General features: G+C 32.3%; 22 protein-coding genes and 2 long non-coding RNA genes across 35 annotated transcripts; 14 read left to right on the top strand and 10 right to left on the bottom strand.

Moving 5' to 3' along the window:
• The first annotated feature begins 15,815 nt into the window (after window positions 1-15,815).
• LOC112941799 (uncharacterized) lies at window positions 15,816-22,348 on the top strand. The gene is made up of 2 exons (XR_003247371.2): window positions 15,816-16,018; window positions 21,823-22,348. It is a non-coding gene; the product is annotated as an uncharacterized lncRNA (long non-coding RNA).
• A 7,157-nt stretch (window positions 22,349-29,505) lies between these two features.
• Window positions 29,506-39,765, bottom strand: LOC101252435 (uncharacterized). 2 transcript variants are annotated; one of them, XM_010327863.4, is made up of 13 exons: window positions 39,148-39,765; window positions 37,936-38,027; window positions 37,809-37,828; window positions 36,364-36,607; window positions 36,176-36,271; window positions 35,981-36,096; window positions 35,819-35,899; window positions 34,758-34,881; window positions 33,910-33,959; window positions 32,294-32,384; window positions 30,904-30,939; window positions 30,685-30,782; window positions 29,506-29,955 (listed from the first exon to the last, which is right to left on the bottom strand). In XM_010327863.4, the coding sequence occupies exons 1-13, from the start codon at window positions 39,453-39,455 to the stop codon at window positions 29,839-29,841; spliced, it is 1,473 nt and encodes a 490-aa protein (XP_010326165.1). In that variant the 5' UTR covers window positions 39,456-39,765; the 3' UTR covers window positions 29,506-29,838. The 2 variants fall into 2 exon arrangements, with proteins under 2 accessions (XP_010326165.1, XP_010326163.1); XM_010327861.4 differs by having other exon boundaries at window positions 36,364-36,610; window positions 39,148-39,685.
• Window positions 39,766-40,415: 650 nt separating this feature from the next.
• On the top strand, window positions 40,416-44,441 carry LOC101257406 (cytochrome P450 704C1). Its single transcript, XM_019215977.3, has 6 exons — window positions 40,416-41,087; window positions 41,171-41,455; window positions 41,570-41,911; window positions 42,022-42,222; window positions 42,735-42,893; window positions 43,749-44,441. Exons 1-6 carry the CDS (start codon window positions 40,566-40,568, stop codon window positions 43,800-43,802), a joined length of 1,563 nt encoding a protein of 520 aa, XP_019071522.2. The 5' UTR covers window positions 40,416-40,565; the 3' UTR covers window positions 43,803-44,441.
• LOC101259987 (cytochrome P450 704C1-like) lies at window positions 43,970-46,769 on the top strand. The gene is made up of 5 exons (XM_004231131.5): window positions 43,970-44,650; window positions 44,778-45,062; window positions 45,190-45,522; window positions 45,636-45,836; window positions 46,306-46,769. Exons 1-5 carry the CDS (start codon window positions 44,129-44,131, stop codon window positions 46,501-46,503), a joined length of 1,539 nt encoding a protein of 512 aa, XP_004231179.1. The 5' UTR covers window positions 43,970-44,128; the 3' UTR covers window positions 46,504-46,769.
• Window positions 46,770-47,023: 254 nt separating this feature from the next.
• Window positions 47,024-49,756, top strand: LOC101259785 (cytochrome P450 704C1-like). The gene is made up of 6 exons (XM_004229877.5): window positions 47,024-47,520; window positions 48,016-48,231; window positions 48,310-48,600; window positions 48,681-49,004; window positions 49,091-49,294; window positions 49,434-49,756. Exons 1-6 carry the CDS (start codon window positions 47,206-47,208, stop codon window positions 49,611-49,613), a joined length of 1,530 nt encoding a protein of 509 aa, XP_004229925.2. The 5' UTR covers window positions 47,024-47,205; the 3' UTR covers window positions 49,614-49,756.
• Window positions 49,757-51,310: 1,554 nt separating this feature from the next.
• LOC101265281 (13S globulin seed storage protein-like) lies at window positions 51,311-53,253 on the top strand. The gene is made up of 3 exons (XM_004229896.4): window positions 51,311-51,561; window positions 52,138-52,870; window positions 52,943-53,253. The coding sequence occupies exons 1-3, from the start codon at window positions 51,360-51,362 to the stop codon at window positions 53,088-53,090; spliced, it is 1,083 nt and encodes a 360-aa protein (XP_004229944.1). The 5' UTR covers window positions 51,311-51,359; the 3' UTR covers window positions 53,091-53,253.
• A 1,037-nt stretch (window positions 53,254-54,290) lies between these two features.
• On the top strand, window positions 54,291-56,995 carry LOC101257110 (cytochrome P450 704C1-like). Its single transcript, XM_004229867.5, has 6 exons — window positions 54,291-54,743; window positions 55,284-55,499; window positions 55,580-55,873; window positions 55,947-56,276; window positions 56,363-56,566; window positions 56,687-56,995. Exons 1-6 carry the CDS (start codon window positions 54,399-54,401, stop codon window positions 56,864-56,866), a joined length of 1,569 nt encoding a protein of 522 aa, XP_004229915.3. The 5' UTR covers window positions 54,291-54,398; the 3' UTR covers window positions 56,867-56,995.
• Window positions 56,996-58,698: 1,703 nt separating this feature from the next.
• LOC101255335 (3-hydroxyisobutyryl-CoA hydrolase 1-like) lies at window positions 58,699-64,565 on the bottom strand. Of its 2 annotated transcripts, XM_026031825.2 has the most exons (14): window positions 64,416-64,565; window positions 63,722-63,802; window positions 63,574-63,642; window positions 62,989-63,052; window positions 62,156-62,235; window positions 61,987-62,070; window positions 61,428-61,512; window positions 61,183-61,268; window positions 60,451-60,572; window positions 60,059-60,119; window positions 59,835-59,933; window positions 59,330-59,431; window positions 59,219-59,260; window positions 58,699-59,126 (listed from the first exon to the last, which is right to left on the bottom strand). In XM_026031825.2, exons 1-14 carry the CDS (start codon window positions 64,452-64,454, stop codon window positions 58,986-58,988), a joined length of 1,155 nt encoding a protein of 384 aa, XP_025887610.1. In that variant the 5' UTR covers window positions 64,455-64,565; the 3' UTR covers window positions 58,699-58,985. The 2 variants fall into 2 exon arrangements, with proteins under 2 accessions (XP_025887610.1, XP_025887612.1); XM_026031827.2 differs by lacking the exon at window positions 61,183-61,268 and having other exon boundaries at window positions 61,471-61,512.
• Window positions 64,566-74,812: 10,247 nt separating this feature from the next.
• Window positions 74,813-77,425, top strand: LOC101259683 (cytochrome P450 704C1-like). 2 transcript variants are annotated; one of them, XM_010327832.4, is made up of 6 exons: window positions 74,813-75,205; window positions 75,680-75,895; window positions 75,976-76,266; window positions 76,358-76,681; window positions 76,772-76,941; window positions 77,115-77,425. In XM_010327832.4, the coding sequence occupies exons 1-6, from the start codon at window positions 74,828-74,830 to the stop codon at window positions 77,161-77,163; spliced, it is 1,428 nt and encodes a 475-aa protein (XP_010326134.1). In that variant the 5' UTR covers window positions 74,813-74,827; the 3' UTR covers window positions 77,164-77,425. The 2 variants fall into 2 exon arrangements, with proteins under 2 accessions (XP_010326134.1, XP_004231178.1); XM_004231130.4 differs by having other exon boundaries at window positions 76,772-76,975.
• A 109-nt stretch (window positions 77,426-77,534) lies between these two features.
• On the bottom strand, window positions 77,535-79,386 carry LOC101245496 (vestitone reductase). Of its 3 annotated transcripts, none has more exons than XM_004229828.4 (5): window positions 79,211-79,386; window positions 78,811-78,957; window positions 78,219-78,734; window positions 77,952-78,156; window positions 77,535-77,841 (listed from the first exon to the last, which is right to left on the bottom strand). In XM_004229828.4, the coding sequence occupies exons 2-5, from the start codon at window positions 78,923-78,925 to the stop codon at window positions 77,703-77,705; spliced, it is 975 nt and encodes a 324-aa protein (XP_004229876.1). In that variant the 5' UTR covers window positions 78,926-78,957; window positions 79,211-79,386; the 3' UTR covers window positions 77,535-77,702. The 3 variants fall into 3 exon arrangements, with proteins under 3 accessions (XP_004229876.1, XP_069143694.1, XP_069143693.1); XM_069287593.1 differs by having other exon boundaries at window positions 78,811-78,902; window positions 79,211-79,307; XM_069287592.1 differs by lacking the exon at window positions 79,211-79,386 and having other exon boundaries at window positions 78,811-79,058.
• Window positions 79,387-81,841: 2,455 nt separating this feature from the next.
• LOC101244711 (BEACH domain-containing protein C2) lies at window positions 81,842-119,133 on the bottom strand. The gene is made up of 31 exons (XM_010327812.4): window positions 116,914-119,133; window positions 114,802-115,586; window positions 112,453-113,151; window positions 110,760-110,894; window positions 105,744-105,848; window positions 105,232-105,345; window positions 103,850-103,926; window positions 102,821-102,902; window positions 100,245-100,565; window positions 99,141-99,763; window positions 98,459-98,543; window positions 98,113-98,307; window positions 95,110-95,655; window positions 94,854-94,997; window positions 94,293-94,772; window positions 92,576-92,721; window positions 91,876-91,945; window positions 91,696-91,779; window positions 91,403-91,459; window positions 90,391-90,459; window positions 90,231-90,317; window positions 90,041-90,157; window positions 87,810-87,959; window positions 86,947-87,031; window positions 86,730-86,850; window positions 86,434-86,530; window positions 86,233-86,346; window positions 85,222-85,591; window positions 83,663-84,432; window positions 83,271-83,393; window positions 81,842-82,435 (listed from the first exon to the last, which is right to left on the bottom strand). The coding sequence occupies exons 1-31, from the start codon at window positions 118,859-118,861 to the stop codon at window positions 82,361-82,363; spliced, it is 8,874 nt and encodes a 2,957-aa protein (XP_010326114.2). The 5' UTR covers window positions 118,862-119,133; the 3' UTR covers window positions 81,842-82,360.
• A 3,808-nt stretch (window positions 119,134-122,941) lies between these two features.
• On the top strand, window positions 122,942-125,436 carry LOC101244995 (early nodulin-like protein 18). Its single transcript, XM_004229826.5, has 2 exons — window positions 122,942-123,391; window positions 124,759-125,436. Exons 1-2 carry the CDS (start codon window positions 123,181-123,183, stop codon window positions 125,193-125,195), a joined length of 648 nt encoding a protein of 215 aa, XP_004229874.1. The 5' UTR covers window positions 122,942-123,180; the 3' UTR covers window positions 125,196-125,436.
• Window positions 125,437-127,083: 1,647 nt separating this feature from the next.
• Window positions 127,084-139,487, top strand: CLB1 (putaive calcium-dependent lipid-binding protein). 4 transcript variants are annotated; one of them, XM_010325482.4, is made up of 13 exons: window positions 127,084-127,212; window positions 127,316-127,451; window positions 127,589-127,724; window positions 128,555-128,656; window positions 129,670-129,720; window positions 133,387-133,507; window positions 134,434-134,555; window positions 134,663-134,761; window positions 137,188-137,268; window positions 137,358-137,437; window positions 138,116-138,341; window positions 138,456-138,623; window positions 138,924-139,487. In XM_010325482.4, the coding sequence occupies exons 3-13, from the start codon at window positions 127,620-127,622 to the stop codon at window positions 139,284-139,286; spliced, it is 1,518 nt and encodes a 505-aa protein (XP_010323784.1). In that variant the 5' UTR covers window positions 127,084-127,212; window positions 127,316-127,451; window positions 127,589-127,619; the 3' UTR covers window positions 139,287-139,487. The 4 variants fall into 4 exon arrangements, with proteins under 4 accessions (XP_010323784.1, XP_025888683.1, NP_001355200.1 ...); XM_026032898.2 differs by having other exon boundaries at window positions 127,110-127,225; NM_001368271.1 differs by having other exon boundaries at window positions 127,146-127,216; window positions 138,924-139,474.
• Window positions 139,488-143,979: 4,492 nt separating this feature from the next.
• Window positions 143,980-146,774, top strand: LOC101259380 (receptor-like serine/threonine-protein kinase At2g45590). The gene has a single exon (XM_004231129.5). It carries the CDS (start codon window positions 144,595-144,597, stop codon window positions 146,647-146,649), a length of 2,055 nt encoding a protein of 684 aa, XP_004231177.1. The 5' UTR covers window positions 143,980-144,594; the 3' UTR covers window positions 146,650-146,774.
• A 5,367-nt stretch (window positions 146,775-152,141) lies between these two features.
• LOC101244417 (alpha/beta-hydrolases superfamily protein) lies at window positions 152,142-154,101 on the top strand. Its single transcript, NM_001328669.1, has 2 exons — window positions 152,142-152,721; window positions 153,580-154,101. The coding sequence occupies exons 1-2, from the start codon at window positions 152,175-152,177 to the stop codon at window positions 154,050-154,052; spliced, it is 1,020 nt and encodes a 339-aa protein (NP_001315598.1). The 5' UTR covers window positions 152,142-152,174; the 3' UTR covers window positions 154,053-154,101.
• Window positions 154,102-155,848: 1,747 nt separating this feature from the next.
• LOC101244121 (UTP:RNA uridylyltransferase 1-like) lies at window positions 155,849-166,567 on the top strand. Its single transcript, XM_004229824.5, has 6 exons — window positions 155,849-157,412; window positions 161,341-161,709; window positions 163,087-163,310; window positions 163,477-163,540; window positions 165,826-166,022; window positions 166,135-166,567. Exons 1-6 carry the CDS (start codon window positions 156,150-156,152, stop codon window positions 166,343-166,345), a joined length of 2,328 nt encoding a protein of 775 aa, XP_004229872.1. The 5' UTR covers window positions 155,849-156,149; the 3' UTR covers window positions 166,346-166,567.
• Window positions 166,568-167,405: 838 nt separating this feature from the next.
• On the top strand, window positions 167,406-169,467 carry LOC101243827 (glyoxylate/hydroxypyruvate reductase HPR3). The gene is made up of 2 exons (XM_004229823.5): window positions 167,406-168,017; window positions 168,523-169,467. Exons 1-2 carry the CDS (start codon window positions 167,568-167,570, stop codon window positions 169,042-169,044), a joined length of 972 nt encoding a protein of 323 aa, XP_004229871.1. The 5' UTR covers window positions 167,406-167,567; the 3' UTR covers window positions 169,045-169,467.
• Window positions 169,468-178,726: 9,259 nt separating this feature from the next.
• GA20ox4 (gibberellin 20-oxidase 4) lies at window positions 178,727-180,703 on the bottom strand. Its single transcript, NM_001247434.2, has 3 exons — window positions 180,157-180,703; window positions 179,638-179,959; window positions 178,727-179,264 (listed from the first exon to the last, which is right to left on the bottom strand). Exons 1-3 carry the CDS (start codon window positions 180,666-180,668, stop codon window positions 179,004-179,006), a joined length of 1,095 nt encoding a protein of 364 aa, NP_001234363.1. The 5' UTR covers window positions 180,669-180,703; the 3' UTR covers window positions 178,727-179,003.
• Window positions 180,704-182,501: 1,798 nt separating this feature from the next.
• Window positions 182,502-190,095, bottom strand: LOC101268802 (polygalacturonate 4-alpha-galacturonosyltransferase). The gene is made up of 11 exons (XM_004229822.5): window positions 189,837-190,095; window positions 189,530-189,683; window positions 185,761-185,795; window positions 185,617-185,676; window positions 185,374-185,511; window positions 185,198-185,276; window positions 185,073-185,119; window positions 184,613-184,947; window positions 184,156-184,513; window positions 183,265-183,852; window positions 182,502-183,164 (listed from the first exon to the last, which is right to left on the bottom strand). The coding sequence occupies exons 2-11, from the start codon at window positions 189,678-189,680 to the stop codon at window positions 182,889-182,891; spliced, it is 2,067 nt and encodes a 688-aa protein (XP_004229870.1). The 5' UTR covers window positions 189,681-189,683; window positions 189,837-190,095; the 3' UTR covers window positions 182,502-182,888.
• A 6,763-nt stretch (window positions 190,096-196,858) lies between these two features.
• Window positions 196,859-202,111, top strand: AGL6 (AGAMOUS-like MADS-box protein AGL6). Of its 2 annotated transcripts, none has more exons than NM_001361530.1 (8): window positions 196,859-197,217; window positions 200,415-200,490; window positions 200,571-200,632; window positions 200,775-200,874; window positions 201,107-201,148; window positions 201,445-201,507; window positions 201,597-201,742; window positions 201,889-202,110. In NM_001361530.1, exons 1-8 carry the CDS (start codon window positions 197,036-197,038, stop codon window positions 201,974-201,976), a joined length of 759 nt encoding a protein of 252 aa, NP_001348459.1. In that variant the 5' UTR covers window positions 196,859-197,035; the 3' UTR covers window positions 201,977-202,110. The 2 variants fall into 2 exon arrangements, with proteins under 2 accessions (NP_001348459.1, XP_010326096.1); XM_010327794.3 differs by lacking the exon at window positions 196,859-197,217 and adding an exon at window positions 198,112-198,311 and having other exon boundaries at window positions 201,889-202,111.
• Window positions 202,112-203,031: 920 nt separating this feature from the next.
• Window positions 203,032-225,058, bottom strand: LOC544075 (MADS-box protein SOC1). Of its 2 annotated transcripts, none has more exons than XM_069287571.1 (8): window positions 224,876-225,058; window positions 224,469-224,667; window positions 204,252-204,336; window positions 204,080-204,141; window positions 203,885-203,984; window positions 203,752-203,793; window positions 203,555-203,596; window positions 203,032-203,450 (listed from the first exon to the last, which is right to left on the bottom strand). In XM_069287571.1, the coding sequence occupies exons 2-8, from the start codon at window positions 224,648-224,650 to the stop codon at window positions 203,313-203,315; spliced, it is 651 nt and encodes a 216-aa protein (XP_069143672.1). In that variant the 5' UTR covers window positions 224,651-224,667; window positions 224,876-225,058; the 3' UTR covers window positions 203,032-203,312. The 2 variants fall into 2 exon arrangements, with proteins under 2 accessions (XP_069143672.1, XP_069143674.1); XM_069287573.1 differs by lacking the exon at window positions 224,876-225,058 and adding an exon at window positions 224,777-224,853.
• Window positions 225,059-229,040: 3,982 nt separating this feature from the next.
• Window positions 229,041-229,586, bottom strand: LOC138340876 (uncharacterized). Its single transcript, XR_011213718.1, has 2 exons — window positions 229,451-229,586; window positions 229,041-229,360 (listed from the first exon to the last, which is right to left on the bottom strand). It is a non-coding gene; the product is annotated as an uncharacterized lncRNA (long non-coding RNA).
• A 14,700-nt stretch (window positions 229,587-244,286) lies between these two features.
• LOC101259089 (MADS-box protein SOC1-like) lies at window positions 244,287-247,779 on the bottom strand. Of its 2 annotated transcripts, none has more exons than XM_069287565.1 (8): window positions 247,338-247,779; window positions 246,931-247,129; window positions 245,909-245,990; window positions 245,755-245,816; window positions 245,274-245,373; window positions 245,146-245,187; window positions 244,774-244,818; window positions 244,287-244,646 (listed from the first exon to the last, which is right to left on the bottom strand). In XM_069287565.1, the coding sequence occupies exons 2-8, from the start codon at window positions 247,110-247,112 to the stop codon at window positions 244,476-244,478; spliced, it is 684 nt and encodes a 227-aa protein (XP_069143666.1). In that variant the 5' UTR covers window positions 247,113-247,129; window positions 247,338-247,779; the 3' UTR covers window positions 244,287-244,475. The 2 variants fall into 2 exon arrangements, with proteins under 2 accessions (XP_069143666.1, XP_069143669.1); XM_069287568.1 differs by lacking the exon at window positions 247,338-247,779 and adding an exon at window positions 247,239-247,315.
• A 6,146-nt stretch (window positions 247,780-253,925) lies between these two features.
• On the bottom strand, window positions 253,926-265,172 carry LOC101267740 (lysophospholipid acyltransferase LPEAT2). Its single transcript, XM_004229818.5, has 14 exons — window positions 264,558-265,172; window positions 262,150-262,330; window positions 261,891-261,950; window positions 260,809-260,972; window positions 260,661-260,724; window positions 259,821-259,889; window positions 258,786-258,881; window positions 258,011-258,055; window positions 256,935-257,005; window positions 256,198-256,264; window positions 255,172-255,222; window positions 254,817-254,927; window positions 254,675-254,722; window positions 253,926-254,406 (listed from the first exon to the last, which is right to left on the bottom strand). The coding sequence occupies exons 1-14, from the start codon at window positions 265,037-265,039 to the stop codon at window positions 254,269-254,271; spliced, it is 1,647 nt and encodes a 548-aa protein (XP_004229866.1). The 5' UTR covers window positions 265,040-265,172; the 3' UTR covers window positions 253,926-254,268.
• Between the last annotated feature and the right edge of the window lie 5,393 nt (window positions 265,173-270,565).

The raw sequence follows: 270,565 nt of genomic DNA, 5'->3' as shown, positions 1-270,565 counted from the left end.
TTTTTTCGGTTTAAATTATTTTAAAAAAAATATTTTTTACACCAATGTAGGTTGGAATATATAACCAAAAATTAACTTTACCATTAACGTATAAATTTAATTTTAAAATTTTTGTTTAGTTATAATTTGATGTAATTTATTCATTTTGTTGAAATTGAATTAGATTAATTTAAACTTGACACTAAGGTTAAGTCATATTATATATATATATATAGCATGTCAATTAATTTGATGATATTAAAAAATTGAGACATGCTTGATTAGATTATATATGGTGTTTAAGCATTATAGGATTGTAACATATAACTAAAATTAACTTTATCATCAACTATAAATCATTATCCTATATTGTTTTAAACTAAAGTATCATCACAAATTTAGTCATATCATACATCAAACTATACACTGTAACATATTGTAATTTTTAAATCACAAATCACCATTAATTTTTAACCAATAAATCCATCAATTATTTTTTATTGTTATAGTTGTTAAAATTTGAACTTGACACAAATAGGTTACACAACATTGCACTTCATGTGAATTAACTTGATGATGCTACAAATGGTTATATACTTGATTAATTGTGGTGTTATGAATATTTTAAGGATGAAACATATAACTAATCTATAATGAGGCAATAATGAGAGAATCTGCACTAACATCTTTCTTCTTATTTTTTTTCCTTGGCGAATTAGTTGTAATAGATAAAGAAATCTCGCTATTGATGACATGAATCACTAACTCATATTCTTTTTTTCTTGCACGCTAACTCATATTTATTTATGGGGAATAAAATAAATATATTTAACTCGAAACGTGATTTAATGAGACTGATAATATTGCGTCGAAACCTTGACCCAAGGCTTTTTCTACGAGTAGAATCCATAGAATATTTTATGATTAAAAACAATAACAGAAAAAAAATTTGTTCTTGAATTAAAGGTGACTTTTTTTTAATTAAAAAAAATAAAAGAAAAGAGAAGCAAGAATAGAAAAGAACCAAAAATATTATCAAGTATAGAAGTTTTGCCTACATATCAATAAAGGGAGAGATGAGAGAATAATATGAGAGACAATTCTCTTGTGATTGAGATGAATAATGAAAGAAAAAAAAAATCTTCTTATGAGTCCTAAAAATAAGCAAAACTAACCTTTACAAAAACAAAACAGAAACATGGATTATTTAAGAATTGCTATAGTTATAATCAACAAATTCGTTTTGTAAATAAAAAAAGTATATTTTATATCGTAAATTAAAATCTTAAACACAATATTCTTGTAATTCTTTTGATAATAAAAATTACAGTTTATATATTATAAAGAAACAAACTAATGTAGCCATGCAAGAAATTTCACTTTAAAAAGTATGTTTATATCAACTTAATAATTGCAGAATCTTAGAATTTTAGTTGGTTGACTACTTGAACTTTTACCTGGTTAGTGAGGGTTTGATTTCTCATACATTGTTATTGCTTCCCCACCTCCAATTTTTTATTTTTTGTAAAAAAAGATCAAGAATTAATGAGTTATGAAGTTGTTACGGAGTGTTGTTACTTATAGTACACATTATTTTTAAATCTAATTTGAGGCACTATCAGTAAATTAACAAAATATGTTATAACTTTTATTATTTACAACAGATAGAAGGACAAATTAAGATATTATATCATTTAACCAATACAAATTAATAAAATGATCAAACTATAATGGGATAATGTACAAGTACCCCCTTAACCTATATCCGAAATCTCAGAGATACACTTATACTATACTAAGGTCCAATTACCCCTCTGAACTTATTTTATTAATAATATCTCTTTTTAAAAATTTTCCTTTTCCCTTGTATTATTATATGTTCTTTTCTGCACACACTTTAGTTTGAGATTTATATCGGACCATCTCGATCATAAACCTCCGAAGCAATCTCTTGGGATCTCAGTTATTTTGTGCCCACAATTTTTTGTCAAAAGATATATATATAAATTTTTGAGTTAAGTTTTATATTTTATTTATATATTATTTTTTTCTTAAAAAAATTATATTTTTTTATACCTTTACTTAATAAGGTTTTCATACATCCTATCCTTTGTAGATCTCAATTATAGAATTTTATTAGTAGTTCAATTATATGTGTACTAATTATTTTTTTTATGAAGTTTGGATTATGCCCCTAAACTTTTGAAGATGGTCCTGGATTCAAACAATCATCAATAAGAGTTTATATAGTGTATATCTTATTGTAATAATTATGACAAAAGAATCTCTTCAATGCAAAAAAAATACTTTAAAAAAAATTAAAAGAAATTCATAAAATATAAGTTTCTTAGTAGACCACATTCTTTAAAATGCAAAATACTTTATATAAGAGAGTGCAGGAATTTTTTATTTTGTGTGGAAAAGAAATTGTAATTGTAATTATTATTTCATTATAGATGAATCATTTATTTTTGATAAATAAAATGTTGGATTGATCGTCTATCGATATTTGCAAGTAAAACAATCAATTGAGAAAGTTATAGGATGTGAATGGAAAAATTTGTGATCACAAAACATTAGAAAAGACAATATCCATTTGACAACTTATGTTTTTGTGATCACAAATTCTTTCAATTGTCAACCTACAATTAAAGAACACTGAATTGATGATTTTGCTTGCAACAAAATTGATCGATGATAGATTTAACACATGTTTTACCAAGAATAAATAGTTCACCTAATTCAATTGAAAAAAATGATAATTGCAATTTCTACTCCACATAAAATAGAAAGTTATGTTGCTTTCTTACCTAAAGTGTTTTTTGGCATTTTTAAGGACAGGATCTGATTAGAATGTTTATACTTTATGAACTTCCTTTCAAAAAAAAAATATTTTTCTCAAAACAAAAATTTTGTTCTCTTAATAGCAATGTCAAACAAATTCTTATTTAATTTTTAATTGTTTTTTAGAGGTCAAAAACACTTATTTAGAGAGAAAAAAAACTACTTCAGAGCCTTCTCGCTCTACATCACTGAACTGAAATAAAAAGAACTCGAGGATGCATCAACATTAGCACAATTTGTGGTGATTGGATTTCTGAGCTCACAACCTGATGAAGAGCAATGTAAAGAACTCGGCTTGAAAGTTCTCCAAACGTCTAACTCTCTTTATTTTTACTTATCCATGTGGAGGATTATTTATTTGTAATAAAAGGTAGCTAGACACTCTATCTAGTGATATAAATTCACTAGAGAGTGAGTTTATTTTTTTTTTAATGTAATTATCAACAATAAATTTATGAACAATATTTTATGTTTTTTTCTTAAGGCCGATACTTTTATAATTATATATAGTGTTGGAAATGTGAACCTCTCTTTTAGGGTGAGGGAGTGGGTGAACATTTTTTTTTTCGCATCGTTAACTAAAATTGTGAGTAAAAGATTTTAATCTATCAAGGTTTAAAAAATTCTAAGTAATTTAATTGATTGGCTAGTTGAACTCGCACGTTAAAGATAAGAGTGTAGTTCCGCGCCTTATTGTCCCCTTCCCATTTCTCTTTCCCATGTTTCTATTTTTTTTCCTAATTCAGAAAAACCTATCAAAATTAACACTCTAGACTAAAAATTACTAGCTAATCTATAAGGAAATAAAAGGGGGAAGGACCTAATTATACAATTTAAGTATTTAAATTACTCTTATGCAATAATAGTTTGAAATTTTACCGACTTAGACAAAATAGAGCAAAATAAAAAATAATAAATACAAAATGAAAAAAAATACCAAATATAATAAAGGGATCCAAAAAAATCAAGTTTTGTCCCTAAAGTATCTCTTTTTAAAAATTTTAAAATATCTCCCCTCAATTTTTTTACTTCATGATATGTCTCCTCTTTTCTGATCTTCTTCTTAAGATATTTCTGTTTTTCCTTTCTTTTCCATTTACCTCATTTATTTTCCAAAAAAATTGTTTGTTTTTTTATTCTCTTCCTTCACTTTTTTTGGTTTAAATTATTTTTAAAAAAAATATTTTTTACACCAATGTAGATGTATAAATTTAATTTTAAAATTTTTGTTTGATTATAATTTGATGTAATTTATCCATTTTGGTGAAATTGAATTAGATTAATTCAAACTTGACACTAAGGTTATTTATTGTTTGCAATATATTTATAAATTATTTGGCTCAAAAAATAACTTATTACTAATTAATTATCTTTAAATTTAATTTGAGGAACAATCATTAAATTAAAAAAAATATGCCGTAACTTATATTTATTTACAGCTAGATAGAAGGACAATCACATAATATATATAGTCTTCCTAAAATTAAGGTATTATATAATTCAATCAAAACAAATCAGTGAAATGTTGAAATTATAATTAAAATGTGAGTCAAAAGTATCTAAACTTTCAAGATTAATATTAAGGATTATATGGTATGAAATTGAGTAGCTAGCATATTTAATGTATATAGAGATTTTAAAAAAATTCACTATAAGGTATTTCAATGTTGACTGGACAAAAGTTGACTTAATAATAATAATAATAATAATAATAATAATAATAATAATAATAGTAATAAATAATAATTTATTTGCCTATTTTATAATAATGATTTTCTTGCTAAAATTGTTTATTGTTTTTGGTATGTTTTCAAGATAGGTAGATTTGTTTAATTTGACTTCTTATCAAATCTAATGTAAATATATATATATATATATATATATATATATATATATATATATATATATATATATATATATATATATATATATATATATATATATATATATATATATAGTTATTAATAATATTTCCATATTTTATCTTGAAAAAACACCTCACACCAACTATAAAAGCCCTTCCTTTGTTCATAATTTTTCATTCCTCAAATGTATTCTCTATATATTTCTTCACCTTGGAGACTATATTTAGGCTTTCTTTTCTATCATTTCAAAATTAATTTTCAAAATTTACGAAATAAAATCTAGAATACAATAGGAGAAGCAATCCACCAATACCAACAACTCTATTACAGACTTTGGGGTTCATAGGTGAGTCCCTTAACTTTTCTAAGGGTGTAGTAATTTGTTCACGCTATCTCAATTTTTCTTTTCCCTTATATTAATATATGTTCTTTTCTGCTCACACTTTAGTTTTAGAGTTATATCGGACCATCTCGATCATAAAACCTTCAAAACAATCTCTTGGGATCTCAGTTTTTTTGCATATATATATATTAAAATTTTTGAAACAAGTTTTATATTTTAATTATATATTATTTTTTTAAAAAAAATTTATATTTTTTTATACGTTTACTACATAAGATTTTTCGTACATCCTGCCGTTTGCAGATCTCATTTATAGAATTTCATCAGTAGTTCAATTTATTTGTGTATTATTTTTTTTTATGAAGTTTGGATTATGCCCCTAAACTTTTGAAGATGGTCCTGGATTCTTATTCATCGAGAAGCCATTCGCGGCACACTGACTAGAAATCATCTGCGAGAAGGTCTTCTGGCACAGGCATACTACTAATCGATTCTTTGGTAATTCGTGATTGAATACAACCTAGGAAGAGTTGTACGCCTACATAACAGCCCTCCCAGCCCAAAGGAAAATGCCCAGATCATTTGAAAAAAAAAAGATGATTCAAACACTCATCATTAAGAGTTTATATGGTGTATGCCATATTGTGATAATTATGACAAAAAGAGCTCTTCAGTGCAAAAAAAACGATTAAAAAAATAAATGAAAATTCATAAAATGTAAGTGTTTTAGTAGACCACATTCTCTAAAATGCAAAATACTTTAGATAAGAGAGTGCAGGAATTTTTTATTTTGTGCAGAATTGAAATTGTAATTGTAATTATTATTTCATTATAGATGAATCATTTTTTTTTTATAAATAAAATATTGAATTGATCGTCTATCGATATTTGCAAGTAAAACAATCGATTGAGCAAGTTATAGGATGTTAATGGAAAAATTTGTGATCACAAAACATTAGAAAAGACAATATCCATTTGAGAACTTATATTTTTGTGATCACAAATTCTTTAAATTGTCATCCTACTATTGAAGAACACTCAATTGATTATTTTGCTTGTAACAAAATTGATCGAAGATAGATTTAACTCATGATTTACCAAAAATAAATAGTTCACCTAATTCAATTGAAAAAATGATAATTGCAATTTCAACTCCGCATAAAATTGAAAGTTATGTTTCTTACCTAAAGTGTTTTTTTTTGCATTTTGGAGGACAGGATCTGCTTAGAATGTTTATACTTTATGAACTTCCTTTCAAAAAATATATATTTTTCTCAAAATAAGAGTTATGTTATCTTAATAGCTATGCCAAACAAATTCTTATTTATTTTTTAATTATTTTTTAGAGGTCAAAAACTCTTTTTTAGAGAAAAAAAATACTACTTCAGAGCCTTTTTTCAATATATCACTGAACTGAAATAATAAAAACACAAGGGTTCATCAACATAAGCTCAATTTGTGGTGATTGGATTTCTGAGCTCACAACCTGATGAAGAGCAATGTAAAGAACTCGGCTTGAAAGTTCCTCCAAACGTCTAACTCTTATTGTTTTTACTTATCAATGTGGAGGATTATTTATTTATATTAAAAGGTAGATAGACACTCTATCTAGTGATATAAATTCACTAGAGAGTGAGAATTTATTTTTCTTAATGTAATTATCAACAATAAATTTATGAACAATATATTATGTTTTTTTCTTAAGGCGGATGCTTTTATAATTATATATAGTGATGGAAATGTGAACCTCTCTTTTTTTGGGTGAGGGAGTGGGTGGACATTTATTTTTTCTTGCATCATTAATTAAAATTGTGAGTAAAAGATTTTAATCTATCAAGATTGAAAAAATCTACGTAATTTAACTGATTAGCTAGTTGAACTCGCACGTTAAAGATAAGAGTGTAATTCTGCACCTAATTATCCAAAAAAATAATAGTTTGAAATTTCACCGACTTAGACAAATAGATCAAAATAAAAAATAATAAATACAAAAATGAAAAAAATTACCAAATATAATAAAGGCATCCAAAAAAAAAATCAATTTTTGTCCCTAAAATATCTCTTTTTAAAATTTTTCTTCCTAAAATATCTCCCCTCAATATTTTTACTTCTATGATATGTCTCCTCTTTTCTGATCTTCTTCTTAAGATATTTCTGTTTTAACTTTCTTTTCCATTTTTACCTCATTTATTTTCCAAAAGTTGTTTGTTTTTTAATCCTCTTCCTTCACTTTTTTTGGTTTAAATTATTTTTTTTTAGAAAATTTTTTACACCAATGTAGGCTTAAATATATAACCAAAAATTAACTTTACCATTAATGTATAAATTTAATTTTAAAATTTTTGTTTAGTTATAATTTGATGTAATTTATTCATTTTGGTGAAATTGAATAAGATTAATTTAAACTTGACACTAAGGTTAAATCATATATATATATATATATATATATATATATAGCATGTCAATTAATTTGATGATATTAAAAAATTGAGACATGCTTGATTAGATTATATAAGGTGTTTAAGCATTATAGGATTATAACATATTACTAAAATTAACTTTATCATCAATTATAAATCAATATCTAATATAGTTTTAAACCAATGTATCATCACGGATTTAGTCATATCATACATCAAACTATATACACTGTAACATATTGTAACTTTAAAATCACAAATCACCATTAATATTTAACCAATAAATCCATCAATTATTTTTCATTCTTATAGTTGTTAAAATTTGAACTTGACACAAATCGGTTACTCAACATTGCACTTCATGTGAATTAACTTGATGATGCTACAAAATGGTTATATACTTGATTAATTGTGGTGTTATGAATATTGTAAGGTTAAAACATATAACTAATCTATAATGAGAGAATCTGCACTAACATCTTTCTTCTTATTTTTTTTCCTTGGCGAATTAATTATAGTAGATAAAGAAATCTCGCTATTGATGACATGAATCACTAACTCATATTCTTTTTTTCTTGCACGCTAACTCATATTTATTTATGGGGAATAAAATGAATGTATTTAATTCAAAATGTGATTTAACGAGACTGATAATATTGCGTCGAAGCCTTCACCTAAGGCTTTTTCTAGGAGTAGAATCCATGGAATATTTTATGATTAAAAACAATAAAAGAAAAAGGTTTTGTTCTTGAATCAGAGGTGACTTTTTTTTTTAAAAAAAAAGAGAAACAAGAATAAAAAAGAACCAAAAATATTATCAAGAATAGAAGTTTTGCCTACATATCAAGTGCCATGTAGACCGAAAAGGGGTAGAAAATTACTTAGAAAATAAGTTCAGGAGGTAATACGACCTTAGTATAATATAAGTGTGTCTCTAAAATTTCAGACATAGATCGAGGAGTACTTATGCATTTTTCCAACTATAATTAAATTGTGAGTCAAAGTTATCTAAAATATCAAGATTAATAGACTACATGGTGAGTAGTTGACATTTAACGTATATAGATACAAGAAACCAATATAAGGTATTTGAATGTTGACCGGGCAAAAGTTGACTAAATAATAATAATAATAATAATAATAATAATAATAATGTTGTATTTGCCTATTTTAATATAAGAATTTTCTTGCTAAGATTATTTAATGTTTTTGGCAGGTTTGTAAGATGGAAAGATTTGGTTAAATTTGACTTTTGACCAAATTTAATTTAAATTAATATATATGTATATATATAAAAAGTTATTTATAATATTTTCAAATTTTATTTTGTAAAAATGCCTCACACCAACTATAAAAAGCCCTTCATCTGTTCCATAATTCTCCATCCTCTATTGCATTTTCTATTTCTCTATACATGTCCTCCACTTTGGAGACTATATTTAAGATTTCTTTTCAATCGTCCAAAAACATTTTCTAAGATCTAGAATGTAATAGGGAGAAACAATCCACCAACACTAACAACTCTTTCTAATGCTGCTTGAGGGCTCATATTTGAGTCCCCTTGAGCTTTACCACCAATATAATAATTTGTGCATTTATGTCTTAATTTCTTTTCCTTATATAAGTACGCATGTTTATTCTTCTCTGTATACATTCTGTTTTGAGATTCATATACGGTCATCTCGATCATAAAACCTTTAAAACAATCTTTTGGCACCTCAATTTTTTTGGCCCACAAATTTTTACTATATATTCAAATTTTTTAGTCAGGTTTTATTATTCTAATTTTATATTGTATTTTTTTCATTGAAATTTTACATTTTTTATGTGCTTACTTCATAAGGTTCTCATACATCCTACAATCTACAGATCTTATTTATAGAATTATAGCTATTCAATAAATATATGTCAACCAATTTTTTTTTTCTTTATGAAGTTTGACTTTAGGCCACTAAAACCCTAAACTTTTTGAAGTGGCCATAGATTCAAAACTCATTAAAGACAAATTTATGTAGCATACCTTTTGTGATAATCATGAAAAAAAAGGTCTTAAATGCAAAAAATGAAGTGAAATAAAATTCATAAAATACAAGTGTTCTTGTAGACCACGTTTTCTAAAATGCAAAATGCTTTTATGTAAAAGAGCAACTATTTTTTTTGTTTTATGGGGAATTCAGACTGTTATAGTTATTTCTTCAATTGTTGACGAACCATTTATATTTTATAAATAAAATGTTGAATTGATTGTTCATCAATTTTGCTCGCAAAACAATGAATTGAGGATTCCTCAAGTTAGATGATGGCAATTGAAAGTAAAAAACGTGATCACAAAAATATGAGAAGAGCCAATATCTATTTGACAACTCATGTTTTTGTGATCACAAATTCTTTCAATTGTCACCTCACAACTTGAAAAATGCTCAGTTAATAATTTTGCTCGCAAAAATTGGTCGATGATAGGTTTAACATCTGGTTTTCAAAATATAAATGGTTCACCTAATTCAATTGAAAAAAGGATAACAACAATTTGAATTCCACACAAAATGGAAAGAATTATTTCTTTCTTACATAACAGCTTTTACATTTTCAAAAAAACGCAATCTTGTTAGAATGTTTATATTTTATGAACTTCCTTTCAATTTTTTTTATTTGAAAGCTCTTTCTTGCCATAATTATTTCGATAAGAAATACGATAACAAATCTCATGTTGAATGTGTGTATAAATGAGAAAAAAGGTATATTTATAGAAGGGGAAAATAAAAATTTTGACATAAGTACACAAGTTACTATACCAATGTGGGAAAGCCACAAGGGGTCTCAAAGATGACCTCTCACGTAATACCTAATGACTCACATAATTATACATTAACTAGGAAAATAACAATTTAAAATGTTCTTTTTATAAACTAAGTAGAAATAAAAAATGACAAAATATGTTTTGATTAGAGCAAAAATTTGTTTTTCCTCTTAAATAAAATAATTAAGAAGAAACTAGTATCTTCACATTAGGTTGACATCATATAAAAGAATTATTTTTTTTAAAAAAAAAATTGACGTGGTAATGTTATAACATTTTTTGAAATTTAAATTACCAAATTAAAATTTTAATACAATATTATATCCACTTTCAGTTAACTTTAGTTAAAACACGATACCATTCATTCATTAAAATAATAAATTTTTATTTAAAATTCAATCAAAAAGTATTCACGAATTTTAATCAATTTCGTGAGATAAGGAAATTGTGAATACATTGTTTATGATAGCTTTCATAATGATTTATTGAAAATTATACGTTTGATGATTTCAAGACATATATATATATATATATATATATATATATATATATATATATATATATATATATATAAAAGAAAAATTTCAAAAAAATAGATGGGATTAGATATTGTCTTAAGTTAAAAAAAAGTGTCTTTATTTTCAATTTTTAACTTTATTATTTGGTATGGATATAGTTGTATAGATCTTTAGATAAGAAATGACATAATTTTTTAATAAAAAATAAAATCAAATTACGTTAATATGTATATTTACAAATTTATATTAACTAATTTCTTGTAATAAATAAATAAATAAATAAAGTAAAAAAAATGAAAAAAGAAAAAAAACAAGTCATTTAAGAAAATGATATATATATAACATTAATTATCAGATTAAGATAATAAAGTATCAAAATTAATATAATTGGTGATGAACAAAATTTGTAAAAAATATAGTCACCTTTAATGTTTTGTAAAATTTTAAAGTGAGACTTTTGGTCTTTTAAAATAAAAAAATTTTCAAAAGAATTAGAATAGTAATTTATATTTTATGCCTAATTTAATATGAATTCAATAAATAAATTTATTCTTCCACTAAAAAAAAATTCTCGTCTTGTGCGCCATTCATTATTTAAGGAAATAATATAAATAACATTAATTTCACAGACATTTTCAAAATTGTTAATTTTTATCACTGTATGAATTATAAATTACCCCCAAAATAAAAGAAATATATGTATCTACAACAACAATACAAGTTCATTTCTATACCCTAAAAGAAGAAAATGTGAAAAAAGAAGAAGAATGGAGAAACAAGAAATTAGAAAGGACCGGAAAGATGAGAAAGAAGAGAAATGGGTGTTTGAGAGTAGAAAGAAAAAAAAAAGTAATGGAGATGGGTGGGGGTGGGAAAAGAATAAAAAATTGTGGAAAAAATAGAAAATAGTTTATTATTTTTTATCTTTTTATTCTTTTCTTTTTTAAAAAAAATTACTTTTAGTTCAAAATTTGGTGTTTCACGCTTAAAACATAGAGTTTTATTTAGTTTAAGGATTTATTTGACAAATAGTCAAGTAGATGGATTCGAATTACAAATGCATACAAGTAGAACTCTATCGAGCCATTTCGCTTTTAAAAAAGTGTTTATAATTGAATGGGGTAATGATTTATTTTCTCTTTGATATAAGTATAGTTATATAGATATTTAGCTGAAGATGTGAATTAATTTTTTTGATAAAAAATAGCATTAAATTTACCTTAATACGTATAAATATATGTTTTACATATTTATAGTAACTAATTTTTTGTAATAAATAAATAAAAGAAAGTAAAAAGGTTTTTAATAAAATGATTTAACGAAATGATATATAAGGAAAAATGAAACAAAAAAATTAAAGATAAAAATTAAAAAGAAGAATTGATTTAGTGAATGAAAAATTGAGAAAAATAATGTGAACACTAATTTTGGATCCTTGCAAATTATAATTCTCAATATAGATTTTTCCTTCTTCTACTTCTGATTTAATATGAATTCAATAAATAACTTGATTATTTCTCAAAATCATAAACTAGGTAACTAAATTATTATTAAAAAAAACTAAATTCGTATTTTATTAAAAAAATTATTTAGGAATTTGGTGTTCCGACCAATTTTGTGATACCTGAATTTGCAAAAGGAAAAAAAATTGTAGGATTGAGTCTGAATTTAAGGATCTCATCTACGGACTGTAAAAGTTTCTACATGTCGTGGATCACAACCGTAGGAAAAGGGGAAATATTTTTTTTTTCAAAACAAATCCTAATATCTTTTTTACGGTTCACCAAGGCGGTCCGTTCATCCTATGTACGAGTCGTAGACAAGTCTTGCATGTGAGTCCCAGTCGTAGTAAATTTTAAGGGTAAAAGTTGATTTCTACGAACCGTAGAAAGACCTACAAACTGCAAAATTGTTCCGTCAAAAGATAGGTGAAATCATGGTCCTAGTACATAGTCTACGGTTGACTAGTACGAACCGTAGAAAGACGGTCCGTAGGTTGAGTCGATAATTATTTTTGAAAGACTTTTGGGGTTTTTTTCCTAATTGTTTTAAATTAAACTATGTCATTTTACCTTCTATCCTAAGCTCTAGTTTTTCAATCCCCAATTTTATCATTTTTTGTTCGTTCTCATTTTAAATTTCCCAAAATAACTCCCCAATTTCTCTCAAGACTAATGAAGAATAAAAATAACTAGAATTCCATTGAGATCTTCAATTCTCTATCATTTTTGGCTTAAAGGATCAAGGTATGTGGTTTTAAACCATGGAGTCCTTTCCTCCATGGATCCAATGATTATGGTATATTCTTGTTGATTAAGTCATATAATGCATGATTCCATGTTAATTCATGATGTTTAATTAAATTTATGTTTATTCATGCATGATCCATGATTTTGTTAAGAACCCATGATGAAGGTTATGAATTATGTATTAATAAAGATATGCATATTTTCATGAAACTATTGTAAATGATTCAATTATGCTTTTAAAAGAAAGTAAACACTATTATGAAAGTTTTTCTTACATGTTATTATGTTATTATGACCATGATTGTGAAAGGTATTTCTCACATAAGGATTCACATTAATGAAAGGTTTTCTCATCTATGTTGAATTATGTTTAAAAATATATTCTACGTTTTGATCTTGAAAGATATGGATTGGTATTGGTGATTGAATTTTCAATGTTAAATTGATATTTGACTTTTGCCTATTTCGTTGGAATTTATACTAAGCATCGAGCGAGCTTTGAAGTGGAGGGGCTCAAATGGGGTAGTCTCTAATAGCAACCTCGAGTTTCAAACTATGTACCCCTATATAGTGTCTTAAATGACCTAGCTAAAGGATCCACTTTAGAAAATGATGATATATACGAATTCTACCTTGGAAACTAAATCCCCCTTCTTTCAGTATATATGAGAGATGTATTAGATTTCATGATATAACTCTCATGGTCTTATTGTCGGTTAAAACTAAAATTCTTCAAACAACTATGTTTTCTTTAACCTTTCCTTATGTCCTTTATGTTAATGTATTTGGCTATATGTTATTATTTTCATGTCAACTCTTCTCTAGAAGCTTTTAAATGTTTCATTGTGATCATGCCTACATGTTTTAAGTCCTTAATGTTAGCATGCTTATTTTTATGCATATTGCCTTTTACTTAGTACATTTTTTGTACTAATACATACTTGTGCATAGATTATCTCATGAATATAGGATTCGAAGTTTCTGTCTCTCATACTCATGGCTAGACATCTATTGGGTACTTCAAGTGATTAGTGAGTCCTCATGTTTTGAGGATCGAGATATTTTATAGCTTTATGTGATTTTATTTCAGACTTTGTATGTGATGTATGAATTACGTCTCATTCGCTTTCCTTATGAATTAGATGGCTTTAAGACTTATGTTAAACTTTCACTTTTTGTCAAACTCTTTGATGAATAAAATGTTATCTTCAAAAATCTTTATTTCTATTATCTTGTATGATGCATGCTAAGTGTCTTGTTTAGGGCTTCTCGGGATTCTATATGCCAGTTACACCTAGGGTCTACTTTGGATCGTGAAAAATTTTACGCACCTTGATTAATTCCACAAGATATGTGCCACTTCTCACCAACAACATGTAGCAAGTAACTTTGTCCAGCAAAATTAGGACAATAAGAAGATTCACCTAGTAGTTTTGTTTTCATTGAGATTTAAACTGAGACTTTGGTACTTAACCATTTCATTGACCACTAGGACATACCCTTGGGTGACTTAAATTATTGTTGTTAGTGCAATTTTCGTGCAATCAATATTTAAATACCTTAAAATTATTTTCTCGTGTATACATACATTATTATATAATGTCTCAATTTCTTACCTTGAATTCTTAATATTAGTCTTGATAGTTAAAACTACTTAAACTAATTTAAAATTTTCAACTATAACCTAATCATTTTATTGTTTTATCTTCAATTGAATTATATAATGATAATAAGTGGTCAGAGAGATTCCAAATTTAGAATTGAACATTTTGAAGTGTGGAATCAATATAGAAAAAAATCTAAAATCGAGAAATAAAGTTATAGCAAATATTTCAAAGAACAAGTCAAGTATTTCCAAAAATGTGATGTTCTAAAGACTTGGCAAGATCCAAGTAATAACATAGATTATCAATAGATATCCAATGTCTTTACTTGAGAAAATAAATTGAAACGATATATTTAGATCTTCATTACTTGCTGAGTAATTTTAAGAATTTTAGTATGTATCAAAAATATCACAAGAAGAATTATCTTTTACCATGAAACTAATAAAGGTTGACAATTAAATTCTCAATTTTATTATTAATAATCTCAATGCAACGTGTCATTGAAAATGGAAAACCCTCTTATTCTTATATATAAGAGAAAAAAGGTGGTTGTCAACTTAATAAACTTCTAAAAGAATAATCTAGAACTAATAAAATCCTAATTGATGGAAAACTAGAACTAAAATCCTAACATTTGTGGTTGAATTAAGGCCTTTTTAGGTTTTTTTGGTCATGGTTGCTAGTTTCAGTTCTTCTGAAGGGTGTCACTTTGGATCTCTTTAAGGTTCAACTTTTTAACCCAAATAAAGAAGAAAAAAAACTAATTTAGTCAAGAACAAAATTTAACTTTCAAAATTGAGTTTGAGTTTTGATAGGTTTTTAGGTGAGGTTAAGTCAATTATGTTCAATTATTTTTTCAAAAAATAATATTATTTAATTCAATCAAGTCAAATCAATGAAATTGTCAAATTAAAATTAAAATACGAGTCAATATAAATATTATTGACTATATGGTATGAAATTGAGCCATTAATATATTAATGTGTATGAAAACAAGAGAAGGTAATTGAATATTGACCAGGCCAAAGTTGACTAAATACTAATAATATATTTACCTATTTTACTATTATAATTTTCTTGTCCACATTATTAATTGTTTTTGATAGGTTCTTAAGATTGATAGATTTGGTTAATTTTGACTTCTAACCAAATCTAATATAAATCAATATATATATAAAGAGAGAGAGTGAAAAAAAAAAGTTAAAAACACCACACACCAACTATAAAAGCCCTTCTTTTGCTCCATAATTTTTCGTCCTTCTCTGTTTCTCTATACATGTCCTCCACTTTAGAGACTATATTAAAGTTTTCTTTTTCTATCATCATAAAGTATTTTTCAAGAACCAAAATCTAGATCGCAATAGAGAGAAGCAATCAACCATTATCAACAACATATGTGAGTCCCCTTGAACTTTTCCATAGATACATAGTAATTTGTGCACTCATGTCTCAATTTTCTTTTTTCCTTGTATAAATATGTATGTTTGTTTTCCTCTATACGCACTCTAGTTCGAGATTCATATAAGGTCATCTTGATCATAAAATCACTAAAGTAATTTTTTGGTGCCTCAATTTTTTAGGCCCACAATTTATGTATATATTCAAAAAAAATTATTGAAAATTTACATTTTTTACATGCTTACTTCATAAGATTCACGCACATCCTATCCTCTCTGGACCTCATTAATAAAATTTCATTGAGTATTTTATAGTTATTTAATTTTTATCGTCAAACATAAAAGTAAGATTTTTCTATGAAGTATGACTTTAAACCCCCAAACTTTTTGAGACAATCCTAAATTCAAACACTCATTCAATAAGAATATGTAGCGTACCTTTTATTATGATAATCATGTCCAAAAATTGCTCCTAAATGCAATTAAAAAAAAGCAAGTGAAAGAAAATTCATAACATATAAGTGTTCTGAGTAGACTACATTCTCTAAAATGCTTTATGTAAGGAAGCAACAAATTTTTATTTTGTGTGGGATTGAATTTGTTGTTATTATTTCTTCAGTTATAGGTGAACCATTTTATTTGATAAATAAGATGTTAGATTGATTGTCCATCAATTTATGGAAGCGCAACAATCAATTGAGGGTTCCTTAAATTGTAGTATGTCAAATAAAAAAAATTGTGATCACAAAAATATGACAAGAGACAATATCTATATGACAACTCATGCTTTTGTGATCATATATTCTTTCAATTGTCATATATCTCCGAGGAACACCCATTTGATGATTTCGCCTCAATGAATTGGTGGATAATATATTCACCATCTGGTTTATCAGATATAAATGGTATACTTAATTCTATTGAAAAAATAATGACGGAAATTTCAATTCCACATAGAATAGAAAAATTTCTTGCTTTCCTACATAACTTCTTTTTTTTTTTTTACATTTTGGAGAAAACAATTTCCTCAGAACGCTTATAATTTATGAACTTTTATTTTTTTCTTCATGTGAAAACTCCTCCTTATAATGATTATCTCAATCAAAGATAATTTATGTGAGTGTAAGAAAAAAAATATTCATATAAGAGGAACAAAAACTATGACATAAATACACTGAGTTACTATACAAAGTATGGGAAATCCTCAAGGAGACTAAAAAATGGGCGATCAGGCAATACATTAGTTTGTCCTTTTTAGGTTCATATGCATTTCATAGGAAAGATGTTTAGAGAATGTTTAATATTGTTGCTAAAAACTTCTTATTTTAAGAAGTATTTAAAAAGATAAATTAACTATTGATATTTTATTAACATATTGATTTATATTTAAAAAATATTCTACACATAAATTTACTACTTGTAAAAGTTTTTCATTAAAACAATTAAATATAAGCACTATATTGATAAATATGTTATATGACAAATATATTATGGTCTTAAAAAAATCTATTTATGCATTTGTTTTTTTAAAAAGAACAAAAATTTTAGGTTCAAAATTGTTTTACTAATCGGTCAAACACCTTAATTTTTCAAAAAATTATGTTTTTCTCAAAGTAAGTGTTTTTGTCCTCCAAATAGCAATGTCAAAACAAACTCTTATTTTATTGTGGCATTGTTTTTGGGAGGCCAAAATGCTTATTTTGAGAAAAATAATTTTTTTAATTGAAAAAGATAAGATATTTTGCCAATCAGTTAAACTACGATTAAATAGGAGGAGAGTAATTTTTTCGGTATTGAGAAGAAACTAAAAATTTTTACTTCTTAAAAAAAAAAAAGTAAAAACAGAAAATTATATTTTTTAGACCAACTGTCCTTGTTCTGTTTTTTTTAATCAACTATCCTTGTTATATATACATATTTATCAATGTATTTCTTACATTTATTTGTTTTTGTGGTTAATTTGCGTGTGAAGTGATTTAATTTGTAGAATGATGTGTAAATTTATTTTTTTAATACTTTCAAGTATATTAAAATTATTATGCTCATACTAAATTTATTTTTTTATTTATCTATATAAAATATTGAAAATTTTAACATGTACTTATTAATAAATATGCATATTGATTTCAAAAAAAAAAATTAAAGAAAATAAGAGATTTTTTTATAATTCAGGAGAATTGTTAAAACTTCTCCCCATATGTATCATTTTCTAATGAGATTCTTAAAGAATAATTTAGAAATAATCAAAAGAATAATAGTGAAAACTGAAAAGTGATTTTTAAGTTTATCTTTAAATTTAATTCATACGATGGTGTTAATCTAATAATTTACTTGATCGAAAATATAAAGAAACTATAAAATTCTGGATAACTATTTCTATTCCTTTCCTTTTAATTTGTTTTTTGTGCTAAAATGCAAGGAATTGAACTAGGGACCTTAGGCTCTTTATTGAATAAGCTTACGGCTAGACTATAAATCTTTGTTGTAATTAAGAATGTTCATTTATTCATATGTCCACATAATAATAAATATTTTATTTATATACACGATCTAGTTTTTCGACGAAGGGTGTTTGGCTTAGCACTCTTTGTCAGTTATAGCTTTGACCCTGACTTGTACCATAATATTTAGTTAAGGGTAAAAATACACTTAAACTATTCCACTTTATTGAGTTTCATATATAAATTATTAACCGTATGAATTTTCTATCTTAACTATTACAAAACGGTTAGCGAAACACATCTGAACATTGACTAGATCATATATTTGTCTAAAAATGCTTCTAGGCGTGTTTGTCCATTAAATCTCCGTCCACCTTTATATATAACAACTTTATTTTTTGACATATTAATTTTTTCAAATATATTTTTAATTATTTTTTATAAAAATAAACTCTTCTTTTCAAGTCGGAGATATTGTTGTCACGATAGATGAGACACAATTAAGAAGGTGGAGAAGAAGATTATGGATGTCAAACTTGTAATAAATTAATTTATACGGATATAATTTTAATTTTAACCTAATACTAATTATATTTAGATTTGTCATGTTTGAATTATTTTTCCACATGAAGTATCACAAGACAAAAAGATTATAAACAATAGAGAGAGTGTACATCCATCATAAGAAATTAATCAAAGTATATTTCACCTAAATATTTTTTTATAAAGTAAGTTTATTTTTTAGTACATAAATTATATTGAAATAATTTTAGATTAAAGAGTAAAATGATCGATTTTTATTGGATAGACAAAATGGTCTTTCAATTTTTAAACTTTGGGTCCACATTTTGAATCTGAGACTTGATTCTCACCACTTCATTAGTTACTAGGCTACACCTTTAGGTGCATTAAATTATTATTGTTAGTTCACTTTTCATGTCATCAATAGTTACTACCTTAAAATCGTTTAATGTAATACCTCAATTTCTTACCTTAGCATCAATGATATTAGTCTTGATAATTTAATAAATTATTTAAACCAATATTTCTAGTTATAACATGATATTTTTTGTTTTGTCTTGATTGAATTATATAATCATAAACATGTGGTTAGAAAGATTCCAAATTTAGAAGTGAATATGTAGATGTGTGAAATCAAAAAGGAAAAAAATCTAAAAACTAGAAATGAAGTTATGTGAAAATTTTTGAAGAACAATTCAAGAATTTTCCAGAACACAATGTTCTAAAGACTTGGCACAATCCAAGTAATAATATAGATACGAAAGATATCTAACGTCTTAACTTGAGAAAATGAATCAAAACGATAGATTTAGATCTTGACTACTTAATGAGCAACTTAAATCAACAATTAGTTTGAATCAAAGATGTCACAAGAAGAATTACCTTATACTATGAAACTAATAGTTGACAACTGAATTCTCAATGTTATTATTAATAATCTGAGTGTAATGTGTCCTTAAGAATGAAAAACACAATATTCATATACAAGAGAAAAAAGGTGGTTGCCAACTTAATAAAATCCTAAAAGATAATCTAAAACTAATAAAACCATAATTTGATGGAAAAGCTAGAAACTAAAACCCTAATATTTGTGGTTGAATTAGGGCCTTTTTAGGCTCTTCTGGTCATGACTTTTGAGTCCCATTTGAAATAACTTTACTGTTAATTAGTTTGACATTCAATAGTACATCTAATTAAATTTACTGTTAAATAATTTAAAATAACTTTTTTTTTGAATAACACTTTTCAATATCATAAATACAATCTCACATAACAGAATAACACTTTTCCTGACGTAAATTTATGTTTAGGTATGACTAAATAACTTATTGTCTCTTATAGAGTAAACAATTCATTCCTACATTTCCATGTTAGAGTTTGGAAGCATTTTTCATAAGGAGGTCCTATAAGTAGTTAAGTCGATTAACTATCTAAATTTTCACTTTATTGATAATGATTAGCTTCAGTTGATTTATATTAGTACCACCTATTTCTCATTTCTAGGCTGATATTAGGTCAAATCTGTGAAGACTCCAACCCACTCTGTTCAACATATATAGAAAAATAATTTGTTTTACATTATATTTTTAATCTGAATTTAATAATAGAAATCAAATTTATAAATTCCTTTTATTAAAATGGAAAAAGTTATTTAATTTAAGGGATAATTTCAGAGACAACCCTCCAGGTTTCGCTCTATAAAACTCATCTCTCTTGTGATTTACAATATTACGTCTACCTCCTTTATTTCCATTTTCTTGTAATCATTCTTTAAACCTATTTAAAATAAATATAAATTAATATAGATTTGACAATTTCACCCTTATATATGAAAGCTTAGATAGGATTTTCAACGATTTATCTCTATTCGTCAGATCATGTTACTTCTTCGCTCGTAAAAATGTTTAACTAGAACAAAATCTGACCGTTCTTATCGAATTTCTCTCTTGGGGAGTTCATTTTAATAATCTATTTGAAGAAATTCTTGTCGGAAATTGATGAGTTATTGTGGGAAAAAATCTACGTGAATTGGTAAAGGTGAATGGAGATGAAGAGTTAATATTCAATGAAAATGACGGGTTAGCTTGAATGAAGACTTTGGTCTTTGTTGGATAAAAAAAATACGTATTTGTGCTGATTTATTTTTAATGTATTTGCTAAATGAGTTATTTTTTGTAAAATATTTATTAATATGAAGAAATTAATATAAAGAAGGATAAAATTGTCAAATCAAAATTAATTTATGCTTATTTTAAATAGGCTTAAAGAATGGTTACAAGTAAATTGTAATTAGGGAGGTAAACGTAATATTATAAACCACAAGGGAGATGAGTGTTATAAAGTGAAACCTGCAGGGAAATTTCTAAAATTATCCCATCCCTTAATTTAATAGATAATTACTTAACTTTCTTGGAGGTCAATTATGGATTTTTAGCATTAGACTTCTATTCAATTTGGGTTGACTGGGAAAATAATGAATTAGTAATACTAATAAATATTTTCCTATTTTATGAGGTTTATTTTCATATAAATAATTAAGATCATATTTTTGGTAGGTTTCAGTATTGATAAGTTTGGTTTTTTTATAGTCAAATCAAATTTAAATCAATAAATATATATATATAGAGAGAGAGCGAGAATGTTATTTACTAAATTTCCAAATATTATCTTAAGAAAAATCTCACACCAACTATAAAAATCCTTCTTTGGTTCCTTTACTTTTCTCTGTTTGTTTTTCAGTGTCTCTCTTACAACATCTAGTATTCATAGAGTACAATTCTCATTTCTGCAATTTGCAAAATACATCCAAATAAATCATGTCATTTTTGTCTACATTGAAGAAAAACAATGAAAGTGCTATACTCAATGCAATTGACGTTGAGGGATTTATCAATCATACTCGAGGAGAACATAGGAAGGCCAAGGAGAATATTGAAACAATAAAAACGATAATGGAAAACTTGAAGAAGAAAACAGAATCTTTGAAGAAGAAAATCGAAAATACAAAGATAGCACATCTCGAACAAGAACAAACACTTGAAGTTGAAAAGGCTAAGATGCAGAAACTTGAGATTCAGTTGGAGCATGCTCAAGCAACGCAAAGGGAGATTGAGCAACTCAAGAAACCAGCTTCTCGAGAGATTAAATCCAGCACTCAACCTCTGCCTCCTCTGGCGTATGCAGAATTTTTTATAAGTGGCGATCGACATTTAAAGAAGAGGACAAATTAGAGAGAAAATATATTTTTATTTTTGAGATTTTTTTTGTAGAGAAGTTGTTTTTCTCGTTTAGTCATCTACATGTAATAGATTCTCGTTAATGTTTAAGAAAAAATTACTTATTGAAAAAATAAAATTCATAATTAAAGAGTGGCAAGATAAACTTTAATGTGTAATATATTCTCTTTAAATGTTTTTAGTTTTTAACTTAAGTTATTGTCAATTTTTATTCTAAAAAAAACATTCCTCCTTCCCTACATGCTTATATTTATAACCTTTTTTATGTCGCCCAAAAAAATCTCAAATGTAAGAACCATTTTAGGATGGGTATTTTGATCAATCTTATTAAATCTATATTCTCAGTGTCTCTATTTAATTCGATGCACTATCATTATGTTTAAAAAAGACATCACAGTATGTTTACTTACAATTATATAGAAGGACAATCACATACAATGTTATTCCTTAAAAGTTAGATACTATGTAATTCAATCAATACAAACCAATGAAATAGTCATAATACTATTAAAAAGAGAAGTCAAAATAATTTAAACTATCAAGATTAATATTATAGACTATAAAGTACGAAATTGAATCGTTAACATATTAGTGTATATAGAGAAAAGAAAATTACTTTAAGGTATTTAAAGGTTGACTAAAAAAAGTTAAATTAATAATGCGCTTGAACAGTTAATGACACACCCTATAAGAAAAAATATTAATGATATAAATTAAAAGACTATTTTTTTTCTATTCTCCTTTTTATTATTTTTTCAAGTTATTGTCCTAGAAAATGATAAGTACCTAAGAACCTCATCAGAAGGAACGGTAACTATGCAAAAAGGTCTCATAATTCTCTTAAACTTTGAGATATTCACTTATTTTGGACTATAAAATAATATCAACAATTTACTGAATGTTGACTAGAGGGACTAATAATCTATTTACAGATTTTATGATATTTTGATTTTCTTGCTAATTAAGAATATGATTCTAATGGATTTTTAGATTTTTGAGAGTGATAGATTTGAAATCTCAACAATTTACTGAATGTTAAGTAGAGAGACTAATAATCTATTTACATATTTTATGATACTGAGTTTCTTGTTAATTAAGAATATGATTCTAATAGATTTTTAAGAGTGATAGATTTGAAATTTCAATAATTTACTGAATGTTGACTAGAGAGATTAATAATCTATTTACATCTTTTTTGATACTGATTTTCTTGCTAATTAAGAATATGATTCTAATAGATTTTTAAGAGTGATAGATTTAAAATCTCAACAATTAACTGAATGTGGACTAAAGGGAGTAACAATTTATTTACATATTTTTAATGATAATTACTTTTTTTGCTAATTAAGAATATTTTTCTAATAGATTTTTAAGATGATAGAATTAAAATTTCAACAGTTTAATGAATGTTGACTAGAGGGTGTCACGACCCAATTTTTTTTCAAGTCGTGATGGCACCTATGTTCCCAACCAATAGGTAAGCCAACCCAACATACTAACCCAACTAAACCAATCAAATGAGTAAAAAGACCAACGCTTAGCAAGAATCTCCAACATGAGTTCCTTATAAGTACGAAATGCGGAAGATAAAATATACCACCCCAAGAATTGGTGTCTTAAGTACAAGAGCTTCTAAAATACGATGCAAGTCTGAAACCAAAAAGGCAAATCTAACATAAGGGATATCCTGTCTGAATACTGAATAACAGAATAAGTAAAAGATAGAGGGAGGTGTGGGCCACGGAACAGCCAAGCAGCTCACCACAACTCCAAGACACTCCAAACTCGGACTCAAACTGCTCCTCGAGATGTGCTCCTACTTGGAATCGAATCTGCACCACAAAGAGTGCAACAAGTGTAGTATGAGTACGAAACCACGTGTACTCAATATGTCTCATTGACCGACCACGAAGAAGTAGTGACGGGAGTTATATAAGAAAATAATTTCTTAGATTGTACAAGTATATATATATATTACACTTACTATTTAAGTTTCATCAATAAAGGAAATCAACATTTAATATTTTCCAAACACCAACGAAACATATAGTCATCAAGAATGAATGATGGGATGAAGTGCAATGCAATATGATGCCATGTAATGATATGTCTCAGAATACCCAGTACTCACTCAACCGTATATACATGATACTCCTCGGAAATACATCGAGAGTTCATGACCCATGGGGGACTCGCGAGGTCCATATACCGACACGGACGATCTCCACGTGTCTGTGCGGACGATCTCAACGCACTATCATAATATCAAATAATTTTCGCACGGACGGTCTCCACGTGCCCAAATTACAATCTTAACATCTCACCATCCCCAGCACGGACGATCTCCACGTGCCCAACTTATACTCAGTCTCACGTCTATGCATATGCACAATATTATTTCAATAGAGGGGATGATGATGCATCTCAATCAATCAATATGAACATAATACATACCCACCTCAATTATCACAACTATACGGATGAAATAAATAAAACACAATCACACAAGGAATTCAAGTCAATAATATATCAGCTAATGCCCATATGCTTTGGCATTCTCAAATTTCAATCCACATTCTATAATAGAAATTTTCTTTTTTTTTATAACATCGGTACTCGTACCAATGCCCGTCACACCATTGATACGAGACCACCATTTTTTCCCTTACCTCTTTGTCTATTTCCATTTTTAATCTTGAATTAGGAAAACGTCCTTCAACAAGTCTAAAAAGTCTTAACATACCTCAAGTGTCGAGCTCGTGTCACGAATCCTCAAGATAGTTCCTTCCCCTTTTCGTTAAGTTTTGGAATATTCACGATCTACCAATGATGCAATATTCATAAGTAAGCGAGTTTGTGGACATTCAAATTATTATAGGTATATCATAGATCCTAAACTCACTCATATCTCTAATCAAACGCCAAATCTTGGTATATTTTATATGCCAATTCATCAAATTTCAAGCTAAGAACTTAACCTTAACCTCTCCAAGTACCCTAGATTCAATGTTAAATCATATAATATACACCTAATATTTAATTACCTATCTCAATATCTTAAAAACTAGTAACTAATTTGATAAATAGATAGAAAAAAAAAAACAATATAAGAGAATAACGATTTGCACTGTGAACGAGACTGTGTTCTTTCTTTCTCCAAACTAATATGGCCAATTTCTATCCCTTTAATAATAATACATTCAATGCCATAATCTTAGTATATTTCCCCACTTCCCATTAGCCATCAGTGATAAATAATCAATATTAATAACCCACTTCTAATTTTATTCCATATATATATAATTTTAATTTAATTGTCAATCTTTTCCTTCCATCATTCAGCAACTGATGGCTGATGCCACCCATACTAAATTAATATCTAAATCCTTCATCACATAATACTAGTTTGTTAATTAATTCCTTAACTAGTCAATACCAACAACAACAACATCGGATTTATAACTCTCAACCTTAGCAATTTGTGGGTAGTAATTAGAATGCTTATATACAATATATTAACTCTAGAATAACAGATTAACTAGTCAACCTGAATTCCTACGCTAACAACAATCGTAACTCGATTATGTTGAAACATGATAATATAAATTTTCCTACCTTATCAATTAATATCTCTTTGTAAAGGAAAGAAAATTTCATGGAATACCTTAAACCGACGCTTCAATCTTGTTTAACAATCGTTTCGTGACTGCTACAGATATGATTTCTCTTGGCTAAACCCTTATTTTCCTTTTACAGAATAATTTTTCCTAAATATCATATAACTAATTATAAGAGTGGTGAAAGTGACCCACTATTTATTTCACTACTATCCTCTTTAACTACCAACTAAATACATTAATAAAATTACCCCACTAATTTATCCAATACATGGTCAAGTATAAAGGTATTAAATTAATTATATATATGACCCACTAACTATTAACTATATACTAATTTAATAAAAATTTCCTCAATTAGGCACTCGTAGTTACCGAATAGTTTAAATATCCCCCTTTAATTTTCCAAAAGGAGTCAAACTAGTCCTAGTTCTCAAAACGACCTAGCGGGTCGTTACAGAGGGACTAATAATCTGTTTACATATTTTATGATACAGATTTTCTTGCTAATTAAGAATATGATTATAATAAATTTTTGAGAGTGAGAGATTTGAAATCTCAACAATTTACTGAATATGGACTAAAGAGAATAACAATTTATTTACATATTATTAACAATAATGATTTTCTTGCTAATATTATGATTTGATATGTCTTTTAAGATTGGTAGATTTGAAACTTGAACAATTCAATGAATGTGGACTGTAACACTTAATTATTTACATATTTTATGATAATGATTTTCTTAATAAAATTATATTTTGGTAGGTTCTTTTAAATTTGATAGATTTGATTTAGTTTTGACTTCTATTCAAATATGTGTAAATCAATATATATGGAATGTTATTTATTATATTGTCAAGTTTTATTTTGTAAAAGCTCCTCATATCAATTATAAAAGCCTCTCTTTGTTCCTTAATTTTTCATTCCTACATTGAAATTTTTATTCTTTCTATACATGGCCTCCACATTGAAGATAATATTTCAGCTTTCTTTTATGTTGTCCCAAAAAATATTTTTCAAAATTTGTTGCTGACTAAAATCTAGAATGTAATAGTGAGAAGCAATCTACCAAAGCCAACAACACTCTTGTCTCTGAGCACCTTTGAGCTTTCATACAATGACAATATATATATATATATATATATATATATATATATATAGGGGAATAAACAGGCAAAACAATGTGAACATGTCGGCTTGTGTTGCCTACTTATTCTCCTCTCTGGTGCTTTTTTTTTTTTTGGCTTCATTTATATTTTATACTTACATCATTTATTTTATTTGTCCATTTTAAATTTTACATGTTTCTTAGATTAATAATTATATAGATATTTTATCACAATTTTTATATGAGTTGATATATAATTCTTGATTTTCAAAAAATAATTTGTGGATTAAGTAATTAATGTTGAAGGTAAGACATGAAAAAATCTCTTGATATGCTGAAAGTGAAAAATATTTTTAATATAAAAGATAAATTAAAGTGAATGAACAAATTTTTTTAAAATGTTCTATTAATTTTCAATGGTAAGATATACTCAAAAATTCAAAAAGACAATTTTTTTGTCGTTGTAGCAACTATGTTTTCTTTTTTGTTGACATGAAGAAAAAAAAAAGAGTTACTTGTGTGGTGCTCATTTTTTTACCTTCTAATTTATCTATTTGACTATAAAAAATTATGATTCACATTTTTTCTAATAAATTTCACTTTATTTGAAAATCAGTATTTAATTGTGAAAATTTGAAACGTAATTTGAAGTTGTGTTTCATAATGAAAGAAATCTAATCATAGTTTATTTTTTACTCACTTTTAAAATAATAGTATATTCAAATATGAATATTATTCTACATATTATAAGGAAACATAATCAATTGCTATAATAATTAATGTCATTAGGTCCTTGAACCATGGGCAACATGGTATATATATATATATATATATATATAAATTTGTGCACTTATGTCTCATTTTTGGTTATCTTTTCTACAAATTTACATGTTTGAGATTCACACACATTCAACAAAAAATTTATATGTCATATATCTTATTATGATAATTTGAATAAGAAATAACTCTCAAATGCAAAAAGAAGTGAACGAGAGACATAAAAGATGAGCGCTTTGTGGAGATCACGTTCTCTAGTATGCGAAAAGCTCTGTGTAGGAAAGTAACAAAAAAAAATTTGTCTACACAAAAAAGCAACAAATATGTTGCTTTTGTTGATTCCTTACACAGAGTTCTTAACATATTAGAGAACATGACCTATTCAAAGGCTCTTCTTTTGTGGACTTCCTTTCACTTCTTTTTTTATATTTAAGAGTTCTTTCTTGCTATACTTGTTATCTAAGTTGTTGCTACCGTCAACAGCTTGTCTGATGATTATTAGATGAGTAAGTATATATTATTTACTCCTAAATATCTAATATACATCGGTGATTGAACAAATTTTACTAAACACATATTCCGTATGCAAACTAAATTAAATTGAACATGTCTATGTGAGCTTCAAATAACTCTTTTCTCTTTGAGAACCTAGAGTATTAATTTTATTTCCAAAATTTAAATACCTTCACATAAATTGAGACCAAAAAAAAAAAGTTTAACAAGATATTTAATTATTTTTTTTAGATAGACATAAAAAAGGCCAAGATATGATCTATAAAGTGGTGTACACGTATAGAAAGGAATACAGAATGCAAGGGGTGAGAAACTTAGAAACAAATGAAAGATTTTTAAATTTTGTGAGATTGAATTTACCAAAATCAATATCATAAAATAGGTAACTAAAAGTATTGCTATTGTTTACTGATAGATTTTTGGGCAATCAACATGTCTTAAAATGGTGTTCTAGGCTTCTAGTAGTATCTATATACATTAACATTTCAGCTACTCAATTGCTTACCTTGTATTCTACAGTATTAATCTTGATAGTTTAAATTGTATATTTTAGTTATAACCTGATCATTTTATTGTTTTTGTCTTGATTAAATTATCATAATTTATATAAAAAAAAAGTGGAAAGTTTCAAAGTGTATAGTTGAATTATTATTAATTTAGCGCTATACAATTTTATTTTATTTTATTTTAAAGTATAAATTATAGTTTAAAGTTCATACTTTAAATATTTATGTCTTTGAATATGCCAATTTTGAAAAATGCATATAGTAAAGAAAGTAGATACTCTAACTTCATTTGTATGTGTGAATTTTTTACCAACTTTTTAAAAAATATTCATATAAAAAAAAATGATATGAGATTTCAAGTAACATGACTTCCTTCTTTAAAAATAGTCAGTAAAATATATTCATCACCCAACGTTAATTGAGTTGATCCTGCTATACAAAATTAAAATGTTATAAAACACCTAATTATTTTATGTTCGAGTCCACATGTTTTAAGTTACAAAAGATAATGTCCTGGACTTCAGTTTTACACCTTGAAATTCCAAAATATATTTTAAAAATATTATTTTTTACTTGTTCAAATTTTAAGACATTGTACTGGAGTTGATGATCCATCATTGCTATTTTTACCATAGTGATCGGATATACTAAATTTCTTTTACCATTTGCATGTCATAATTCAACATATTTATATGAAATATAAATTTCAAAAATCACCCTCTTCTATATAGCTTCATGTCATAGAGGAGGTTATACATCACACTCCCTTCGTAAATGAATTTATTTGATGGTAAAGTGTAGGAAGAGCTAAGAGCATCATCACTACAACAAAAGTGTGTATTCAACTGTCAATTCCTATACAAACGTCTACACATAACGGGGAACCACAGAACACATGTCGTGATCATCTAGACATGATTCCCTCAGAATTATATACTCCAAATTTTGGCTAATAATCAAATTTAAATTCTTAAGTATGTACACGTACAGTCAGGATGCTGATCTGCCCAAGAAACAAATTTATCATCTGCTGGCCTGTCGTGAACTTTTGTTTTAGCTTACTTGAGATTGCATAGAATGTTCAAGAGTCGAGCCTTTAGTTTGCACCAAACTCTTGATTCCACTTTTCAAGCTCCTCCCACTTGCTCTTTTGCAGGCTAGGCCTAATCACTGTCATGGCCTTCTGAAAATCTCCATATCTTAAACCCCTCACCTATAAAATAAGAAACACCAATTTTGGAAGAGTCAATACCCACAATGTTATTCATCGATTAACATGGTTGGTACGCAAACTGACTTGCTTTCAAGTGTTGGTCATTATATTTGGTGGCCAGAATTATCAAAGATATAAATATAATTTCAACCCTCGGAGATAGAATCAAACAAATTATAGAATTATAGTGCCAACATAGAGCTTTAAAAATGCTATTTCCAAATTGTCTTAACCCTCCTCTTCACTAAGCTTTTAAGATATCATGCTATCCAATTTCAGATAGTGCATCCAAAGGTGTATAACAAACTCAAACTGACATCTCAGACAAATGACATCAACCTCGGGTTTCTCAAGGGAACTAATTAGGAGTATGGATACTCCTTCGGTCCTGTATCTGACAAAGTTGACTGAGAAGAGAGTTCAAATTTCAAACGAATTTAATTCTTGACAATAATTTAATCTGTATAAACTTCATGACAAAGAGTCAAATATTTTGAGATAACCCGAAATGAGAAGTGAGTCCAATAAATTGTGACCGGGATGGAGTACCTAAATGAGCATGGGAAGAGTAATCTTCAGAATTCAACTCGATAGAAGAACATAAGAACATCTTAGGAGCAGTATTTCAACTACTACTGGCATTATGCTTATCATTGCATGTGGAATCATTAACTATAGTGGCAAAACAAATTCAAGAGGTAGCAGTGTAAGCTCCAGAAGAGTTACCACCTGATTTGCCTGGACAGAGAGAATGTTAGCACCAAGCTCTCTGATTGGCATCATTGCAGCCTCCTCGCATAAGGCTTGAAGATCACTTCCAGAATACCCTGGTGGAAATGTAGATTTCAGATGAACTTCACATAACAACGAGATATGTTGATCAGGGTTTCTTAAAAATCAGATGTTCAGCTAAGAGAATTTCTAAGCAAAACTTTTAGCACTTTTTACCTTCTGTGTCTCTCACCAGTCGTTCTAGATCTCCACCTATCATCCAGTAAAGAAAACTGAATTAGATTACATTGCAACAGCAGGCAACTAAACTGACTCTGCTTAATATTTCACAAAATAAAAAGGAACGGTCTCTCCGATATAATAAGAAGTCCTTCAAATGATAAGATTTGACCCTCTGTCATCCTCATAAACATTTGTATAAGAAAAACAGTTCGAGCAGGATTATCAGTAACCTTAAGAAAGATAACTCCATAACGCATATTAAACTTATTGATAGCATAGTATAATTATTTCACATAGAGGACAAACTTGTGTCACGGAAATGAAGAACAGAAGTAAAGCATTTTCTTTTCATCAGCCTTAAGCCAGTGGTGATTGCACAAGATTTTTGTAGTAGGGAAAACTTGGTGATAAACTAATACTCCTCCATTTTAAAAAAGAATGACCTGGTTTGACTTGGCACGAAGTTTAAGAAAATAAAGAAGACTTTGGATCTTGTGGTACTAAATTAAAGTTATGTGAAATACACAAAACTGCCCTTTAATCTTGTGGCCTTAAACATACCACATGGAAAGTTGAAATAAAAATGTAACCAAAAAAAGAAAGAGGTCATTCTTTTTAAAACAGACTAAAAAGAAAAGAAAGTCATCCATTTTGAAACGGAGGGAGTATTTATAAGAACTCTAGCTTGCAACTATCTTACTTTTTGCTCAGAAGTATATAAGACAAGTTCAATCGTAATAGAATTTTTCCAAGCTGATATGGAAGGAAAAGAAGTGAGGGGTGATGAATTAAAAGAGATTCCTTATACCCAGTTTAAATTAGACAAAAACTTCAAGTTCTTTCAAAAAAAAAAAAAAATTGGTGACAAGGGAAACCAGCAACCGCTACCCGTGGGGTGCACACAAGGTAAAACCTCCGCTACTATGCAAGAGAGGTAGCTCGCACCAGGCTCGACCCAGAAGGTAAACCCCTTGCTTTTGCTAGCAAGGGCATTCGAACAAAAGCAAGGGCATTCGAACTTGAGACCTCCAACATGGAAGTCCCAAGCTCAATCAATTGGGCCACCCAAAAGGGTCTTTCACATTTTCCTTTTCTCTTTTGTTTAATTTTATACATTTGATATTTGATTAAGAACTTGCACATTATCATGCATGTATTTAGCGGTTATCTACAGATCACATGTCATATTGCTGATTGGTCTTGGTGACTGAAACATACGGATAAGACAAATACATAGAACTAAGCATCAACTGACTTCATTAAAATCATTAAGGGCTTAAAACTCCTCATTTAATTGGAACTCTACTTTATGGTCTATAAACAGACAGTAGTTAGACAACATCAACTAAATAATAATGTATCTAGTTTTCAAATATAATCTCACCAGGCAAAGAAAAAGCTTTCCCCTTTAGTCTGTGTTTCAGAAGTTGTCTTCTAACACTAGCATCAGGTAGAGGTATATATATTCTTTTCACCTGTTTCAAACAGTAACAGCACATTAAGAAGAAAAAAACCCTGTAGATTCCTTTAGCGTTTTTTTGGGAGAAAGGTAACAGTTAATCTATACATCCACACGTATACTACATCAAAAAAAGTAGTCCACCTTCAAAGTGTTGTCAGTTGTAATTACATTTGATCCTATACTTTGCTGGATTACAACCAGTCTATAGCTGTATTATGTCTTCTGATTGATCTAACACTACCTGTTTACACCAAAAAATATTATAAAGCTAAACAATTTAACTTAAATTTCTGAATGCTGCTCTGCTTTTCCTCAAAACACCTCTGATTTCCATAGTCCACTGAATGTTGGCTGATATAATCTTCCATCTCTACTCCTTTCTTTAGTATTTTAAAGAACAAGTCACATTGTTCTCGAAAATTAGAAATATACTCTCCCGTAACATACTAATTAAGCTTCTGTGATCAGAGACAAGGAAAGGAAACTACTTTTTAACAAGGGACAGCTTGTGATGCAATTTACAATTTAGTTTCTCTACTAATTTCTCTTCTAACTATAAGCTGCTGGACAGATTGAGATCATTCACTTAGTTTCTAGAGCCAAGTATTTTAGTAATGCAACATACGTATTCCAACAGTCCAATTTGAATTTCCAAGTAAGATGCTGCAAGGATATCAAAGTGAGAACTGAAAATGTTAATCGGGTTTCTCTTTGATCAAGAATTAATTGGGTTATTTTAATGACTCATTAGAAAAGATGGGCCTACGTAACTTCTTACACCAGAGATTTTTTTTTACCAAGTAAAGGTTTCTTACACAAGAATTATGTGGATTTTTTCAAGAGAAAACTCAAACATGTAGTGGTGAAGTATAGTTGTATATCCATTATATTTATGCCCATACACTTGTGTCGAGTTTTTGGCCAAAACAGCTTTAAACTATACCACAAACTTAAATCACATCCTCAAATGATTCTTCTTAACAAAAAACATCCTTCAAGTATTTAAACCTTAACAACTTCCAACCTTCTGTTAAAATTTAACAAAGAATTAACTGAATTCATACAAAAATATGTGTATTTAAACTACTCTCAGCAAAACTCCCTAAATCACCGAAGATTAAAAAAATCTTTTCATTCCGTGATACATCTAACTTTGCAACACCATCCTAACTTTATTTCTTTCCAGCAAATGAGGGTCTCAAAAAAATTAATCTTTTAAAGTTTTTCTGAGAGCAGTGTGACCTGCACATGTTTTTGTGTAAAATCCATTAATTATTTGACAAAAATTTTAACACAGGGATGAAAGTGGTTAAGTTTTAAATACTTGGGTGATGTTTTCTGTTAAGAAGGATAATTTAAGGATGTAGTTTAAGTTGAGGGTATAGTTTAGGGATGCTTTTGGCCAAAAGTTCGATTGTTTCAGTAATCTATTTTACCTATCAGACGCAAGGAAAAAAAAATGTTCAAGCAAGCCAATGATGAAACCATAACTATGTTCTCAGAGACAAATTGCATTATGATCAAGTAACAGCACTTACCAATCTCCTTAGAACAGCATCATCCAACTCCTGTGGCTTATTCGTTGCACCTGCATTAGCATAGGCAGACAACTCAGTCACAGTAGCTAGAGAGTAGCTAGAAAATACAAGGACCAAAAAGATCAACTTCTGTAGACTGATAACATAAGCTCAACAATCATGAAAATCTGTAGTTCTCAAATTTCCATGGGCGGTAGGGATTTAGTTGAAAAGAAGGAACTGATTAGCAATAAAAATTTCGGAGGACCCCTCTAGAAGTCACTGCATAAGAAGCAGTTTTACATTTAAAATCCTAGCATACTGGAGTTTCATACTAGAAAAGGTTTGGAAAAAACGGCTCTTACTTGATGTATATGAAATACCAGAAGTTCGCATCTTTGCAGTGTCAAGATAAAGCATGATGACTTAAACATACTAGGTCATTAGGTTTTTTATGTTTTCTGATAATTTGGAATAAGTTGTTGACAGACTTGATTATATAAATTACATTCTTACAAGTTTTAGGTCATTAGTTTCTTTTTTATCTTTTTCTGATAATTTATCGTCATAGACAGTATATCCCTCGGAAGATTTCCTTTGCAGCGGCACTTTAATGGTGCCACCAAAAAAATTGGCGCTTTTGTGGCATTTCCTTTATATGTTGACTTGTGTCTTGTAGGAATTACTTGCTCGGAGATTACTACAAGTGATGTCATATATGACCACTTAGAGAAGAAGAAAATGATCTTTTGACAGATGCTTACACTCAGAAAACACTATGCCATGAGCATCAGTTAGCTTAGCAGGAACAGCTATCTGTTTGAGGCACCATAACTAAGATAATAGTTCATATTGAGCATGAAGCTTACCAATTACAATTACCAGGCCCTCGGAATTTGATGTCACCCCATCAAACTGAACTAGAAACTCTGACTTCAACCTTCTGCTTGCTTCATTCTCATTGGTAGTCCTAGTTGACATAATACTATCTATCTGTTAACCACAAAGATAATCTGAAAGTAAGTATTGGTACCAATAAGTGACTGATGTATCATTCAGATGTCTTTACCAATGAAAGACCCAAGCAAGCCTAGTGACAGATATGTATTTTTAAGCAGCAAAGTCCAAAAAAAAAATTACTGATTGTCTTTTTGTTTTGGATAAGGTAAGAGAAAAAATATGCACCCAGAGTATCTGCAAGAATTATAAGAGACTTCATACACAGAGTAAAGAAAAAGTTTGCAAGAGACTTCATAAACATAATAAAGAAAAAGATATATTACACAAATATCAAAGGTGAAAGTGAGAATGCCAATCAGTTTGAGGCAAACAGATAATGTATACATAGCTAATTACTTCCCAAAATCGCAATGCAAATCCTACATAGGTCTATCCAGGACTTGACCAAGAAAGCTTCACTAGCTGATAGATGTGCTGAGTTCATTATACTTCGAAAACCGGCAAGGCGGTAAAAAAACTTGATGAAAGGCAGTTCATTATTAAATTCAGTTTTCTCTCCAGTTAACCCATCAGATACAAATGAAATAGTTTTCTCCTTTTTTAGATTTAGATAAGTCAGCACCCAGCTCAATGAATCTGAAGCAGCAGATCTGCAAAACTCGGTCTTTCTTTCTTCTTTCTCAGTTTGAAGAGAGAGGAAAGGAGAAGCGACCAGTGTTTGATCATTTTATTGACGAGATTTTCAATGAAAGCTGAGATGGGATAAGTGTGAAGAGTCAACTATTGCCCTATTTCCATTATTTATTTGAAGAATGGCCCTAATATAAGTGAAGAAGAGAATTGATGAAGACTCTAATTTTTTTTGTAGGTATTTCTTGTATTGATTAAATGAAGGCCTAATAAGAAAACATTGAATCAAGTATATTACCCGAGGCATCAACTGACATAACAATTTCCCATAAAGTCTCACCTCATCCATGAAAATTACAGATGGCTGCCTGGAAATGGCAACCATGAACAATGTCTTGACAAGCTTTTCACCCTCTCCGACCTGTCATAATGTGAAGCTCTGTATATCAAAATGATACAAAACAAAGTCAATTTAAAGGCACACAATAAAAGAGACACACACCCACTTTGATGTTAACGAAGAAGCAGACACATTGAAAAAGGTTGCTTGTGACTCTGATGCTACTGCTTTGGCAAGCATGGTTTTTCCAGTACCTGGTGGGCCAAAAAGAAGTAGACCTGTAATACAATAACATCAACCTTGTCAGAAAAGAGTTCCTGGGTGTGTTATAATGTTATTCATGTAAAGAAGCAACACCTCTAGCAGGCTTTCTCAAGCCAGTGAAGAGGTCCTTTCTTTTGGTTGGTAGAATTACCATCTCTAAAAGAGCTTGCTTTGCCTTTTCAAGGCCAGCTGCAGGAAAACCAAATTTATGATTAAAATATTTAACAAATCATCACATAGGGCTTGGAGGCAATGGAGATGATGAAACTTTGGCTTCTCACCAATATCTTCCCATTTAACAGACGGGCTTCTATCCACAATTACAGAATTTATCATCTCAACCAACTTTGGATCAGACCCATCAGCAGTGGCAGATTCCTGTGAAGGTTTATGACTTGATATTCTATTACTTGGAACCCTCGTAGCAGAGCTGACTTTCCCTGAAGAAGGTGCAGATAGAGATGCTCCTTTTCGAGCAGACGAACTTGATTGTGAAACAGCCACTCTTTGGGATTGTGGTTCTGACTGCTGGGGAGAACATGCCAAAACCCATTATGACCACATGATACTTAACCCATTTTGCAACTTAAATCCCAGACATTCACAACATCTCCAACTCCGGCTTCAATTCAAAGTACACACCCCAGTGGGAGTAGGGGTACCATGAATCAAACCAGCTTGGTGTCAAATGTCTTCTCAGCTCATAAAACATTCTATGATAACAAAATTAATTTCAAAAGAATTTCACAGCCATACTAAAAGTCTACCTAATGACTTGTAATAAACTTCCTTTTCTAGTCTTGTCCCTAGGAGTTCAAGTATTCTCCATTGAATATGACTTGGTAGTTGAACCCTTTACAGGCAAAGTGATCGAGCTATGTTCAAGCTTTCTAAATCAAGTTGTCCTAGCACTATCTATCATCAAAAATTGCATCAAAACCAAACCGAGCTAGTTAAAGATTGAGCTAGGCTTATTTAAAACCCGTATGTGAGAGTATTTTAGTTCCTTTCAAGTGACAAATGAGGAGGATTATCCTTTATTTTTTTGAGAAGGCGGATTATCCTTTTTTAATTGATAAGGTTATAATTTTAATTAAAGGAAGGGCAAAAAAACATGCCCGCATACAAGTAGACCAAAAATAGAAAACCATATAAACAGAAATGGTTTTCTACGAATGTCACTAATCATCTCATCTGTACAAATAGGAGCCTCATGGGGGCACCAAAAGGATATAAGGGACAGAATTTATTCCTTAAGTGTACAAAGTCTCTCTATTCCTCTCCCCCACACGGTCCACATAAGTGCTAGTGTAGCAACATCGCATGCCCTACGTCTTCTCTTTTGTCTTATAACAGTCCAGTTAAACATGGTTTCTTTCACAACGCCTGGCATGTGAATAACTAATTACATTACTTCTATTAACAAAATAATTATGAGGAACTTAGAAACTGGAAAAAAAGAAAAAGGAAATATAAAAATGACAGCAAGTAGATGCATTAAGGAAAAAAACCACTTTGAGCAACAATATTGCTCCACATTAGCACCAAGAGCTTGTGCTGAAGTCACAAAATTTAAAAAGGAGTAGAGTTATTAGGATGCGCCAAGAGGACGAGATAGAAAATTGAACTGCATTCCATTGGCTGGAAAAGATGTATTTGTTTCCTTAAAATGAACATCTGAAATTGTCTACAACGGAACAAGCTTACACTTCACAGCAGTTCATACCTTGACTGAAGGTGTGCCACCTGAAACAAGAGTGCAGGCAAAGGGAAGAAAGAGAAGTACTTAGTTATTCTCCCTGCTACTAAGATATGATTAAAAACTCAATGCAAGAAAGATAAGATTTTTGAACCTGCTCGCCGACTTAGAGTCTGAAGTCTGTCTGAAACTTGAGACTGCCATTTTGATATCTTTTGACGATATGATTTCACTTTCTCGTGTTCACTGTTTAAAAAATACAAGAGGAGACAGAAAATAATGATTTATTTCCACATGTTACTTTAATCATATAAGGTTTTCTGTTCATTTTTCTAGGTAAAGTGAAGGAAATCTACTCATTTTCCATCCCATGAAACTAGTCGACATTCTACTTCAAAAATAAAAATATCTTATGAAAGATCAGAGGAACTCCTGTTACCGAAAGAAAAAGAGATTGCCAATTGTTTAAGGCACACGAATCCAGTCTACACCAACAGAACTGCAGGATCTTGGTGTTCAATGGATTAGCATATGATGCTCAATTTGCACATAAATAGAAGAAACAATATCCAAAAAAAAAAAAATTACAACTATCCACATAAAACTCATATTTAGAAGAGTGTGAGCTCTGTTAGTCTGAGATAAAGAAAGAAGCCAACTCATATATGAAACAGACTGGTCATGGTTCTCCAGGCTACCCATGATGCAAAACCATATAGTTGTTGTAAAATATAGTTGCAGATGCAGTAATCTCTCCATTTTGCCACACTAAAGATTTTAATGGATAAAATGTGACATGACAATCAAATGTCACAAGTTATATTTAGATATTTAAATAGAATTCTAGAGGTAAAAGAGATTGCTCTTCATTCCTTCTTCAGATTCCCAGCCCTACCAAATAATCAATCAAATACACCTCGATCCCAAACCCAGACTAGTCGGGGTTGACTATATAATCTTCTATATCTGTTCCACTCAATCACTGAGCATTATATTATTTATATATTCCCTAACACCACCACCACTTGAGCAAATTAGATGACCTATACACCTTCAATTTAAACTAGTTTAAGCAAACAATGAGCTAAGGTTGATCATACCCCCTGCTCTTGGGTTGAACCGTAAGTGTGTAGTTGAGTAATTTCTTTTAAATACACACTTCTAGAAAGTTCGCACTCACGGTCACAAAAAGAATAGTGTCTGCAGTAGACTCCGCAGCATCTGATTTAAATTCTTGAATTTGCCTCTGTCAAAGTCCCAGTCTTTTATTCAAATACTGTATCACTAAACCTCTAATCAAACAATAAAATACATAAATACAGTAAAATCTCTTGCCTCGATTGAAATAGGATGAAAAACTGAATACCTAGAAGCTATATAGGAAGGAACCGGAGTAGAAATGCCTTCGGCGAGTATCTTTTGAGAATTATGGTAATGTGCAATTGCTTCATCAGCCAAGCCCCATTCTTCAGCTCTAACAGCTTTGGCGATCTCTTCTTTGGCCAATTCAAAGTAGCCTTTCAGCTTATACGCCGTGCGTTCGTTCCCGGTGGCAACGCCATCCATCGTCCGATCACCGGAGTTCTCCTGAGGATGGTTCAGAGACGAAGGCGATGATGGAGTATCAGAGAAGATCGAGCTTAGGGTTTCTGCCAAGTCTTTAAGAAAACTCATTTGGGAGGAATTTGTATTAATGGAGAATCGGAAAATTTAGCATCTTAAGGTCCTGTTTGGTTTTGAGGTAAATATGATCTTCAAGAAATTGTTTATTTTTTTTATGAATTTTAAAGGATGATTAATGGAGGACTGACTATTTCCAGATTTACTTTACAGAAATTCTATTGGTAGCTTGAAAATCAAGTTCCTTCTTGATTATTCTTCCCATTTTATTTTACTTCCTTGTTATGTAATATTACTACTATTTATATAAATATATATTCTTTCTCGAAAGTAAGTGGCTTTTTTGTGTTTAGTATGTGAATATAAATATTATTCTAAAAATACTTACATATAATCTAAGAAAATATTATGGATAGGGTAGACCGTCTAGACGGGTAGTAAGAGCGTACATGATTGATAGGTCTGAATTTTTTAGATTTTAAATCAAATTATTTATATTATTTCGTTAAATTTATAAATCAAATCAAACTAATAAAAATTCGAGTTTTCTCAATAAAGTAATTCATGGATGCAAACATATAAGTAACTTGCTCCAAATATATTGTTTGCTTCTATCAAAATATAACTATACAAGACATTTCTTAAAAAGAGAATACAGAAAATACTTTTAGAAATGAATTCGCATAAAATAAGTATTGTACATTAATAAGTCATAATTAAAATAATTATAATTTAAAAATACTACATCATGCTAAAATAAATAAATATTACTCATACATGCATATTCCAATACACTCTATTCAGCGTTATTCATCGGTTAAATTAGTATTCATAAGCATAGGAATTAAGGATGGTGATTGCTGGTGTGAGGACAAGCAAGCAAAATCAGCATAAATTGCAGACTAGAATAACCTTAGGCTACGTGTGATGATGAAACACCCATTTCTATATTAAAAAATCCACAGGGGGGCCAACCTATAATAGTATAAAATGTATTATTAAATCATATTCCAAAGGAACAGTGACATATTCTATTGTTTATTCTTCAAGTTTCTGTCAATACATTTTCTATGTGATGTGTGATCAATTTTCTTGATTTAACTTTGCATCTGTGTGGTATATAGTGCATAGAGATGGTTATCATCTCTCCATCAGAAAAAAGAAATGGATGTTCTTTATACCATTTTCATCTCCATAGCTATTCTCTTGTTGATTTGTGTGACTCCTACATTAGTTTTAACAGTAAGGATCTATGCTGGCAAGTCAATCAGAAACCCCAAATATGCACCAGTGGAAGGGAATGTGTTCCATCAGCTCTTATACTTCAACATAATCTATGATTATCAAACAGAATTGGCTAAAAAGACTCCTACTTTCCGGCTTCTGGCGCCGGAGCAGAGTGAAATATATACCACTGATTCAAGAAATATTGAGCACATTCTTAAGACAAACTTTAGCAAGTACTCTAAAGGAAAGAGAAATCAAGAGGTTATAATGGATTTGTTTGGTGAAGGGATTTTCGCGGTGGATGGTGAGAAATGGAAGCAGCAGAGGAAACTTGCAAGTTTTGAGTTCTCAGCTAGAGTATTGAGAGACTTTAGCTGCAAAGTTTTCAGAAAAGGAGCAGCCAAATTGGTCAGCAAGGTTTCTGAGTTCTCTCTTGCCAACCAAGTTTTTGATATGCAAGTAAGTCATTGAAGAACTTTATGAATTTCCAGGTTATATCATTAGCCAATTTTTATCACTAAAATATGTCAGCATACTCGTAGGAACTGCTAATGAGATGCTCCCTGGAATCAATATTCAAAGTTGGCTTTGGAGTTGATCTGAACTGCCTGGATGGATCAAGTGGAGATGATAACGAATTCATCAAGGCCTTTGATGATTCAAATGCATTGTCATATTGGCGTTATGTCGATCCATTCTGGAAGCTTAAGAGATACTTCAACATCGGATCTGAATTTCTTCTGAAAAAGAACATCAAGTTCATCCAAGAATTCGTTGATGAATTGATTAGAACGAGGCGCAAACAGCTAGAAATGAAACAAGATTCTGTAAGTCTTAGTTATTAAAATGTTTGGAAAGATAGAAATGAAGCATTTCCATCTTCAAAAGCTATTTTAGAATCTCGTCTAACATGATTATTAACGTTCTTTCTGTTCTGCAAGATGGATAAGGAGGACATACTCTCAAGGTTCCTAGTAGAGAGCAAGAAGGATCCAGAAAAAATGACTGATCGGTATCTCAGAGATATTATACTGAATTTCATGCTTGCTGGCAAAGATAGTACTGCTAATACTCTTTCATGGTTTTTCTATGTGCTTTGCAAGAACCCCTTGATCCAAATAAAGATTGTTGAGGAAATAAGAGAAGTTATTGGCAATAACATGAAGGATAATGGAAGTGTGGATGATTTTGTAGCAAGTATTACAGAAGAAGTCCTCGAGAAAATGCATTATCTTCATGCAACATTAACAGAGACCTTGAGGCTATACCCTGCTGTCCCAGTGGTACTACTTCTGTCCATAAAACTGCAATGTATGCAAAACAAAATACATCTATCATTTCTTCTTTTTTGTATCTATCTCTCATATGCAACATGTCATTTGTTTATATGCAGGATGGCAGGTGTGCGGATGCAGATGATGTTCTTCCTGATGGCTTTCACGTCAAGAAAGGGGATGGGGTTTATTATATGTCCTATGCAATGGGGAGGATGCCTTACGTTTGGGGGAATGATGCTCAGGATTTCCGACCTGAAAGATGGTTGAAAGATGGGATTTTCCAGCCAGAGTCACCATTCAAATTCATAACATTCCATGTAAGAGTATGCTGTAACTTGTAATCATAGTATACCTTCATATGTAGTGTCTCCTGAACTGATATAGGTGATCCCTGAGGCTATATAGTTGCTGTTAAGTATCGTCAATATTAGAGTGGATTAGAGTCCCACTTTGGTTTGTGGGGAATGGACTCGTAGTCTGCTTATATGGACTTGTGCATTCCTCATCTCATGAACTAGCATTTAGGGTTGAATTAGCCCCAAGTGTCATATCTTTACCGTCGGAAAAATAGGAGATTATGCTTAAATATGTGAAGTTTTAGCAGAGAGCTTGTCAAGATCTCACCAAGGGCTTTTGATGCTTATGTTAATTTATAATGGCGAAGATGGTAGTGTACTTTGATCCAAAGAATATATATCTTCTTTTGCCTGTATTATAAGTAACCTGTGAAGGGATTAGAATACCATAAGGGATACTGCTAAATCTTCCTTGACACAGGGGCTTCATCATATTATCATTTCTGTAACTCATTGGTTTATTAAATTTACAGGCTGGTCCAAGATTGTGTCTAGGCAAAGATTTTGCTTATCGACAAATGAAGATATTATCAATGGCTCTTCTCCATTTCTTCAGGTTCAAATCGTCCGATGACACGAAAGAAGTAACTTATAGAACCATGTTTACCCTCCACATCAAAGAAGGGCTTCAGGTTCGTGCAGTTCCAAGAAGAGGATTAATAGAAGCATGAAATACAGAAAGCCACTTTCAGATTTCAATGTATAACATGTCATCTTTAAAGCTTATCTACATATATAATGACTGTCCATTCCACCATGTGAACTATAAGTTCAACTAGTCACAACCTTGTGTCAAGGAAGTGGATGATAATGTTTCATCATGTTATTGATTTCGTCTTAAAAATAAGGAATGACTTCATATTAGCGAGATGTTGCACTCAGAATTTCATATTTGTAACCTGCCTTTTTTTTTTGGTGAACTTGAATAACAAACTAAAAAGTAAGAGATGAAATCATAACAAACTACCAAATCCAGTTTGATGCTTTTTTTATTTTGTTACTGAAACATATAACACACGTTGAGTTAAGTCAAGAACTTTTGATATTATTGAGACAAAAAAAAATTTATCAACTAGATCAGATTATGCCCTATAAAGATTTTCATGAGGCTGATTTTGAGCCTCCATCCAAGAACGAATATCTAGGATGGACAAACAAGGCATAGAACAATTGAAGCACAGAAGCTGCCTAACTCACAGGGAACTAATATCAGCTTCAGACTTTCACTCAAGAATTTTTTCAGAGGAAAAAAAGAGGGAGAAAGTGTTAGCCTAAAACTTTAACAATAAAACAAAGAATTGAGTAAGTATCTGACACACAGAAAATTGGAAGTGAATACATATGTGCTCCTTATATGCAGTTCGCTATCAATCAATCAACTATGCCTCAATTTCTAAATGTTACCTTGAGAAAAGTCTACAACAGAAACATTTTTGTAATGACTATGCATGATTCTTGATTAGTTTATGTATACTCTTGTTACACAGGTTAATTATAGTAATCAAGAAAGCATAGAGATACAAGGGCATGCCAATTGGTGATATGAGGACAAGCAAGCCAAAACAGGAGAAGCAGTTGCAGGCGAGATAAACCTTACGGTATACATGATAAGGACATGTTCTTTTCTTTATTCTGTAACTTTCTTTCAATTCATTTTCTATGATGTGACTAGGATTAATATTTCCCAGTCCAATACTGCAAGATTCCAAATTAACAGTTCACTCCAAGAACACAGTTTGAAAAATCTGCCAAGAATAAAAATTTGGTGAATCTTCTCGGGCATATTCTCTTAGTATCTACAGGATTTTGAGTACTATAAGGCTGAGTTTTAAATAGATGGTTGTCACCTCTCCATACTAGAAAAAAAATGGATTTCCTCTATACCATCTTCACCTGTATAGGAACTCTCTGTGTCATTTCTGTCACTTCCTTCTTAGTTTTAATACTAAGGATCTATGCTGGCAAGTCAATCAGAAACCCCAAATCTGCACCAGTGATAGGAACTGTGTTTCACCAACTCTTCTACTTCAAAAGACTCTATGATTATCAAACAGAAGTCGCCAAGAAACTTCCTACCTCCCGATTTTTAGCTCCGGACGAGAGTATAATATGCACCACTGATTCAAGAAATGTAGAGCACATTCTTAAGACAAAGTTTGGCAAGTATTCTAAAGGCAAGCGTAATGAAGAGATAATAATGGATTTGTTTGGAAAAGGGATTTTTGCTGTGGATGGTGAGAAATGGAAGCAGCAGAGAAAGCTTGCAAGTCTGGAGTTCTCAGCTAGGGTCTTGAGAGACTTTAGTTGCACTGTTTTCAGAAAAAGAGCAGACAAATTGGTCAGAAAAGTTTTTCAGTTCTATATCTCCAACCAAGTTTTTGATATTCAAGTGAGTCATTGAACAATTTTTTTTAGCACTTCCCCTCAAATTTAGCAGTCTCTAAACAAATTAATACTATCAGTATTGTTTCAACAGTCAGTTTTATCATAAAACTTTATATGCACCATACTTGTAGGAACTGCTAATGAGATGTTCCCTGGATTCAATATTCAAAGTTGGCTTTGGAGTTGATCTGAACTGCCTGGATGGATCAGGAGAAGATGATGACAGTTTCATCAAGGCCTTTGATGATTCTAATGAATTGATATATTGGCGTTATGTTGATCCCTTTTGGAAGCTTAAGAGATACTTCAATATCGGCTCTGAAGCTCTCCTGAAAAAGAACATCAAATTCATCCATGAATTTGTTGATGAACTGATTCGATCAAGGCGCAAACAGCTAGAAGTGAAACACGATTCTGTAAGTCTTAATTTCATATTATTCATGTGTTACGAATGCCAGACCTTTACATTACATCCTTAAAAGTACAGAATCTTTTTAACTCTCATTGTAATGAATCTTTTGTCTGTTCTGCATGATTGATAAGGAGGATATACTGTCAAGGTTTCTGGAAGAGAGCAAAAAGGATCCAGAGAAAATGACTGATCAGTATCTCAGAGATATAATACTGAATTTTATGCTTGCTGGCAAAGACAGTACTGCTAATACTCTTTCATGGTTCTTTTACATGCTTTGCAAGAACCCCTTAATACAAGAAAAGGTTGTTGAGGAAATAACAGAAGTTATTGGTAATAACGTGAAGGATAAGGAACATTTGGAATATTTTGTAGCAAGTATTACAGAAGAAGCCCTTGAGAAAATGCATTATCTTCATGCAGCATTGACAGAAACATTGAGGCTATATCCTGCAGTCCCAGTGGTATAAATTTTGTCCAAAAAACTGCATTTTTTCCAAAATTAAAACCAAATTACTCCTTTTCATTTCTACTGTCTTCGTTTGACACATGCAATATGTTATTTGTCAATATTCAGGATGGCAGATGTGCAGATGCAGATGATATCCTTCCTGATGGATTTCACATCAGAAAGGGAGATGAAGTCAATTATGTGTCCTATGCAATGGGGAGAATGCCTTATATTTGGGGGAATGATGCTGAAGATTTCCGACCTGAAAGATGGTTGAAAGATGGGATTTTCCAGCCAGAGTCACCATTCAAATTCATAGCATTTCATGTATGTATTAAGCCTCCATACTTGGTGACTCCTAAATTGGTAGTTATTGTTGAGGCTCTACCTTTTTTGGGAAGCAATATTGCAAAAAGATCATTCTCAAAGATGCTAAGTTTAGTAGAGACCTAAAAGAAGTTAAGCTGTTGCACAAACATAACCCTTGAGAAATTACCTTTTGGCAAATGTTCCACTCGAGCCTAACGTTTACTCGACCAATTACACACAAAATATCAGACTATCATCTAATGGTTGTGGTAACTTACAATATTTTAAACTCCGGTCTAACATTTTCTCATAAGATAGTCAGTTTGCTCAAAAAGTATATTTAGATCATGATCTAAAAGGTCCATAAATTCAAAGAGAAATTAAAAAGAGAAGATCATTTACTAAACATCTGTCCCAAAGAAGGGACAACCGGCAAAATTTTTTATCTTTATCTTTTCTCTAACTTCTTTGCTTTCTTGATTCACAGGCTGGTCCACGAATATGTCTAGGCAAAGATTTTGCTTACAAGCAAATGAAGATTTTAGCAATGGCTCTTCTTCATTTCTTCAGGTTCAAGTTATCCGATGAGACGAAAGTAGTAACCTACAGAACCATGTTTACACTCCATATCAATGAAGGGCTTCCAGTTCATGCAGTTCCAAGAAGAGGATTAGTAGGAGGCTGAAATGCAGAAAGCACTATGAATGTCATCTTTAAAGCTAATATACAGAAGTCATGATTATCCATTTTTGACATTTGAACTATTAGTTCAACTATCCACAAAGTTGTGTCAAGAAAGTGGATTCTAGTACGATTTCATCAAGTTCTTGATTCCTTCTTAAAAGTACGAAATGGCATATTAGTGGGATGTTGCAATCCTGAATACCATATTCAAAATGTTTTTTTTTTTGGTGAACTTAAATAACTGAATAAAAAGTAGGTTATATAGCACTCTGTTGTCTAATGAAAAAAAAAAATCTTTCCCTTGTTAGTGGAACATATAGCACATTGGATAATAAAATTTGATTGACTAGATCAAATCATACCGTATAAAGCAGGACAGACAAACATGACACGAAATCATTTTGGCATGTTGTTTCAGACTTATCCTTTTTTAAAAGAACCATCAGCCTGATGAGCTCATGAGATTTGAAGGGGAAATAAAGGGAAAAGACAAACAGGAAGTAAGACTGAGACAAAAGAGCTTATCTAACTTGCCTATGCACAGAATAGAACAAGATTGCTGTGCACAGAAAATAGAACAAGATTGCTGATGCACAGAAAGTTGTAAAAACCATAAAATAATATTGATGATGAAGATGAAGATGAATTAAGTCAAAAGAACGTATTTAGCGAAACATTATAAGCCAAAAATATGCACTAGGACATGGCAGTGGTTTCGATGGATATTCTTCATAGCTCCATTATCTCCTTAACATCCATCATTCTCTCACTTCTCTTTTGTGGATTCATATTTCATCTTCTGACCAAAAAAGTATATGGAAAAAAAAGATACCATCCAATTGGTGGCACCATTTTCAATCAGCTCATTAACTTCCACAGGTTACACCATTACATGACTGATCTTGCTTGCAAGTACAAGACTTACAGGTTAATCAGCCCTTTTAGGAATGAGATTTATACTTCTGACCCTGCTAACGTCGAGTACATTCTCAAAACAAACTTTGACAACTATGGCAAGGTAGGTCGTTTTCTTGAAATCCTAGATAACCCTTTTTATGTAGGAGCAGATTGATTCTTGAATGCCTTATTAGTAACTATTATTCGAAGTTTCTTATTTCATGTTGTGGACAGATATATACGATTGGGCTACTGTTACTGTTTGATAAAAGAGAATTTTATAAATCTGTATATTTTTGGTAAGTAGATGTTAAGTAGTGCTAAATCTTGGTTAAATTCCAAGTATTTGGAGTTGGAAAATTGGAAACTAGTGGCGTTCCATTCCAGTTGTATGGTCAAACTATCTAGTTGTAGTTTCTTTTCTCTTCTTCTTTTAAGGTCAGTTTAGATTGGGGGTTGGGATGAATTGGATCTTATTTCAAGTATCTAAATGAATCCCTGGATCTGTCTGAATTCCCGAATAAGTAGCAGCTGGCTATACGAATCTCCCAACTGGTGTGACAAAATGGTAGAATGATTTTCTGATTCCCACTTGAGTTTTTCAAATAATCTGCAGGGTTGGTATAATTACAGCATTCTTAAGGACCTGTTTGGGGATGGGATTTTCACAGTTGATGGGGATAAGTGGCAGGGGCAGCGGAAGTTGTCGAGCCATGAGTTCTCCACGAGGGTCTTGAGGGATTTCAGCAGTGTGGTCTTTAGAAAAAATGTGGCAAAGCTAGCTCATGTATTGTCTAACGCTGCCAATTCCAACACAACAGTTGACATTCAAGTAAGTTCCATGTCTCGACTTCATTAAACAACCCTTTTATGTTTACACCAGACAAATGAACCTAGTTTGTCAATGTAGGATCTATTCATGAAATCAACTCAAGATTCAATTTTCAGAGTTGCCTGTGGAGTTGATCTAGACAGCATATGTGGTTCAAATGAAGAGAGCAAAAAATTTGGCGATGCATTTGACAATGCTAATGCAATGACAACCTGGAGATACGTCGATGTCTTCTGGAAGATTAAAAGAGCTCTCAATATCGGAGTAGAAGCAAAGTTAAGGGACAATATAAGAACTGTTGATGTATTTGTTTATAAGCTGATCCAGAGAAAAACTGAGCAGATGACTAAACCAGATGCTGATTTATCAGTAGGTTAACGTCTTACAGCTACTTCTTTTTTACTTATGTAGATAGATGCTTAGATATTATGATATTTTTCCGGTTGCAGTGGAAGAAAGAAGACATTTTGTCAAGGTTTCTGCAAATATCTGGTACAAATCCAAAGTATCTGCGTGATATAATATTGAACTTCGTAATAGCAGGCAAAGATACAACAGCAACCACCCTTTCGTGGTTCATATATGTGTTATGCAAGTACCCTCATGTACAGGAGAAAGTAGCACAAGAGATCAAAGAATCAACAACCGAGAAAGAAAATGCAACAGATATAACAGATTTTGCTGCCAATGTAAGTGAAGATGCCCTTGAAAAGATGCAATATCTTCATGCAGCACTGACAGAGACTCTTAGGCTCTATCCTTCAATTCCAACGGTAATAAACAACAACTTTCATCATACATCAGCGGCTAAGTAGATGTATGTTTCATGTTGTTATTTTTGTTTTTCCCCTTACTGCAGGATCCAAAATTATGTTTTTCGGATGACACCTTTCCAGATGGATTCAGTGTGAACAAAGGAGATATGGTGTCTTACCTACCATATGCAATGGGAAGAATGAAATTTATATGGGGTGATGATGCAGAAGAATATAAACCAGAGAGATGGCTTGATCGCCATGGTTTCTTCAGGCATGAGAGCCCCTTCAAATTTACTGCTTTCCAGGTCAGTCAAATCTTCTTTTTTTTTAGCTTTAATTATCATTTGTTAAAGTCTTGAACGCGAGTCAGTACTTATTTGCCTAGTGCCTATATACTGTCACATTAACCAATTAGCTAAGCATGTTCTTTTGCTGATAAAACAGGCAGGGCCGAGGATCTGCTTGGGGAAGCAGTTTGCCTATAGGCAGATGAAAATATTCTCTGCTGTGTTGTTACATTACTTTGTTTTTAAGTTGAGTGATGACAAGAACACTGTCAACTATAGGACAATGATTAGTCTTCAGATCGCCGGCGGACTCCATGTTGATGTCTTTCATAGATAGGGCCACTAGAAAGAGTATAAATTAAAATGTATGTTAGTATCAGTCCTACTCTGCCTCAAAATGTAATTCCATGACATGAGTATCCAAAATAAGCCTTTCAAATAACATCAACCGGTGCAATTGAAATAAGGTTTGTAATCTAAGGAAGGTGTCATTGTTATTTAATTCATATTTTCCTTGTTTTACCTTCCTCCCTTATGTTTTCACTCCATATAAGTTTCACAGATCGAAGTTGCTTGAAACGTTAGCTTATCGCATTGCAGTTTACTGTTCATGAGTAATAACGGTCATCTGAAAATGTTCATTTAGAAGTAAAACTAACCGTATTTCTATTAAAAAACTGGTGAATGAAACTGTTTTTGTTTTTGAAAAATATTTCAAACTTGATTGTTTTTTAAAAAAAATTTACGCCACCACCCCATCCACCCCCACCCCCAACAAGGCCACCCCCTCCCCCCGCCCTGTCAATTTTTCTCTCTTTTTTAACATTATTTTTGGAAATATATCAAATTCTAAGAAAAATCATTTTTTACGCCACACCCACCCCTACCCTACCCCCACAAAAAAAAATTAAGAAAAAATTATTTTTGAGAAATATTTCCAATTTGATTTTTTTTCCCCATTTTTATGCTAACCTCCCCTTACTCCTATTCCCGAGCCATTTCATGGTCGGGTTCTAAATCTATTATTGGAGTTAATTTTTATTTTAAAAACTTTCTTTCTAAAAAATATTTTTTTAGTCTTAAGTCAAAAATAAAAAATATTTCTCTGAAAAATATTTTTCATTCACTAACTCAAACTTTAAAAAATATTTTCTATCCAACCAAATATTTAAAAAAATAAGTTAGAAATCCACTTATTTTCCGAAAAAACATTTCCTTTTGACCAAACACACCTTACAATCATAAAGATTTTACGGTACATTAAAAAAACTCTCAATAGATCACAAATGTACTATTTGCTAGTTTAACACTACTTTTAGATACAAATTACAATCCCTACGTTTGCACAGCCCCTGCTAAATTTCTTCAAATAATAGCCAACGTGGGGTTGCTTCTTTCCAAAAGTAAGTTACTGGTAGGTGTGTGCAAAAATAGAATCAAGTGAATGAAAAAAAAGATATTGTATTACTATTGGGTTAATTAACGATCAGATAATTGATTCAGTTTTTCTTTTTTAATATTGGGTTATTGAATAAATCGATAACACATTTACATTGTAATAGTTTCCTACTTTGTTCTATAAAAATATTTACATATTAATATCAGTACGATACTATTTACTATCTTTTCTCCTTAGCCTTTAATTCACATTATTATTTTGTTGTTGTATAGTTTTCTTTTTTTTTTCATGTTAGTTACTATTGTTTCTATTTTTATGAGCATTATGTAAAGTTACATTATTACTCTGTAGCGCCAAATTATCGAAGAAATCATATATTTGTTTTATGACAATTTTCTTATTATTAAATCGAAAATTGATAAACAAATATTTTCAATCTAGTTATTGGTTTAAGATATTTAAAAATTAAAAAATCGATAAACCAAACAAATAATACATAAAGCTGAATGGACAGATGCACACCCAAACCAAAAAAAATGAAAATATAAAATCCAACTTTTTACCTAACTAACTTTTATATTTCAAAGTCGTAATCAGACGGCCTCTATAAATAGAAGGACTGCCTCTGAAGAATTAGTTCAAAAGTGTGATTTAGGTATTATTATATAGTTTGAGAATATATCGATGGATTTAATATTGGCATCGAAAAAAGCAGATAAAATAATAATGGAAGTTGAAGGAGTTGGTGGATACTACGGTTGGTCAAGTAGCCAATTTCCTCTTCTTAGCCAGAAAAAACTTGCTGCTGGATTATTTCTTCTTCAGCCTCATGCGTTTGTTCAACCTTACTATTCCGTTTCCTCAAAAATTGCTTATGTTTGTCAAGGTACGTACGATATATGTTTTTGGACAATCCTTTCCGTTAATTGTTACTATAACATAACCATTTATATAAAAAAAATATAATACATATATTTGATCCTAAATTTGATTTCAAATTTTAACTTTGACCTCAAACTTTCATAGTGCACAAATAGGCATTTTAACTATCCTATCTTTCAATAAATAAACACACGATTTTTGGAGTCAAAGTGCGTGAACTCCCAGTGAGCCAATCAGTGGCTGCCAACTAACTAAATATTTTACATGTCTTTTTTTTAAAAAAAAATATATCTTACATGTCATTTTGAAACTAAAAATAAAATAAAATTTAATTAATATAAAAGAGATTTATTAAGGGTAAAATTGTGATTTCAACATTTTCTTTACCTTTGTGGGCTTCAAAAATTACCCCCACTCGCGCGTGTATTTTGCCAGGTAGAAATCGCATGTTTATTTATTGAAAGATGGGATAGTTAAAGTGCCTATTTGTGTGCTATAAAAGTTTGAAGTTAAAATTAAAATTTGAAACCAAGTTTAGAGTTCAATATATGTAATTATGTCTTTTATGTAATTCTGATAGGTGAATGCATTGTGGGGCTGATATCATCGGAAGATTCAAAAGAAGAAGTTATAAAATTACAAAAAGGGGATACTCTACCTCTTACCATGAAAGAGGTGTCATGGTGGTACAATGATGGAGAGTCTAAACTCGAAATAATTTTCTTAGGAGAATATGATGATGAATACACCCCTGGAGAATACTGTGGTTTCTTCTTAACTGGATTCACCGGTATTTTAAATGGATTCTCTAATGAACTCATAGCTAAATCTTTTCACATGACCAAACCTGAAATCGAAAAACTTATAAAAGAAGAGACTAGTTGTAATATTATTATTAAAATAAAGGAAGACACAAAAATGCCAGAACCTTGTAACAAAAACGCGAAACACGAGTTGGTTTTCAACTTGGATAGCGCGGAACATTGTACCGTTCAGGTAAAAAATGGTGGAATTTTATCCGCGGTAACTTGTAGGAATTTACCGTTGCTTAGAGACATTGGATTAAGCGCGAATCATGTAGTTTTGGAAGGTGGTGCTTTATTTGGTCCTGTTTTTACAGCGGATTTGTCCGTTCAGTTGAGTTATGTTACAAAAGGGAGTGGACGTGTTCAAATTGTGGGACCTTTACGTAAGGTTGTGTTGGATACCAAAGTGAAGGAAGGTGAATTGTTCTTTGTTCCTAAATTCTTTCCGTTTGTTGTGGAAGCTGATGAAGGAGGAATGGAGTTCTTCTCAGTCATAACGTCGTCAAAGTAAGTAGTTCTATTATTTAACTATATATAACAATTTACGCGACATTGTTCGTTTAAAATATACATATGCAGGCAAGTATACGGAGGATTATCAGGCGGGAAAAATTCAATTTGGAAAGCAATATCTCCATCAGTTTTAGAGGCCTCTCTAAATGTGACGGAGTCTTTCAAGTCCAAGATTGCTAAGGGTGCAGTGATTGCCCCACCTTCAACTATTTAAGTAACTGTTCCAGTTTGTTACTTGTTGGACAGTTGAAATGTATGCATATTTTTAAATTAATTAATAATATTACAATATGTAATAATTCTATGCTTGAAAATAAGATGGATTGGAGCTTTTCCTGAATGTCTTCTTAATAAAAGGGAAATGAACTTGGTGCAGCTTCTTTGTCGTTTCATATTTACACATGTATATACAGTGGTGGTGCGCCATTGCTGAGCACGGGCCTAATATATGTTAATTTCATCTTTTACTCGTTCGTCATTATTGCCTCCAGTTTGATGAAGTTTGTGGTCCAAGGTTAAAGCGTTTGAATGTATAATTAAAATTATAACAGTAATACAATATATAATTACTTGATGAAAACAGGAACTTTGTTTGAAGTGTACAGTGACTATATATCTCATCTTAAAACTTAAGCTGACCATCTCATTAAATTTGTACGGCATAGACAGTATCTATATTGCACCAGAGGATTCTTACGAGGCATGTGACTTTTGCAAATAACTGTTTTATGATATGTTGGTCGACGGGACATGGTCTCCAAACATCAAAATAAACTAGCTCATAAGCTAATTATTCAACTCACTAAATAACTCTTGGATGTGACGACACATGCAATGGTGTTTTGCAAATTGACATGACTCACATTTCAATAAAGAAATATTCTTTAACTGAGGAGAAAGTTTCTTCAATAGAGATAAAGAAAAATATCCCAATCAGGAATGTGCTTCAACTGAGACACGATACTGGAGTACGCAAATAGACCATGAACTAGTAGTATACACATAACAGAGTCAAATGTTATCATGGCTTTTGAACAATACAATTCTTGGAAAGGAATTGGAAGCAGATAATATCCTATAGAACACTTCTAAGTTATATTGTCTCGATTGATAATATGATAGACCAATGATTTATTCTGTATTTCAGAAATACATTTAATGACATGTTAACTAATTGATTGAAGTAAATTGGATCGGATTTCACTGTTTTTTTCTTGCCAAACTGGCTACGAAAGATCATACCCTATAAAAACATGTTGCAAAAATGACTTAGAAACATTGGATACTTGACATCTTGAGGGCTTAGTGTTGGTTGGGCATTATTAGCAGCTACCTAACATCAGAAAGTTGGCCAAAAGATTATTGCATTTTCTGTTTCTCAAAATTCAAATGGCTAACAGTAACATTTATCTAAGAAAACCAAACCTATATTCTTGTGGACCAAATCTTAAGTTAAAAGGGAACTTTAATTCATCTAAGCATTAGATGGATTGAATACCTTCTACTCCCATTAAGTACATAAATGATACGTTATAAGACAAACATGCACAACGATATATTAGTGGTTTCCATGGATACTCTTAAAAGCTCCATAACCATATCATCCATAATTCTCTCACTTGTCTTTTGTGTGTTCCTAGTTCATCTTCTGACCAGAAAACTACATGGAAAAAAGAGATACCATCCAATTGGCGGCACCATTTTCAATCAGCTTATAAACTTCCAGAGGTTACACCATTACATGACTGATCTTGCTGCCAAGTACAAGACTTATAGATTGATTAGCCCTTTCAGGAATAAGATTTATACTTCTGACCCTGCTAACGTCGAATACATTCTCAAAACAAACATTGACAACTATGGCAAGGTACACCATTTTCTAGACATCCAAGATAGTCTTTTTTTTAGTGTTGGAATTTGATAGACTCTGAAAAGCCTTATTAGTAATTAAGTAAATTATTGAATTCATGGCTAAAACACCAGTGATGTTTAAGAGAAGTGTTGGAGTGGGTAAAAAAGTCCACATTGGTTGGGAAATGGACCGGTGATCTCCTAATATGGACTTGGGCAATCCTCCCCTCATGAACTAGCTTTGAATTAGGCCCAAATGTCATATTTTTACAAGAATCAACCATAAAGATACAAATGATGAACTAGTAGTATGCAGAAAATGTGAGCACTCTTACATTAAATAATTCAAAGTTTCTTATTTCGTGTTTACCAAATCATGGATATATTAAAAGTACTTGGAGTTGGGAAATTTGAAATGTATCTGATCTGTCAGTCTATCAATTAATTACTAAATAAGTTACAGCCGGCTATATGAATCTACCAGTAGATGTAACAAAATGATGAAACTATTCTCGGATTTCCATCTTGAGTTTTTTTTTGTAAAAATAATCTGCAGGGATGGTATAATTATAGCATTCTAAAGGACTTGTTAGGGAATGGGATTTTTGCAGTTGATGGAGATAAATGGCGGGAGCAGAGGAAATTGTTGAGCCATGAGTTCTCTACGAGGGTCTCGAGGGATTTCAGCAGTGTGGTCTTCAGAAAAAATGTGGCAAAGCTAGCTCAAATATTATCTGAATCTGCCAATTCCAACAAGGCAGTTGACATTCAAGTAAGTTTCCATGATTCGACCACATTAAGCAACCCTTTTTTGTTTTCACCAGACAAGTAAACTTAGTGTCGTCAATGAAGGATCTATTCATGCAATCATCTCTAGATTCTATAATCGGAGTTGCCTTCGGAGCTGAGCTAGACAACACGTGCGGTTCAAATGAAGAAGACAAAAGATTTATCGATGCATTTGACAATGCTAATGCAACGACAACTTGGAGATATACTGATATCTTCTGGAAGATTAAAAGAGCTCTCAACATCGGAGTAGAAGGCAAGTTAAGGGACAATATCAGAACTGTTGATGCATTTGTCTATAAGCTGATCCACATAAGAACTGAGCAGATGAGTAAACCAGAAAATCATGTTCTATCTGTAGGTTAATCTTCTTATAGCTACTACTTTTATTAATGAGGATAGATGCTTAGATATTATGATCTTTTGCCAGATGCAGTGGAAGAAAGAAGACATTTTGTCAAGGTTATTGCAAATAACTGATACAGATCCCAAGTATTTGCGCGATATAATATTGAGCATCTTATTATCTGGCAAAGATACAACATCAACCACCCTTTCGTGGTTCATATATGTGCTTTGCAAGTACCCTCATGTACAGGAGAAAGTAGTACAAGAGATTAAAGAAGCAACAACTGAGAAAACAAATGCAACAGACATAACAGAATTTGCTGCTAATGTGAGTGAAGAAGCACTTGTAAAGATGCAATATCTTCATGCTGCATTGACAGAGACTCTTAGGCTTTATCCTGCAGTTCCATTGGTATGAAACAACTTCTTTCATCATACAGCTGTGGCAAAGTAGATTTATATTTTAAGTTCATACTTTTGTTTTTCCTCTTACTGCAGGATCCAAAAATATGTTTTTCAGATGACACCTTACCCGATGGATTCAGTGTGAACAAAGGGGACGTGGTGTGTTACCTACCATATGCAATGGGAAGAATGAAATTCATATGGGGTGATGATGCAGAAGAATATAAACCAGAGAGATGGCTTGATCGTGATGGTTTCTTCAGGCCAGAGAACCCCTTCAAATTTACAGCTTTCCAGGTTGGTCAAAGCTGTTATTAGTTCTGTTAAAGCCTTGAACGTGAGTCGGCATAATTTGTCTAGTGCCTATATACTGTCACATTACTAGCTACTAAGCACATTCTTTTGTTGATAAAACAGGCAGGGCCGAGGATCTGCTTGGGAAAGGAGTTTGCTTATAGACAGATGAAGATATTCTCTGCTGTGTTGTTATCGTACTTTGTTTTCAAGTTGAGTGATGATAAGAAGGCTATCAACTACAGGACAATGATTAATCTTCACATTGATGGGGGATTGCATGTTCGTGTCTTTCGTAGATAAGGCAACCAGAAAGAGTTAACATAAATATGTAGTAATAAAGTATATTAGTATCTGTCCAGTTCTGCCCGGATGTTGTTTGTGACATCAATATCCTATCAAATAACATTAACCTGGCATGGAAATAAGGTTTGCTGTCTATGGTATGTATCATTGTTACACATTCACATTTTCATCGTTTTACCTTCTGCCCCAAGTGTTTCCATGCCATGTAAGTTTGTGATTTTCAGTGGAATAACAATTGTTTCTCCTTCCCTGACCACACTTCAAAGAAAGAACCACGAATAGAAATTGCATGAACACTAACTTACGTCATTGTTATTTACTGTTCACAAGTAATCCATAGGTTGCACCATTACATGACTGATCTCGCTGGCAAGTACAAGACTTACAGATTTGTTAGTCCTCTCAGGAAGAAGATTGATACTTCTGAGTTCTGACCCTGTTGACGTTGAATACATTCTCAAAACAAACTGTTATGCGGAATTCGAGATAATACAAGAAAATATAAACGCGAAAAACAAGACAACAGATTTACGTGGTTCACCAATAAATTGGTTACGTCCACAAGAACCAATAAATTGGCTACGTCCACAAGAAGAGAGGGCAGTTTTATTATGGAGAGGCAAGAACAAAATACAGAATAGGGTTTGCCATAGCGTCTATATATAGTGCTAAGCTACGCCCTAACAGGCTTGGGCCCATAATACAGAATTGACAGATAATTAAGGGCCCATTCTTTCTGTTGTAACGGGTCCGATTCAAGACATTCAACACAAACTTTGCCAACTATGACAATGTTACGATCCAAGACTATCCCTAGTCGTAACATATTGCTTAGAGCCAAAATTGATCCCAAGTTAATCCATGGTCTGACATGATACAATAATTTATGTACAACTGAAAATATTTGATACGAAAATTGAGAATACTATGATTTTACACATTTGTTAATCAATAAACAAGATCTACACAGTCGGGTCTTGATTGGAAAAGAATCAAGTGGAAAGAAGGAATCTATCAAGTCAAAGATGTTGCGGAAGCCGAATATATAGAGAGTGATGGAATCACAACTACTATATCTAAAAGTAGCTATAAATAGTGAATGAGACAACAATAAAAGGAACACTAAGAATTAACGAGGTTCGACAAACTTTTTTATTTTTCTTTTGCCTACTCCTCGGACACAACCAACCAATATTTATTTCACTCGTATAAGTGAAATACTACAAGAGAGAAAGAAGAAATGCCTTAGAAGATGAGAAGGCAAGTGAGAGGTGTGTTACAAATGAATTAGGAACTCTTCCTATTGATGTCATCCATGACATCACGATATGTTAAAATGTCAAGATTACCTTGTGAAACCAATTTATTGTTCACCTAAATTTCACCTACAAAAGGTGTTATCTTGATTTTTCTACCAATGAAGAATTATCCTCCTAACTATCATATCTTCTCATTAATCCATTTCTGAATCTTGTCAAATTTAACAAATGATCTTAATAGCTCAGTTGGTTTACTGTCTTTCTGAACGTTCACCTTGTTGGTGAGAGTTCAATTCCCACCTTGTAACCCCTCCCCTATTTTCCCATCCCCTATCCCCATTTTTTTTAAAAAAATAAAAAATAAAAAGATCTCCCCAGTCATAATAACCTCAAGAAATTCACAAGATGAAGTTGTTCACAACACCTATACAGGTAGATTTCAGAAAAGGTAAGACTGAGAATTAGCTCAACTGTCATCAGTCATACTCAAGGATAAAAAAACCCACAAGTTCAAAATTCATGCTGCTGGTGTTTCAAGACAGGATGCACATTTGCTTGTAAATCAGATAATACAGAGTAAGACTAGTAGCAGGTTCTTGAATTGCAACAAAATTAAGATTGATACATTATCTCCAATACAGAAATATATGGCAAAATATTATTTAGTATTGTACAATCAACCCTTGTGCTTGAAGTTTGAGAACTCAGTTCAATGGAATGATTGATGTGCATTTATTTGGTGTACCATTTTGCAATGAATTTAATACTCTTTTAATAATTATTGATGCCTTCATAATGATCTAGTGAATTTGAGGGCAACATGCTGTAGAGTATTGCAAGATCTTCAAAAGTGAATTTTAGAGCTTGGCAATAGCATGTGGAGGAGGCAAGTATGATCTTGGAGGCAGCTTTAGGTCTTCCCAGTCTTCATCATCTATCTTGGTGTAGTAACGATCAACATCATCATCTCTAACTAGTTCCACTCCGGAGGGATCCCACTGAAAATATGAGGAAAAGACGAGCACAAAAATGAAAGAAGCTCTCGATAGCTAAGTTCAGGATTATCCATGATCAAATAAATATAGCACACCTTAGGATTTCTATCCTTTTCTATGATTATGGCCCTGAATCCCTGCAGTAAAAGTTAAGTGTCAGTCTTGTAATGCCGTAGAATGGGTGGCTGAAAGATGGCATATTCTACCTCAAGAATATCCTTGTTAAACTCTCCCCTCAACACATGACAAAATATCCCATACTCACGGACAAGGCAACTATCAACACCTTGCAGCCTCCCTTCTCTTATCTGAAACAGAAAAAGGAAACTAATATGAACAATCTGCAGATACTCAAGAACTCTCTAAAGAAAATGTTGGAGCATTAGGACCGTGAAGAAAGAGATTCAAGATGTGGTTGTGTGAGCCAGTCATCATAATATTTCTTATATGAAGAACTTGCTTCACAGCAATACTAATCTAGTATATCAAATTTATAAATCCAGAATTAATAATCTTAATCCAAGCGTATAATCCACATGATATTTCTGGAGCAGCTGTTAAGAAAAAAAATTGAGGCCCAAGGGTCACCATTTTTCATAAGTTAGCATTGGTCTTCCTTCCAACATGACCAATTTCTGATCAACCTGAAGAAGGGTACAGAAGTTCAGGTAACAAAATTATGGTATCACGAGGTAGCGATTATTGACTTACTAATCTCAAGGTAATTTTAAGACTTGTAGGGGATGCTTTCTTCAGCAATTGAATGGTCGAAGAGATCCAGTCATCCTTCTTGTCCAAAGCCTTACTTTCCTATTAAAAATTCATGCAGAGTTCTTACACAGTATTTTAGCAACTTATTATCAGAATTTTACAAAGTAATTTCACCACAGGAAAAAATAGAATACATCAAACAACCATCCATCTCCCAAACTTACAAGAGTAGATATGATTTCTTCAATGGTCCTTCGAGAGAAACAGTGATTAATAATCTTCATCCTACATGCATAAAATTGCAGAAAGTAAAACTGATGCACCGTTGAGAAAGAGGTCATGAAAATCCAAAGACTACAGGTTCTTTTAATTGAACAATATTTTCCCTAGAGACAATGGAAACTTTGGAATGCTAGCCATCATCTTAAGCTTCTAATGGCGATATAAATTAGAGGAAAAATAGTCTTACAGCAACAGGAAGAAAAATAACATGAGAGCAAAATAAAAATAAAGAGCATAGACGATGACTTCAAAAGAGCAAATTTAGAAGGTAAGCTTCCAATAAATCAGAATAAAAAACAAAAAATCATAATATGTAGATACTAAATAAGCTCACTTGTGGTATGGACTTCCTTCTTTCAACTTTGGTATGTGGGAGAAGTGACTTATGATAGCAGATATAGCATCTGGATCACTCGTATTGACTTCAACTAGTGCTTGTTCTAAAAGTGGCAATTTCTGTGAACCCAAGGAAGAGACAAAGGATTCAATTAGAGAAAAGGCACGAGGAATGACCAAATAAACAAATATTATGCAATTTAACTTGATGTATATCAAGATCAATGAACCACTTTTTAGATGTGCCAGTATAGCTCAGGAAAGGCCTTATACACCCTCAAATGCAAACTATAGCTCAAAAGTCTACAAGTGCAAATTATAGCTCAAAAGTCCATAAATCCATCTAAGGACTAAGAACCATTTCAAGCATGGCTGACAAAATCCAAATTCCAACAAGCATGATTAGCTTAGAACTGCAGGGGAAGGTAATTTACAGAGCCCGTAGAATTTTTCTCCAAGTAGTTTGAATTCATATTTGTTGGTTGGTACCTAATTAAAAATAATAAATCAATGAGCACACTGTACTCTACATGATACATCTATAAAGCTCTATTAATTAATTTAATTAGCATTTTGGAAAAGAAATAACAGAAGATTGATTATTACGGTCATGAAACTATTGAACTTGCTGCTGCCGCAACCAAACTAACTTAAAAGGATTTATAAGACCTATATAACAAATGACATATAAGTTTAAACATATTAGTAACAGAAAGTTTAGGTTGTATACATCCGATGATACAAAGTGGGTTGCAAGACCACAAGCAAACATTTCAGCTCCATCCAACCTAAAACCAGTAAGACCAGCATATTCCCCTGCCAAAGAGTATAAAAAAATATAGCTAAAGGGAAAACAAGACATAACCATTATACGTACAAATTCTATGGGCATCATTGACAATGTAGGAAATGGTTTTCCACAATAATAGCAGTAATTTTCATCATAAATATGAACAATGTGGCTAGTGAGATTACCAAAGAATCCTGGAAGTCTTGATAAAAAGTAAGAGGAACCTACATCAGGAAAGAGTCCCATAGCTGTTTCAGGCATAGCGAATACCTACAGAGAAAACATACATAAAAATCACATTGGACATGAAATTTCTGGTATCCCATTACATGTAGGAACCAGCACCATCTATGGTATAAGGTACATATTACTGCCTAAGAAGAAAAAAAACCTTAATGCAAATCCAAGGTACAAACTAAAGCTCATGAAGTTTTACAGTTTGTAAGTATTTCCTCCAACTATGCTAGAGCCTTTTTATGAAAAAAGGTAAATTTTAATTATAAAATCTCTGAGACATAAAACAAGATGTTCAGCCGGTAAGGATTCCAAAAGCCATTTTGCTACAGCTATTCCACATGAACAATCATATTTTTTTTTTTTGAAGAGATCAACATGAACAATCATATATTTGTTACTCCCTAGATAGACAAATTTGAGACAAACCACAAAGAATGTGGCATAGATCAAATACATAGGGGTAAACAAGACAATGAGATTGATCTACTACTCAAGTAGAGGCAATACCGACTTTTCTGTTGCAACTCGAAATCTACCATGTATAGAAACACCAGCTCCGGCTCCCATGACAATTCCATTAAGGATGGAAACCTTCAATGGGCAGTCCAAACAAGACTAAGGAAAACCTCAAAGAAGTAATATCACTGAACTAAAATTAGACATAACCAGATTTAACCTGGGGTTTTCTATATGTTGCAATCATATAAATCAAGGTGTACAGCTCTCGGATATAATTAGCACCGAGTTGCCAGTTACCTGATAAGAATGAGTAAATAAATCTGTAAGTGGGGACATTAAGCTATGCATTTTTTTAATAACGTAGAAATCATCGAGGGCCAGTGGCACAATGTTCTAAATCTTAGAGGCTCATAGACAGTCTTAGAATGTGAGTTATAAATTCACATTATGTATATACTGAACAATGATAAGAAAGTGTATAAACACATTGATATAAAATTTTCAATTTGATTACTTGAACTTGAGATGCAATGTTATATTTACTTTTCAAAGAATTGCATGGAGTCTCACATTTTAATATGACTAAGAACATATAAGAAAGTCAAGATGGTTTGCTCGGTCAAGTTGTGGCACAGGGCGCCGTTCATGGCATCATCAGAAATTAGGTTGTGAGAATTCCACAGGGTACATGCTATCTCCTACCAACACTGGTATGTACTAGGTAACTCTTCCCATCAAGGCTTAGACGGATGAGAAGAAATCACCCACTATTTTGTCTCCACTTAGACTTGAACCTGTGACCTCACACACTCTTGAGTACACATTTACTGGTACTATATATTGATTGCTCAAAACCTAATCTCTAGGTAAAGTGAGAAACAAGATGGATTTGCCAGGTTAAGAGCAAAACTAGTACAAAGATATGGACTTGGATAAGATCTGAATTTTATGTGATTGAAAGAAATTACTTGGGGAGTTAAACTTCAGTTCATGGATCCAATTTTAATAGATTGTGTTTGACAAGATATTACCAATATAGCGAATACGTACCCTGGTGAATAATATGAAAAGGAGTTGAAAGATCACCACCAGCACAAAAAGCCCTTCCGTGTCCCTGGAAAATATAGATACAAGAAAAGTAGTAACATTTCTTGACTGCAACTGAGAGATATCCATCTCTGCATTTATATTTGTACTATATACAGGGGCATTAAGAGAACTTTGTAGCATACAACCAGAGGTTGATAATGTGGATTATTCCGACTGCCAAGAAACATAAGCCTAATGTATGCCGAGGGTAAAAATAGGTGGGATCAAACACTAGATTGGTCAGAACCAGTGAGATACCAAAGAGAGGTAGCTGATTGGTCAGCTTTATCTTACAGGGGAAATGTCACTAAAGCTATGAGAAAAAAACTTTCTTCCCAGTGTCAAAAGATCAACGAGACAGGGAGCAAACTGAAGTTCTTCAGTAAAGAAATAAGATTTAAATAAAGCAAATCAAAATCGTTGCAACTGTGCCTGCAAGTAGTTTCAAAATAATTTGTAGGCAGAACACAGCATCAAGTTTCCCTCCTCATGTTAACCTATGACAGGAAATTTGATTATCACAAAAGGATCCTACTTTCAAACTACCTTTAATATTATCATCTTCACATTAGAATCTTCTTCACTCGCATAGAAAAGCTCCGCAAGCCGAGATATCTGGACAAATAAGTTTGAGAGAATGGTTATCATTTATAACATGTCAAAGATAATAGCACTAATATCATATTTGACATACCATTTGAAAAGAAAGTGCATTCAACTGCTTTGGCCTATTTAATATGAATGTTCTAACACTTCCGCGCTCCTCCACCAAGACCTGAAAACCAAATATATAACAGTTAAACGGAAGGCTTTTAACACATTCGATCGCTTGATAAAAAATAACTACATTTCACCAATCAATATATAAAAAAGGAGTATAATTATGGAAAAAGGTTGCATTAAAGATATCCAAGAAGAAAAAGAGATCAACTAAACTAAATATAATTTACTTCCTACTAGATAGGTTGCAATTTGGAGAGGAAAAAGAAATATATATGTAAAATTCAGAGAAACATTGGAGAGTTTGAAAAACATTTCAACTTTGGTTGTTACTATACCAAATTTATGAAGGACCATTATTTTACTCTCGAATTATTTAATAATGCGTTTTAAAGGTATACATGTGTCCACGCGGAAACATCACTATTTATAATTATACAATTTTTTTTTATGTTCAAGTGGACATATATATACCTTTAAAATACACTATTAAATAGTACATGAGTAAAAGCTTCTTTCCAAAATTTGGTATCGTAACAACAATTTCGATCAAAATTCAGATATATTTCAAACAATTTTCCCATTTAACGAAAACCATCAAATGAATTGGTTAAAATAACAAGTGGAAGACTATAACTTGAGTTGATGGGAGCAGAATAGGATTTTACCTGATCAGTTTCCCCATTGTTACAAGAGGTTTGAGCCATGGTCTCTGCTTTTCAGCTTCTTTGAGAATGTGAAACTTACCAGCGGAAGGAAAATGAGTCAGAAGACCATTCAAGTGTTTGAATTATATATAGGGAAAAAAAAAGTTAAGAGGTGTCAAAATGAGATAGATATAGATAACATGGCTAATTCTTTTAGAATCTTATAGGTTGAATTTAAGACGATTTGAATTCGATTATCTCAATTGATTCAAGTTTCAATTCTTTTTTAAAAAAATCTTTAGTTCAGTCTAATTTAATGATTTTTTATGTATTACATGACACACTCTTCAAATAATAGCCAATGTGGCGTTTCTTCTGTTAGGATCGAATTCACGCACACATACTTGATGAACGAAGAACACAAGAACTTTCTAGAGAAAGAGACGAGAGATCTAGAGAGAGAAAGAGAAAACTCAATATTTCGTAGTAACACCTCGTGAGTAAACTTCCACGGCGATGAGCTATATTTATATTAATAAATCAGAGTATTTTTTATTACAGAGAATAATCAGTTATATATATTAATCAGGTTTCATAACCTAACATCTTCTTCATACAAGTAAGATAACAAAAGTTCAAAAATCTCTAAAAAAATATATCAAATCACTATTATCATTATCAACATCATCATATTATCTATCTACCAATCTATGTTACTTAAAAACACAAAGACCCTTAAAAATGTCGATTGACTTTTTATTTTTATCATTCATTAAAAATCTTTATAATGAATAAAATTATCATGCACCATTTTAACAACTATTATTTTACTATTTACAATTTCGTAAGTAATAGCAAATATGTGTATTCTCATTAAATAAGTAGCTGGGGGCTTTCATAATTAAGAGCCTAACCTGTTTGACATTGTTGTTGAAAGTCGAGAAGAATTTATTTTGAAAAAAATACTTCTATCAAAAAGTTAGGTGTTTGAAAAACTTGTAAAATTGTTTTTTAATGAAAGCAGAAACAAAGAAATAATTTTTCTGTTGTTGGGAAGAAACTAACAATTTTTGCTTCTTAAAAAGCGAAAGTAGAAGCAGAAAAATTATTTTAGTACTAAATTAACATATCTCATATGTTTGGTCAATTTCATTTAATATTTTTTTAAAATTTTATACATAAATTTTTATATTTTAGTTTACGTTACTCTATTTATTATTTTACATAGTTTTTTTTTGTTGAATTAGAAAACAAAAATAACAACAATATTTTTCGATAAGTTGTGACATTTTTCAAAGGATTGTAATTTTCGATGAGTTATAACTTTTTTTAAGAGTTATGACTGTTTCAAATGAATTGTAACTTTTTCAAAATGTTATAACTTTTGTTAAAGGTCATGCCTTTTTAGATAAGACAGAAAATACTTTATTCATATCACCCTTTATTGACTAAAAATAGAGAAGGTTTCTTCTCATTTTTCAACAACAATTTCTTCTTCTTCTCCTCCTCCTCCTGCTTCTTCTTCTTCCTTCTCCTTCTGTTCCTCCTTCTTCCTTCTTCCTCCTTCTATTCCCTCTCCTTCTACTCCCTTCTTCTTCTTCCTCCTCCTTCTCTTTCGTCTCCTTCTTCTTCTCTTGTCATTCTTCTTCCTTCTTCCTCTTTTTTCTTCTTCTCTTCCTTCTCCTTCTTCTCTTTCTTCTTCCTTCTTCTCCCTTCTTCCTCCTTCTCTTTCGTCTCCTTCTTCTTCTTCTCCTCCCCCTTCTTCTTCCTCCTTCCTTCTTTATCCTTCTTCCTCTTCCTCTTCTTCTCTTTCTTCTTCCTTCTTCCTCCTTCTCTTTCGTCTCCTCCTCCTTCTTCTTCTTCTTCTTCTTCTCCTCCCCCTTCTTCTTCCTCCTTCCTTCTTTATCCTTCTTCCTCTTCCTCTTCTTCTCTTTCTTCTCCTTCTTCTTCCTCTTTTTCCTCTTCTACTCGTTCTTCTCCTCCTTCTACTTCTTCTTCTTCCTCAACCACCAGGCTTCTCCTTCTTCTTCTTCTTTTTCCTCCTCAAACCACCAGGTTGTTTAAGTCCCTACTATCAGTAGACAGATATTTCACTTCACTAGAAAACTTTTTTTTCTTTTTCTTCTTCTTCTTCTTTTTCTTGTATGTTATAAAAATTCGTGTGATTTATTGATGTTGAGTGAGTTCGAAATTTATCTCCATATATTTCATAATCTCGAGTTCTTGAGAAAAATAATTTTGATGATATAATAATTATATTTTTACTTAACATATACATTAGTATGTAATGTTTCAATATATGAAGTTAACATGATTGTAGTCTAAATTCATTTATTATTGTTAACAATTTCTCTTGTGATGTAGATATATATATGCTTTTGACTAACTTTTTTTAAAATTATTAGACTTTTCAAGAGTTAGATAATTATCACGATTTGTTTCTTTTATGCTCAAGACAAAAGAAAAAGACTTTATTTATCAATGCTACCTATGTGATTTGGATTGTCGGAAAGTCTGCTTCAAAATAGTTATTACTATATAAACATTAATGCCCTTTTGTTTTACTTATTTACTATTTCTAAATTTCAGTATTTTAACGAAGAAAAGTTCATATGGCTTGTAAAGATGTCAGTTAGAGTTTGTATTAGTTTAAGTTTAATATCTAAATTCTTTTTTTTAAATCACAACAAATTTGAAAATACATGGATATATATGAATCATTTGAAATTTGTCATTTACAAAATAATTTTTATATTCAGTATTATGGAATAACCATTTTCATGTTGTCCTTACACCAAATTAAAATTTAATAACTATATTAAAAAATGGGAACATTGATTAAAAGTAATTAAAAGTCCTATTTATTTATGTAAATATAAGATTTGTTAGAAATTCATCTATTGCACATTATTTCTTTAGTTATAAGATTATAAATTCTTATAGTTATTACTAATTATTACAAACATTATTCGCACTCTTTTACATTCTTTAGTTATAATATTATGAATTCTTATAGTTATTTCATTAATTATATCTATCTTTCATTTTTCCTTTTATTAACCTTTGACCAATAAATAAAAATTAACGTACGAAAATAGTTTAAAAATATACATCCAAAAAGTTTAACGTGGAATTCACCTGCAAAGCACATCTTGCTAGATGACAAGAAAACTGCACAACAAATATCATTTATAAGGTAATATTAGTAAGATACGACTAACTACATGACTGAAACTCATCAAATTGAAATAAATATATACTTTATTGCATTTAACTAATACAAAATTACATTGACCATCTTCATAAGTTTGAATGAATAAGACTATAAGAGTATATATAACGATTCACATTGAACATTCACAAAAGAATATGCAATATTATTTTGTGCAAAACTTATTATTCAAATACACGCTTAAATTAGCAATATTTTTTTGAATAGATCTTCACGCACGTGTCAAAAAACTAGTGTGTGTGTGTGTGTGTGTGTGTGTGTGTGTGTGTGTGTGTGTATTTGCGAATTCAGACATAAAAATATGCTTTTTGGATGACACCTTACCAGATGAATTCAGTGTGAAGAAGGGAGACATAGTGCGTGTGGGGTTCATCTCCATGTAGCAAACTTTGAATAGCTCTCTGCCAATTTCAAAGTTTGACAGATTTGGTGCTGAATTATTTTTCAGCTTTACTTAATTTTCAACTAAAATCTTACCAAGAAATCTTCATAGGTGAAAATGTTGAAACTTTGTGTTTTGTGTGATGTCACTGGTGACATCATTAGGAGTAGATTTTCTTATAAATACAGAGCTCTTGCTCATTTCAAAGATGCACCAAAAAGAATTACAAAGGAGAGAAAAGAAGAGTGAGGCATCATAGAGAAAAATAATCTGTGAGGAAAAATAGAGAGTGTGAGCGATATTGTAGTGAGGTGGAAAAATCAAAAGAGTGTTATTTCTTTTGAATGTGTAGTGGTCTTTGGAGTTTTACTCAGACATACAAATGTAAAATCCTTATTATAGTGATACTCGTTGCTTCTCTCGGGTCGTGGTTTTTCCCTTATTTAGGAGGGTTTTCACGTAAAATTTTGGTGTCATTATTTCTCTTTTATTCTCGTTGATTAACCGTATTGTTGTGTTCTGCATTTATTGCCTTTATTCCTGCAAATATTATTTATGTTACGGACTTATTCCCAACAATTGGTATCAGAGCACAGGTTCTGCTCATTTACAGAAATATTTTTTTGCAGCTTATTGTACTATACTCAATAAAAAAATGTCTGGAGTAAAGTATGTTAGGACCGAAAATAAGCAGGTGTAAACGTGGAAGCTAGCAAAGCAAACCTCGAAAGACCACGAGTATGAAGACAAGGAGAAATATCCCAAAAGACACAGAGATTTAACGTGGTTCGATCAATCGACCTACGTCCACAAAGGAGATGAGAAATCCTCTATAAATATGAGAGTACAAAATACAGAGAGAAACAACATCAACCAATTCACTCGGAATACATGGGAGGTTCACACAAGTGATAACGTATCAAGCTTATGACCCACAAATTCTCCCTCTAACCAAAACTCTCAAAGCCCTTAAGACTACATTGTGAATGCTGATTAAGTTAGAAGGAACATGCCTCTATTTATAGAATCCTAAACCTTTCCCTATAAGAAAAGGATTGGTCAATCCAAAACCTTTTCCTACAAGAAAAACCTATTTATGGTAAGAAATTTAGGGCAAATAAAACCCAACAAAGTACGAGGTAGCAAAATTTAACGGTGATAGCGGTGTCTCAACATGACAGAGAAGGAAGAAAGACTTGCTCATCCAACAGGGTTTGCATAAGGCACTAGGCGGCAAATCCAAAAAGCATGAATCCATGAAACTTAAGGATTGAGAAGAAATGGATGAAAAGGTTGCTAGTGCAATCAGATTGCACTTAACAGATGATGTAGTTAATAACATCATCGATGAAGAGAGTGCATGTGGCATTTGGACAAAGTTAGAAAATCTATACATGTCCAAAACGCTGACAAATAAATTGTACCTAAAGAAGCAGTTATATGCGCTACATATGGGTGAAAATATAAATTTTTTGTCTCATTTAAATGTACTTAATGGACTAATCACGCAGCTAGCAAACCTCGGAGTAAAGATCGAGGATGAAGATAAAGTCATAGTGCTCCTAAACTCGCTGCCATCTTCCTACGATACTTTAGCAACAACCATTTTACATGGTAAGGACTCTATTGAGTTGAAGGATGTCACATCAGCCCTTTTGCTTAATGAAAAGATGAGAAAAAGGCCTGAAAATCACGGACAGGCTCTCATCATGGAAAGTAGAGGCAGAAGTTACCAAAGGAGCTCAAGTAACTATGGTAGATCCGGAGCTCGTGGAAAGTCCAAGGTCCGATCAAAATCAAAGGCCAGAAATTGCTACAATTGTCTAAATCTAAAAAGGGGCAAAGGGGAAAGCAACGGCCAGAAGAATGATGACAACACAGCTGCTATGGTGCAAAATAATGACAATGTTGGCTCTGATACCAGTTTGTTGGAAAAACGCAGACGAGCACAAAAATATATATAGTAAAAGTAATTGAAATAAAATGGGAAAAATAACGACACCAAGATTTTTACGTGGAAACCCTTCTGAATAAGGGAAAAAACCACGGGCCAAGAAGAGCAATTGGTATTACTATAGTAAGGAATTTTTACACTGTGTAGTCACGAATACAATACTCAAAGTGACTATTACACATTCAAAAGGAAACACTCTTTTGGTTTCCGTCTTACTAAAATATCGCTCACACTCTATTTTTCTTCACAGATTATTTTCTTGTATAGTCTATAGAATACCTCACTTTGCTCTCAAAATAGTTTTTCTCTCTAACTTGGTGTATACTACAAATGAACAAGAATGCTCTATTTATAGAAGGATAAAACCATGTCTATGTCACTAATGACATATGTAAACATAGCAAAGTCAAGAATGGTTGCAACTCTTACCAATTTGCCAACTACCAAATCTTTTATTTTCAACTGCAATTATTATTCTTTTTTAACAATTGCTTGTACCAATTGAATAGCTAAAGTTGACTAAATAATGGGATGGATTGAACTGTTCGCTGATTGTGTGAGCTTGTCGAAGAAGATGTAGAACAGTAAGGGTGTGAGTTGGTTCGAGAAGAGTCTGGTACGGTGGTCATTGAGGGAGAAGGGTCTTTTTGCCAAGGGTTTTCTTAGTCGGAAAAGGTAACTGGAAATGAAGGGGGGGGGGGGTTGGGTGTCTTGGTTAGGCACCGTTTGTGCGATGGGAGGGCGACAATTGTTGTTGGATTTGGCCGGATAAAAGAGTTGGTTTCTGCTTATTCTATGGTCGTGTTGCCGGTAGTTTAGTAGTTGTTTGGCGAGGTTCTGGAGCACAAAGGGGTAGTGATGGGGTCTGGTTGGTCGGAGCTACTGGTAACAACCAAACGGAAAACAAAAAAAGGGGTCTTTGGAATTTGGATGGTGGACTCATCGGAATTTGGCGGAGCTCCGGTGACTTGCCGGAAAAATAACAACAAATAAAAAACACTTTTTGAAGTCTAGAAATCTAAAAATTAACCCCTAAAGTTTATCCACCACCCTAATGATCAACAATTCTTTATATTTCTCGTGAGTTCTTGTGGAGAGAAAGAGAAAAACGATAGAGTGATTCTTCTTCCTTCTAATATTCTATTTTCCTGGATATAGTAATAAAAGAATCTTTGTTACTTTTTGGCTCCTAGCTTGTTGAATCCTGGATACACCTATATCGGGTTAAATATCCGTAAGGTCGTTTGACACGCCTCAAGCTTAAGGAATTCCCTACAAAGTTCATGGTGAAGTATAAGTTTTGGTGAACTCCATATAAAATATTCGTGATGAAAGTATTTTTTCGTAAAATATACAACATTCCCTTGAGCAAGGAGGTGTCCACGTAAAAATCTTTATTCTTATTATGTACTTTAGTTTTTACTGCATGAAAGTGTGACATGGACCTACTCCTGTGACGTGTGGTGGACTCGTATTAGTTATCACAAGGGATGCATAAAGCACATTTGCACAAACACGGCTTAGAAACAATATTTGTCTAACTCACAGGGAACGTAACATCAGCAATTTGCTGTTTTATGTCCTGCCAGACAAGCTATAAAGCAGACGATACACTTTACACATACATTGGTTTAAAAACATTAATTTTGACGGCTTAGCAGCTGCCTAACTCACAGGGAGCCAAACCTATATACATTCATGGGGGACCAAATCTTGAAGATGAATTGAATGAGTTAATAACTCATATTTTCATTCAACGGTAGTTGAATGACCGTATAAGTTATTCACGCTGAATTAAATCAAAATGACTTCCTGATTTTCATTTCCATGATAGTTACAAAGTTGATAATCTAACTCAGGCCCCATCCCATTTTTTAGTCAACTTTAGCTATTCAATTGGTATAAGCAATTGTTAAAAAGAATAGTAATTGGAGTTGAAAATAAAAGATTTGGTGATTGGCAATTTGATAAGATTTGCAACCAGAACGTTCCAATAATACTCCAATAATTCTTGACATTCCAATTAGGAGACAAACAAGTTTCCAATAATGCTCCCTCTATACACTTTTATTTGTTATATTACGCTTTTTAAAAGTTAATTTGATTAATTTTTAGAGTTAAATTAGATTATATTTATCTGATATTTTAAATAAAAAAATTAGATATTCAAAAACTATACAAAGAATACTATAAATTACAAATTTTTTTACATATTAATATGATTAAAAAATACATCATAAAATGTTAGTCAAAGTTTTTATTGTTTAACTCTATAAAAGAAAATCATGACAAATAAAAACGGAGGGAGTAGTTCTTTATAATTAGGTTATGACCCCATAATTGATACTATTAGAATATGATTTTATTCATTGATGATATAAATAATTTTTTTTTATATTATCAGTCCATTTTAAATTTTTAGAGATTTTTTTTCCCTTTGAATTTCACGAGTCTAAACGAGTTTCACGAGTCTAAATGAGTTTCACTTTGACCTTAATATTTTTTCTAAGTTTTTAAAATATTTTAAATTATCAATAATTGTGACTTATAGTACATTCTATATAGTTTTTAAATATGTAAATTCTGTTTTTCTTTTAAAATGAAGATTTTATGCTAAAATTCACGATTAAAATTTTAAAACTCTGAATATTTTAACGCTGTCAAATAAATTAAAATAAAGTAAATATTTAATACATCATTTGATCATTATTGATGCATGAACTTAAACTAGAATATTTTTTTAATTTCAAATCAAACAGTGAATAAAAATTGATGTATGTTAGACTTTAGACATCACAACCAAACAAAAATTACTGTTTTTGAAAAAAAGTGTGCAACTTGAATAAATTTTAACTATATGTATATATCAGAAAATCAAATTAAGTATGCAGTTATATTCAGAGAACAGTTAGAATTAAGAACAAAAATGAATTAAAAAAAGAGGATGAAATTAGATTCTTGTAGATCCTCTCTGCATTTCTTTATAACAACACAATCAAATCTCTCAATAACAGACATTATTCATATAAATATTTTTTTAATTGGTTTAGCAAAATATTATATCGTTGATAGAAACGATTTGAGTGTAATCGTTTATCATAATTATTCAAAAGATATTTATAGTGATCCCTACATCCTCAATCACATTCTCTACCCTTCAGGTGAACACTTTACGCATATTGGATAATTAAAAGCAAAGTTTTTTTAAAAAAATTGGTTCAAGTATCACTATCACCAAGAAATAACAAAAAAAAAACCTATATAAAATGAGTTATGGGGTGGGTTAAACGGTATTTGAAATTTGGGTTAAATATTTGATCGATCCGTGTTGAGGTGTAGGGTTGTGCCACGTGTACAAAATGACTCTTCCATTAGTGGAAAGGGCAAATGTGCAACTAGTTATTGGACGGCGAGTATATTTATGGACGAAAAGTATAATGAAGGATATTGGCGTATCAGTTTTGAAAGTTCGGAAATATTTTTGTCCATTTTCCCTATATATATTCCTTTGTATAAACAATACTAGTCTTTGCTCACGTGCAACGCACGTGTACCCTATTAATTAATATTTCGTTTTTTTTTAAATGACACAAGTATAAAATATATAAATGAGGCATAAAGTAGATTTTTTAGAAAAATAATCATAAACTTGAAACAATGAAGGGTGGCATGTATACTCCAAATTTTGTGTATTAATTGAAACGTCAAGTAATATTACCCTATTATCAAATATAGATATGAGAACCATATATTTATTCACTGGTCATTTGTATTACATACACTTGTATTATATATATGCATAACTTTTCAATTTAATTGGTACCATAAAAGTGAGGTTCAACCATATTATTTTAATTCTTACCATAAAAGTGGCATTACTACGATGACTTTCTGAAAGTTAATGTCTCTATAATCCTATACTATGTGTTGACAGTAATAACTACATTTCTTAAAGGATGAAAAAGTTCGTCAAAGAACCAACAAAAATTGAAATCCCAAGATAAAAAATAGAAAACTATCGCATAACGTATAAAATTGAGCAATACCTCGAGAATACATTTCAAAATTACTAAAAATAGTAAAAAAAAACAAATATAAAGAAACATTCAATGATACAACATATGAACAAGACCACACAAAAATAAAATAATAATTGTGTAAACCTCTTCTAGTCTAGATTGAAACCATAATGAGGCTAAGCATATCAAATACCATAAAACCAATAAAAAAGTTGATATTCAAAGAATACATCAAAATCTAATATTAAGAAAGAAGAATCAAAAGCAAATAACACTAAAAATACAATAAACAAAATCAAGATTAAATAAATAAAATAACAAAAAAAGAAAAAAACATAAAGATTTAATATGAATGAAATTACCTTTAGTGTCTATACTACTTCTTGTATATCTTTTCTCTATTAACAACAAAAGGTGATAAAGAAATAATCACTGACACAGTCCCAAACCAAAATTAAATTGATTTTGATAAAGAAGAATTGATATACACATTTATTAAGAAAAATACAACTTTTGGTCTTTCCTCTTCTTGTAACTATTTTCCAAAAGAATTTGAACCATTGTGTCTAGAGGCATGAATTTAAATAAAAAAATATTATCTAATATTTAATTAATTATATATTAATATTTATTTAGTTTAGAGATAAAATAAAGGCAAAATAGTAATTCAATTTTTAAATTGAGAGCTTCATGCTTATAATAATATATGATACAGTGGAACATTTTATCAAAAAATCTAAAAATTGAAAAACATTTTATACAAATATTTTCCTCCAAACAGAACTTATCCTTTAGTCTTTGTTTTTTATGACATGGTCCCCAGTGGATCAATTATCTAAAGATTAGATGGAACAACTTCTACTAGATCCCATGAAGTATAAAAATTGTAAGCCAAATATGCACAAAGGACACAACATAGTTTCCATGGAAATTCTTGATTGTTCCATTATGTCCATAACAGCCACCGTTGTCTCATTTCTCTTTTGTGGATTCATAGTTCATCTTCTGACAAGAAAACTACATGACAAAAGGAGATACCATCCAATCGGTGGCACCATTTTCAATCAGCTCATCAACTTCCACAGGTTGCACCATTTCATGACTGATCTTGCTGGCAAGTACAAGACTTACAGATTGATTAGCCCTTTCAGGAATGAGATTTATACTTCTGACCCTGCTAACGTTGAGTACATTCTCAAAACAAACTTTGACAACTATGGCAAGGTACATCATTTTCTTGAACTTCATTTTATGCTATAATTTGATATGATTCTGAAAAGCCCCATTATTTAGTAACTTTTGCCTTTGTTAGAGTGAGTTGGAGTTCCATATCGGTTGGAGAAAGAACTGGTGGTTTTCTTATATGGAATTGGCAAATTTTTCACTCCTGATCTAGGTTTTGGGATTGAGTTAGACCCAAGTATCGTATCTTAATATGGTATTAGAGTCAGGTCCGTCCATCCTGTTTTAGGTTCCAGTTAGGCTTGGGCATGAAGGGGTTGTTAGAATTCCATATTGGTTTGGGAATAGATTAGTGGTCTACTTATGTGGACTTGTGCAATATTCTCCTCATGAACTATCTTATTTCCAGCATCTGAATAACTCTCAAATAAGTTGCAGATGGCGACAAGATACTTCCAATAGATGTAACAGAATAATTTTCGGGTTGCCAACTTGAGTTTTTCGAATAATCTGCAGGGATGGCATAGTTACAGCATCCTAAAGGACCTGTTAGGGGATGGAATTTTCGCAGTTGATGGTGATAAGTGGAGGGAGCAGAGGAAGTTGTCGAGTCACGAGTTCTCCACAAGGGTCTTGAGGGATTTTAGCAGTGTGGTTTTCAGAAAAAATGCAGCCAAGTTTGCCCATATATTGTCTGAACTTGTCAAATCCAACAAGATAGTGGACATTCAAGTAAGTACTTGTCCATGAATTGACTTCATAGAAGGATTGTTTGTTTTACCAGACTAGTAATCCTGGTTTTATCGATGTAGGATCTGTTCATGAAAGCAACTCTAGATTCCGTATTCAAGGTTGCCTTCGGAGTTGAGCTAGACAGCATGTGTGGTTCAAATGAACAAGGCAAAAACTTCAATGCTGCATTTGACAACGCAAGTGCAATGACACTTTGGAGATATGTTGATGTTTTCTGGAAGATTAAAAGATATCTCAAAATTGGATCAGAAGCAAAGTTAAAAGAAAATATAAAAATTGTTGACGCATTTGTTTGTAAACTGATCCGTAGAAAAACTGAGCAGATGAGTGCGCCAGAAGCTGATTTATCTGTAAGCGAATCACCTCAAATATATAGCTATACTACTTTTATTAATGCATATGTATAGATTCTTAGACATTATAGTCTTTTGCCTGTTGCAGTGGAAGAAAGAAGACATTTTGTCAAGGTTTCTGCAAATATCTGGTACAAATCCAAAGTATTTGCGTGATATAATATTGAACTTCGTAATAGCAGGCAAAGATACAACAGCAACCACCCTTTCCTGGTTCATATATGTGCTATGCAAGTACCCTCATGTACAGGAGAAAGTAGCACAAGAGATCAAAGAATCAACAACCGAGAAAGAAAATGCAACAGATATAACAGATTTTGCTGCCAATGTAAGTGAAGATGCCCTTGAAAAGATGCAATATCTTCATGCAGCACTGACAGAGACCTTAAGGCTTTATCCTGCAGTTCCAGTGGTAAAAAAGAACTTGTCTTATCATATAGATGTGGCCTAGTAGATTCTTGTATGTTTTTATGTTGTTATTTTTGTTTTCCAATTTCTGCAGGATCCAAAAATATGCTTTTCTGATGACACCTTACCAGATGGATTCAGTGTGAAGAAAGGGGACATGGTGAGTTACCTACCATATGCAATGGGAAGAATGAAATTTATATGGGGTGATGATGCAGAAGAATATAAACCGGAGAGATGGCTTGATGGGGACGGTTTCTTCAGGCAAGAGAATCCCTTCAAATTTACAGCTTTCCAGGTTGTTTTAAAGCTCATCATAAGCTTTGATTATCATTTTGTTAAAGCCTTGAACGCGAGTCTATACTTAACTTGCCTAGTGCTATGTACTGTCGTCATATGATCAATTAACTAAGCACATTCTTTTGTTAATAAAACAGGCAGGGCCAAGGATTTGCTTGGGAAAGGAGTTTGCTTATAGGCAAATGAAGATATTCTCTGCTGTTTTATTACATCACTTTGTTTTCAAGTTGAGTGATGACAACAAGGCTACCAACTACAGGACAATGATTACTCTTCACATTGATGGGGGATTGCATGTTCGTGTCTTTAGTAGACAGCGCAATTAGAAAGATCGAGTTTGCACTGATATGTATTACCGAATTTTGTTTGTAACATCAATATCCAAAATAAGACTATCAAATGACAATGAGATTTGCTATCTATGGAATCTGTCATGGTTACACATTCACATTTTCCTTGTTTCCCCTTATTTTTTCATGTGATTTTCAGTGGAATAACGATTGCACCTCATTGCTGTTTACTGTTCACGAGTAATAACAGGCATATGAAAAGGTTCATTTAGAAGTAAACTTCAAATGATATTTCTCTTTTGAATCAAAACATCTATGAAGATTTTATTCAAATACACATAAACAAAACACAAATCTCTTAAAAATTATTAGGGATACATGAAAACATAGACCTAAAATTCATCCATATTAATTATTAGAGGTATAATTAAAAGACTAGAGCAGCCCTCTTGTTTTGCAACATTCAATTGCTCCATCATACATTTCCTCTAATTGTCCATAGTACTTAAACTCAAATCCAGTGTCCAAGAGCTTTTTTACTGAAAGTTTGGGATATTTTAGACCCTCCATTGAACTACAAAAGAGATTATCATTAATTAGTTTAATTTTTTGTATTATATCATATTGTTTATCCTTAATAGTTGATTTTAAGAACCAAAAAGAAGGAGGACATTTTTTACTTACCCTTCTATAATGGGTATTTCATATTGAGGATATCTGGCCGAAAGAAATTTGGAGAGTTCAAATATTGTAGTTTCTCCAGAAGAACAAATATATCTTCCATTTGCATTTGAATGCTCAAAAAGAAAGATATGTGCATTCACCACATCATCTACATGTACAAAAGGTATGTATTTTTGTTGTTCTAGCACACCTTCTTCGCCATTTCCTGTAAAAACATAAGAAAGATCAAAAATATATTTATATATGTTACAAATGATGACGACTTACGAAATATGATGTCCAGAAAAATTTGAACAGTGAATGGACAATGAGGAGTTATGAAGGGTCCATGTATCCAAGAAGCAGCTACAGAAACTAAGTGGAGTCGATTTTTTGCTGCAAATTCAATGGCTGCTTTCTCTGTCAATGTCTTACAGGTTGAATAACATAACAGAAACGGCTTTGCAAATTTGATGAAATCAACATCACTCCAAGAGCTTTCATCTAAGCCTTTATCATTAAATATAACAGAAGCAACACTGGAAGTATACACGACTCGCTTAACTGTCTTTGAATCAACACACGCTTGTAAAATCCCCAATGTTGCTGTAATGACACTTTTCACCTTTATTTCATCGACTTCTTCCTTTTCAAAATCCATGGGCTGAGCTACATGGAAAACTCCCACACATCCTTCAATTGCTGCAGTAAAACTTTGTGGTTTGTTCATATCAGCATTGAAAATTTGAAGTCTCTCTGATGCACCTTCTAGTTTTGTGAGGTACTTAATATCTCTGTTTCTATCTGAAAAAAACAGTTTACGAGATACTATTAACTCCGTATTGAGAGATTGATATTTGAAAATTTAATTTATATTAACCTGGATGAGATCGAATGGTGGTGTTGACAGAGTAGCCACGTTGAAGAAGCCTCATGATGAGCCATGATCCAACAAATCCTGTTACACATACCCTGCCCATTTCTTTGATTTCCATCTATTCTTCTCTCGTTTAGAATTTGAGTGAAACTAATCATAAATTAACACTTCTAATTAATTTTATACACTTGAACTTGTCTAAATTTTTTGCAGTTTCTTGTTAATCTTATGTTTATGTGAAACTAATGATAAATTAGCACCTTTGTTAAGATCAAGATAGTAATGCATAAAGGATCGTATCAAAAGTTTAACTAACTTACATTCACAACCATAAGATGTGAGCAATTTAAATTACTAAACACTAACGAATACAAAAGTGAGTAGAAAATTAAAAGTAATTTACCCAAAAAAGACTTTGGCAACACAACTCTCTTGCAAAATACTCTCTATAAAGAAGAAAACAAAACTAAACTATTTTTTCTCAAATGGATGAGTCTTCAACTGAGGAGCATACCCTTTTTTTATATATATAGGGATCCTATTTACTATACCATATGAGCAAACCTACCAAAACGTAGTTAATAGCATTTTAGAAATAAAATCTTATGAAAGAAAAAAAAAAGATATTATTTTATTATTACTTAGAAGTCACGTTATTCATATTATTTCTTTTGATGAGTAAGAAATTCAATCATAATATCTGAACAAATCATAGTTGTAGATTCGATTTTCTAATTAGTTTAATTGGTTCCAAGGTATTATCAACTGTGATTTTTTTTTTTAGGGAAAATACATGAATTCAGTACTTTAAATACTTAAACTATTGGGACAATCTATTACACACCTATGCTACTCAAAATTAATTTAATACCACCATCAAAGTCGATGTGAAATACAAAATAAATAAGACGTGTTTAAGTTAACATAAAGCCATTTTTTCCCCATACTTTTCCTTCACGCCACCTTATCTTTCTTAAAATTTTAGTTAATAATTAAAATTTCATGTCAGCAAATTTTAATGGAAAAAATAATTAAATAAATTGAGTGACTTTCTGTAAAAAAAAAAAAAAGAGTCATAGTTGCATAACTTTTGAGTTGAAAATGAAATTTGAGCGACTTTCTGTAAAAAAGAAAAAGTCATAATCGCATGACTTTTGAGTTGAAAATGAAATTTGAGTGACTTTCTATGAAAAAAAAATTGATAATTGAATGACCATCAAAGTTATTAACTCAATATCCCGTTCTCTAGACAGAACCATGGAGAGAAGTTGTATTGATATCCCAAATCATTGCTTTAGTTGCCTTATAGTTCACCATTTACAGTCAGTTGGCATGAAATGGTGTTCATTTTATCTTTTTCCCCAATAATCATGTATCAAAAACAAATATTTTCTATTTACATGATATTTTAAAAGTTGATAATCTTAGTCTTTGGTTTTTATGAGATGGTCCCTAATTGAGCCATAAATTATCTTATCATTAGATGGACCACCATCTACTCCCATAACACATGAAAATAATATATATAAGTCAAATATGCACAAGAATCCTCATTCCTATGGCTTTTTAAGTTAGTTATTTTGTGATGTCTTGGTATTTTTAAGAAGTACTGCGTCTTTGTTTGTTGGTAAAAAAATAATAATATTTGTTTGTTATTATCTTCTCTTTTTTCTATTAGCAACATAGTTTTGCCATTTGTTTATTGTCTTATAATGTTAATTTTAATCATTTTTTATTACTCCATTAGGTTTATTAAAATTTGTTTTGCATTGTGATAGTAGTTGCTAGTTTCATTTTCATTATTATATTATATATTGTTAAGTACATTTTATCTTGATATATTTAGTCATTTTGCTGATCTATTTTGTTTTATGTATAATTACTCTTAATTCATTTAGCTTCATTTCATTTAGTAAAAAGTTAAAAAAAAAAAAAACACAAGTAAGTTATGTGGTTGTTTTATTTAATTTAGCCTTTGTTCTTCTTTTAATTAATCTTGGGTAGCAGATATGCTAGTAATTACTATTAATATTGTTTTGTTACGTTGTTATTATAATTTAGTTATGGTGTTGGCATTCCATTATTTTTTAATAGTTATTTTTTTGAGATTGTTGGATTTAATTTATATAATTTTTGTTGGTCGCAAACAAATTTAATTCAATTTCATCTAGGTTATTGCTTTTTCTCTTTATTGCAAGCCATTGTGTTATCTTGATTATTTTGTATAGGTTATCCTTTGAATTAGTCCTATATTTAAAGATGGCCAATGAAAAAAAATTTCGTCGATTTTGGAGGCCTTTTCATTTTAAAAGACGAAAATTTAATAATAAGTTTATATGTTTTAGTTGTTAGAATTGGCCGATGAAGAAATTACCGTCGATTTTCAAGATCTCTCATGTTCATAAGACGGATTTTTATTTTAAAATTATTATTTGGCTTATTCAATTTTAATCATATTTATTTATTACTAACACTTTTACTAAGTGTGTTTACAGGTACCAAGACTTGCTTCCTTGAAGCTATTTGAAGCGCTCGAATTATATTTTTATTCATTATTTTGTATATATCGATGTTAGGCAAACCTTAGGCCGATAATTATTATTTTATTTTATTGTGTATATTGCATGTTTAATATATTTGTACATTATTTTATTCTCCTCCTTTATTTGAAAAAAAAAATCACTCAATCGAGAACCACAATTGTGGATTTCGAAGGGTGTCTAACCCCTTCCCTTCGAAATAATTTGAACCCCTTACCTAGAATCGAATTAGTTTCGTAGATTATCTTTTAAATTATTTTATTAATTGATTTTCTAGTTTTCCTAAAAAATTATTACTCTTTTAATCGATTTTAAAATTAAATCGACATTGCTCCCATTTAAAAAAATGTCAATAAGCTCTCGCAAACATTACAGTGCCAATTTTCTTCTTGCAGAATGTAAACGGTTTATCAAATAACACTGACCAGACCAAAAGGTTGAAAAGAATTGTCATTTTGTCTACCAACTGTCAATAAGGAAGACAAAAAAAAAAATTGAACTGAGAGAAGCAATTAAATAAAGATGAAAAAACATATCTTACAAGAGAACATTTACAAGGGAGTATCTTGACTGTGATTCCGTTATACTTGAGTCCCAATACACTGACTGAGAAAGGGGTAAACAGAAATGAACAAATGGCTAAATTTCCTATACTCTAACATCAAACAATTGGGCAGCATGTACAACTATATCGATTTTCAAACCATAAGAAAATAAAAATGCTGAACAGTAAAAAACTACTGGACAGCCTTGTGGTTTACCTAATACAATACACTCATGTTACATGTCGAAATGTTGAAACGTTATCCTCATCTCACAGTGATTATGATACAGTCAAGAGATGGAGCTTTGCGTCAGTACATATCCAAATTGCATGATCCATAGCAGCACCTTTCATCTTGTAAGATATGGATGGAATTTTCATCAGGAGAAACTTTGGTTAACCCTTTTAGTAAATCGAAGTCCAGTATCCTGAAACCTTCACTTCATAAGAGTCCAGTATCCTGAAACCTTTACTTCATAAGAGGGCTGAGTCCATCACCTTCCCAACCCAGCTTAAGCATTTGATCTACTACCTTCAAGCTCAACTGCATATGGATATGGATGGAGAGTCAACACTAAGATGTTTACAAGCTATAGAAAGCCCAAATTGCCCCATATTCTAGGTGCCCAAACTATGTGATTGAATAAATGCACCATATTCTAGGTGGTAAAACTTTGGTATTCAACTTCTAAAGATTCTTTTTTTTTTGAGACTGAACAGACTCAATTTCTTAAAAAATATTAATCATGATAAACTTTTTCTATAGCCATGAGCTCCAAAGTTTCCAGCTTCAAAAGCTCTCACCCCATTTACCATCTATACTCACCATGTAACTCATTTGACACTTCAACAGGGAGATTCTCTTAGCAGACATTTTCCAGTAGGTTATCCTGAAAATTTTCTTCTAACGGAATGGAACTTGGGGGATACGCTAATCTTTTCTTTTGTTTCATACTATATGAGGTGGGGCCCGTGCGGTAGGGAAAAGAAGAAATTTCATGGAAGAGTTGGTAGTGTGACACAGACAATTGAGGATATGGTAGATCAAAAATATCATTCTATATTGTATGTAAAATGGTTAAGGTCACATCTTTTACATGATTAAAAGTATTCAAAGAGGGAAATGATATTCCACAAAGAACTGTTAAACATAACTTTCAAAGAGATAACTCATGGCCCTTAATATGCACAAAATGCAACTTGACACAAAATCAAAGGTGTGTAGGGCTTATAGAGTCACACGAACTGCACTAACATCTCATATATCTACTCACTTGGAGATATTTATAGAATGAAGAAAATAGGGGTGAAATTGGAAATAGAACTCAAAAGTCGCCATTAGCAAAACACTTACCACAAAGAGAGAGTATTCAACTTACCGCAGGATCTGTGAAGATTATCAACTGCCTATCAGCTGTCGATAACAAGAGATTAGTGTTATCCTTGTTCAGAGCCAGAGCCATAACATCTTGACCCTTTCCAAGCTTCATAATGTGAGATACCTGCAAGCCAAAATATCAGCTTCTAGTTCATACATATATGCAAAGCATGGTGGGAGATGGGTCCTATTATCAAGCAACTAAGAAAAAGGGATATCTAGTTGCATTGGTTAGAAGGTGCTAAGAAGCAGCATAGACAACCCAGACTAGGCAAAGCAGCAAACAAACAAACTAGATGGTCGGCCTTACAGTTCCTCACTTAATGGTGCCAGTATTAACTTATACATGAAAAGAAAAAGGAAAATAAGGTCCAAAGAAAGGTGTCATTATACCTTTAAAGTAAAAATGTCGAGGAAGCAGATTGAAGGGACAGAGATATCTAATCTATTTCCTTCACTGTTTTCATCTAATTCTCCATCAGAATCTCCAAGTTCTGGCTTTTGCAACTTGTTGTCCGATGGTCCATCATTTTCAGAATATGGATTTACCCCAAGCAAAGCATTTTGTCCGTCAACAGAAATCTCCATGCAACTAATGGTGGAGCAGAGAGGAAACTGAGTTCTAGCAATAAGAATCCCATTAAGAGTAAAGGTGCTTAGTGTTTTATGGAACTTGTTCCAAGCCATTATAATTCCATCAGATGACAGACAGACAGAATGTGCCTCCACTCCAACCAGCCTTCTGACCAATCGACCCCTTCTTATGGTATGTAGCAAAACATCTGACGAATTGGAGCATGAAACCACAATACCAAGATCTGAACTAACACAGCAACATAATATATCCCCAAGATGGCCTCGTAGGACATGTATGGGACCCTCGATTCGATGCCTCTTACTTTTATCTCTCAAGCTGTTTGGTGTAGTACTGGTTGAAGGTGTGCTTGAACCAGTGGAAGCCTCTGATGTGCTGCTTCTGTGCAGTGTTGACGCCCTATTTATTCTCCAGAGAAGCACGGTGGAGTCTCTAGACCCTGTTACAAGATAATTGCTATCTGAAGACAAAGACAGGCATGTTACAGGAGCACAATGTCCTCTGGCTACTTCTAAAGTTTTTGCCCCATCTGATGATATCAGCCGTACGCTGTTGTCTACATGGCCACCTAGATTCAAGTGCAGAAACTCCTATTAGTCAGTATGTTTATGTTTCAGTAACCACATACAAATGCAATACTGATCTCCCTTCATTGGGATGTCTTGCACACAAATTATCAATACTTTTTAATTCGACCCTTTTTTCCCTACCAACTAAGGAACCCCTGGGCACTCTCATAAATCAAAACAACTGAAGTTCTAGACTTCTGACACATGATTTCCAGACACAATCTCTCTAGTAGTTCTAACTTGAGAAATGAGATAAATGAAGAAAATAACAAAACGAACACTAACATATACTCCCTCCCTTTTCACTTTATGTGGTGGTGCTTGACTGGGTATGGAGTTAAACAAAAAAAGAAAGACTTTAGAAACTTGCCGTTTCAATCATGCAATGACATTTCTGTGGCTATAAAAGCATGTCATTAAAGACAAAATATGATGTCTCAAATTTAATTGTTTCCCAACAAAGGAAGGTGTCACTCTTTTTGGAACAGATTTAAAAAGAACGAATGCAACTTCAAAAGGAACAGGGAGAGTAATTCCCAACCTCATTTGCAGAACATCAAAAGCAGTAAATCGGCTAAGGAATCTTGCCTTACGTAAGTGAGGGTTGACCACTAAAATATTGTTACAAGATGGAAGTATGCAAACTATTCACAACCCCCAAAACAATAGAACAAATATAAAGATATAAATAATTGGTGGTAATGAAATAAGATATCATTCCTGCACAACAGTATTTAGATAACTAAGATATTTTTAAGATTTAAATAAATTGAATCTATACTGCTTGCCTGTAAGAATTTCTTTGTCACATGTAATTGCAACAACAGATGAGCCTCTGATTCCAGAAGCTGCAAATGCCAGGGCTTGAGGGAAATGCCATTCCTCTGATTCAGAGCCAGTTGGCCCCTTGAACATTCGCATGAATGTTCCACCAGCTGAGCTAGCACCAGGTTTTCCATGTTGGAAGAGGAAAGGTGCTCCCTGACCATCTGGTGTGTTTGGTTGCCATTTATGCTGAGCTACGTGAGCAGCTGGCGCATTTGTATCAACAATTACAAGGGAATCAGAAGAAGCCTGCATTGCTGCAGCAGGTAAGTTGCAGCGCTCAGGGTGGGGAACCGTATATGGTTTAGCAGCTCTAGGATTCCGGAATATGGTCTGCGCAAATGAGAGAAGTACCAAGGTCACATTTGAGCCTACCAATTATGATAACATATTACTATTTAACTGAAAATGAACCATACCATATGCTAAAAACAGCATTATGGATTATCATAAAAACAAGATAAACTGAGACCTTCACGCAGAAGGGAACTTCCAGGCTTAACAATATGTTCTCTAGATTCATAAGACAAACAGACTAGCTTGAGAGAATAGGATACAGCAAGAAAAAAAAATTATGGTTCCCAAGAAGGGGTTCAGGGGTAAGTGTTACTTGAAAGTTTGACAAAATAAAATATAGAGGCTCGGAAATAATGGGACACATAAACATATAAATTACTGGTGATATTCTACCACCAAGGTGGAAAGATTGGCCGAAAATGGCTAAGAGAACTTGTGTTCTTCACCAGACAATTGAGTTCCTTTTTCTTTTCCTAAAGAGATAGTTAAATCACCTACAACAATTAAACACTTTACCCTTCTATACGAGCGAAAGATAGACAGTACTAGATACTAATTAATTAAAAAGATAAAACTACTAGTATTCATTTGGGTCAAACTTAAATTTTACTCTTATATATGTTACAGTTGACTCTGAAAACTTAAAAGGAGAGAATTATGAATGCAAAAACACTCACCTGTAGCTGGAGAACTTCCTCCAGAGGCATTCTTTTCATGTGTGGGACAGTAAGAAGCTGAGATGGTGTTTGTCCAAAGTAAGCAATCTGATCTTGCATAGCACGCTGCTGAACCTTTTGACAAAATTTAGCATTTCAAAATTACTCGCACTCAAGTCAGTGGAATAACTAAAGCAAAAAGAACAGGAAACAAAAGCATACTGGATCTGTTATCTTGTCAATATCCACTGTTCCTTCATATGTCAAGTAAAAGAAAACATTATTTGCCAGTATAGCTTCTTTTCCTCGTTGCTTATACCTGAATATGCAAATAATTTTATTTGAAGAGAAGAAAAGAGAAGGAAAAAGAAAATACAACAGTTAATGGAAATACCCAATTTTAATGCACCCAAAACAACTTAGGCACACTTGAAATTCTCAAGGAAAGCAATAACAAAACCTAAGCAAAACTAAACTCTGTAAATGATCTTCCAAAGTGAAAGACAGACAAAACCTACCCAAAAATGAGATCAATCCATTCATGTAGATGAGCAGAGACGTGCTCACTCTCAAGTGCCATCCGATGCTTATGAATAAAATCAACTTTGTTTTTAGCCCAAGGTGGAAGCCGCACAGAGTCTGAAAAAGAGATGAGAAACAAATTATTACAGTTGAAGACTAGGACAAAATTTAGCACTGCATGCCTGCTATATACAATTAAACTATATTTCATACCCAGCTTTTCTCCCAACTGTGTCGTACCGAATTCAATCGAATTCTCATTTGTTAGCATCTCTGGAAGATAAAATAGCTCCGGAACCTAGGTATTAAGAACAATATCCCATTATAAATTTATGAGCACATTGAGCAAAAGCTTTAACTGACTCCAGAAATAGCAAAAGATAACAAATCATTAGCAGAAGAAAGCATTATCTGCATCTTCTGTCTCTAATGGAATCTTACTACCCTTTCCAGGTCATGCCAAATTGACATTCAAAATGGAATATTTTGTCACTTTATATATCACAAAAAACAAAAATTAGTCTATCATTTCACTTCAGGACCCACTTGATGTAAAAGTGGTTAGTTGACTATCCAACTTGAATAAACTCTACTAATTTGCTAATCCCCCTGTTTTAGTTATATAAGGCTATTTCCTCTTTAGTGTGCTCCAAAGGAATGACCCCTTCCTACCATTGGAAATAATTTATCTTTGCTTCCCATTTTACCCTTAGAGACAAGCTTTTAAAGCCAAATAAACTTTATAACGTGTTCAACTTAAGTTTAAACGTTTTAAAGCCAAATAAATGTTGTCATGTTTAAGACCACAAGTTCCAAAAGTTCTCATGTCTTTCTTAAACTCCGTGTCCAGTCAAACAGAACTGAATAAAATTAAACAGAGGCAGTACATTTATCTCAAGAATTGAGTATGTCAAATAATAACATTCAACTGTCTTTTGAGATGGTAACAATTTATAATCGAAAGCACAAAGGTTGCCTGACCATAACTACTAAGAGATAGTCCAAAAGTATACACAATGATAATATAATCGAATTGTAACAGAGTAGTGAGGTGGCAGAAGAAATATAGTTCATACCAACTCTTTAACATCACTCATCTCCTCAAGAACACTTTTCCAAGTGGCAGCAATATCTGAGAACATCCTGTCTGCATGATCAAATTTGCCACCTTGGAGATGAATAGATAGGGTAGTGAAGGGCTCCAGCCTGATTAGATAATATAACACCTGGTGCACATAAAATTCATACCAAAGGCTTAGAACAGAATCTGTAAATTTACTGCTGACTATGTTCACACTCAAGTGATGCATATTCAACATAAAATAAAGAATAGAAGTGGAATAATCTATGAAGCAAACCGAGTCAGAAAAAGTAAATATGCAAAAGTGTTAGCAAGTCAAGAGATGAATGAAGATGCATGCATCTCCAGACAGATATTGTTTGGTTGAGTATACATTGAATGTGACAGACTCGTTAAAACTCATATTCTCTAGCGCCGAAGAAGATAATAAAACTCATATTATTTATTGTTCCGCCATACATAAAATTTTATGTTCATGAGCTCCGCTTAAGTTTTTGAGTAACCTGTGGAAGCAAATAGTCATTACTCATCCTGAGGTGGAAAAGATCATTCGCACATTCAAGTATACAACAATTCTTTTTAGTTTTCTTTTTTATGACAAGTTGTATTGAAAAGGCATCAAGAAGATAAAGGATATACAGCAGGTTTAAGGATCATGAAGGATAACCAGACTGTCTCCTTTCTTCAGATAGTGTTGCAGTCTTGCAGATGTGCAATGCAAACACCAAGAATCATTCACAGTATCCCTTTAACTGATGCTTCATATAAAAGGAGTCAAAACATTATGACATATGTACAATAGGAAGTGTCTAACAATGGTGGTAATATTGATTAGTATGCTAACGAGATCTTTATACTGAAATCCTCTGACCTTGGTTTAATTACAAGGGATACTGGAAGCAAACATACAAATCGAACTGGTCCAGCTATGCCCCCTATAGGCTAAAACTTTTCCTACAGCAGCCACTTGGAACTGAATAATGGCAATAAACAACTTCAAGAAAAGAGGAAGAATTCACATTAATTGGTGCTTCTAGTGGAAAGAAACTGGTGCAGTATCAATCATATGCTTAACCATAGCAACGTGACCTTTGAACTATGGAACTCGTCCCTAGTTCCGACAAATGTATGGAACATCTGGTAGATGATAAACAGAGAAAAAAATGTAGGATTGCAACAATTTCATCATAAAAAGGTAGAGTTCCTATTTCTTTGGAAAACAATCATGTCAAATCTCCTACAACAAGACCCAAGGGGTGATCTAATGGGTACGGATGTGCTGCTAGCCATGGAAGAACATGCAAACGAATTTATAATACAAAAGATTTAGGAAATTCATGACTTTTTAAGTATAAAGAGGACTTCTAGTGATATTTACCTTTTTGTAATGGCATTAAACACTTTCCATGAGAATAAATTTTAACAAAAGAGAACCATTTCGCAAAATCATTTCTTGGTGTTTGGTTGAACAAAAGTTGGTATAATGACAAGGGGCGAGGGTAGAGCATAGGCAGGTGTTTGGTGATAATCATAAGTAGCCAACAATGAATATTAACATTTAATATTGATGAAAAAAAGTGATACTGGATTAGGAAGAAGAACAAAACAACTTATGACTATAAAAGGACAGAATTGTTCTTCTCATTTTGGTGTAAAGCATAGTTCTTGATGATTTTGACGTCCTAAATAATTAGGCCAAGGAAAGCATTTACGTGATACCAAATAGGACATTAGTTGAAACAGATTCTAGCAGTTCAGGTTGAGGCTACTTATAAATATTACTCCCTCCGTTCCATTTTATGTGGCACCGTTTGACTTGGCTCAGTGTTTAAGAAAAAGCTTTTGAAACTTGTGGTCTAAAATAATGCATAGATATTTGTATGGTTGAAAATCATTTCTAAGGGTAGAAGGGGTATTTTAAAGTTAAATTGTTTCTAATTACAGTAAGGTGACATTCTTTATTGAACGGACTAAAAAGGAAAGCACGCCACATAAAATGGACGGAGGGAGTATTATCTACTGGCATTAGAACTGTCTATTCATATTGAATCAATCAAGTAATTAACAATCATGAGACTGTTAAACCTAAATGAAAACGGTAACATTCAAAATATGCTACAAATACATTAAACCATTCAGGATATCTGACAATATAGAGTGGTACAGTCATCGCAGATAATAGTTTAAAATGGCTTAGGCCAACCAAATAAAAGAACAAGCACATACTGTTCCTGCACTTGAGTAATGTGAGCCATAGTGGAACTTTGGGATGACAGGGTCATCAAAACTAGAGTATCTCTCTTGAAACTTCCTTAATCGGTCAGGATTTAATGCTCCAACTGGCTGCAAGTATATATTTCTTATGTCAATCATACAATAACCTGGAGATGATTTGACACATGAAATATATGCCAACCTTTGAGAGGTCCCGGTAAGATGATGGATTAGTGAAATCCAAGTCGGTTGAAGTATAATCAGAAATGACCCAGGGGAACACAGGATACTGCAAAACCGAAAGGGAACTGATCAAGTAAGCACATGATTCCTCTTGAGCCCTCACAATGAGAGAACGGTACCTGAGTAATGTCATTGTAACTACGTCCGGCCAGTGTGTTAAGCTGCATTAGATACTCAAAGTTGCTGATCTGAAAAGATATGGATGACCAGATAATGAATCAGTTTGACAAAGGGAAAACGAGAACTTGAAACCAAGGGATTGCAGATATATATGTTTAGAAAATGCACTTCTCCCTCATTAATTATGAAGGAATTACCAAAGGGGTTTATTATAAGGTTTTGAACTACTCCAACTATTGGCTTAAGGTATTATAGGTTCTCTCAAGTGGTATCAATACATTCTTTCACATTGTAACTATCCTTTGATAAGCACATACTCACACTACCAAGTCCACAACAAAATTCACCTGTGAATCCCAAAATCAGGTTATACATGAAGGGGATGTTAAGATATATCGTATAATTGGCTCATATAGTTGTCTAAGGGGTTCTTAGAGGCTTTGGGCTATTCCACTCGTTGCCTTTAATTTTTTAATTTTTTTTGGGAAAGGTAACACTAAATTACCTTAAGTTTCACATTAATGCATAGATTCTTTTCGCATGGCATAGAGTCAGTCAAATGTGGAGCCTCTATTTTTCACAACAGTTTAAGCGCACTCCTTGACCTATTGACACTAATCTCTATTTTCCAGACACCTACCTGTTCAACCTGCTAAGCCTACTCTCTGCTACATGTGCATTCTTCAGTCTGTTGAGCTACTTCGTCTTCTCAACCAAGTGGGGGGTGGGGGGATGGATGGGGTGGGGGGGGGGGGGGGAGATGGATAAAAGGAAAGAAATCCAAAAGAAAAGGAGAGATCATCAATCCATGTGTGTGTTACATGTGTCGATGGGTGTTTAAAATGCATTTGCTCCACATTAGCTGTATAAGGATTTGCAAAAGGTTTTAATGTTCTGACTACTCTACCCATCCCACCAATTGCCTCAAGATCTCAGGTTGCATGTTACGATTCTTTCTACCCGCTTCCTCATATACATAAATATAAATAGAAATTTCGTTTTCTAACATACCTCCCGGCGAGCCCAACGTTCCATGAGCTGAGTTCGTTTAAGAAGTTGTTCAGGTCTCTGCAAGATGAGAAGTGACATAAACATATAATGGGATAGAATATTGGTGAATGCTAAAGAAAGAAGAATTTCTTGTTTGACCATGAAGATTCATTTCTTTTGTGCAGTGAATTTTTGAATGGATATGGATACAAGTCAACGTGTCAAGCATAGCCCACACAGAATATTGCAAACTAACTTAACAAAGTTTGTTCATATGCCAAAGACCGATGAATAAGCTAAAGAGAAGTAGAAACCTGAGTTGCAAGGTAGATATTGTTCAAATGAGAGGGACGAGTTTGAACAATAGCTCGATATGCATCTCTTCTTGCCTCAGTACTCTGATTCAAAAACCAAGAAAGTTCACCTTGTTCTTGAAGAAGTAAAAATTAGAAAACAAGAGCATGTAATCATCACAATGTAGTACAAGGTTATACCCCAAAGTCAAAGAAAAAGTTTGACCGGTCGACCATAAATAATTCCAATGCACTTCTCCTCAGAAGATATCTGTAAAGACAAGAAGTCAGGCAAAATGGCCGCTGCGGAAAGAAGACAGCTTTTTAAATAGACAAAATCATGTGATTTTTTTCCAGAGATTCAGATTGATTAATGAAAAAATCACTTCACAACACCCCTGGGGTCCATAAAGTGAATGTGACTGAAATGTGTAAGAGTGCATGCAAATCCTTTTCCAGATTGAAATGTTACCAACATGTAAAAGAATGTGAATCGCCTTTCAAGCTTCCAACAATGTGAATCGCCTTTCAAGCTTCCAACCAAATGAGATATATTATCAAAGAAAATAGGCTTCTTGATATTCATGATTTATTCATGTAAACCAATTCTACGTTTATAAACATCAGAATCCTATTTTCCATTCGTTATGGTTTGGATATCTATTCTAGTCTTTGTTTAAAATCATAACAGTAACCTAGTCGCGACGAACTAGAAAAACCTCATCTCTACAATAAAACAGAAACTAAATGTCTGCTCAACCAGCAGAGTAGAAAGTCTATGATAAATGGGAATGAGCATCTCAAATTGAACCACAACAGTAATCAATTGAGGGTTTTTTCAGATAAATTTGTCCTTGTGATGTTTGAATAGATATTAAGCAGAAATTCAGTTTACCCTCACCTTCTGCTATAAATTTGATGAAGGGAAGATATCAACCAGCTTCGATCCTTCCCTTTGACTTTTTCGTCACTGCTGCAATCAAGATTATCCCCAGCCACACTGATCTCAGTGTTATCAATGATAAAATTTATTCTCCTTGTTGTAATCTGGCACAAGAAAACACTTTTCAAGTAAGTAGCTTTAACTTGTGTTGAGATGAAGATTAGCAAACTTTTGTCCACACTCAAAAAAATTGATCTGTTCCTACAACGGCAAACATTGGAATCCAAACAAAGTCTGCAAAAACTCATATAGATACATGCAAACAGCTTATTACCAAGGAGGCAGTGAATCTTTTTAACACCGAGAAATCCCCGAGGATTAGTGGCACACAATTCAAAACTCAGTGGATAGTGGGCCCACCCCGTTATCTTTCTTCACTTAAAAATAACATACTTTTGTCTACAGCATGGTTTAAATCATTAAATATGAGCTCCGGCCATGTGAGCTTTGCATAGCTGGTTCCAAGTCCCAAAAAAGTTCAGCTGTGGTAGGTAGGCAACCACTAGTCATAAATGATGAGCCCTATAAACATTGCTGACCCTTTAAAGTTTTATCGGGCATAATAATAAATTCGGCCATAAAATGAGCTACGGTATACATAGAGGTATTTTTTGGGTAATAAAAAATGAAAATTTGATCTCGAATGCTCACAAAAATAGGACCTCCTACATAAGGATATATACAGAGGATCTTTTGTATAACAAAAGAAAAGAAAATAATAGACAAAACAAAGCAGCTCTTCATCTCTAATCCACCAGCTATTCTATTGGGTCTAACCATTTTGCATTGCCCGTATGATCGTCATAAACAACAGAAGCAGGTCGCCTGACAAAGTCTACAGACCAATGTCCACACCTAAGTTATCAAAGGCAAATTTAATTTTGAGTTTCAAAAAAAAAAAAAAAGGAACGCATTTTGCACTTGAAAAAGAAACAAGTGCATTCTTCAGCCTACAAAATTAATAGAATTTCTATCAATTAATATCATAAGCATTCAACCCAAAAAGAATAGCAATATATCTTATCGAATAGTTTATATTTAAGCACTGAGCAATTAGCATCTTCGATATGGCTCTTCATATTCTGGTCCATGCGACTCCTAATATCTATGAAGTACCCTAGTAGTGCTCTATGCATATGGGACATCGTACCATAATTTTGGTCTCTTTACAGGACGGGTGCATTAAATCTTTATGAACTGTCTAAGCATATGGAATGTTCCCATGGTAGCACGACTATACCATGTCCATGAAAATTCTGCAACTCAGAAACTAACTGATGAAATGCTTTCGAAACCACCCCACCCAAAAAACAATGGCATCTCTGTCCCAACAGCAGGGAGGTGAAGAAAACTTTGATTACAAATGATTTCACCAGTCTGCGACTACTCTCTTGACCTTCAATCCCTTCTTCACATCAATAACATCTCCTTTATTTCCCAGTAATATGCAAATATTATTCACGTAAAGGCGGCACTAAGATGGTTACATGGAATGCACAACTTCTTCAGTCCACCAAATTTCCAGTCATCATCTCATTAAGGCAGTTGAGTTTCTAGAGACGTGCATTTCAAAATGTCAATCATTGGATAATTAGAAGCTTATACATAATAAGCCAATATCTATTAGTAAAAAGAAATATTTCATAGAAACCATATTTTGTAGATGCAGACTTACTTGGAAAGTTCCTCTAGAAACCTTCAACGGCCTGACCATTGATGACGGTAGCTCAAGGACAATCCTTTCATCATGTTCGCTAGGAACATAACCAGGGGCCACTGCTGAAGGACTCTGCACCACGTCATGGTGGTTAGTAACTGGAGTGTCTCCAGATTCCAAAGATGTCTGCAGTGGCTGCTCAGTAGTTCCAGACATTCTACTCTGAATGTCACCATGATGTTCTGTGTCATCTAACTTACTATCCAAGTTGGAACCATCTTCCTGTTCATAATCCTCGTGTTCTGGCTCAATGGAAATAGCTTCTGCTGCCAAAAGAGAGGCTTTTGATGGACTGATTGTTTGATCTTCCCCCTCTTTTAATCCGGTATGATCAGCATAATCTGCAGCAGAACCAAAATGATCTGACCCTCCATAGTTCCTTCTCAAACATTTCCGCATTCTTGCCGATGTTTCCATATTATCCAGCTTCCAGTAAACCTACTCATAAACAATAGTCATTTAACCTGAGTTGTAAAGCCCTTGATCAGACAAATAAAACAAAAGCAGCAAGTAACATACACGCTGAGGATTGTACAGACAATCACTAAATGGGCCAAAGAGACATTTGATCTCTAACAAGCTATGGATAAGTTTTCTCCATTGGCGTATTCCAGTATACAACCGATGCTGAGCAATTACATTCACTTGTGACCGCCTCTCAACCTATAACCACATAGACAAACAAGGAATCATACAATGAAATCAACAATGTCATTGAGACCAGTTTTATGGACCTATCAGAGAAAAAGACTAGTGGCAAGTGTATGAAGATGACCTCTGATCGCTGCATGTTTCTAGCTAAAGCTAAACTTCCAACAAGAACAGCAATGAATTTGTAAGACAGGGCATTAAAATCTTTCCCATAAACAGATTTAGTATCAACTGACTGCAAACATTCCATCCACGCTGTTCCCATGGCTTCAGAAACATTCCATCTCATCACGCGTCCCATGTCGCTTCTACTCCGTCGCTGTGCTGATGTAGCCATTGCCACTGCACTGAGACCTCTTCCTGATCCTATCTTTGCATTGCGTTCAAGGTCTCGTGCAGCAGCCAGTGCCGCTGCTTTTGCTGCCGCCTTGTCCTTGGGAATAGCTGGAGATTTGCTAGGTGCCTCTATAGGTTTCTGAAAACTTGAAAACGTATGAAGTCTAGCTGCTTTGCGCTCTAGCAATGAAGAATCCCGCTTTAGATGTGAGGTTGTTGCTGGTGCTGGAGCTTCCCCTCCAGCAGCGCCAGCAGCTAACATTGCCAGTGCCATAGCAGCAGGTGGAGATGCAAAAGCAGCAGCCCAGCTAGGGGATATCATAGACAGAGCAGCCTGAAAAAAAGAATATCTTAGTTCTTGGAGATTAACATATACAGAAGATTCTAGTAAGTTCTCAGAAGCAACTGACTAACAAAATGTAGCAGCACTAGTCCAATGCTTCAGTAGCTGAAGAAAGGAAGACTATACAAGCAAAAGCAGAATTACTCATTTGCAGCTTTGATAGGAAATGAAGTGCTAGATTGGAGTGTTAAAAGTGGTGAACCTGGTGCGATATGCAAACTCGACATTCAGAAGGCATTTGATCAACTCAGCTGGTCTTACCTAATTTCTATCCTAAAGAAGATGGGTTTTGGAGATAGGTGGATTAGATGGATCAAATTTAGTATTTCAACTGTGAAATACCCACTCATTGTTAACAGAGGACCAGTGGGCTTTCTCTGTCCTCAGAGAGGAATCAGACAAGGGGGTCCCCTCTCTCCCTTTTTGTTTATTATAGCAATGGAGGTTCTGAGCAAAATGATAGAAAAGGCCAGGCATGAGCAGTGGACTCAAGGTTTCAGTGTAGGTACCAGCCCGGGCCTCCGTCACAGTCTCACACCTACTATATGCTGATGATATACTCATTTTCTGTGAGGCTGACTCAACCCAAATGTTATACCTGAACCTTACCCTCTTCCTTTTTGAAGCTCTTTCAGGATTGCATATCAATGTGCTGAAAAGCATAATGAATCCAGTCAACAATGTCGTTAATATTGAAGAGCTGGCAAGAATCATGGTATTTATTTATTGAGACATTTCCAACCACCTATCTTGACCTACCTGGGTAGCGAATTCAAGAATGTTGTAATCTGGAATGAGATCATAGAGAAATTTGAAAAAAGATTGGCCTCCTGGCAGATGCAATATCTATCAATGGGAAGAAGACTAGTACTTATCAACAGTGTGCTTGATAGCATACCCACATATTACATGTCACTTTTCCCATCCCTGGCAAGATCCATAATCAACTGACAAGGTTAGGAGGGACTTCTTATGGGAAGGAAATGGCAATTCTCACAAACTTCATCCTATGAACTGGGACAAAGTCAAATGTTACCTTCTCAAAAAAGAAAAAGGGACGAAGTCAAACAACCAAAAAACAAGGGAGGTATGGGCATTAGAGACTTAGCTTATCACAACAAAAGCTAGTGGAGATTTAGTACAAACCACTTTAGTCTCTGGAAAGATGTTGCTGCTAAGCATGAAAGAAGGGATAAATGGAGCACAAAAACTTTCAATTCACCCCACAGGGTTGGCCCCTGGAAATACATTAGCAAGTCGTGGAGTGAATTTTCTATAGAGGTATGGTTCAAAGCAGGGGATGGCTCACATTAAATTCTGGTGTGACAGATGGCTAAGTAACACTCCACTCATGGAAGCCTACCCAAACCTGTTCCAAATTGCTCAAGACAAAAACTCGACAATTGCACAGATAGATGTGTCAACAACTGGAATGTAATGAACAGAAGAAATGTGCAGGATTGGGAGATGGGAAGTCGGCTTGAACTACTTGCTAGTGTGGAAAAATATAATATGAATGAGAATTGTGCTGACAGACCGGTATAGGGAAGAAACAACACCTTCACTGTAAAGATTGTTATCATCAAATATGCTGTCAGAACCAGATCACAGAACTTTGGCCCTGGAAACTTATTTGGAAGACCAAAATGCCTACCAAGATCATCTGTTTTTGTTGGATTGCACTCCAGGAAGCATGCTCAACACAAGATAATCTCAACAAAAGAGGCCTTGATCTGGATAATAATGCTATGTGTCAGAAAAGCACAGAAACAGTCAATCACCTGCTCCTTCACTGTGCAGCAGCCAAGGTACTATGGAATATGTTCTGCTGCATTTTAGCACTGGGTCATGCCACAATATGTGAAAGAAGCCTATGCAAGCTGGAATACATGGAGAGTTGACAAGTCCAAGAAAGTCTGGGTGATGATCCCTGGAGTTATTTTTTGGTGTTTATGAACTAAAAGGAACCGTAGATATTTTGATAGGATTTCAACTCCAAACCACTCTCTTAAAGCTAGATGTTTACTTATGCTGTTTAGTTGGGTTAATTTAACCGTTGTATTTAACACTGAACAATTTCTTGACTTTGTTAGTTCTCTAGTACTAGTTTGAAGATTGTAAAGGAGATAAAAACTTTTGTTTATGCTCTCTGTGATCCCTTTTGTCTATTCTGTAATTCTGCATCTGCTTGATGCTTCTTATGAAATACCTTACTTCATAAAAAAAATGTAGATATGGATGGTAACTGAAAGCCAACCACAAAGGCATAAGCTTGATGTGCCAGATTCTAATTAATTAACAGAAATACTTCAATAATAATGATAACTGTAAAGATCTTGTCACTTTATTCAAGATTTTTTTGACAAACTCCAACTCTCAAAAAAGGTTCAGACTTAAATCTACAACTGAAATTTCATCCCTATGTGAATGGAAGTTTAATATATCTACCTCAAGGGGCAAAGCATCTGCAGCCAATGATCGGTCATCAACAACAAAAGGATTTAAACCATCTGCAGTTGCCAGTTCATGAATTCCTGCCAAGAGGGGTCGCCACCTCCTTAAGGCTGCAATAAAAGGTGGTAAAATAACCTCTAGGTATTGCTTCCTTAGAGGAGTTCGATCCCTACCAACAGCATGCCAGACCTGCAACATATGGGTGACAGAAACATGAATCGAAATACAGAAAGCATCAGAAACATAATTTCCAGCTAAACTACAAGAACAAAGGAGTTCTATCTTAAACCTCCCTTTAATAGCTGACTGAGACAAGTAACTAGGTAGATATAATACTAACCTCAGAGAACATAACACAGGAGGCAACCAACACTCTCTGTCTTCTGGACTCAGAAATAGGCATGTTGAGAACTGGTGAAAGCACGCTGTCAACAAATATTGATTTATGAGAGGAAACGAATTGGCATAGACATAGATAGCAGAACAAATATTACAATTACTAATCGAGCATGTTGTGAAATTTTAGGCAAGTTACATGTTTATGGGTATAAATTTACACCAATATCAAGGAAGATATTTGCTACATTTTCTTTAAGACGAGTTATTGCAATTAACAAATCATCACATTGCTCTGATAGCATGTTAATATAAAAATTACTTCGGGAAAAAAATGAAATTTGTTAAAAAGTTAAAGAGTTAGAGTGTAGAGGTAAGTGTTGGTATGAAATTGGAATGTAAGATTGTACCACATGTCTATAAATAGGCATTACTTGCACAGTATAATCGACAAGTCTTTTTCTTTTCTTTTTTTTTTATTGCTTCAAGCGGTTTTAGCATCCGAAACTTTAATTGATCTCATTCTCACACTAGTAAGTCACCTTAAGGTTCACGTGTGATTCATGGTGTACCTTAACCAGAAGTCTTGTGAATAAGCAAAACCTAAAAAAAATAAAAAGAGACACAAAAACCAAAAGAAGAAAGAGGAAAATGAAGTAGCTCAAAAAAGGTCAGCATATTCATACCTCCATAACAATGAGGATCGCGGTTTCCTTGATGGTACACGAGCATTCACGTCTAAAATAGAAAGATTGCTAGTCTGTCTACGAAAACCCTCCGACGTCCCATCTTCTGTCTTTCCATGCCTCATTAGCATCTGATTTCCACCATCATCTTCTTCCCTTAATGAGACAAGCACCATCCGCAGCATGCAAAGGAAAGGCTGGTCACTGTCTAACAATTGATATAGTGCTGCCATGCCTCCCATTCCAGTACCTGATCCTCCTCCGATGCCTAGACCACCACCCAGTCCAGACTCATCTAACAACAGTGCTTCTAACATTGCAACCGACTTCTTTACTAAAGGAAGTTCAATCCAGTTTCCATCAGCATCTTTTTCCAATGCAGAATTCCAAGCTTCCCAACCACTGCCGCCACCACCAATATCCGAGGTGTTTGAGGGAAGGCCAACTCCATACCATAATCGGCTCCTGTATTTCCACCCCTCAGCTAAATCTAAGGTACAGCTACCATATGACACAAATGCGCAAGAAACAGATTCATAAGGTTCAGTAGCTGCTGCTGCAGCTAGCCGCTCCATCACAGTCGCAGATATCTGTCCGTTAGGATCAGCCATTGATGCAAGAACCTAGTTGAAACCAGCATCGGTAAACTAAGTTCAATGAACAAGAAACCAAGTAAAATATAGTAGACTTTTTACAAGCATTTCAATATGGTCTGTCCAATAAATCTGGCTACAAACGAAATAGAGAGCATTACATTACAAGCACATGTGAGAATTACACTTGCAGTCTTAACCCAGTTAGCAGAGAGATTGAAGATCTTCCAAAACAATTACATGTAGGTGTAGGTGTAGGTGTAGACGAAAATGCAGCAACCACAGAAGACAAGAGGATACAGAGAACAACTAGAGATGCAGACAAGACCTAGAAGTGGAACAAACTCCAACAGAACTGCCAGGAAAATATGCACATCACAGAGGATAGAAAAAGAAAAGATCTGCAGACTAATATGACCAAATAGTACTTTGAAGAAAAAAAAAAGAGGAACATATAATACTTGAAGAGGAGGAATTCCTAAACTCAAAACATAAGTCTATAAATACATACATCGAGTGACATTCTTCCAGAGCTATTGGATGATTTATGATCAGCTACAGTGTCAAGAGTGTCTCCACCAACTACACTTGCAGGCTGACTACCTGCATGCACAGCATTTGACAGAGGAGTAACAGAACCAGTAGGAACACGTGCAGTCCTGTAAAGTTTGCTCTGCAGTCTCAGATGGTCCTCAACAAGCATCAAAATCACAATGGCATTCTCTACCAAGGCGACAGAAAGTTGAGCCGCATTTTCTGCTCCCAGCTTGGCATCCTTAGCTGACAAGCCTTCAGCTGCCACACCAGCAGCAGCTGCGGCAATAACCTGAGTCTGCAGAAAAAGAAAAGCTGGATGTAGACATTGTTGTAGTTTCACAAATATTAATGTCTCGAGATGCAGAAGAATTCAGGATGCATTCTATCAGATTATAAGAATATAACAAAAACTTTAATTACAGCGAAGGGGCAAAAGATAAGTTTGCTATATTTGATAAGGAGCATAGTGACAACACGCTTACAGACAAGCAACCATATTCATGCTATATTCCTAATTTATACTCAAGTGTATAAAGAGCACAACATGCAAATCCTCTCGTTTCATACAGATTCTTCTTAGAATTTTTCTGTAGTTCTCTTTATTGCAAGGATAGCTAGTGGGTGCATCATTAATATTATTGCTTTGCCTTATCAAACAGAAAACTATTCTGAATTTAACAAAAATCATAACTGGCAGTGAGGCCCTAAAACAATGTTGATTTTGAAATTAAAATAATTCGAAAAGGATCAAGGTGACACCAATCTCAAGCTAACTCCAAAAGCAACGAATTTGGGGAAAACTACGACTTCAGTTACTCCATCCTAATTCATGTGATTATAAACTATAAAGAAATAAACCTTGGGTCTAACCCAATCCAAGAGCTAGCTCATGAGGAGAGAATTGTCCAACCATACAAGCAGAACAATTACCCCATCCATGGCAAATGTGGGACTTCTGACACGTCCACATGTCCAGGCTGGAATTTAGATAATACAACATGAGATCCCAACACCGAGTAAGCCAATTAATAGGATGGGTTTGGAGATACCATGATAAGAAATGGACCTTGTACCTAACTCAACCTCAAAAGTAAGTTCATGAAGTGAGGATTACCTAAGACCATATAAGGAGACCAATTATCCATCCATAAACAATGTGAGACTGCATGTGTAGCTTAAGAAAGAAACAAACAAACAACTGAGGGGCAGGTATCTCAAAGCATTATCAGAATGAGATAAAAAAATTCCCAGCTGGAGTGTGAGGGGGGTGAACGAGTTGGAGAAGAGGATCACCCTGAATCTCTTATTCAGAGGTTGAAAATTGATATTGTATGTTAACAGGAAATAAAAAATGAAGAATGGTCACCGGGTCTTGTTTGACAAATTTAGAGGAACAAGATGGTGCAACTGGGCTGAGCTTAAAGCCTCTGGTACAAGGAGGGCATCATAACAATATGGGACAAAAGACAGTGGAGTTGCTATACAACAGGGACTGTTTCCGCTCTCTTTTTTATTTGAAAGCTTAAAGGAAGATTTTAGGTGGGTCTTTTTAGGGTTTCATTTCTATGATTCACACTCTGCTTTGAAAGAGGAATTGTGAATGAGTTAGTTGAAGCAAAGGGGGGTGATTGGTGGTGACTTCAACATTTGCAGATTTAAAACTGAGAGACTGAACTGTGACGATAGATCAATGAAGGAATTCCCAGATTCAATTGAAGACCTCGGTCTAATTGATTTACCACTACATAGGGTTGTATACTCTTAGCGTGAGTTAGACCCAAGACCTAATGTAAAGAAATGGATATTGGGCCTTACTCAATCCCAAAAGCTAGCTCATACGGAGGAGGATTGTTCAAGTCTTATAAGGAGTTAAGGGATTTCATCGCTCACTGTTGTGGGATGATTCATCACACACACGCCCAAACCCTTTGTCTCGGACCGGAGCTTACACATTCATGGACCGGGAGTATATTCACAACTCCCATTGTCATGCACGGTCCGAGGGTCCCCACATCAAAACCAATAGGCCTGGTTCTGATACCATGTAAATAAATGGATCTTGGGCCTCACTCAACCCAAACAGGCAAGAGCTAACTTTTGGGGTTGATGTAGGCTCAAGAACCATTTCTTAACACGGTATCAGAGCCAGACCCGATCCGGTGTGGGGCCCAGGTTCCAGACAGTTGTAGAGGGGTGGAAATACCCCGGTCCATGAATGGAGATGCACCAGACTGGACAGTGGATCCCCGGATAAAGATTGTCCGGCCTGAGAGGGGGGGTGATGAATGGAAAGAATCCCACATTGGTGAGGGATGAGATCCCCGGACTCCTTATAAGGCTTGGGAAATCCTCCTCCTTTTTGAGCTAGCTTTTGGGATGTGAGTTAGGCCCAAAACCTAATTTGACCCAAAAAAGAAACACTGGAGCAGGTCATTCTGATATCATACTGAAGATAAAAGTCAATTAGAAGAAAAGGAAACAAAACAAAAGAATTATGAAGTCACATCTTCAGCTTTCATCATAGAGACCAGAGCTGAAGAACAAGGTTACCTGAACTTGCAATTCCCGTGCAGCAAAATCCAGCAAGCTTCCCAACAGCCTTCTTTTGAAAATGGGCAGTGACTCTTCACGTCTTGGGATGTAATGTAAGCAAAATTGAAAACTAATGAGAACCCCAAAATTGCCTTTGGATAGAAACATAAATGCTGTCTTTACAGACCACTTATCATACAAAGCACATGAAAAATTAAAATAGTGCTTCAGAGGAAAATAATCTCCAGACAGGTCATGTTACCTGATTTAATAGCAGCCTAAAAGCACTATCATAGACAGGACAAACACTCTGAAAAAAGTCCAAAAAAGTCTACACGTCCAAGTTGTCATCCTTAAGCAGTGTATCAAGGTCAGGAAGACCTAATGCTTTTTAGCTCATGTGAATTGAAGGAGACAATTGGTTAACAATGTTGTGATGGGATAAGCAGGGTAATGAGTCCAAAAGTACATATCCAATAATGGTGTTCAGCATAAAACTCATGAAACAAGTGGGTCTGAAAGTCGCCAGAAATATACAAAAGTGACTATTTTCCTCTCCCCTATGTTGCTGGTTTCAGCAAAGAGAGGAACTTTTAACCAAAATTCTGATATCATGTGAGAAATAAAGGCACGTGAAGACAATTGACTTATGCAAAGTCATTTTTATATCCAAGTACATAATCATGTTTTCCTGGTGTGGAAGACCAATACAAAGTATAACCATATACACCTTAACTATGTATATTAACTATCTATCATAATCTTGCAAGAGATGCAAAGCCAAAACCCAAAATTTCCACTCTACTTCATTTAAACTGATTGAAAATTGGAATAACCAGGGAAACTATTCATGAAAGTACATCTAATAACATACTCTAAATAATTCAATACAAAGCAAATTTATACAGAAAAAGGGGGAATGGTCTCACTCTAGTACTCTAATAGTAATATGTAGCACTTCAAAAGAAAAGACCTTTGCCGAGAGGAAAATCACTGCAGCAAAATCAAACACTGGGATCTATTCAACAAACTTGTAAACGCTAGTACCTGATTCTCAGATCTCCTGTGCTAGAACCACCCACCATGGAAAGCCATTCTGCACAATGAATTGTAGCTTCAATATCCTGTCCAAAAAAAGTTTATCAAATGAAAAGTTCAATGCAGATACAACATAGGAGAATGGCCAGTGCAGGGGACAAAACGAAGACCAAAATGCTTTAGAAATACACATATAAATTAGTCATAACTAGTTACTGACGCTTCCTCAATCCTATCAGGTCAATAAGCAAAAGATCTAAAACACCAAAGCAATCTAACACCCGAAAGTCTGAAACAAAAGGAAAATAAGACTGGGAGATGACTCATAACCAAAAATCAGAAGGAGAAATCGTCAAGTGATAAGTGATTTGAAAATAGCCAACTGCATTTGCTCATTATGGTATTGCAAATATAATGGTTCTTATACATCAATTTATGTGAGTGGAGAGCAGGTCATAGCTGACATTTGAGAGGGACTTAGTTGGTGAAAGCCAATAGAGAGTTTTGATCCTTGATATGATACAAAGTTACTGATTTCAAAAAAAAAACAATAGAGAGATAAATACTGAAAGTGTCAACAGAATTTTGTTGTTTAGGACAGAGAGCAGCAGAAGATTTTAAATTGCTGCTGTCAAAGAAGGGGAAGGATGAGCACTATGAGATTTCAGGCAAGAAAGGGGAATTGGTCGAAGAAGCCAACCAAGATCGTGAAATCCCTATGGAAGGTCCTTGAAAATCAGGTAGTAAAGTTTTGATGAACAGACGGTGATTCTTTTAAATTGTTCAAATTGAGGGGAGCTATATGCAGAGTGCTAACATTTTCAAGTTATGAGGAAACAGAAATTAATTAGAGAACAAGCACTGAGAAATTCATGAAAGAGGCTACAGTCTCACCTGCACAAGGAGGAGCTATAGAGAACACTCTAGAGTCCCGGACCACAAGGCTAGCTATCAAAAGGCTAGCTATGACTCAGAACATTCTGAAACCTGACTAGTGTCTCTCTCTTCCCACTTCCATTGGCAGATAAGATAAATCCAGAAGATATTGGATCCCTAACTTACACCAAGGTCTCCAGAAGAATGTGAGCCACCAATATCTGGTCTTGATGAAACAAGTAGCTTCTCTTTGGCCATATATCTATGTGTGAAGAATCCAGGACTGACATAATCATGCCAAGACTATCAACATATCCATTCAGCTCTCGTAATAAGATATCTTATTCATTCAATCATACTAATTAGTGCTAGCTCACCTCACAGATAGAATCATTCATGCTATTATTCTCCATCTTAAGGCATACACTCTGTTAGTTATCATCCTACTGGTGCTACACCTATGTTCTAAATGTTTTGATGTCACATGAAAAAATAAAATGGTTACCAAATTTTACCTGCCATCCATCCTTCTGGCGCATTGAGTGTTCTAACACAATTATAAGGAAGTTGTGTATGAGGTCTTCTATATCTCTCAAACTTCCTGGGTTAGCAGTCTTACTTGCTCCTGTCTGTCACAGAAAGATCAAAAAATTAAAGTCAGAATCTCTACATTTCTTTTAGCCTCTGTTGATGATGGAAAAAGCTCACTCTAACCACTACTTCACAGGGAAAAGAAGTATCAGAAGAGACATTTAGTAGTTCCACCTATGAGCGCCACTTTTAAGTTAACAAAGCCAAAAAAGCTGGATCAGTGACCACATAGGAAACTATTCCTGTATCAGTGACCACATAGGAAACTATTCCTGCATACATAATTACAGGTGCATAACCAATGCAAAGCGACAGGCAACATGCACAAAAAGTATCAAAGAAGTGAAAACATAACATAATCTTTTTGTATCACTCCTTACAGTGACTTCCAATAAGAAAGCAAAGTAATTTTTGTGAAACAGTAAAAAAATGCTACCTCATAGTTAGATATCAGGATCTCCAAAATCCACTCAGGCCACTCATCCATTTTGGTTAGATTGATTCTGTTTTCCGGGTGACTGCAAGCCATAATCAGAAGATCCTGAAACCAAACAGAAAATTGAAGTGAGAGAGAGACATGAAGAGAATGTTCAAAAAAAGATAATATATGAAGGCAATACATTGAGGTGAAGGTGTCATCAAAATAATTCCACCGACCACTCAACAAGCCAAAACATGAATGACAAAAATGTTGCAGGTCTGTAATATCTTACAAACTAAGACCTTCTCCCTCCTACATCAACTTCAACAAGAAAAAAAATGAATTTTCCTTATTCTTTGCTCTTGAGCAGGTTTAATTTTGTCTTCCCCTTCAACCAGGTACAAAAATGACAAACAAGAAAATGAAAAGCAGAAAATTAATCATGTTGATTTTGTTACGTTCTAGAAAATATTGGGGGCTACATATAAAGAAAACAATTTCTCTTGTCAAGCTAAACCTCACATGGGCGAGACCCCTTTTATCTCCAATCCTCTTTTCTTACACACTTCAATTCAAATAAGGAACCTCTGAGATAAATTATTACCAGATGCAATTTCAAAGAGGATGATGACAATTAGTAAAAAAATTGGCATGATGCTTCGTTGGGGCACATCCCCAAAGATAAGTTCCCTCTCTTGTAAATGTAACTATTACCATTGCACAATGAAAGACACATTATGGATTGGAGCAAAGGTTTAGAAGGAATTGCCATGATGTGGAGGTTGACAGGATATTCTCAATACTAAAGAAGCTGAGAGTCGTAAATGAACAACCTCCTGAATCCCTACTCCTTGTTATGGGGTACAAACAAGAGGCAACTTCCACTGTTAAATCATGATATAGTTCATCATTAAAAACAAAGTGTCCTACTGAAAACTGCCAATGGAAGATGATTTGGAAATCAAAGCTCCTCTTCGACAGCTTCAGCCGGGTTGCCGTACATAATATTTGCTTGACCCTGCAGATTTCACATGCGTGCTAGGGAGCTTGAAGATGCAAATAATTTATTTTTGCATTGCCCTACTGCAACACAATTATGGAACATGGTAACATTTTTAGCACGAGGTAGGCTATGGCTTCTTCTTGAATAAAGCTTAAGTGAGCTGGTCAGGTAGAACAAGCAACATAAATGATTTTTAGCAGTAGTCATCTGTCCTCGTTCTCCTCTTTGAATTTCTCTATTGAGTGGGGATTGATGTTTGAAATATGCATTCACTCGTGCTGGCAAAAAGCAGGGAGATGTTGAAGTGATGTCCAAGTCCAAAGGCAACGTCATCGCAATGCAAGCCCTCGGTTAACAAGCCAACCTCGTCCTCTTGAAAGAACACAACCTTGGCCAGCCTCTTGACTCCTCCCTTGCTGTGCCATTACCACTTGCGGATAACACCCGATCCAGCTGTCCCTGACCTAGCACTATTTAGAAACATAGAACTAAAATGCTTTTTGTGGCCTTTAGGAAAATGGTGCTACTTTTTTTTTTTTGAAACTGGTAACTTTAGTCTATATATCCACAGGTATACTACAACAAAAGTGTAGTTTCCCTTCAAAAGTTTAACAACTTACAGAATAAAATAGTCGTAGTCTAAACTGCTACCTATAACTAGCACATCAAAGATATGTTCTGTCCTAGTTAATATATCTTGTTCACACCAATAATAGAAAAGAGTTAAGCAGTCCATCTTGATCTTCTGTAAGCTATTCTGCCGATTTTCAAAACTTTTGTTGTTTCTCTCTTTCCAGATTGTCCACCAAATACATGCCGGGACAAGTTCCCATCTCTTCTCCTTGTCAGAAGCATTGCCATCTCTGTTCCAGCTGCTCAGGATTCCTTTAATGCTCCGTGGTTTCACCCATCTTATCCCCTTTAGACAGATGAACATTCTCCATAATTGTTCTGTCCATGTACAATGCAAAAAAAGATGGTTAATTGTCTCAGCATGTTCTCCACATAAAGTATATCTCGAAGCCAACTGATAGCCTCTTTTCTTTAGATTTTCATGAGTCAAAACTGCTTCTATTGTTAATAGCCACATGAAGCAATTTACTCTGTAGGGTACTTTTCGTTTCCAGATGATCTTCCTTGGCCATTCCATCTCCTGTCCAGCATTCTTGTTGAGTTCCTTATACACTGAATTTACTGAGAATTGACCTTTGGTATCATTCTGCCAAACTAATAACTCCTTCTTTTCAGTGAGGTTGCTGAAAGAGCCTACTGAATTTGAAATTCTGCCACTTTGTCAATCTCCCAATCCTGAAGGTTCCTCCTTAAGAACAAATTCCATCCTTGTCCAGTCCACGTTGTAGCCACAGTGGTCTGTTGATGTTGGCATAAAGTGAACAATTCAGGATGCAACTGTTTCATAGGGACAAACCATTCCGCTTACCCTCCGAGAAGGATGTCTTTGACCCATCTCTCACTTCTACCTTGGTTCTGTGATATAGCACTGGCCATAAATTTCTAATTCCCTTCCATACAGTGCATTTATATGGAGTACTTATCATTTTAGTCATCCACTTATCTTCCATGTCATTTTTTGCCAAACTTCCACAACCACTTCATCATTAGGCTCTGGTTTTGTTTCCTCAGATTTCTTATGCCTAGGCCTCCTGTGTTTTTACTCACCATCAGCTCTTTCAATTTAACAAGATGAAACTTCTTCTTATCTTCACTGCCTTGCCATAAGAAATTTCTTCTAAGAGCATCAATGCTATTAAATACGCTGGCAGGCATAGGGAAGACTGACATCATATAAGAGGGTAATGCATCCATCACACTGTTAATTAAAGTCAATCTTCCTCCCAAGGACAAGTACTGACTCTTCCAACTAGTGAGTCTCTTTTCACATTTCTCCAGTACCCATTCATATGCCTTTGGACTTGCTTTTAGCTCCCAAAGGCAGTAGTTGGAAGCTTCCCAACCTTGCCTCCTAGTGTTCTGGTCAAAACTTCTGTATTAAGCACACTATTGATAGGATAGATGAAGCTTTTCCCCCCAGTTAATGTGGAGACCAGAGACGGCTTCAAAAATGACAAAAATGACCCTCAAAATCAGTATTTGTTTTTTCTCAGCTCCACAAAATACCAATGTGTCGTCTGCATATTGTAGATGAGTTACTTCCAAACTAGAAAGTTCCCCTGCTTGGAACCCCTTGATCCACCCCTTTCCCCTTGCTGTATTAATGAGGTTACTCATTCCTTCCATAGCTAAGATGAATAAAAATGGGGAAAGAAGATTAGCTGGCCCAGCCCTTTCATTATTTGTTTTCTTTGAAACCCAAAAAATTCCATGAGGATTAGTTGGCCAAGCCCAGTTGACGCACAGGTTCATACTTTATGGAGTATAGACATGTCCCTCTACCCTTCTCCCATTCAAATGCCAAATTATAGTCCTTAACAGGGTTCAAACTAGTGGCATGCACCTACAACACATCCCATGATGTTCTTCCTTTACCACTGAACCACAGCCCCGTGCATGATGCTACTTTTGGTGTATTTTATATATCTTTAATTTATAAACACAAGACTCAAAAGTCTTCTTTAATTTCTAAAACCCAGTGCCAAGTCAAAATACAACAAACAAATTGAAATGGAGAGAGTACTTAGGTCCAAAAAACAGAACTTATTAGCTGACTGTACTGATTCCTCTTCTTGAATTACTTATTAAGAGCTTATTAGTTGACCTTACTGGTTCCTCTATCAAAGCAAAATGTATACAATTAACTATGTAACATCTTGCCACATGAAATATCCCCAAGAGTGACAGATTCAAGTATCTTGGATCTATAGTTCAGGGGAGTAAGGACATCGACGATGATATTACACATCGTATTGGTGCAGTGTGGATGAAGTGGAGGCAAGCCTATAGAGTCTTGTGTCATTAAAAGGTACCACCAAAACCCAAGGGTAAGTTATATAGAGTGGTGGTTAGACCAGCATTTTTATATGCTGCAGAGTGTTGGACAGTCAAAAACTCTCATGTCCGGAAGATGCATCTTATGGAGATGAGGATGTTGAGGTGGATGTGTGGCCATATAAAGAGCGCTAAGATTAGTAAGGCCTCTGTGGTGGATAAATTGTGGGAAGCGCGATTGAAATGGTTTGGACATGTCAAGAGGAGAGGCATAGACGCACCGGTGGGAGGTGCAAGAAATTGGTTATAAAGGGTACGAGGAGAGGAAGAGGTAAGCTGAAGAAGTATTGGGGAGAGATGATAATTGATATGATAGGATATGATTCAGCTTCACGTTACCGAGGATATGACCTTAGATAGGAAAATGTAGAGGACTGGTATTAGGATAGCATGTTAGTAGGTAATGTATAGTTCTCTGGCTTAGGGTGGTTGGGGTTTGCCATTTTACTAGTTGTTCTATAATAGTTCTTGTTTTTTGATTAATAGCACTGTTTATTCTTGTTTTCAATAATAGGTCCTAATATGTTGTTTATTGATTATCGCACAATTCTATTGTTGTCTTTGCTCCCTTTTTGTAATCTTTGCACCGTTTTCTTGTTGCTTACTATCTTTTCTTCATTGTCGCCTTTTTCTTCATTTGAGCTGATTGTATTTCAAAAACAACATTTCTACCTCCACAAGGTAATGATAAAGTCTGCATACAGTCTACCTTCCCCAGACCTCACTTGCGGAATCTGGTATATTGTATTTTGTTATCATAACAATTGTGAAACTTGCAATCACAGCCTATACTCGCAGAGATCCTTGTTCAGTCAAAAAAAGTCAGAAACATGTTATATTTGCCTTGTTCAACAGAAGTAGTTCCGATATTAAAGTTTGATGTTAAATTTTCTATAATGAACTCTGAACAAACTGATAACCAAACGCTCAATTTTATATTCAAGCCAGAACAAACTTTAGAACACCCACGCAATGGTAATGAAGTGTAAAAACCTACAACCGCTACAGTACAAAGAAGATAGGTGTATAAGTTATTAGGAAAAAGGGATATGATTCAATACCTGCAATGCTCGGCTTTGCAATGGCTTTGGTGCATATGGAAGTGATCTTAAAAGAATCAATAAAAGTTGGATATGCTCAAACCGATGCCCAGAGTCATAGAAGTTCAACCCTTCATCTGTTGACGAGGCATTTATCTACATCAGGAGCAAAAAATCTTCAGCTTTATCTTTGAAAGACTGCCTAGAGCAGAAAACTCAATGGTAAATAGAGTATAGCCACAAAACTCTTGCATCTATAAATAATAAAGTGACTATCTGAATGATTAGCGGAGAGGAAATCCAAAATCCATACATTGAGGCATTCAACAAAACTAATCACAAAAAGGATATATGAGCCCAAAAACAAGATTAGGGAACACCTATATTGATCATGGCATAAACTTGGTCTAGATACCTGACTACTGGTTATTTCCATTAAAATAAATTCAACTAATGGTGTAAAGAAAGGTCTAAAACTTATTTTCACATCAATATCACATGATTAAATACAGATTTATTACTCACAAGGAACACAGCCCTAATATTGCTAAGCAGATTATATTCATATGTTTTCATTTTATCAAATCTTAATCAACTCAATAAACCATAAATTAAGAAAGTTATATAGGTGACGTTAACGGTACAGTACATAGAGTGCTAGAAGAAAATTATTCAAAAGGAGAGCTAGTAATATAATTAACTCAAAAAGAAATATTACTCTGGCATAAGAATCTCCAAAAACTAATAAATGCAAAGTCATGATGCCACCTTGTTCCATAAAACACTTGTAGTAAATAAAATAATGCAAGTACCTTATCAAATCTGGCAAACGATAACATGGCTTATTTGATAGTCTATACACGGTATAATTTCTCCACGAGATATTCATTCACATCATATTTTATTAAAAGGGAAGCGATCCTCACTGATATCATCATTTGAACAACTAAAGGGACTAATATTATTATGAAGTTTTTTCCATCCAAATGGATGAAAAAACTGTAGAAGGAATCTTTCTTTACCTTTCTAAGTAAAGCCGAGAAACATATAAACCCTCATATTGATTACAATATAAAACAATTTCATCACTTAAGATACTTGTTACAGAACTATTAAAACCACCAGAGGCCAGATAGCTATCTATTACTACATAGTGCATCATACCAAGATATTGCATTACACAAATGCATGATGATATGAAGTCTGAATTGAAGCTTGGTTGACTTCCCAAGGCAAATGCATAATGGAAGTTTTATTCTAAATGTTTGAGATTTCTACGGTTTCCATTCTGTTGATTACATATCTAAACAGGATAGGCAAGAAAAAGGAAAAGAAAAACAGCAGTAACAATAAAGAGGTATCTAGTTTTTGCACCAATAAAGAAGTATTTGCCTATTTCAGATGTAAAGCGAGAAGCTAAAAAGGTCATGTATATGTTTGTAACTATGCATAACATCTTCAAGCAGGGACTCTATGCAATGCACTGAGTTTCTTTCATCTATTTGAGCATCTGTTCATACGCAAACAGTATACTATCTTTCTATTTCACAGCGAAAAAAGGACTTTTTCCTAGAAACATACTAAGAGGGTTTCACACAGGAAAAAAATGAAGTGGTTGGTTTTCACAAAGAAAAGTGATGCAAGGAAATAGAAGAAATGGCAGGAACTGAATGACTAAAGAAGCAGCATATCAAGAAGAAAAGCATATCAATACCGAGGCGCCCAATAAAGCTGTGTATACTCTGCTAGTCATGAGCCTATTTGGTGCTGCTTGGAAGGCCTTTTGTAATGCAAAAAGTAGAAGGGAAACCTTATCATCAAACATGGTACCCCCTCCTTCTAGCAACCCCAGAAGGTTGTTTGTCACATCTGGGGGAGCATGTGTACCAAATTTCAGATAGCCTGATGAAACTAAAGAACCCAAGAGGTTAATAATTCCAAGCACAATTTCATCACTTTTATCAACATTGTATGCATTATTCCGAGCATTTTCAGCACTTATTGAAAAGCTTATTCCACCCAAGTTTTTTAGAAATGCATTCTCTGGGATAGACTGCATCTTTTCAATTGTAGACCTACTGGAAATTGTGGCGCCCGCACCATTGAAGAGTACAGATTCCATTGCATTCACCCCTGTCTCTCTTTCTTTTGTATATCCTGTTTCACCAACTTCACTACTTCCCATGAGACAATGTGCCTCAGTATCCAGTTCAGCTTCCTGGGCTGATGCATTAGTGACATTATGATCTACAGTGGATAAATCATCACAATCTCCAGTCTTAACTTCGCGCTGCAATAGGACAAGAAGTGTTTCTATACCACCACCAGATAAAAATGCATCAGAAAAGGTTTGAGCCCTGGACATATTTGGCTGTACAACCAACCTATACATGAGATGTAGCACCCTGGCAACCTGAAATAACAAAAGTATTATGTTAGGCTCAAATAGAAAGTAAGGCACATCTGTTGGGAAGTATCAATTAAGAAAATGAAGTATCAAGAAAGTTTTCTTTTAGGAATAAGATTGTATTCCCCAGTACACAGAAGGTAGTAAATGCTACTTGGGTGGAGAAGGGAGTGAAGACAACAAAACACATCTTGTTCACTGTACAGCCATATGTGGGGAGTGTTCCTGAACATTAGTGGAAAATGTCATGCCTTTACTCAAAGAGTTATTTTGCTGTGGAGTGGATACAGTTAGAAAAGACTAAGACTAGAAAGGTATTTGGAGGATAATACCAGCCTCATCATCTTATGTGTTTTGAGGAACGAGAAAAAACAGAGCTGCTTTGGAGGAAAGATTACAGCTGTACACATAGTAAAGTGCAAAAGGTCTTAAGACTGTATCAAAAGAGCAGAAAATGCTTAGTTAGTTAGCTAACTGGTGAATTTAGTGCATGTGCATGATTAAAACAATATGACAGATTTCACTGGCTCATTTTTACTTTCTCAGTCAAGTTTTCGGCATATGTTAAGTATCAAATAACTGGCACAAACTTTATGGAAGAGTACTAAAAAGAGCAAAATTTGAAAATTCAAATTGAGAAGTGTTTCTTGAAAACTACTTTATGCTATTAGAGTTGTTCCTCTTTCTTTTCCAACTAGGTAAACCAAATTACAATATTTTAACTCAATTGTAGAAAATTTTAGGGCATGATACATGCAACAACAACATACCCAGTGAAATCCTACAAGTGAGGTCGAGGGAGGGTATAATGTACGCAGACCTTACCACTAACTCGTGAAGGTAGAGAGGCTCTTTCTAAAAAACCCTCGGCTCAAGTGCAACAAATCCCGATACAAAGAAGAAAGAGACAATGAAGAGAATATAGCAAATAACAAGGATACAACGCAAAAGTCTACCAGAGAGGAGCAAAAACAACGATAGAATCGTGTGATAAATCGAAACACCGTAACCAACCTGCTAGGATAGATTATTAAAAACAATAATAAACAATGATAGAAATAAAAAACAAGAACTAAATTAATACAACTAGTACCATCGCAAACACCAGCCACCCTAATAGATAATTGCCTATAATGTGTACCATTATGAATAAGATACTGTGGACACTAAAACAAGAAAGAAAACCATAAGAACTTATTTGATTAGTCCTTTTGCACTTTTTAAGATAGAAGAATTATGAGCAAATTCAAATATTAGTATCATCAAACAGTGTGAGCGTCTAAAAGTTAAGCTACTGAGATGAGACACTGATAACTAGAAATAAAGTTTAATAACCACGAAACAAGAAGATCACATGCAACACACGAATACGGTGTGAAAAAACTGATAAGCTTTGAAATATAAAGATATAACGGAGTAAAAAGTTTGAGAAAACTACTAAGAGTGTATTTTTAAGTGACTAAGAAAATATAAATACTTAATATAATAGATTTATATGTCAATCAACGTTCAAAACAAAGACATAATAAGCCATCAAAACTAGACACCAACGAGGAACAGTAGTCTAAGTTTTCTTATAAAGAGCAACAAGACACTTATTTAACCTAGAAACTTCCCGCCACTCAGCATACTTATACATGAAAAACTGCACTTTACCTGATTTGGCTGTGGACAATCCACCATGAAACCAAGCAAACAACGGACATCATCTGTAGCTAGAGAAGGAGGTGCAGCCACAACTAGGAGCTCAATAACAACTAAGAGTTCATCAACCAAAGCGTTTACTTCACCCACAGGACGTGTTTCGTCAGTCATAAATGTATCGGTAGAGTCACTTTCACGAATAGTCCAATAACATCTCCTGCAGCCATCTAGAAGCATTTGAATCGCATTGGCATCGCGCATCACAGATGACTCTGTGAAAACCATATCTGCAAGAGAAGAGAGAAGCTTCTTCTGAAGACCATAACTGCATAAGCTCCAAATCTTCAGATCCAGTAGAAGCATACTAAAAAGCTGCACTTTGAGTGTGTGGTTGTGCTTTTGTGATTGGCACAACGAAACAACTGCTGCTACCAGCGCCTCATCCCCGACTCCATCATGCTTCGCAACATCAAGGGAAGACAAAGTTTGTAGTAGGTAGTTTAAGATTCTTGACAGGACTTCTGGACCTTTTCTACGGCTCAACTCTTCATTGTTTCCAGGATGTTCAATGGCCTTCGAGATGATTCTGAATATGGGCGCAGCAATTGCAGTTGTCGCTAAAGATAAAGCAAGGTCACCTTGCTGAGGTTCCAAGCTATTCTCTTGTACATTACTCACTGCCAAAGGAAGTAAGGACATGGGACCTCCATAGGCCAATGCCCAAAGAGCTTCCGTTGGGCGCATTCTTGTTGCAACATGGACTTGCCCAAGAATCTCTGCAGGTCTTCGAAGCACACCTGAACGATTCAGAATCATTAACAATAACAAATAGACAACAGTTACATTCTTCAAGCCACATCTAGACTAGACAAAATGAACATGTTAGGTTAAAAAAGATAAACTTTGGTTACTTACATGTCTTTGTACCAAATGAAAGAAAGACATAAAGAGGAAGGGCCAGAGAGTAAGAGAGGTATCATATTCAATTTGTGTACAGAAAACACTTGTCAAGCACTCATTCATCCAAAATAAATATTATGTTTTAAAATATGAAACTTAATAATGTGACATTCATAGTTGCAACAACTATAGCCACACTCTGGGAGTTTGGCAGAGGGTGTTGGAGATGAGGGTGATGAGAGGTATGGCTATTTTCGTGAATCAATTTGGGATTCATGCTTCATGTTGGGGCGCTCAACTGCAGAAGTCATTCATCTTGTGAACAGTATAGAGAGAGGAAGGACTTACATGTGGTATTCATCGCCTAGAAGAGGCTTACGACAAAGTCCCAAGGGAGGTTATAAGGAGATACTTGGAGGTTAGAGGTGTATTTGTGGCATCCACTAGGGTGATCAAGGACGTGTAGGATGGAGTCAAGACCACAGTACAGGCAATAGGAAGAGATTCAGAGAACTTCCCAGTTGTGATTGGTTGCATCAGGGATCAACTTTTAGCCTTTTTTTTTGCCTTGGTGACGAATGAATCGGCGTGCATATCTAAGTAGAGGTGTCCTGTTGTATGTTATCTGTGGATGACATAGTTTTGATTGACGAGACATGCGGAGGAGTTAACGATAAACTAGAGGTTTGGAGACAGACCCAAGGGCCCAGAGTGTGCAAGTTCAGTGGCATTACGCATGAGGCAGGTGTGGAAATGAGGTGACAGACCATCCAAAAAAGAGGAAGTTTCAAGTAGCTTGGGTAAATTATCCAAGAAAATGAGGAATTGGCGATGATGTCACAGACCGAATCGGTGTACGGTGGATGAAATGGAGCTCGCATCCAGAGTCTTGTTAGAAATAAAGTTGTTTTCACTTTTTTCACTCAAAATTACTCACAAAAAGTCAAGCAACTCCAATTTGTATTCATGGCCAAACACAATAATACTTTTCACTTTGAAAACAAAAACTGCTTTTTTTCAAATACGAGACAATTTTCATGGTCAAACACCCCCATATTTAAATGTAGAAAAATGAGGAAATATGTAGGATGTCTAATTATTAAGTTTATATGATCAATGCTAGCAACTCTAAAGCGCTTTGTAAACTTGTGATGATGATCTAGAAGATAATGGACATCATAATTGATATTGATATGTGCTGTAAATGTAACAGAATTGCCAAACCTGATGAACCAGAAGGAGAAGCATCTGGACAAAAACGGCCACTGAGCAAGCCAGGATGATAGAGGAGATGAAGACATCCTGAGATTTCAGCATCCAGAGCAGAACTTTCTTCAGCCAACTTTTGCACGTAGTCATTTGTTGCTAACCACGGTGAGCCAGCTCCATGACCAAAAGAAGGAAGCACATCTCCTCCCCTAGAAGCTAAATGAGCCATTTTTTCTGGCCCAATTGGTTCCCTGAAAATGTATACAGGGCCCATCTCAGCAAACAGAGGGCACTGACGACGACGACGTTGTAAACCAGCCATAGTTGGGGGTGGATTAGTCCCAATACAGCAGAATGCAAGCGGCTTGGATATTCGGGGAAAGTCAAATGGTCGACTCTCATATAATGATCCATCAATGTACAGTCTTAGTTCACTATCAGCTTTCCCTATGAGGCCTTGCTTACAAGAGTGTTCAAGGCCAATAAAGTACCAACACTGTGGCTTGAACGCGTGTGTGAAATGCAGGGAAGATTTCCTTCCTTTCCCACTACCGCTTTCAACCACCAGAAATTGGGCATGGAAGTATGCTTCAATCCCTTGATTATCAGCTGACAAGAAGCTGAAGAGCCGTGGCATGTGAGCTGTGCCTTCCCCAGCCAGTGCAGTGGCTGCAGCAGCAGCTGACATTGCAGATGATTTTCCTGACGTGGCAGCTGCAGCGGCAGCAATTGCAGCTGCTGCAGTTGCTGTATTTAGAGTATCAGCAAAGGACTCAATGTAGATCCATGTAGCAAATGCATATCCATTAGTAAAAGGCCAACGACTCTCCCCTGGACCCAGCAAGCCAGAACTTTCACCATCAAACTCGAAGGTGCATGCTGGACCTCTTGACTCTTTCCCACTCATAGCCTTCTCCAAAGATAGCAATAAACGAGCCGCCCACTTGGTGGCAAGTGTTTTTGTGACTACTTGAAACCAACCATGCAGATCTCTTACACTAAGAGAATATGCAGCTAAGTGTTGAATGCAAAGGCATAAAGGAGTCCCATCCCATCTTGATGGCTCTGAAGTAGAAAAATCTTGACAAAATATCTTTTCAGCCGAATGCAGCAGGACGCGCAACAAACCAGCTGTAGAGCACATTGCTCGGTTTCTAGTGCAAGCACGCAAAATAGCAAGCAAACCTTTAACCATGCGAGACCTAGGTGACATGAGACCTGCAATGTCCCCAACAGAGGGAAGCCAAGGAATGAGTTCACCTGCCACAATGGCTGCTCTAGAGTTCAACATCACGCTTGGCGGATTATTATCCCCATCATCCTCAAAACACTCAACCCCTCCCATAGTGGCAAGAAGTGAATCAACTACCAGAAATGCAATAGAGTCAGCATCATCTCCAGTTCCAAAACTCTCAACACCACTTACAACATTTTTCAGCTTGTCCAATCCTTCAGGCTTTCCCATAATAGCAGAGTCTACTAAATGCAAGAGTTCTGGTTCCACATTTGGCACAACCTGTTTCGTCTTAGGTTTTGGTGGTGATCCAAATGGAGAATATGCATCATCCCCATATGAATACATAGCAGAATCCATCGAAGAAGAAGACTGTCTATTTTCATCTGTATCCATAAATTGCCTATCAGGATTAGGGCTCAAAATTTCGCTTTCATGGTGCACCTCAATGTCTACATAATCATCCCCAGATGGGATTTTCCCCAAGGAAAATTCAAAATTGTCCTCAATCCCACTTGAAGACCCTCTTAAATTATCAGATCCTGGAGATTGATTTAAGCCCCCAATAATCTTATCTTGATTCTTCAATGAAACAATGTCAAATAGCTCAGCATCTACCATAGGAGCTGAAGAAGAATCAACCCCTTTCGAGTCTACATTGCTATGTACATTATCTACATTATCACCACCCAGTTCACTCTGGGTATTTTTGGGTTTCTCCTCTTCCATTCTTCAAACCCAAATGCTTAAAAATACAATCTTTGAAATGGAATCATAACTTTAACGATTGGAAAACTTGAAACATGCACATTTTTTCCCTAAAAAAGGCAAAAGATCAAACAAAATGGTAATCAAGATTTTACCTTTTCTGAAGGTTGATCCAATATCTGGGATTGAAAGATCAAGAAAATGAAGAATCGAGCGATGGGTGTGGGAATGGCAGCGAAATAGGAGGAAAGTTGAGCCAGCCAAGGTTTCAATTAGTCAAATAAAGAGCCCATTTGCTTTCAACAGCCCATTTGTCTAATTTTCAATATTTTCTTTCTTTTTCTTTTTCCTTTTTCCTATTTTTGGGTTTGGGTACCAAATTACACATTATTTATTTCTGAAAAAAAAAAATTAATGGTCAAAATTTTATTAGCTCATTGAATTTTTCTCATGTACATTTTATGTATCAAGTACATTGAATTAATAATTTAAATCTTTATTAATCAGAATTTTTATTAAATTTTTTAATTAATGTTATTATCTGATAAAAGTAAAAGTGGATAGAAATAATATATTTTATGAACTTATAACAATGTGTGATATTTATTAAAAAATAATACTTCTTCTTTTTCATTAGGTGAAATATTTTGGTTATTTGTATGAGTAATTAATTATTATGTTGAATTTTTTAGGTTAGGTATTTATTATTTATTTTTATCTTATTATTATCTATGGGCCTCTTACTGTGGTTAATTATGACAGTATGTACTAACCTATTGATTAAATTAAAATATGCAATTTATATAGTTCAAAACTTGATCCACTTATTTGATAGGTGATTGTCTTTGTCAGATCATTTAAATATTATTTATGAGACTACAGCTAGAGTTGAATGGTAGGTTAACTTAAAAAATTTAAATCATAATTATGCTAAAGTTTTAAAAATATACATTAAAATTAACTATCTTGAATATCTATCGTTTTATTATGTATTTTTTAAATATTTTTTCAATAAAGTATTAAAATAGATACAACGGCGTAACAAAAATAACATGCAGAGATCTGCAATTATTTATGTATATTAGTTCAAATAAGCTTTTATGTTCATCTTATATCTCTTCTTTTGATCCTCGGTTGTATTAGTAGTTTTTACATACAAGTTCAACATATAAACGCATAGAAAAAAATCAATGATTGATTGATTAATTCTTATTGTAACATGAAGACATTTTTTATTTGCTAATATCATCCGCATGATCAATTTATTTTTTAAAATAAATTAATTTTTAATAGCCTGATACAAAATGAAACATCATTTAAAATTTTACAAATTGTTACACATCTTTCTTTGTTGCACTTGCGGAAAGTTTCTTTCTCGTTTTTATTCACATGCCTTTTTGATTGGGAAACGCTCAATTTACAACATTACATCCTCATAACAATCAAATCATTCAAAAATCTGTAAATTTCAAAATTATCTTTGAGTTATAAAATAGTTCTCCGTACATTGCACGTATAATCATCATTACTGTTACATAAATCACCATATTTTGACAATAATATCCTTGGTTCAAATAGAAATATATTGAACAAACGTTTCTTTAGTAGCCTTTTTGTCACGTGATAATTACTTTTTTTATTAGCACATGTGCGATACTTGACAATTATTCACGTTCTTGCACCGCTTGCTTACAATCTTGCTAATGTCAAGTCAATCTAAAACTCTAAGAATCGATAAGAGAATGAAAGAAAGAATCACTAAGAAATTATGGAAGAAAAAGCACAAAAGGATTGTTACGAAGAATTCTATAGGGAACTTTTACTGAATTTTGCTTGATGAATTTACGGATGAATGTCCCTCTATTTAAATTACTGGCTTAGAAGCTAAAGTATTAATAATAATTGTATCATAAGTCCATGGATATTTACAAAATAGTCTTCTCTAGAATATTTAACGATACTACAAAATTTCAAGGACCTTTCATGCAAATCTTTAAAATTCTAAAAACTTTCATAGGAAATCTTTATTTTTCTAGAAACATCCACGTAAACAAGTCTTTCTCCAATGTAAGTTATCCACGTGGGCAATTTTTTGTCACGTGACACTCACATGGCACTTACATGGCATATAGCATGACAGGTCGTCATACTTTGATAAACAAAATTCATCTTATGCCACCATAGTTTTTCCTTGACTTGAAAAACGAATCGTTTTTTGGTATGTATCGTAATTTGACCTCTTGTCTCCTATATAATATTAATACATACCACTAAGAAAAATCAATCTACACAATTCGCAATCATAAAATCGAGTTTGCACGATAGACACCTTCCATACAAAAACACAAGTTATTAGACCACTTTCTCGAATGAAATAAAGATTTGAGGCTTGCAAATTTAGATATATAATAGAACATATTTAATCAACTGAAGCTTTTTGACATTTAAAAAAAAAAGGAAATTACATAAATACACAACTTAAGATATCATAATCTCTAAGATTTCATATCATTTTTAAAATATAAAAATCTCCTCTCAAATATATTCTTATTCCCTACCTGATACATCTCTATTCCCACTTGGATATATCTCTCCGATTAAGTAATGTATCGAATAACCAAAGAATATATCCCAAAGCATAAAAATTTAAATTTTTTCATAATTTAAAACACTTTCGAAATAGGATGTAATTAACTCATAAATGTATGAAATTTGTGTAAGTTTCTACTGAGAAAAACTTTGTTATCCAATAAACAATTTGTGCTAACATATATGACGAAAAAAAATATATATCATGAGATTAAAGGTATGCATTGATCGATTGATTCGATTCAATTTTATGTATTATCGATTCAATATTAATTTTAATTTTTAATAACGCCAAATCAATAGGATATTTTTATCGATTTCTCGATATTTGACCCTTAACGGTTTGATTTTCATTTTTTCAATAATAAAATATTCATAAAATAAATATACGAATCCTCACTTCTCTAACAATTTAACACGATGTAGTGAAATAAGAAAAATCACTCATAAATATTTTGATATGGTGAAACAAGAAAGATAATAATAAATTGCATCAGTAAGACCAAATATAGTATAAAGACTACAATTACATGTTTCAGCCAAAACATAATACGTACTTAGAAGTACTATGAAGTGTGAAGTAGGTAGATAGTCGTGAGTATGGATACAATATTTAGTTATGTTAATTTCGGAGTAATATTTAATATTTATGAAAGGTAAAAATAGTAAATTACTACCATTTTAACAGATTATCAATTTACTCAATAGCAAAATCGAATGCAATATATTTTTTACAAAATCATTAAAAATTCATTAATCCAACAACACTTTTTTTCGGTTTAGTTATGGGAAAATGATCTATACACCCATCAACTTTGTCATTTAGAGTTGATATACACTCGTTATGAAAGTCACTCATATATACTCTTATTTGTATACAAATGACTTACAATACCCAATTTCTCTAACGAAAATGAAAAAAAGAGTATTTCTAGTTCTCCTCAAACATATATATTTTTTTGACATTTTTGTTTTTGTTTCAATGACTGATTCAGATTTACTATTTTGATGGTTAAATTTATTTATATTCCAAAAATATTCTTGTAAAACTTATTATAAATGATCAATTTTTTCCCTTCAAATACAATAATTAATTACAATACAAACAAAAAATAGTTTATTATAATATAGCCCCCAAAAAGTAGTTTTAAATTTTGTTCTTTACACTAAGGAACAAAAGAAAAAGAAAAAAGAATAAAAACTTAAATACTTATAATTAAAAAAATAATTTATGTACGAAAAAGATTATAGCATATCTTAAAATTTGTTAGAAAAATTATATATATTTCTAAATAATTTTAAAGAAAATAAAAAATATAAATTTAAAATTAATTTTTTTTACTTTCGTTAAATGAAAAATAAATGAACTCATTTTATAACAATAAAAAATAAAAATATAAACCATTTATATAATAATAAAAATATATATAAATTACTTTCATAATAAACAACATACCAATTCCAAATAATAAAATTAAGGAATATATCATAACCTTTTCCTTTTACATAACTATTTTTGATTTCTCTAAGAAAAGAACAGAGTAGCATCACTCAGCATTTTCCTTTTTGAGAACCACACTAGCTGTGGTCCAGTATCATGTGGTCGCATAATAATTAAAGGATTACGTGTCTGACCGTCTCATGTTATTCTCTATACCTTACCCATGTCTCGAGTATAAGTTCAACCCATTCACATTTATTTTTCAGATCGTCAAACGTTTGTGTTGTAGCAACTCTGCCCATTGTTTCACATGGCCATGGCGGTGGTTGACTCCATGGTCTTCCTATTCTTGTTACCGGTGGCTCTGTTCTTTAACCTGGCAGCTTCACAGTCAACCGGATATACAAACCATACTGTTGGTGGTTCAGCTGGTTGGTTCTTTAACATCAAAACTCAAAAGGCTTCTGCTGATTACTCTGCTTGGGCTGCTAAACAGACCTTTAATCTTGGTGACACTTTGGGTGAGTTCTTTTTTTGATATTTTTGAGCACCCTTTTGGGTTATTGTTGTTTCTGGATTGATGGGTTTAGCCAATCTAGAGTTTGATAGTTATTATCTCATAAAGTTACTGTCTTTGTTGAAGAATACTGAAATCAAGAAACTCTAATTGACTTTTCTTGAAGTTGCTGAGTTTTTGAGCAATTTTAGGGAGAGAGAGGGAAAGAAGGGTGTTTTTTTTTTTTGGATAAAGATTACACCTTTTTGGATTATTCAATCTGCTTGTGCATTTTGGAAAAGATGGACTTGTTTAATGAACTTATAATCACAGTTATTAGTAAAACAGTGACTGATCTGTATTAATGTCAAAGGATGTACATATTTATGTTTGGTTTGTATCATTGTCCAGTGGTACATTGCATTCGATGACTTAAGTTCTTGGATCCATCTTTGTATCTAAGGCAAGTTGTATAGATCTTAGTGGAGACTGAAGAGTCTTGAGAGATGAGAAGTTTCTTAATTTGTGTGGTTCGTGCCAATTACTTTGAGGTGTTTGATAAGTTCTTGTAGTATTTGATTAGGTCTTACGTTCCGTGATCCTGAAATCCTAATGGCTTCTAAGCTGAAGAATCCTAATCATATCTGCTGCTACATCTCTTCACATATCTCATGTTATAGGCTTCTCTGATTGGTAGAGTAGAGCAGATCAGTGGTACACAATCTTTGTTGATGATAGATCTTGTACTTTATTCCTTGCATTTTTTGATATATCAGATCTTGAAAATTAGTACATAAATTTAAGACCACTGACATGGGAAGTTACAATATGCGTTGGATCATAGGTTCTGATGGAATGAGGATGCACATTTAAGTCGGAGAAAGATGTCTTTGTGGAGTAAAATGATGGTTGAAAAGTTTTGCTAGATTGCTCTTTCTTTCATGTGGTAATAACGTAAACAGATTTGGGTATTGTAGAGACTATAGAGGGTTCGATGTTTGCTTGACCACAAATTGTTGCATTGTTCAATTCTACTGATGGGTATAGTTAAATGAGTAAGAATTTACAGAATATCACATTGAACTAACTGATATTCTTAGCTAGAAAAATGAAAATAACTAAATTTTGTTAGCATCCCGTCAACATTCTGCCACCATAATCCTTCAGACAAATGCTGTTTAAAGAAAGTTCGAAAATCATATGTAGGGTGATTTCTTATTTCGGTCACGTCATCTGATCCACTATCTCCAAATATGCTGTGAAAGATTAGATTCACATTGAGATGAAATATAAGGCGTAGTAGTGAGTTGAAATGAAATGGAGTTTGGTACATAGTTCATGATTTGCTCACAGTTACTGCTATTCTGATTTGTTCTGTATTTATGTGTTCAGTGTTTAATACAAACACCAACCAGACAGTTATTCAAACATACAATGCAACCACCTATAAGAACTGCACCGCGGATTATGCTTCAGATGATGACACATTTCAGTATCAAGGTGGCAGCAATGAATTTGGTAAAGCAATGACAATCACTGTTTCATTGACCCTCGAGGGCCAACAATACTATTTCTCTGATGCTGATGATGGGAGTCAGTGCCTGAATGGAATGGCATTCGAGATCAAAGTGGGGCATGGTATAGGACTTCCTCCGAGCCTCAACCAACCACCTCCTCCACCCTATGTGGAACCACCATCCACAGTTGAAGATGCCGAGTCACCACCTATCACCGTGGTAACCAGCAGCCCTAACGGTTGTGTGAGGAGCAGTGCTGGACTCTTCTTCGCGGTTTCTGTACTTGTAATGTTGGCGTTGCATTTGGTCTAAGGTGGAAAACTATACTTCCTAGTTCCAACACAGATTTGAGTGTTGGAGCTATCCATATATTTATTGCTTAGAGATGAGAGAAGGAAAAGGAGTTAATTCAAATTATTACAGGTTTTTGTATTGTAACATATTCATTATCACATTTTTCATTCAATTGTCCTGTATTTACCACAGGCATATTACATGGAGCAATATACTTTAGCCTAGAAAATTCTAATAAAACTTCCTTGTGATTTTGAGACTTTTGGGGCTTCTTTGTGGCTTTGAGTTACTTTTTCTCACTTTGCAAGATTTAAATTAGTGTGCATGCCATATTGATAGCATAACTTTGAGTCTTATAACATTTTTTACTCTATGAGAAACTTAATATCGAAAAAAGAAGTCATTTTAACAATTTAGAAAAAGTAGATTATCAATATAAATCAGTAAAACAAAATGCTCTTCCTCGTATAAAGTTATTTCATATTCGAATATATATGAACAATATATTAAAATAAGAGAAAAGACATACAGACACCATCAAAGTTGTTCCGTATTTGCATAAAGACATCTTAACTTTTAAAGTGTCCTATTACCCCACATAACTATTTAATTTCTTTGTAAATGGACCATTTTGACCCATTTCGTAGTGTGAGTTGTTACCACGCACTTGAGGCGCGTCATCCATTATTTTTACTGCCATGGACCAGTTTAAAGGTGCCATGTGTCATTATTATTCTTTATTATTAATTATTTTATCAATTTTTGTCATCTTCCCCAAATTTAAACCCAAAATAATTATTGTTAGCCCTAATTTTTCAATTTCATAGTTTTTTCCATAGCAAAATCAATGTTGATACTCTTTGTTTGACCACTTCATCATCTTCTCTAAGAAAATAAGACACCAAGAGAAACTTCTGGATCAATGAAGAATGTGATTTTCTTGTTCAATAAATTCAAAGTAAACACTTCCAAGCTATGGAAGCTCTTGTCTACCACAAGTTGGTCAATGGAACATGATGAACAAGAAAATGGTTAATGGAGGAACTGTTGTCAATTGAATCTGCATTAACTTTTCTTGCAATGTGCAAGAAAGTGTTATCCATGGGTTTTGTTCTAAGTTAGCATATGAGTTATTTAGGTCTGAGTTTTGCTACCAAAAGTGTTGCAACTAATACCAATCCTACATTCAAAATTTTGTTGTCACCTAACTCCATAGCCGAATAAAAAAAAAATCCGAATGAAGAAAAATTAATGAAAATTTCTTAAAGGTGCAAGCAAAATAGAGAAGAAAAGAAATGGAGAAGATGACTTCTCTTTAAAGAATAGGGGCGGGTCGGGTCGGGTCAGGTTGAACAGGGATTTGAGCAACACGCGCCACTACATAGACGAGAAAATGGGTCAAAATGGCCCATTTACAAAGAAATTAATTAGTTCTGTGGGGTAACAGGACACTTTAAAAGTTAAGGTGTCTTTATGCAAATACGGAACAACTTTGATGGTGTCTGTATGTGTTTTCTCTTAAAATAACTTTTTTATTAAATTTTTAATTAATTAATTGATACTTTTATTAGCTCAAATAAATTATCCAAAACTTCAAAGTGGTAGGGGTATCATATGTACCACTAGTAGGCACTAAAGTTTCAAAAGACAAATGAATCTTTCAATCATTTAGGAACATCACTCTAGATAAGAATCAAGCATTCAATTTGGTGACCCCAAAATATAGGACTATGCCTACAAAACCCAAAAGGTCTATTCACTTAAAATATTAAAAAATTAAGATAGAATTATTCTAATTTTTTTTTAAAATGTAAATATTGTAAAATTCTAAAACTAAAATCTTCATTAGTAACAGATAAATATATTTTTAAAGGGTAAAACTGTAATTTTATTTTGTGAATAAGTAAAATTGATGGTGAAAGTAAAACGGACAAAAGAAGAAGAGAAATCAGAAGTTAAGACAAATCTGAAAATTGATTGCAGAGAGAGAGAGACAAAGCAAAGAAAGAGGAAAGACTGCCCTGAGGAATAGAGAGTAGGTAGTTAATGTAGTGCTTAAAACGTTAAATCTTCATTTTCATTAAAGTAGACAATGAATTAAGTTTGATACTAATCTTTTTCATTCTTTAAACTGAAAGATTTTGTGGAGGAAAGGGATGCCAAACAACACCATTTTAGTGGAGACCCACTTCTGACTGAAACAAACAGTGATCATTTTCTTGTCGGAGAAGCAAAAAGTTTCAGTTTTGGTGCATACCCACATATTTTCTTGAGGTGGGGTTTGCTTGTTTTGGAATAACTTTTTGATTCTTGAAAACTTTGTTCTCTTATTAAGTTTATCTTTCCTTTTTTTTTCTGTTTTGGGGATTTTTTTTTCTTTCTTCTGATAATTGAGGTGTCAATGTTGTTAGGGAAATTGGGTTGAAGTGAATTGAAGTAGAAATGGGGTTGATTTCTGGGATTCTGATGGGGATGATCTGTGGGATCGGGTTAATGGCAGTTTGGAAGCATATGACGAGGTACAGGAGCAACAAGAGAATTGCTAAGGTATTCTTGCCATTCTCCAGATTTTAATGTTTTTCAAGTTTGTCATAACTACAACTATCCGTCAATCCTAACATTTTAATACACTATATTGATTATTGGGTTGGCTATTTGAATCCTCAGTATGCACTCTGCTCTGTCTGGATCCATTTCATTCAAATACTCAATAGTTGGTCTTTTAAGTCAATTTTTTTAGGGTTTCTAACTCTAAATTATCTGACAAATAATGGACTTATGGTAAATATTCCTTTGAGGTTCTCTTTGACAATTTACTTATTATTATTATTATTATATTATCAAGATGAAGATTTTGTTGTCAGTTTGTTTCTCTTTGCCCTGTCGTGTACTTCATTGCTTTTTTACGAGTGAGGTAGTTAGTATTAGTTACAACTATTAGATTTTACCAGAGGAGCAATTTCGGAAAGCACACTGAAAATGGTGATAATTTTGTGAATTTGTTAGGCGACTAAGTTGTAGTTCCTACCAATGATACGTTTGTTAGTATTTACTAGAATATGTATAGCTATATGATTAATAGTGGAATGTTTGTTAGTTTCTGCTATTGATGTGGATAGGGTGTTTTATGGTTGCTGCCTAAGCGGTAGAATTTGGCTGCTTGATGCTCGACTTTGCTCAGATGAGGTGGAAGCTGATATTGCTCCCCGTGGTACTTGCTAGTAGTAGTATAAAAGCTGGGCAATGCTGTTGCTAGTGCCAAGATTTACATCCGCATCATCATGCTTGCAAACAACATTCAAATTTCTGATATGCATTTGTACTTTCTGAAGGACTGTTGTTCATTAGCCTTTATTATATTTTACATCTTTTTACAGGCAGTAGATGTAAAAGTAATGGGCTGCCTCTGCAGGGATGATCTGAAGAAAGTTTGTGGCGATAACTTTCCTGAATGGATATCATTCCCGGTTTATGAACAGGTTGAATGGCTTTACTTGTTTCAGTTTCGCCCTTTATTTCATTGAATCTTGTTCTTATGACACTTGGTGCCCATTTGGATTGACTTATTTTAGGTGGTTTTAAGTTGTTTTGAAGTGTTTGGGTAAGTTAAAAAGTGCTTATAAGCATTTATTTTAAAGCCAAAATAACAAAATAAGCCAAAAACCATAAGTTAGAAATCCTAACTTATGGCTTTTGGCTTATAAGTCATAAGTCAAAAGTCAATCCAAACAGGCCCTTAGTTCATTATTTTTCCCTTTTATTGCATTGACTCTTGTACTTGTGTCACTTAGCTCATTTACTCAAGCTGAATTGTTCACTGAATTGTGAATAATCTTCTTAACATCTTCGGAAGAAAAGCTCAAAGAATTAATGCCCTCATATATATATATATATATATATATATATATATATATATATATTTTAATCTTTTTTTCAAACAGAAAAATCTTCCTGTCTTTGAAGAGATGCATATTGTTCAACTGGCCTTGTTAGCTTATCGTTCTGATAGGAACAAAGATTCACTTAATTCCTTCTTCTTAAAGCTAAAAGGCAACTTTAGTGATCTAGTTACAACTAATGTTTTTTTCTCGAGGATTGAAGACTCTGAAGATCAGTTTTACTTACAACAACAACATACCCAATTTAATCCTACAAGTGGAGTATATGACATATAGGAGATGCGTTATATTTAAACTGTTTTTTAAAGTATATTACCCTCAAATATGGAGTAACAATACAATCTAACAAAGAAATGGGTAATTTAATGGTAAAATGGTTAATAATTCAGAAAAATTATGATTATTTACAAGAAAAGGGATCAAAAGTGTGTTGATAAACAGTAATCTCCATATCTTATCAATGTCAGTTGTAAATCTTAGTGGTTATACATTTCTGGTGTTTTCGCAAACTTTTTCTTCAGGCAATTTAAAGAAATAAAATGATACAGTAATCACGTCATTGTTAATTTGTCTCATTTTATATGTCATGGCAGGTCAAATGGTTGAACAAACAGTTGAGCAAGTTGTGGCCATCCATTGCCGAAGTAAGCTTTTTACTCGTCTTTAGCTATCCTGAGCAATTTTTTGCTTTGTAAACTAGTTTTGGTGTAACTTAGTATGATCGAACTTCTTTATTTTGGTAACTGATTAATCCCTGAGGGTTGGTGATGGTGTACGGTTTGAAACGTGGTGGAAAATGGAACCAGTCCCCTCTACCATTCTCTACTTAAATATGAGATTTCTCTTGGTGGCAGGGTTCGAACTCGCGACGTGCACCTAACCCATATATCACTTGCTAGGCTTTTGCTACTAGACCAAAGTCCTCGGGGGTTTATAATCAATAAATATTTGCTTTCTGAGTGTGTTTAAAATCTTGCGGATATTTGGTTCACAACCAATTACACAAGAGATTATAATACATGAATAATTATCTCTGTATCACGAAATTTGTATATATGTTCTGAAATTAAAAACATGGATTTGAACTAGATTGTTTTGTCAATACTGCTTAATTTAAGCATCATTTGTTAGTCACTTCAAAAATTATGCTCTGATAGTAATCTTACTCAATAAAGGATATTGGAGTAAATAACATGGCATTTTTTTTGTGGCAAATGTAACTAAATTGTGTGATTTAGTTTTCTTTTTAATATATCAAAACTTAAATTGTGTTACACCAAAACCAAGAATTAGCTCTCATAATCAGTACCAATGTAGAAATATTTGTATTTAAACTCAAAATTATTATAAGTTCTTACTTTATAATTCGATCATGAGTTTTATTCCTATTATGAAAAGCTGAAAAGTAAACCCAAGAAAAATATGTTGACTCTATAAAATAAGGGTGCTTTACTTTAAGAGTAATTTTGTCATTTTAGGTGGTCTTATCGGTTTTTGCTGTTAATATATTCTTCTACCCATATAAAATAATAATAACTAAATAAATTATGTATGTATTAATTGTGCAAGAAATGGAAATGGTAATGTTGTATCACCAAAGTAGAATTTTATGGCAAAATAATTTTCTCCTATATGAGAAACCAAAACACCATAATTTCTTTTTTCTTTCTAATCAATATCATTCAATGTTCTAAAAGGTTAAGATACGATATGTGGGGCCTAGATCCTAGATTTTTTAAAATTTTCGATATTATATATAATTAAAGATAATAAAACAATGGATTAGGAAAATACATTAGAAGTTTTAGGAATCTAAATCGATTTGAATGTTTTTTGGAAATTTTAACATAAGAATCTATGCATACTACTGAAAGTAAAAGAACATATTTTTTATTACTGAGAAATCCTTGAGAGCCTGTGCATGGTCTGAAACTCAGTGTACCTCTGTTTGATAGGCCCTTCAATCATCGAGTACACGAGAGTAATGTTTGAAGAGTACTAGTCAGATGTATTTACTCGTCAACACTTGGTAGTTGGTAGTCAAACAAACAGAGTTCCATCACTCGTCAACACAAAAGAATAACATTGTTATCAGACGGGAGAGAACTTTTTTAATATTTGGTGAGAAAAAAAGATAGGGCGGGGTGATCTTGCCTTTGAATGTCAATTATTATAATTAGAGTTATTACTAATGCATAGAATATTTTATCTTAGTGTAGTATCATGAGCTTCTACTTACAGATTTGTCCCCACCAATTAAAGATAAATTATAATATGATATTTGGAATGCTCAAAGAGTAACATTTTTTCCTGATTAAGGAATCAAATTAGATAATCAGGAAAAAAAATAGAAGGCAGAACTCTGAACTAAGCCCAAAGGCTAGGCTCCTTCCCAGTTTAATATTCGAAGCATGTTAGCATTTAATTTTAACTGGAAAGAGAAAACCCAGTTTAAAGAAAGAGACTTGCTTCTCGAGACCAAGAACAAGTGATGAAGTGAAGACCAACTACCTATTATGATTAAAGATACCTATGTGGTTTACCTGTAATAGTTTCTCAATCAGAGAATATACGAAATCTGGACTCCAATTTAGGAAACGTTTGACCATAGATTTCTCAAATTAAAATTTGGGAAAAATTAGCAAATAGTGTTTTGTCCATACAATTTGCTATTCTTTGGCAATTTTTTGGGCAAATAGCTCAAATTCCCAAATACTAGAAAAAACTAGTATTTGGATTAAATCTCATTATTTGGGAGCTATTAAAAATTGAAATTCTACACTTAAATTTTATCTTTTATAAGAACACCCTCTATAGTATTGCTTGCACTGTATTACATAATTTTTTATCGGAACACCAAAGGAGTGATGGAATATGAAAGTGATGATATGGCACTGTTGCGGCTCAGGGTAACAAAGTCATGGGCTTCGTCTACTTAATGATGCATGTTGTATTCACTCTGAACTATACCACATTGCTTCAGTGTCATGGACACTACTTGTTATTGTTGCAACGACAAGCCAACTAACTTGTTGTGGAAGTCATGAATCTTGTTGCGTCGATGTTTCTATTTTGCTATGTAATACAAATGTATTCTTAGTTTTGATAGTTTTTAAAATTTATGAGTATAAATTATATTTTTTAAATAGGTAAAATATATTTTCCAAATACTATGACAAACACATGAGATTTCACCTAAATCTTCACCCAAGTAATATTTGTCAAAAATATTTGGGCATCTATGGCCAAATGCCAACTTAGAGTTGCAAATGCTCAAATTTTATATTTAAGACGGAAAAAGAGTAAGGGAGGAGTCGAAGATTAGCTTAGGAATTTTGATTGTGAAGGCTTATTAAGAAATCATTTTGAGCAGATCTTTTTCTCCCTTCATTTCGCTTTATGTCTTATTTTGACGAGGCACGGAAATTTAAGAACATAAAAAGTTGTTTGAATCTTGTGATCTTAAACTAAAGAGGTGTATAACATACCAAAATTACCTTTTGAATCATCTTGTCTTAAACATGCCACACCATTCTTATAAAGGGATGTCATTTAGGGTAAATGGAATGTTGGAACTAAAAATAATGGTGACATTCTCTTTGAGGCAGACAAAGGGAGTGTTATTCTTCTGAGTAGTGAAGCCTAAATTAGGAAATGTTGTATAAAATTTGCATAGGAATTGTTTGATGAGCCTCAGTCATTGATTTTCAATGTAATGACCAAATGTTTCCTTAAGCAATCTTCAAATCTTTTGTCCTTTTAAGCACTGTAATTTTAGTATTCTACTTTGTAAATTAACAATTGAACGTATTCATATAATAGCAAAGCTGTAGACACATTTTATACTGGTACTGTCTAATTCTTAACGAGTTAATGTTTCTTGCATGTACATGGACTTGTTACCAAGCCATATAAATGCCTTTGAAGATTCTCCAATGCTTGGAAGCTTCTTTCTGAGAAATGATTCTGCCTTGAAGTTAAAATTCATTAGGAAGATAGATTTAGATCACAATGGAGACTGATGGTTTCCCCCCCCCCCCCACCCGCCCTGCGAAATTTGATACGGCAGGACTTTTGCTTTCTATATAGCTCTTTAACCCACTGCTCTGTGCAATGGAATTTAGTTTATACTGTTTTATATATTCACACAGAGAATAGTACGATAATGGTCATACTTTTTCTATGGTTACACTTGCATATCAAAAGGAAAAATATCTCTGATCTCATTTGTTGCGTGTGAATCATGTTTCTTTTCCAACTTCTGTATTGTCTTAGCCAAGACCCGATCTCTTGAATATGTCCCTATGCAGGCAGGAGAGGCTATTATAAAAGAATCTGTTGAACCTCTTTTAGAAGATTATCGACCTCCTGGAATTACTTCATTGAAGTTCAGCAAGTTATCATTGGGAACTGTGGCACCCAAAATAGAAGGTAGCAACAGCTAAATATCGTCCATGTTAAAGTAAATTATAATTCATTCCAATCAAGTCAATTATTTTAAGTTGTATAACTGTTGGTCAGCCAAAAGAGTACTGAATTTGAACTCATGCTATCCAGCTTTCTTTTAATAGAGCTGCCTTTGGAAAGAAAAGGCAGTATGCTTAGTAGGAGTTTCCACGCTGCTACTGGTTCTCCTCATTGTGCTAATTTTCTACTCTTGAGGTTCATCTGAATCTTCATATCTATCAACTTGAATCAAGTTATGGTTTTGAATCTTCTGTAGTTCATCAATGATTCAATATTCATGCCAAAAGGTTTTTGTTGAATTAAGCCACATAGGATTGAGGTTTCACATGATAGTCACCATTGTCATTTGTGCTTTCTTGCTGGTGTCAGTTTTGTGGTCGTTTAAAAAGTAAAAAATGCAGTATGCACTCGTGTTCCGTTCGTTGTCTGAAAAGTCAGTGGAATAGTTATTTCTTGTACTGTAAATGCCTATTTATCAAAAGAAATACTCTGAATGCCTGAAAGGATAAAACAATCCACTGGAGATCTAGTTAGTTGCATTTTTCCTAATATTGGTGCTATTGGGTTAACGTCTTCGCAAAGTTTGATCTGTTTTTAGGGTATGCTGCTCTGCCTATATTGAAAACTGAAGTGAAAAGAAGTGGGACCAAGTTCCCTTTCTTCTTATAACTCCTAAACCTCTATATCATATGGCTTAGAAAATCTTCCTGGTACTACTTACTTCATGTTGCAATTGATGGCAACAAAGAATCTGCCAAGAGCTTATCTTGTCATGGTGATTGTTACCTTCCTAGCAAGATTGTCGTGGTAGTTATATGTCTGATATTCTTTAAGAGAGTGTCCATGGTGTCACACAGCGGTTTAGCATGTTTGTTACTTAATCAATGCAGGTATTCGTGTTCAGAGCCTTAAAAAAGGTCAAATCACTATGGATATAGACCTCCGATGGGGTGGTGATCCCAATATTGTCTTAGGTGTTGAAGCTGCAATGGTTGCTTCGATACCCATTCAGGTGTGTGCTAAATACTTTCACCTGTCTATTTTACTAGGACAATTCAATGTTGACTGCCTGGTTATATAGAAAGAGAGTTGCTTTGACCATTGCCAAATTGGTTGCAGTTGAAAAATCTTCAAGTTTTCACTGTTATTCGTGTCATCTTCCAACTAACTGAGGAAATCCCTTGCATCTCGGCTGTTGTTGTAGCATTACTTTCTGAGGTATAGCTGAGTTCTATATGTCAATTTGCTTTCCTTTATTCTTTTATTTCATTTCTCCTTTATGTTGTGGCTTTCTCCAATATTTAGCTACTTTTGCCTCTTTTATTCGTGTTATCTTCTAACTAACCGAGGAATTCCCTTGCATCCCGGCTGTTATTGTAGCGTTACTTTCTGTAGTATGGCTAAGTTCTATATGTCAATTTGCTTTCCTATATTCTTTTGTTTCATTTCTCCTTTTTGTTTTTGGCCTTTCTCCAATATTTTAGCTTCCTTGCCTCTTGTTTACTCTAGGCGGGCGGATCCTGGCATGACCCAGGAAACACAAACCATCTAAAGATATCCTCCCATAATCTTGTGGCTAATTTGCAATGTATCAAAATATGGTCCATGTTTTCACCCGCCTCCTTACAAAGGAAATATCAACTAAGGCAAACAATATTTCGTATCCTAAGATTCTTCACCGTAAAAATTACCCTTCTAGTAGCTTACCACGCGAAGAAGCAAACCTTTCTCTGCACCTTAGGAATCCATGGCGAACCATGTGAAAAACTATCCTTTTTCCTTACCAGAAGTTTCTCATAGAAGGAGTAATCTTTTAACTGATAACAAATTGTTATTCCCCAACTCCCAACTCAAAACATCGGGTCTGGTTCAGATAACTTTTGAAGTAAACCCAGCAATCTTTGAAGCTCGGACATCTCCCAATCCTGGAAGTTCCTCCTAAACCTCAAATCCCAAAAAGTCTCATTCCCTTGTATCCCTCTAACTTGCTGAATAGATACTTCCCTTTGGCAAGATTCCCGTACAAAACCGGGAAGTCATCCTTAAGCACGAAACTTTGCACCACTTTTGCCCCCCAAAACTAACTCTACTCTCATCCCCAACTTTGAAAGCAATTCTATCATTAAAAACATTCCACCCCTTCATTGTGCTCCTCCATACACCACACCGAAAGGCATAGCCATCAACTTTATTCTCCAGCCCCTTCCATTTCACTATATTTATCCACAATCACCCCTCTCCAAAAATCTTCTCCTCATTAAAAGCTTCCATTTCACAATATTCATATGTATGGAACAATGTGTATTTGTTGATTGAGACAAATCATATGGATTAAGAGTTGTGATATTTGTCATGGAACATGTTTTCATTCACTAGGAGAGAAGTAAACATTCAATAGGAGATGCAAAAAATTAACACACACAACATCCCCAGTGTGACTGAATACTGGAAATGAGGAAATCATTTTCTGAAGAAAAAAAATGTCTTCTATCACCTATCTATTTCGTGCTACTGAAGCACCCAACTCCTTAGAATGACTTCCATTTTCTCACGGTCCTTTTAACTTTCCATGCCCAGAGGTGCTCAATTCAAACTATTTGGTAAAAATATTATAGGGCTAACGTTACTGGTTCTTCAGCTTTAGATAAATATAGTACTCTTTACCTTTTGCGCATAATCTCCTTTAAAATTTAGTTCTCAAGTGAACTCTTAAAAGCATTATTTTTCTTTAGAAATTGATTATTTATATTTCAATTGAAATATAAGGTAATATTTTTGCAAATATGCTCTCATGAGTTGGCCTCCATTTCTAAGTACTCCCCCGTCCCAATTTGTGTGGTACTTTTCGGGTTTTGAGATTCAAACAAATCAATCTTTGACCGTAAATTTGTTATATATGTTTTAATTATTTTAATTGCCAATTATTATGACTTATAGTACTTTTTACGTACTTTACAAATATACTCCTTTTGTTCCTAATTACTTGTTCATTTTTAAATTGACATCTATTAAAAAAACAATAATTGATATAGTGACTATACCATTTTACCCCTATAAATTGTGAAGTGGGTGAATTAAAAATTTAAGCTTTTCAAAAGGTTTAATCTTTTTCATAGTAATTAATTGAGGGTATAATAGGTAAAAGAAATTGTCCTTTTTTGATTTGTCAAAATTGACAAGTAATTAGGGACAAGTAAAAAAGGAAAAGTGGACTAGTAATTAGGGCCAGAGGGAGTAGTATAAATTTCATTTCAAAACATTTGACTCTCGAAAAATGGTAAGTGCCACATAAATTGAGACAAAGGGAGTATTGAACTGGATGCTAAATACTTGGGGTCTAAAGTTTAGAAATGGATTGTGATAAGAGAATGTCTTGCTTCCAGGGTCAGATGAACTTGCAAAATCTTCAGCGGTATCAGGAGCATTTAAGTATAGTCATGCATGATAAATCATCTGGGCGCTGACTTATCTTGGTTTACTTTTAAATTATTTATGTTACTCCCATCATATCTGATCATAGAATGGTTTTCTTTTGTCTATTATTATTTGACGATGACTATTCTGCCCTAAATTACATTATTGATCTGAAGATGCTTATGTCCTGATAGATGTTAGAATGAATGATTCCGTTTTTGTTCAATCAGCCAAAACCTAGAATTGACTATGTCTTGAAGGCGGTCGGTGGAAGTTTAACAGCTCTTCCTGGACTTTCAGATATGATTGATGTGAGTGTCAACATCTTCTCTAACAGTACTCTTTCTTATTTCTAGTGTTTCCATTTTTGAATGACAATGCTGTTTTTTCTCATTGGAAGGACACTGTAAATACAATAGTGACAGACATGCTAGAATGGCCGCACAGAATTGTTGTTCCAATTGCACCTGTGGATACTAGGTACCTTCATTTCTACGAATATTCTAGTGACCAAGCACTTCACTTATCAGTTCCTTATCTTCTTAATCCTTGTAATGTGCTAATGGCGAAAGTAGATTTTGGGTTGCTTCAGTTTGCTACTTATAAACTTGCGGAAAAAAACAGAAAACAAGATTCTGCATCTACTAAAGGAATGACCTGCTTGAAATCAATTCATACTGCTGTTCCTTCCCTGTCTCAATGTGAATTTAGGTGTTTCAGTTGTTCAGAATTCAGATACATGTGAGGAAACAAAGATCAAGTGGCTTTTGGTAATTGAACACCAAAGTACTGTGGTTTGTGATCCAGTAAAACATGCATATCTTAAATTTTGAGACTGTTTTAGGTAAAAGGTCTTGCAGTGGCTTATGATTGTAGACGATTATGTCAGTGTGTACCTATTTCGGACTTATAAATACTTGCTATTTACTTGGGTACTCCTCATCAAGCTGTCTCACGTGTTGCAATGTAGTATTTATTTGCTTCTTCATTTTGGCCTACTGCTGTTATTTTTAATCTGTGTCGCAAGCGCTTCAGCAAATTTGTTGTTGGATGGGGAATATGGACACGAGGTGACAGTCTGCAGATATAGTAGTAGCTCTTTATCTTCTCTTCATGCTTATTTTTCATCATTTGTAACCAGTATTTCCCTCCATGCAGTGATTTGGAACTTAAGCCACAAGGGAAGCTCACAGTAACTATTGTCAAGGCTAATGGCTTGAAGAACCACGAAATGATAGGAAAATCCGATCCATATGCTGTTGTACACATACGCCCCCTTTTCAAGGTTAAGACAAAAACCATTGACAACAACCTAAATCCTGTTTGGGATCAGACGTTTGAATTAATTGCAGAAGACAAGGAGACGCAATCCCTATTCATTGAGGTTTGATTTCAACATTCCTGTGCTCTGCTCTGTCTTGAATATCTACGGGTGCTGTACTTCCTGCTGTTTTAAGTGGATATGTGTGATAGTTGAGCTTCACGTCATTTTGAGCAGGTCTTTGATAAAGACAATATTGGGCAAGACCAGCGAATGGGTGTCGCAAAGTTGCCTCTGAATGAGCTTGTAGCTGATGCTGCTAAAGAAATTGAATTAAGATTACTTCCAAAACTTGATATGCTCAAAGTCAAAGATAAGAAGGATCGGGGCACTATCACAATAAAGGTACATCAGTGTTTCAGATTCGTTTGTTGAGGTTTTATTGTTGCTATGCCACTATCAATCAATCAACCAAACCTGAACCCTAAATTAGTTGGGGCAGATTATATGCAATCCGTTATATCAGTATTTTACTGCAATGAATGCGTCATAGTTCGATTAGTTTTCAATTTACTGCAACCTTAATCATTTCGAGGTTTGGAACCGACTATGCTATGCTTTAACATTCTTTAATTGTGTATGAAATTTTCTTAAACTTATTATCGATGGCGTGTTTGCTTGTAAAGCTTATTCATTGTGGTGCAGGTGTTGTATCATGAGTTCAACAAGGAAGAGCAGTTAGCTGCTCTGGAGGCAGAGAAAGCGATCCTAGAAGAAAGGAAGAAGCTGAAAGCAGAAGGGGTCATCGGCAGCACAATGGATGCGGTTGGTTCAGGTGTCGGTATGGTGGGAAGTGGCATTGGAGCAGGCGTGGGCCTCGTTGGAACGGGACTAGGTGCCGGTGTAGGCATTGTTGGAAGTGGCTTTGGAGCTGTTGGCAGTGGCCTAAGCAAAGCTGGAAAATTTATGGGAAGGACATTCACTGGCAGTTCAAAGAAGAATGGTTCCTCTACTCCAGTAAACTCTGTTCAAGAAAATGGTGGTGCAAAGCCACTCAAAAGTGAATAGTTATGTGAGAACTAGAACTCAAAGTCTTTTTTTTTTTCATTTTTTGATAAACTGTTTGAATAATGGAAAAAATTAAGTTGGTGTTGATAGAATGGTGATAAATTATGCCAATTTGTGAAATATTTTATGGTGTTGGATTTTATGTACATCTCAAGTTGATGTAATTATTTTCATGAAAATTAGGTCAAGGTGTTGTATTTATTTGTTTTCTTTGCTAGCATTGAACTAGGTATGTCAGAAGATTGTCAGCCGTAGGTTTCAGCTTTCTCGTGAACGACCTTACTATAAGTGAAGTGCTTTCGATAGAATATAAGCAGATTTTATTCCATTTAATCCTACGTATATTATGTATAGACCTTCTATTCTAAGAAAATATTTTCAATTGTTTGAAAATCACAATGGTGAAGAAGCAATCTCCCATGAAATCCTGCCAAGTTTCATTTTATAGGTAGAAAGCTTGTTGAGAAATATCATTAACTAATAAAATTGTATTTTTTTTAATAACTTAACATTTTACGTGAAATGATTGCACACTTTAACATGATATCAGAGTAGATAAAGGGTTGTGAGATTGAATTTTATCGCTGCTTATATTAAAAAGAATTTTCACGTGCTTGATCAATGAAAAAGAATTAAAATCGCACGTGAAGGGGTGTGTTGAGAATACAATCAACTAATAAAAATATATTTTTTCTAATAGTTTAAGTTTTTAAATGAAATAATCGCATCCTCAATAAATATAATTATTTATACAGGAACAAATAAATGATTATTTTAAGAAAGTACATTGAAAAATGGTGGTACCTTTTTATAAAAAGACTTATTATGCGTCTCGAAAAAAACCAAGTGGATTGTCTACATCAAGACAAAGCGTGCTTAATGCTGATTACTCTATGATATAGAAATGAGAATTACTACAATTTATTAGTTATATTTTATTCAAATACTAATTTATTTGACGTAATTTTTTTTTTATAATTTCTTCCTGACCATATTTCTTTTGCTTATATTGATTTTGATATGCCTCGAAGCTTTTCCACGTGTCAAGTTGAATATAAATAAATGAATGCAGTCAGAGAGATCAATCTGCGCCTTTGAGTTGAGGCCGCTCGCGACGCAGAATGAACTAATCCGCGATCAGCAAGTTTTTCTATAATTCTCTACTACTAATACAATTATCTTTAGATTTCATTAAATATATCATCACCAGTAACTTTAAAAATGATAATTATTTTGAAACGAAAGGAGTAAAATACAATATGATTGAGAATAGTGTAAAAAAGAACACCAAGACACCATATGGTGTGTCAGTTCAATATAAAGTCAAAGACCACATTCATAAACCTTAGCTACCTTCCAACCACAAACACAAATATAGTATACAAAAACAACTAAATACTACTTGATTATGATTCCTTCCTATAATATAAGCTTTATCTGGTAGGCCATCTGCACATTAATTGATGTTATTTCAAAATATTTTTATGTTGAATTTTAAATTATAAAAAAATAATAAAGTTGTGCTTGGAATTTGGACATGAAAATTAAATGTGATTGAAATTCAAGAAGTTTCAAAAAATTATTTGTTTTCCATATTTCCATATGGTTGAAACTGAAATAATGTAAAGAAAAATATGTAATATACCATCATGTTTGTAATAAATATTTTAATTAACATATTTTCGATTATGTAAAATATTTAATATGTTAAATTGCCAGAAAAAAATAACACTAAAATATGAATGCAACATGTATTTGACCTTTATAAAAAAGAGTAGTACAGTAACCTCCTTTTCATGCTTTGGTAAACTCTGCTACAACCTTTTTTCCCCTTTGTTGTACACTATCTAATTAAAAAACATTAAATTATAACAAACAAAAGAGAAAAAAAAAAAAGAAAAGAAGCTTAATGCTAGTAGTAAATTAATAATATCTGGTATTTAATAATCTGACAGTGTACTTTAATTTTTAAAGAAGGAACAAATGATGTTTTACACTTTGCTTACACAGCTAACCTTCATTTGGTTTTCAACTTGCTTTCTAGAGTGTGGTTCCTTGAGTTTTTGCTTTTTAACAAGTGACAGAGTCAGAATTTTCGGATGTTCATACTTTTAAACAAATAAAAAAAAATAAGTTTAACTTAAAAATGGAAATGAACTGAACTTCTATTCTCTTTTTTAACTATATAAACGGAATTAATTTTTTATCAAAATATAATGCTATTTGAATAATTTTAATCACTGAGGTTTCTTTTTTAACTATGTCAATGGTGTTCAACAATTAATATACATCCAAATCGTTATTTAACATATATACTCACAAATATTTTTCAACGAAGATCGTTCATCTGATCATCATTAGCTAGCTAGTGTGGCTCCGCCTCTTCCTTTTTTGCCCTCTAATTAATTTCATTTGGTTTTTTCATGTGGGGTACGAAGAAAATAACCTATAATTAAATTGATTTAAAAGATATAATTTTAAAGTAAAAAATGAAAAGTCAAATTAAAATGACTTTTAAGTCAAAAAATAAAAAAATTAGGAAGAAACCTACTTTTGATTTTTAATTTATTTTAAGTCATTTTTATCTTGTCAAAGACTTCCCAACTTATGTTAAGTTTTTTTTTACTTATTTCAAATCTTTTTTTATATATATTTCTCCTACACTTTGAGAAGTCAACAATTAACTTTAAAATATGTTTGATCAACTTAACCAATCTAAACCTCTTTAAATATTAACTTATAAATATCTTTGTTTTATTGTGTTAAAAAGGTAATAATAAAATATGCTTATTTGAATATACTTTATATATTATATTATATATATAGTATATAGTCTGTAGGATTCGGGTCCTTTTTATTTTTTCTTCTCTCTATTTCTCCGAGTTTTAGCTTGAATTGGACACATATATCATAATTTAGAATTAATAATTGAAATCTAATTAATTAAAAGAGTGTCCTTCTAAAATTTTATGTGATTATAGGTCATTAATGCATTGAAGACAGCTTGAAAATCATAAATAGTTTCACAAGGAGGAATCAACAAGACAATTCTATCTAGTATTCGTTATTAGCGGTATCGTCTTAAAATGTTTAAAATATTGTAAAAGTGGAAAATATTTTTTTTATCGATTACAATTGGTATTAGTAATTGTAATATTTTGACGTCCATAAATAACATGGATGATATGAATGCTTGTATTAACCTTTATAAACCAAAAATAAAAAGGTACAAACAGTTTTATACTATTTTCCGTTTTATATTAGTTGGTCGTCTTATTAAAATTAGTTGTTTCATATTAATTTCTCTACCTTATTAGTTTAAGAAAATATTAATTATTTTTTTCTATTTACCCTAGCTTACAATTAATTCTTTTTAAAAGTATTTACGTTTGTTTTGTAAAATTCTCAAAAAACCGTTAAAGGGGTAAAATATTAGTAAAATTATCTTCTTATTTATGATTTTTTTAATATACACGAAGACGGTGATAAAAAAGAAAAAGAGAAACGATAAGATGTACCTTAATGTTTGGACCATTTCTATTGTTTTGTATCTCTTCTTGTTTTCATGGTTAAAGGTCACTTTTAATTATGTGTAATGTCTCATCTTCATTAATAAGCTGTCATTATAAGACAAAGTTTTCTTTATTTTTTACGACCCCAAATAGACTTTAGAACATGCAAATAATAGAAAATTACAGTACCTATTGGCTAATATTATAAGTTTGACAATAAATTTAGTGGGGATTTTCTCTCCTCTCAATTATAGACTATGCTTTTCGTGAATTTTATACTTTAAAAATTACATCACGTCAAGTAATTTTGAATATATTTTTGATAAGATATATTTTGTAATATATTGTTTGGATATATCAAAATAATTTTTTAAATAATTTGAACTCAACTAAATGATAGACACATGTTATAGAAGAAAAGGAGTAAATAGTACCTTATTCATTCTAATATGTTTGTCTAATTTTAATTTTTCTAAAAAGTTATTGTTGTTTGGTAAGATAAAAAAACACTTCAAGTTCATTAAGAGACCTAACAAGTCAAAGGGTTTAAAATAATATTTCCTTCGTCCCATTTTATGTAGCACTATTTTTTTTTGGTTAGTTTCAAAAAGAGTATCACATTTTCTTATATGGTACGTATTTAAAGGTACAATTTTTTTATCCTTGTTGATCCCACTTAATTTTAAAAATAGTACTCAAATACATTTATGATAAGAGAGAAAAGTGAGTTTACTTTAAAAGGGCAATTTGATAAATATTTCTTAAACTCCGTGCAAGTAAAAATGTTGCCATATAAAATGGAATGAAAGATGTATGTTTAAACAACTATAAATGTCTAGATGAAACCTAAAAGAAAGATCGAGTTGATAAATTAAGAACACGTAAAAGGGCCATTCCAATAGACGAGATAGTAATAGATCCAATCATTGCTATAATAGCTAGTGCGTCTCTTCACTAACGTAATTAAAATGAAATAAAATGCATTAAAGTTGAATATGGCTCGAAGCATCAATTTATTGCTAATCTCTTCGTCAAGAGATTTTAACAATATAGCATGCTAAAATCGAAGAGTTCATGATTCTATTCTTGTTTTTAATGAATATACACGTACGAGAAATAAATGTTCAGCCTAAAATGTTGGATTTAAAATTTTATTTTTTGGTTTTTAGAGAAGTGAGGAAAAGTGTAGAGGAGATTGAGGAACCCTGAAGACTTACGTCAGGGTTCCCGTGACTTTAGTTTTTGACTCAGCCAAAAGTAAAACAGATCTATTTATCTTTTTTTTTTTTTTTGTGTGTAGCAAACGTAGTAGACAGTGTACACAGAGAGATGAGAAGATAAAGACTACACACAGTCACACAGTACTCACATTACACTCTATTGTTTGTTCCTTCTTCTCCCATTAGTCCTTTTCCTTAAAACAAATCTTTCTCCATCAACAAATCACTACCAATTTCTTGTTTTTGTTCCTTCTTCCCCCTCAAACCTTGAACTCCTTTTCATGCTTTGTAATAACATAGCGAATCTCTCTGCAAAATATGGATCTTTAACTTAATTCCAAGATCCCCCCTTACTGATCAAGAAAATGCACACACCATTCCCCATTCTTGTTATCTCTCATAATATGTCTGCAAAATTGGTTCTTTAACTCTGTTTATCACCATTCTTCTTCCATTATAACACATCAAAGATTACCCCTTTCTTCCCCTCAAGAGATGCCCACCAGTCACATAGTGTATTCCACACTCAAAAGTATGCATGGTTAACTCTTCCAAGATTACACCTTTTCTCAAGAAATGCCTCCAGAGAATCCATTTTCACCTCCCCAAACACCCCTTCCTGTTTTTCCCACTACCTACCTCATAACCCCACCCCCACCACCCTCCTCCAACCATCACCATTCTCATTCTCCTCTCATCCCGCCATTCATAGCTGCTGCTTTTGCCTTGACTTTCTTCATTCTTGCTGCTATCATTTATCGCAAAGTGTCACGCAACAGGACTGTTCCTGCAGATCTGAAGTCACCTCCACCACCTCATAAGTTTACCTACTCTGTCCTCCGCCGTGCTACCGGGTCATTTACAGCTGCTAATCGTCTTGGACAAGGTGGATTTGGGTCTGTTTACAAAGGTGTTCTTCCATCTGGACAGGAGGTAGCTGTGAAGCTCATGGATGCTTCTGGCTCCCTCCAGGGAGAGAGAGAGTTTCACAATGAACTCACTCTCGCCTCGAGGATAGACACTACGTCTTGCAACTACTTAGTGCCTATCCTCGGATTCTCCTCCGATGAACATAGTTATAAACACCACTGTTCTAGTCGGAGGAGAAGATTAGTTCTTGTTTATGAGTATATGCATAATGGGAGTCTGCAAGATGCTTTGTTAGATCGAAAGTGTCCTGAGTTAATGCAATGGAGAAAGAGATTTGATATTATAAGTTCCATTGCAAAGGGTGTTGAGTATCTTCATTACTCGTGTGATCCTCCTATAGTACATGGAGATATCAAGCCCTCTAATATATTGTTGGATTACCATTTTGATGCAAAAATAGCTGACTTTGGCCTAGCACAGTCTTTGATTAAAGATGATCAAGTTGTTGAGTCTTTCATTGAAGATGAGGAGAGAGTTGAAAAGGGGACAAAAAGAGAAGTTTTTGAGAATGTGGAGGAGAATGGGTCGATTGTTGAAGGAAATGAGAGTGTGGTCACAGATGAGGTTGTGATCAATGTGGATCAGTTGCCGGAGAGTTGTTGTGTGAGGGTGTTGGATGGGGAAGTGGGAGGGGTGTCACCTGAGGTGGGAGTTCCATCAGAGGGGATCGAAAAGACTAGTGTTTCTGAGGGTTTTTTCGACGGGGTTAGTGTGGATAGTGGTGTTTTGAAAGGGATTGGGAGGGCAACTAGTCAATCAGGTAGAGATTGGTGGTGGAAACAGGACAATGTGAATGGTGGATCAGATTCTGGTAGGATTAAGGACTATGTGATGGAATGGATTGGTAGTGAGATCAGAAAAGAGAGGCCTAAGAAGGATTGGATCGCGACCACGAGTGCAGCAGAGGACATTACCAAAGGAGGGCAACAGAAGCAAAGAAAGAAGCTTGAATGGTGGGCATCTTTGGATGAGGAGAGAATGAGGAGAGAAAAGAAGATTCGGAAGCCAAGAGAATGGTGGAAGGAAGAGTTCTGTGAGGAGTTAGCCAAGAAAAAGAAGAAAAGGGATCTCAAAAGTGGAGAAATGTGGTGGCAAAGGGACGAAGAGGTAGCGCCTGAAAGAAAGAGGAGGAAAAGCAAGGGAAGTAGGAGCAGCATTGATTGGTGGCTTGATAGTTTCAGTGGCGAGTTTCGGATTGGAAGACGAAGTAGTCAAGATTTTGCCAGTGGAGATATTCCCAAGAGTGGAGGTGTGAGTAGTACCCCCAGTATGAGAGGAACAGTTTGTTACATCGCTCCAGAGTATGGCGGTGGAGGGCAGCTCTCAGAGAAATGCGACGTGTACAGTTTTGGTGTTTTGTTATTGGTTTTAGTCTCAGGGAGAAGGCCACTCCAAGTTACAGCTTCTCCTATGTCAGAATTCGAGAGGGCTAATCTGGTTTCATGGGCTAGGCAACTTGCTCATTCGGGCAAGCTTTTGGATCTTGTTGATTCCAACATTCAGTTACTGGATAGAGAACAAGCATTGCTTTGCATCACTATTGCACTACTCTGTTTACAGAGATCACCTAACAAGCGCCCAACAATGAAAGAGATTGTTGGGATGCTTTGTGGTAACTCTGAGCCACCCCACTTGCCGTTTGAGTTTTCCCCTTCACCACCCTCCAATTTCCCTTTCAAGTCACGGAAGAAGGCCCGGTGAGTTCAAGAGTGCTCAATTTACCATTTCACTGTTCAATGTAAACTTCATATATTGTTGTGTAGAAATTGTTAGAAGAAAAAAAGCAAAATGTCATAATTTTCTTATCAGCTTTTTCTTTTGCATAATCATCTCTATATTTCCTTCACTTTGCAATTCTTTTATTTTATGATGATAGAGTACATTAGTTATCTTTGGCTTTTGCTCCCACAATTAGCTGAATTGAAGGAATCCCAGGCTAAAAGTATCTGATATGACTCTTTGCTTCCACTTTCTAAAAGGTGAGTCCATCAGTAATTATAAAATTCAGTGCCCTTGAACTATTAAGGAGCTTGCTTTATTGCTTTCATAACTTACTTTTTTGGGTCCCAGAAGATATTTGACTCCCTTCTTGTCTGTTGCCTTAAAAAAGTAGGATGAGTTTGTTTATAGTTTACTTATTTCATTACACATTAAACCCCTCTCATCCCATTGTCCGGGGGGTACTTACAAAGGAATACATGAAATGCATTAAGCCTTTATTAGTTGCTATGTTTTCTTCTGTGTTGTACCTACTTTGATTTGTTGTACTCGAACCGAGGGTCTTCCCGAAACAGCCTCTCTAACCTCATTGAGGTAGGGGTAAGGTCTGTGTACACTTCACTAGGTATGTTGTTGTATACACTAATATAAGTAATCTCTGTGACCATATACAATGCACTAGTAAAATATGTACTTGTAATTGTTCATGCTGCAAGGACATAAGAGAGAAAAACAACAAGATTATATTGTGTTCCGTAAGAAAACAAAAGCAACAAGACGAGAGGTTAACAATGGCAAATTCCTGTTTGATGATACAATAGTTGATATAATATACGACTGCTGTTCTAATTTATGTGTTTACAGCTTATTGCTCATAGGAGTTGAGAGAATATGGATGGATACCTACATGATATAGCTGTTTAACATATAAGGTCATCAACGTTTAAGAAACAAAAATGTCAGACGCCAAATTGGTTTTAGATTTTTCACGCTCATTAGGGGACTAACATCAGTTCTCAATTACTGGAAATAGTTAGTGAAAGTTAAACAGTAATATAGCATTGTCAAAGATGAGGAGAAACTGAGTACTATTCAGTGCCTGGGAGTTAGGTTATTCTTACAACTTATGTCATCATAAAACGTCTCTTGATATGTTTAATGAAATACATAAGCACCTTTAGATGGTAGAGTCATGGAGATCATTTATATTGGACATACTCTAATAGCCCCCGTATGGTCATGAGTATAATAATTCAGCTACATATATCACCTTGCAGTAATTCACCATTCATTTCTCTGGCTAAATGTAACAGAATTCTTGTGTGAACCCTTGGATATATTTTCGTTTATCATGTAACTTAGGTTTGATTTAAGATTGAATTAGTTCTTCATTGGTCTTGAAGTTGACATATGATAAACTTGAATAGCACAGATGTAGACTTTGTGATGTTAGTACTATCTGTATTTTTGTTTTCCTCACATAATGTTTGTATGTTCATCAACAATTTGGATAAGATATTTGTGCTACTGTCTTTGTAGAGGTCACTGAAAGTTGTCTTGTTGTCAAAGAGGAGCAACTCAAATTTGATTCTAACACATGAACTGGAGTCATAACATGTCCCTCAAAAAAGCCTTTGACCCACAATGCTTTATGATATGCCAAACTAGAAAAGACACATTGGTTGTCTTAGCAAATCATCATGATTTTGAAATTATCCTCCCCACATGATAGCCCTCTAGAATTCATCATTTAAAATGTTGTGTGTTATCTAGATATTTATGTGCATTGGATCTTTTTGATATTAGGTTACCGAAAAATGCGTATAGTCAATCTCAACTAATTTGGAAACGAGTTATAGTTGATTGATTTACTTATGGTCAAGGATTTTTTCTCTTCTTTGCCTCAATACTTTGAAATGGATGGTGCTCTATTTTATTTGGTTGTATAGTTTAGGCATGACTTGTACGTAACTAGATTTTTTATGTATGTTCGAGTCATATTATATGTCTATCAACTTAAAACAATAATATCAAATTCAGTGTAATTTGACAACTTCACTAGTATATTAGTATATGAATATCAACTAGTTCATTAATGACATACTATAGTTTAACTAGGATGATTCTATCTATCAAAATATAGACTGTGAAATAAAAATAAAAATGAAAATAGATATGTAACGCTTTTTACCGTTGGAACTCTTGTCTTGCTAGATCCTTTCAATTTTTGTCGATTGGAGTTAGAATTTTTCATGGGCTCAAAATATTATTTAAAAAAAAAGAAGAAAGTAAAGCACACGAAATAATAGAAAGGGTTTCAATAAGGTGGTAAAATTGAGCCCAATTATAGGAAATCCGCACCACTCGTTCATAATTCTAGGGTTGAGTTTGGGATAATTTGAATTGGGTTTAAATTCGATACGTTCGAGTTCTAATTCGGATAAATTTTAGAAATCAAATAGTTTTAATACGAAATTACAATCTATTCCTCTTTAGTTTGTAATTACATTAATTCCTTAAAAAAGTAACACAAATCGAATACATTAATATATAGCTCGAATACATTAAAGAATATTCCAAATACATTATAACATAAATCAAATACATAATATGTAGTCCGAATACATATATATAGCTCAGATACATTGAAAATTAGCTCGGATACATAATATTTAACTCATATACGTAAATACTACTCGAATACATTAAAGAAATAATAGATTTTAGAGGTTTTTAGAAATAGAAGGGATATTGGAAATAAGGGGATATAAAACGTGTATTTTAGAAATTTTTTCATTTTAAGAGAATCTTTGATTGAGATCAATTTAATCTCCAATTTTAATGTGTTTTAAGACTCTTAATTTGCATTATATAATGCATGTTCCTATATTAAAGATATGAATTACCGGAGCGGCTCAAACGTATTAATGGCCTAAAACAAAAATTAAACGGGGCCTTAAACTTAAATTGGTAATAACTTTTATTTAATTTATTTCTTCTAGTTTTTATCTTATAATATAACCATTCTTATTTTAAATTATTTTAAATTAGATATAGTACTCCAACTATGTCAAATTTTTTCTATTAATTCCTTCATTTTTCATGAAATATTTACTTTTTCTACAAATAGTATTCAATATTTATTAAAAAATAATAACTTATAACCTATTATTATAAAAAATGAGGCCCCTTAAATTTGGGGGCCTAACCCTGTGAATTACTATCTACTTTATATGTTTAAGGATTTATCTATTCAAGTGTTACTTCTTTATATGTTTTTTTTAAACACTATCGAGTCACCCCTGTGAATTACTATCTACTTTATATGTTTAAGGATTTATCTATTCAAGTCTTACTTCTTTTGTTTAATTTTATTTAGCTGAAATTCAAATTGTGCTTATAAAACTTAAACAACAAAATTATCGAGATTAAGCGGGTAAAATTGGACGGTCAAGACCCAACGTGTTAAGCCCATTGAAGTCCAAAGTAAACTTGGACGGATTATGAACCAACCTAATTTCTATTTCAATCCATTTTAATATTTTCAATTTCAACCATCTATATGACACCCCTAATTTCGATATTTATTGTATATACATAAAAAAAGATAATTTTAATTATGTATATGTATAAATAGTTCAGCAGTCTCTACTCTCTAGCCCCAAGCTGCTTTCGCTCCGGTATTGGACGCATTAAAACCCTAGATATGTAAATTCAAGATGTGAAAAATATATGGGATTCATATTTTTCGTAAAACAACATATGTTTCATATAACAATAGGGTAAAATAAATTTAGTAATATAAAAATTCTTTATTATTACTGTGTTTATAAGCCTATTAAACTCAAAGGGAAGATCAAATATCTCTATCAATTTCTGCTCTCTCTGAACCACATCTACCATAAGTGGTTGCTATTATTTTGAAGTCATTGAACTTTAATTAGGTTCATATTTTATTTTCTTCTGATTGTGAAACTACAATTTTTTTGGTGAAGTTATATTCATTAAAACAATGTTGGGGAGGTGATTAAAACTTATTAAATTTTGTTGGCAGTTAAGAATTAAATAGTCTATTAAAAAGTCAACAAAAAATAAACGAAAGAGAGACACTAAATTAATTTATTTTTATCCAAAAAAAAATTGCACGTTTTGATTTGAACACTCATCCGCCCTAAATGAGTTTTTGAAACCTGCTTTTTTTTTTAAAAAAAAAGTTACTATCCGATAATTTTTTTTTTATGACAAGGGAAACTGCAGTCACTATTTTTTGGATATGCACAGGGTAAAACCCCCGCTCCTATGCAATAGCTCGCAAACCACATAGGAGAGGTAATCCGCACTAGCAAGCCTTGTGCGATGAGCTCAACCCAGAAAGCAAACTTCTTGCTTTCGCTGGCAATGGATTTCGAACTTGAAACCTTCAACATAGAAGTCCCAAGCTCAAATCACTGGGCCATCCCAAAAGATATCCGATAAAATAATTAAAATGCCCACGAATTGATTTAAACATCATCAAGGACATATATACAAATAACTTTACACGTGTTGAGTAAAACTTAATAAAAATCATACTTAATAGGAATATAATTTTAAAGAAAGTTATAAACAACTAAATATGAGTTGTTAAGTATCCACCAAAAAATCGAGTGAGTAAAACGTATACATTTTAATTGTAATTTTTTCTCAAAATGGTAAAATTAAGAATCTCATCTTGTGTTTGGAATTTTTGTTTGACCCATTCAAAATTTAGCGTCCCAAGGCACAATATTTTTGATAAGATAATATCCAAGTCTTTTAAAGAGACATCAATTCATTGAGATATATGATTGAAAAATGAGATTTATGCAATTCTCAAGTGGTGTTTCCATAGTATTTTATTTGATTATATTTCTTTTTAAAATTATGAGTTGAAGCCTTGAAAACAAAAGATTTGGTCTTTGAATAAGTTTTTGAGAACTTAAAAATATTTTTAAAGTGTAATCAAATAAATAATGTAAAAAGATTGAAATATAATCCAAAATTTATGATTGTTTAATGAGAGAACTATTCATAAAATTTCTAAACTCAATGAAAATGAATTATTATTTTTATCAAAAGGCCTATTTTCTTGAGTAATTGAACTTAGATTCATCTTTAATTTTGTTATATAAATGAAATACATCTCTAGATTTTACTATTAGCTTTGTTCTATAAATGAAATATATACTTAATTTTTTATTATTTTCAATGTTTCAACACTTATTTTAAATTTTTATTAAGAATTTATTTTAATTTTGAGATCACTTGCTTATATTATAATAAAGTAAAATATGTATTTTTAAGACAGTGAATAATTAGTCGACATATTTTCGGTTCCTAATATTTCCAACCATATAATAAATTTATTCACCTAATTCTGCTACTCCATCTTAATTACCCCTTCTCTTTCCCCTTTATAGCTGAAAGAGAATTTTTTTCTTCAAAAAAAAAACTACAATCTTAAATTTAATCTGTTATACTATACTACCATGGCAGAGCAAAAGATTATAGCAGAATCCACCATGGAAGATGCCTACAAGTTCCTCAAAATTACCCCAAATCCAGATGGATCTCTCACCAGAAACACCCCAGTTCCTAATGTCCCTTCAACCCCAGAAATTGACCCCAATTCGTCAAATCAGTTAATTTCACTTTCAAAAGACATACCTCTTAATCCGGCCTCCAATACCTTCATACGCCTTTATCGGCCTGTTTCTCCGCCGATTAACACTAAATTGCCGCTCATAATATACTTCCATGGTGGTGGATTTGTGCTATTGAGTGTGAGTTCTGTTATTTTTCATGAATCGTGTAATGCCATGTCAGCTCAGATCCCAGCGTTGATTGCTTCCGTTGAGTATCGCCTCGCCCCGGAGCACCGTCTTCCTGCCGCCTATGAGGACGCCGTGGATGCTATCAAATGGGCGAAAGATCAAGCTATTAACGGGGGAGATCCATGGTTGAAACAGTTGGCTGATTTCTCTAAAGTTTTCTTAATGGGTAGTAGTTCCGGAGGAAATATCGTGTACAATGCAGGTATGAGATTGAAGTAATTTGGACGAATCAAAATAAATTAAGATCCGAATAAATAACTAGATCTAAAACTGTCACCGCAACTGTTATCACCGATCACTACTCTTATGCACTTATCTCCTTCATCATTATCATTATTACTAGCCCTAACACATCACTATAAACCATCTTCACTATAACTATTTAATCAAATAATAATAATTTTTTTTTATTTAAATTGTATTTAAAAATACATTCATTTAATCATTTAATTGTGTAAATGTTTAAATTTTGAGAAACTTTCACGTATAGCCACTTAAAAATTATCTAATTACTCTCCATAATAGTTTGATAATTACGATTCGTGACTACATGTTATATGAAGGAGAGAGGCAAGCAAGACTGAGAAGAAAGAGTGGGAGAAAGTTAAATTGTATATATATATTGGTTAGATAATTATATATTATGCATATGTATTTGTATATATAGCAAGCGAGAGCGGGAGAGGGAGGAGAGAGACGAACGAGACTGGTGAGGGAGGAGAGAGGCGAGCGAGATTGGGAGAGAGGCAAGCAAGAGAGGGGGAGAGAGGTGAAACCTATATGTATATAGGTTAAATTAATTGTATATTATACATATGTATTTGTATTTTCTGGCGAATTATACATATACAAACATGACTAAATATACAAACTCGAAGTCAGTCCATGTAACCAATGTATAATGCTAGTTGCAAGTGATAATTATAACAAACTATAGCTATGACGAGTAATTAAATAATATAAGTTTACTTTATTGCGTAATTTTTCCTTAAGTTTTAACGGAACAAAGAAGGCATGAGAATGACATTTTATGAATTAATTTTGTTACTTTTAAATACAGGTCTACGTGCATTCAATATCAATCTCGACCCGATCAAGATTGTAGGACTGATAATGAATCAGCCCTACTTCGGTGGGGTCGAGAGAACGAAGTCGGAGCTCAAATTTGTCAACGACAAGATTTTGCCTTTGCATGCGAATGATCTAATGTGGTCGCTTGCATTGCCTGAAGGCGTGGATCGCGATCACGAGTATTCTAATCCATTGATTAATGAGGTAGAAGTGAAAAAGAAGATCGAACGGTTGCCAAGGTGTTTGATCAGGGGGTATGGAGGGGATCCACTTATTGATAAGCAAAAGAAATTTGCTAAAATGATTGAGTCACGTGGGGTGCACGTGACTCCTCAATTTCTGGAAACAGGATATCATGCTGTGGAGATATTTGATAAAAAACGTGCACAAGATTTGTATGATTCTATAAAGGATTTTGTCAAATCTATTTGTGATGAAAATGTGGGCAAATCAGCCATGTGATAATCAGTTAAAATTTGAGTATATGTGTTTTTTCTCCTTTTTTCCGTAATAAGAATGTTGCTTCATATAATATTGATACGAGATGAATTTAAAAGTTATATAATCTGTCTCAAATTATTATCGGAAGTGTGTGTACTTAATGGTATTGTTATATAAGAAAGTCACTTCAGAAACAATTCACTTCCCATAATGATACATTAGAATATTTAGTAAAATGGATGCTCACATACATCTATTTTGTGGTAACATATATTTCCACATAATACATTGTGTGTAAGATATATATACATACATTATATAAGGTGTTTTAAACTATGTATTCATATAATATATTTGGTGCTTAAGCGTATACATGACAAATAAATATCCATATTCTTGATACCAAGAATATATATGTATACAATATATGAGTCCGGAGCTTAAAGGGTATAAAATATTAATAAATTTTTTTAAACAGTATATAAAATTTTATATTAACCAAAACGGCAAAATCGCTGGAACAACAACGATTTACTCCACCGTAAAAAGCAAAATCGCTGCTACTACAACAATTTTGCAAAATGTATTTTTTTTAAAAAAAAAATATTCTAATCGCTACCTAGGCAACGATTTTTAATTTTGTTTTAATTTTTTTTAAAAAAAATGAAAGCAATTTTCTAAAAAAAAAGATTTTTAAAAATCACTGCCAAGGTAGCGATTTAAATTATTTTTTTAAAAAAATCACATTTTGTAAAATTGTTGCAGTAGCAGCGATTTTGCTTTTTCCGGTAGAGTAAATCGCTGTTGTTCTAGCGATTTTACCGTTTTAATTAATATAAAAATTTATATACCATTTTAAAATTTTGTTAATATTTTATATCTTTAGGTTCCGACTCCAATATATATATACCATTCTCTTCTTGTAACAAAGTTAAAAGCAAGATAAGAGTAAGTCAAAGGAAAACATTCAATAATAGAAAAAAGTTATTACTATTACTTGTGTTTTTCTTTTTCTTCTTGTCATTTTATTATATTACACCTACTTTATTTTATAACAATGTCTAGTTAGGGTTGTATATTATATTTTTCAAAAGATGTATAGTACACACATATTTTGCACACTTATGTCTCATGTATTTGTCATGTGTAAAGAAAAACCTTAAACACTGCAATGTGTGAATTTGATTGGTTATGTAAATATTTTAAACATACAATAATCATATATATAACTATCAATACTTAGTATTATAAGTATTAAAAGATCGTCATAAAGTAATAAATATTTTTTTAAATTATAATTTTAATTTTGAGATGTTATGAAGTCATCTTTAATTAAAAGATATATAAATTTTTAAATATAAATACTAACTAATCAAACTTTTAAATAAATACTCGACACCAAATGAGAAGCTTAAAAGAGAAAAAAAGCCATGATTATAATATTTAGTTGTTAACACAAAAAAATATTTCTCAAATAGTTTAAGAGCCTATTTTTGTTCCTTTTTTTCTTCTTTAAGTTTTATAGTCACAAAACTCACTTTGAAACTAGAATATCTTGCAAAAAGTGTATATGATATCTTTTTACACAAACATGTTTTTACAAAGAAAAGGTTAATCATTGATAAATTAATTATTATTTATTTAATTAAAAAACTTAAAAATTTTCATGACAAGAATGTAATTTATTTTATACAAATAGGAAATTTGTTTTGAGTTTTTTTTGTTTAACAAAAAGACTATTTTTAGTATTCTAAGAAAATAAATAATGATAACTACTTTTCTAAATTTGATACGGAAAGAAAATACTATTCTTTTTTAATAGCATCTTTTTCCATATGTTATATAATTTTCCTACATCATTTAGGTTTCGGTAAACATCGTAGTGTTTTATACTTAAGTACTTACTTTACTATATTATAGAAGACTGTTTTTAGTTTGCAGATATTTATATAAATAATTGAAAAAGTTAATCATCTTTTTTTTTGGGAGAAATCCAATGAACAGACGGAATAGGTAACGATTTGTGGTATTTGTTAGATCGAGAAAAAAACTGTAATTAGACTTCTCTGCTAAGTTTCTGCTGTATTTGGATTCTCCGGCGAACATTAATATCTAACCATGACCGGCGGTGGAGGCGATGCCGCATCGCCGCCTCTATCCTCACAGTCAACTCCATCCAACGGTGGGGAATTCCTTCTTCAATTGCTTCAGAATCATCCGCATCAACTTCACTCTCAGCCTCAACCGCCACTGCGGCCGGAGTTGCAGAATCTGCCGCATGATCCAGCAGTTGCAGCAGTAGGTCCTAGTATGCCCTACCCGCCATTGTTCCATACTCCTACAAACCCTTCTGTTTTGCCCTATTCTCACTCTCCTCCTCTGTTTGTACCTCATAACTTCTTCATTCGAGGGTTTCTCCAAAACCCTAATTCTGGCCATACCACTAACCCCAATTACTCATCTCCGCCTGCCCCAAGTGGGTTCAGTCAATATCACCATGCGAGTCCACTTGGATTTGGATCAGTCGGAGAAAACATGGGCAATTTGGGGATTTTCGGTGCCAATGCTAAGGCGAGTAATTCAAATAATGAGTTTGATCATAATCTGATTTTTGGATCTTTACGTAGCCATATTCAAGGTAATGTGAGTATGATGAATGACCGCTTTAGTGATGATTTAGCTAGTAAAGTTGGTAACTTTGAACAGAAAAACCATGAATCAAGATTAGCGAATGTTAGGATGTTGAATGGTGTGGAGGGTAAGCTTGAGAATGTCATTGGTTCAGGTCGGAAACAGTTGGGCAATTTAAGAGGTCTTGAGCAACAGAATAGTGGTGGAGGTGGAGGTGAGAGTGAGAGTGAGAGTGGTGGTTTGGGGTGGGGAAGACAGTTTCATAGTGGGACTGTAAGAGGGGTTGTGCCACCACCAGGTTTTTCAAGCAAGCCAAGGAGCAGGGATTTTGAGCATAATGTCGATAATGAGAAGAACAATTTTGTTGAGTTGAACCATAGGGGTATTGGCTTGAATCATAAGTATGAAAGGGAAAGTAAACATCTTTCCAGGAATGGTAAGAATTATGCTATTGGTTCAGATGATCAAAGGGTTTTTCGTCGGCTGGATTCACCCGTCCCACCAGCAGGAAGTAAACTTCACTCTGTTTTGGCTTCTGATGTTGAGGATTCCACGTTGGAATTACGTGGTGAGGATGCTGAGAGTGGGGAAGAAACTGTCTCTGTGATGAGGGATGTTTTAGGTAGGAGTTCTGCTCAAGGCCAAAGCGAACTGGATGAATTGGGAGAACATGTTATCAGTTCTCTTGGACTTGAGGATGAACCAAATGAAAGAAGTGATAAAAAGAATCATCATGCCTCTCGAGATAAGGTATATACTGCCCACATATGTTCTGATTATATGGGCTTGATTTGGTGTGATGAATGTATAATATTAGTTAGCTTTAATGCGTGTCTGTGATCTTGTGTATGTTAATAAGTTCCATTACACAAATTATGATTTAAGGTTACTTTTTCAATTTTTGTTCTTTGTAAAAGAAACTTATTTGTTAAAACCTTTTCTTGGTTGTGCTACAATGTCTCAAACTATATGGTGATATCAATTCTTGTAATCATTATAAAGCTTATTTGTTTTCTTAATGCAATTTCTTTTAATTGTATTAACTAATCCTCATTTTTTGGGGTCCTAGAGATACTAATTAACATGTTATCTGGCTTTGACATCATATATTTCTGAGACTGATAAATTCTTGACTGTGAGCAACTGTATGCACCGACTAGCTGAATTTCTAACTCGTTGCATTTGAAGATGTATGTTAAATGCTATTAAAACAACCTCTTTATTTTCTTGTTTCACTACTTTGGATCAAAGTACCTCGAGAGTGAATCAAATTTGACTTGGAAATTCAGATTGATTTTGGATGACATTTTCCTTGTGACATGGATTAGTGTGTCAAACTAACTTGACTTACATTAGAGTTTTAGGATGATAGTACACCAGTTGCATGGAGCTTAAATTTGAAATGAAGCATATTTGTTTGAATTATGATTTTCTTTACTTTCTGGATAACATTGAGGTGTATATTCAGTGTATAAGAATACATGTTTTAGTGAGGACAATTCTTTTGTCTTTTGAAACTAGTAACTTTAGTATATATATCCACATGTGTACTACAACAAAAGTGTAGCTCCTTTTCAAAAGGGTTACAACTTACTGAGAAAGGCAGTCTTAATCTAAACTGCTGCCTACAAACAATCTAGCACATCAATGATGTCTTTTGTCCTAGCTAATACTCCCCCCGTTTAAAAAAGAATGACCTCCTTTCCTTTTTAGTATGTTTCAAAAAGAATGACCTCTTTCTTTTTTTGGTAGTAAATTTTCACGTGGCATGTTTAAGACCACAAGATTAAAAGACAATTTTGTACATTTGACATAACTTTAATTTAGGACCACATGATCAAAAGTCTTCTTTGTTTTCTTAAACTCCATGCCAAGTCAAACTAGGTCATTCTTTTGTGAAATGGAAGGAGTATCTCTTCTTTACACCAAAAATAAAAAAAAGCTTAGCAATTTGTTTTGATATTCTGTAAGTTGTTTAGCACATTCTCAACACTCCTATTGTTTCTCTATTTTCAAATCGTCCACCAAATGCATACTTGGACAAGTTCCATCTCTTCTACCTATCTCTATTCCAACTGCTTAGAACTCCTTTAATGCTCCCTGGTTTCACCCGTCTTATCCCCTTTAGATAGATAAACATTCTCCATAACTGTTCTGTCTATGTACAATGCAAAAAAGAAAGACGGTTAATTGTCTCTGCATGCTCTCCACATGAAGTACATCTAGAGGCCAACTGATAGCCTCTTTTGTTTAAATTTCACGAGTCAAAACTGTTTCTTTTGTCAACAACCACATGAAGCAGTTTATTTTGTAGGGTGCCTTTCGTTTCCAGATCATCTTCCATGGCCAATTTGTCTCATGTCCTGCATTCTTGTTGTGTTCCTTATAAATAGAATTTACTGAGGATTGACCTTTGGTGTCATTCTTCCAAATCAGCAAGTCCTTTTCAGTGAGGTTGCTGAATGAGGCTACTGAATCTTGAAAATCTGTCCACTTGTCCATCTCCCAATCATGAAGGTTCCTCCTTAGGAACGAATTCCATCCTTATCCAGTGGAAAGCTAGAAATGGACCAAATATATAAAAAGGATGTTTGCCTTTTCATCTTCTACTTCTTCTCCAGCGGATTTACATAATTATTATTATAATTATTTTTATAAAGAAGTCCAATTCTCAAAGTATACTTTCCTTGTTTGTAATCATTATTCTGCCCTGAGAGGAAAACCTACTTGATTGGAAGACAAAAACTCGAGTTGATGAAAAATTTGTGTTCCTGGTTTATACCCTTATCTGGTAGATTGGACTGTTTGGATGTGCCTTGGCACATTCTCTAAGCAACTTGTAACCGTGTTTTGATGCTCTAGCATATTGTGTTTTATTGGTGTCTCTAGTGCAATGTTCCAAAAAGTTGAGCAATGTATGGTTGGGGTTAAGAGGAGCGAAGGTAATAGTGAGGAGTATGTGTCATTTGACTCATTTCCCTGGTTTGTTAATGAAGGCAAACAATGAGTTAATAAAGGTTGACTCATCTATCAATATCAATGCTATACTAAAGTGGGAATCTTAAAAGTTAAAAGGTTGAAAGACATTCCCTTTTCATTAAATACCCCAATTACTAAACTAATATATATATATATATATATATATATATATATATATATATATATATATACTAATAAGCTTATTTTGATTTTTAATGAGGGTTAATTAGAGAACCTGTGAATCGTCATGTCTCTGGAAAAGCTCGGTCAAATGAATATCAATTACTCTTCTATGCTTCAATCCAAAATATTTATGCTTGTCTAGAACTCGGCTAATTATTTCTGGAGGACCTTCAGAATGTGATAATCATCAGGATCATTTTCTCGTCATGGTGATAAATCATTACCTTGTGTCCTCATTTTTTCTTCCCTTAACAAACATACAAAAGCCACAACAACCATTGTCGAATCCCACAGTTACATAAGCATTGTCTATTATATCAGGCACCTTAATGCTAAGTTTTACGGACTCTTCACTTCGATGCCACACCCGCGTCGGATTCTCCAAAAATACACTACTTTTGGAGAATCCAACATGCACGCGTTGACATTTTTGAAGAGTCCGAGCAACATAGCCTTAATTTCAAAGGGAGAAGTAGTTTAAACTATGTTACTTGCAATATCAATTATACTCATCTATGCTTCAATCCCAAATATTTATGCGTTGTCTAGAACTAAGCTAATCATTTCTGAAGTACCTTCAGAATGGGATAATCATCAGGATCAAGTATAAACTTTGGTTTTCTCGTCATGGTGATAAATCCTTACCTTGCGTGCTCATTTTTTCTTCCTTCAACAAACATACAAAAGCCACAACAACCATTGTCGAATTCCACAGTTACATCAGCATTGTCTTTATATCAGGCACCTTAATGTCGAAAAGAGAAGTACTTAAAATTCAGAAACATGTTACACAAGCCTAATTATTAATATAGGCAAACAAGTGTTGACTCATTTCCGTTGTTTGTTAATAGAAGTAAATGTGTCATTGACTCATTTCCCTTGTTTTTGTTAATAAAGGCAAAAAGGAGCTGGAAGGTTTCCCTTCATGCCAAGATCTTTCAATAGACTTAACTTGGATGCAAACAAAGAAGTATGATGATTTTGCTTTCTTCCAACTGCACAATTGGAAGTTGATCACTAATATTCTCTTGGTTTTAGAATGGTTACAAATAAATTACTAGTATATCACGAGGTTCAAAATAAACCAGTTAGGAGTCGTTTAGTAGTGTATAAATAATGCTAAATAGAGTGTATTAGTAATGCTAGCATTAGTTTTGTATAGTTTGTTTCTTATGCATTGTTTGGTTTGGTGCCTTAAAATAGCAAGCATTATATAAAAATATTTGTTTACAAAAATATCCTCCACAATTATGGTGAAAACGATGTAAAGGGAGTTTTGAGGGGTAATTGGGTCTTTTAACTGTGCTAATGCATGCATTAAATCTCTTTGCATTATTAATACATAGAAATCTATGGTATTAGTGATACTAATACAAATGCTAATGCATGCATTATTTTTGCTAATGAACTCTACCAAACACCCCCTTAATCACTCTATCCTTTCTCCGATTTCTCTCCTATCCTTCTTGAAACCAAACATACTGTTACTGACTCATCTTTGTGCTACTTTCATCAGGACTATCGATCAGACAAGAGAGGAGCATACATACTTGGCCAGAGGATGAGGATGTTGAAAAGACAGATTGCATGTCGGAGTGACATTAATAGGATGAATGGTGCTTTCCTAGCAACATTTCAATCCTTAATTCCTCCGGAGGAAGAAAGGACAAAGCAGAAACAGTTATTAGCACTGCTGGATGGAATTGTTAGCAAGGAATGGCCTAATGCTCGGCTCTATGTTTATGGATCATGTGCCAATTCTTTTGGATTCTCGAAAAGTGATATTGATATTTGCCTTGCAATTGAGGATGCAAATATTGACAAATCAGAGGTATTGTTGAAGTTGGCTGACATGTTGCAGTCAGGCAATCTCCAGAATGTGCAGGTATTTTGAAAAATTTAGCAACACCAATAATATTCATTTATATACCATGTATATATCCGAGTATACATGATGACGTATCTGGCTTGGGACAAGCTGGCCTCTAAAGAGGGTCTTGGAGCGCATTAGGGCTGATTTGAGCCAAAGGAGACTGAGGACCAATCCAGGACTGTCCAGGAGGGGTCCGGTTCAAGGCTAATTTTAATCTAATAAGTAATTTATGTCCTTGCATATTTCCTGTAGAAAATAAAAGGAATTGGCATTGCTATTTTTAAGAAAGCCCCTAAGCCCTATAGACCCTGGGAACAATATAACAACAACAATGACATACCGACTACAATCTCACAAGTTGGGTTTAGGGAGGGTAGGATGTACGCCACCTTACCTCTACCTTTGTGAGGTAGAAAAGTTGCTTCCGATAGATCTTGGAGGCAATAAGGGAATTAATTGATACATATGTATACTAACTCATATCTATTAAGGAATACCACAAATTCTCGAATAACTAATGGATGGGAACTTCTAGTTCAATAAAATGGCTATTTTAGCGTAAACAATAAAGAAGAGAGGTTGTTTTTGATAGATCTTGGAGACAATAAGGGAAATAATTGATACATATGTATACTCACTCATATCTATTAAGGAATACCACAAATTCTCGAATAACTTATGGATGATAACTTCTAGTTTGATCGATGGCTATTTTAGCTTAAACGATAAAATACACGAGCATAGCAGATATCATATTGGAGGATTCTTATAGCTGATTGCAACTATTCTATGATTTGAGAGTGATTGAACTTATAGGTCAAAAATTTATGAACAATTCATTTATTAAGTTGTTTAGACCTTCACTTGAAATAATACTTGCTTGATTCTATAAACCAAAACTAGTGCTTTTTTTGTTTTGACAAGTCTAAAACTAAATTTTATTACCCTTTAATATACCATTAAAGGAATTTTTGACTTCATAACATTTACTTTCATCAATATTATGAATGTCAATTTACGAAAAAATGGATTTAACATTTTTCGCCTAATGGTGAGCAAATTTCAAATTTACCTAACAGGTTCAAAATCAATAATAGGTCAATTTAAAAGATTAAATATTAATATCAGATCCGACCTGTTTTTTTTGGCCCCAATTTGTTTCGCTTGAAGTCCACATAACTCAGGTTGACGCACGGGTGGTCCCTGGCCTCCCCTTAGTGAGCTGGATTAAGTCTACTTGTCATGTTCGATCCAGAGTGGATCTAGAATCTTATATGCCTCTGATTTTCTATATGGTCCTTAAGTTATGTGGCACATTGTTTTTCCTATGGTGCTTTCTTCATATTTGATTCTGTTCTAGTATGGTCTCTAACTCAAGTTTCCTTGCAGGCACTTACACGTGCCAGGGTGCCGATAGTCAAGCTTATGGATCCAGAAACTGGGATATCTTGCGACATATGTGTGAATAATGTTTTGGCTGTTGTTAACACAAAGCTGCTTCGAGATTATGCACAAATAGATGTACGATTAAGACAGTTGGCATTTATTGTTAAACATTGGGCTAAGTCTAGAGGGGTGAACGAAACTTACCAGGGGACATTATCTAGCTATGCGTAAGCCTACATTTCGCTATTTCTTTTTCCGTTCTCTTTTTCCTATTCAATTCACCCCGTACCAAGTGACATTATCTAGCTATGCATAAGCATACATTTTCATGCTATTTCTTTTTTGCCTCTCTTTCTCTCATTTGTTAGGCTGACTTTTATTTTCTGCTTCCAGGTATGTGTTAATGTGCATTCACTTTCTACAGCAGCGAAGACCTGCCATCCTTCCATGTCTACAGGTGTGTTTTCTTTAGGTCTGATGTTATGATGTATGTGAAACTTGTAAGTTGTGCACATTACCTGAACTGTTTGATTGTTAAATTATCACTACTAGGAGTGTGCAAAATATCTGCTGGTTGGCTGAGCGTGGACGGCTTTTTTCATCAATTGTAATTCAGAAAAGGGTCAAAAATACCCTTAAACTATCTGAAAAGCTCACATATACCCTTAAACTATATTTTGGCTCAAAAAATACCCTTCCCGTCAAACTATTGGGTCAAAAGTGCCCTTTTAATCAACGGAAATTATTAAATACCATGTGGATGCCACATGGCACCCCAATAGATTTTCACTGCCACATAGACTAAAAGGAAAAGGGTCAAAAGTACCCTTAAACTATCCGAAATAGCTTATATTTACCCTTAAACTATTTTTCGGCTCAAAACTACCCTTCCCGTCAAACTAGTGGGTCAAAAGTGACCTTATTGGCGGAAGTTGTTAAATTCTACATGTGCCACATTGACTAAATTCCTAAATATTAATTTCATTTCTGAAATAATGAAATGAGGGGGAAAATAAATAGGATTTAGGGATTTAGTCTATGTGGCTGTGGAATCTTATTGGCATGTAATGTGGGATCCACATGACATTTAACAACTTCTGTTGATAAGAAGGGTACTTTTGATTCAATAGTTTGCCAGTAAGGGTAGTTTTGAGTCGAAATATAGTTTAGGGGTAAAAATGAGCTATTTCGGATAATTTAAGGGTATATTTGACCCTTTCTATTTAGTTTACGTGGCAGTGGAATCCTATTGGCATACAATGTGGCATCCATATGGCATCCACGTGGCATTTAACAACTTCCGTTAATAAGAAGGGTATTTTTGACCCAATAGTATTACGGGAAGGGTAGTTTTGAGCCGAAATAAAATTTAAGGGTATATATGAGCTATTTCGAATAGTTTAAGGGTATTTTTGAGCCTTTTCCGATTGTAATTTATTGCTCTAGTCAATGACTCGGTGAATTCTTAGTTGTTTGATTGAGCTCGAATTGCTTTGGTCGGTCTGTTCTAGTGACGTGTACTTTCTTTTAATCACATACCTTTTCAGTTAAGCATGGGTCGTTTTCTTTGAGGAACCAGACTGTTGGTTTCAACATGGTGATTTAGATTGTGGAAGAACAAAAATTTAAAAGTTCATCATTCCTATAATCTAGTCCTTTTTTTTTCTTTTTTGGGGGTTTCAGTGTCTCTTGCTCTATGTGGAGAGTAAGCTTGAAATTTATCTTCTTTTGGATCTTTAATATCATTTTTCTGCTTAATTAGATGATAGTTTGGGAAAAATTCTGAGTTATAGCTGTTTTAAATTTCATATTAAGACTTTGGTGTTGCTGTTGACGAAACATCTTTGAATTAATAATCAAATATTCGTCTTAGAGCTAGAGCTATGTAGTGTGAAAGACAGTCTAGTTTCATTTTTAATTAAATAACAAATCAATCATATCATTTTTCTGCAGAGAATCGTCTCTCCTTAGGTGTTTGCCACCTTATGCCCTTTTTGTTTTTTTCTCCTTTGTTAGAGTGGAGGGATACTTTCCATGAAAAGATTTTGATATGGCTAATGAACTAGTTGCCTGTTGGATTGTGAAACTGCATTTTCTATTTTCTGTTCTCTTCAATCTTCAGTGTATGATTGTTCAGTGTGGATGCTCATTAAATGCGGACATTCATGTGATACCATCTGAACCTGTATCAGCGTATTCTGTAATAGTTAATTTAATCTCACATAAAAGGCATAAATCTTGCAATGCGGTCTCATCCTGTACTTTATTATAAAAGATTGGTTTGGGAGTATGGTTAAGAACAAATATAAATGATTTATGCACATGGGTAAAAAGAAAGAGGTTCCCCAATATGCTTTAGCATTTACTTACTATAAAGAAGCATGAAACTTGCTGCTTTTTTCCCTCTCTAATAATCAAGTATAGTTCGTTATTAACATTGGTTAATCAATTCATCATTAAAAATTTAGGAAATCAATTTGTTAGTGTGGGCAACCCTGTTTTGTAATATTTACCCCTTACATGTGCTATTCTTGGCCTTGCGAACTGATTTGGACAGTGTCACCTTGCCTTTGATGTATACGTAAATACTTTTCTGCTGCTGTAGTCATGAAGAAACAATTTTTTCCTTTTTGGGTTGAGGTGGTATTCAGGCAATGTATAGTTGAAAGGATATTTCTACGTTCTACTTTATATGAAGATAGTTATCCTTCTTCACATTCTTTTTCCCTGTCCTCTTATCAGGGTATGGAAGCAACCTACTCTGTTACTGTTGGCAACATTGAATGTGCTTACTTTGATAAAGTGGAAAAGCTTTATGGTTTTGGATCTCAAAATGGTGAAAGTCTTGCTCGGTTGGTGTGGGCATTCTTCAGCTACTGGGCATATTGTCATGATTATGCAAATGATGTTATTTCCATTCGTTCAGGAAGTACAGTGAGGTAAGGCGTTGTAACTACTATTGATGTTCTTGTTGATTATATGTTTTTTACCATTCAAAGTAAAATGACATTTCTCTTATCAAATTTTCTCCATGTATGATCATGTAAACAGCAAGCGAGCCAAAGACTGGACTAGGAGGATTGGGAATGACAGGCATCTGATATGCATAGAGGATCCATTTGAGGTTTCTCATGATCTTGGTCGGGTGGTAGACAAGTTCAGCATAAGAGTTTTGAGGGAAGAATTCGAACGAGCTGCTGAAATAATGCAGTATGACCCGAACCCATGTGTGAAACTTTTCGAACCTTATATACCTAGCTGATTTGGTCTTCTGTTCAAGTAAAACAACCAATAATTATAGGAATGTCCGGTCGTGCTGTAAATGTTATAAAGTTTGTTTCTTGTATCCCTTGTGGTTTTGGCTTTCACCTCTCAAGTGTATTTAGGCGCTTTTGATCTTCATCTATCATCTATCATCTAGGTGTTTTTGATGTAAAAGAACCATCTCCTTGAATTCTATGGTATGTATTCTGTTTATTTTGCATATTGTCAATTGGTCTTTATGGTTAATCAGCTATCGTTGGTTGGGTGATAGCAACGCACAAAAATTGCAAAGGCAACTTGTTTGCCAAATATTTAGGTGAAATTACTTCTGTTATTTTTTCTTGTCTTTTTTTTTTTTCCGCATAATACATAAATGTCTTTTAACCTAGTTTCGAATTACATTTATGCCCTTTAATTTTGGATGTGCATAAATAGACATTTAAACTTTTATAAAGTTGAACAAATAAAACACCTGTCCTATACGTCATTTTACATGTTATTTTTTGTCTTACATGGTGTCCTACGTGTATTGTGTCAGGTAGGACTCATGTGTTTATTTATTTAAAAGTTGGATATTTAAGGTGCATGTTTATGAAAGTTGAAAGTCAAAGTTAAAATTTGAAGCCAAGTTTAGAATCTAAAGTATGTATTATGTTTTTTTTTTTGTTTTAGTAAATGCATATGTGGGTAACATATTTTTGTACATGACTATTCAATATATATTTTAACACAGGCATAAACATAATTGTTTCCTTCAACCGTTCACAATAGGCATTTTCGTTTAATAATGTTGAGTCTATACAAATAGATAGTTTAACTTGTATAAAATTAAACAAATAAATATGCGTACATAATATTCTCTCTCATAACCTTATATTCATATTATGGTAGTGTATTAACAAAAATAAAGCTTACGTTAACTTTGTGTATTAATAGTCCTTTGTTTGGTACGTTTTTTATTCTATGTATAACTGATGCAAGCTTTAGTTACACACTCTAGAGGACTGTATTACTAATACCATCTATTTTTGGGTATCACTCATTTTACATTCTTTTTTTCATTATAATTGTGGATGCTTTAATAAATAAATATTTCTATACTATTACATATTTTTTTTTTAAAAAAAAAAAATCTATAAAAAAGTATTTCTATACAGAAATTACTACTTAGTTCACTTTATTTTGGCCAAACATTCCAAAGCGTTATCATCTTGGGATAAATGAGCGAAGCTAAAAGCGAATTGCCGGAGGTAATAGTGGTGGGGCGACCAACGATTTTTAAATTCTACGATGAAGAGTTATCGAAAAAATATAGAATGCTGAAATCGTGGGAATCTTCACTTGCATTGGAGAATTATATTTGTAAACATGGTCAATCTGTAAAAGCAATGATTTGCTCTCCTTCTCATCTAGGGATCCAGATTTCTTCCTCCTTGTTCCGCCTCTTACCGTCGCTGCGGCTTATCGTCACCACCAGCACTGGCCTTGACCATATCGATCTCGTCGAGTGTCGCCGCCGCGGAATCTCCATTGCTAGTGCTGCAACTCTTTTCTCAGAAGATGTTGCTGATTTTGCTGTTGGATTGTTGATTGATGTCGTTAGAAGAATTTCTGCTGCACATCGCTTTGTCAACAATGGACTTTGGGGCCAATTCCCACTAGGCTCAAAGGTACTCTCTCTCTCTACTTGTTTTTTCTGATTTTAGTTGTTTTTCATTAGAAATCAGAGAGAAAATAAAATGTTAATTCTGATTTTGTGAAACTATATATATTTAATGTTTAGTAGTGTTTGATGTGAGAGATAAATAAAATATCTAGTCGGTAACAAAAAAAGAATAATGCTTGATAAAAGTTTTTTTGTCTTATCCCATCATTTATAACTATTTATGAGATAGCTTATCAGTTATCCCATATACATATTAGAAAAAGTTATTCTAAAATAACTAAATCTTAAGATAACTAGTTCCAAATTAAACGATAGAGTTCAACTTACCCCTTAGAATTTAGGGGTGGAAAGACTAGAACACACGACCTATCATAATAAAGTGTTAATAATTGTATATATATTTATTAAATCAAAATTTGACTTCTATGTACAATGTAATTTTCTGGTGTGGGTAGCAAACTTTTGTGGATTTTGCATTACGAAATGCAGCGTATTCTTGATGATGGCAGGTGGGAAGCAGGAAAATTGGAATTGTTGGGCTAGGAAGCATAGGTCTAAAAGTTGCACAAAGGCTTGAAGCATTTGGTTGCACCATATCATATCAATCGAGGAACAAAAAGCCTGTTCCTTACCCTTTCTATCATGATGTTTATGAACTGGCAACCAACTGTGATGTCCTAGTCATTTGTTGTGCATTGACAGACCAAACCCACCACTTGATCAATAAGGAGGTTCTACGAACACTAGGAAAGAAAGGAGTAATCATTAATATTGCACGAGGAGCCATAATCAATGAGATGGAGTTGGTACAATGTTTAGAGGAAGGAGAGATTGCAGGTGCTGGGTTGGATGTTTTCGAAAATGAACCTAATGTTCCTAAAGAGCTCCTTTCATTGGATAACGTTGTGCTAACACGACATATTGCTTTTCTTACTGAAGATTCTATGAGAGCTATGTATGAACTTGTCTGCGGGAATCTTGAAGCTTTTTTCTTGAACAAACCTGTGCTTTCTCCAGTTTTGGATGACTAAGTGGAATCACTATTATTCTCTCATCTGCTTTGATATTCTTATCAACGTCAAAGTGGAATGTGCAACTCTGTCTTTTGTCTAGAATTTACTTAACCTACTTGTCAGTCAGTGGAAGCTAGTGGTTAATTATCTGCAGAAGCGAAGCTATTTGCTCCATATGTTTGTCTGTGTGCGGTCTCTGAGGTAGGATCGCTTGAAATTTTAGTCCTACAGTAAATGAGTCGGACTTCTCCTCTTATGAGAGATGGGCGCAAACAGCTCCCAACTAGTTGTATGGAGAGTGGCTGTGTTTGTGAAAAGTCGTTGTACATGCAGATGCACAATTAAGTGATTGATGTATCTTAAGTTGAGATGTGATGATTGAAGCTTGTTCTGGGGCTTGAAAAAACAAAGTTCTCTATTGAAGATTGTTATGTTTGCTAATTTCTTTATGTCAAAACACCCCAATATGTGCCATTCGGTTTTCAAAATATTTGTATCTGCATATGTGGTAATTGTCTCATTTCAGTCATATAGGCATAGTACTGCTAGAAATTTTTTAGAATTAAATAAAGGCATATTAAGAATTTTTTTTTTATTCTTTCTTATTTTGTTAAAATGAACAAGTAAATAAGAACAGATATAAAATGGAAATATGAACAAGTAAATAGGAAAAGAGAGATTTTTCTTTGGAATTATTCATATATCATTGCTACTAGTAAGTCATTTCGTATTTTCCCTTAATGTAACAATATACGTGGATTTATTTCTATGAAATATCACTATGTCAAAATATTTTCAAGAATATTCAAATAGCCTAAAGATATCACGAGTCCGGAGCCTAAAAGGTAAAAAATATTAATAAAAGTTTCAAAACGATATATGAAGTTTCTTTTTAACCAAAAGGGCAAAATCGCTCGCGAAGTAGCGATTTTGTCCACTGAAAAAAGCAAAATCGCTACTATAGCAGCGATTTGTTAAATTTTCTTTTTTTTAAAAAAAAAATTATAACAAAATCGCTCCTGAGGGACCGATTTTCAAAATAAAAATCATTTTTTAATACTTTCTTTTATGTCGCTGCTGAGGCAGCGACTTATGTATATTTTTTTTAATTAATATTTTTTGCTTTTTTTTTAATAAAAAAAGTTTAAATCAATTTTCTTTTTATTTTTGTAAATCAAATAGCTGTTAAGGCAGTGATTTTTAATTAAAATTTTTAATTTTTTTAAAAAAATTTAATCGCTGCCAAGGCAGCGATTTTATATCAATTTTTTTTAGTGATTTAATTTTTAAAAATTAAAAAAAATAATTAAAAATCGCAGCAATTTAATTTTAAAATAATTTTTTTTATTTAAACATTTTTAAATAAAAGAAGCAAAAAGTAAAAAAAATAATAATTTAAGGGTATGTCGCTTCATAAGCAGCGACTTACTTAAAAAAGTTATAAAAAAAAATTTTGAAAATTGAAAATCGCTCCCGAGGGAGCGATTTTGTTATAATTTTTTTTTTAAAAAAATCAAATTTAACAAAATCGCTGCTATAGCAGCGATTTTGCTTTTTCCAATGGACAAAATCGCTACTTCGCGAGCTATTTTGCCCTTTTGGTTAAAAAGAAATTTCATATAGCGTTTTAGAATTTTTGTTAACACTTTTTACCCTTTAGGCTTCGGACGATACTCGAGTGGTTCCAAAGGCGAGCACGATAAGTTGAACAACAATTCTTTTAATTTACGGAAAATGGCCTAAAATATCCTCAAAGTATTAGAAATGGTATAAAATTAACCTTCATCTACCTGTTGCTCCAAAATACCCTTTCCACCCACCTATTGGATCCAAAATTCCATTGTCATTCACCTATTGGTTCAAAATTGACCACTTATTTAACGGTTTTATGTTTAAACTATTTAAATATTTTTTAAAATACGTGGCGCTCAACTATTTGTTATAATTTAATTTATTAGTATAATTTATAAATCAATCCACTACCCACTCAAAACTAATTAAACCCTCAAATTAATAAACCCGTCACACTATTAATAAAGAAAATCTACTGCCAATTGAGTGTTTTTAAAAAATTTGAGGCAAAAATATCTAAAGAAGTAAATTATCATACATTCAAGCGTGTAAATAAAAATTATCGATAAAGTTAAAAGTCAGATTATGTTCATCTTAATTATTCTTACGTCTCAATTATGTGATGGTACTTCATAGCTAACTTTTTTTCAAAATAATATAATAAAGGTTTTAAAATAAATCATAAGTATTTATAAAATTATATTTTAAAAAAGTGCATGAATTAATTCGGGATGTATTACTTTTTTACCTTTAATCATAAATTTCTAAATTCAATCAATCCTATTGAAAGTGTCCTCCTAAATAAGCGATTCAATCTAAATTTAATCGGGGCTTCAATTCGGACTCGAATAATTTTAGATGTCATTTTCAGGAATATATAATTTCATTGTGTTTTAGTAGTGTTTATGACGATTTTTATATTATAGTTGGATTATTACTTGGGTGGGGTTTAGTTAGTAATGAGTGGGTAGTGGGTTGGTTTATAAATTATATTAATAAATTAAATTATAACCAAAAGTTGAATGACAAGTATATTAAAAAGTTTTTAAAGAATTTAATTTTAAAATAATTAAAGAAGTGGTCAATTTTGAACCCAAAGGTGGATGACAATGGTATTTTGGACCCAATAGGTGGATGAAAAGGGTATTTTGAAGCCAATAGGTGGATGAAGGGTAATTTTGTACCATTTTTTAATACTTCAAGGTATTTTAGACTCTTTTCCATTTAATTTAAAAAAATCGACTTAGAACCCATAAATCAAAGAATCATATCAAGCATAGAAGAAAATAGATCTTATTTATCTTAAAGTTGAATAACTTGAAACAGATAATTGATTTTCCTTTTTAAAATCAAAATTTAATTTTGAAATATTTTCCTATCGAATCCATTTTTCAACATACATACACAAGTATACACACGAATTAACATTACGTATAACATTATGAGAATCAAATGCATGCATATATATTTTTTGATTAATTAATTAATATCGTTGCTCGTCTCGGCTTCGACAAATGATCGAGAGAATATTTTTTGGACAAAGTTTATTTTAATTATTTATTTAATTAATTAAATGGCCAAAAATATTTTTGATTAATTAGTTGATAACAAAAGTTGAAAATTAATCGAATTTTTTCAACTTTTTAGTTGACTAACCCGATTCGACTCGGATCCGCGCGCGATCCGTTTTATTTGAACTTTCCCGCCATGACTGTTCTGAAAAGTTGCATCTTTCAGGAACAGTCAGTACCATTTGAAAGGTTGTAAACTTTCATTAATAGTCGTGTGAATTTCGAAAGGGTTGCAACTTTTCGGAACCTATTCTTTTTGCTTATAAATATCATTCATTCTCAAAATATTTCCTAACGAATTTTCTTATCTTCTTCTTCTGCATACATTTTCTTCGTGTACTTTCCTGCTGTGGATTGGTTCGCTGACAGTAGAGTTTTTGGTATCTAGACTCTGCTGATTAAGATCATTTTAGGTTATATGCCAAATCAAACTTTAAATACTAGAGGGTAATAATTTCCTTAAAGGGACACTGTGAGTTCAGTGGACTTAATCTTTTTCCAATTTAAAAGGTTTTTCAAATTCTGGCATGTTTTTTTTTTTTACAGATTTTAGTTTTTGTGAATTAAATTTTTGTTTATCTCTCTTACTGGTTCTATAAATTTCAGTTACTTCGTGTTTCTGAACAATTTATTAGAATCAGTAATTTCTGGTTTTATAACACAGATTGACAACACTCATTTTGCTGAAGATCAGTGATTTTGTTGTTGGATTGTTGATCGATGTTGTTAGAAGGATTTCTGCTGCAGATCGTTTTGTTAAAAAGGGACTTTGGCCTATTCAGGATCACCACTTCCCATTAGGCTCAAAGGTTGATAAAAATTGTCTCCAAATTTAGATATCAAAATGGTTCAAAAATAATGTATATTCATGTTTTTTTTTTATGATTATAGGTGGGTAGCAGGAACGTTGGAATTGTTGGTCTGGGAAGCATAGGTCTAAATGTTGCATGAAGGCTTGAAGCATTTGGTTATCATATCAATCGAGGAATAAAAAGCCTGTTTCTTACCCACCCTTTCTATGGTGATGTTCATGAGCTAGCGACAAAATGTGATGTACTTGTTATTTGTTGTTCGTTAACAGAAAGAACCCGACACTTCATCCATAAGGAAATTCTACTGGGGATTGGGTAAGAGAGGTGTAGTGATTATATATCACGAGGACCTATAATCAATGAGATGGAGTTGGTAAAATGTTTAGAGGAAGGAGAGATTGCAGGTGCTGGGTTGGATGCTTTCGATAATGAACCTAAAGAGCTTCTTTCAATGGATAACGTTGTGTTAGCAACGCATGTTTGGTTGTTATACTGACGATTCTTTTAAAGCTATGTATGAATGTGTATGTGCAAATCTGGAAGCTTTTTTCTTGAACAATCCTTTGATCACTTCAGTTTTGGATAACTAAAAGATTATCAATGTTGAAAATCATATTCATCCAGCTTTGTAGTGTTTGATTTCAGTATATGGGTTTCTTCTTGTAATGTGAAAGGAGAAATTTTTGGTTGATTATGATTACATCGAGAGTGAATATCTTAAAAGCTTACTCAACTTTAGGAATAGACCTAGCAAAGTCATTAAAATTTGTTTTGTATCGAAAAAATCACTCAATTTAAATTTATAATCAATAAAATTACCGACTTTAGGTATTGATCTAACAAAGTCATTAAAGTTTGTTAGGTATCAAAAAAATCACTCAACTTAAACATTTATGTTAGTAAAATCATTAAACAAAATTTATCATTATTTTTTATTTGTTTCATATAAAATAGACCCTACAAATAAATAAAATTAAAAAAACTAATTTAATTCTATCATTATCGATACTTGCATGATATCAGTAGTGCACATAATAGCTTGTTGGATTATTTATTACTTTTTATACCGTAGCTTTTTATTACTTGCAGCAGTATCATTGACTTAATTAGCTCTAGACACTATTCTATTGATGGCAAAAATAAAATAAATTCGGAAGATGATTAATATTTTCATGAAGTGTGGGGGTTTCGATCTTTGCTATTTTGTTATTACTATCAGAGATTGTGACCCCTGGAACTTAAATGGTAGGTTTTTACAAATCAATTTGCGGGAATTTAAATTGTTACAAAATAACCTCGCTGCTTGTTACAGGGGTTGGTGAAAACACCCCACAACTTAATTATGGCAAATCTAACTCTGGGGGTTGCTGAAACCTCTGATACAACAAACTATAGGGGTTCCCAACCCCCACAATATGTAAAATAAATTTTCGTTATTTAGACTTTTTTTTTTAGTGTATTCATTTCATCATAAAGGAAAGAGTATAATAAGCAAAATAATTTTTGAAATTTATGTCTTTATCATCCATTTAAATCCATTCTTTTATAGAGTTATGACGTAGTAAACGAAAGCAAAATATACGTGTACATTACATAAATAGAATAAAGATTTGTTTGGATTAAAAGTTTGCTTCCAGTAAAATCATGTTATACATAGAATGTGGACTTAAATGCAAATTAATATATAAAAAGGGCTTGATGCAAATTAATATAAAAAAAAGGGCAACTTTCACATATAGCAAACATAAAATTTATATTTGTATGTTATACCAAAGTTTCCATAAGTGTGCTCCATAGCAAACTTATATATGTATAATTCGTTATACATATACAATTGAAGCGAATTGTATAAAACGAGAAAGAGAAAAATTATATACTATTTGAATTGTATAAAACGAGAAAGGCAGAATTGAATTGTATAAAACGAGAAAGAGAGAAATTATATACAATTTGAATTTGTATAAAACGAGAAAGAAAGAAAGGCAAAAAGAGACTTGTGCAGGGAATATGCAATTGAATCGAATTGTATAAAACGAGAAAGAGAGAAATTATATACAATTTAAATTTGTATAAAACGAGAAAGGCAAAAGAGATTTGGGCAGGGAAATATTTATATTGTATAATTATAAGTGTATAGGACAAAAATATATCTATTTGCATGCGTTTATACAATTTTCTCCCGCTTTATACAATTAGAAACACAATTTATACAATTCTATTGTATAAAGCGAGAGATGCGAGCGACAAGAATAAGCGAGCGAAAATATGAGGGAGAGAAGGACTAATAAACAGTTTGCTATGAAACACAAATAAATCAAAGAATAACTACTATATTTATTTTATATAATTTGTCATTCTATACAATTATCCCTAAAATAATAGATCTATCAAGAAAAAAAATGAGTTAATTAGAATCTTATTCTAGCCTCCTACCAATTTTGCTTTCACTTTTTCAAATTTATAATATTACATTTATCTTTCTTATTTTAATTATTTTAACACTTTTTTTGACCTAGTCACTATAAATATAAATTATTATCCTATTTATTTGTTTGGATTAATCAAACTCAAACTCGCGATTAAAGAATCTTCTAAGTATCACTCATATAAACAGAACCTTTCCCTCTAGCCTCCTAGACATTTCAATAAAATATTTGATGAAATGAAAATATATAAATGAACAATTTTTAATCTCCATAAGAAAAGTATTTTTTTAACTCTTTTTTAGGAAGTGTTTTAATTTCAAAGAAGAAGCTTCATGTATCTATATTTCAATCTGTAATTGTATTCTTTGTGTGTCATTTTGTCTGTCTTAATTCTAGTCTTTGATGAAAGTTACAAACAAACATCTTCATCTTTGTTTTATACCTTGTCAAAACTCAAAAACTTTATATTAAAATTGACATTATTAATTTAAGGTTATGTGCAGTTTTACTTGTTTGTTTCTCTGAATTATTGCATTAATATGTCCAACCGTTAATTAATTTTTTTAAAAGGAAATTCCATATCAATAATTGTCTGCTTCTAACTCAACGGACCTCATGCATTAGTCCATTAACAAAGTATTTCAGAAGGTTAACAAATTAAAGATGTTCAAAATCTTTTTTATAGTTGTTTAATTTTTTTTTAAGTAATTCATTTTTAATTAGAAATTTTAAGGTATGTTTTTATCAGAAATCTATCAAAAATTCAGAATTTTCTTGTGACATGTTACGGATTAGCAATTTTCGATAAGAAGGAAATTGAAAATTTGTGGCATTCACTACATAAAAAATGATCATTAGTGGCAATTAATTCTTACTTGCCGCTAAATATTTTCCTAAAGTCTTTAGCGATATTGATTCTAATGACACTTAACTAATGCCGATAAAGACTTTAGTATTCTTTAATAATGTCAATATTTGATGCTGCTAAAAGCTGTTTTTATTGTAGTTATTCTTTTGTTGTTGATTTAGTAATACAGTTTCCAAATGAGAGAAGGTATCCTTTTCAGAGTGTAAAAGTCTATTGAGATCACAAAAAATCACTTAGAAATAAAAGGTGGATAAATAAGTACGTAATTAGACATATTTGGTGTAGGAATATATATGTTGATCATCATTTATGTTATATCAAGGTAAAAAATAGTATATTGAATTACTATATATTATATCATCAAGGTATAAAAATCTAAATAAAGAAAGATGCATTTTGTCTATAGAATAACTTCCCATGCAATGTTTCTTTTTAATAGTATAATATAATCACTTGATATTTTTGAACTTATACATCTTTCTAACATGATTAATTATAAGATAAATGATTGCTTTATTTGTCATAAACTTGCAAGATTATTACTGGCTATATATGAACACTACCTTGGTTCCATTTATGGTAGAACAAAACCTCAGCGATGATACTGAATCCATAAGGATTAAGCAGAATCGGAGGAGAGTGGGTAATAAATAGGAAAATTTCCATATAGCAAATAAAAAAATTATATTTGTGTGTTATAACAAAATTTACATAATTGTGTTTCATAGCAAACATATAAACGTATAATTCGCTATACATATACAATTGTATGATTCGCTAGCCTATTTCACTACAGTTGTATAATTCGCTGGCCTATTTCGTTGCAATTGTATAATTCGCTGGCCTATTTCGCTGCAATATCTGTATAAAATTTACATTTGTTTACAATTGAATCGAAGTAAAATGTTTGTATATTGTATAATTAAGTGTATAGAACGAAGATATATGTTTTTGTATGTGTATATACAATTTTCTCTCGCTTTATACAAAACAGAAACACAATTTATACACTTCTGTTCTATAAAGCGAGAGAGGCGAGCAGAGGAAGAGTGGCGAGCGAGAGTTTAGGGAAAGAGACGACTGACAAACGTTTAGTATGGGGCGCAATTAAATCAAACATTAGCTACTCTATTTATTTTAAATTATTAATTTGCTATTCTGTACGATTATCTCTTATAAGGGAAAACAACTGACAACCTTCTAATTAACCAGTTAAGCTTTATAAGGGATAAACAAGTTCACATGAATACACATACTTCTGAAGCATATTAAACAATACGTGTCATTATTGACAACCAAACACTTGAAAGATCGAATTAAGCATATAAAAATCATGTAGTATATATATATAGAGGTGGTGTTGGTCAATTGAAGAATATTGTGTCACATGAAGCAAAGTAACTGGCCCTCTTGCAAAACTTTATGTTATTTTTATGTAGTCAAATTCATATGATGGAATTGAAGTGGAACCTTTTCATCTTCCTAAGATATGATTTTCTCTCTCGAAATTTCTTGTCTATTATTATACTCTTCAAGATGCTTTTCACCACAAACTTTAGCCTTTTTATCATATAAATTAAAGTTAAGTCATTTCACTTCAAGTTATTTCATTAGGGTTAGACAGTTGGAATATTGAAGTTCCCACTACTTGATTGCAAAACAAAAAAGCACAACTAACATACTTTGTTATTTCGAATATGAAATAGAAGTAATGCATGAACCTACAAAAAAAGATGTAAGATTTATAATTTGTCATATCCCTAATAGCAAATAGAAAGTGAAGAATGGTCCCCTAAAGGCATTTAGCTTTCCAATATTGAATAGGACATTGTTATTTTTTTAAAAACAAAACTATAATAAGCGTTTGATCATGAATTTTTTTGTTTAATTTGTCATAAAAAAAAGTGACTATCCAATTAGCATACATACTTGTCAATGATGTATAAACTCCACATGATCATCATTTAATTATCTTGGCCAAAGACGGATCTATTGTAACAGATACGAATGATCAAAAACTCTTAATTTTTTTTTGAAACTCTATAATTATATTTAAAAAATTACTAAAGGTATAAGTATTTATTGATGGGAACCCACAAACTAAATTGTTGGTTGATCTTGTGTCAATGAAGGACCCATCGAAGTTACTTTATGCTGCCCACTATGGGCTTCAATCTCTATAGGAACATTTTTTTAAACTCAATTTCTCATACTTTTTTTTACCTTACTTTTTTCCAGCAGTTTTGTCCAAATATTATTGCATATTAATTTATTTATATAAGAAAATCCACAAATTTAAAATTCTAAATTCGTATTTGATCACTCCTCGCTTATCATATCATAAAAAAAAAAAAAGTTGATTGTTTTGACACCACATATGGAAATACTCAACCAAAGGGACAAAGGAAAAGATGAAAAGCCACACACATATATATAATAATCTCTATAAGCTAGCTTATCAAATCATTGGTAGTATATATGTTACAACAAGATTCTCTTTGGATAGGAGTAATTTTTATTTCATAAAATTGGGGGTAGGGGATTACAATGTGTAGAATCGAATTGTCACCAACAAGGTGAAAATTCAAGTAGCTAACCAGCTGAGCTACTAAGATTATATTCCCCATTGTAATTGTTCTCTTCTTGTTGGTAAAAATTAAAGTTCAAACCTTAGCATAGTACAAATAGAAATAAAAGGAGATAGTATATATTATTATGTGTGTAGGAGCTAGGTTTTGTGTAGAAGCCAATGGACAAAGGCATCAAGAGTATTTTTGTCAGCTCTATAATGTTTTTGAGTGAATTCAAGAAAAAGTGGCCATGTGAAATCAGGGAACTTCCTTGGTAGATTCTTAGTAATCAACTCTTTTGGTGGGCTTACTATCTTGTCCTGTTTTGGACATAAGAAAAATGCCAATGACTTCCTTGTTCTTCTACAGTTTACAATTGCTCTGTGCAAGCAACTCTTGTATGTACCATTTGACATTACCTGAATAATAATTTCACATTACAAAATTACATCACATTAATGATATATAATATTTTTAATGTAAACCATGCATTTGTCTTTCATGTTGTTCTTTTGGTACCAAAAAATATGTACTTCCATGCTTCTTATATATTGAGTTACATGTATTTTGTATTGTTGTGTGGTTGTGAAAGCTATAATATGATCCTTCCTATCCCTTTTATGTATGAGTTGAACTTTGATCTAAACATGACTTAACGATAACTTTTATACTATCAGGTCGTCAAAAAGATAATTTTATGCAACTATTCATGAAAATTACTATAGGGCATATTACCACAACATGTTGAAATATGTACAAAAGTGAAATCCTTTACTTGATTTTTGTACTTACCATGAATGTATCACCAATGTTGACCACAAAGGCATTAGTATTAGTAGGAATAGAGTGCCATTTATCATCCACAAAGACTTCAAGGCCACCAACATCATCTTGATGAAGAATGGTTAAGGAAGTAGGATCACAATGAGGTCCTGTCCCTAGAGTCAAATCTGGCTTTTGACAAATTGGGTAGTAATTCAATCTCATTATTGAATCATTCTCTTCAAAAAACTCTCTAAAATATGATCTTCCCACTCCAATACTCTCACCTAATAGCTCCATCACACTAAGGGAAAGCTTGCTCATTTCTTCACAATATTTTTGGTACACATCCCTACAAGTAACAAACATGTACTAGTAAGAAAAGTTGAATTAAGGAAGTGAACCTAAAAAAAATGTGACACATCAAACAAGTCTCACATAATTTGTATAGTGTATTGATGATCTATTAATTTTTGAAATATGTAGCAAACAATTATGTTTAAAGAATGATAATGCATATATATGATTTTGGTGACCAAATTATCTTACCCAAAATGAGTGTATTCTTGTCCCATGACATTCAAGATGTAATTTTGGACTATATGATGTGAAAAGGGTAACTCAGCAGAATATCTAAAAGAAAGTGTTTCTTTCCAAGGAAGATTGCAAGAGAACCTACTAGTAAAGCTACTAGCATAACCACAATAATCACCAACTTTTCTCTTTGCTTTTTCCTTTTCAACAAGTGGCTTCCCAAAGAAGAAATCCATATTCTTGTGAGCTTCATTGATGAGCTTCGTATCGATACCATGGTTAACAACAAGGAAGAAGCCATGCTTTCGACATGCCTCATTAACAAGACGAGTGGCATTGGATACCGCGAGGGGGTCACCGGAGAGATAGCCATTCAAGTCTATTGGAGGAACATGTAATAGGGGTGGTGGCTGAGGGCATGGCTTTTCATCATCTGGCCATATGAATTGTGGAGGAATGTTTGAATTGTTTGCAAGGAAATCAAACACAAGAGATGTTTCTTCATCATTTTGTCTTTCATCATGCATTATTTTTGTTGTTGTTGTTATTGGAAATGATGAAGAAATCATTGGAAGAGTGTTTGTTAAAATGAACCTTTTTTTTTTAAGTAGATCATGTTGTAATAACTATATTTTTATATAGAGATGTGGGGATTCTAACAGTTGATTTTGAGAGGAATCAGGGAAATCCCTGTATGTTACTAATTTATGTATCATATTTATTAAATTCATATTAATAAATAAATTCATTGTACATAAAGTACTATGTATGTGTATGATTCAGTATAATATAACTCAAACATATTAAAAAATATATTTTCATCGACTAAGTTTATCCCCATTTATTAGGTAAAAAATTCTCCATACAAGGTCAACCTTAATGGTATCTAAAGATATGGTAATAAGTAAAATTAGTAACATATAAAAAAAAATTAAGAAGGAAGACACAGATATAGTCTTATGCACACGTTAAATTGTACACAAAAAAAACTATTGACGTTCATGTTAGTGGATACAAGCATTAATACAACTATAAAATAAATTCAATCTTCTCCATAATGTGGTAAGGAGAAAAACGTGTTCCAGTTCTTTTTTTTCAAATCTTTAGTTACGCAAAAATTTTGAAAAACATTTTTTCAACAACAATAAGTTTTGAAAAAATGAATTTTTTAATAGAAATAGAAAAAACAAATTTTATAAAAAAAATGTTTATCGTATTTTCTTACCAACCCAACATCCCCAAACTCCTTGACCATCCCACCCTCCACCTCTCAGTCCCCACACCCTACCCCATCCTATATATATATATAAATATTTTATATTTTTACTTTTCCATCGAACACTGAAAATTTAATTAAAAAAAACATTTTTCATAAAAAATACTCAACGTCGTTACCAAACACACACAAGTGGTAGGTAAAAAAAGACAAGTGAGTTTCATTGGAGAAATCGAGAAGTTGGATATAAAAGCAAGTAATATTGCCACTGTTGCGTCGTTCTCACTAACTTGAATATTCTTCACTTGTCCATTCTCTTCACTTTTTAAGATACCCATCTAATCCATCCACTTAGCCAAATATATATAGTAGCGATTTGTATATACTGTAGTTAAATAATATAAATTTATTTTAAAAATGAATATTTCAAATTTATTGTCTCCTTCTCGTAAATACTCTTACTTAATACGACATCTTTATATAGTACTACTTATCAGTGTCCTCTAGCTATATGCCATTAGGTTCCAAAAAAAAATTTATTCAATGTTATTATTGTAGATTTGATTATTCTCCCCCCATAAAGTTCACATCATTGTAAAGTTATTGTCCAATCTGTTCTATGAACAAGGTATTGAGCATGTTATATCTAGCCATATAATGCTAACACGTTTTGTCAACACAATCATAATGATGTTGTATTATAATGCTTTTTATGATTGAAAAATCTTCCGTGGGCATACAATATGTCAAATATTAGTCAATCAATCAGGTTCACTCAGTCATACATGCACATACTTATATCGAGTTAAAATTTATATACATCGACAATGTAAATTTATTTTTATACTAACAAATTATTGAACTCATTTGGAGAACCTTAAAAGTTTAGAGTAACTTGAGGTGAAGGATGGAGCAGTAAATTTATATGAGTGGCTTGTACTAAATTCACAGAAAGAGAGCAACAGCCCATGTTACCTCACATATGCAACTTTTATGAACCATAGAAGATGTGACATATGCAAATACGTAGCATACTTTATATTACATAGACACATATAATATATGGTCACCTTCTCATATTCTATTTGCACTTTGGATTCGAGAAAATTTGTGTTTTGTACGTTAACCACACAAGATATAGTCGTTATTTGTATAAAATTTGGATTTAATTCTAGAATATAAGTCAGTTGATGTTCAAAGAATACGCTAAGAGTAAATAAAATTACAAACTCTTTGTTTACTTACCTAACTGAGCATTAGCTCCAAAACACAGAGTGGGAATGATTACAAGAGATGGGGGATGAGGGATCAGACAGCAGAAATTGTAAAATGAACCTATATATTTGACTCACAGGGAGGGGAAGAATAAAGAATTAAGTGACATTTGCGCCAAGGGGACAGGACAAATGTGCTATAGAAGAGCTCTTACTCATCGGTCACAGTCAAATTATAGATATGTGACCAGTTTGTTACAGAGAAGGTGAGGCGAGAGTAGATCAACTCGTGTGTACTGCTTGCCTACGTTGAACCTTCATTCACTTAGTTTACAGCTGCGCATGTAAGGATGGTCAAATTTTATATATTTGGTCCAGTATGGCCTGTACTTTGTCATTGCCAACTCCAACCACGGTTTCATGTTACCGTTGTAATGGACCACAGCTGCATTCTCAATATCTGATCGATCAATGCTTGGATTGTATCCCAAACCAAGCACATGCCACGACTTGTCTAGTGGATGTGTGAGCCCGTAAAATGTGATAAGCCCTGGAGGTAGAGTGCCCAGTTTCCAGAGGACCCTGTCTTCATTCTAATGCAAAGGTAGAAGAGAACCAAAATCCAACTTAGGAAGAACTCAAATATCAAGTACAGCTATATAAGACGAATGGAAAGGTAACAAGAATTCTTACCATGTTTTGCCACTTGTGGTAAATGCCCGTTATATCTTTCTTCTTCCACTCCTTGAGATCAAACATGTTCATGCCATATGCCCACCCACAGGCATTTGGATCAAAGTTTCTAGCAATATGAGGATTTGAGAAGTTTAGGTACTTGTCGAAACGATGAAAACTCTGACCACAGGTTTCAACTGCACCATTCACTTTCCCATGAAGGTCAACTGACCACAATCCTGTTAAGTCTTTCTGAACAACAATGTCATCATCAAGAAAAAGGATTTTATTCAATTTTGGATAAACCTGAGGGAGATAAAACCTTAGGTGATTGAGCATTGAAAGATATTTGGGGTTCCGGTACTTCAAGTTAGAAGAACCAGCAGATAGGGTGTTGGGATGAGCAGCCTTGAAATAGTATTCTTTCATAGCAGCAGATTCTAGCTGCCGCAGGACAGGACAATATGAAGAATTAAGCCACTTGAATTCATCTACATTCTCAACATGGATTGTAGCTTTTCCAGGAGGGTTCAACAAAAACCACATGTTCATAGCTCCAAAGTTCAATTTATCACTGACTAGATGAAAGACATGTTTCTCTGGTTCCTGCAAAATATCAACTCACATCTTCAAATACCCGCTACAAACATAGTGCTAATTTCATTAAAGCCAAAAGTATAGGTGATGAACTACAGAAACATGCAAGGCAGCGAAATATGTTCAAGGGTACCCCAACTATAGCATGTTTTTGACAATTGGTGATAGTTATCATGAATTGGAAGGAAGTGGTAATGCACCAACAAGTAACAAGCCAGAAAGCAACTTACAGTTTCTCTCAGACACAACACAATCTTTAAAGCTTAAAGGCAAATGTGGATGATGGTCTCCGAAATATCAAACAGAACTCACCTTAGCATTCACGATAGTTGAGTTGACAACGACTGAAGCAGCCAAAACATTATCAGAAAATAGGGCATAATGGAAGAGATCAGGATTTTCCAGATTCTCGCTTCTTGGGAACTTTCTTTTTTCAGGAGGAAGGAGATAATAATCAATAGTCAAACGCATGGACAAGCAGTGAATCCCATTCGGTATAGTCTTTGCAGCTAATTGGCTCAAAAAAGTGCTCTGCCTCTTCAACCCTCTGACTTGCTCATCCGCAGATTGCAGCATTGCTCTCAGTTTCGTTGTCACGAGCTTGCAATCATAGAGCTGCTCTCTAGCTTTAGATAGCACTTGGCCCATAGCTTTCATTTTCTCATGTGCACTATTGAACAAGTGAACATGAATGTGTTACTCTCCACTATATGATGCAGAGAAAAAAAAGAAAGTTGATCAAGCATGCAAAATAGTCAATAAAAAGCACCTGCGTGTTAGATCAGCATCCGAGCCTGCATCACCTAATGCACGCTGACTTTCTTTAAGCCGAGCCTGTAAGTCATGGGCCAAATCCAGTTTTTTTTTCATTGTTGCAATGCTTATGTACACCCTTGCCATAATCATTTGATCTCGCATCAAGCGCACTGTTGAATCAGTGTTATCATTATCAGCTTCTTTCCTCCATACACTGTACTTTCCCAGCACAGAAGAGTCAACTGACTTGGACCGTTCGATGGCAGCATTTTCAAGCTTCACAGTCACATCATCATCCCGTTTCACTAAATCAGCAGCACGCTTTTCACGTCTTCTCTCTCGCAATTGCTGCAGCGCAGATTGAAAAATAGTTAAAACTCAGTTATTCATAGACACAAGGCAAGCCTCCAAATGTTAATATCAGAAGTAAATAAAGTCAACGTGAGTCTAAATCGGCCGATAATCATACATACCCTTCTGGCAAACTTAGCAGTTGAATCCACAAACTGGGAATGATCCCCTGAAAAATAAGTCTTTGATTATTAATATGTGCATGAGGCACTAAATTTATCATCAAAATCTGTAACAAGCTATTTACCATCAACAGGACCATCACGTTTGCCTCTGGTGATTTCTGGTTTGGAATCTGCTGCAGCTACCTGACTCGGCTTATTTACCTGCGATACATCAAAAGAGATAACAAAATTAGTATCTTGCTAGTTACGTGATTTTTCAGGAGACAGTTTTAGTAACAAAAATACAAAAAATCCAGACCTGTGCATCAGCTGCACTTTTCTTGGCTACAATTTCTTGCCCAACAAATTTCCATGAGGCAGACAAATTGTTCTTTCTAAGAGAATCAAGACTGAGAGGTCCTAAATCATCAGTACTGGCTTTGATGATGTCAATCACCTGAAAAGTATGCATGTTTAATTAAGAGTAAGAAATTTATCCTCATTGCAGACCGAAAGGAGAATGCTATACTTAATAACAAAATTTAAAAAATTGAAAACTTGCCTCTTTTGTCAACAAAGGTTTGATTTGTTGAAGAGCAAGCCGCTGTCTCCAATCAATATCCTGCAGCAGAATGAAAATTTTCCTTATCAACTACATTCAACATATACTGGAATTCTAATCGATGCAATATATAGCAAAGCCTACCTGTTTACTTGAAGTAGTTGAAAAATCATTATGATCTGCCGAAGAACAGCAAGTTGAGTTAATACAACTTATAGAATAATATGTGAGGCAACTGTAGTAGTTGTAACAATTACATCATGAGTATTTCATCGCACAAGTACAATAATAAACACCCATTTATAAGTGAAAAGGGCCACTCATGCAGTTGTTAACTTAGCTTTCTCACTCATAAGATGCCAATAGACGACAATCAAACTAGTGTTGATTACCCCAAGCCCTCCACCAACAAGAATAACCCTCTGCACTTCCAGCATAATATTGGAAGTGACCTACTTTCTCTTTAAGGAGTCCAATGAAGTAGTTTTTTAAATCTTTACTATGAGAAATCATTAGTAATTAGCAATATCTGAGATTCAGTATCTCAATCTCATAATGTTACTTTAAAGTTTAAAATATACTCCCTCGTTTCATTTTACTTGGCATGTGTAACAAAAATAGATGTTTCATTTTACTAGTCCATTTTAGCAAATCAAGAGAATTTTATTGTTTTTTTTCCATACTACCCTAGTATTAAATAACTACATAAAGTAGTAGACGTCAAATTTAGAGTCCCAAAGTATCATTAAAAGGGATATTTTAGTAAAACACCTCCAATCAAGTTTTCTTAAGGGGTGTGTCAGGTCAATATGGGCCAAGTAAAATGAAACAGAGGGAGTAATAAATATTCAGACATGATTTTAGAGAATGTTAAGAGTCAACCATCTAACTGACTTAGCAGATCTTGTGAAATGGATAGACAAGAAAGTTGACCAGTTAAACTACAATAGGATAGACCTGTAGAGCTTAAAGGCCAACAATTCCAAATTTTTATCATTTTCGAACTTCTATTCCAGTATTATATGGCATAGAGCTAAGGATAAGAACACCTGACCTCACAACACCTTAAAATGCCAGTGAATGGAGAAAACATAAAATGACTATGATGAGAAGCAGAAGAAAGAACAAAGCGGGTTTTCCCTAGGACTTCGCAATGTTCTTCATCAACAAGGAAGTTTGTGATGGAGCAAGATGGCTGCACATCTTGATAAGGGAGGATATACAAGGAAAGCAAGACTCTGAGGTTAGTTCTTCCAATTCTAAAAATGTGGTATCAGTCTCACCTTAATGGATCATCGGTCCTAGCAGAGCAGAATAACTAAGAACCTTTTTGTTTTCTTGACCAAATCTACCTAGTCAAGCATCCTGTATGAACGTAGGATGCTCTTGCAAACCTCTACTAGCATATTAATATTCAAAAGTAGAACACATAGAGGAGAGAAATATAGAAGTTAGAACAGCACTTCCTTAAAGAAATGATATAACCTAATAGAGGCACATCTTTTCCATTCATTTTACTCTGTTCTGTTGTTGTGTTGCTATGGGTTAACTTCTAAGTTCTAATTCATTGCAAGAGGATAAAAAGGTTTTGATTTAAAACACATATGATACCTCAAGCAATCAACGAAAATTATTGAGGAGTATGAGGCTATGAGCCCACCCAGCTCATTATCACTTATGGGACATGCTACTCTTTCTATCACAAACTGTTTGTCCTTTTCATCTTGGGTTGTCGCTAAGGTGAATCCAATTCTCTAAAAGGAAGTGTTTATCCAACAATCTCCAGCAATTCTTTGAAAATAAACCAGCACAAGCGTAGCAAACAAATATCATCTCCATTCCAAGTAGGACAGTTAAATTGGACGGAGTGTTAAAACTTCGGAAGCAAGTACCACCCAGCCTGACTGAAGATGATGACGATGACAATGATGAGGAGGTAAGGACGACAATGAGTAGAACGAGATTGATGACAACAAAAGAAGAAGGGAGGAGAATGGAGATGATGATGATGACAAAATGAAGGTTCTAAAGCTCATTCCAGAAACTGACAACTACACAGAAAGCAGGCCCTAGAACCATCTAGGAAAGAGCAGTGGTTGGTCTACGAGACAATCATGAGAGACAAAAGAGCGAAAGTATGTGTATGAGAGAGAGAGAGAATACAAACTGAAAATTAGAGAAGTGATGCTACCAGTTTACACCTACTTAACAAGAGATCCAATTAGAGTGAAAACACCGCCCAGAAATACCCAGAAACCAAGCTAAAACTAAGAATAGGGAAAAGAAAAAAAAAAGAGAAGATCACCACTACATCTATCATAAACCATCAACACCTTTTGGGAACTTCAGCCAGCAATTTAATACTACTCCCTCCATTGTCAAGTACCAATGTACATGACATTGTCCATGTTGATACATACCAACACATTTAACAATATTCCACTAGCAGTAGCACTCTAAACAACTTTCACACCTTCCAAAAACATTTAAATTCAAACGATTCAAATTTTAAGCTTCGATATGATTTCCTCTATCAAATAACCTTTTGAACTATAAAACTTCAATACTTACTTCCACTTACTAAAATAATATATAAGTCAAATTAACATCTTAGTCTTTGTGTCCAATTAAGAACCCTCATATAATGGGATGGAAGGAGAGTACTAAAAAGCTTATGAAAGCTAACAAATCACAAGAGTTTTAGTCCCTCAGACTAATACCAATACACTAAAATGTCAACTCCTATGAAAATAAAAATCAAATTGATAACAGCATGCAGTGTGCAGTTTCTGCAGGTGGATCTAAAACAAAATTGGAAACCTGAAATCAGAATCCAAATTTGTGTTCACAAGACATTATCATAATTCTCGGCCAAATGCAGAGCAAGTGAAAAGACTTCAACTAAAATAAACAAATGCACTGTTCCTTTTCTTAACCTCAACAGGACACATTGGTATTCATACAACAAATGCATGTCAATAGAAAAATCCTATATCCATTAACACAGACAGAATAAAAGCCAAAGCCCACCACCCCTCAACAGAAGAGAGTTGGTACTAGTACTCCCCAACTGCATCTAAGAAGTCGAAGTCGATAGATCACAGGAGTATCAGAATTAGGCAAATCAAATTCCACTACTGAATCTATCAACCGTAAATCAAAAATGGGCTTAACTAACCAAAAATTTATCACACTTGAACACTTCAAGAATTGAAAAACCTTCAGATTTCCCAAATCAACATGCTTCATAATTGGCCAATATCCAGGAATGGTTGGTAAAAATAGAGCACCAAGGCACTTTAGCACAATATCTTATTCTTTCTTTTGCCGGATACCACAAGTATACTTTTTGACTGGAAGTGCACAAATCAAAGAGTGAGTTTGTCACTATGAAATAAACAACCTTGTGTCCCGTTTACGTTATATAGTCTCCAACTGGAAGCAACAAAACTTAGTTAATCCCACCGACATCAAAATAGATGAACCCAATGAAAAGGGTTCAGCAAACTTTTTAGCCTAAAACAAAATGTAGCTTAATGCATTTAACAAAGAACACATTCTAAAAGAGAAAGGAATTGTATTATAAAGCAAGCACTGAGGAAGTATTGTGGTATTTACAAATGAACAAACTTTCCAATCTTAGAGGCTAAAGTATTGATTCTGCTTCATTTACTAGTTCCTACTTCCACCAAAAAGAAAACAAAAGTATGCAATTAAATTTAGGACTGAGACATGGTTGAAAACATAAAAGAAACTAATCAAGGAGTTGTTTGTTGTAATACATCACTTTCAATTTGTATCAACTAAGTTGAAACACAAACAATTTTCACTAGCTAGATAACCACGAAAACGGAAGACAATCAAACCCCAGAAATACAAAATACTATGTCTTAATGAGAGTATATAAACTAACCAACTGAAGTAGAGGTGTAGAGGCCACGTCCAACAAAGAAAATCAAAGGAGCAAGGAATGAACAGAAGATAAGAATCACAATTGGGAAGCTAGATCCAGCACTTCTGTTCCTTTGGGTGCCTAAACCTGATGAACCCCTCTTCAATGCCATGTCCTGTTCCAAAAAAACAAGAATCAATAAACCAACACAAGTAGAAATCAACATAAATTGCACCCATAAAAGAACCCCCAAAGGAAAGAAGAATGACCCATCAAAGATTGCACCCATAAAAGAAGAAGTAGAAGTAGAAAGAGGAAGAGAGATTACATAGGGGCTTTCAAGAATTGAAAAAGATTGGATTTTTAGGTCAATGAATGATTCTTGAAATCACAATGTGATTAAAGAATCATGGTTTCTGATGAATGAAAGGGAAAAATGGGTATCTGAAAGAGAGAATATATGAAGAAGAAGAAAGAGATCTGAGAAAATTGGAGTTTGAGAAGAAAAAATATGAAAGAATTCTTTTTGGCTTTTTTTCTCTCTTTCAATTTCTCGTGATTTCTCCGTTTAAAAAAAAGAATGTTCTTAATTTCATTTTAGTTTATTTCAAAAAGTAATTTTTTTTTTAGTAACATTTTAATTTTAACTTTTTTCATAGCATATTTAAGATCACAAAATTAACATTTTAATGCATTTAATATAACTTTAATTTAGAATTATAAGATTATTTTTTCTTTTTAAAATGGAAGAAGTATTATTTTCTGTTTGCTAGTCTTTTAAAGTAGAGGCTACGGCGTCGTTTTTACGCCGACACGGACCACGCTTTGCAACTTGTAATTATTTATCGTTACGATTAGGAAAGTCATGGACTTGTGATGTAACCTAGTTATGTTTAAATTAGTATTTTAATTGATTTAATAACATTAATTTAATATATTGCACGAGTTTTACAAATAAGTTGTTTATTTGGCTAATTTTGAATATGTATATAATAAATGTTTTTATACGCATAAAAAATATATTGAATTTGTGTTTCTGAATACAATACAAATTAGTCTTTTTTTCCTTTTTTTTTCTTTCTTTTTATACGTCTTCTTCTTCATCATTGTTGCTTTCTATTTTTCTTTAAAATTTGATGTACCACAAACATGAGATGTGTTAAGCAAATTCTATATTAGAAAAATGTTTAGAGGTGATTTTGAGTTGGTCAGGATTAAAATAGTCAATATACACCAAGTATGAGTGTATACTAATGAAGTTATATTCAATTTTTTAAATGTATCATAATGTATAACTAATGTATACTTTCTGTGATTTTTGATATTTTTTTTGTATAAATAAAAACATAACCATATTTGTTATAAACTAATTACGTTGTTTGTATTTCTTTAAAAGTGGCTACTATAAATTTTGTTTTCAATTAATCCGACTTAGACTAAACAAATGGTTGTCGTAATAATTGGGCCCAATTGTAAAATCAGTTGTATGCACGTCCACCAGACTAGTCATGAAAACTTTTAGCCCATTATACTAAACTTTTTGTGATATTCTAACAACAATTAACGAATCACGCAATATCTTGATAATCAATATCCATATACAAAAAATACAAAAATCGAGATTTTTTTTTTAATTCTCATAATCTAGGATTATTATAACGGGCGCTCATTACTTTGGATTCGATAATAATAATGTTACTCCCTTCATTCACTTTTACTTGTTCAGTATTTCAAAATATATTACTTCTTATTCTTTATTTATCATTTTTAATAGGGAAAATATCCAAGTACCCCTCAACCTATGCCCGAAATCTCAGAGACACACTTATACTATACTAAGGTCCTATTACCCCTGAACTTATTTTATATGTAATTTTCTACCCCTTTTTAGCCTACGTGGCACTAGTTCAAAAAAAAAAGTCAGTCATCGTTGGGCCCACAAGATAAGTGTGTCTTTGAAATTTCGGGCATAGGTTGAGGGGGTACTTGGGCATTATCCCTTTTTAAAAAATATCATGGTAAAATAGTATACTTAAGGGTATGACCTAATGATTAAGATCTTTGATGTCTCAGAGTGTGATTCTTTGAATTTGCTACAAGATATATATTACGTGAAATTAGTATAAAAATCAAAATGAATAAATAAAAAAGAAGGAAAAGAGTAATATTCAAAGTGAATTTCATTAAATTCACCTGTATTTGATGAGTGGTGTGAATTATTCAATTTGGTCCCATTAGTCATGAGTAGATGAAGAAGATTCAAAGAAAGTGGATGCCTTGATAGCTCAGCTTGTTTAGAAATGGAAATAGTACATTGAAATGCTAGCCACTCCAATCCATTAAAACCTTCTAAAAATAGAAAAATCTAACCACCACCCCAGCCTACCAAATCGCTTTCACTATCTACTTATTCCTTTTATATATATATATATATATATATATAATTAATTAATTTAAATTTGTGCGATGCATAAATCTCACTTAAAATTGACTACTTTTTATTAAAATGAAACGATTTTTAAAAAGAACGTGCGATATATTTTGCTTGAAATTGATTGATTTTAATTATATATTAAAGTTCATTCATACAATGAGAAACTGATTTATATGACACAATTCAAACAATGTTTCTATTGAGAGCGCCTATTACAAAAGAAGTATGTTTCAAACTTTAAAAACACATATATATGTTATGGAAAAGATTATGACTAACTAAAACTGTGCATAACTCACACATCATGCGGAATTATAGCCTAAATTAATTAAGTACGATGACGACGATGAAGACGTTTTGTTTGTAATAATATTACGTACAACAAGTTAGTAAAGGGGACAAATTTCATTTAGAAAATGTTGTAATCATGTGATTTACGAATAAATATAGACTACTCTAATAATATAAATAGAGAAATAAGAGAGTACGTACGTACTAGTGTTAGAAAATAGTGAAGGTGTGAAGTCATATCAATGAAAGGGATAGACTGCACTGTCTACTACAAATAATGTGTGATGTGCTCTAAGACAATGCAAGGACATCTTTATAGTATTAAATACAAATAACTGTATTGCGTTTTTAACTTCTTAATAAATAATTAGTGAAATAATAAAAATGCGAAAAAAATAAGTTAGGGGGCATAGGATTTAGGATCCCCGCATAGTTTAGATGTATGATGTGTTTCAAGATACGCCTTACTCCCATTATATATATAGAGAGAGGCCCTTTCGTTAAAAGTTTTATGTATGTCAAGTGTTTAATTTCAAACGTGACATTATATAATAATACTAAAATGTAGTTTGCATTCACTATATATATTTTTATTTAAGTACTCTAAGCTAAGAATAATAGAGCAAAAAGATAGCAAAAGAGCCATATAGTTAATTAGGATTATGATCTATGGCTTAATTAGATGCTTAATATAGTCACATTTGATTCAATGTTTGTCAAGAGCTAATTAATATTCCACTTGGTTACAAGCTCAATGTTTGTTGTAGTACTGATAAATTGGAGATTACGATAGAACTTATCATAATCTTAAGGGAAACCTTAATTTGTTATAATTATAAATGACAGAATTTTTTACTAATACTTATATTGAAATGGAATAATGTAACCATCCCCTACGTATTAATATGAATTCACTAAACTAAAATATTTTTGTTCACCTTTGCCGTCTTTTTTTGTTACGATTAGATGTTCGACACCTATTTTGATGTTTTCACTAATTTAGATTTACATTAAAGTTTTTTTTAAGTAACTGATATTTTCAAAATTCGAATATAAAAACTTTTGATTAATTATACAATAGTCCATTAAATTAAAGTTTCCAAAACAGGAAGAATCGTCTTAAAATTGGGTGGTGCTGGAAACAACCAAAACAAGAAATATTTACAGTGTGATCACATGACTTTATTTACATACACTGCTACTGCCACCCCACTATATATAGCTCACATTGAAATAAAAAAGAAAAAAATATTATTCCAATATAATGTATATCTTAGTCTTCCCTCTATTATGTTTGTCCCAAGATTCATGCCAAACCTATGCATTTTGTCTTCCTATATATGTTGTCTTTGATATTGCAATTGATTAAGTAGTGGAAGCGTCCGCTTTGACATGATTTTAAGTTGAAATTTTATTTGAATGTATAATTTTAATTTTCTTATTAATAGGAATCTCCTGAATTGCTGCATTATTTAAAAAATCATAAATTTTTATATTTTATTTATATTACAAACTTTTGAATATACGTAATTATATAAAGATTCGCTAGTTCAAAATTCAAAAACAAAAAAAAATGACCAAAGCCTAGCTATTAGGAAGGGAAAAGACTTGCCCTTTTGTCTGTTCGTGGGACGAAACAACAACTCAGTAGTACACTTGAAATATAGACTTGCCCTAAGCCTAATAATAATAATAATATGTTACCTACTTTTTCTTTCTTTTATTTTAATGGCCCAACTCATAAATTGATCCTTAAATTTATTGGGTTTTTTCCTTCAGGTAACTCAAGTATGCTATTTTCCTATTGAATCATGAACCACCAATAATTTATTCCTTTTAAGCATTGTTGGCTGATTTTGATCAGCTTTTCTTTTGTAAATATCTTCAATTGTGTTCATATTGTAATGATTTTGATTGAAGGAATGGAGATAAATTGTGTATTAATTTCATTTGTTTTCTGATGTGTTCAAATGACTTGAAGTAAAACACAATTATTCTCAAATAGTTACATCATATTAATTGGACTAATGAGTTCTGGAATAACATAAGTAACCTCTATCAATATACCTCACAAAACCTGGTTCCACGTCAACCAACGGTGCTTAAAATAAACAAATTATGAGTGGTTCAATGATTCAATAGAAAAATTGAGGTACCTGAGAGGAAAAACCCAATAAATTTAAAAAATTTATTTATATATTTAACGATTTTAGTTGTAATAAACTTAGCTTGAAATATAGATCATAAAAATTAATTTACGTTACTTAAAAAGATTGATTCTGATTTCATATGAAAGAATATGAGGATCAACAAAAAAGTTTTAAGGCAATAGGTGGAGGGATCTAGAACATTAAAACTTTCGTAAAATTAAACTCTTTTTGATTAAAAAAAAAAGAAAATCTATCGACTCTTTTAGGAGCTATTGGGACATGCATGTCATATGAAACTACCATATGAAATCAAATTAATATGAAAAAGAAGTTATGTTTGACCTTGCAATTTGATAATATAAGTTAATTATTTATTTTCCTAAATATGAAAAAATCAAAGTTGTGAAAACTACACAAAAAAAATTCAATCTTGCATAATTTTATCAAATGATTAAAATTCATAAATAAGATATTGAAATATTCTAAGACACTGCTTTGATAAACCACATAGTTTCATCTTCTTTTATAAATAAATGTTTGTAATCATTACAAACTTTCAAATACACATAATTTTATAAAAATTCATAAGTCAATAATAGTAGATTATAGTAACATATTCTTTAATATAATCCTTTCATTTGGTATGAAAAATCTCTTCACGCTAAATATGAGCCTTTTTTTCCTTTTACAAAAAACATAAATCCACAAATTAAGTTTTACATTTAAAAAAATTGAAATCATAATTTTAAATCTCAATTATTATTTTATTTGAAAAGAGTTGGGATTTAAGATTATAATTTCAAATGATAATTCAAAATCAAATATTCAAACATTGATTTTAAATCGTATGTTCAAATGATACATGTTCTCACATTGGTAGGCTCTAATTAAGACATGTGATGGGTGGGTCATGGGAATAGTCAGCAACTATATGAAAATACCACATAGGACTTCAATTTCATCAATTTGTTTAGTTGTAGGAACTTAAAACAATGAGTAAAGTTTGTACATTGTTACTAATTGATGGTTGCTATTGATCCCCCACCTTCAACATATTCTCAACATCTCTTTAATTCCACACTTTTTTTTTTAAATTTGCTTTTTCATTTCTCTTTCTACAAATTAATTAATGTTTTTCACATTTTTTTGAGTGGAAGATTTATTTTCATGCTCATTGATATTAGTCTTTGAAAGACTTATGAAAAGTCTGAGAAGACATCGCAACAAATAAAGAACTTCACTGTGATAATATGAATATCTATAATCAATATTTAATGCTTCATTTATTGTTGTATCAACCTGATTTTCTAACGTCTTGGATTTGAACCGTGGAAATTAAATTTGAAGACTTGTAAAGTCACATTTTGGCCGCGCTTTATTTTGGGTTAATTTTTCTACTTTCTTCAATTGATTTATGTATAAGCTAAACAAGGTGAAATAGAAGAACCTTTGTCAAATGAAGTGCATCAAAGACGAGGAGGACAACTTGTTGATAGAAGAGGGATACATAAGATGGAGACTAAACTCTTAAACCTAGAAGGGTAACATTGTGTTAGAAGATTTAGCGAAACCACATTTGCTACCATTTACAACCAATGTGAAATATTTTAATTTGATAGTTTAAAAAATATTTATTATTATCTGTGTATAAAAAACTAAAGTCAATAATTTATAGACGATATGTTGTTTAAATTCACTTAAAAATGAATTAAGTGCAATATGGTAAATAGTTCTCTTAAAGGATATAACACTTGTCCATTTAACTATGATTTATGATTCCTTAATTGATTGCTAAATTCTTGGTAATTATTATCTAACCACCATAAGCCTAGGAATACCTAAATACATCCTACTACAAGACAAGTTTTTCCTTAACAACCCTTTGCTATCACTAGGCAATAAATAGAACAAGCTATAGGTTTCTTATCTTTTTAGATAATTAGTATCCTTTTGGCAATTAGCATGAAATCTTAACAAATATACCTTTTTATTAGCCCCTAAAAGAAATTATGGTTGCTAAATCAGCCCATATGCATTTTTTTTAAAAAAATATTGAATAAAATTCTTGACAAAAAATTAACAGTTGATGTGTGCCTTTGTCTCTCAACAATTAATAAGATGGTCCAAGACATTAGTTGGATGCTACTATCAAACTTTGTTATGTCTTCACACAGATGATCAGAAACTATCTGAAACTTGGACCTTTTGAATTCATTGAACCTAATTACTTGGACCACTTATTAACTTTTTTCATCATTACTTTGAAATTGAAAATTCAATATTTTTTTTTATGAAAATAAATTGCTATTGGTCTGTGACCAGGTTTCTTTTACCCTAAAAGAGAAGGTAACAAAGTTTCTTACAATTACAAGAAATGAGTTTTTTTAGGAAAAAATAGAGCAATTTTTTTTTCCTTAGAAGATTTTTTTTTATATAAAAGAATGAAGCAAAAGAAGAATTATTAGGTTACCATTTTGTTGCAAGAAGAGATATCCAAGATTGAACCTTTTTTTTTCTTATAAGGAAGAAGGGGAATTATGTAGTACACTTTTACACTTATTGCTAACCCCACCTCCCCTATTCATTACTGATCATAACATAAATAATCTTTTTGATAGAATTAGCTAGCTCTAGGAATAGAAGAAGAAAAAAATGGGGAGAGGGAGAGTGGAACTAAAGAGAATAGAGAACAAAATCAACCGTCAAGTGACATTTTCTAAGAGGAGGAATGGTTTGTTGAAGAAAGCTTATGAATTATCAGTGCTTTGTGAGGCTGAAGTTGCTCTCATCATCTTCTCTAGTCGTGGAAAGCTCTATGAGTTTGGTAGTGCAGGGTATATACACACATATATATATTATCTTTTTTTTTTTTATATATATACATGAAAAATGTGTCAAGTTTACTTTGTATGGGCTCTTAATTATTAGTAATAAATAATTTTTGATGATATGGGGTTCTTCTAAATCATAAAAAGATTACAACTTCAAGTTATTTTTTCATATGGGGTTCTTCTAAATCATAAAAAGATTACAACTTTAAGTTATTTTTTCATATGGGGTTCTTCTAAATCATAAAAAGATTACTAACTTTATGGTTTTTTTATTATATGGGGTTCTTCTAAAACATAAAAAGATTACAACTTTATGTTATTTTTTCATATGGGGTTCTTCTAAATCACAAAAAAGATTACAAAGTTTTTTTTTTTTTTTCGTATGGGGTTCTTCAAAAATCATAAAAAGATTATAACTATGTGTATATTTTCATACGGGGTTCATAGTAACTAAGTTTTCTTATACATGAAAAGTCTGTCAAGTTTACTTTGTGGGGGCTCTTAATAGCTAATTCTAGAAAATGGGGTTCTTCTAAATCATAAAAAGATTACAACTTCATGTTTGTTTTCATATGAGGTTCATCATATAAATATGTACTAAGCTTTTTAACACATGAAAAGTGTGTCTAGTTTATTACTTTGTGAGGATCTAATTAGCTAATTCTTGAAATGGGGTTCTTTAAATCATAAAAAGATTACAATTTTATGTTTTTTTTATGGGGATCATCATATATATAAAGAAAGATAATAACACAGAGAGAGTGAAAGACAGTGAGGTCAGTTGTTTTTTGTTTTTGTGGGAGTGGATTTTATGTTTTTAATTCAACTTTTTTTTTTAAAATAAATAAAATAAATTGTTGGATAAATAGACTTGCTAAATTGGTATGGGCTTTTGCAGCACTTTACACAAGCACCAACTTATCTTTATCTCTTGTCTGTTAAGTGGAGTTTTCAGATTTGTATCTCTCTTTGAGTTCTCTTTCTTCTTTCATTTTAATGTTTGATCAAAATGTCATGAATATGAGAAGGGGTTTTTGGTTCTACCAATTGGATATTGACACGTTTCAATGGTCAATCCACAAAATCAAAAGATCAGAGTAAGAACTGACCAGGTCTAGAAACTTCTTCTTCCAACTCTTTTGGACAAATGTGAAAGATCTAGGGTTTCTCTCCATTTTGTTCCTACTATTTCCTTTCATCTTTTTCTTTAATGCTTTTGCTGTTTTTTGGAACACTTGTTAGTCCAATGGTTATAAAACATCAAAAAGTTTCAAACTTTGTCTACTTTATACCTTTTCATCCATAGATCTTGAAGTCCTTTCAATGATTTCTACTTCATATACCAAACACATACATTTTGTTCTGTTATGACCAAATCCTTTGTGTAAAAGAGAGTATTGTACTAAACTGCACATCAAAAAATAGTGGCATATGCCTGTTAAAAAGGAATTTGTTCATATTTGAGATTTCTTGCATTTATCAGTTTTGCAGGTTAGTATATAATCTGATTGCTACTTTTTATGCATATGAAAAAAGGAGTTTTCTTTATCAGTTCCCATACCCCAAGAACTGATTAAGATCTCTTTTTTCTTTCCATTTTAGTGAAATTTATTACTGATGAGTGTTATGAGATTCTTGAGTTTTTCAATATGTATTACCAACTCATATTACCAACAAAAAAATGAGTTTTTCATATTCTTCAGTTTTCTTGATATCATTTTTTTGTTATTGTTTTATTGAAGAATGATAGTGTTAATGTAAAAATGCTTTTTTGTTATTGGTAACTTTTTTAAACTCATACACATCAATATCTTGGGGTAATAGCAGTGTTAAAAGAGGACTCCTTTTTTGCTCAATTTTTTTTGTTGTCTTTCCAAAAAAAAAAAAAATGGTGTCCAACTAATAATTTCTTGTGTTCATAATCACATTTGTTCTACCATGTAACACTTTTGTTTAGAATTAGGGTTTTGTATGGAGCAAATGTGTTGCAAAATGAAAAACTTGTTTTAATTTCTTGAATAGTACTCCATACGTTCATATTAGTTGTTCACTTTCATGTTTACATGTTAATCTATAGAGAGCCCTTAATTCCACTTTCCCCCAACTAATATGGGATGTCTGAAGTAGTACAAAAAGCTATTAAGCCCTTAATTCAATGTCTAAATAGTATTGTTTATATAATTATATTCTATCTAATTATCCTTAAAGAATTGTCAAAATGAATTTCTGTTTCCACTTATATTTGCTAAGTCTTTTTCCACTTTCCAAATATGGAAGGTTGGAACTTAGAAGAAGGAAAAAGACATCCACTTGTTGTACTAATGGCCAATTAAATAAAATGGAGCAAATGAATAGAAATGAGAAGACTTTTGCTATTTTAATCCTTGTGTAATGTACTCTTCCAGCTTTTGTCTTTTTAATTTCTAATGTATGCCTCCTTTTTGTCCATTATATAATCAATAGTTTGTTTGTTTGATCTTGTGTTTATTTTTCTTTTTTGATTTGGGGTAGAATGGATGGTCGAGCCTGATGAGTCTTTTTCATGGTTATATATGTGAATTTTATTTTTAAAGTGGTGGCCGTAGGATTTGAATTTGGAATTTTTCTCTGCTTTGATATCATATTAACGTGTATAATAATCAAAATATTTAAACTATTAAACATAATAGGCTGTAGCTTACATATAGTGCTAAATATGATAGTGGAAATTAAACTTGGTATGAGCTTGACTCCCATACACCTTATTTAGCAGTACTCGCTTCATTCCAATTTATTTGTTTTAACTTTCTTTATTCCATTTATAAAAGGAGTGTGTCTTGTATTTGTTTTTTTTTTTTTAAATTTACTTTTCAATATGACCTTATGATCGCAAAATAAATGACACTTTCACACATCCATAATTTATAATTTAAAATCACAAATTTTAAATTTTTTTTTTATATTCTTAAAATTCGTTTCAAGTCGAAATCACAAATTTTATGTTGATGCCTTTACATGTTTTATGTAATATTATATGTCTTTTGAGTGTTTTTTACCCTCAACAAGGCATTATTTAATAGCCTTGAAATCAGTAAGAGTATTGGTTACCATTAATTATGTTTTATCTCTCCTTAATCGTGTCACTTAATTAGTTGAAACAATAAGAATAAGATTTGGAAAGAAAAGTAATATTTTGAATATTATGTTTGTTTTGTTGGCAGTATCACTAAAACCCTTGAGAGGTACCAACGTTGTTGCCTTAATCCTCAAGACAATTGTGGTGAAAGAGAAACACAGGTTTGTAGCTTCATCTAGGATTTTACTAACTTTTACTTATCATGTTTTGCATAAATTTTTTATTTTTGTTGTAAATTTAGAGCTGGTACCAAGAGGTCTCTAAATTAAAGGCCAAGTTTGAAGCACTTCAACGAACTCAAAGGTTATTTATGTCATTTTTGCTTATTCATTTGACATAATTATATTATAATTTTGACACACATATATATATATATATCCTTGAAATTAAGTGTGTTTAAGTTTTTTGAGATGTTTTTTTTATTGGTATAATAATACATATGAAGGCACTTGCTTGGTGAAGATCTTGGAGCACTAAGTGTGAAGGAGTTGCAAAATCTTGAAAAACAACTTGAAGGTGCACTTGCACAAGCTAGACAAAGAAAGGTATATACTAAATTGCCATCTTTTTGCCATTGTTGTTAAATATGATATATGAAAAACTTTATTATATCGTGTTCACACAATTGATATTAGTTGCTTGAGCCATGAGGCTTCTCTTTGCCTCATGTATTCAAATCTAATTCTTTTAAGGTCCACTAAATTTGGATTTACCTTTTCTGTCTCGTAAGTCGAGCTGTATCATAAAATATTAAGAATTTGTTTCTACATTTTGTAGACACAAATAATGATGGAACAGATGGAGGAGCTTCGTAGAAAGGTAAGATGTATAAAATGCTGAATGACTAATTTCTTCCTTTCCAAACTAGCTATTCGGAATACCACCTAAATAATTATAGTCGTAGAGTAAATTAAGTTGGGTTGAAATAGTTTGAGGTTTATTCAATGATGTATATGATACATCTTGGTGGTTAATTATCAAGGGGGTATATTCACTTTGATACACGTGAATTCATAATTTCTTTTTAAAATTAAGTATATTATATAAATGTTTTTTTTAAAAAAAAAATTCTAAATTCATTTACGTTGGTAATTGATTTTTATTCATGTTATCAGGAGCGTCATCTTGGTGATGTGAACAAGCAGTTGAAGATTAAGGTTTCTCTTGAACTATCATCGGTACTACTCCATAATATTGCTCGAATTCTTTAAAAATATCAGAGCAAGCGAGTGCATATGTTTGAATGTTCTTTGTTGTATGTTGACAGTTTGAGGGTGAAGGACAAGGTGTTCCTTTTCCATGGAGTAATTGTAATGCATCTTTAGATGAAGCAGGAAGCAGCACCTTTCATGTCCACCATTCTCAATCAAATCACATGGACTGTGATTTACCTGATCCAGTTCTTCAAATAGGGTATGCACCTACATTACTTTCATCTATTAATTGATCGCGCTCACTCAACTTATGATAATTCACATTAAAAAAACGTCTTTTCTTTTGTTTTTTCGAAAGTCATTTTACTTGACCTAATTAGCTTTAACATTAATGTAAAACTGTAGGTATCATCAGTATATGGCTGCAGATGGAGCCTCAGGGTCAAGGAACATGGCTGTTGAGAGTAACATTATCCATGGTTGGGGTCTTTAATTTCTAATTCTAATTATGGATTATACTAGTACAAGTTTTTTGCTTTTAAGTTTTTCAGATTAAAAAACTCAAGTGACATATAATTATGATTTGAAATGCATGTTATATAGTAATGTATAATTTTAGCAAGTGTCATATACACTCCTGTTTTTAACTTTATAATTTTTTCCCCCTATTTTCTCACAAAATTAATTGGTAATGCATAGTTAATTTGAATTAACAAAGGTAATATTTCAAAGAATAATATGACAAATAATACCAGACGGAAAGAGTAACTAAGTGAGCAAAACAAAGGATCGAAGTAAAAGAAAGAACATATAATAATAAAATTGTTCTTACTAACGATGTAACTTGTACTGATGCTACTATTACTAGTACTGAAACTCCTACTATAGAAAATAGAGAGGCTAATATACCTACCACTAATGTTGTAATAATATTATTTTTTTAAAAAAATTGTATCTTTTCATTTGTATATTTAATGAAATAATTTATAAACATACCTAATATTCAGTATTGCCTTTGAGCCATAAGTTTTAAGTCTTTGTTATCTTTTTATAATTTGGGCCCGCTTAAACCACCTAAACGACCATGAGTAATATGTTCGAATTACTAATGTAGAAATTACAGTGCAAAAAAAATATTTCTCCTTGAATACTTAATTTGTTGCATCATAAGTTTGATATAATTGAGACGTCTTAATCTTACCGAATAAATAAAACCAGGTTTTGATAATTAAAGGAACCTTATTCAAAGTTGGATATAAAAGCCGAGAAAAGATACAAAGCTAAACAACTCCTCAGTGTTTGACATTATTCTCATCATTTCTAGTGTCGCAACAACTAAAATTGTTTGAAACATGTCTAATGTCTTACATAGATTGCCCTTATGAGGCCATCAACAAAGGCTACTTGTGTTAAGGCATCCGCGACCAATTAGCTGACATAACCAAGGTAAATGCAGCCTACATACACTGTGTCCGCGGCAAGAATGAAATCACATTCTAATTGTGATCATGCGGTGATGAATTTCTTAAGAGGCAAGCAAGAATATTGTTTAGAGTAATATAGACTATAGTTGTCTCGAAAATATGAAAGCTGCAGTAAGCAGAAGAGTTCATTACTAAGATTACTGTCAATCAAACGTAATAAAACTAATACATACCCTTAGTACAAACCATCTCATAGATGATTAAAAGTTCAATCAGCTGCGCCTAAGAGACATAAGCCTAATTAGTTTGCTTTGCTCAAATGCACAAATTATTTAGCATTAGCACTATTTGACAATTGACTATATACCCCTTTTAACTGCAGATGTTTCACCAAATCAATTTCTTTTAGAGACGTCTTTCTCTGCACTCCGGTAGTCCTATAAACAATTCAGTTTCAACATCTGATTTTTCGCTACCATCTATACAAAGAGCTTCTCCTTCCTTCTCTACATTTGGTGTTTCTCTCTGTTGAAGACTACCAAACTAACAGAAAACATAGGCGCTAGATAAGTTAATTTTATATCCGACTATGAGTTGGAGAAAAGAAGACTATACTAAGATGGATCTAAGGTTAATGTAAATTATACCTTTTCCCTCAGTTCTGCATTTTCAGCAGCAAGGATTTTCTCCTGTATTTATAAGAATGGGAAGCTTAAAGAAAACAAGTGGAAATTCTTCGATAGACATTCACATTCGACAAAGTAAGGCCTATAGATAGATTGTTATTTTTTTTTAACCTTTGTGTGAATTAAAGCTCAAAATATATCACTCAGTGTGGCCTTACCTTTTCTTTTAGTCGCTCAACCTGTTCCTTGAAAACTTGAAGCTGAAAAGAACAAGATAAGATAAATATTAAGTTGCTGAGACTTCATAAGAAGAACAAGATCATTTCTTAGACTTCAATATAATCAAGAAACCTTTCGTGCCCGGATGGTGCCAACACTCCGTTCCAACTGTTTTTCTATCTGTTGTACTTCTTGAAGGGTACAGGACTGCAGACCTTCTCCCAAGAACTTCCTGATGAAAATTTTCATTTGTTTATCTTTAAAAACTTACTAAAAAAAGGAGAGGAATGACAGTGCAACAACTTTTGGAGTAAGGTTTAATTGAACCTTTTCGCTGTTTCAAGGAGCTCTATCTTCTTCATTAAATTTGCTGCCTCATGCTGCATATACTGCATTGTTGTGTAAAGCTACAGTCAGCCTTTATTAACTTTTTTTTTGCGAGAAAATACTAGTTGTTTTCTACTACATCCTACGGAGGAGACATAAAACTAGAATCTACCTGTAGATACTGTGGCCCAGCTTGGTTTTCAGGTTGAACTCTGTCTTTAGTATGCCTCTTATATCGCTCTATTATCTCCTGCGTGCTGCAAAATTCTCCCTGTTTACTCTTTTTTCCCTTACTTTTTTAACAGTAAAAATCAAAGGTAAATAGCAAAATGGAATTCTAAATGACAACTATTCTGATAAGAATTACATAAGCAACTCTTGAACTCCTCAAGTAGTTGAGGGTTGGTTAAAATTGGAACAAATATTACATATATATAAGTGACAATATCACATGTAGCAACAAAAATGAATCAATAATACCCTTCATACAATGTAATCATTTCTTAAGCTATGTACTTTCATTTTCTTCCTTTCACTTAATTTGGCCAAACCATCAGGTTGACAGAAACATGGTGTCATTGAACTAGACTCGTTATACACCACCTGCAGCACCTAGCAATAGCATCCGATCCCCTTGATAACAGTCAGGTTAAAACTTATTCCGAAGTGTGGCTTGACTCTCACAAGTGCCAACAGCCAGCAAGCATGCTATGTTTGTGTAATATATTAAAAAAGACTCACTTGATTCACCACACTTGGAAAACTTTAATTACTAGTACACTGACTTTTCTAGATGAACTTGCTCACTAGGTGTTTTTATAAATTGTGGGAGTCCCTTCATATTTACTGCGAAGAAGGAATCTTTAAGATCAATTATAGTATCCCTCAAGTCTACTGGCCGCCTCCATGGACCTCTTTAGAACCACCCATCACCTAAATCCAACATGCCTTGAGGCCTCCAAGGTGAGATGACAGCTCCTTCTAGACGTCTTTGGTAGCCTCTTGAGCTTTCACCACCTTGTTCCCCAATAGATTCCATCGCACCCGAGCACTCATCTGCTTTCTTCAAGCTTGAGTGCTTCATGCCTCAATCATTCTTGGCCCTTCTTCCACGTGCATTTTTTCGTTTGTCAACATACTACTATATTAAGCCTCTCATAGGAAGAAAATAGTATTACTCAAGTTTATTATAGGCTACTTAAGGACACTAGTGACATCAACTACATCACTATTTATAGTATTCAAAATAGAAAACAAAAAGTCTTTCACAATTAACTAGATACATGTATCACAAATTACTAGATACATGTATTACAAAATTTTAAAAGACTTCTTGAGAAATTAAGAGACAATATTGAAATACTAAACATAATGCATTAATTCCAACACTCCCCCTTAATGCATTTGCTTGAAAATTCCAATGCCTTTTCGAAGATGACAAAACTTTTCACTTGGAAGTGTTGTGGTGAAGATGTCAATAAGTTGTTCTCCTGTATGACAATAATTGCAACTGAATTTCATTTTTCTCTAGCGTTTTTGAGTATCTCCTTTTTGATTGAGTTTGATTTTGCAAATCCATTTTAGACTTACAACTTCTCTTAATTTGGGTATACTCACACACTCCCAAGTTTTATTTTTCTCAATCTTCCGATTTTTTTCTGCCAAGGCTTTCTTCCAAACATCATGCTTTGTTGCCTCCTCATAATTTTCTTTCTTAACACCGACAAAGTTGCATCTTTGATAAATGTCACTCAACATTTTTGTTCTTCTTAAAAGTGATTCTTCATCGTCTCAATATGAGATTTCTCCTCATCCTTGAGGGACATCTTCCTCTTCCTATTCCTCTTTCTCTTCTTGATTTGACACATCTAAAAGATATGATAGAAGTATTATCTACCTTATTCTTCGTATGTATATCACAAAGGTCTGACACAATGTCTTTTTGCTCGAGAAGTGTCAAACCATGAAAATTTAAGTGACAAATTTTTTCGTGACAAAGTTATGAATCATCTACAATTTCATTTTTGAATGCATTGTAATGAAATTGTAAATAATTATTCTAAATCTTGCATTAATTATCTTTAAACACAAGAGAATAACCATTTTTCATGAATTGACCAATCAAATTCATTAATGGAAAATGATAAGTTGTAACATCTAATCATGTATTTGGTCTAGTTTAATTGTCATTATTGATTTAATTTTAAAAATTAGTAAAAAAAAATTTTAACTTAAAAAATTAGTGGAGGGCATTTTCATAATCTAACTTTGAATTTAACATCTTCCTGTTATAAATTCATTGAATGAGTGGATAGTCCATAAGATTGGTACATGAACAACCATTCATATTCACTAGGTTACATGAACCTTTTTGGATAAGAATGTATCTATTTATTATGATACTTAATATGGTGACCTTTGGAGTGATTTCTCACTCTATAAATAGGGTTGTTCATTCACTATTGTAATATAGATACATATGAGACTTGAATACACTTGAATAATAAGAAAATTCCTCTTCTTCTATCTACATCTCTTCTCTTCTTCTCTTTATAATTATATCTCTTATGAGCTTGATTTTATAACACGTTATCAGCATGAGTCTTTAGTCAATTAAGATTGATTTTTAGTTTTTCTTTAACTCATGTTTTGGTTGATCTCGTTATGAGAATCAAGGTATTATATGCATAAAATCAGGTATGTATTTTCTAGAATATTTTTATGATTTAGAATAAAAATAGTATTCAGTCACTAACAATTATCAGGAACCGAAGACATATACTACTATTGGTTGAATATGACATGCTATACAAAATTTCTTAAATAGAAGAAGGTATAAAATTTTAATAGCATGAATTTGAATGTTATTTTGATTGTTTTGAAAGACTCAAAGGATGAGTCATGTTGTACTTCGATTTATTATACCGTTGGTTAAGGGTAAGACGATGGATTCAAGTTTCATCGCACCAAAAGGGTAAGACATCAGGTTAAAGTCCGGATGCATCATAATAAAAATATTTGGGGATAAGACGATAGATTCAAGTTCTATCGCACCAAAAGGGTAAGACATCAATTTGAGTTTTGATGCACCGTGATTGGGTTCAAGTCCCATAGAATTATGACGTAAAACGCCTTATATGGATAAGACATTGAGTTTGAGTCAATGCACCATAATGATGATATAATGATGACTAGGCTTTGATGAAAAGTCTTGAAATTCGTTCTATTGAATTTGCTTCATTCCTTGAAAAGAATGTGGTAGCAACATGTAATAACTCTGAAATCCGCCTGTTAACTTGCTCCATTCAATCATACGAATGTGGTAGCAGTGAATGTTAGTCTGAAAGATGAAAAATGATTAATGATATGAATAAGGGCGTGGAGGGACATAATTATAATAGTCATCATTGTGGTAATGATAAAAGGAAGAACACTATGAGTTCTTCAAATAGTCCTTCAAAATGTGAAGGCAATTTTTATCAAAATGGTATGAAAGGTCATTAGACTTGTGAATGTTGTCAACCCAATAATTTGACAAATTTATAAATCCTCTATCATGATACAAGATAAAGTGATGGTACACTTAATCTTTCAAAGTGATGTTGAGGTGTGTCATGGAAATATGATGAATTTTAAAGCCATGACAATGTGCTTATAATGCAAATTTATGAAGTACATATAAATAATTAGTCCAATCCTTGAAGAGAATGTGACTTGTAATGAGTATCGTGAATGCTCGACCATTCTATAAGAGAATGGGTCCAAATGTGATAAAATCATTATGGATTGGATATATGTCACAACTCACCTCTATGGAAGGTTTGAGAAAAAATGATACATGTCACTTCTCATCTCTACGGGAGATTTGAGAGGAAATAAATTTTATTTGGCAGAAATGACTAATTGTATTGTACGTTTTATACGTCACTATGGTATGAACTACCGAAAGGGCAAAAGAAAGAAATAGTTCTTGCCTATAAGGATTGTGGTCATTATTGTGTGGCAATACAAATTTGTCATTGGTTGTGTACCTATGGTACAACAAAAGTAAAGCAAGAAAGACGTCTTGCTCGTAATGATTTTGACCATAACAATAATAATATAATTTCCTCCTTGAAGGAGATGCTCAACATAGGGATGGTGTCATGCAATATGTAATAGTACATAAAATTAATTGCAAGCTCTAACGAGTTGTGCTATTATCAGAGGAATAATATTGGGGTTGTAGTAAGTCTCAAAAGAAACTTTTTAAGTTTCGGATGAATTGAAAATAAATATTGAGACTATAAATCACTACAACCGAAGAGGGTTATAAATGTTTATGTAAAAGATTACCCCACTTTTCCTCTTGTTTGTTCCATACAAACATGTACATGCTGATGAAATCACATGTAAAAGTAAATTATAAGTGTACTAAAATAAAGATCAGTTGGCATGACTGATTGACCATTCCGATTAAATGTGATGCAAACGTGATTGAGAATTCAGGTGACTTGTATGATGAAGAAATAAAGATTCTTCAAGAATTCTCTTGTGTTGCTTGTTCTCTTGATAAAATGATCATTGTACCAGCTAAGATCGGGACTGTAATCCCCTAAAATTTTTGGAACATATAAAAGGGTGAATATGGGCCCGTTCACCGTCATGTGGATCATTTGCAACTATATGATTAATGCATTTATGCGATGGTCACATGTATTCTGTTGTCAACTTACAAATTGATTTTTGTAAGGTTGAAATAGTTCCAAATTATGAAATTATATTGATAATGCTGGTTTATTTAGCAGAAATTGTATGCCTCCAATTATAGCTAAATCATGGTTATGAGAACAAAACTCCCAGATAAGATTTGGTATGAGATAATTTTGTTTAACATGTAGCAACACATGTATGCATCAAACCAACAAGGCTTCCCCATTAAAATTGGTTCAGGGTCAGGAACCATATAATTTTCATCTAAAATGTTGAATGTGCGGTTATGATTTTAATTACTCCACCACGCACAGAGATGAACTTCCAAATAAGGGTGGAATGAATGTTAGATTTTCTAACATTAGGGGGAGAGATGATTGATAGCTGAAAATTATGTGTGAGGTTAATTATGAATTATCTAGATCCTCGTTAAAATAAATATGTGAACTTAAAGTTCAAGAGATAATTCAGTTGCATAATGTTGCAAATCAGTTGCCAGATGAATACACTGACCCTATGATATAATTCAGCTGCAAATGCTCCAATGTGAAGTCCTTGAAGGTCAGAGTCTATGATACGCCGGAAGCGTAATAGACCAATCGATTCCAAATATAAAATTCCTTGAAGAAGGAAGGAGCAAATGATCAATATGGTCATGATAATGAGGCAAGTGCTATAAAAGAGCACATTGACATAACAATTCATAAAATCTTGAAAAAGGTTCAGGTACCTGAAATAATGAAAAATGAAGAGATCTCGATAAGTTATGTCTTGTTGGAATCGATATCAAATAACCGTCGACGGTATCTTTGATATGAGGTAGCGCTCAATGATATAAATTGTGATGAGGATCTTGAATTCAAATCTGTCATATAGTGTGAACAGATAAATGGTTGGCCAAGTAAAATGCACAATTCAAGTATATTTTGTTTCACTTAGAAAAGTGACATTTTGGACTGGTAGTCCATAAATCAAGGTATAATGTCAGTGGGGTACAAATAAATTATTATGCGATAGTATAACCGTAAGATATCAAATACGGTTTGTGCTTTGGGGCATAAAGGTTTATCGCAAAAATCCTGACATTAGTGGAGATGTTTTCTCCTTTGGTGGATGAAATGAGGTTTGTTTTGATCTGGCAACATATGAAAACTTGAATGCATGTAAATGAATAATTGTAATGTCTAGCTAGACAATGAAGGTTATATGAAAATCTTTGAAACAATCGAGGTGTCTGAAGCATATAAGAGTTTGAAAGAAACTTATCCAATAAAGCTTCAAGAATTCTTATATGGATTGAAATAGTCAAGGAAGAAAAAGGGTACAAAAGAATGACCCTAATTGTCCTTGTATTTTTATGAAAAGGTCTTGGTAAGACAAAATTTTGTCTTGACCTACAGATTGTTAATTTGACAAATAAAATATTTGTCTAACGGTGCACATACACTGAAAAATTTTGATGCAATTTTATGTGGATATATCACATTCATTGAGTACCCCAATGATTATGAGATCACTTGACATAAATGACGATTCAGTTTGATCTCAAAATAAGGATAAGAGTTTCTTGGTGATGAAACTCTATCTTGGTGCAATCAGGGCACTAGTGCATCTTACTAACAATATTTGACCAGATATTTGTTTTGCAATAAATTTACTGGCAAGATTCAGTTTCTCCCCGATAAAAGGACATTGAAATGGTGTTGAGCACATGATTGAATATCCTCGAAGGACCATAGTTATGGGTTTATTCTATCCCGAGGAATCCAAGACAAAATTGATTGATTACGCAGATGCAGAATATTTATCTGATCCGCATAAAGCTCTATCTCAAGCACGCTATGTGTTTGCATGTGGAGGCACAATAATATCCTGGGGATCAATGAAGCAAATGTTGCTCTGCAAAAATAAAAGTCCTCCATGAAGCAAGTCAAAAGTGCGTCTGGTTGAGATAAATGACACACTATATTCAAGAAATGTGTGGTTTTTCTTTTAAAAAGGAATATACCAACCACAATGTACGAAGATTGGAGACATCATCACAAGAAATTAAGTGATGTTTTAATCAGGGGAGTACAATACGCGTTGCACTCTTTTTCCCTTGATCGAGGTTTTTTCCCACTGGATTTTCCTGGCAAGGTTTTTAATGAGGCAACAAATGGTGCGTATGGTGCGTATCAAAAGATATGTGTACTCTTTTTCCTTCACTAGAATTTGTCCCACAGGGTTTTTCCTAGTAAGGTTTTAACGAGGCACATTATCTATGGACATCCAAGGGGGAGTGTTATAAATTCATTGAATGAGTGGATAGTCCATAAGGTTGGTACATGAACAACCATTCATATTCACTAGGTTACATGAACCTTTTTGGATAAGAATGTATCTATTTATTATGATACTTAATATGGTGACCTTTGGAGTGATTTCTCACTCTATAAATAGGGTTGTTCATTCACTATTGTAATATAGATACATATGAGACTTGAATACACTTGAATAATAAGAAAATTCCTCTTCTTCTATCTACATCTCTTCTCTTCTTTTTTTTATAATTATATCTCTTATGAGCTTGATTTTATAACACTTCCCACCTATAATAATATATGATGTATATTTTTCAATTTAAGCCTTTTCTAATTCCTTCTTTTAGTGAATCTCAGATAAATAGGAATTAGTATGTGATTAAAATATTATTAGAAAGTTGAAGGGTTGTACAGGGAGAGTATGGAAAAGCGCCTGAATGAATACAACTCTATGTCTTTTACTATTAATGAAAATGAAGCTGTTCACCTGTTTTTTAAATGAATACAACTCTATGTCTTTTACTAATCATAGGGGAGTTTTCTCATTCTGTGTAAGGCAATTAACTAATGAAAAGGGATAGTTTGGTTAAGGTTTTTAAGCATTTAAGGATTCTATGATGTATTGCAAATTACTGGAAATTTTAGCTTTAACTAAACTCACCCTATTTGTAATCTTCCTTGACAATATATGTGGTGGATGAGCTTATTTTCTTAATAAAAAGCATATTGAGATATATTTTTATTTGTGAAAGACAAGGTGACATCTATCCTAAAAAAATGTGGCAAAAGTGCAGTACAGAATGTGTTTTTTCAAATATTAAAGGCAAAGTTTGTAATGAAGCATAGAAGAGGGAACTAATGAAGCAGCATTGACTATTTTTAGTGATGAACGATGATTTTTTTTATTTATGACAAAGGGATTTTGTTGGAATTAATACATCAACGTTTAGTCTTTTGAAATTGTCTCTTAATTTTTTAAAAACATCTTTTAAAATTTCGTAATACATGTATCTAGTTATTTGTGCAAGACTTTTGATTTACATTATTATAAATAGAGATGTAGTTGCTGATTGTAATCATCTCAAGTGGCCTTAAGTAGCCTATATAAAACTTGAATATTCTCTAAGGATGGTATTGTCATTCTACATTTCCTACAAATTGGTATCAAGAGCAGGTTTCATTCTTAATTTTGGGGTTAGGTGAAGAAAAAAAATGGCATCCAAAACAAATTGTTCTTACTCTATTTTTTTACTAAATTGACTTTTAATAACTGCAAGATAAGAATGAAAACACATTTGAAAGCCGAAAATTTATGGACTATAGTTGCAAATAGCTTTGAAGCTCCAGAAAACAATGATGAACTTACAGCAGCTGAGATGAAAATTGTTGAGACTAAGTATCGTCAAAATGCAAAAGCCTTGAACAAAATCCAAATGGAAGTCTCAAGAGCATATTTTGCAAAATTGCTACTTGTAAGACTGCAAAGGAAGTTTGGGATTGTCTTGTGTAACAACCCTCAAAATGAACTAGGATAAACTAGAGACTCATATGTGTTCTAAGAGTTAATAACATACAATAGCTTTAGGAGACAATTTAAAGAGTTTGGAAGCTAAATGTCGAAGAACGATCAAGACGTTTGAAAATTTCTTATGTGTTGCTAGTGTGTCTTTGAATGTTTTATGCGTTGTTTGGTCTCTAAAATGATAGGAGGGGACCCTAAAATCTAGATGACCATGTTTAGGGTCGAAACATCCAGGTACGACTCTCCAAGACCACCCTGAGGGTCCCTGAGAAGGACCCAAACGTTTGCCAATGCAGCTGCCAAAACAATGCAATCCACGACCCCAAACGACGCTTAGTAGGTCAACTGACGCCCCATCAAAAGGGGGAGTGGATCTACACTCAGTTGTGGGAGCTTAGCCCCCAAATGAGGGGTTTTTGATCAAAACCACGACATGCAGGACAGACAGTCGTCCAAACGACGCCCCGTCAATGGGAGCCATCGTTTGGCACTTGCAATTTCTGCAGGGTCTCGACCAACTCAGGGGAGATGAGGTAAATTCACCTCACGTCCTAATTAAGTCCTAGACGGCATTTTCGATGCTTTGATGTATTATAAGTTAGTTTAAACACCTAGACCTAAATTAGACTTCACTTTTCAAAATCAAAATCCCTCTCCCAAATAGAATTCTTTCTCAACTGCATGGGAGCTAGAGGCAAGTTGAAGCTAGGAGTGAAGATTTTCAATGGTTTCTCCATCAATTTCATGGGGATTTCAACTAGTAAGGTATAAAGATTTCATCCTTGATTTTTCTCTCATTCAAGAAGTTAATTCCAAAGGCTTTTCAAAGATCTTCAAAAATCTTAAAATCCTATTTCGAATTCTAAGCATGGGTTATCGCATAAAAATGTTTAAATTAAAGTATTCAATGTTAATTGATGGTTTTATGATTAAAAATTGCATGAACCCATGTATTCCTTGAATTCCTAATTTTCGCTCTAAAGTGAATGTATTGATTATTTGTGTTGAATTTATGTTTAGACTGTTATGGGCTATTGAATTATATGTTAATCATTGTTGAAATTGTTCATAGTTTGCCTTATAGTATTTATATCTATATTGGGTTTTGTTGGATCATTGATATAAATCAATTGTTGGCTTAGTCTTATAGACATTATCATCAGTCAGATCTCATGTTGTGTGAATTTATTTGAAAAAGCTAAGGAATGATGATTATGGATATTGGAATGTGGTGAGTTAACCTAATTCCTTTGTTTAGATTAGAATTGATATCAAATTTCTATTAATTGGTATGGTCCACTTATGGTGACGGTGTTTAATTGTTATAAATGTCATGAACATGGCCTTGTCGGCATTATTATGTGAATTATGGTATATCATGATATGGTACGAGTGAATGTATAAGGTGAAGGTGCTTATGTGATGTCGATATGATCTTGTATGGGTGCTATAATGATATGATTGAAAGTAATTTCTCTTTAATTATTGATATATGATGATGAAGGACTAAGGGGAGTCTGTCTAAAATGATGTTGTACCTTGTGTTGGTAGACTTAGTTTTCCCTATTGAGTAATTGAAATATATTGAATAAATGATATGATGAATATTGTGTCTTAACTTGGTAGGCTTAGGCACCCTTGTCTTGAATGAATGAAAGAATGAAAGTCTAGGATCGGTACACCTAAAGTAGGTACCCTTCCATGAAAGACTAATATGGAACCTTGAATAAGAAAAGAAGGTTAATGAAAATGCCTTGAAGTGGTAGACCGTAATGGTATCCTTCTTGAGTGGAATGATGGACTTAGAGGTAGGTTGGCTGGAACAACATGAAACCATCTTTAAGGAAGTATTAAGAGCTATCCAAATAGACCTTGGTCCGCAGCCCTAGTGGACCCATCCTTGGAAATGGTATTATGAGTTGTAGGACTTAGTGATGGTACTTTCTCTAATACACCTATGAGAATGAAATAACTCTATGAGAACTTAGGCAAAACACCAAGTGGATATGCTCAAGGGAGTAGCTCTAGTTGAGTATGAGGCTAGAGTACATAGAAATCTTTTGATATCCCCTAATCATGTGCCTACATGGGATGTGTCTTAGTACTACCCTTAGCAAGTAGAACATCATCCACGGTGTGGGGTCTTGATGACACCGGATTACATACCTAGCTAGTATGGTCTATGTCGCTTAATGCCTATTCTCATCATGTGGAATGTGCATTCTAGTATTGGATAGTTTCTACGAAGTGTAAGTAGTGGAATGGAACGCTATATACACATGACACGAGTAGGATTTGAAGATGCTAGAGTGAGCTCTCTAGGTCTTCCATGACCATTATGTGGAGTCCCCTAATTGTTTAATTATCTCTTATATGGCTAAGTTGAATAATGCTCACTTAGTAAAAGCATGTTGAATAGAAAGGTTCTTATCTAGGGTAGCTTTGAGGATCACTTAGGTGTGCTTAAAGAAGGTGTATGGGTGGTCTCTTCATGTTTTACTTATGTGAGTCTTAGAGTAACCTTAAGTAGAGGGTCTAAAGTGACGAAAGACTTACTTGTAAAATATGGAATATGTTTTATATGTGCTCGTTGACTTGTAGTATGTATATTAAATTCTTGTGATGAAGGTTTCTATCAAAATAGCATGAAAAATCATATCTTTAAGTAAATGTCTCTTTTTGCATGGTTTTATCGCATGTTCACCATACTTAGTGCATCAATTATGTTAATTTCATATGTTTCTCTATGTTTACAAGTATAGGTGGCAAGTAAGGATTTTCTAGAAGTTCAAGCTTGAAAAATAGATTTCTCACAAGATTGGTATGTCGTCATATTAGGGGTGTCGTGGTTCAATTTGGATTGGTTATTGATTAAAATCAAAATCAAACCAATTTAATCGTTTTAGAAATTTCTATAATCAAACCAAATCAAACGAAAAAAATAACCATCGGTTTGGCTATTGTCGATTTGGTTCAATTTTTTGGTTTATTTTGTTTGAAAGTAATAATTTTTTGAGGAGGTATAAATCTTGATAGACACAAACACCAAGTACATGAACAATCTACAGAAAAACTAATTTCAGTTTAGTCAAGCAATTAAGCAATATTTGCCTTATCATTACACTAACTGACTCATTTAAGAGAAAGTGTAACTATTTTATGTGAAGTACAATAGGTAAAAACTAAAATTGATTTTGATGGACATGGATTTGAGATTGTTATATTTGAGCTGAAGTGTTGGCTTGAGCAAATGGTAAGTTAAAGACTTAAAGTTAATAAAAATTTAAAAAAATATTTCTAATTTAACTATGAATAATATATAAATAATTATAAAAATTATATATCTAATATATCGGTTCGATTTGATTGTTTTTGCGGTTACTTTTTAGTAAAACCAAAACCAAATCAAATAGTATCGACTTTCAAAATTTAACATTCAAACCTAACCAAACTAAACTAAATATCAGTTGTTTTAATCAGTTAGTTCGGAATGCAATTTGATTTGGTAGTTAACCATAACCATGAATAGTCCTACCTCATATGATCGAGGGCATGGTACTTAGCTCTAGTTTTCCTTTTTAAAAGACTTTGTAATAAAACATAAGTTTCTTTTCAAATTGATGAAAGAGATATGATCCTATAATGATGTCTTGTGTCTAAGATAACCAATGATGAAACTTAGTTTTTTTCTTACGTTTTATAAAGGAGTTTGACTATTATTGTGAAAAGTTTTAATTCCACACTATTTTTCATATTTATGTAATGAATGAATGCTAAGACAATCAACCATCTTTTTTTGCACTGCAAATGGACAAATCAGCTTTGGAGGATGTTCATCAGTTGGAAAGGGATTAGTTTGGTGAAACCTAGAAGCATTGCAAACGTCCTAAGATGCTAGAATATGGACGGTAATATGAGCAACAAGGAAGAAAAATGAAAGATCGTCCCAGCATGTATTTGGTGGTCAAACTGGATTGAGAGGAACAAAATGTGCTTCGAGAGGACTCAAAACAACATTCAGAATCTTAAAATGGCCTTTATTATTTTTTTGTGAGAGCAAAAACTACTACCTCAAACAAGAGATGTTTGTGATGTTTTTAACTTTTTGTAAGGCTCAGAACTGAATCACAAATTGTAAGTTGTAATACTTTTTAAAAGGGTACTACAGTATGGTTGTAGTATATATGTGGATATATAGAAGTAAAGTTACCATTATAAAAAAAAGGCTTGTACAAGACCTCTAGGAGGTCGAGTTTGCCATGTGACGACTTGGGGGTGCTCTCGGGTCATTACATCTGGAAACTAAAGTGTATGTGACGAAAAGGTACGCACTATAAATCTTCAAACTCGTAAAACAGAGTTTCAAAATTTGAAGATGATAGAATCTGAAAAAGTAGACGAATATTGCACAAGAGTCATGAATATTGTTAATGAAATGAGAAATCATGGTGATACAATTTCTGACCATTAAGTTGTGAAAAAGATTCTAATTAGTGTTACAAAAAAATATGAGTACATTGTTTTTATCACTAAGGCAACAAAAGATCTTTCAAAGCTTTCAATCAAAAAGCAAGTTGGATCTTTTTGTGCACACGAGAATCGAAGATTTTTTCGTGAAGATCAATCCAAAAGGCTAGTTTTTCAGTTTAGAACAAATGAGAATTCTGAAAAAAATATCAAAAGATCAACAAAAGAAGAATTACAATTCAAAAAAGAAGCACGATCATGATGATTCTTCGAAAAATGTTTAAGAAAAAAAGATGAGAGAAGTTCTAATCATTTATGTAAAATTTGCAAAAAGACCAATCACACTACAAAAAAATATTGGCACAAAGGCAATCCCTAATGTAATTATTTTAAAAAGTTTGGTCACATTAAGAAGGATTGTTGGCACAAGAACGGGCGCAACCAAATTTTTGTGAAAAAAAAGGAAGGGAAGAAAATCTTTTATTTGCTTCTAAATATGATGCTTTAACAAAAAGAGATGAATGGTATGTGGATAGTGATTGTAACAATAACATGATTTGAGATGAAAATATTTTTCCCTCGATTAATAATAGAATCACTATTAAAGTGAGAATGCGGAATGAAGCCTTAGTTGATGCAAAAGCTAAAGGTATCATTTCAATCAACATCAAGTGGAGTGGTAAGCAAATTTATGATGTGCTTTAGGTTCCTGAATTGGAAGAAAATTTGCTTATTGTTGGTCAATTCATGAAAAATGGTTATTTTCTTATGTTTTTGAATATATCCTTTTTTTATTGAAATTGGTTGCTAGAGGCTTCACTCAAAACTAGGTATTGATTTTTTAAAAAAATTCTCTCCAATTGCTCGTCTTGAGACAATTAGAACCGTAATTGTTGTTGTTGCACAAAAGAAATAGAAGATATTTCAACTTGATGTTAAATTGTATTTTTTAATGAAAAACTTGATGAAGAGATTTATGTTAAGACACCTCAAGGATTTTCTTAAAAAAGCTCTTTATGGGCTGAAAGATAAGATTTATGCAGTCCATAGAAAAAGAAAAAGAAGAAAGTATTCTGAAGCCAAATGCTATTGGATGGGTAGTTGAATAGAGGGATAAATCCTTTTTTCTCCTTTATATTGAATGTAGTCAATCAGTTTGAGGTCATGAGAACAAAGAGTCATAGAGATGTGAGAAGCTTTGCTTTCGCTATTGACTGACCGTCCTGTTAACAGTGCTATACTAGATATGATGCAAGCCTATGAACTGAGTGCTCTTGGGATCCTAATTATTTCTTTGGCATCGAAGTTTCTCAAGTGAGAGAAGGAATTTTATTTCACAAAAGAAGTATACCAAAAGCATTCTTCAAAAATTCAAAATGATGGATTGCATGTCTGTGGCCATACCATTAGCAACAAATGAGAAGTTCAGAAAAGATGATCGAGAAACGAAAGCTAATAGCTCACTCTATGGGAGCTTGATTGGAAGTTTGCTATATTTTACTTCAACAAGGCCTGACATTATGTTTGCTGCTAGTTTATTATCGAGATTCATGCAAGAACCCAACCAAGTGCATTTTGGAGCTGCAAAGCGTGTTCTACGCTACTTGCAAGGAACAATGGAATATGAAATAATGTACAAATTCGGGTGGAAATCTGAACATAATTAGTTATTCTGATAGTGATTGGATTGGAAGTATAGATGACATGAAGAGTACTTCTGGTTGTGCTTTCTTATTTGGATCAATAAATTATTCTAGGTTATCAAAAAAGCAAAGTGTTATTGATCAATCCACTGCCGAAACATAATATGTTTCAGCAGCTAAGGCTACTTCTCAAACTATTTGGCTTAATAGAATATTTGAAGACAATTGGTGAAAAACAAAAAAAAAGATTGTTGTGTATTTTGATTAGTAATTGCAATTATCAAGAATCCATCAACCATGAAAAAACACATTTCCATCAAGTATCATTTTATTCGAGAAGCACAAGAGAAAGACGAAATTCAATTGCATATTGTCAGACAAGAGAATAACTTGCTAACATATTCACCAAAGCACTTCCTAGAGAAAATATTTGTTATCTTAACACATTGGAGTTGCCAAGCAAATGCATTAAGGGAGAGTGTTGAAATTAATGCATCAAGCTTTAGTCTTCCAAATCATGATGTTTGCAAGAAAGCCTTGGTAGAAAAAAATCGGAAGATTGAGAAAAATAAATACTTGGGAGTGTGTAAATATACCCAAATAAAGAGAAGTTGTAAGTCTAAATGGATTTGCAAAACCAAACTCAATCAAAAAGGAGATATTCAAAAACGCAAGCAAAAGACGAAATTCAGTTGAAATTATTGTCAGACAGGAGAACAACTTATTGACATCTTCACCAGAACACTTCCAAGTGAAAAGTTTTGTCATCTTCGAAAAGGCATTGGAGTTTTCAAGCAAATGCACTAAGGGAGAGTGTTGGAATTAATGCATTATGTTTAGTATTTCAATATTGTCTCTTAATTTCTCAAGTAGCCTTTTAGAATTTCGTAATACATATATCTAGTAAATTGTGATACATGTATCTAGTTATTTGTGCAAGACTTTTAATATACATTATTACTAGTATAAATAGAGATGTAGTTGATGATTGTAATCATCTCAAATGGCCTTAAGTAATCTATATAAAACTTGAACATTCTCTAAAGATAGTATTCTCTTTCTATATTTCCTACCGATGTCTGGGCTAGTTCGTGCAGTTATTGTTTTCATTTATCAGCACTAATCATATGCAATTGATATTTTTGTCAATAAAAGATTGAATAAAGGAGCGAAAATCACTGAATATTAGAATTCAAACTTGAAACCTTATTTATAGTTGTATCGACTAGATTCTTTAATTGATCGTCATAGGACCATACCTTTGTATCATACGACATCTTTAATTGATACCCTGCTCAGTATTTTTAATTGTATCCTAATGTTGGTCCTAAAAGAAAATTGATGTCTAGGAGTAGGAGCATGAAAATCAAGAAGTGATTAACATGAATTGCATATTATTCGAAAGAGTTTCAGTTATATTTAGTGTTTGTGTAAGCATTTTATTCTACAACTCTACAGAGTGTTGTGTAAGCATTCTAATATACAACTCTATTAGATTATCTTTAGTTAAAATACTAGAAAATAGATATAATCGGAAAATAATAAATATTTTCTATTAAATAATTACATTTATCCTTCATGCTAAACGTCACTCTTAAAAAGGTTTATTCGTTGATATCTCTTTTCATCTGATATTATATACAATAAAACGTATATAAGAAGTTTATTAGTAGATACCTTTATTATATAATAAAATGTCACCTTAAAAAGAGATTTATTTCTACATATCTCTTTATTATCTAAAAATATAATAAAATATTTACGGGGATGGCCTTGTAATATAACCTTGATTTAAAATTGAGGTATTTTTGGATATATAGGTGTGGGAGTATGGGAATCAAGCAATTCTGCATGCAAAATATAAAAATAAAGGAGTTGAACAAAACTCAACCTTAGAAAAAAAAAAGTTCAAAATTTATCAACACCAATCATATATTTATATAAAAGAAAATTTTGAGCTCAACTACGTGATGTTATCACAAGCAAGAATTTTTTTTAAAATTTATTTATTTTTAAAACTAGTTTTACTCTTTCATGAAAAGATGTGACTTTAAAAAAAGGTTGTGATTTTAATAAAGAGTTGAAACTTTTATCAAAAGTTGTCACTTTGATGAAAATTGTGACTTTGATGAAGAGATGTGACTTTTACGAAAAATTACGATTTTATTGAAAAATTGTGACATTTATGAAAGGCTGTGAACTTTTTGAAAGGTTGCAACTTTATCAAATAGTTGTAACCTTTTTTATAAAGCACAATAAGCATTTGTTCAAACTATCCTTTGTTATCTATAAATAAAAGGAATTTCCTCTCATTTTAAAACAACAAAAATTCAGATCTTCTTCTTCTAATTTCACAAAATTAAATATTCATGTACTTTGCTCCTGTTGAGTGACTTACTGACACAATAGTTTTTGTATCAATAAGTTGGTGCATAAAATCGTTCCTTCTAGAGAGGACGTAATTCTTTAATCCTCTAGTATTCGAGGAGAATAGTTTTCTTAAGGGACATTGTGCATGCAGTGGACTTAATTGTTTTCTTTCTATTTACACTCATTAATTTATGCATATTATATTAATTGTTGTTTTTGAGTACATATTATAAACTCAATTTTATGTTTCAACAAAGTTATTGTCTTCGGTTATATTGAACATATACGTGTATAGTACGTATATTCATTGTGCAGAAAATAATTACTGTACTTAGTTTCAAGAATTTATGTTTTGATATTCTATGTTATATTGTCTAACTTAAAAACACTATATATAAGCTTAGTCTACTTTTACATAAAATATGAAACTTTTTCACTTATAGTCTATTCAACTTAAATGTCTCATTATATTACGAAATGTCTTTGTATATATATTTTTATTTTCTTCTTTATTTTTCTTTTAATGTTGATTAAAGAACTAATGATTTATTATTTTGTGAATAATTCATTTCTTAGAGGTTCTTGAGTTATGTGATAATTACAAATAATCAAATTCATATTGAAATATTGCTAATATATTTTTTAAGAACCTATTTTTTTTTTTTATAATTAGGTCGATCTTTTGATAAGTACTGATTTGGTAATTAAAAATGCTAATTATCTGTTATCATTTAGATTCATTTATAGGAGAAGAAAATATTATGGTCAATTCGTATAAGAATATTCCCTTTGTTTTGAATTATTTTGTCTTATATTAATCTGAAATAAATATTCAAAGTATAAAGGAATTTTTTAAATTTTATGATTTTAAATGAAAAATATGCCTATGGTTTTATTAGGATTGATATAACCCCTTTTTTTCCATAAAAAGATAATATAACTAGAACAATTGGAAATTAATGACTAATGAGACTCAACTTGGAACACAAAACATGGTAAATCGACTATCAAGTCTAATTAAGCACAACCAATAATAGTCAACCAAACATTAGAAGAAGAAAAAAAAAATCAAATCGTCAAACTACTTAATCTGAGGGTAACAAGAGGGTTTATTAGGATAGTAAGCACCTTTCGACTCTAATTTTGGAAGCTCCTACACAAGGGTTAAAAGAAATAAGAAAAACTTAATGTGAGGGTATGCCTAATGATTTTAAGTAAGAAATATAAAAGCTCTTATTAAAATACTTATTAAAGGTGAATTTTGAAATTACACCTCAAAATCCTTGCATGCATAACCCTTGTAGCACAATTATATAACCCAGTGAGTGGGAGGATAAGTTTACTAAATTAAGTTTTGTCATGTAAATAATCGAATCTGGCTCCTCTTCATTTTTCCTTTACCCAACTTTTTAAATGGAGAACACATATATCGCTTGGACTCTTCATAATATTGTCAAATCTATATTGAATCCTTCAAATATCAATATACTTTTTTGGAGGATCCAACACGCATCCTAAGATATTTTCTGAGGAGTCTTGAACAACACAGGGAACAACTATATAGCTCAACGGTGAATGGAGAGCAGTGTATATAGGTAAACAAAATAAGCATGAATGTAACATTGGCACAAGCTAAACTATTCAGGAAAGTGCATCTTCTAAAGTGTTTCTTTGTCTAAAATCTTACATATAATTAAATGTATATATTCCTCATAACTTATTTGCATCTTCAAATGTAAAGGGATTGTCACATTTCTTTGTAGTGATGTACAATGGACTGATGTACTAATGTTTTCACATATCATGAGGTTATGTAAGACTCCACACAACATACCAGATAATTTGATTGTCTTGACTTGACACGTACCAAGTTTAAGAAGGTAATCTTGTGAACTTAAACATGTCATTAAAAAGTCGTCAAAAGAAGATAGACACATTCTTTTCTAAAAGAACTAAAAAATAAAATGACAAACAAAACCAGAAATATAATAGTTCAAAAGTCCATGGAGCAGCCAGCATTGAACAAAAAATGAGCTGTGGAAATGGCCCATATCTGATCCCACGTTTTTAGTCAATGAGACAAATTTCAGAAGGAAGTAAATAATGTAATACTAATTAGTAAACATAAATGTAACATAGGTTGCGGAGTGAGAATTTGTCACTCTTAATCAGAAGTCTTAGGTTTGAGTCAGTCATGGATACGGAGAAAAGAAAAAGTGGCGTATGGACGCAATTCTAAAAGGTAGATCATGAGGTGAAGATTGTTTAAAGTCAATGTAAACAAACTATTTGATTCATACCGCAACTAATATGAGACTCTAATTAAGACGGCCACTTGGGAAAGGACTTAGTTTAACTATACAATATAAAGATAAAGTTGATTTCTTGACCCAAAAGTATACGTACTAGGAGTAATAAATATTCAGATTATTGGAATGAAGTTTGGTACAAATAATAGTAATTGTTATTGACAAAAGATTCCAAACAGTGAGCATAAAATCAAGTACTATACATATAGTAGCTTGACAAAATGACAACTGGCTCCAAGTCTTAACTTCGAAGTTCACATAAACATCTTTTAATTAACTCTAAACTATAAGTACACATACTCACTCTCTTTTTTTTTTTTTTTTTTAACTAACTTTGTCAGCTGATTTATGCTTATTAAATCAAGTTTATGGCAAACAATGACACCACTGATCATAACAGTAGTATATCTATTTTTAAACAAAATATTTTAAAACTTATACTGAAATTACAAACTAAAACTAAGGTAATTATACTCTTTGGTGTTTGTTAGACTTTACTTGATATTTTTGTTGGTTTCTTGTTATTATTGTGACAAGATCTTTTACTTAATTACTTAATCACATGACGTCAACAAAACTTAACACTTAAATAGAATATAACTTTTTTTTTTAATCTTATGTGATGATCATAAAATTATGACATATTGAAGAAGATCTTGTTATCTAGGGCACCAAAAGCTATTGATACAATTGGATCTCTTGAGAAAAAAATGTCATTTTAAGCATTTAACCATCAAAAGAAGCAAACAAAAAAAAAGAAAAGAGAGAGAGATAGAGATAGACTTTGAGCAATAAAACTGATGAGTAAACCTAGATCACTCATAAAATCAATTGTGCTACATAATTTTTTTTCAGGTAGAAAAGATGAGATCTGATGCAAGTATACAAGAAAATGACATTTAATTTCAACATTGTAAAATTAGTTGTATTTTCAACTCCAACATCAAAACTCATTAGTCAAGAAGCTAGATGTGACTTTTGTGGGGTTATTATGTTAAGTGTAATTGTTAACATAAAAATGTAAATGAGATTAAAAAAAAAAAAGAATCATTGATAGAATTGAAAAATATAGTATTTACTAACCTTGAACTAGCAAATTCATATAGTTTTCCTCTTGGAGAAAATATAATCAATCCCACTTCAGCATCACATAAGACAGAAAGCTCAAAAGCTTTTTTTAGCAAACCATTTCTTCTCTTTGAGAAAGTAACTTGTCTGCTTGTGGCGTTCTCTATACGCCTCATCTGGGTTTTACCTCGAACCATATCTTTAGATCAATCCCCTTAATTAAAAAAAAAAAAAAAAAAAAACTTAATATTGAAGAAGGAATTAATCACATAGAAATTGATTTAAAAAAATCTAGATGAAGGGAATTAGTACTAATTTCATACAAGAAGAGATTTAAAGGAAGAGAGAAAAGCATCAAATAGAAGAAATGAAAGTTATAGATTAGCTAATAAGATAGTACATGTGTAGCAATGAGGACTTACAAATATAGAAAAATCTCAGACAAGATTTTGGTTGCAAAAGGACTATTTGGAGCTAAAATGGAAAGACACAATACACTTACAAATGTAAGAGAGAGAGAGAGAGATAAGCAAAGAGAAAAAAAAAAGGGGGGGTAAGTAAAGAAGGGTAATGTACAAAGTTTGTTGTTTGATTTTCAACCCCAATTTATTATACTATCGCTATCTCGATTTATATGATTTATTTTCTGTTTTAGTTAGTCTTACAAGAAATAACATATTTTTATATTAATAATTTAATTTTAAAATATTTATTTATATAATCAAATCAAATTAATCCATATAAATTATAGGAGAAAGAAATATATATTATCAAAAGGAACAAAGAGCCAAAGGCCACACACTTCTACTTCTTTCTCTTTATTTTTTCTTTTCATTTTCTTAATGTCTTTATCATAACCCCACTAAGGGAAAAAAAAAAAGAGATCTCAACGAATAATATAATTGGAATGGTACGTAGTAACAAAACCCTCATCCTTAACTAGTTTTGGTAATCCTAAAAAGCTAACTGAAAACAGAAAAAAAAAAAAAAAAGAGTATCAAATATTTATTTACTATTTTTTTATATTAAAAAAAGAATTGAGTAAAGAAAGTATAGTCCATAAAAATGGAAATTAAAGGTGGTACACATGTTTGAAAGACGTCAAAAATGGTACGAACCAATGATATATCGAAAACGCATTGCTTCTATTAAATAATAATCTACTGACTTGTTTCTATTAATGATGTCAAAATTCAACGCTCTTTAATTCCTCTATTATTATTAATGGCTTGTGGACAAGAGATAAACCAATGAAAATATTTTAAATTTATACTGTAAAATGAATAGTTTGATTTAGAACGGAATTTAAGAAAAGAAAAAAGATTTTTTAATTTGTGGTTCTAAACTAAAGTTATGTTAAATTTATCACAATATCCTTTAATTTTGTGATCTTAAACATGTTACGTGGAAAGTTAAAGTTAAAATGTCAGCAAAAAAGGAAAGAGATCATTTTTTTTAAAACAAACTAAAAAAAGAACAAAAATATTCTTTTTAAAACGAAAATTTATGATATGATGTTATGATTTTAAATAAGTGTTTTGATATGTTATTTTAGATCATCACTATAAATTATGTCAAATTATTTAAAGATATGTTTATACTTTCTATAAAGGAGAGTCATGCTCAGCGATGAGCATGAAGAGATTATGATATTTCGATATTTTGTTTATAAGCTTAAGGTAAGATAGTATAAGAATTTGAAAATTTTCGATTAATTTTTACAATTCTTGTGATTTTCATGTTTAGAAAAAAAATACAAGTTAAGAAATTTAAATTACATATTTAACAAAACTTCGTTTTCATATTATAATTACTAATCATAATTTGATATGACATATTCAAACAGATCCAAAAAGATTTTTTCCAAATCTCCTTTGATTAGTTTAAAAATGACAAAAGTATTCTTTAAAAATTGCAAAAATTACTTACCTAATACAAGTAGAGAAAATAAATTAAATTTTTTTCTGAATATAAATGTCATAAGTTTAACTTTTTTCTTTTTTATGGTATACATTTCTTCACTTCATCAATCATCTACGCATATACTTCTTTTTTTTTCCTCTCGAATATATTCTCATTAAAAAAAAGTAACAAATACTAATAGTATTATTTTTAAGAAGTATTTAAGAAATTGTAATAGAAAGGTCTATTGGGAGGATTAATTCTATTTTCTGTGGAAAGATATTTCTATATTTAGACCCAAAGTAGGTTAGTACATAACCTATATGTAGGTGTTTGGCGTTTTTTTCACTTTATTTGATATGTATGGAAATATTATGCCCTAGCTCCTAGCATATATATTATGATACGAAAATATATAAGTTATGTTTCACGAAAAAAAAATTATTTATTACTTTGTTGTTGACATATTATGATACAAAAATATAAATTTATGCCTAGCATATCTTTTTGTTATTTCGGGGTTCAAAAATATTTTGCATCCACTTATTTTATACTTTCGAAAATGTTGAAGGTCAAAAATTAATAATATACGCTAAATTAAAAGATGCATGATATTTTTTATACATACATTTCATTCACTTAACCGTGATTAATATTACCTTTTTAAATATTATTATATCGCATAACCATGATAAATAAATATAAGATGATCAATGTAAGGACTATAAATTTATGTTTACTGAAATTTTGAAGGTTAACTTGTTGATAGAGGTGAAAGTGTTGTAATATACTATATATCAGTTACAGTAAATTAGTTATGCAATACAATATTTATGCGATATGAATTCAAATTTGTTGAATGCCTTGAATTGGGCCCTTAATTATCTGTCAATTCTGTATTTTGGGCCCAAGCCTGTTAGGGCGTAGCTTAGCACTATATATAGACGCTATGGCAAACCCTATTCCGTAATTCTGCTTTTGCCTCTCCATAATAAAACTGCTCCCTCTCTTCCCGTGGACGTAGCCAATTTATTGGTGAACCACGTAAATCTGTTGTCTTGTTTTTCGCGTTTATATTTTCTCGTATTATCTCAAATTCCGCACAACAAATTGGTATCAGAGCCTCTCGGTTAATCAGTGTTCTTGGAGAATTTCGAGATGTCTGCTTTGAACGTGAAAATCGACAAATTCACAGGGAGGAACAGTTTCAGTTTATGGCAGGCTGTGAAGAGAATTTTCCGGTACCTTAGAGGTACATCTGACGTTGGTCTCATTTATGGAGGTGATACTCAGTGCTTGGTTACTGGCTATTCTGATTCTGACTATGCTGGAGATGTTGACACAAGAAGATCGATGACTGACTATGTGTTTACCCTTGGAGGATCTGTCGTCAGTTGGAAGGCAACTTTGCAACCTACAGTGACTTTGTCTACTACGAAAGCGGAGTACATGGCCTTGACAGAGGCTGCAAAAGAAGGGATTTGGCTGAAAGGGCTGGTTAGTGATCTTGGTCTGCATCATGATCAGGCTACGGTGTATTGTGACAGTTTGAGCGCAATTTGTCTAGCCAAGGATCAAGTCCATCATGAGAGAACCAAGCATATTGACGTGAGGTATCATTTTCTGAGAAGTGAGAAGAGAATCAAGGTGAAGAAAGTAGGAACTGCTGATAATCCTGCTGATATGTTCACAAAGCCGGTTCCACAGAGCAAGTTTCAACATTGTTTGGACTTGCTCAACATCAGAAGCTGTTAATTGCCCTGCGGGGCAATTCTGAGGAAGAGGGGGAGGCCTGGCACTATCATAGTGCGTCTGAAGAATCTGTTTGGAGAATTCAAGTCAAGGTGGAGATTTGTTGAATGCCTTGAATTGGGCCCTTAATTATCTGTCAATTCTGTATTTTGGGCCCAAGCCTGTTAGGGCGTAGCTTAGCACTATATATAGACGCTATGGCAAACCCTATTCCGTAATTCTGCTTTTGCCTCTCCATAATAAAACTGCTCCCTCTCTTCCCGTGGACGTAGCCAATTTATTGGTGAACCACGTAAATCTGTTGTCTTGTTTTTCGCGTTTATATTTTCTCGTATTATCTCAAATTCCGCACAACAAAATTAGTCGCCCAACAGCAACAAATAATATTTGTACGGTGTTTTAATTTAAGTGATGTGAAAACTTAAAGTCATTTGTTAAGTTGTGCAGCCTGATTAATATTTATTCTCTATTTATTCTCTGTAATCTAAAATACTCTGAATTATAAATATATATATCCACCGTCGTGAAAATTTACTCACGGGGTATTAACCACGAAATATTGATTTCTCTCTTTCTCTCTCTAGATTTCGCATCTCTTTCTCTTGAAAGTTTTTATATTCTTAATTCATCAAGTATGTGTGAATTCGATCTAACACCATTTTCGTTTTTCATTTGTTGTATAGTTTGTGGAGGTGAGAAAGAACGTACAATATGTTCAGTATCCATGCCAGATATTTCTTCAACACATTAATTAATAATATTCTCTTTTTAAAAGAATATTCCTTTTTATTATATATATATATATATATATATATGAATAGAAAATATAGGTTACTATTCTTTTCCTGGAAATAGTAATAAAAAGGTTTTTTACATTTCAAAAGAAAGAATAATTTACATGCCAAATATGTTGGCTTAAAGAAAAAAAATCTGTAACACCAAACACATTTCGTATTTTTTAAATTAAAAGAAAAATTTACTTTTTTAACATAACAATAATAATAATCAAATTATATAAACAAATATATATTTTTAACCTCTCAAAAAACTCGATCAACGTTAACTTGTATTATTGCCCTAGATTCTTGACGTAAAAGAGGGGGAAAATATAATCAATCCCACTTCAGCATCACATAAGACAGAAAGCTCAAAAGCTTTTTTTAGCAAACCATTTCTTCTCTTTGAGAAAGTAACTTGTCTGCTTGTGGCGTTCTCTATACGCCTCATCTGGGTTTTACCTCGAACCATATCTCCTAAAAAAAAAAATATTAAAAAGATTGAAGATAATATATATAGAAAGAGTGTGTGTATATTGAAGAAGATGGTTAGAAATAGAAACTTACAAAATTGGCAAAAACTGAGAAGTTTTATGTTATATGAGTTTAGTATAGAATAGAAGTGAAGCTAAAAAGGGGAAGTCCCAAATCTGATGTGTGTGGAAGAGCAACCTGAAAGGGTAAAAAGGTGCAATTACTATCCAAAAAATAATGGCATATCATCCACTAAAAGAAATGAAGGGACAAACACAAAATAGGACTATACTTACTTTCCTTTTTTAATTTATGATTTGATATCTCTTCAAACGAGGCCTAGCATCCGGACCTGATTCTTTTTCATGGGTCAAGCACATGAAATTTTTTTTTTAATATAAGTGGCAATGAAATTCGATTAATAGACCTCTCATTTAAAAGCTTAATTAAGTTATTTGAGAAAATACCATTATTGCATAGTTTTAAACTTATAATATGTTGTTTTTTGACTTATTTCTTTATTATATTTTAGGAACAGTAAAGATAAAAATTACATTAGCGTTCTATAGCTATAGTTTTGCTATTTGCGCTCTATGGCCAAATCTGACTATATAATTCTCAACGATTCGTATACATCGGATAACAATTCGTCTATGTCTATGATAATTATGTTTGTATATGTATATTTTTGTCGTTTTAGGCTAGAGTGACGAGCGAGATTGATGGGAGAGGGGGGAGAGAGTCGAGCAAGAGAGAGAGGTGAATGGTATATATATCGATTAGATAATTGTAAATATGTAACTACTATATATATGTCAATGATTGTGTTTGTATATATGCATAAAAATTGAATTCGTATATAGTTGAATCGAGTTAAATTATTTGTATATATCAAATCTCTCTCGCGCTTTATACAAACACAAATTATACATTGTATTTTATATAATTTGTATTTGTATAAAGCGAGAGAGAGAACTGATCAGATAAAGATTTGTATTTGTACAATTATAAATATATAAGAGGAGTGATATGTATTTTGTATTTACATATAGTAGTATCTCTTGATTTATGCAACATAAATATATAAAGTAAGAGAGAGGAGGGAGAAATGATTGAAAAAGAGGAGAGCGACGATTAAAATTACGGAGAGAGGTGAATAACAAAAAATTTGTTACAATTTGAATTAAATGAAACAATAGCTATAATATTTATTTTGGATTAATCGCTTGCTATAATACACATTTTTTTCAATTTTTATTAGCTTACTCTAAAATGAAAAGGACATATTTATGTATTTTGGTAACGAAAAGCTTATATGGCCACACGCCTTCTATTCGATACTAGTATTTTTATATATTTAACAAGATAATTTTTTTTAAAAATTTCTAAGTCTGCTCTTTTTCCTTTTCTTGAGGTCTCCTTCACCTTACCCCACAATGGAAGGGGAAAAAAGATACTGATTATAAATAATATTAATTAATTAAATGGAAGACGAAAACATCAGCTTTTGCTAGTTTTGGTAAAACCTAAAAATATAACCAAAGTCCAAAACAGAAAAATGAGATGTGAAAGGATGTCATTAGATGACTGTAAATGTTGTTAATTAAGTTCTTAAAATAAGTTTGTAAAAGAAAAATAATATTTTCTTCGTAACATCTTTATCTTAATGATTTTTTTTAAAAAAAAAGATATAACATCTTTATCTTAATGATTTTTTTTTAAAAAAAAGATATCTTTCTATTTTTCTTATTTAGTAATAATATAGTTTTAAAAGTTTTAATAAAATATTTTCAACTGCACAGATACTTATTTTCATTATTTTAACTTATTTGACAATATTTAATTTGACACAAAATTTTAAAAACAATAATAAAGAAAGACTCTTTGAAATTTGTTTGTGAAATAAAAATAATAAAATTTAAGTTATTTCCATTTATGAAAAGATGACAACCACGAACTAAAAAGAAAATGTCAAATGAATTAAAATAGAAAGACTATAACTTACTTTAAACCACACAAGTTATTTCAGGATTAGTTATCTTGAAATTAGATATTTTGAGATAACTTATTCCACCAAATATATAAGATAACTTGTCTCATCAGTATAGTATAAATCGTGAGATAACTTATCTCAAATATGATAACCAAAACAAATATAAAAAATTTATCTCATCACTATTTTTTTATTCTCATATCCAACAACCGTACAAGTTATAAATTTGTATCTAACCAAATAAGATTACATAAATCAAACGTAAATATGTGAATGTGGCCATAGGGATGTGTACGTTCCAATAAGAAATCGAAAACACATCGAAGTTATTAGTACAAACTGAACTACTCCTATATTTTTAGCATGATAGCTCTTTTATATGATGTGACATATTTATTTACTACTCCTATTATTAATTATTATTGTTATTACTATAGTACTTTCACTCACTAAAAAGAGTGATCTAGTTTGATTTGATATAAATTGTGTTTTTGATATGAAGAAAAAAATATTTTTTAATTTTTTCATGTTTGATTGAACCAAATATTTTAGAAATTCTTCAAAATCCATTCAGTTTCCTCAATTTTAAAAAAATGATTTCCTTTCCAAACTTAAGTAAAACATCTAATCATCCCTCCCCATGCCATCCTACCAGCCCCCCGCCCACACCCACAGCCCCCCTACTCCTAAAAGAAACTTAAGTTGATTTTTTAAAAAATTATTTTCACTTTTAAAATTTTATTTTTTCACTCATATCCTCGACCCTACCCGCCCCATCCACCCCAATCCCAAAAGAAACAATTTAAGTTTGTTTTTTAAAAATATTTTCAATTTCAAAAATTCATTTTTTAACTCCTACTCTCAACCTTCCCCAACCCATTCACCCACCCCCTACCAGCTCCCCACCCCCCACCCCCAATACCAAAAAAAAATAAATGTAAGTTTATTTTTTAAAAAATATTTTAAACTTCTAAATTTTATTTTTCACTCCTACCCTCAACCCCCCATCAGCGCCTCAATCCCCCTCCCCCACTCCCCGCCCCCGCTCCCCAAAAAATAAATATTGTTTTTTTCAAAAAAAAAAAATCAACTTCAAGTTTTATTTTTTCACCCCTACCCTCGAATCCCCACCCACCCCAGCCCACCACGAAAAAGAATTCAAGTTTGTTTTATTAATATTTACCTTCAAAAATTATTTTCTACTCTAGTAAAAAATAAAAAATATTTCTCAAAAATATTTTTCATTCAAAAACCTAACACTAAAATATATTTTCGGAAAATACATTTTACTCACCAACCAAACATGAAAAAATAAGTCAGATATTGTTTTCAAGGAAAACATTTTCCTTCATACCAAACACATCAAAAATTTAATAGAAATAAAGAAGATTTTTGAATTTTATAATTCTAAATTAAAATTTAGTCAAATGAATAAAATTTTTAACTTTATGGTCTTAAATAGATCAAGTGGAAAATTTTTATAAACATGGGCATATTATTTTTCTTTATAGGTTGTGGAGGAGGTGATAAAAGAGAATTTATAACTGGCTCACATTTCTTCATTCTCTCAACTATCTATTTTCACAAATATAAAGGAATATACTGTTTTTGTTTTCTAAAAAAGTAACCCTTGAGAATCAGTTCTTATTTATTTTATTTACATATTCAAATTATAACTTATTTTATTTGAGCATCTTAATGAAACATAATAAAGTGTTTCTATATAAAAATAAATAAATTTTAATTTCATAAAAATATAGTAAATTGTATGTATTCTTGAATGATTGTCACGTATAGATAAGTATCCATTTGAAATTTATGACACCTATTTTTATTGTACAAATTAGTTTTAATGCAGTATGAACATTTTTCACACGTGCTAAAATATTCAATTCAAACAAATTATAGGTGAAGTGTTTCAATCAAATTTATTAGCAAATTAAAGAGAATTGTCTGTGTATGAAACCTTTGTTAAAAATTTTACCTAATTTTCCTGGATCCCTACGTAGATTGATATTGATATCTATATCTGATTATCACTTTAAAAATTTTAAAAGAACAAAAAAAATTTAAATGATTATCAAAAATTTAAGAATGTCACATAAATTAAAAGAAAGAGAATAATATTTATTCTTTAAATTTACATAAAAGATATTATAAATCACAGTAACTTACAGTTTAACATGAAATACATCAATTTTTTTATGAATCTGAAAATTTATATTGTACAACATAAATTGAAACAAAAAAAGTAACAACTATTATTATTAAAATGACATAAAATGTAGTATGAGTAATAATAATTAACAACTTAAATTTAAAAAATAAATAGAAAAGTTAAAAATTATGTAAAAAGAAACTATAGATTACCACAATTAACAACTTTAAATATTAAATAATTAACTGACTCTTCAAAATTTGCTTGTGTCATGTAAATCGAGGTAAAAATAGCATATGTTGGTTCAGTGGCAGCACATACCGGCATAGTCGCATATAATTTAGGCTGGTTATTTAAAAAAATTTTATCAAAAAATTATATATTATACATATAAATAAATTATAAAATATATAAATTCAAAATTATTTTTCATATCGTTATATTAAATGTTAAATACTCTTAATAATATATAAACTCGAAATAATTGTACTCGATTAATAAACTTTTCTAGTTAGGACATAAAGTTGTTAAAAGGATGGAGTTGTCATTTATCAATGCAACTACTTGTATTGGAAGTATTTATTAATACAGCCACAAAAAAGGCATGTGTATATTTTATATATTAGTAGGGTGTATAACAGCGAAAGAGGACGATGTAGCCAATTAAGCACGAAACATTGTAATTAATGTCCCTCATGTATGCTATGTACGATTGGTAATGAATGAGAAAATAAATTATGAACTTGATCACGTAAATAGATAGCCAAGACATTAAGGAGTTTGTACGATTTCACGTAATTAAATTCGAGCGAGTAAAATTTTTAAAATTAATCTTGACGTAAAAGAATAGTTTTAAAATGTCTTGATTTGAAAGTGTGTTGTAAAACAGTAGTTTGGAGTTTAAATTCTGAGCTACTATCTCCGTGTAAGTCACTAAGGCGGGATTAACCCTGTCAGGGCAAAGCTGCTGTGGCGGGCCAGTCGCGACTTAAATCCGAAAAAAAACTTAAATTCATTATTTTCTGCAAACCTTCGTCCTTGAGAGCTAAGAGACGACCCAGAACAGTTGTTGACTAATTTCTCCTTTTTTTCTAGCGCTAAAGGTAACATTTTACTCCCTTAATCTGTAATTTGATTCGTAAACCTTAAAATATTGGGTAATAATCAAACGAGGGTAGTTTCGGCCTGAAGTTAATGGTGGGTAAAAGCCCTAATTTGATAATAGGATTTTAGGTTTGGTCAGTGATAGATAAATTGATTATTATTCGGGTAAACTAGGTCTTGTTTATTGATCCTTGCATTAATTTATTATTTTTAGACCAAGAACATGCGGGAATAATTCGAAAATGAAAGACTCAAGTGTCATGGGAGGGTTCAAACTTGATTTCGAGGTAGGTGATGCTTTCAATATTCCTGGGTAACTGCTTCGTTGTATGCATGCATGTATGAGAATAAGGAATGTAAATCAAATCTAATGCAAATGAGTACATGTATATGAATGATTTCATGCCATGAAAACCATTGCTTGATTGTGTGACTATGAACATGGTGTTGGGTTTTAAAAAGATGTGAATGAAAAATGAAGAGTTGCGACTTTTATGAAATGTTGCGACTTTTATGAAAAGTTGTCACTTTTATGAAAAATTGCGGCTTTTATGGAAAGTTGTGACTTTTCCAAAGGTTTCTGACCTTTCCGGTAAGGCACAATAAAATTTTTTTTTGCACTACCCTTTGTTTTCTATAAATTGAGGAATTTCCTCTCATTTTAAAAAGAATTCATAGGCTTCCTCTTCAACTACTAAATCTAGTATTCTAAGTATACTTTACTGTCATTGAGTAGTTCGCTGACACCGGAGTTTTTGGTATCTATACTTTGGTGATTGAGATCATTTTACCCTGGGGAGTCGTATTCCAAATCAAACCTCGGATACTAGAGGGGAATACTGTGAGTTCAGTGGACTTGATCTTTTTCCTATTAAAAATTTTCCAGAATCTGGTACGTGTTTTACAAATTTTAGATTTGTGAATCAATTTCAGTTCTTCTATTCTTTTGTTCTTCACTGGTTCATTAAACTTGGTAACTTCGTGTTTCTGCAAAGTTTGTTGGAATCAGTAAGATTCTTTAGACACATATTAACAACTATTCTTCTTTAAGAAAAATATTTCGTATATTTTTTTTAAATCTGTTTTTGATTCTAGTTTCGCTACTAGTTTTAATTTTCTAGTTGTGAAAATGTTCTTAAACTTTATTGTCTGACAAAGATGTTCAAAGTTTTGTTCTAAGTATGTTTGGAATACAAGATGAACAACACATTGTTCCTTATTGGTGGAATTGTGATTGTGGTTGTGATGTCTGGATCAAGTGTCACGTTTCGACTCATATATTGGATTAGGTTTCACATTTCGACTCTCTAATAGTTGGGGCGTGGGTTCCATGAGAGGACCACAATGATTATTACATTTATGCCTACGTGTCGTTGATATTGGGAACCGTATGTTAATCCATAAATGATAGTTAATCTTTGTATTTTGTATATGTATGTATATTGTGTTTGATTGCTTGTGTATACTGTGCTTACTGGGCGGCCGCGTGATTCTATCAGTGCACTGTGATTGTGTGCTGATATTGCACTTGCTCGTTCTTTGTTGAGTACAAAACATCTTAGGCGGTTAGTGATCGACCTCAGCTAGGAGATAACTAATCGAGATCGAATTCAAGGGTGAGTCAGTTTTTCGAGGCTGTCATGAATTCTCTTATGTTTAGCCCATTCTCTTCGAACTTAGACTAGTTCTTTACATATTTCTTATATTTGGTTGGGGTTGTACCCTTTTTCTTTAGACTTGTTGAATTAAGGGTTTTGGTACAATGACTTTTAGGTTCTATGAGTCGTTTTTCGCAAATGGTTGGTACTTCTTTAAATTTAACTTCGGAGTTTTTGAGAACCTCATATTTCTTTAGACATTTAAATCTATTGTTGTATTTTAAAAAGTTCTAGTTTTCGTGAAGTTGTGTAGTTGGATTGTAGTAATGATTTTCCCACCGAAGGATTAGTGTGGGTATCAATCACGACAGTTCGGTTGTGATAATAGAGAGTATCACTATTTTGATTTTGACTTATTTTAAAACTTTCCAAACACCTTTAAAATTCAACAAATTCTTTAAGTGTAAAAAACATCTAAAAATAAGTTAGTTCAAGCGAACACTAAAAAGGTATCTCGATTGGCATAAAAGTTGGTCAAACCTACTTGTAAGTTGCAATTCAGTTTTGGACTTCCAAAAGTGTTTTACAAATATAAAATATAATTTAAGATAAGTCAAAAATAACTTGAAATAAGTTAGGAAGTGTTTGTTAAAGTAAAAATAACTTAAATAAGAAAAAAATTAAGAGTAAATCTCCCTTTACTTTTTATTTTTTGACTTAAAAGTCATTTCAATTGGACTTTTACTTTTAACTTAAAAGAATATTTTTTAAGTCAATCCAAACGTGCTATATAAATCTGTTTTTTTGTTAAATTCCATGTAGAATAATTAGTTAGTACAGGAAAGCAGTTAATTTACATTCTGTTATATTATGTTAGGTGTATACAATAGTATGTGGAAGGCTATAGAAGATTCTAGTATTCCACTTGTATTCATCATACACCTCTATATATAAGAAGTAGTTATATACAACTAAGTTTTTTTCAATAGCTCAATAATATCAATTTCATTTTTCTCTGTTTCATTCTCAATGTTCTGAGACAGTTAGAAGCTCCATCAATGGAGTTAAAAACTTGTTAGTTACTTTTTCACATTTTAATGTTGTCTATCCATTAGATTTTTAAAAAATAAAATAAAAGTATTTGATTGGATAAATAAAATTAAAGAGTAAATTAAGTGATGCTCAAAAGTGGTCCCAAAAAAAAAACGTTGGTACAAAATTAGGAAAAATGCCAAAAAAGTAAGTGGGCACCCAAACAAGACGTAGTGGATGGTAGTGACAGGTGTCGGCACGCCAACCAACTTAATTTTAAATAAACTATAAATTAATTAATAATTTACTGTACTATTATATTTCTTATTAGTACATTTATCGAAAACACTTTAGTTTTACATAAATTAATTTTAAAAAAAAAAAAATTCTCGAGAAGCCACCATGTTTGCTACAAGCCAGTGCATTTATTTTTTAACAATTCAATTTTTTTTAAAAGAAAAATCTCTCTCCGGGACCAGTTAATTATATATATACTTATACTAATCTTCCAATATTAGAGATTAGGTGAGTGTTTGACTAATTTAATTCCTTTTAAGGAGGATTGCTAATATCACCTGATGCGTACCTTTTTTGGAAACTTATAATGTTTAATATCTTTTTATGCCTAAAGTGACCTCTATATTCTATTCGTCTTGAAAATTTTAGAAAGACAATTTTACCCTTTATTTCTTCAATTCAATTTTTTTTTTCGAAATAAAGCCTAAAATATGTGTGAAGTATTAAAAATGACACATAACAATTCATGATCAACCTATTGACTACAAAATACATTCATCATACAGTTATTGGCTCACAAATACTCTCATCATCCACATTTGAGTCCAATTATAGTCATTTCATTAACGAAACACCATTTAAAATAATTAAATAATCCTTTCAATTACGTGCCGCTCAACATTTGCCGCAATTTAATATAATTTTAGACCCACCCATTTTAAACTAATCCCACCCCAATACTTGTTAAACCCACCCGACCCAATACAAAGAATCAATCTAATTAAAACAACCCTAAAACCTTATTCCCAAATAAACACTCCATTTCTCCAACCAAGTTCTTGAATAAATGGAAGTTGGATGTGAAATATTTTAGAACGTCGAATTGAACTTCTCAAATCTTTATATTCGTAAATAACGTTTAATGAATTGATCCAATATCATCTCTTTTACACCTTTTTCTTGGAGAAACAACAAAGCAATCTTCCATTAATTAATTGATTAATTACATTAAACATTTCACTATTTATCTTGATAGCATGTACTCTACAGTGTAGGTCCAATGTGTGTGAGCGAGGGAGGGAGATTAATTAGTAGAAAGAAAACGTTAATAATCTCTTTAATAAATGTACACAAATTTGTTGAAGAATACTAATAAAGCATCCGACTTTCATTGATTCAAGAACTTGGTTGGAGAAATGGAGTGTTTCTTTGGGAACAAGAATTTAGAGTTGTTTTAATTAGATGGGTTCTTTGTATTGAATCGGGCAGATTTAGTTAAATATGGGTGGGCTTAAAATTATATTAAATAATTAAATTGTAACCAATGACTGAGCGCCACGTAAATAAAAAGATTATTTAATTATCTTAAATGGTGCTCTATTAATGAAATGGCTAAAATTGGACGCAAAGGTGGATGGAGAGGACATTTGTGAACCAATAGACGGATGATGAAGGTATTTTGGAGCAAATCGGTGGATGAGGGATAGTTGTATACCCTTTTCAATACTTCAAAGATATTTTAGGCCATTTTCTGTATTTCTTTTCTTCCTTTATCAAATTAAATTGAAATTAAAGTCAAATAAGCTTTCTTTCATCTTAAAAAAGAATTATTTTTGGAAATAAACTCTTAAATAAAGAAAGGAACAAGAATGATATATTGGATAATTTCGAGCACTACGAGAGTATTGGGATTTTTGGATATTTTAGGAGTATAAAGTGTGAGGAGATATATAAGGTCATAAGATGAGAAAAGTAGGGATGATTACTAAATAGATTGTTTGAAGATGTTAATTTTATGAAATAAAAAATGTCAGAATAAATATGGAGCACAATGATTTTGCTATATAAGAATAAGAGTGATATCCAAAATTACAACAATTGTAGAGGTATCAAGTTGCTGAGCTACACTGTCAAAATTTGAAAGAAGATGATAGAGATGGGATGAGGACAAGGAGAGGTGTGCTATGTTATGCCCTAAGCCTACATCCTGAAAAGGACCAACACTCGGGAATCATTGATGGTCCCAAAGAGAACCCTTATCCTAGTTTACTTACTGAGCGGATCACTTAAATTAACCAGGATAGACCTATATAACTCAAGAATGTTAATAAAAAAGCATTCTACTAGCCAATAAAGCAACTCAAGTCTTTAAGCAACATTTGAAATGAATAAGACCAAAGAACTATAACGATCCGTCTATGAAACCTCTAAGCAATGAGGGATGTCAGGACAAGACCCCCGATCATCCTAACGACTAAAGTATTAAAGCAATGCAAAAAAAAAAGCCCTACGAAAATTAAGGAGGTTTACTAACTAACACTGAGTGCTCAACTAGATCAACGAGGCGCTAGATGTTGATCCTGATTACTTGTGTCTGCATCCTAAAATGATGCAAGCCAAATGACGTCAGTAAATGAATGTATGAGTATGCGAGGGGAATATTAAACATAACATAAGCTTGAAAAAAAATCTAAAAGAAACATTTACATCGGTTTTACTCAACTCATGAAAAACTTAACTCAAATGCAATGTACACAACAATAAATAGGGTGCAGTTGTACAAAGCATTTAAATTAGTAGGTTGTAGCTCAATTTGATAAAAAAAAATGCAATAACAACTCAATTTACTCAAATAATAAAGTAACATAGTTTCTGTGGGAGTTTCTCTAATCGGCAACTATCACTATGAGCTTAAGTGGTGATGCAACGTCTTGCCCACGTTGTCGAAATTGTCATGTACTTTGTTGTCATATAGAACGCATTAACAAAGTGGATCCACTAAGCTATGCTAAAAAGCACTGAGAAATCATCTAAAAAGTGTGATTTTTTTTAATGCATGATGGCTACATGGTTTATGGAGATTTGAGTTATTATGAACTTGCATTCTCATATCGCATATGCTTTTAAAACAAATCTCTTTCTTTGGTTTGAGATAATTACTTAAAACCTAGCCTAAAAGCTCTCTTGGAAATTTGTGTATCCTTTCTTGCTCAAATGTAAAAACATTTTTTTAACTCTTGAAAATACTTAGTTCTCATATAATATATGAAGAAATGAAATTCTACACTTAGTCTTTAGTCATCTCAAAGCATAAGTCTTAAAACGAAGTTAAAATGTTTGTAAAAGACTTTTGAAAAACTTTATGAACTGCTCCTGACTTGGTCCTTGACTTCTTAACTTGACTCTTAGCTTTTCTTGAATTGAATTATGGATTTAAGGTTCATGATCTAATATTTATGGATGATTTCATGATGTTTATACCTACCTTAGAATGTTGGAGTAAACTAGAAAACATAGGTACGTTAAGGAACTAGTACGAAAAAAAAGGGGAAAATGAAAAGAACTAATGTCCCTGGCGCTCGAAGAGGCGCGGGATGCCAGAGGGTGAATTTCAAAGGTTGGGTTGGGGCGCTCTAGGTGGCGCGACGCCCCAGATCCTAAACTTCAAAGCCTCTTTTAGGTGCTCTGGTGCAGCGCCTTAGCCCCTGCCCAGGCGCACTCCGACTTTTCTCCTTCATTTTCAATTCTAAACATCTTATTTCTACTTGGTTCTTCTCCCCAAACACTTGGAATAAACTATACCATCAATATATACAAGATTCAACTCGAAATCACGCCTAAATACATGAATCAACTTTAAAAAACTTTAACAAACAAGAACCCACGAGATTTCAAACGAATTAACATAGAGAACTCATAGAATTTGCTTTCAAAACTATACACCTTTACTGAATTAAATCACGATTAGCACGTGGCTGAACTAATCCAACGCTATGTGATCTTAGATACGTCGAAGGGATTAATCCTTGGCCAAAATTCACGCGAAAATCTTCAAGAAATCGATGAATCTTGAACTTTCTTCTTCTTTCTCCTATTTTCTCTTTTCTCCAAGCCCTAGCGTGAATTTCTAATTAACTGAACTGCTCTAATTCATATTAGACCCAAAACAAACTTCTAAAATCGAATTAAAATAATTGGGTAAGGGAAAGACTAAAATACACTTTGAGAATTCGATTTAGACTTTTTTTATTTGAACATCCCAACTTCAAATGAGCATATCTTACTCTACAAACTCAGGATTGCACAAACTCGACGACGTCAGAAAGATAATTCCAAGATCTTTCCTATGATTACTGAAAGCACACCTAACTCATCATGACCTAAGAGTTATGGTTATTTAAAATTGACTCCAAATTCAAACTTAACATAACTTAACGAATTTTCAGATTTTTCATTCTTTTTTAAAATAACTATTTCCAATTCTAACTCTTTCAGATGGCGAGGTGTTACATGCTTATTGACCTAGAAAAAGTTTATAATAAAACTTCTAAAAGTGTTTTCCATAAATGTTTGGAGTCTAAAGGTGTACGTACCTCTAAGTTTCACAAGATAATTTGACATACTAATGTTAATACCATGTAAGAGTGCCACATTGACATTTTTGATTGCAACTTTAGAAACATATTACTCCTATCTTGCAACTTTGATGATAAGACAGAATTTTTAACCAAAGAATATATAAAAATTGTTTATTACTGTTCCATCCATCAATTCTTTAATTTTCATCTGCAAAAATTGATAATTTTCATAAGATAATTAAGTTCAACGTCTTGATGGTTGAATTATATTTAGTTGTAAAAAAATTAAATTGTAAATTATATTTACTATTTAAAAATAAAACCATCTTTCTATTACTCATTAATACATTTCTTGGTCTGCCGTCCAAATTAATTTACACTTTTAACAAAAAATTAAGTAGGGTTTTATAATTTGTTTTCAGAAAAGTAGCTAGGGTTAATCTTTACAAAACATTTAAACGAGCATTTTTTTTTCAATTGTAATTAAAAATTGTTTCTCATTAGTACTGAATTAGTTCCCAATCGACTCCAGATAAATGACATATCTAATTAGTATTCCCATTTGTTCAGTTTTACTTATTCATTATTTTTAAAATATATTTTTATTATTAGTTATTATTTTTAATATATTAAAACTATATTTTTATTTTTTCCTAGTTTACCCGCAGCATGTTAGTTGCTTATTTCACAAATCATTTTTTCTAAGACTTAAAAATATAAATTAATTAATATGAGCACTATAGAAAATGCACATATCAATTCTTGTTTTTTTAAAGAAGATACAAATATTTAAAATAGACAAGTAAAAATAAGTTGATAATAATATTTTCGGTTGATTGTACTTTTACTAAATCCAAATTCATGGGGAACAATGACATTTATGACAGTATCTTTTAACTCTAAACGAGAAATATTTAAGTTGCCTGTTGGATAAAAGTATTTGGTTGAAATTGAATTGGAATATTTAATGTGGTTAGAGAAAAGTTTAAGGTTAAGTAAAGTAAGACAGCATGGTGAGAGAGATTTAAAAGTTTTGTTAAGTGTTTTGAAATCGGAATCGAAATGATTCAAGTAGAAGTGTTTTGATAAAACTAAACTTCGTCTAGTATAAAAATCGAAATCGTAATAACATATAAAGTATGTTACCCGTTTAATTTAAAGCTTGATCAAACTCAATTTTATAAAAATTACAGTATAAAAGAAGGAAAATAATGTTGCCGTATGATATATACGAGAAAACGTGTTAGGTATGCCATCAAAATTTCAAATCGATAACTACAAAAAAAAAAGAAGCAACTAATTAACTTTAAATTGTGGGGATATACTTAATAGTGTGAGACCTACTAGTAAAAATTATAGGAGTTTTAATTCTATATATTTGCATTCACTCTATTAATAATGAGGTGATTTGACTCCCTAAGCTACTTCGAACATTCTCATATAAAAATGTAATATTAGTAATGATTAAGTTTATGACAAGACCATGAGAGTTTTTATATTTAGTGTTGGAAAAAGTATAATCCATGTCATTAAAACAAATTATATAGTAAGTTTTTATAATTCACTTCAGGCTTCAATCCTTATTAGATTCTTATCTTTATGTGTGGGGTGAAATAGGGTGGAGTGGAAATAAAGACGTATTTTATATATATTACTCAAATAAATTTATTTAAGACTCGATTTGCCTTTAAGACCTTGTTATATCATAAATTATTTTTAAGAATACTATGATATGCTATAATAAATTAAAGAAAATTTGATGAAAATACTGTTATCATATAGTCAACTAAAATTTGAAAGTAAAGGTCATGTTCAAAAGTGGTCCCTGAATCACCAAACCATTGTACAAAATCAATGGAAAAAAGGCTTTCTAATGTAAAAGAAATTAAAAAAAAAAAAAAAAAACTTTGTACGATTTTCTTTTTTATATGAATATGAAGCAGCAGCAAAAGATGCTAAAAGTAAGTGGATACCCAAACAGTCCGTTACTTTCGAGACAGATGTCAGCAGTACGATTAAACTAAAAAAGACCCTCTAATTCATCTAGCCAATTATTTCACAGCTACCACCGAGGTTGTTCTGGGACGGATAAAATTTCTTTATCCGTGATAAAAATCTTGATTCAAAGTTCAAAAAGTTATAAATTTTGTATTGAGAACTATTTTTCTTTTAATGAACCTTACACGTGAATTGAATTAAATCAATGATTATCGAACCCCAAAAAAGTTACATCCATACGTAAGAATAATTATGTTGATGGCCTAAAGTAGACGAGTAGTTGGCTAGTTAATTACTTTTAGAGTTAAACGTAATTTCTTTCTAGTTGTTCGATAAATTTAGAAATTAAAGAAAATTTATAATTTGAAAGTTTAGTGTTAGAACATCATATCTTTATTAAAGTGAAAGTAAATGTTTCCAATAAGTATAAATTGTATCCCAGAAGAAGGGCTAAAAGTTAAACTCCATCTTAATTAATTAAAGAGAGAAATTAAACCCACTCATACATCTCCAAAATAATTTAGCAGCTGAGATTACTAGTTAGTTTATACTTGATAATTAGTCAAAATTTATACAAAGTACAAAATAAGGGTACTTGAGAGCAATTCTTCGGTCTTGAGTGGTTCCTATATCGAACCACTCAAGACCATTCAGGACGCCTTATTCTGGAGTCATGATAATGAGGTTGTCCGATAAACAATTCAGTCTCAACATCTGATTTTTCGCTACCAGTACTACCACCTTCTATACAAAAAACTACTTCTCTTTCTTTCTCTCCACTTGATTTTCGTCTCTCTTCATCTCCTCCAAACTAATACAACAATCAACAAAACTCAAATTAGACGAATTTATTTAAGTCATATATAATTGAACTTCATAAATTTCGGGAAAGAAAATCAAATGTACACATCTCATGTTTACAGGAAGAGATATTATACCTTTAGTTCCCTCAGCATCATATTTTCAGCTGTAAGGGCTCTCTCCTGGATAATATATTACACAAGAAAGTAAAATAATAAGCCTAAGTTACAAGCATAACAAGCAACAAAATTATTACCACTTATAGGCTATGGTGTTCGGACTCTCTAAACATATTTCCACATTCATGACTAATCCTCTAAAAATAGACTCACGCATGCAATGTGAGAGTATCAAAAAAGGTCGACTTTAGTATAGTTTTTTTAATGAATCTATACTCTGACCATTTATGTACGCGTTGGTATATTTAAGAGTCTGAGCAACCTAGCATATATAGGATAGTTGGGATGACATTACATATGTATTAATTGTGACAATGCAATTAGTCTTACCCTTTCTTTCAATCTTTCCATTTGTTCCCTAAAGACTTGCATCTGAAAACAAGAAAGAGAACCAAAAATGCATTACAAGTAGCCTAAATTTCAATATAGATTATAATAATTGTGTGAGAAAATGAAACCTTTCGAGCCCTAATAGTAATGACACTCTGCTCCAATTGCTTCTCTAATTGTTGAACTTCTTCAAGGCTGCATGATCCTAAACCTTCTCCCAAGAGTTTCCTGTGTTACATCCAAATTGCCATTTAAAAGATTGATAAGGTGTTTCAAAACTTACTTGAGACCTAGTAAAGGATACTCGTTCTATCCCAATTTATATGACACCCTTTCTTTTTTTAATCTATCGACCAAAAGAAATATCACATTTCCTCATTTAGTAACTATTTAATGGCACCTTCTCCATTTCACGCTTATTATATCTCACTTAACACTATATTGTGAAGAAAAGTCAACTAGATGTGACTTTAATAAGGGCAATTCGATAAACATAACAAAGTTTATCCTTTATTCTTTACCTCCGTATCCAGTCAACTGGTGTCACATGTCACATGAATTGAGACAGAAGGAGTAGTAAAATGAAATAACAGCTATATATAGTCGAACCTTTTAGATGATTCAAGGAGTTCTATCTTCTTCATCAAACTTGCTGTCTCTTGCTTAGTATGCTGCATTATATGCATATATAATGTAAGCCTTTATTTATTCACTCTTTTTTTTTTTTTTTTTTGCAAATGCACTAATTGCATATACAAGTTACCTGAATATCCACAGATTGATTTTCATCAGATTTAACTTTATCTTTAGTATGCCTCTTATATCGTTCAATTACCTCAGGTATGCTGCCAATTTTTGAACAACACTAACATATTAATATACACATAGCATTCATCAACAACGAATAATTGCATTAGGGTTCAAATTTCATAAGAAACAAAATATAAAAAAATTGGTGGTATTCATGATGCACGCAAACTAACACGAACACACACACAAAAAAAAAAGGAGGAGACACAACAATTAGATTCTCCTAATAATTATTTGTCTCTTTGTTTGTAGTTATGAAAGCATGCCTTCTACTAGGATGTCAAAAGTTATGGGTAATAACATGGATAATTCATATAATAAGAAAGAAAATAAAGATTTTACTGACAGAAATATATATATATATATAAATGGAAGCACAAAAGGCATAGTAATTTGGTATGTGAATATCAAGAGTATCCGTACAGAAAATAGATTGTTGTCTGTCCAAAAGATTCTTTTAAGGTGTTGTTCATAATGGGAACAGCCCAAGAACTTATATAGATCATGAAATCAACTAGTACTATAACTTGACAACTGGCTCCCATTTATACTCTTGTTGATCGTTACGTAAAGTGTATAAGAATAATGCTAAATTAATTAACTATGCGAGGATATAACTAGTACTACTACTCTATATGTTGTCTAATTGCTCAACAAAAACTTAATTTGGTCCATACAACTATTCCATTTTTAAGGTTATAGGAACAAAATTACTGTTTTCTTAATCAAATGAATATTTGAACTAACTAGGGTTAAGTTTTTTAATGGATTATATCTGGATGAAGTACAACCTCTTGAGAAATTAGTATAATTAAGAACTACTGTAGTAATCAAAAGGACTTGGATCTGCATCTACATCTAAATACTTTCTATCCATGTATAATATAAATATGAGATCTGATACGATCTGAACGAAAACAAACACCTATATAATAGATAAAATTAAAAATAAGAAATATAGTAGCATTTACTTACCTTGAACTAGCAAATTCATATAGTTTTCCTCTTGGAGAAAATATAATCAATCCCACTTCAGCATCACATAAGACAGAAAGCTCAAAAGCTTTTTTTAGCAAACCATTTCTTCTCTTTGAGAAAGTAACTTGTCTGCTTGTGGCGTTCTCTATACGCCTCATCTGGGTTTTACCTCGAACCATATCTTTAGATCAATCCCCTTAATTAAAAAAAAAAAAAAAAAAAAACTTAATATTGAAGAAGGAATTAATCACATAGAAATTGATTTAAAAAAATCTAGATGAAGGGAATTAGTACTAATTTCATACAAGAAGAGATTTAAAGGAAGAGAGAAAAGCATCAAATAGAAGAAATGAAAGTTATAGATTAGCTAATAAGATAGTACATGTGTAGCAATGAGGACTTACAAATATAGAAAAATCTCAGACAAGATTTTGGTTGCAAAAGGACTATTTGGAGCTAAAATGGAAAGACACAATACACTTACAAATGTAAGAGAGAGAGAGAGAGATAAGCAAAGAGAAAAAAAAAAGTGGGGGTAAGTAAAGAAGGGTAATGTACAAAGTTTGTTGTTTGATTTTCAACCCCAATTTATTATACTATCGCTATCTCGATTTATATGATTTATTTTCTGTTTTAGTTAGTCTTACAAGAAATAACATATTTTTATATTAATAATTTAATTTTAAAATATTTATTTATATAATCAAATCAAATTAATCCATATAAATTATAGGAGAAAGAAATATATATTATCAAAAGGAACAAAGAGCCAAAGGCCACACACTTCTACTTCTTTCTCTTTATTTTTTCTTTTCATTTTCTTAATGTCTTTATCATAACCCCACTAAGGGAAAAAAAAAAAGAGATCTCAACGAATAATATAATTGGAATGGTACGTAGTAACAAAACCCTCATCCTTAACTAGTTTTGGTAATCCTAAAAAGCTAACTGAAAACAGAAAAAAAAAAAAAAAAGAGTATCAAATATTTATTTACTATTTTTTTATATTAAAAAAAGAATTGAGTAAAGAAAGTATAGTCCATAAAAATGGAAATTAAAGGTGGTACACATGTTTGAAAGACGTCAAAAATGGTACGAACCAATGATATATCGAAAACGCATTGCTTCTATTAAATAATAATCTACTGACTTGTTTCTATTAATGATGTCAAAATTCAACGCTCTTTAATTCCTCTATTATTATTAATGGCTTGTGGACAAGAGATAAACCAATGAAAATATTTTAAATTTATACTGTAAAATGAATAGTTTGATTTAGAACGGAATTTAAGAAAAGAAAAAAGATTTTTTAATTTGTGGTTCTAAACTAAAGTTATGTTAAATTTATCACAATATCCTTTAATTTTGTGATCTTAAACATGTTACGTGGAAAGTTAAAGTTAAAATGTCAGCAAAAAAGGAAAGAGATCATTTTTTTTAAAACAAACTAAAAAAAGAACAAAAATATTCTTTTTAAAACGAAAATTTATGATATGATGTTATGATTTTAAATAAGTGTTTTGATATGTTATTTTAGATCATCACTATAAATTATGTCAAATTATTTAAAGATATGTTTATACTTTCTATAAAGGAGAGTCATGCTCAGCGATGAGCATGAAGAGATTATGATATTTCGATATTTTGTTTATAAGCTTAAGGTAAGATAGTATAAGAATTTGAAAATTTTCGATTAATTTTTACAATTCTTGTGATTTTCATGTTTAGAAAAAAAATACAAGTTAAGAAATTTAAATTACATATTTAACAAAACTTCGTTTTCATATTATAATTACTAATCATAATTTGATATGACATATTCAAACAGATCCAAAAAGATTTTTTCCAAATCTCCTTTGATTAGTTTAAAAATGACAAAAGTATTCTTTAAAAATTGCAAAAATTACTTACCTAATACAAGTAGAGAAAATAAATTAAATTTTTTTCTGAATATAAATGTCATAAGTTTAACTTTTTTCTTTTTTATGGTATACATTTCTTCACTTCATCAATCATCTACGCATATACTTCTTTTTTTTTCCTCTCGAATATATTCTCATTAAAAAAAAGTAACAAATACTAATAGTATTATTTTTAAGAAGTATTTAAGAAATTGTAATAGAAAGGTCTATTGGGAGGATTAATTCTATTTTCTGTGGAAAGATATTTCTATATTTAGACCCAAAGTAGGTTAGTACATAACCTATATGTAGGTGTTTGGCGTTTTTTTCACTTTATTTGATATGTATGGAAATATTATGCCCTAGCTCCTAGCATATATATTATGATACGAAAATATATAAGTTATGTTTCACGAAAAAAAAATTATTTATTACTTTGTTGTTGACATATTATGATACAAAAATATAAATTTATGCCTAGCATATCTTTTTGTTATTTCGGGGTTCAAAAATATTTTGCATCCACTTATTTTATACTTTCGAAAATGTTGAAGGTCAAAAATTAATAATATACGCTAAATTAAAAGATGCATGATATTTTTTATACATACATTTCATTCACTTAACCGTGATTAATATTACCTTTTTAAATATTATTATATCGCATAACCATGATAAATAAATATAAGATGATCAATGTAAGGACTATAAATTTATGTTTACTGAAATTTTGAAGGTTAACTTGTTGATAGAGGTGAAAGTGTTGTAATATACTATATATCAGTTACAGTAAATTAGTTATGCAATACAATATTTATGCGATATGAATTCAAATTTGTTGAATGCCTTGAATTGGGCCCTTAATTATCTGTCAATTCTGTATTTTGGGCCCAAGCCTGTTAGGGCGTAGCTTAGCACTATATATAGACGCTATGGCAAACCCTATTCCGTAATTCTGCTTTTGCCTCTCCATAATAAAACTGCTCCCTCTCTTCCCGTGGACGTAGCCAATTTATTGGTGAACCACGTAAATCTGTTGTCTTGTTTTTCGCGTTTATATTTTCTCGTATTATCTCAAATTCCGCACAACAAATTGGTATCAGAGCCTCTCGGTTAATCAGTGTTCTTGGAGAATTTCGAGATGTCTGCTTTGAACGTGAAAATCGACAAATTCACAGGGAGGAACAGTTTCAGTTTATGGCAGGCTGTGAAGAGAATTTTCCGGTACCTTAGAGGTACATCTGACGTTGGTCTCATTTATGGAGGTGATACTCAGTGCTTGGTTACTGGCTATTCTGATTCTGACTATGCTGGAGATGTTGACACAAGAAGATCGATGACTGACTATGTGTTTACCCTTGGAGGATCTGTCGTCAGTTGGAAGGCAACTTTGCAACCTACAGTGACTTTGTCTACTACGAAAGCGGAGTACATGGCCTTGACAGAGGCTGCAAAAGAAGGGATTTGGCTGAAAGGGCTGGTTAGTGATCTTGGTCTGCATCATGATCAGGCTACGGTGTATTGTGACAGTTTGAGCGCAATTTGTCTAGCCAAGGATCAAGTCCATCATGAGAGAACCAAGCATATTGACGTGAGGTATCATTTTCTGAGAAGTGAGAAGAGAATCAAGGTGAAGAAAGTAGGAACTGCTGATAATCCTGCTGATATGTTCACAAAGCCGGTTCCACAGAGCAAGTTTCAACATTGTTTGGACTTGCTCAACATCAGAAGCTGTTAATTGCCCTGCGGGGCAATTCTGAGGAAGAGGGGGAGGCCTGGCACTATCATAGTGCGTCTGAAGAATCTGTTTGGAGAATTCAAGTCAAGGTGGAGATTTGTTGAATGCCTTGAATTGGGCCCTTAATTATCTGTCAATTCTGTATTTTGGGCCCAAGCCTGTTAGGGCGTAGCTTAGCACTATATATAGACGCTATGGCAAACCCTATTCCGTAATTCTGCTTTTGCCTCTCCATAATAAAACTGCTCCCTCTCTTCCCGTGGACGTAGCCAATTTATTGGTGAACCACGTAAATCTGTTGTCTTGTTTTTCGCGTTTATATTTTCTCGTATTATCTCAAATTCCGCACAACAAAATTAGTCGCCCAACAGCAACAAATAATATTTGTACGGTGTTTTAATTTAAGTGATGTGAAAACTTAAAGTCATTTGTTAAGTTGTGCAGCCTGATTAATATTTATTCTCTATTTATTCTCTGTAATCTAAAATACTCTGAATTATAAATATATATATCCACCGTCGTGAAAATTTACTCACGGGGTATTAACCACGAAATATTGATTTCTCTCTTTCTCTCTCTAGATTTCGCATCTCTTTCTCTTGAAAGTTTTTATATTCTTAATTCATCAAGTATGTGTGAATTCGATCTAACACCATTTTCGTTTTTCATTTGTTGTATAGTTTGTGGAGGTGAGAAAGAACGTACAATATGTTCAGTATCCATGCCAGATATTTCTTCAACACATTAATTAATAATATTCTCTTTTTAAAAGAATATTCCTTTTTATTATATATATATATATATATATATATGAATAGAAAATATAGGTTACTATTCTTTTCCTGGAAATAGTAATAAAAAGGTTTTTTACATTTCAAAAGAAAGAATAATTTACATGCCAAATATGTTGGCTTAAAGAAAAAAAATCTGTAACACCAAACACATTTCGTATTTTTTAAATTAAAAGAAAAATTTACTTTTTTAACATAACAATAATAATAATCAAATTATATAAACAAATATATATTTTTAACCTCTCAAAAAACTCGATCAACGTTAACTTGTATTATTGCCCTAGATTCTTGACGTAAAAGAGGGGGAAAGATGAAAAGTTGTAGCTCTCTTTATTTCAAAGTAAATTCTTTATTCTTTTTGTGTTAAGAAAAGTTACTTACCAATGGTAATATCTTTTACAGAATAAATAATTAGTATTCAAATTTAATTTCAGAAAATAGACTAGTTTTCCATCGTTAACAAGAATAGTACCATATTCAGTAGAATCTCACAAATGAAATCCAAAGAATATAGTATGTATACAAAATCTTAATATTACCTCATGGACTTTCAACCATTGATTATTTTTTTTTTAAAAAAGTAATACAAATAACAGATTCCAATACACTTTTAAAGACGAAATAAAATTTTTTATTAATAATATTCAATTATAATTTAATTTTCCACCGACAATCTAAAAATTGTTCTAAAGCATCGGCTAAATTCAAATTATACATAAAAAAAATTCATTCGAACCTGACGTTCCCACCACCTAGTGTAATTTGATTAATTTTAGCAAAGAATAGAATAATGCAAATTTTGTTTGTGTTTGTGTGTAGCAAGCAACTAAAACTTAAAAAGTGGTCCCAAAATCACACAACCAATAAAAGACCTGTACTAATTCTGAAGAAAAACATAAGTGGGTTCCCAAACAGGCCCTTATCCTCATACTCATGGTGGGTGCCTTGTGGTGACAGATGTCGGTACTATAACTTTAATCCTTTGTAATGTGATTAGTACTTTTAATTTCTTAATTAATCCTTTATTACTAATATATATATACACTAATCCTAAAATTATATAATTTCTCGAGAGGTGCATTCATCTGCCCAATTACTTCATGATTCCAAATACCTGCTAGCCACTGCTTTTATTATGTATTTTTAATTAATATAAATAAAATTCTCTCTCCGGGACCAATTAATCACTTAATTAGGTGAATGTTTAAGTAATATAATTTTGCTTTTACAGAAAATATTAGTTAATGGTCAACAGTTTTTGCCTGCGTACAAATTGACCCCTTACTGTATTATTCTCTATACACTTTGGACCATAATCGAAAAAATATGATGAGTGGATTAAAAGTTTGCAAATGGTAAATGTATGTGTGTCAAATTTGAGAAAAAGGGAAGAAAAGTTGCGTAATATGATAAAGTTATGATTGTTATATTTATTTATTTTTTTTTTTATCTTTTTCGTATTCTACCTTATTTGTTGGCTTGAATTTCATCTTTTTTTTTTCCGAGAGTTACGACAACCTGTCGATAGACTAAGACTTAAACGAATTGAATTATACCATCGTTGTTAGATGCTGATGCTGATGGAGATTTTCATTTAAATTATCTTCCACGACTAGCCTGAAAGAATCAATTAATACCCCTTATTGATGTTATTATTATGATTTTCCCTTCTTTTTAGAAAAATTATGTATGGCATTTTTTCTTAAACTATACAATTTTCATGATATTAGGTAAAATACACACACCAAAAAAAAAAGGAACAGGTCGAATGATAATTTAGAAAATTTTTTGCACATTCAAAATTTCAAATTGTTAAGTGGTGCATATAATCATACTATATAAGCCCCATATTCCTATCACTAAAAATGGAATACACGTACGTTTTTCCACTGACTATACTCACTTTCAAGCAAACATTATTTATTTTTACTTGAAGTTTATCAAGAAAATTCCAAATTCAAGAGTAGGAAAATTGATATTCTATTAAGAAATCAGATTGGAAATATAGATTAGCCTGTAACCTTTTAAACAGCCCAAACGTCACACAAAATAACTCATCAATTTACTCCTAACTAATGAACTCAACAAAGAACTAATAACTCGTGTTTAGTACGAAGGAAAATATTTTTCTGGATACAAGTAAATTTTTTATTTATCTTTTCATGTTTAATTGGTGAATAGAAAAAATAAAATTGGAAATATTTTTTAAAAGCAACTTAATTTTCTTGGAGGGGGCGGGGGGAGGTCGTGGATAAGGACAAGTGGGACGAAAAAATAAATATTTGAAATTGAAAACTTAATCTTTTGGGGGAGGGTGATGGGGGGTTATTTTCCTTTATTCCGAGGAAAATGAAATGATTTGGAAAACATTTTCCAAAACTTTTAACGCAACCAAACATGAAAAAATCAAAAAATTCTTTCATACCAAACACACCATTAAGTCTTTTTAACTGATCTAACTTGAATATTCAATAGCAACATTCACTTGTTCATTTCAAGTTGAAGTAATAATTACAGGTCAGATATAAACATAATCACATATTTGAAGAAAAAACAGAATAAAAAATCAAATAGTAAGTATAGTACACTTCCATTAGCTTTTGCAGTATACTTTAATTTACATTACAACTTAATATAGAAGCCTAGATTTTACTTTCATCTCCCTTTGAGAAATTGAACAAAAACTTGGAAATAAAAGAAGAATCAAGACATTACATATATTGGCCAAACAACTTTACTATTCAAAATGGGACATTAATAACACCCAAGTCATGTTTGTTGTAAGGATAAAACACACTATCTAAGCAACAAAATTTCTTAGACACATCTGTGGTAGAAGGCCAATAAGGGTTCTCCACCAATTGATGGTGCCTAAGCCCATCAACCTAGTTCACTTCTCAAGCTATGGGCAAATTTGTTGCAAAACACATGGTGAGAAAAGGGCAATCAACAACGGATATCTTCTTAAACAGCCGATGAAATCGTCCTTGCTGATCTTCCCATCGCAATCTATATCAAATAAGGTGAAGAGTTCACCCATCTGCAACGATCAAGACAAAAGAAGCTTAAATAAGATGTGTATTGCAATCAGAAAACCATAGATTTTTAACAATTTAAGCATCTAATTGAATCTCCACTTCAGTTCATTCACTAAACATTTCTTACAGGTTAAATGAACACCGATTGAAGTTGTAAATCTTGAATTGACCTAGTTTACATGCCAAAAGTAGTACAGATACATATCCAGTCCAAACAACAATGTTTGAGTGGCTTTAGAGTTTTCCAGGACTAACCAAAAACCAACTCACCTCATTGTTACTCAAGCCAGGAATCGATAGCATAAGAGAATCCCCAAACTGAAAAAACATATGGAAATTTATAGGGACAAGTCAAATAGGTAGTAGGCTGATAAGAAGAGCTATCAAACAAACCGAATGGAAGTGATAGTACCTCTTTCTCCAGAATGCAGTTCTTCCCATCACCATCACATGCAGTAAAGGCTGATTCACAGGCTTGATAAAATAATGGCTGCTTCAAGACATGAGCTGACCCTACCAAAAACTGAAAGCAGTAGACATATCAATCATGAATTCTAAGTCTAGAGCTCCATTCACGACACAAAATCTGCCCCCCGATCCCGTCGAACCCACTTTTTGTACATTTTATCAGAAAATGAATAGCTTAATTTCATGCATTATACAACTGGAGCGGAAGCAATAATAGCACCTGCTTGAATATGGTTCCTAAAGCTACAACTTAAGCAGATAACAGCTAGATTTCAGAACAATTTCTGGAGGAAGAGCACCTGCTTGAATGTTATTTTACCGCTTTTCTGCACGTCAATGAAGCCAAATATCTGCATTACAAGAAGAATAGCTCAGGGAGATGAAGCAGGTTATTGTACTTTCTTATCAGCAATCTCTTTCAACAAAATAGAATTCTTTTTAAGAATATTATTGTACTTTACAAATAAAATTGATGTCATTGACATATCTTAAGCTTCCTATTATTTGACAGTAACTGGTATGAATTTCAGAAACAATAACCTTCCCTCTAATGTATAATTGCAATGTTTGATATGTCAAGTTGCTCATGATTGTTGAAGCATGTGAACCTTAGGATCTAAAAGTTAAAGCTACTAGCGAGGCTACACTTTCATTTACTTAATTATGTCATCACAACAACCCCTCACGTGCTTGGCCCATTTCTTTTATGTGGACCAAGATGTCGACATTAATCTAATGAAGGGTGACTTTCAAACTCAACCAAAAAAAACTCTATTTGATATCCTTATTTGCTTTCAATGTCTTCCAATCTAATGTGGCCCCTCTCTAGCTACTTGATATCAGCAGCTTAATTTTTTAAATGGCCACCCATTAGCTGTCCTCATGCTTCAAAGAAAAAGAATTAAACCTGCACATGAAAAGGTGTGCTGCGTACCTAAGATAAAAAAAATGAGTAATCCCCTTACAATTAAGCTTTTTGATGAGGCGGTTCACATAATTTAACAATGGTGACCTTTCTCATCTTATGTTTGAGGATTAAAGTGGTCTATCAGGAAAGGCATTGAACCGAAAAAAGGACCAAGTAGAATAGTTTTCTCAAAAGCTGATAACCAATGACAGCAAACCCAAAGATGAAGACAGAAGAGACATTTAAAAGCCCAAGAAAGCAACTCCTAAAACGTATAGATTACATAACTATGTAACCAGTGAAAAACATAATCATAATTTCAGGGAAACAGCTGCAATGGAGTGAATGATGAAAGCAGCAATAAGAAAACGAATGTTCAAAGTCCCAAACTATGACAATCAGAACCAATATTTGTTACCTTTTCAGAAAGAGTAGAGGGTTTCAGTCTTAAGACCTTGAGGAAGTGATGAATCTCGACCTGTCCCCTGCAGACACAATGGAAATTACAGCAAGTACAATTTACAATTACAAAAATTGCATCAAAACAGAACTACAAATCCCAATAACCTAATCAGGCGAGGGAAAAAATAGTGATACATTGTGATACCATGAAAACCACAAATTTCAAATTTTCTTTGAGGCCACAGTTAAACTTGGAAGGAGCAAGGACGATCGCATGAAACAGACATAAACCATAAGAATGGGAGGAACTCACACAATGAAAAGAGATCGTGAGTGAGAGAATTAGGTTTAAGCATAGTCTAACAAGAGAAAACCAATTAAATGGAGCAAGAAATGCAGACTTAATCTGGTCTACATCAGTTCACGAACAAACATAACGTGTAATCTCACAAAGACCATGAGGAGCACAAATAAATCAGAACAGGTTTATACGCTTGGGAGCATTAAAATTAACAATTATACATTACATAGCCATATAAATTTTACCAAGTTTGTAAAAGGGAACACTAAAGTTATTAGTCACTGAAATACAAGCATCATCCATACAAGCAGGCCCTTGCTACCAGGCCATGTATCCCCAGAAATTTGTCCAGCTATGATTAGCTTGACAACAACAATGGGGATATTTAAAACAGAAATCTACAGCCTCTAAAGAGCTTAAGCATGATTTTTAAAACAAAAAAAATGGCAAACCTGGAGTCTGGGTTCATTGAAAGGAAAACATCCAGAAAATCTACAGCCTCCAAAGAGCTCAAATGAAATTCCTAAAAAAAAATAAAATGAAAGAATCATATATCCTTCATCATGTTCAGTCCACATTTTGAAAAATTAGCTTTGCTGCAACAACACAAAAATCTGCATAAAATTAGGTAGTCATACTGCTTCAGATATCTTAATAAGCCACTGAAGAATTTGTTACTCAGAGCAAGTTTTGGACTGCTTATTCAGAAAAATGGCATTTCATTCACGGGAATAATCTTTTTCTTTGTGATATAATTCAATGATAGAGTACATAATTACACAATTTTTTTGTTTTGTAGTTATGGGTGCGTGGAATCTAGAAAAGGTAACCAATTATTTCTCAAACCAAATCCTTTTATTATCAATTACAACAGGAAAGATTAAGCTTGACAACATCAAATGTCTCTGTTTGGTATCTCTATTCGCACATAAGTTAAAACTCCATTTACAAGGTCATTTCTACGTCACTCGCATTCCTTGTACACTATCCCAAGATTAACCTATATAAACATTATACCACACTACAATCAAACCCAAAGCACTAATATTATGGTAAATATGTGATTCTATTGGTAACAAATAGGGGGGAAACCCAGTATACATAACATGAAGCTATAATATGCATTGTTCTACATAGAAGTCATCCAATACCTCTATTAATCGGAACATTATATGTACCTAAAAGAATATCAAACAATAAATGCTGGAGTATTCATAATTTGAGCTAGTGTGCACAACTTCCTTGTAGTATTTCGAAGCAACTACATAAAAGAACCAACTGAATCTACTCTAAACTTATGGGGCAAAAGTAAAAGTTACATTTAAGCAATAAACCAAATTTAAGAGGCAATGAAGCTAAAGATTTTGTATTTGAAAAAATAGCTAAACAGAATGGACACCATGCCCAGTTTCCCTTCACAATTAACTTACAAACACACCATGTCGCAAAATAAGCATACTCTGATGAAATAGCTAAACAGAAGTGAACTTGCTTCTCTCAGGAGATGAAGTAATTAAAGTAAACTCACCGCTTCAATCCCTGCCATCTCAACCAAATAGAGTGAAGGATTTTCCTGGAAATGGTTAAAAAGACATTACTCCAGAGTGATACATTCAACTGAAATACCTTGTACAAGCAAACTACATATTAGATTTAATAAACAAGTGGAAGGAATCCATCCTTTCCTAAGCAAGCAACTCACTGACTAAAACATAGAAAAAACTCCAAAGGGTTGCACCTTTGCTGAATGATTCAACATTGAACACCAGCAAGAGAAAGAAGTAACCTTTTGAGATCTTTTGTAGATATGGTTTCAGTACAATGGGTTGTACTGTGTTACAGGAATAGAAACAGTTACCTATGTAAAAAAAATTTTAAAAAATAGAGGGCACTCTTGGAGGTAAAATTGGCATGCTTCTGGGCCAGATATTCCATAGTGCTGTCAGCAACCCAGATAATAAAAATGACATTACAGTATCAACTATCAAGAGGGCACTGTTGGAGGTAACCATACAGCTCTTGGGACTAGACATGTAGTAAATTGGCAATAGGTGGAGTACTATAAGCAGCACTGTATGCATCAACATCTATCTGCTGACAGTCTAACAGCATAAGAAGTTTATATTAGTCTCAAATAAGCTACACGAGCTCTTTAAGAAGAAAGATTCCAGAAAAGCGCTAAGAAGGTGTATTCCAACATTAGTTTCTCTAAGCTATCCCAGAGGAAGAAACAAAAATCAATACATCAACATAAACAATATGAATATGATTTAGTTAGCACACTCTTGAAAATAACCATATACCTGATTGGCCTCCAATGCTTTTGAAAGAAGCAACACATCGCCATATGAATGAGATGTTTGTACCACATTAAGGGCAGTTGCAACAGCATGTCCAGTCTGTATTGATCATACATTTTAATTTAAGGATCAAGCCTTCGTAAATAGGACATATAAAAGATGTCTAGACAAGTTAGTAATATTTAATCACATACATTATCAACCAAAATGACATTCAACTGCAGAACACAAAATCTGTTCTTTTATTGTGTATCAAGTCAATATTAGGGTCTTTCAAGTACGACAAACATAACTTATACATCAGTCAAATGCGAACCACACTACATAAGCTGCAAGGAGAAAATTTAGATAAACTAGGCCTTGAAACTGTAAAAGAAGTCCCCAACTTCGACAATTATTTAATCTGACCTCTTGTCCCTTAACAGTGACCTAATCTGCAGCTATACCAACTAAAAAGAGAACATCCAAAGAGTACACTCTAAAGGAGAGGTGATAAATGAGACAACCTTTTCTTTTGGATAAGTATAAATGGACATCACTTTTATGAACAGAAAAGTTTAATTGGGTGAAATGCTACAATAAAGGACTCTAAAATGTCACATCAATGAATAACCACTAACCTCACAAGTACAACATGGATTTGTTTACAAGTATTAATATCTGGTACTGGTATGTGTAGTTCCTAACTCTAGTGTATTTAAAGAATATGAAATACTCATAAGCATGTCACACCCAACTTTGCAAGAACAATGCCACTGCGTTTTTTGTTCAGACAGTGTGGAAGGAAAGAAACAGAAGACTACTCCAGACTAGTGAGAGAGACATGAACAGCTTAAATAGAAATGTGCAGCAATTACCGGGTTGGATTTCTATAATGGAAAACATAAGCACATTAATTAAAAGAAGCTGGAAACAACCATGAATTCTGCATAAAATATCAAACAAGATGTTTTGATACGCAACAACATACAATACACATGAAAAATAAACTTTTGTCCAGATAGCAGAAGAATAAATTCTACTACAGATCAGACTCACCCTTTGAGCGAGTCGGGCAGCACTTTCCTTCCGATTTTCATGAGGTGTAATAACAGGAAGGTACTCAACCTGCACATTACTATACAAAGTAAGACAATTGTTCAAAAGTTCAATGAAATCCCAAAGATGCAGAAGTTAAGACTTCCAAAGTTCCACAGTAGGTCATATTTTAAAAATCTATTTATCATTTTTAAAGAATATATTTAGCAAAAAGACAGTATGAAACAAGCACACTGAAAGCACATAATAACGTCAAGCAGTTAAATCTTTACAACTAATGAATCAGTGTATATTGGTCTACAACTTCTAAAACTATCAAGAACATGTTGTAAAATACTTAAAGCTGATGAAGCAAAGCAGATAGGCCTACAAGACAACTGGAAAAGACCGGCAGGTGTCTTGATTAACCATAATGAAGATAAGTTTGTCTAGACTATACCGGACATAGATTAATACAAAGATAAACACACATTTGAAAGTGCCAGTGTACCAAATCCAGCAACAGCAGATTAATCCCCAAATTTCACTGGAACTGAAGAATATTCATGGTTTTCATTAACAGCTCAAGAAAAATTACAAGGTCGTGAGGTAAAAATTGGCAGTCATACACCATCACATTGATAAAATGATTCTGCTTAATAACTGAGCCCTTATAGATGCATATACATGTAAGGAAGCAGATTTTCATATGTGAAAGGAGCAGAGTTCTGGATATATGACTCGTAGCAGAAAAGCATCATAGGTTTGGAGCGTGACACCATAGGAAGTCACCACACTGAGCAGCGCATACATATCCATGAACAGTTAGTCACATCTTTTCTTACTGCAAGTCATACGTACCTCCATGAAGTTGTGGAACTGCGTGAACATTCTAAACATCAGCATTGCTAGGGAAACATTCCCCCTGCATGACAATGAAAATCCACATGAGGGTGATATAACTAAAACAAATCAGCAGCAAAGTACTTGATGAGAAGGAAGAGTATACCATGACTGATCAAAATGTACGTGGGGATACCGCACAATAACAGGCTGGATGGGATATCCTGGGATAAATGCACCAAGTTGAAAGGAAATAATTGATCTTCCATTGGTTGTAGTCCCTTCAGGAAATAAAAGCACTCGGGGAAATTGATCGCAAGAAGCCTTTCTCTGTTTTCAGATCCTTGAAAGCATATTTCTGTATCAAATAGCTATATATTGCTAGAAGCCTAGAACACTTTATCTTCATATTTATACATTCAGGAAATATTATTTATTTACCAATTATGAATGGAGCTGTTTAGTAATTCTATTTCTTAGCTAAGTACAAAGTGAAACTTTTGTAGTTATGCATATAAATATGTGCCAAGTATTCCTTATGAAGGGAGCTACATAGATGGTTGCTAAAGGGAAAACTACTTATTCAGACCTTTTAATTGAACTGAATAAGAGGAGTACACAGACTTCATAAAATTTCTGCCATATAAATTTTGCTGACATTTCTTCTCATAGTGGCAACTTTTCATGTGTCAGTTTAATTTTAAATGAAGGTTTACCTCAATATCAAGTGACTAATTGTAAATAAGTCATCACCATGATGGCTGTCAGATATACCGGTTGGAAGTTTAAGGCTTTAGAAATGGAAAAATACTTGATAAAAAAGATCAAGAGTTGTTTATGGATAAGACATTTTAATTTACCCATCTTCTACAATCCTTAGCATGTCGGCAAGTGGTTGAACAAAAAAAATTGCTCAAAACTACCTCCAGACTTCAATAAATCTGCATCTATTTGTAGTATAGAGCTCAACCTAAGATCCTGAGACATGGGACTAAAGTAGCAGGCTTTACCTGGGTTGGAACATAACATTTCATATCTCCAAGGTAAACCTCAACAACACATTCTGAAAACATCTATCGTACAGATGCAACAAGTGATCATGGGCCTACTACGTGTAAGAAGTAGATTTAACTAATCGTAGAATGAAATGCCCTAGAAGTCTTATCATCCGATAGCATCAACAGAAAAAAACAAGAGACCATCTTATAAAGAAAACAAGGCAAGAGACCAAAGACAGATACTATTTACCTTTATTTCATTTATAGCATGCTTCCTTGAAGTGGGAGAGAATCTATTTACATATATCACCTGTGAAACAAGTTCAGTATCCTAATTACCGAAATATATACCAATCAAGCTGAGGCAGAATAAACTGAATGCAGAATTGGAAGCTAGAATCAAATGAAGAAAGTCTGTGTACAAAGGACAAAACATAAACTATATGTAATAGCACCAATAGGCTAACAAGTAGAAAGAAAATTTGAGATAGTGTTGTTGTGCCCATTACCTGCATAGCTCTGATAATGGTTCCGACGAAAGGCATGGAATCATGGGACTCAGAGGCAACAATTGTTGGAAATAATTCATAGAAAAAGAAGATAGGGTCTATGTACGATACATGATTAGATACAACAACAGGAGCTATCTCCCTTGGTGCGGGTTTTCCTTTTCGTCTTATCCATTGGTACCTGGTACAGTAAATAGTAAAGGGAAAAGGAACAAAAAAAAAATTATCGTCAGACACAATGCACGGAGAGAGAATCTAATAAAACAAATTCCTTTAACTTTGACAAAAGATAACATGACCTCCTTTAACGTGCAACTACCGGTTTGACTTGGACAGCACAAAATGCCTTACTTATCAACTAGCAAGCTACTGTTCACATTGAATACCACAATATGGTTCTACCCTTCATACATACAAGATGAAACCACTAATCTTATAAATTCATGTTACACTAAAAATTGCTACAAGAAACAACGAGAAACAGACTAATAGAAGAACTTCAAACTTGGGAAAGGAATGCTAAAAAGGTACTAGATCTTTAAAAGAAGGAATACTAATAAGTTTAATAAGGGTATATTTAATGATCAAAAAATGTCTTGCAAGGATAAAACTTATTTAATTGAGTGAATTAGGCCAGTAGTCTCCCTTTAAAACATAAATCTGCCACTGAATTCAACAAGAGTTCCAAAACCTGCAAGCGATATAGCACCCACAGGTTTCCCCAGACCTCCAAAAACTGCGAGCTAAATAATATCCCAGGTTTTTCACCCCTTCCGTCACCATCCACGTCCTCAATAGAGAAAAGAACAAAATCTCAAGCTTACTGTGACTGATGCTTTATTTAATCACTTAGTTTCTACTTGACCTCAGAAAAGAAGCCATCCTGAGAAATGTCACTTGAAATGGGGTCGATGAAAATAGTAAACAAAATAACAACAAACATCTTTGCAAAAGAAGACAACTCATTACTTTTACTGAATAACAAACTTTTCATTTCAAAAAATACTTTCAATAGTCATAATTCATCTGACGCTTCAGGTTTGAGTGTTAGTTGCACAAAGAATTTATGGCAATAAAGGGGGAAATGTTCAGACAAATGACTGGCATAATGAGACCATCCAAAAAGAAGTAATCTTGTTCGATTAAAAGAAGGTAACAAAGGGATTTCGTCAAAACACTAAAAGCAGGAGAAGGAAAGACATATCTTCACCAAGTAGCCATAGGCCATTAAGAAAAACACAACAGAATAGATATTAACATCCAGTAAAGAAATGGGAAAAGCAAGTCGTTTCAGATCACAAAATTCTTCCAAATATCCTATTCTCTTTTTGAGATTGAAAGGATTATCTAATACTAACAGAAGGATGACAATGAACCAACACCAAGAAAGGCATAAAGGAGTAGCTGGAAGAGATGTACAAGGTGAGGTAGGTCCACAAATTGGGCCAGAAAAAAACAGGTCTCAAGTAAAAAAAAAAGTGAAATGCGCCTATGTTTTCAATGAAAGCAACTGTTTGGGAATAAGAGAAGAGTCTAGCTCAACTTCAGGAAAAATCTCGGTGAGTTGATTGCCAGAAATGGACGTTAACCACTTATAACTGAAGGTACGAAAGAAGAAAACTTTGACTCAATGAGAAGTGAAAAGATTTCAGGGCCTTGAGATTTAAGAAAAGGAAAAGAACGCCATGACTGAAATCAGATTTATGATGTTTGAGTGTGGGTCTTAGTATTCATCCATGCATACAGTTCCTCGCCTTGATGTTACTTGTAACAAAAGGAAAATCAAAATTATTATCAAGCACTTAGCATAAATGCCTTCTCAGAAACTTCCCCAATGCCTAGAAATGGAATAGTGTAGCTTGTAGGTTTATACTTACTGCAAGTTAAAGTTCTATCCTGTCTGACTCAAAAGTAGGATATAATTTTCTTGCAACAATCATAGTACTGTTCCATTTTATTGGGCTTGTCTCAGCAACATATCCAACAGGGGTGTGTGTAAGTATCCAATGCAAGAAAATCTAGCTCTTTTGATGATCCACAGGAAATATTCAAACCCATATCACACTCATCCCCAACCATATGTGTCTGAGCACTCGATTCATATGAAGGATCGATGTAATAAATGAAGGTTCAATGTAATACAGATGCTATCACAATAACACAGAAAGAGACACAAAGTTAACTTAGCAGCTCTATTTGAGAAAAAAGTGGATAAATTTTTCTCACTGCCTTCTCACAAGTAACCAGAAAATAGACAAATAATATTTTCATGAGGGACTTTCATCAATACAGATCAAGAAATCCTACTGATTTACTTGGAGATTAGCAGAAATCTTATTTCATCAAGCAAATTAAAAAAGGTAGCATTTTCTTTGACCAAATTTACAAGTAAATGATTGAATAAATACCCGAAAGAGAAGAGGATAGTTCGTGCACTCATGCGGGTAATACACATCAATCTAGTCCTCCACTTAGGCATAGGACTGCTTCTATCTTTCCATCCTAGCAAAGCAGTCCGTGTAGCCAGATAACCAACCATCAAAGCCAACCCAAAAAGCACCAACCTGACCAAGGTAATCGGCAAACACACGACAATCTTTAACCATTCATAGACCCCTTCAACTGTAGGTGTATTATTCCTAAACGGGTCAACTGTGGTGGATCCGGGCATGTCGAACCTATTCGCTCCAAGAAACGCATATGGGTTATCATCCACCTCCGAAATATGGGTACCCATATGATCTCCGTTTGATAATTGATGCTGTACCCCATCGTGTTCGACGGTGAGAATAACGTGCGGCTCAGGCGCGTGTTCTTGATCGTCTCTGTCGGATTTAGGTGGGAGGTGATCGGAAGGTAAAAGAGGAGCAAACATAGATTGGTCCGACATTGCCGGGAAAAGATCGCCGGTGGCCGGAAGCTGGGGGAGTAGTAGTAGTGAGAAGAGGGGGAAAAAAAGAGAATAAAGAATGGGAGGGAAAAGGGACGGTGAGAGAGAAGGGGAAAAGAGTGACAAATTAATAATTTCTGTGGCTATTAATGCCTTTTTTATTGAAAAAAAACGACAAAAAAATTCGCGAAAAAATCGGACAAATGGGTAAATTTCATTTGTTTGGGTGGATTGTTCACACATAGGTGCACCGTGAATAGTGAAAAACAAGGGCAAATATTTATTCAACAATAAATCTATTTTCAATCATTTTATAATCATCATTTAAAATTTACTTGCTATTTACAATTCTATCCCCAAAAAAAAAAAAATAACTCATACGTTAATTTTATATGTTACTCCTTCTATCCAAAAATATTTAACTTGTCGTAATTCTTAAAAAAATATTTAATTATATCATTTTTTAAATATAATAATAATAATAAAATATCTTGAAAAATATAATTAAAAATAACTATAATTAATGATAAAGGTGAATTATGAATTAAGTAAAGTGAACAAATATTGTTTGTTGAACAATTATAGTAGACATCGTTGGACGGAGGAAGTATTATATTTTTTCTTTTTGTTAATAACTAATATAAGTATTAGTTATATATTTTATTTGATATTAGGGTATGTATAACTCATATATATAAATCTCACGTATATATTAGACTGATCATAAACACAATTCTTTTTAAAAACTTTTTTCGAGTCATAGTTTTTTAAAGGATATTTTTATAAATAAATATATTTTTTAGAAAATATGCAATTCATATTATTTCTAAAAAATTAAAAAATAATCTTATTATTAAGTAAATTATATTTTATATGTTTTTTTTTATAGTCAAGTGAAATTGTTCAAATACAGCAAGATTTCTCATGACTCCAAGTCTCCAACAAGACAATTTCTATGAAATTTCGTTTAAATGTCTTATATACTCTCAAAAAAAAAAGGTGGTATTTTGGTTCCTTTCTTTAATATAAGCAAATTAAAGTAAAAGCTAGACAGGGCAACATAAATTTGATTTGAAAAAAATTATTTACGCAATTGAGAATAAAAAAGAGGAAGGATGGGACCTAGAAATGGGATTAGCACATGTAACCGCAATTTATGTCTGAAATCTCAAAGACAAACTTATATTATACTAAGGTTCTATTATTTTTTTAATTTATTTTATTAATAACTTTTACCCTTTTTTAACGTACACAATACTATCTTATGGGTCTAACGCTGGTTGATTTTTTTTGTCAATTTAATATACATAAACCAAAAAAAAAAGAAAATCACTTATAAAATAAATTAATGAAGATAATATGACATTAGTATAATATAAGTATATCTCTGAAATTTCAGATATAAGTTAAAAGACACTTAATATATTTTTTCTATTTATATACTGCTCCTAATAATTACTACTACTATTACATAGTTGACAACATGGTATGCTTTTTTGTTTGATTAAATAAAATGGAAACATCATTATGTGAATGACCTAAGCTAATTGAATAACAGAAAATCAAGTTTAGACTAAAAATTGGAAAAAAAAATATATTTCGTTACAAATTTAGATAATCATGGTAGGTGGAGGAAAATAGAAAAATATTCATCACACGTTACAAAAGCATATGCTTTAAGGCTAAAGGCTAACAATGACCATCCTGTTTTAATTAGCCACGTGTGCATAGACGTGCTTGGTAGACCATCTCTAATTCTTGATGTTTTCAACTCAAATTTATATCAATTTTTACATTAAATGCAGCCGGTGAATATCGTTAGATCAAATTTGATGTAATACTATTCGTCAAATCAATTAATTTTTAAATATTATAATATTATTTCATTATACAAATGTTTAATTAAATATTATAGAAATTATATGTTTTAATTTAATTTTTTATATATATTTATTATTTTTATGTAATATTTTTATAATATTAATTTTAGATATAAATTTGTATTTTTATAAATTGATTTTTCTATATAGATTTTTTTTAAAAAAATGATTTTATGTTAATTTTACTATAAATGATATAAATTACAATCTCGTTTTGCAATTATCGCATGACCGTTGTATTTTTGAAAAAAAAAAGTGTTACATAATATATTAATTTCATGTATTATAATGCTCAACATGATAATTAAGGATGAACGTGATCTTAATGCACCAATCTAGATGCGTCGAAAGGTCTAACCGACCATAGAAATGACAATAGATGGAAATTCTCAATTTCAACAATTTTTAGCTCGATATATAAAAATATAAGGACAAAGAAAATAATTTTGAACTACATAATGCAATAATAAAGCATTTATGGGAGCACCGCAATAATCTTGAAAATTAAATATATTTGTAGGATTTAATTTATTTTTTAATTATGTAATATTTATTTAATTGTATTTTATTAATGATTTTACTTTTATTTGTATTATCCATAATTATACATAGTATATAATATTTGCTAGCAATTTATATTATTTAAAAAATTATGATACAAAATAATTTTATATTAAACAATTATAAAATAAAATAATTTGTTTTATAAAATAAGAAAATATAAATAAAATAAGAAATAATAATATAATAATGACGAATAGGGAGAGAATATATATTTTTTTTATATAAATTTAGTGCAGTGAATTAAAATTGATTACACAATCAATCAATCAATATATATATATAAATGAAGATCTTCATTCCGCCTATGTGGCATGCCTCAATGACCAGAAAAATATTTTCTATTTTTTTAAAAAAATATGACTTTTTAAATTATTTCTTACACAATAATTTTATGTGTATATATATTTTACTATTAATTAGTTATTTAATGATAACTACACCTTCTTTAAATTAAGGAATTTCAAAAGGCTACCATATTGCCTCAAACATAAAAAATTCATTTTTATAATATTTTTTTCCTAATGTCCGTTTTCTACATATTATTTTCAAGTTTATATTATTATAAATTTTTTAGTTTTTATTGTTATTATAATTTATACCTTCTATTTTTATTATTTTTTATAAATTAAAAAAAATTATATATATAATAAAGCTAAATAAAAGATTAGGTGATGTGGCAAATCTCAATCTCAATGGTCACCATTCATATTTATCTTTTTTTTAAAAAATTAAAAATTTATTTTTTATTTATATGATAGGTTAAAAATCACTTTAAAATTGTATTTTTTAATTATACTTTCCTCATTAACTCTTCTTTATTTCTCATTAAAAAAAATAAGTTTATGAAACTCAAAAGACTATCATTAATCCTTTAATAACTCCTCCTAAAGGGCTATTCTACAAAATAAAATGATTTTTTATCTTCCTTGTATTTAATTCTCATGACTTCATCTATCACTGTATAAATATCCAAAATGCATGTTACATATGACAAAAATTGCTATCATCTTAATGATTTAGGATATTATGGTTAAATATTTTTTTTAATGTTTTTTTTTTCAAATTTTCATTTTCAATTTTTATATGTACTGATTGGTTCCAACACATGGAGTCGAAATTCTTATTTTGTAGGTATATGTTCAAAGGAGCATGTTAGAGGAGCGTAAGATAATCAAGATTCGAGACTAAAGAAATGCTTTTATCATCCACATGATGAGTAGCAAGTTTAATGTTGTTTCCCTAATTTTATATATAGTAGTTGAAGTGCTTAAGATTTTTTATTTTTATTTTTTGTAAGTAGTTTGTTATTACATATGACAAAAATTGCTATCATTTCAATTATTTTGGATATTATGGTTAAATATTTTTGTTTGAGTGTTTTTTTTTTCAAATTTTCATTTTCAGTTTTTACATGTACTCATTGGTTCCAACATATAGAGTCGAACTTCTTATTTTGCAGGTATATGTTTAAAGGAGTCAAAGGAATAATATCAATTTCTACTTTGCAGATTTACAATATTTTATTTTTAATTTGCATTTTTCATACTTTATTTTGAGAAATTCATGCGCTATTAAATATTCTATTTTGATAAAACTTAATGAATTCATTCTTACGGCCAAATTAAGGTATGTATTGTTTTGATTGAGAACTATTTTATCATTTCTTTATTAATTCTTACTCAACATTCAAATCTTGATATTTTGATAAATCAAGGAGTCTCATAATATATTTCAATTACTAAATAATTGATGTATTCTTTTGGTTGAGAACTACTTTGAGATCTCTTTATTAAAATATTTCTTACTCAATATTTGATAAATTTTGATATCATGTGTTATAATCTACATCAATGAGTCTCATACATTCGACCTATAACATCTACCTCAATGTTAAATTCTAAAGTAATTACTGCTTCCGTTCATTTTACTTATCATATTTTACCTTTTTATGGTTATTTTAACTATTCTCAATGCTCAATTGAATTAGATTAATTCATTATTTTAGAATTAAAATTTAAATATTTTGAAATATGTACAAAAAATACTATAAGATTCAATGTTTTTCACATTAATATGATTAAAAAAACACATATTAAATATAATAAGGGTGAAAGTTCATATAATTTGACTCTCGAACAAAATATAAGAAACAAAATAAAATGGGATCGGAAGTGTATATACTCTACAAAATCATAAACATTTTTCTACTTCTTAATTGACAATGTAATTTTGAGAGCTATTTTTATGTATCTTTGATTTAACAATAGAGACAAAACTTAACTTTTTTATGACAAATATATCGTTGCAGTGAAGTTGAAAAAATTCATACATATTTTGCAACTTTTTTTATTGTACCAAACAATGTTCAATCAAACGTAAGTAACAAATACTACATTAAATGGAATACAAGTATATGATAAATCAATTATAAGAAAGAGGATGAAGAGACCAACACATATAGAGATTGTCAAATTCATTACTTTTAGAGATTGTCAAATTCAATACTTTAAAAAATATTGTAAGATAATTTATAATATTTGTTGGTTTATTTTAAAAAATAGTATAATGATGTTTTTCTCTAAATTTCCTATGATTCATTTAGTCTCAACGTTCGAAAAATCGATATAGACAATATACTTTGTGGTTCTTATTTTTTTCTTCTTTTTTTGATAAGTATATTTGTAAATATATTTGTGATTCTTCATTTTTTTTTAAAAAAAAAAAGTTTAAAAACGATTTTATATATAAGCTCAAAATATATACAAAATTTCTTGAAATTCTTTTCTTTCTCTACTTTCTATTAAGAAAAATAATTATTTTTTTCTTTCACTTATAAGTTTATTACACGAGTACCTATAGAAGATTTAGAACTTTTAAGTGATTATAAATAATAAATAATATATAAATTAAAATTCTTTTAAAGAAATAATTGAAGTGGAAGTATAATTTGTGTGTAAATTTTATTAGAAATATATAAACACAATTTATATAAAAAATTTTAAAATTGCGCATAGCGCAATTAAATTCACTAGTTTAATATATATTTAAATTAAAGATGCACTTGGAAAAATATTTTGATACA

This window comes from Solanum lycopersicum, chromosome 1, assembly GCF_036512215.1.
Source record: "Solanum lycopersicum chromosome 1, SLM_r2.1".
NCBI classification, from domain to species: domain Eukaryota; kingdom Viridiplantae; phylum Streptophyta; class Magnoliopsida; order Solanales; family Solanaceae; genus Solanum; species Solanum lycopersicum.
Note: the sequence above shows the minus strand (reverse complement) of the source record. Positions and strands in the feature narration are given on the sequence as shown.

Coding starts and splice junctions, on each gene's coding strand:
- LOC101252435 (XM_010327861.4), bottom strand. CDS start 39,455: ATGAGTTTTCTTAAAGACTTGGCAGAAACCCTAAGCTCGATCTTCTCT. Junction 38,028..39,147: donor CCTTCCTATATAGCTTCTAG/GTATTCAGTTTT, acceptor TTTTTTAAACAG/TGAACACGAGAAAGTGAAAT. Junction 29,956..30,684: donor TCTCTGTCCAGGCAAATCAG/GTGGTAACTCTT, acceptor CTTATTTTATAG/GTGAGGGGTTTAAGATATGG.
- LOC101257406 (XM_019215977.3), top strand. CDS start 40,566: ATGGATGTTCTTTATACCATTTTCATCTCCATAGCTATTCTCTTGTTG. Junction 41,456..41,569: donor TAGAAATGAAACAAGATTCT/GTAAGTCTTAGT, acceptor CTGTTCTGCAAG/ATGGATAAGGAGGACATACT. Junction 42,894..43,748: donor ACATCAAAGAAGGGCTTCAG/GTTCGTGCAGTT, acceptor CTTGTTACACAG/GTTAATTATAGTAATCAAGA.
- LOC101259987 (XM_004231131.5), top strand. CDS start 44,129: ATGGATTTCCTCTATACCATCTTCACCTGTATAGGAACTCTCTGTGTC. Junction 45,523..45,635: donor TATATCCTGCAGTCCCAGTG/GTATAAATTTTG, acceptor GTCAATATTCAG/GATGGCAGATGTGCAGATGC. Junction 45,837..46,305: donor TCAAATTCATAGCATTTCAT/GTATGTATTAAG, acceptor CTTGATTCACAG/GCTGGTCCACGAATATGTCT.
- LOC101259785 (XM_004229877.5), top strand. CDS start 47,206: ATGGCAGTGGTTTCGATGGATATTCTTCATAGCTCCATTATCTCCTTA. Junction 48,232..48,309: donor ACACAACAGTTGACATTCAA/GTAAGTTCCATG, acceptor TTGTCAATGTAG/GATCTATTCATGAAATCAAC. Junction 48,601..48,680: donor AACCAGATGCTGATTTATCA/GTAGGTTAACGT, acceptor TTCCGGTTGCAG/TGGAAGAAAGAAGACATTTT.
- LOC101265281 (XM_004229896.4), top strand. CDS start 51,360: ATGGATTTAATATTGGCATCGAAAAAAGCAGATAAAATAATAATGGAA. Junction 51,562..52,137: donor AATTGCTTATGTTTGTCAAG/GTACGTACGATA, acceptor TAATTCTGATAG/GTGAATGCATTGTGGGGCTG. Junction 52,871..52,942: donor TCAGTCATAACGTCGTCAAA/GTAAGTAGTTCT, acceptor ATACATATGCAG/GCAAGTATACGGAGGATTAT.
- LOC101257110 (XM_004229867.5), top strand. CDS start 54,399: ATGATACGTTATAAGACAAACATGCACAACGATATATTAGTGGTTTCC. Junction 54,744..55,283: donor ACATTGACAACTATGGCAAG/GTACACCATTTT, acceptor AATAATCTGCAG/GGATGGTATAATTATAGCAT. Junction 55,500..55,579: donor ACAAGGCAGTTGACATTCAA/GTAAGTTTCCAT, acceptor TCGTCAATGAAG/GATCTATTCATGCAATCATC.
- LOC101255335 (XM_026031825.2), bottom strand. CDS start 64,454: ATGGCTCAAACCTCTTGTAACAATGGGGAAACTGATCAG. Junction 62,236..62,988: donor TTTTCATATTATTCACCAGG/GTACGTATTCGC, acceptor CATTCTTATCAG/GTAACTGGCAACTCGGTGCT. Junction 62,071..62,155: donor CAACATATAGAAAACCCCAG/GTTAAATCTGGT, acceptor TGCCCATTGAAG/GTTTCCATCCTTAATGGAAT.
- LOC101259683 (XM_004231130.4), top strand. CDS start 74,828: ATGGAACAACTTCTACTAGATCCCATGAAGTATAAAAATTGTAAGCCA. Junction 75,206..75,679: donor ACTTTGACAACTATGGCAAG/GTACATCATTTT, acceptor AATAATCTGCAG/GGATGGCATAGTTACAGCAT. Junction 76,267..76,357: donor CGCCAGAAGCTGATTTATCT/GTAAGCGAATCA, acceptor TGCCTGTTGCAG/TGGAAGAAAGAAGACATTTT.
- LOC101245496 (XM_004229828.4), bottom strand. CDS start 78,925: ATGGAAATCAAAGAAATGGGCAGGGTATGTGTAACAGGATTTGTTGGA. Junction 78,735..78,810: donor CACCATTCGATCTCATCCAG/GTTAATATAAAT, acceptor TGTTTTTTTCAG/ATAGAAACAGAGATATTAAG. Junction 77,842..77,951: donor GAAATACCCATTATAGAAGG/GTAAGTAAAAAA, acceptor TCTCTTTTGTAG/TTCAATGGAGGGTCTAAAAT.
- LOC101244711 (XM_010327812.4), bottom strand. CDS start 118,861: ATGGAAGAGGAGAAACCCAAAAATACCCAGAGTGAACTGGGTGGTGAT. Junction 115,587..116,913: donor TTCTCCTTCTGGTTCATCAG/GTTTGGCAATTC, acceptor TGAATCGTTCAG/GTGTGCTTCGAAGACCTGCA. Junction 84,433..85,221: donor TGACAAAGAAATTCTTACAG/GCAAGCAGTATA, acceptor ACTTGAATCTAG/GTGGCCATGTAGACAACAGC.
- LOC101244995 (XM_004229826.5), top strand. CDS start 123,181: ATGGCCATGGCGGTGGTTGACTCCATGGTCTTCCTATTCTTGTTACCG. Junction 123,392..124,758: donor TAATCTTGGTGACACTTTGG/GTGAGTTCTTTT, acceptor TTATGTGTTCAG/TGTTTAATACAAACACCAAC.
- CLB1 (XM_010325482.4), top strand. CDS start 127,620: ATGGGGTTGATTTCTGGGATTCTGATGGGGATGATCTGTGGGATCGGG. Junction 129,721..133,386: donor TGTGGCCATCCATTGCCGAA/GTAAGCTTTTTA, acceptor GTCCCTATGCAG/GCAGGAGAGGCTATTATAAA. Junction 134,762..137,187: donor TTGTAGCATTACTTTCTGAG/GTATAGCTGAGT, acceptor TTGTTCAATCAG/CCAAAACCTAGAATTGACTA.
- LOC101259380 (XM_004231129.5), top strand. CDS start 144,595: ATGCCTCCAGAGAATCCATTTTCACCTCCCCAAACACCCCTTCCTGTT.
- LOC101244417 (NM_001328669.1), top strand. CDS start 152,175: ATGGCAGAGCAAAAGATTATAGCAGAATCCACCATGGAAGATGCCTAC. Junction 152,722..153,579: donor AAATATCGTGTACAATGCAG/GTATGAGATTGA, acceptor TTTTAAATACAG/GTCTACGTGCATTCAATATC.
- LOC101244121 (XM_004229824.5), top strand. CDS start 156,150: ATGACCGGCGGTGGAGGCGATGCCGCATCGCCGCCTCTATCCTCACAG. Junction 157,413..161,340: donor ATCATGCCTCTCGAGATAAG/GTATATACTGCC, acceptor TACTTTCATCAG/GACTATCGATCAGACAAGAG. Junction 166,023..166,134: donor CGTTCAGGAAGTACAGTGAG/GTAAGGCGTTGT, acceptor TCATGTAAACAG/CAAGCGAGCCAAAGACTGGA.
- LOC101243827 (XM_004229823.5), top strand. CDS start 167,568: ATGAGCGAAGCTAAAAGCGAATTGCCGGAGGTAATAGTGGTGGGGCGA. Junction 168,018..168,522: donor AATTCCCACTAGGCTCAAAG/GTACTCTCTCTC, acceptor TGATGATGGCAG/GTGGGAAGCAGGAAAATTGG.
- GA20ox4 (NM_001247434.2), bottom strand. CDS start 180,668: ATGCATGATGAAAGACAAAATGATGAAGAAACATCTCTTGTGTTTGAT. Junction 179,960..180,156: donor CAAGAATACACTCATTTTGG/GTAAGATAATTT, acceptor TGTTACTTGTAG/GGATGTGTACCAAAAATATT. Junction 179,265..179,637: donor ACATTGGTGATACATTCATG/GTAAGTACAAAA, acceptor ATTATTATTCAG/GTAATGTCAAATGGTACATA.
- LOC101268802 (XM_004229822.5), bottom strand. CDS start 189,680: ATGGCATTGAAGAGGGGTTCATCAGGTTTAGGCACCCAAAGGAACAGA. Junction 185,677..185,760: donor CAACTACTTCAAGTAAACAG/GTAGGCTTTGCT, acceptor ATTCTGCTGCAG/GATATTGATTGGAGACAGCG. Junction 183,853..184,155: donor CAACTATCGTGAATGCTAAG/GTGAGTTCTGTT, acceptor GATATTTTGCAG/GAACCAGAGAAACATGTCTT.
- AGL6 (NM_001361530.1), top strand. CDS start 197,036: ATGGGGAGAGGGAGAGTGGAACTAAAGAGAATAGAGAACAAAATCAAC. Junction 200,491..200,570: donor GTGGTGAAAGAGAAACACAG/GTTTGTAGCTTC, acceptor TTGTAAATTTAG/AGCTGGTACCAAGAGGTCTC. Junction 200,633..200,774: donor GCACTTCAACGAACTCAAAG/GTTATTTATGTC, acceptor ATACATATGAAG/GCACTTGCTTGGTGAAGATC.
- LOC544075 (XM_069287571.1), bottom strand. CDS start 224,650: ATGGTTCGAGGTAAAACCCAGATGAGGCGTATAGAGAACGCCACAAGC. Junction 204,142..204,251: donor CTGGGCCACAGTATCTACAG/GTAGATTCTAGT, acceptor ACAACAATGCAG/TATATGCAGCATGAGGCAGC. Junction 203,985..204,079: donor CTCCTTGAAACAGCGAAAAG/GTTCAATTAAAC, acceptor AATTTTCATCAG/GAAGTTCTTGGGAGAAGGTC.
- LOC101259089 (XM_069287565.1), bottom strand. CDS start 247,112: ATGGTTCGAGGTAAAACCCAGATGAGGCGTATAGAGAACGCCACAAGC. Junction 245,991..246,930: donor TATGAATTTGCTAGTTCAAG/GTAAGTAAATGC, acceptor AAAAATTGGCAG/CATACCTGAGGTAATTGAAC. Junction 245,374..245,754: donor CTCCTTGAATCATCTAAAAG/GTTCGACTATAT, acceptor GATGTAACACAG/GAAACTCTTGGGAGAAGGTT.
- LOC101267740 (XM_004229818.5), bottom strand. CDS start 265,039: ATGTCGGACCAATCTATGTTTGCTCCTCTTTTACCTTCCGATCACCTC. Junction 257,006..258,010: donor AGATGGCAGGGATTGAAGCG/GTGAGTTTACTT, acceptor ATTTTTTTTTAG/GAATTTCATTTGAGCTCTTT. Junction 254,928..255,171: donor GTAAAATAACATTCAAGCAG/GTGCTCTTCCTC, acceptor TACTGCTTTCAG/TTTTTGGTAGGGTCAGCTCA.